Raw genomic sequence first — 288,358 nt, forward strand, 5'->3', positions numbered from 1 at the left:
GATGATCATAGGGCATTTTGTGCAGAAAGGGAAATCATCATGGGAACTAAAGCCTAGAAATCTGCTTTAATTAAGACCCTGAGAGCCTGGGAAGAGGCTCAGAGGGTACCTCTACACCTGAGTAAGAAATGATCCCAAAATGTTTGGGATAAAGAGGAAGTGGAGGACAATCACAGCCTACTGAGAAGAGTCAGTGGGGTAGGCAGAACCCTAGGCAGAACCCTACTGCCCATTGGAGGGCCTAGGAGGGCCCCAGGACCCACAGTCTGGTTGGCTCCGAAACACAGCTAGAGATCCATTCAGGAAAGCATGGCAGACCTGGCTTTGGAGGAGAGAGCCATAGCTCTGGCTGAAAGACGGTTGGCCCTACAGGAAAAGCGGGCCAGGCTGGGCTTGGAGTCCAAAGCTGGTGGCAACAGATCTGGAGGTACTGATGCAGGTGCCCCGGTGTAAGTTTGTCCAAAGGGATTGTCCCTAGTTATATTGCAGGGAATGGCATTGACAAGTGGCTGGCCTCATATGAGAGAGCTCTCAAGATGAAGAAGGGGGCACAATCCTGGGGAACACTTCTGTGGGAGGTAGTAGCAGGGGTTGGTAGAGATAGGCTACTCACACTAGAGGAGGAGGTAGCTAAGTCCTACACCCACAAGAAGGTGGCCCTTGTTGAACTTTTTAGGTTAACCCCTGAAGAGTATAGGCTTAAGCTTAGATCTTTTCAGAAAGGTAATACAGGAAAATGGGTAGACTTCTTTGACACCTCAGTTAAAGCACCAGATGGGTGGCTTAAATGCAAAAAAGGGGAAACATTTAAAGGGCTCTGCAATCTGTTGGTTAAGAAGCATATCTTAACCAATTGTCATTCAGAGAAGTTGCACAACCATCTAGTACATTCTAAGCCATCTAGCCCCAGGGAACTGGGCAAGATAGCTGATGAGTGGGTGAGAACCAGGGTTCTAGCTGGTTCCCCTGACTAGCTTCCTCCTGGAGTTGGTCATCCCAAGTACTTCTAGGGAGGCCGCATTGACAATTACCCACGTCTTCTTTGAAAAAGCTTCTAAGGACAGAATCTTTTTACTTTGCCAAGGCTTGTTCATGCTTGAGTGAAATTGCTTGTATTTTCATAAATTGGTGTCAGATTTCTTCTTCTATTGTTTTGGTGATGTTTAAAGGCTTAACACTTGTTTTTCTGTGTAAGCCTTGCTGCTTATCGATACAGCTCCCAAGGGTTGAGCTGATGGTTTTATAGACAACTTAAAGGGTCAGAGTATTATACTGTAAGGTTGCACAGCCACACCATATAATACACCCCACTTCCTCAAATCATTAAATTTGATGTATTTTAACTATTACAAAGAGTCCTTGAAATATTTCCTTGGCTGTTTCCTAGGTTATAGCACTTATTAAACTTACCATTGTATGTCAGTGATTTCCTACAGGACAACTTGCTACAGTGAAAATAGCTTTGAGGTATTAGTCACTGTATGGACATTTAACATTAACATTAACCTGTACATGTCCTACTTTTAAATACCATGCACCCTGCATTAATTGGCAGTTTCTTAACGGTGACTTATATTTAGAAGAGTGTTTTAGGTCTGGTAAAAGGGGTTGTTTTGACATGTCGACTTTGCAGTTTAAACCAATACCACTGTGCTACACAAACCAGTCCTGCAGTCATGTTTGACCAGTCACTCCACTGGGAGGCACAATGTCTGCTGCAGTCCAATGGTAACATTTATCTAACATGCCCCGGGTACACTCTAGGTACCATATACCAGGGACTTATAAGTAAGGTAAATATGCTAGTCAGGAGTATACCAGTTTTACTGTATTCAAATGAGGAGAACAAGCACTTTACCACTGATTAGCAGGTGTAGAGTGCACAGAGTTCTATAGCCAGCAAAAATAGATGGGGTTCAGCAAATAGTCCAAAAATAATTTGGGGGAACTCTGTGGAAAGGGCAAATTTTCAACAGCATGTTTCTGTATTTTTTGTGTGTGTGTCTATGTGCTCCTGGGTTTGAGTGTCTGCCAGCCCTTGTTCGTGCATGATTGACTGTGCTCAAGGAATGGGAGAAACTAGTATTGTAGATACAGAGAACATACATCCATGCAAAAGACCATGCATGAAAATGAATAAGAACTAAGGGAATGAACAAACAGGTAACATATATTACACACAATGGAAACAAAACACTCTGGTTTGGGAATATATATTTATTTCTGTAAAAATAATTGCCTTTCATAAACTCCCAAAACCCGATGAAGGAACAGACTGAGGCATAACACTGTGGATGACATCACCAATGCACATGATGTAAGAAAACGTTTTAGGGCAAGAGTTCGCCACATGAACCCGCTTCAGTACTGCTCCTGTAAGGTTAATTAGGGCAGCCAAAAACCATCACATTCTCAGTGAACTCTGAAAATTCTTCACAGATTTTCACATGATTTGCATTGGTGCACTCCTCTGCACTTGGCCACCACTCGATCCACGTGTCTTTCCCAATGTAGTAGGCGAATCTGCAAAGGAAGTGCACAGTGTCAAGCAGACTGTGTGAGATTCACTTTTAGCAAACAATCACTCAGGTTTAAATCACAGAAACTGCACCAGTGCTGAACACTTCTTTCCAGACAATTAATTCCCAAAACTGTGGAATACTGCTTTCTTTTATTCAGAATGTCATGATGCCCTCATGTGATCTTATCACATATTTGGATGGTACTGCATTGCATTGTGATGTTCGCTTTATAGTCTTCATAATCTCAAATGACACTGCGGCAGTAGGAGAACCGTGTGCACCAGTGTGATTATGATTACATGGTGTACCAGGGAGAGCGGTAAAAACCTGTGTAACCTCATGTATCTGGATAACAGTCATGGGTATACTCAAGCAGTAGAACAGTGGTAGGAGCATGTGTATTCTGGTAAGGGCACTGGTAATCTCACACTGCATTAGAAACGTATTGCAGCTCCTGTATTTGGGTAGCAGTGGGGGTCCTGTGTAATCTCACACTGTACTAGGAAAGCAGTGTGGCTCCTGTTTAGTCTTGTGATGTATTTGGATAGTACTGAGGTTACTATGCAATCTCACACTGCATTATGAGAGCAGTGTTGCTTCTATATTTGAATTGCAGTGGGTTTGCTGTTTAATCTCAATTCACTAGGAGAGCAGTTTGTGTCCTGTATAATCTTGTGATGTATTTGTATGTCAATGGGGCCCCTGTGTAGTCACACACTGTATTATAAGAGCAATGTAGCCCCTGTATAGTCTAGTGCTGTATTTGTGTAGCAGTGGTGTCCCTGTGTAATCTCACAGTGCATTAGGCAAGCAATTTGGATTATATATTTGGGCAACATAGGGTCCCTGGGTAATCTCATGGTGCTTTGAAAAGCAGTGCATAGTCTTGCTGTGTACATGGGTAGAAATGAGGTCCTGTGTAATCTAACACTGTATTTGGATAGCTGCAGGCTCCCAATTTAATCTCATACTGAATCAGAAGAAGAGTGTGGCTCCTTTCCAGTGTATTTAGGCAGCACTAGGATTCTCATATTGCATTAGGACAACAGTGGGGACCTTTTGTAATCATACTTCGTAATCAGAGTGCAGTGTGGTGGAGACTGAGAGCCCTGTGTAATCTCACACAGGGGAATAGCACTGAATGTTCCCTTAGCATCAGTCTGTATTTGGAAAGCAGGGATACTTCTGTGTTATCACTTACAATAGGATACAAGAAGGTGATTTCTGAGTGGTTTCACATTGTGTTTGCAGGGGGTATCCTGCTTAGTGTTATCATCTACATTTAGTGTAATACGGCTCCAGTATATGCTCACAATTTATTTGGATGCAAGTTGAGGCCTTGTGTGTTCCACAGGAGCATATTTATGACAGGCTCGCGCAGCCGAAGCTTCACTTTTTTTGATGCTCTTGCAGTGCAAGCCTCTTAGCCATACCCATTAGGCCACACAAAGCCACTTTTCTCAGCTTTGCATGGCTTCATAGATATGGAGTAAGACAAAGCAGCCCAAGTCGCTGCCTTACTCTGTGCAAGGGAGGCTTTCAATGGGTGTTGCAGTTGGTTTATCCCATGCAACACACATGGATTTAGACGCTGCCCCAGATTTACTTAATCACATAAACCTGGGGCAGTGCCAAAACCTTACGCCTCCCCAGAGCAGACATTCTGCAGCACACATGGAAAGAGGAAAACCCCTCTCTGGATTGTTTTTGTGCATGAAGGTGTTTCTTCCTACACAAAAACAATCCTGCATGCAGTTTAGACCCCCTTGCACCATAGTGCAAGGGTGTCTGAGTTGAAAATAGGCACCCAATTGTGCGCCAGCGCAGGGGGAAGAACAGGAATGCAACGTATTTCATAAATACTGTGCATTCCTGTCCTTTCACTTTGGCGTAGGGCAGCACAGTAAGAAGACTTACGGTGCAGCCCTACATCAATCCCCCATAAATATGGGCCCAGTGTATTCGAACTGCAGTGTGCCATTAGGGTTCACTAATAATTCCACCTTATTACAGATGTGGACCATGTGTTATCTCATAGTAGGATCGAAGGCCAATTGTTGCTTTCACATTCTTAGGTATCACAGGTAATCTTAAGAATAGTTTACTATGATAGAACCTGATCCATTGATTGCCCTAACACTTCTCGATAATGTTACTAGATTAATGTTTATTTCCAGAATTTACTTACACATCCTTCTGACTCCACAAATCACTGTTGAGACCCCAGATGAGATAGCTCTTTCCATCTTCAAGCTTTAGGGAATTCCTGCATTTCTTGTGGCTGATAAACCTGCGAACCTTCCCTTCGGGCGCCTCGTCCGACCCTTAAAAAAAGCACATTGAAGTTGTAATATTGTGATACTCTGTCAAATAATCTATCTATCTATCTATCTATCTATCTATCTATCTATCTATCTATCTATCTATCTATCTATCTATCTATCTATCTATCTATCTATCTATCTATCTCACCCATTGTGCTGCTTTTTACTTATTACACTTTAGGCTTTTTTTAAAACAGAATAAAACTAGAAAAAGTAATCAGCTATCTCTGATGCAGTTATGACAGTTGTCGACATCTGGACAAGGCCCTTCTCTCATGTTCTATGCGTTTCTAATCTCCTTCATAGCTTTCATGTCGGTAATATTAGTATACAAGGATTGGCTCTCTGGGGTGACCAGAAGTTCATTTAGGATCAAAAGTAGTTCCTCTATTAGATTGATTAAATCCATTCTGTCTCTTATGAAGTGATACATACAGATAAAAGATTTCAGGACACAAATCTAAGTACTTGCTGATAGATTGTAATGATAACCAACATTTCACCATTATGGGGTAACCAGGTGGATTATGGCAATTTCTTAAGACAAATCACCGATTTTAAGCTACACTAACAGCGACTGGTGGGCTCACTTGCTGAAGGAGGTATCCTGTCTGCCTGGTGCCTCTGGGACTGCTAGGGGATGGTTGGACAGCTGCGATCGCCCGGTGCACACTGGACTGTGAGGGCAATGGAGCTTATTTGGTGCAGCGGCATTACACACAGCAGCTTTCTGTAATGAAAATGGAGCAGTTGGAGAATCTCTGGGTAGACTTGCATGCATGGAGAGAACGAGCTTTGTGGCAGAGGGCAACAGAGATGCCTACCCACTTGAGGTCTGACTACTGGCCCAGGAGAAGTGTTGGCATGAGCCGGTGTGCCTGGGGCTGCTGGAGCTGGCACTGCAGGCCTTTGGCTCAGACACTAAGGATGGTGCTGTGGCAGCTGTGCCTGATGGTTGATGGAGTTAGGGTTGCCTAGCGCTGGCGCCCAGCTTCAGTTTAGAAGACATCCATGATGAGATGCTGAAAACCTGGCTTCACTGCTTTTGCACGGCCTGATGAGCACAATTGTTGGGGGGCCTGATACCTGTGGGCAGATGTGCCTGGCTTGGCCTGGACTGCTGCGACAGTCAGGTTCTCCTACTTTGCTTGGATGGTGCCAGTGCATCTTTCTTGGTGCTCACAACTGGGGGAAATGGCAAGCACCCTGTTGGGCGTGCTTGGAGTCCATCTTGCCCCCTTAGGGTCGGTTTGCTCTGTTCTACCACCCCAGCCATTAGCGCAACAGCAGACCCACCAGGCGAACACAGCACCTGAGCAGCCGCTGGAACAGTAAAATGAACCTACTTTGTCTAATCTCCTCCTCGTCATTCAAATTTAGATAGACTTGCTAGAAATCAAAATGGAGGAAGTCATGATCAAGGTCAGCCTCCTCGTGCAGATCTCAGGAAAACACCAGGTCATGTCATCACAATGGAGAGGGACAGAATTATGTACCGATGTCATGACCCTAAAGAAAACTTTGACCTTGCCTCAGACCCTGGCTCTGACCGCTGACGTGTGTGTAGGAAGAACCTGCGGCTCCTGGTGTTCCCTAAGCAGGCACAGGGAGCGTAGCATTAACAGTTCTTCTGGAGTGGATTATACAGGAGCCTCTGCCCTCCTCTCTGCCCCCGATGTTTGCGATTGAAAGAAAGCAAAGGGTACTGGGTCCAAGAGTGCCGCCTAGCATTCTGCCGCAGACGATTATAGCAAAGTTCTGAAATTATTGTGACAGAGAAGACATTCTTCCAGCAGTATGTCAACAAGGCGCCTCCTGCTTTGAAAACCATGTCACTGCGATTTTCCCAGACCATATCAGGAAAGTACAGAAGTAATGAAAAAACATCTATAGCTGTGAACAAAAACTAAATGATTACGTACCAGAGGGGAAGTTTTGTATCCTGAAGAATTTTCTGGATTCACATTCTATGCATTACCCCGCCATCTAGTTGCTGGGTCCGGAAATTCTCCTTAAAGTCTCTTTTTACTTTTTCTATTTCTTTTCTTCTGGACACTGTTGACCACATTGGTTTAAACCCCTCCTTGAGCGGTCTGTCATTGTTCTCTAAGGTTGAGTGTGTAAATACACCTCTACTGGTCGAGGTGGGTAGGTTGCATGTGAATCCAGAAAAATTCTTTAAGCTGCAAAACTACTCCTATCAGTAAGTAACCATTTTGTTTTGTAGCATGAATCTTTTCTGGATTCACATGCTTAACCCTTGTTCCTCTCTGTCATTCTTTCTGGTCAGTGGCACAGCTACCCAGGACTGAGCCGAGAATTTGTCAGATGAAACCCAAGGGTCCTATAGGGGTAGGTAAGGGTATTACATAGTGAGGTTACACAACCACACCATGTAATACACCCAATTTACTCACATTGATGGCTAGTGGTGGGATCCAGAACTTGTGTTTAGCAGTGCCATACAGTTGTTGAAGTTAAGACCTCTGACAGTTTGCAGAGGTAGACACCTATAAAATAAGTCCTTGTGTTTTCCAAGTAGTTGTGAAGTCCCACAGTCTGTAGAGACATTGCTTCCAAATAGTTGGTGGCTTTTCAAAGGAATTTTAACAATTGTGACAAAGTTTCCAAAAAGTTTCAAAAAGTTTGAAAGGGTTCAAAAGGTTTTGCAACATTCCTAGAACTCACTATGAGCAAGGGGAAGATGGAGCTTAAATACCCAATCTTTCCACCCTCAAAAGGAAGGATCTAGTGGTGTTGTGTAAGGATCACTGTGGGGAAATAAGGCAAAGAAGCATAAATGTGGAAAAAAGGTAACACAAGAGGATCTGGTGAAGACCATCAAGGCTTGGAAGGAAGCCCAAAGATCTCCTCCAGCACTGGAAAAGGAGATACCTCAAGGTAGTGGGGAAGAAGAAAGAGAGAATGTCCTCCACCCCAACACCTGGCCAAGAGTGCACTATACAGCCAGCAGTCTGGGAAGCTCAGACAGCAGCAGGAAATCCCTTCAAGAGGAAGTAGCAGCCATAGAGCTGGGGGAGAGAGCCCTGAACCTGTAAGAAAGGAAGCTAGCCTCTGAGGAAAGAAGAGTCAAGCTGGGCATGAGACACAAAGAGAATGGTGGCAGCAATAGAGATACTGAAGTACATGTCAGAGGAGCGCAAGTATGATTGCCCAAAGGGATAGTCTCGAGTTATGTTCCAGGGGATGATATAGGTAACTAGTTGGTCTCATATGTGAGAGCTCTCAAAATGAGAAATGTGTGTACACAACACTGGGGAACACTACTTTGGGACTTAGTACCAGTTGCTGCTCAGTGACACAGCTACCCGGAAATGAGCTGAGCGTTTGGCAGACGAAACCCAGGGGTCCTGAAGGGGTTTGTAAGTGTATTACATGGTGAGATTGTATGACCACACCATGGAATACACTCACTTTCCTCACATCCATCATAAATATCTTCATTAAATTCTAAAGCAACTTGCCCACTTCCCTGGAAAGCCATAGTACTCTGATGCTAATAATTAGGACCCTTTCTTTGGATAGCTGTGGGATGAACCGGCTTTACTTGATAGCGCAATGCAATCTAGAGCACTGGAGCAGGCAATGTAAAATCCAAGTCTAGTTAGGTTGCTGAATGTCTGATGACATTTCTTGCATTATTTTCTGTTGAAAGGAAGAAGTAACAAGCATTTGCAATTCAATGGGTCTCGCATTTGCTCAAGTTAGAGCTGTTATGGTTGTAAACTCCTAACAGGACTTTTCTTGCCACATAAATTGAAAATGAAAAGTAAAGCAGTTTCACATAAGCAAGCCGATTCAAAGTGCCACAGCTGCCATGAGCATCAGTTTGAAGGAGAAAAAGGAAAAAAGTTTGCTCGCAGTCAAACGTATTGGCAAAAGTGCAATTAGCCATGTAACAAGGTCGATGTCCAAGGTGGTAACCAAACTGCCCTAAGGAGGGACAAACTTAAAGCATTTACCAATGATAACAAAGGATTTTTGAAGCGTAAGCCCATGAATGAGTGATAGTGATGGGCATGAGGTGGGTGCGCGTAAAAGCCCAAGTAGGTAACAACACGTCAGAAAAGCAGTGCTTGCGCTCTGCTTTGCTCCACCTAAAAAGGTACTTTGCAGACAGTCTCTTCCTTCAGTTCTGTTTCAATGTAGGATTGCAGCTCAGTAACGTATGTTTTTTGTCAGAGTCCCTGAACCTCCCCATCACCTGTCTGAGCGAGCATCAGGTAAATGTAGACATTATAATGACATTGGACTATGATGAAGGGCTTTAGCTTCGACTTCCAAACATCCTTCACAGGCACTAACACAGAATAAACAACAGGTGGTTTGCTTCCTGGTGAACGGTGTTTGGTACTTCTTGAATGTTTGCTGTTTCACGTTGTGCAACAACGTAACAGAACTCGTTGGTGGTAATAACGCTAAACAATAGAAATAAAACAGCGAGAAGAAACATCACCACAGTGAGTACTCATTAGTTTTAAGGATACAATCATTAAATGGGTTGATTTTCAAAGTATAAAGCACATAGAAAGATGTTAAGTGCTTTATAGTTCCCTTCTGAGGGAAATGTGATATAATTACCTGCTTTTATGACTGTTGTAACGGATATCATATAGTTGTCATAGTCGTCTGACCTCTCTGTTTTCAGGAGTTTAGCCTTGTACACTGTAAAAAAAGAACATTCATTACAGATCTAGCTCTTGACAATAAGTCCTGGACCAACCCAGTGGTCAAGCTGGGCAAATTATTCAAGAATACGTGGTATGTGCTTCTGGCTATAGGACAATTTTTTAACTCTACACTAATTGCTACAGATCTGCATAGCTTAAATTGTGTAATGGACCTTTTATTCTTCCGTTGCTGTGTATTTGTATAGAAAATTCAGAGACCATGCCCGGTTTGCTAAAAAATGTAATTAAAATTACCTAAACTTTCTTTAGCAATGACGTTCGACAGCATACCTACCTTGCTAGCCTCTATTTGCAATGTTACTAAGTTAGCTGATTATATTTTAAATTGGATTGATCTCGCACCATCAGTGATTCCTAATGCCACTCTCCTCTTACAGGTTTGAGAAGCTCCTGCTAACAAGTCTAAAGTCGATCATTTTTACAATCGAGTCTACCTCTGACGGCCTACAGGCAATGAATCTGCAAATATACATAAACACTACATACCTTTATATATATATATATATATATATATATATATATATATATATATATATATATATATATATATATATATATATATATATATTCCTTAATATCTTTAATATGTGCATAATATGTTCAGTGGCCAAGTTTTTGAAATCCTGACAAAATGCAAATGTTTCACTAATTTTGAAGCAATTAAATAAAAGGAATATGATTCCTAGAGGCTGTAGAGCATATAGGCCAATTCCTCTGCTTAATGATCATTGCCCATACACTTGTAAAGTTTACAACAATTTTTGTGTATTTAGACTAGACAAACTTTATGCCTGGTGAGCATATTGCTAATGAATGCAGGTACATGTTGATGGCCTCGTCACTACTTGTAAAACTGATGGCTGATGCTGAAGAGACAGTCAACTTTGGCTTTGGATTTGCTTCTTTGCCAACACTAATTGAACAACGATATAATGAATGTGATGGGAATAGTCTAGATTTCAATCTATCTTTTTCAGTATACTGAGGTACGAGGCAAGGGTGTACTCTCTCTTCTTTGATATTAAGGGGCATATTTACAAGAAAGTGGCACATTAACTATGATGCACCACTTTTCTTCCGCCACTTGTGCTCACATAACGTCACCATGGTGGCACCGTATTTACAATACCGTGCACCATGGCGCATGTTAGCACAATACGTCAAAATTGTTGATGTTATTGTGGCACATTGGTCGACTAGCACCAAAAATGATAGCGCTAATCCAGCAATGCGTGCCGAGGCCCATTGGAAATAATGGGAGCGTCACTTTTACGCCTGCCTTGGACAGGCGTTAAAAATGACACAATAAAATCTCGTAAATTTCACTGTGCATTTTTCTGGGCCTCCTAATGGGGGAACATCGCCTTGCATACATTATGCCTGACACAGGCATAATGTGGCGCAAGGGGTTACAAAGTGGTGTAATGCTTGCTTTGCACTGCTTTTTAAATCTGGCGCAGTGAAAAGGCTTCCTTGATGCCGCCTTAAAAAAATGAAGCTAGGGAGGTGCAACGAGGCGCTAGGCGCTTGTAAATATGCCGTTAAGCTCCTGGAGCCCCTGGTTCAGTCCCTAAAAACTTTGATTTCATCTTTTTGTTTTCAAAATTTGTATATTAAGGGGAATACACACCAAGATATTCTGATTTTGTATGAATCTCACTTAAAGCTAACTGCACTAATATCTGGTCACAAAATACTGGTTGCAATTTGCGTACAGTAAAGATTTTTTTAAGAACTGGGTCGTGTACTAAAAAGTCTCTTCTTATAAATCCAAGTGGTTTAGAATCTGACCTTCCTCGGGCATTTTAATGGGGTAGGTCACAAATTCCAACTCACTACGATTTGTTGCCATCAGAGGAATGGTAGTCTGCAGGGGTCAAAAGGCCATCATTTATATGAATGCTGTTAAATAAAGCAATCATTTTTTCTAAAGCAGCTTGTTTTCCTTAAAGGAGAAACAGCTATGTTTAATAAAAACCAGACATAAAGTTTTGAAATATTTTTAAAGAGAAACTACGGACCACTTCTACCTATTCCTACAAAATGTTTTTAACTATTCACTGAGGGGAAGGAGTCCCTTAGGGACCAACTACCATTGTGAATGGGTTACAACTACCTTTCAGTAGTTGGTAAAATATTAATGTTTTCGCAACCTGATTTCAGCTGTAAAACATTAATACATATTATAAAGAATCAGCATTTGGAAAGGATGCTCTAAATACAACTCTTCCAAGTACCTATTGGGTGATAAAATAAATTCAGTATATTTGACAAAATATTTACTGGCCTGGCCGCAAACCCTGCGATTTACAGAATCGTAGGATATGTGACCAGTAAATGTGATTATACATGTGATCATACATATAACCCTTAGTTACCTAGTTAACCTGACCCCAAACTAATGAATGTTTTCAAGGAACAATGGTCCCTAATATGTAGTAGTTAAACAACAGCTCATAAATATAAAATGTATTCTAAATACAATGTTCAATTAATAAGGAAAATTAAAGAAAAAAAATCAAGTTCGTAAGTGTCAGTGGGGTGAATAAAATGTGTTTGGTGGTCAGGCAAAAGTGATCCAAATACACAGTAAGCTTATCACAATTTACACAATTTGTAAGCAGCATGTATAGTATTTCTAATTATTGAATCAAAGTCTGCTCGAGATAGTATTGAGTAAAATCCACCTGAAGTGTATACAGGGATCTCTGTTAAGGGGATGCAGGTGCATCAATATGTGAATGAGAAGTAATCGGGCTGGACAACTACTGGAATATAGAGCAAGGTACCAGAATCTCAGAGAGCAATGTTCGCTTAAACAGTAGTGTGGTCTGCCTAAAATGTAACACCATGTAGCACAGAATCTGCAAATGGGTGGGGCCAACATATGAAATCCTGAGCCGATGGCTGATCAATCACCCAGCCTGTGCGGTTGTGAAGTGAAAGGTAATCAGGCAACGAGGACTGTTTTCTTGCAGATTGTGTAAATTTTGATATGGTAACTGTGCTTTTATGTCACTTTCACCTGAGCACCGAGCATGTTTTTGCACCCCACTCTAACCTATGCACCTGATTTTTTTTCTTTAATTTTTGGACTACATTTTATGGTTATGAACTGTTGTTTAACTGTTACATATTAGGGACCTTTGTTCCTTGAAAACATTATTAATTTACCCAGGTGCCCATGGACCCCAGGATTACCCTTGTGTTAAGAAACATACATAAACTAAGTAATGACATGTAGATTTTGGGGTACTCTGTGCCAGAACATCATTGATTGAGGGCAGTAAAAATCGTGCTTCTTAACAAGAGGATTGAATAAGTGTAAAGAGATAGCTATGTATTTAGATAATCAGTAGGGGTGGTCTAAATGAACAGTATTTTCCTGCCTAAGGCCAACAGTGGCAGAATAGATTGTACTTTTTATGACAAGTGATAAATGGGGGGCAGGTTCTTTGTTACTTTACTGCCACAAGCTAAAAAAGAGGGGAGTTGTGATAATATTGCTTGATAATAAGATTGATAGAGGGCAGAACAGGTTGTTGTTTCATGACCAATAGGGTGGCAGACAGAAGGGTACTTTTGGAACACGGGAATTCTATGAGTACTTTTCTGTCACGCTGTCTGCTGAAGGGAGACTGTTTGCCAGGCGGGTGTCTGTTTGGATTACAGGCAGAAAACATTGCAGCCAGTTCATTAGAACTTCCAATTCAATGATATTTGCTTTTTTGCAATTCTGTCTGTACGTATCCATACTTATGTAATTTCATTAGTATTTATGCACACTTGTTTTTTTGTATTTATCCATAAATATATTTGTGGTCGATCTAAGAAGAACGTTTCATCTAGTATACTTCTATTTTTCACTCACCTCTTAATGCTCTAGTGTTTTACTGCGCTAAGTAGTCATATAAAATAAAATAATATACTTGCCTGAACACATTAACTTTTTAGTAATAAAATATGTACACATCTGCAGCATTTGCTGCTATTTAATCTTTAGTTAAGTTATTTAATCTTATTAGGAATTCTTGTTCGTTTGTTCAACTGTGTATCCTGTCATTATGCACCGCTATTCGGCTTCTGTTAAGATTGACAGAATGGAAACGCACTCAAATTTCAGTAAGTTTTAGTTTTTAAAGTACATACTTGAGAATAGATTGCTTTGCATATTTATTTATTTGTAAAAATTAATTTTACTGAGAAGTGTGGTTCTTAATACGTATGCTGCCTCAGCTAATACTTTCTTGTGTTTTGAGGTTTTTACCTTCTACATGTTATACATTTCTTTCACTGACCTCCTGTCACCACAGTTTAGCTGTCAAGGTTTCGTCTTTGTATATTTGTAGACTTAATTATATTCAAATAGATATTTTGAGGACTTACCATAGTCAACTCCAGGTGCACATGCCTCTTCAATGCGCTTGTCTACTGTGATCTCACCAACCAACTTCTGCATATAACAGTTTTCTGTAAAATACAATAATCACCAAAAGATAGTACATCAGAGTAATGAAAACAGTTAGGGCCACAAGTACGAATGTTTGGAAATTAGGTTTCCTAATTGCGATTCCATGCAAATCGCTTTTAGGAAATCGCAATTCTAAATTTACGAAACTCGATTGAGTGTCTTTTGCGATTCCCTGTGGGCTACAAATAGATCTACCTCATTAATGAGGTAGGTCGCAATTTACGAGCCACTGAGAATCGGAAAAATCACAGGGATTGTGGCCTGCTGGAGTCAGCAGACCACCATGTCTGTGGCTGCTTTTCAATAAAGCAACCTTAAACTCAGCCGGTTTAAACGGTCTGCGTTTAAAAAGCAAAGAATGAAACGTTTCAGTTTAATTTTTTAACAGTAGGCAGGACCACTCCTGCTCCTAAAAAACATTTTCACTACCATTCACAAAGGGGGAGAGGTCCCTTGAAATTGGCGTTCACTATGATTGGTTTGTGACCGCGTTCACTGTCACAAAGCAACCATAAATACCTTTGCGACTCGCAATTAGGAAGGGAACTCTCTTGGCATGCCGCTTCCTAATTGCGACTTGCAAACCTATTTTGTGATACTGTAAATACATTATTGAATCACAAAATAGCATTTGTACATACCAAAAGGCCATGTGCACACAGAAAAAAAGCTTTGTACATTTGGCCTTAGTGATTTCTGCACCTCATCATGCCCTTGATTGGTCAGTTAACTCCATGATGGCAGGGCACCACTTTTTAAATAAAAGGCTTAATTTTCGCAAATCATGATTAACCACTGCTACAGTCCATGGGTACTTGCAAACATTTTCCCAGGGGTCACAAATTATGGTCTGTGGTGTGGCCAAGGGCCGCACTGATGCCAGCAGGGTGGGAATGGGGCTTTTCTGCTGGGGGTGGATGGGGTAGTAAGTAAGATGAGTGCTGGGGAAGCAAAAAAATATACATGGTGCAGTTAGTGAGTCATGCATGGAGCTATGTGAGGGTTTCCTTCCATACTGCTCTCTAAATTAACCCCTAGCCTCTAGAAGAATTACAGATTTGACAATGCTGGATTATGCTACATCTGAATCATTATCCTTCTACCGGACCTTAGGACAAGCCTTTTCTATTTGATATCTCTACCTCTGGAGAGTCAAGTGTGAAAAAAGAAGTAACTTCATTATGATTGGAATGAAATAAAATTGCACAATGTGAAAGCAGAAAAACTAAAATCAATCCCAACCTCCAAACCTGACCAAATTGTGTGTTCCATGGCAATCTTTTTATTTCACTTTGCCTCCCTTTTCTTCATTATCACATGTAAGAGCACCTTGAAATACATGCATTCAGGATATGCACTGTACAAAAACTTCTCCTATGTTTGATTTTATAAATTATAAAGTTGTCCATATATAATAACAACCCAGCCCAACCAGAAGGAAATGGCAACTGTCTTGCCTCTTAGTTCACTATTGGCTATGTCAGTGGTTCCCAAACTTTTTTGACCCGCGCCTCCCTTGACCTATTGGCTATTGGCCGCGGCTCCCCGTTATGCTATTTTGTTTTTTGGGTGGGTGGGGGGATGTGGGCCGGGCCTCAGGAGTACTTACATTTTTCACGCTGAAAATAATTGGGATAAAGCCAATGAAGGTATTATAATCATAGATGTAACAACATAAAAATATAACAGTTGTTTAATTAAATATATAATTGGTTAAGTCAGAAACAATATAAACTATGCTTAGAAATCTGTACTGAGGGGAATGTCTCCAGTACTAATCCTATGCTAGACAGCATATGCTCTCCTCTGCACTCTGGTGTTTGACTGTGAGTCGCACAAAGCAGCCTATTTGTGTGCTAGATCTGGGAGTGACACCAGCAGCATGCAAAGTTTTGCATATATGGTGCTCCACTCTGTTTTCTCTTTAATGCAACAATGCACAGCAAAATTTGAAGTTTCATCACATTGTGCGAAATCTTAGTAAACTTGAGCCTGCAGGTTTTTGTGAATAGAACTAGTGTGTACTATAATTACTACCACTAGATGGTGTTTGAGGATTAAACTTCAAGGCCCTTCCTTGCTGTATTTCAATTTCTCACTCGAAGTTCCACAATCACGAGCTGTGCACTCTAAACAAGGAAAACGGCTTCTGACTTTTTTTTATGGAGGGGATTATCTAAATTCTAATATGCAGCTGCAGAATTAGGTCACTGCTATCGGTAATGATGCAGCTCATGGCGCCCCTGTCTTGTTTTGATGGCGCACCTGGGCGCCGTGGCGCTCAGTTTGGGAACCACTGGGCTATGTTGTCAGGGTGGGTAGAAGCATTAATGTTTCTGTGTCCAATTTTTTAAAACTATCACTTTTAAAAACTACTTCTCAATGCACTTATGTCATCTGATGTACTAAACTGAAATATGTCTGCATGTTAATTACATACACTTTCGTTATCTTTGGAGAGCATTTGCCATATTTTTAAACTTTGTTGCAAGATGTCTTAAAAATGAATGTTTCTAAAAATGTTATGTGGTGCAGGATTCCTTATTTCAGGGGTTTTCAAACTGGGGGGCAGGACCCCCAATGTGGTCCCAAGTGATCCATTGGGGGGCGCCAGGCTCTTGTCGAAAGAGGTATTATGCTGATAACAGTGCTTTTTTAGAGCTGCAATATCCTGGCTGGTAGAAGTAGTCAAAAGGGAAGGGGTTCCAAATATTCTTCAAAACCTAACCCCCATTTCTTAAACTCATACTGTGAATACTTTTACACGTTAGTAAGGCCTTCTTTACCAAAATAGTACCCTTATCAATTATGTATTTGATGGCATTTCTAGACCGATAACAACTTAACTGCAATGTTGAAATAAGTCTAGAAATATTTAAACATTGCCAACTTAATAGAATACTTGTAAAACATTTTTAGGGGGCGGTCCTGATTGTTTTTTTTCTGAAGGGGCAGCATTAAAAAGTTTGAAGACCACTTTCTTTTTTGCTTCTTTTCTTTTACTTCGTTTAACTTGTAAATAAATGCTAGCCCGTTTATTTATCATATTTCTGAATGTTAGTGCTGTCTCAAGTAAAACGCCGCCCAGTGCAGCCATTCAGCAGGGGGCAACATGTGAAGGCCAGGAGGACCACAAGCAGTCCCCTGGCTGCACTGTACGTATCACTGCTATAGTCCAATTCAAGCAACAAAAACAGAAAAATCCAGAATGCAAATTTGTTAGATAAAAGTCCACAAATGGAAACGAGGTGTCTGAGCGACAAGCAGCCATCTGGCACTTGACATATTGTACTTTCTCTCCCTTGTTGTCCTGAGCACCTTTGTGATATAATTTAGAAAGATCAGCCATCAGCACATCTATATAGGCCCTTAGGTCACAAAATGGATATGTTTTCTGATATTATCCCCTATGAGCTCTGGATAAAAAAAAACAGCATGTGGGTAACCATGCACCCAGACAACAAAGGGTTATGAATACCTGGGTTACAGTCCTCCCCAGCGAAGTATAGCAGCCTATGAAAAGCATAAAGCCCAATAAACTTTGACATGATATAGGCCAATGTCTGGACTACATGAATAAGTTAAAAGTTTAAAGATATGTGTAAAACGAAAACTCTGTAAATATAATTATGTTATAACAAACGATATTTGCTAAGTAAAAATGTTAAAAGCAAATTATAAAAGATATAGAAAACAATAAAGGGTTAAGAAACAATAACATGATGCCAGATTATGATTACCATTGGATCAGAAAACATTACCTTCAGCGCATCGGCAAACGTCTCCTTGGCAGATTTTGCTGAGAAGCCCACTTTCCTTATCTGGATGATAGAATTGTGTACAGCGGCTCTCTAAATATAAACACAAATTGATGTGTATTAAATGTAATTATTTGATCAATGTAAATTCATTGTAGATTGGAAGCTAACTCTTGGAAGGAATAAAGCTTAACCGGCATACCACAAAAGGCATGATGGGCAGGTTAAGATATAAGAGTACATTAAAACTAAGTATACTTCTGAATGTAAATAACCTGTTGAAAAGAACTGAAGGGCCAAGTAGACATAATGGTCTTATTTCACAGTATAATCTATATACTTTTTTTAATTTTAAGATTGAGTATATTGAAATGTTCATGTCTAGTTTTGCTAAATACTTGGGGCCTGATTACGAGTTTGGCGGTCGGAAAACCCAACTACTAGACCAGTGGTGAAGAGACCACCGCAGATCTGGCGGTCTCCCCCCTGCCCTATTATGAGTTTTTCACTGGGCCTACAGGTGGAAACCAAGGTTTCAGTCAGCCAGCCCTGTGGAAACAGTGCAGCGTCATTGAACACGGGTGGGGGGTGACCTTGACCCTTGGAATGTGGACTGTCTGCAAGGCAGACAGTGCGCATTCCGACAGTGCTGGGGAGGGGGACACCTGCATTGCCAATGACTATGTTGTGGGCAGTAAAGGGCCCCCCTGCGGCCCCCTGCACTCGTTCTCTGGCAGTCTTTTCATGGTGGTTGAACCCCCATGAAAAGGCTGGCGGAGAATATGGTTGTAATCAGCATGGCGGCGCTGACTTCATTGCTGCCCCGGCTGATCACATTCAAGATCGCCATCAGCCCGTCGGGATCAGAGATCCTGGCAGAGATGGTGGTCCCCTGACGGTCTGCCCGTCAGGGTCATAATATGGCTGCGGTGATCCGACCGCAACCACGAGTCTGGCAGTCTTGAGCCACCAGACTCGTAATCAGGCCCTTAGGGCCTGATTCTGACCCCGGCGCTTCCTTACCGCCGGGGCCAGGGTCGGCGGGAGCACCGCCAACAGGCTGGCGGTGCCCCGCAGGGGATTCTGACCGCGGCGGTTTTGCCGTGGTCAGAAGTGGAAAACCGGCGGTCTCCCGCGGGTTTTCCGCTGCCCTGGGAATCCCCCATGGCGGCGCAGCTTGCTGCGCCGCCATGGGGGATTCTGACAGCCCATACCGCCATCCTGTTCCTGGCGGTTCTCCCGCCAGGAACAGGATGGCGGTATGGGTTGTCGTGGGGCCCCTGGGGGCCCCTGCAGTGCCCATGCCAATGGCATGGGCACTGCAGGGGCCCCCGTAAGAGGGCCCCACTTTGTATTTCAGTGTCTGCATTGCAGACACTGAAATACGCGACGGGTGCCACTGCACCCGTCGCACCTTCCCACTCCGCCGGCTCAATTCTGCGCCGGCGTCCTCGTGGGAAGGGTCTTTTGCACTGGGCTGGTGGGCGGCCTTTTGGCGGTCGCCCGCCAGCCCAGTGCAAAAGCCAAAATACCCTCAGCGGTCTTTCGACCGCGGAGCGGTATTTTGGAGGGGGGAAGTCTGGCGGGCGGCCTCCGCCGCCCGCCAGACTCAGAATGACCCCCTTAATGTTTATAAAAAGGAAAATATTATATATTTTATAAAGTTAGAACAAACATTTTCATGCAACTACAGTTACCATCAACATAAAGGGGGTTATTACAACTTTGGAGGAGGTGTTAATCCGTCCCAAAAGTGACGGTAAAGTGACGGATATACCACCAGCCGTATTACGAGTCCATTATATCCTATGGAACTCGTAATAAGGCTGGTGGTATATACGTCACTTTACCGTCACTTTTGGGACGGATTAACACCTCCTCCAAAGTTGTAATAACCCCCAAAGTATTCATTCTTTTTTCCTGCCTCCCAGGGCTTTGAGCTGCACATGTCCTGCAAGAAATTATTAAATTCCCAGAGCCCACACTTCCTATGGTGCATACTAAGGCATTTGTGGCATAAGAACCCAAAGATGCTCATGCAGAAAAATAACTGAAAAGTTTGGGAGACATTATGCAGATACTTTCACACCTTGGAGGCATATACGAATTCACTTTAGTCAAAAGTAGAAGTAAATGTTCTCCTAGTATAGGAAAAGAAAGGCAACATAATCATGTTTATGATGTTTTAGCAAACAATAGTTTTGTCTGTGGGATTTGACGTGGATATGATAAAAGCTAACATTCTCCTGCATTCTTCAGGAGAAAAGTCAGACTTTTCCAATCCGAGATTTGTAAATCTGCCCCTGGGTGACAACAACCCATTTCTAATTCTTGGTGTGACAGTAATTGCAGATGAATTTGACCTCGAATTTAAGAGCGGCCAAGAGGCTCAGTCATGCCATGAGTTACAATGTTACAATCCGTCCTTCATCCCATGCATTTACTAGTATTATAAAAAGAGGTTAGATTTTGGTTACCTAGAGAATAAAAATCATATACGGTGACAGTGGCTGGCTGTATGAGACCAACTTGGAAATACTGGTGTGCTTTAAATGAAAAACAGTCATTTTCCTTGTGTGAAACCTAAAGAGAAAGCGAAAAATACTCAGATGAGATAAGGGAATGAAAAAGTAATATCACTTAAGAAAGTGTTAAAATGAAGACAAGTCTAAGAATCCTTACCTTATCTAAATAGATGATTAGTTTTCCTTTATCTGACAGGCCTTTGTTTATTTCAAACTTGGAAATGTACCTGTCCACTGGCTCCGAAAGCTAAAAATAAAACAGCAAATATCACAAGTAATGTAACAGTTCAAAACCATTTTAACCCACCTTATTCTTGCCTCAAGTCCTTCTGTACAAAGCACTTCTTATCATAACCCATGTAAGAAACAAGGGGATACTCTACACCTAAATCACTTATTTGAAATAAACATAAATTGATCTGTCTGCAAATGACAGACAATTTTTCAAAGAGGGGCAACTCTGCATTAATTTCCATATCAAATGGGATTCTATCGGTCTGTCTTCGTTTGGTAGAATCAATGCTCCAATGCAAATTATTGTTGGCCAGTCATTATATGAGACAGTGCTGTGAGATTTTGTTCAACCTCATCGGTTAGTTTAAGAACGTTCTTATAATGAAAAGTAAAAGCAATGTATTCCATCAGAAATTGTAGCTACACAAGGGAGGGGCTTGGAAAGTGCAGTCTTGTGGCATCATACCTTTTAACCTGCGTTAGGTTTGTGGCTTCACACTTACCCTTCTGAGATCATCAATATCTGGGGAGAATCCAGTCAACATGGAAATGTCCACAATAGTCATGGTGGAATCCACTTTTCCAAGATACCTGATAAGGGATATATGGATGTCAAGAGTCACTAAAACCTCAAACTATCAGTAGATCAGGAGATTTAAAAAGACCACATTTAAGTAGATCAGAGTACAACAAGAAGTCTACACCAGAGACTCAAACTCGGACATGCAGCCACGTTTATCACGCAGTGTATGTGATTCTAAGTAGCTCCAAATGCAGAAGACTCCCGAGTCAGCAAACTCTTTTCTCAGCATTCCCACCAAACCAGTATTTGAATTAGCATTTTTCTTACCCAATATATGGTTGTGTTTGGGAGTGTGAAAGCCTACAGGGATCAAATATATCACACCTTGTGCACCCGTTATCCAAGAAAAATAGTTCAAAGCATAATATACGATCTGAACACAATCGCATAAATCATCACAGGGAGATATCTGAGACTCCGAACGTCTTTCATGGCTTCTTCCCAACCTTTGCCGTATCTTACATTTTTTGGGCGTTACAAAATTGGTAAATGGTTCGACTGAAACATTTCACCAGTGCCGTCTTGGTTCTTGATATGTTATATCATGCTTACTCTTTACTGTCATTCGTAACCCTTCCTCCCATAGAGTGTTATTCTAACAGGCTCTAGTAAATGTTAATGCTCAAACGCCTGAAGCTCCCTTTTCGTGCCCCCTAGGGCTTTGTCCAGTTCCTCAAAAGAAGTCTAACTGTTATACATAAGATCTGATGCTTCCACCTCCTCTCATCTATTAGCTGTCACTCATCATTTGGTCAGCCATTGTTTCTCTCCGAATCTGAGTTTGTGCTCTCTGGAAAGCTCTGGCTCTTTGTTCCTTGTGCGTTGTGGTTTGTGATCTCAAGTTTGGCTATTCACTTACTACTGTCCTGGAGGCTCGAGATCTTTGTCTTTTTGTCTCTACTCTTCCCTATATACCCCTCTGTTTCTCCCACCTACCTCTTTCTCTTTTACTCGCCTCTTTTTCTGCCTACCTCTCTCTTTCACTCTCTCCCACCCTCTGTTGCTGATCTACACACACACACATATCACACCCCAGCTCACTTTCCCTTCTCTGTTTCTCTCTCTCGTTCTACTCTTTCTCCTTTTGCCCCGCTTTCTCTCACTTCCTCTCTCTTTCTCACTGCCTCGTCCTCCTCTTCGTTCTATTCTACACACTCTCTTCAGTTTACTATCGCACTTTGTCGCTGTCTCTCTCTTTCTAGAGAGAGGTTGGAGTGATAAAATTTGAATTTGTCCAAAATAAAAATTACAAATGAGATTCATGGACTGTTTTTCTTGGTTCAACTAAACTCACTTTGTGATCCCAAGCGACAGATCTATGTGTCATCAGACACCCTCACATATAAACAAGTTCACTGTTTGAAAGAGTCAGAGGCTGAGGGAGAGGTGTGAGAGAAGTACTTTCACACACACACACACACACAAACAGCAGGTGGTAAATGTGTTCATATTTGGGCCCATTACTTCCCCCAGAAAGGTGAAATATATGTAAATTCGAACCCGATGTTCTCAGGTACGCATTATTTCCTATTTTGGGGGAAGACAATTGTAATCCCCAGATTTAGGTGCAGGAATACCAGCTGAAATGGGAGGGATCTTGCAGTATCAGGGGAAATTACAGTGAAGGTTAGTGTAATGAGGGAAGGGGGAAATCACTTTGGATTACCCTGTGTATCAGTGCTGAATCTAGGGTTTCTTTAATGGGTTTATTAAGGGAAGTCCGAGCAATGTCTTACTTCATGCAGATTTCGATTAGGACTGTGGCACGCGCACCTTCTGGTCTCTTAGCTAGAGAGAAAAATGAAAGAAAATAAAGATTTCACTTAAATCAAGGTCTCTGTCCCAAAGGGCAGCAGTTTAACATATCAGTTTGGAAAATATGTAAATCATGTCCGTATTATTGTCTATATTATAGGAATAAACCAGTGTACAGAAATATTGAAACGTCACCATTTTTCGAAGAAAGCATCAGGTCCTAATTACAATTTGATTCTCATCCTTGCAATACTTATTGACATCAGGGGGAAGATGTGTGTCTGATCCCTGTTGGTATCTGTGTCTGTGCTTGAGCCTTCTCAGTATCATCAGACTTGGACATTCCCTCAAACCCCTGTTACATTAGCTTAATTCAATTTCCTACCCTTCAAAGCCAAATTCTGAAATTGTTGCAAATGTCTAGACATTCATTTTCACGGTATTTCCAATGAGACTTCCCCTCTTGGAAAAGTGCGGTACAGAAGCATGGACATCAATTCACAAAAATGCCAGGGGAAGTGGAAGTGACATCACATTCCATTTGACCTCCGCACACATACTTACATATACACACAATGCACACTCTGTCTCTCACATAAACACACACTCACCCACAAGCACACACACAACATCTTTTTAAAAGCGTGTTTTACTTACCTCAACCTCCATGGAAAGTCATAGTCCAGCTAATTGTACTCCATTTTTATTACACTAATAGTGAATAATATAGAATTAGTCACTATTAGTGCCATATAATATTGACAGAAAACAAAGAAAGTGGAGCCTCGACTGACGTCCATAAGGACGAGCTGCCACTGTCTTTCTGGCACTGAATTTACTACCTCTGAGGCCAGCGGTCGTAAAGGCTTTGACAGGGGTCGCAAAGGGCAAGCCAGGGGTCGCAGATGCGACCCCCAGCGAACCCTAAATTACGTGCTTGTCCATAAGGATCATGATACCTGTTTATTCAGGGTGTTTTCACATCGAACCGGAAGCAGTTGCTTGTGCAAACAATAAAATAGAGGGGATGCTTCTTCACAGGAAGCAGTCAGCAGCAGAAGCGAATAAAGGGAGCGTGCTGGCTTCCACGCCCAGCTGTGAGCAGGGAGAGCAGCGTTGCTTGCCTCCGTCCAGCCTATCACTATCACAAAGCTGTTGCCGTTGAGACTTGCTGTGCCAAGTAGTAGGCCCACATTTTAGAGAGGAACTTCCTCGTCGACCAGCCTACCCCCAAAATCCTAAGTGACTTTCCTGTTCCCCTAAAAGTTCGCCAAGCAATCCTCAGACCGAGATTCCATGACCGATGCAGTCTTTAAAACCCACACTGGGTTTAGAATTGCTGTTCTCATGCAGACTGTTGACATGCTTATCGCTGAGCTGTTTCCCGATTTAAAAAAAAAGGAAACACTTCAATGTTCTGAAGGAGAATCATGGTTGTAGCGGGAAGCATAAAGATGAAATCGTGTACACGTGGCCTACCAAGCACCTAGTGTCGTACATTCAGCTAAAGTTAGGTAGTGAGCCTGTAGTCTAAGGTGTAATAGAATGCAGTGTTCTGTCTGTGTTTTCCATTATACAAAGGTTTAACATTCAGAAGCTCAACAAGGTTGAAATAACCTGAGCTAGTTGTGCTAAGAGAGGACACATCTCAGGAGGTAAAATGATAAAGCCATCTCCTGTCCTGACCATGCTAAGCAAGGAGCTAGAATCAAAGGCTAAGGAAAGATCCGGTAGGTGAACTAGAGAAGAGGCCAAAAAGTTAACAATAATGCAAAATAAGCTTCTACTTAAGCTTCGGCTGTTTTCTAAGCATCTATTTTTTCCAGGGATCTCACTACCTAGATATTTCTGTGAGGAAGTGGATTTTTGGGGGGGATTCTCTATTGGTTTCATAACAACTGAAAGACATGAAGTAATTGGCGATAGATAGGGCTCCGACAGGAGCATAAAATCATACATATACCTTATTTTACTAACATCACATAGCCACCTGCCCCTCCACCGCAAGCCCCATGGAGACATCTCAACAGGAGCAAAGCCAGACATCCTAAAGTTTCACTTGAGCATTGCATCAAGGGGCCCTGAAAATGCTCTCTCTATGCGGCCAGATCATGGGGTGTTTATTTGAACAACCTCTGGATTTGTAAACGGCATCTTCAGCTATTGCGCTGTAGTCCATAACCTGCAACCATTCCCTGCATGGGGAGACACCCTTGATCTCCAGTGCTTGGCTCTTTCATGCTTAGCCAGCACACCAATGCCCACAGATGTGTGCTGACTGGCCCCCAAGTCCATCCCACCCTCCAAACACCATGTTCCCCGAAAAGCCAATCATTTATCGGCAGTAGCTGTGTCACCCAGTAATAAAGCTGTAGATCCACTGCCCCCAAGCCGCCATGGTATGGCGCCTGTATAAATTTTTTATGGGCAGCCTTTGGGGAGGGTCCTTCCCCTTCCCACACATAGGTGTTAACAAGCACTTTCAGTTTTGAAAGCCATTGCTATGGAGTCCTATGTGCGTAATTCTGTAGGATATATAAAACAGTTGTTGGAGCGCTATCATTTTAAGAAGGGTGACACACCCCAGTATATTCAACAGAGTGTACCTCTGCATGCCATATGGCCCTTAATCTTGCATTCCAGGAGAACTATGCTGAGGTTCCCAACAGGTTTCGGGTTCCGCAGACCTGACATGCAGTGAACGCTACGGACATGCATAAGAGGGTTTTGATACCCTGGACTGGAGAAGTAGGGGAGCCAAACATCAGGACAAGGGATGATTTATCCCAGTTGACTTGTAAGCCTGAAGCATCGCCATACACGGTCAGCATGAGGATCAATCTGGGTAGCGATGCCGCTGGCCACTATATGAACAGCAGTACATCATCCATGTAGCGCAAGATACGATTCCCTATTCCCTCCTTCCATATCAGTAGCCAGACCTGTGTGTACCACCTCACCCACTTGGCCAAGGTTCAATAACCAAGGCAAGCAGATACAGGGTTGGGGGCAGCCCTGACTGGTGTCTCTTTGTATAGGGAATCTACCGGACAGGGCATCATTTACCCTCATCCTTGTTGCAAGACTGCATGAAGGACAGGCCACTCAACGAGTCAAAGACTTTCTCGAAGTCTAGTTGGACTGTATATGTAGGTTCGGAGTTGTGCACCCATGTCAGCACATTATGCAGCCTTCTAATACTGTGCCTTGTTCACCTGGCTGACATAAAGCAATTTTGGTCCCTGGATATTAAGGAACATATCACCTTGGCCAATCGGGTGACCATCACCTTCAACAGCAGTATGGCCTCTATGTTAATTAACAAAATCGGCCTGCAGGACGTGCAGTCTGCAGGAGGCTTTTTAGTTTAGGGAGGACCAACACTGTCGCTTGACTAATGCCCAAGGAGAATGCCCCAGTGTGAAGGGAATCCCAGAACATGGCAAGCATCAAGGGAGCCATGGCACGGCAAATTTCTCAACTCAGCTGGGAAGGCACTGGGACCGGGACCCTCCCCACTGGCATGCCCTGCAGTACCAACCACAGCTATTCCACCTCAATTGGGAGGTCTAATTCTGTTCACTGCTTGGCAGTAAGCCTGTGCACTATCAGATCCCACACAACCAGGCAGTGAGTCTCTTGTGGGTGGGGCATGGAAGTTTTATGTAGTGCCTCATTATAATCCGGAAAGACTTCTGCGATGCCCTGTGCCTCATTGACAATTTTCCCTTTAGTATTCCTAAGCTCTTACACAAGCCTCGCCCCTGCTTCACGGTTGGGTAACCACTAGATATGCATGCCAGGTTTGGGGAGCTTCACGGTTGGGTAACCACTAGATATGCATGCCAGGTTTGGGGAGCTTCACGGTTGGGTAACCACTAGATATGCATGCCAGATTTGTCCCCAAACCCATAGAGACAGTGTTGTGTTGTGGACAGCGCCTCTTTGGTTCTGTCAGGCAAAGTTTTCTTCAAAGCCTGCCTAACTGCCTCTAATTGGGGCCAGCCCTCTTCATTGTGGGAAATCTCCACCTGACGTTCAAGTTCAGACAGGCACTGTTCTAAAGATTTCGAAAGATTTTGTCTCCCTGTCCCTCTCCCTTTTCTGCCCCACTAGGTAAGATATAATCCTGCCCCGCAGCACTGCTTTCATTGCCTACCAGAGGACGAAAGGAGAGATTTCTGGGGAGGCCTTTTGGGTGGTGTAGATCTCTATTTCCTTCCCTACAGATTCACAGAAGCAGCCGCCCTGCAGCCACCCGGGGTGAAGCAGCCAAACTCGACACAACCCACCTACAGCTCCATTTAGTAATACCTTGACCTGGAAGTGATTAGATAGCACTCTAGGGAGTATTATCGCTCCCTCCAAGGCTCAAGGTGTGCGTTCTGGATAAATATAAAGTCCAGTCGGGAGAAGGACATATGTGGGTTGAGAAGAAAGTAAAATTCTTGTCACTGGGATGGGAACGATCTCCAGACATCCACAGGGCCCGAAGAGGCCACCCAGGAGCCCAATGTTGCCATCTTGCAGGTGCCTGACTTGGTACTGGTGTACACCAGTGTCCTCATTATGTTGTTAAAATCACCCTCTACAATAATACAAACCTCCGGGTAGCCCTCTTCATGAACTAAGCCCACTATTTCTTACTAGATCCAGTTAAACCTGAGCCTAACCCTTGGTAATTGTAGCACAGAGTAGGAGAAATGTGTAAAGCATTTATCAGTATCACAACTGTTAAAAAGTAGAAAACACAGCAAAATAAAATACTCCTCCACTTTTGTTAACGAACAGAGAGAAACCAAAATGACAACAATCTGTTATAGGGTACCAGAGATTTGATTTTTCAAAGGCTTAGATGTATCTAGTGCTGTAAAGCCCCAACCGTGGGTATTTGGTTGTGCTAGACCAGGCCAAAGTCAAAATTTAAGGCCGACAGTGATGGAGCAGAGCATGGCTCAGATAGTGGGACCATGTTTGTCCAGGGGAAAGCTTAAGTTCTGACTTAGCGCCTGATTTAGGGTATGTGGAACGGTTACTCTGTCACAACTGTGACAGATATCCCACCCACCGAAATATAAATCCCATAGAGTATATAACATTTGAAAAAGAAACCACTACAAATCAAGTGAAGATGAAATCCCACATTCACCTCCTAAGTCAACTGATGTCAATAGGAATACAACCTCTCATCAACCTCTCACCAGTAAGGAAGAAACCCAAAAACTAATATAGCATCTGGTGAAAAAGTCGTAATCCGTTTTACCACCTCCCAAGAACAAATTACATCAATGTGCAACCATCTAAATGCCTTGGCTGCTAACTTCTGTGTGAATTCCAGGTCAAGCCAGGATAAAATAATGAGCAACAGAAGAAAAATGAAGGATGCACAAGCAGAAGGCTTTTGGATTGTTTGTTTCACAAACATACGCTAAATTAGCCCCCACGAACCTTGGTAGGCGCCATGCAGTAAGCTCCTAATGTTGATAAGGGAAAGATTGGCTCTGGAATGGTTCAGACTTCTAATCCTTGATCACTGAAAAGAGTAAGTACCAAGGAGTCGAGTCTAAGTCATTGTGTAAATATTGCACAGTAGCAAAAATGGCCCCCAATAAAAAAAGGTGTTGCTCTCATCTATATAGGACACACAAAACAACAGGTGATCAATATTCTCTATTATTTACTTACAAGATGAACAAAGGGGTAGTTCATCTTCATTATGATTCCATTTACTAGTAAACTTTCCAACAGCAGAATACCCAGACTTAACTTGATATACAAAGTTCTTGCTCAAAATGGCATAATGGTGTCCATATAGGATTCAAATGCTGGTATTGGTTTATAAAGCAGATACATGTCTGTCATGCTATTGGTTTTTGTGTTTCTACGGCACATTCAAGTCAAGTATTTCCAAAAGGATGATTTTCTGGCTCTAACATTAAACCTAAACCCATTGGCTTGGCCAATTTTTTATTTTCTCATGAGATGCACATCCAGCAGTACTTTTAAACATCTCCATTACAGTTCATAATAGGAAGGACATGGTTCCCAATTTCCCGCTGTTTCATGCACATTTGCACATGTACCTAAGTCTCGAGTGGCTGAAGTGTTTTTACAAAAACAATAGAATGAAAAAATCGGGACTGTAAAAACATTTAGTAGCAGAACTTCAATGATAAACATCTTTCATTTCAAATTCTATTTGCTATTTCCCTTATCATGCTGCCTCTTCCCCGCACTTGCATAGATGATATATTTCTGGTGGAATGCATACCTGTTTTTGCTAAGTGCCTCACTTGGTTGCCAACTAGAAAAATAATATTATTTAGTTTTCTAAAGTTTAAGTGGCCCTGTCCTGGGTGGGTGTTGGAAGGAGTATATTTGACCATTTGGTCATGACAGTTGACAGACTTCTCTCGTAGTGTCAATTTGGCTTTGAAAAGTCTCAGTTTGCAATGTCTGGGTGGAAGATCCCTAACAGGCAGTTGTTTATAAAAGGGCCCATTATGTGTTGGGTGAGCTGTCCTGAAGCAAATACCATCCTATTGTATTCTAAGTTCACCGGGTATGGCCTCACACCTGGAGTCTTCCCCTGTGCTTCTGCACAGGCGTTCTGAAAGCAGGAGTAACTTCTGTGCACAAACAGACCCTGAATGAGAACTACACATGCGATAAAGTGTTAATTCAAGACCCAGTATGTTAATCCCTGTCACAAGCCCGAAGCAGTGATTCGTGCTCAGGTACTTCTGGGAATTATGCACAGTGCACTTTGTAATAAATGACTAAGTGTCTGATATTTAGTTTTCTGGCACAGTATACCAAGGCAGACTAAGAGCGATGTAAGTGGTATGCCTGTAGCCACCGCTAGCCACCGCTAGCCATTGCACCACTTTCGATAGTGGTTGCTCGTGTTACCAATGCCTCACTTCCATCAACATCAGGGTAGTATGGTGTTGGGCCTTGAGTAGCCCATTCTGTTTGTTTCTTTGAAGCCCCAGCTACAACGTTTTGGAGTAACATCTGCATGAGCATCAGTACAGGTTAACATTCCAAATATTTTCAAGTCTACCCAATAATCCAAGTTTATGGTTGGGATGCCTATTTCAGGTGGGTTCTGCTACACCAGCCAGACAGTCCCAGACAAGGCAATGGCTACATTGAGATGATTTTTGGGCACCATAAGTAGGCAGAAGACTGCAACATTGGCTTAATAATGACCCTGTCGCAAAAGGATTTCATGTCTGGATATTGTACACAACCCATTGGTATAGATTTTCTATTATTGACTCCAATGAGGTCATTTTTTGGTAAATGATATTTAGGACACAATATCAATTTCAGACTATATTCCTACTATGATATTCTGGTACCACCCCGTAAAGAGAGTGGGTGCACCAAGTGGCTAAATTTCATTTTGCCTAAATTTGCAAAAAAACGTTGAAGGGAAGTTGGCAGTGTACAGGGTTCACTTGCTTGTCTCGGTTGAATTACAATTGTACTGGAGGAGTTGAACACAAATCAGCGTTCAGGGAAAGTGCAATGGATAGTGCACTGGTGTATACTGTAATTATCGTTTCATGCTTGATGACAGCCCATAGTTGGACTAAGGATAATGCTCCAATAGGGACAAACCATAAAAATCATTTTAATAAACCTTCTTATTTGAACACATTTCCAAATATTAGACATTTTAACAGTTTTCTTGCGAACTGGAAATCTTTACAAAACTATTATTTTTGCAGACTGCATTCCGTATTTATTTCAGTTCTACAACAGTAAGGGTGTATTTTGTTTTTATAATCATACATTACAGCAATAAACATCAGACAGGAATAGGCAGTAGACAGAATACTCACAACCCCAACCATTAAAACGTATTTAATTGTTATGTCATCCTTATGTGAAGCTCTTAACAGAAAAAAGAGCAGCATGGTTGAAGATGCCTTTCAATGCTTCTTTTTTTTAGGTTTCACCTGCACAGTGCTTGCACTGCGCTTGCGAAATTTCTTGTAAAGAAAAAAAAATCTTAAAGAGGCTTAGACCCTGCCTATTACTTTACTTACCAGTGGGTGGCTCATACGTCAGTTTTGTTTCCTTGCTTCCTATTGGTCAGCAGCTCCTCCTTGCTTCTGGCTTCCTCCTGGGCTTCAGTCCTCGTATCTGTCATGGAGTATGGACCGAGTACAGCTTTCTGTGGCCAGTGTCCTTCCACTGGCCACAGACTCCTTAAGGTACTCTATTTTCACTTTTGAACATGCAATCATAGACAGTGCATGTCTTTGCAGCCCGTCTACTTCAATCTTGCCCTCCCCCCCACTCTTAGTGGTGTTAACCTCCCCCCCTAACCTCCTCCTGCTCTCCGTTGGGTCGTCAGTGGTGTCAATCCTTCTGCCCCCCCATCATCTGATCTTTTTAACCTGCTCTTCTCCCACCGTCCATTCTTTTTAAAACATCCCATCCAGCTGTTGTTCTCTTTAACTCACCCGGCCTCCTCCTTCTAAACATTTTTTGTTTCCCATATTCCACCTCTTGTTAGTTTCCACCCCAGCCCGCACTGTTTCAAGGAATATTGCACAGCAGTGTGAGCTGCTGTGGAACAGGCTTAAAGTAAAGAGAAACTGTTTTCTGTGCAACATCTTTAAAAATATCAACAAATCCAAATAGCTTACACAGAAGTATTTGGCCATGTAATGTTTTTTTAAAAAGATGCTGTGCAACATCTTTGAAAAGCACTGACAATGCAAATAGGTCTTGCATAGGCGATACCTACTGGCTTTTCCAATTCTTGTTAGAAATATTGTTTTAGTAGATGTTTCTGCTTCTGTGAAAGATCCCTGGGTGTTAAGATAACTTGCCTTCCAGAAGAAATAAAAAAGCATATAAAGACTTACCCATAAGGTCCTCTTGAACTTTCACATTCAACTCAAAGTTCTTACACTCGAGGTTCTTCTCTGCTAGCATGGCATTGTACACAGTTACCACCTATAGCAACAAGAAGCATAGGGAGGATGTTGGTGCTGCACTTATCAAGCTAGAGAGAAGAAAATCCTTAAAGGATACATCTGTGATTAATATTGTTGTCTCCAATCTATTTTTAGTGCAGGAAAGCTGATTGGAGTATTGTACTGGAACACCACTACTCATCATGCTCAACCCCTGCAGTGATGAAGGCCCTGTGCTAGAACCCTCCTGGGTCTATGTGCCAACCCACCTGCTGCGGTGACAGCACCATCACTGTGCTAAACTACTGTGACTACTACATCAGCCCCCTGAATTGCGTTTTGAGAGCTAGTGGACCCACAGTGTGCTAATGCTCAGAGGCCCCTTCGAATTTCTGCATATCCTGCAATCTCCTGATGTGGTGCAGGAAACATTGCTGCAGCAGCATATTAGGAGCCCCCTCGCATCATGTGTCTAACCTCCGCTTTCTTGTAGAGCCTCTTACTGTGGTAACATAGCGGTACCCCATAGATCCTTTTTGTATTCTAGTTGTAAATTCTGGAATATTGTGCCCTACACTTGGAGAGGTGTACGACCCCTCTCTGTAGTAATTCATTTGTACCCTGTTGTATATTGTGTCCACTTGTAAATATAGTTAGGATTCCCAGATATAGGAATTCCTTGGATATTTGACCTGTAATAACTTTGCCCTGTTTAAAGTATCTCCATGAAACGTATTCCTTTCTCTACATTGGCAGAGAATGCAAAGTTTTGTGGTATTTTATCAAAAGGGTGCAAAGAAAAACAGGGGTCACAAAACACATTTATTTCTGAATACATTTTCCATAGACACTTAAATTGGATGTAGTGGCAAAACGGCTGAATGAATTATCATGAAATTTGGCAGGTTTATAGGTTATGGGATGAAGCTTATCCTATTTGTTAGTACTGGAAAGTAGGGTATGTATTGTGAAAGATATAAGGGATTTAATCTTAGTGATATCTGAGGCCGCAAAATACCTTGAAATTTCGCAAAGTGCCAAAAAATACTGCAGTGTTTTGCAGTACAGACCGATATCAAGGCAGTATATGATTGAGTAATGGCTGCTTTTGCAAAAGTAAAGGCAGACATGTAGTTTTATCCACACTTCAGCCATGTTGTGGTTTGAGCCGTAGGTAAGTAGTAGGTTTTATACTTTTCCCTACCTATCACCACTTTGCTAAAGTGGTAATAGGTAGGGAACATTATTTATAATACACTGTTCTACCCTATATTTCACAAATATAGTATACTACAGTGAATTTAAATTTTTTCACATATTTAATTCTTTAAAAAAAGTATATGGTGTACTGTAGTAATACCTACAAATTACTGAGAAAAAAATAAAAAATTTAATTGAATTTGTTAAAAATACATTGTACTACATTAAATTCCACTAATACAGTGTACTACAGTGAAGTATATCTCTCAAGTCTGCGCCACTCCTCTATACACTATTTGACTGTATGCCACCCCACTCTACGCCACTCCACTCTATGCCACTCCACTCTACGTACTCCCCTCTACGCCACTCCCCTGCACCCTATCCCACTGTACATCACTCCACTGTATGTCACTCCACTCTACGCTATTCCACTCTCCACCACTCCACTTTACGCCACTCCGCTCTGTGCTATTCCACTGTATATCACTCCAGTCTATTCCACTCCACTGTACTCTATTCAACTGTATGCTACTTTACTCTACGCCACTCCACTCTACTGTATTTTACTGCACGCCACTCCACTCTAAGCTATACCAGTGTATGCCACCCCTCTCCACTTTAATCTGCTTAACGACAATCTACGCTCCTCCGTTCTATCACACAATACCCCACTCTATAGCACTCCACTGTACAACAGCATACTCCAGTCTATGCCAGTGTATGGCACTCTACTTTACTATAAGCCACTATACACCACCCACCAACACTCTACGCAACTCCCTCTATACCACTCCACCCCACTTTACTCACTCTACTCTAAGACACACAACAGCACTCTAATGTACCATACTCCACTACTCCACTCTACAACACTCTAATCCACTCTGTGGTACTCCACCTTACAACACTTTCTGACACTCTACGACAGGGCAGTGCACTTCACTCTATGACACTTTACTCCACTGTATGGTATACCAGTCCACTCTTGTAAAGAAATGGCTCCCTGTTGCAGTTACCCCCCACTTTTTGCCTGATACTGATGCTGACTTGACTGAGAAGTGTGCTGGGACCCTGCTAACCAGGCCCCAGCACCAGTGTTCTTTCACCTAAAATGTACCATTGTCTCCACAATTGGCACAACCCTGGCACCCAGGTAAGTCCCTTGTAACTGGTACTCCTGGTACCAAGGGCCCTGATTCCAGGGAAGGTCTCTAAGGGCTCAGCATGACTTATGCCACCCTAGGGACCCCTCACTCAGCACAGACACACTGCTTGCCAGCTTGTGTGTGCTGGTGGGGAGAAAATGACTAAGTCGACATGGCACTCCCCTCAGGGTGCCATGCCAACCTCCCACTGCCTGTGGCATAGGTAAGTCACCCCTCTAGTAGGCCTTACAGCCCTAAGGCAGGGTGCACTATACCACAGGTGAGGGCATATGTGCATGAGCACTATGCCCCTACAGTGTCTAAGCAAAACCTTAGACATTGTAAGTGCAGGGTAGCCATAAGAGTATATGGGCTGGGAGTCTGTCAAAAACGAACTCCACAGCTCCATAATGGCTACACTGAATACTGGGAAGTTTAGTATCAAACTTCTCAGAATAATAAACCCACACTGATGCCAGTGTTGGATTTATTAAAAAATGCACACAGAGGGCCTCTTAGAGATGCCCCCTGTATTTTACCCAATTGTTCAGATAATGAGAAAAACAAGGAGGAGTCACTGGCCAGTCAGGACAGCCCCTAAGGTGTCCTGAGCTGAGGTGACTCTGACTTTTAGAAATCCTCCATCTTGCAGATGGAGGATTCCCCCAATAGGGATAGGAATGTGACCCCCTCCCCTTGGGAGGAGGCACCAAGAGGGTGTACCCACCCTCAGGGCTAGTAGCCATTGGCTACTAACCCCCCAGACCTAAACACGCCCTTAAATTTAGTATTTAAGGGCTCCCCTGAACCTAAGAATTTAGATTCCTGAAACTACAAGAAGAAGAGGACTGCTGAGCTGAAAAACCCCTGCAGAGGAAGAACAGAAGACACCAACTGCTTTGGCCCCAGACTTACCGGCCTGTCTCCTGCCTTCCTAAGAAACCTGCTCCAGCGACGCTTTCCAAGGGACCAGCGACCTCTGAATCCTCTGAGGACTGCCCTGCTTCAAGAAAGACAAGAAACTCCCGAGGACAGCGGCACTGCTCCACAAGAACTGCAACTTTGTTTCAAAGAGCAGATTTAAAGACCCCTGCAACTCCCCGTAAGAAGCATGAGACTTGCAACACTGCACCCGGCGACCCCGACTCGACTGGTGGAGAACCAACACCTCAGGGAGGACCCTCCGGCGACTCCAAGACTGTGAGTAACCAAAGTTGTCCCCCCTGATCCCCCACAGGGACGCCTGCAGAGGGAATCCCGAGGCTCCCCCTGACTGCGACTGCCTGAACTCCATTTCCCGACGGCTGGAAAAGACCCTGCACCCGCAGCCCCCAGCACCTGAAGGAACGGAACTCCTGTGCAGGAGTGACCCCCAGGAGGCCCTCTCTCTTGCCCAGGTGGTGGCTACCCCGAGGAGCCCCCCCTTGCCTGCCTGCAACGCTGAAGAGATCCCTTGATCTCTCATAAGAAACCATTGAAAACCTGACGCGTGTTTGCACACTGCACCCGGCCGCCCCCGCGCTGCTGAGGGTGTACTTTCTGTGCTGACTTGTGTCCCCCCCGGTGCCCTACAAAACCCCCCTGGTCTGCCCTCCGAAGACGCGGGTACTTACCTGCTGGCAGACTGGAACCGGGGCACCCCCTTCTCTCCATTGAAGCCTATGTGTTTTGGGCACCTCTTTGACCTCTGCACCTGACCGGCCCTGAGCTGCTGGTGTGGTGACTTTGGGGTTGCTCTGAACCCCCAACGGTGGGCTACCTTGGACCAAGAACTGAAACCTGTAAGTGACTTACTTACCTGTGAAACCTAACAATACTTTACCTCCCCCAGGAACTGTGAAAATTGCAGTGTGTCCACTTTTAAAACAGCTTATTGTGTTTTATGTAAAAAGTATACATGCTAATGTAATGATTCAAAGTTCCTAAAGTACTTACCTGCAATACCTTTCAAATGAGATATTACATGTAGAATTTGAACCTGTGGTTCTTAAAATAAACTAAGAAAATATATTTTTCTATAACAAAACCAATTGGCTGGATTTGTCTCTGAGTGTGTGTTCCTCATTTATTGCCTGTGTGTATGTACAACAAATGCTTAACACTACTCCTTTGATAAGCCTACTGCTCGACCACACTACCACAAAATAGAGCATTAGTATTATCTCTTTTTGCCACTATCTTACCTCTAAGGGGAACCCTTGGACTCTGTGCCTGCTATTCCTTACTTTGAAATAGCAGATACAGAGCCAACTTCCTACATTGGTGGATCAGCGGTGGGGTACAAGACTTTGCATTTGCTGGACTACTCAGCCAATACCTGATCACACGACAAATTCCAAAAATTGTCATTAGAAATTGATTTTTTGCAATTTTAAATGTTTCTAAATTCTTTAAAGTCCTGCTAGGGCCTTGTGTTAGTCCCTGTTAGCATTTCTTTTAGAGTTTAAAAGTTTGGTAAAAGTTTGAATTAGATTCTAGAACTAGTTTTAGATTCTTAAGAAGTATTCCAACTTTTAGAAGCATAATGTCTAGTACAGATATGAATGTGGTGGAACTCAACACCACACCTTACCTCCATCTTAAGATGAGGGAGCTAAGGTCACTCTGTAAACTAAAGAAAATAGTAATGGGCCCCAGAACTTCCAAACTACAGCTCCAGGAGCTGTTGGCAGAGTTTGAAAAGGCCAACCCCTCTGAGGATGGCAACACAGAGGATGAAGATAGTGACTTGGAGGAAAATTCTCCCCTACCAGTCCTAACTAGGGAGAACAGGGCCTCTCAAGCCCTGTCTCCAAACATAATACTCAGAGATGCTGGTTCTCTCACAGGAGGGACCAACCTCTCTGAAATCACTGAGGATAACTCCAGTGAAGAGGACATCCAGCTAGCCAGGATGGCCAAAAGATTGGCTTTGGAAAGACAGATCCTAGCCATAGAAAGGGAAAGACAAGAGATGGGCCTAGGACCCATCAATGGTGGCAGCAACATAACTAGGGTCAGAGATTCTCCTGACATGTTGAAAATCCCTAAAGGGATTGTAATTAAATATGAAGATGGTGATGACATCACCAAATGGTTCACAGCTTTTGAGAGGGCTTGTGCAACCAGAAAAGTGAACAAATCTCACTGGGGTGCTCTCCTTTGGGAAATGTTCACTGGAAAGTGTAGGGATAGACTCCTCACACTCTCTGGAAAAGATGCAGAATCCTATGACCTCATGAAGGGAACCCTGATTGAGGGCTTTGGATTCTCCACTGAGGAGTATAGAATTAGGTTCAGGGGGGCTCAAAAATCCTCGAGCCAGACCTGGGTTGATTTTGTAGACTACTCAGTGAAAACACTGGATGGTTGGGTAACTGGAAATGAAGTGCATGACTATGTTGGGCTTTATAATTTGTTTCTGAAAGAACACATTTTAAGTAACTGCTTCAATGAAAAGTTGCATCAGTATATGGTAGACCTAGGTCCAATTTCTCACCAAGAATTGGGAAAGAAGGCAGACCACTGGGTCAAGACTAGGGTAACCAAAACTTCCACTGGGGGTGACAAAAAGAAAGGGGTTACAAAACCTCCTCAGGAGAAAGTGGGTAACACTAGAAACAAAGAAAAAGAGTCCTCTGTAGGCCCCCAAAAACCAGACCAGGTGGGTGGGCCCCGAGACACAACCCAAAACAAAGGTGGGTACCAGGGTAAGAACTGGGATGCCACTAAGGCATGGTGCCATAACTGTAGACAGACAGGGCACCACACCAAGGACACTTCTTGTCCCAAAAACAAACCCCCTAGCAAAATCCCAGGGGTGACCAGTGTAGCCATTGGGGATGACTCCTCAGATGAGGAGGTCTTCATAGCCTTCAACTGGAAAAAGGGCCCAACAGGTGAGTTGGAGATTCCAGAGGGAAGTAGACACTTCCACCACCTACTGGTGAATGGAATCCCAGCCACTGCCCTGAGAGACACTTGTGCCAGTCACACTATTGTGCATGACAGGCTGGTGTTCTCAAACCAGTACATCCCAGGTGAGACTGCCAGAGTAAGAGTTAGCCCAGACAGGGTCACTGATAGGCCTGTGGCTTTTGTGCCCATAGAAGTAGGTGGGACTTTTAGCTGGAGAAGGGTGGTAGTCAGTACAGACCTCCCCCTTGATTGTCTCCTTGGAAATGACTACCCAGAGGTTAGTCCGAGCACAAGAGAGGAACTGGTCCAGGGCCAGTCCTCTCCCAAGGATTCTGGAGGTTCTGCCCCTGCAGTAACTGCAAGCAGGCTCCAGAAGAAAAAGAAAACAAAACAGTGTAGGAAGGGTGGACAACCTTTAGCCAAGGTTCCAGCAAGCCAAGGAGATTCTGCTCCAGTAGGGGAGAACTCCAAAAGTGGCACTGGTAAAGTCCAGCCTGACCCACAAGAAGTCCTGGCTAGTCAGGCAACTGTTAAGCCTGAGGGGGTGGCTTCTCAGCTAACAGAAGAAAGAGTGGAAGAAGGGTGTTTACTACAAGATGTGGTAACCCCCCACTCTAATACAGCAGACAGGCACCCTGAGCCCAAAGAAGCCTGTAACTTAGCCCCTTCCCTTGTAGGTGAAGAGCTAAAGGTGTGGTTCTGGGCACTGACAGCTGTCAGTGGCCTCTGCTGGGTGTTAGCCTTTATGGCTGCACTATCCTTGGCATGGTGGTCAGACCCCATGCCAAATAGCAAGTTAGGCCCCCTGACCGTGTTGGTCATGGTGGGGTTACTCCAGCTCTGGGTAACCTCTTTGGGTAAGCTAGGGGTGACCCTGGCTAAGATAAGATTAGCAGAGGTGGATACCTCTAACCCCAAAATAGAGAGAATGGGTGAAGACATAAAAAGCACAGACAAGCGGCAGTTCAGATTAGGTCCTATCACTGTGGAAGTGGGTCAGTTCCCCAGAGGGAATGACCTGAACAGGAGGATGTAAGGCAGAGTAGTCCCTGCAACAAACCAGCCTATTTCCTCTACTCTTCCTCGCCTGACAGACTAGGAAGACTCTCCCAGCTTTGGCTGAGTCTCCTGGCCTGTGGGCTGGGGGGGGCTTGTGTAAAGAAATGGCTCCCTGTTGCAGTTACCCCCCACTTTTTGCCTGATACTGATGCTGACTTGACTGAGAAGTGTGCTGGGACCCTGCTAACCAGGCCCCAGCACCAGTGTTCTTTCACCTAAAATGTACCATTGTCTCCACAATTGGCACAACCCTGGCACCCAGGTAAGTCCCTTGTAACTGGTACTCCTGGTACCAAGGGCCCTGATTCCAGGGAAGGTCTCTAAGGGCTCAGCATGACTTATGCCACCCTAGGGACCCCTCACTCAGCACAGACACACTGCTTGCCAGCTTGTGTGTGCTGGTGGGGAGAAAATGACTAAGTCGACATGGCACTCCCCTCAGGGTGCCATGCCAACCTCCCACTGCCTGTGACATAGGTAAGTCACCCCTCTAGTAGGCCTTACAGCCCTAAGGCAGGGTGCACTATACCACAGGTGAGGGCATATGTGCATGAGCACTATGCCCCTACAGTGTCTAAGCAAAACCTTAGACATTGTAAGTGCAGGGTAGCCATAAGAGTATATGGGCTGGGAGTCTGTCAAAAACGAACTCCACAGCTCCATAATGGCTACACTGAATACTGGGAAGTTTAGTATCAAACTTCTCAGAATAATAAACCCACACTGATGCCAGTGTTGGATTTATTAAAAAATGCACACAGAGGGCCTCTTAGAGATGCCCCCTGTATTATACCCAATTGTTCAGTGCAGGACTGACTGGTCTCTGCCAGCCTGCTGCTGAGAGACGAGTTTCTGACCCCATGCGGTGGGAGCCTTTGTGCTCTCGGCGGACAGAAACAAAGCCTGCTCTGGGTGGAGGTGCTTCACACCTCCCCCCTGCAGGAACTGTAACACCTAACAGTGAGCTTCAAAGGCTCAAGCTTCGTGTTACAATGCCCCAGGGCACTCCAGCTAGTGGAGATGCCCGCCCCCTGGACACAGCCCCCACTTTTGGCAGCAAGTCCAGGAGAGATAATGAGAAAAACAAGGAGGAGTCACTGGCCAGTCAGGACAACCCCTAAGGTGTCCTGAGCTGAGGTGACTCTGACTTTTAGAAATCCTCCATCTTGCAGATGGAGGATTCCCCCAATAGGGATAGGAATGTGACCCCCTCCCCTTGGGAGGAGGCACCAAGAGGGTGTACCCACCCTCAGGGCTAGTAGCCATTGGCTACTAACCCCCCAGATCTAAACACGCCCTTAAATTTAGTATTTAAGGGCTCCCCTGAACCTAAGAATTTAGATTCCTGAAACTACAAGAAGAAGAGGACTGCTGAGCTGAAAAACCCCTGCAGAGGAAGAACAGAAGACACCAACTGCTTTGGCCCCAGACTTACCGGCCTGTCTCCTGCCTTCCTAAGAAACCTGCTCCAGCGACGCTTTCCAAGGGACCAGCGACCTCTGAATCCTCTGAGGACTGCCCTGCTTCAAGAAAGACAAGAAACTCCCGAGGACAGCGGCACTGCTCCACAAGAACTGCAACTTTGTTTCAAGGAGCAGATTTAAAGACCCCTGCAACTCCCCGCAAGAAGTGTGAGACTTGCAACACTGCACCCGGCGACCCCGACTTGACTGGTGGAGAACCAACACCTCAGGGAGGACCCTCCGGCGACTCCAAGACTGTGAGTAACCAAAGTTGTCCCCCCTGAGCCCCCACAGGGACGCCTGCAGAGGGAATCCCGAGGCTCCCCCTGACCGCGACTGCCTGAACTCCATTTCCCGACGGCTGGAAAAGACCCTGCACCCGCAGCCCCCAGCACCTGAAGGAACGGAACTCCTGTGCAGGAGTGACCCCCAGGAGGCCCTCTCCCTTGCCCAGGTGGTGGCTACCCTGAGGAGCCCCCCCTTGCCTGCCTGCAACGCTGAAGAGATCCCTTGATCTCTCATAAGAAACCTTTGAAAACCCGACGCGTGTTTGCACACTGCACCCGGCCACCCCCGCGCTGCTGAGGGTGTACTTTCTGTGCTGACTTGTGTCCCCCCCGGTGCCCTACAAAACCCCCCTGGTCTGCCCTCCGAAGACGCGGGTACTTACCTGCTGGCAGACTGGAACCGGGGCACCCCCTTCTCTCCATTGAAGCCTATGTGTTTTGGGCACCTCTTTGACCTCTGCACCTGACCGGCCCTGAGCTGCTGGTGTGGTGACTTTGGGGTTGCTCTGAACCCCCAACGGTGGGCTACTTTGGACCAAGAACTGAAACCTGTAAGTGACTTACTTACCTGTGAAACCTAACAATACTTTACCTCCCCCAGGAACTGTGAAAATTGCACTGTGTCCACTTTTAAAACAGCTTATTGTGTTTTATGTAAAAAGTATACATGCTAATGTAATGATTCAAAGTTCCTAAAGTACTTACCTGCAATACCTTTCAAATGAGATATTACATGTAGAATTTGAACCTGTGGTTCTTAAAATAAACTAAGAAAAGTTATTTTTCTATAACAAAACCAATTGGCTGGATTTGTCTCTGAGTGTGTGTTCCTCATTTATTGCCTGTGTGTATGTACAACAAATGCTTAACACTACTCCTTTGATAAGCCTACTGCTCGACCACACTACCACAAAATAGAGCATTAGTATTATCTCTTTTTGCCACTATCTTACCTCTAAGGGGAACCCTTGGACTCTGTGCCTGTTATTCCTTACTTTGAAATAGCAGATACAGAGCCAACTTCCTACATTGGTGGATCAGCGGTGGGGTACAAGACTTTGCATTTGCTGGACTACTCAGCCAATACCTGATCACACGACAAATTCCAAAAATTGTCATTAGAAATTGATTTTTTGCAATTTTAAATTTTTCTAAATTCTTTAAAGTCCTGCTAGGGCCTTGTGCTAGTCCCTGTTAGCATTTCTTTTAGAGTTTAAAAGTTTGGTAAAAGTTTGAATTAGATTCTAGAACTAGTTTTAGATTCTTAAGAAGTATTCCAACTTTTAGAAGCATAATGGCCCTCATTCTGACCTTGGCGGGCGGCGGAGGCCGCCCGCCAAAGTCCCGCCGTCAGGTTACCGTTCCGCGGTCGAAAGACCGCGGCGGTAATTCTGACTTTCCCGCTGGGCTGGCGGGCGGTCGCCTTCAGACCGCCAGCCAGCCCAGCGGGAAAGAGGCTTCCACGATGAAGCCGGCTCGGAATCGAGCCGGCGGAGTGGAAGCTGTGCGACGGGTGCAGTTGCACCCGTCGCGTATTTCACTGTCTGCGCAGCAGACAGTGAAATACATGTAGGGGCCCTCTTACGGGGGCCCCTGCAATGCCCATGCCAGTGGCATGGGCACTGCAGGGGCCCCCAGGGGCCCCGCGACCCCCCCTACCGCCATCCGGATCTCGGCGGTCCGACCGCCGGGATCTGGATGGCGGTAGGGGGGGTCGGAATCCCCGCGGCGGTGCAGCAAGCTGCGCCGCCGCGGAGGATTCAATGGGGCCGCGGTACACTGGCGGGACCCCGCCAGTGGTGCCGGTCCGACCGCGGCTTTACCGCCGCGGTCGGAATCCCCATTGGAGCACCGCCGGCCTGTCGGCGGTGCTCCCGCGGTCCTCCGCCCTGGCGGTCAAAGACCGCCAGGGTCAGAATGACCACCAATGTCTAGTACAGATATGAATGTGGTGGAACTCAACACCACACCTTACCTCCATCTTAAGATGAGGGAGCTAAGGTCACTCTGTAAACTAAAGAAAATAGTAATGGGCCCCAGACCTTCCAAACTACAGCTCCAGGAGCTGTTGGCAGAGTTTGAAAAGGCCAACCCCTCTGAGGATTGCAACACAGAGGATGAAGATAGTGACTTGGAGGAAAATTCCCCCCTACCAGTCCTAACTAGGGAGAACAGGGCCTCTCAAGCCCTGTCTCCAAACATAATACTCAGAGATGCTGGTTCTCTCACAGGATGGACCAACCTCTCTGAAATCACTGAGGATAACTCCAGTGAAGAGGACATCCAGCTAGCCAGGATGGCCAAAAGATTGGCTTTGGAAAGACAGATCCTAGCCATAGAAAGGGAAAGACAAGAGATGGGCCTAGGACCCATCAATGGTGGCAGCAACATAACTAGGGTCAGAGATTCTCCTGACATGTTGAAAATCCCTAAAGGGATTGTAATTAAATATGAAGATGGTGATGACATCACCAAATGGTTCACAGCTTTTGAGAGGGCTTGTGCAACCAGAAAAGTGAACAAATCTCACTGGGGTGCTCTCCTTTGGGAAATGTTCACTGGAAAGTGTAGGGATAGACTCCTCACACTCTCTGGAAAAGATGCAGAATCCTATGACCTCATGAAGGGAACCCTGATTGAGGGCTTTGGATTCTCCACTGAGGAGTATAGAATTAGGTTCAGGGGGGCTCAAAAATCCTCGAGCCAGACCTGGGTTGATTTTGTAGACTACTCAGTGAAAACACTGGATGGTTGGGTAACTGGAAATGAAGTGCATGACTATGTTGGGCTTTATAATTTGTTTATGAAAGAACACATTTTAAGTAACTGCTTCAATGAAAAGTTGCATCAGTATCTGGTAGACCTAGGTCCAATTTCTCCCCAAGAATTGGGAAAGAAGGCAGACCACTGGGTCAAGACTAGGGTAACCAAAACTTCCACTGGGGGTGACAAAAAGAAAGGGGTTACAAAACCTCCTCAGGAGAAAGTGGGTAACACTAGAAACAAAGAAAAAGAGTCCTCTGTAGGCCCCCAAAAACCAGACCAGGTGGGTGGGCCAGAGACACAATCCAAAACAAAGGTGGGTACCAGGGTAAGAACTGGGATGCCACTAAGGCATGGTGCCATAACTGTAGACAGACAGGGCACCACACCAAGGACACTTCTTGTCCCAAAAACAAACCCCCTAGCAAAATCCCAGGGGTGACCAGTGTAGCCATTGGGGATGACTCCTCAGATGAGGAGGTCTTCATAGCCTTCAACTGGAAAAAGGGCCCAACAGGTGAGTTGGAGATTCCAGAGGGAAGTAGACACTTCCACCACCTACTGGTGAATGGAATCCCAGCCACTGCCCTGAGAGACACTTGTGCCAGTCACACTATTGTGCATGACAGGCTGGTGTTCTCAAACCAGTACATCCCAGGTGAGACTGCCAGAGTAAGAGTTAGCCCAGACAGGGTCACTGATAGGCCTGTGGCTTTTGTGCCCATAGAAGTGGGTGGGACTTTTAGCTGGAGAAGGGTGGTAGTCAGTACAGACCTCCCCCTTGATTGTCTCCTTGGAAATGACTACCCAGAGGTTAGTCCGAGCACAAGAGAGGAACTGGTCCAGGGCCAGTCCTCTCCCAAGGATTCTGGAGGTCCTGCCCCTGCAGTAACTGCAAGCAGGCCCCAGAAGAAAAAGAAAACAAAACAGTGTAGGAAGGGTGGACAACCTTTAGCCAAGGTTCCAGCAAGCCAAGGAGATTCTGCTCCAGTAGGGGAGAACTCCAAAAGTGGCACTGGTAAAGTCCAGCCTGACCCACAAGAAGTCCTGGCTAGTCAGGCAACTGTTAAGCCTGAGTGGGTGGGTTCTCAGCTAACAGAAGAAAGAGTGGAAGAAGGGTGTTTATTACAAGATGTGGTAACCCCCCACTCTAATACAGCAGACAGGCACCCTGGGCCCAAAGAAGCCTGTAACTTAACCCCTTCCCTTGTAGGTGAAGAGCTAAAGGTGTGGTTCTGGGCACTGACAGCTGTCAGTGGCCTCTGCTGGGTGTTAGCCTTTATGGCTGCACTATCCTTGGCATGGTGGTCAGACCCCATGCCAAATAGAAAGTTAGGCCCCCTGACCGTGTTGGTCATGGTGGGGTTACTCCAGCTCTGGGTAACCTCTTTGGGTAAACTAGGGGTGACCCTGGCTAAGATAAGATTAGCAGAGGTGGATACCTCTAACCCCAAAATAGAGAGAATGGGTGAAGACATAAAAAGCACAGACAAGCGGCAGTTCAGATTAGGTCCTATCACTGTGGAAGTGGGTCAGTTCCCCAGAGGGAATGACCTGAACAGGAGGATGTAAGGCAGAGTAGGCCCTGCAACAAACCAGCCTATTTCCTCTACTCTTCCTCGCCTGACAGACTAGGAAGACTCTCCCAGCTTTGGCTGAGTCTCCTGGCCTGAGGGCTGGGGGGGCTTGTGTAAAGAAATGGCTCCCTGTTGCAGTTACCCCCCACTTTTCGCCTGATACTGATGCTGACTTGACTGAGAAGTGTGCTGGGACCCTGCTAACCAGGCCCCAGCACCAGTGTTCTTTAACCTAAAATGTACCATTGTCTCCACAACTGGCACAACCCTGGCACCCAGGTAAGTCCCTTGTAACTGGTACTCCTGGTACCAAGGGCCCTGATTCCAGGGAAGGTCTCTAAGGGCTCAGCATGACTTATGCCACCCTAGGGACCCCTCACTCAGCACAGACACACTGCTTGCCAAATGAGATATTACATGTAGAATTTGAACCTGTGGTTCTTAAAATAAACTAAGAAAATATATTTTTCTATAACAAACCCTATTGGCTGGATTTGTCTCTGAGTGTGTGTTCCTCATTTTTTGCCTGTGTGTATGTACAACAAATGCTTAACACATACAGAGCCAACTTCCTACAACTCTATTCCACTCCACATCACTCTGCTCTACAACAAAACACTCCACTCTATGACACTTTACTTCACTCTATGCTTCGCCAATCCAGTCATCTCTACTCCACTCTATTCCACTGTATGATACTTTACCCCATTCCACATACTCCACTCCACTCTACAACACTCTACTCCACCCTATTCAACTCAACTCTACAAGACTCTACTACTCTAAACCACTACACTCTACTGTACAACACTCTACTCCACTCTATGCCTCTCCATACCACTCTACTACATGACACGCCTCTTCACTCTATGATACTTTACTCCACTATACACTATGCCATTTCACTCAACTTCCCTCCACTCTACTCCACTACGCTGTTCAATGCTACACTGTACGACACTCTCCTCCACTGTAATGTGTGACACTACACTTAACGACACACCAGTTGACAAAACTAGACTCTATGATTTACATTTGACTCCAGTGTACACCACTCCAATACACACCACTCTCCCTGACAGCACTCTTCACCACACCAATCTATGACACTCCGCTGTACTCTATGACACACTACTCAACACGGCACCTCCAAAGTCTATGCCGCTCCACTGCATGCCACTCCACTCTACTCTATGACAGGTCACTCCACGCCCCTCCACTCTACTCTACGACACGCTACTCCACTGTACACCACTCCAGTCTATGCCACTCCACTATAAGCTGTTTGCCTGTATGCCACTCCATTCTATACCACTTTACTCTACACTGTTCAACTCCACACCATTCCACTCTATACTGCTCCACTCTAGGTTAATCCACTGTATGCCACTCCAGTCTATGCCACTACACTATGCTATATGTGACTGTATGTCACTAAACTCTACGCCATTCCACTCTACGCCAATCCACTGTATGCCACTCCACTGTACTACATTTCACTGTTCGCCACTCAACTCTGCGCCACTCCTCTCTGCACTGTTTCAGCGTTGACACTCCACTGTACCCAACTCCAAATGACGCCACTCCACTTTACTCCACCCTATGACACATTACTCCACTTAACAACACTCTACGGTCCTCCATTCTACAACACAATACTCCATCATGTAGCTATTCACTGTACAACAGTGTACTGCAGTCTATGAGAGTGTACGGCACTCTGCTTCACTCTATGTTACTATATAACACTCTACTCCACTCTAAGCCACTCTACAAAACTCCTTCTATGCCATTCTAACCCATTTTACTGCACTGTACTCTATGACACACTACTCCACTCTACTCAATGTACTGCACTATTCCACTCTACACCACACCACTCTGTGCTACGTTATGCAAGTCATCTGTACAAGACTATGGGCCTGATTTTGACCCTGGCGGACGGCGGAGGCCGTCCGCCAAGGTACCGCCGCTGAATGACCGCACCGCGGTCAAAAGACCGCGGCGGCCATTTAGACATTTCCTCTGGGCCGGCGGGCGCTCTCCAAAAGAGTGCCCGCCGGCCCAGAGGAAATGCCCCTGCAACGAGGACGCCGGCTCAGAATTGAGCCGGCGTAGTTGCAGGGGTGCGACGGGTGCAGTTTGCACCCGTCGCGTATTTCAGTGTCTGCTTAGCAGACACTGAAATACTTTGCGGGGCCCTCTTACGGGGGCCCCTGCCGTGCCCATGCCATTGGCATGGGCACGGCAGGGGCCCCCAGGGGCCCCGCGGCACCCCCTACCGCCATCCTGTTCCTGGCGGGCGAACCGCCAGGAACAGGATGGCGGTAGGGGGTGTCAGAATCCCCCATGGCGGCGCAGCAAGCTGCGCCGCCATGGGGGATTCTAAGGGCAGCGGTAAACCGGCGGGAGACCGCCGGTTTGCCTCTTCTGACCGCGGCTGAACTGCTGCGGTCAGAATGCCCTGCAGGGCACCGCCGGCCTGTCGGCGGTGCTCCCGCCGACCCTGGCCCCGGTGGTCTTAGACCGCCGGGGTCAGAATGACCCCCTAAATGCCACTCCACACTATGACACTTTACCACACTCTACTGTACTCGTCACTCCACTCTAATCCACTCTTTGGCATTCCACTCTATGACACTTTCTGAAACTCTACACTAAACCAGTCCATTTCACTGTATGACACACCAATCTGCTTTATGACACTTTACTTCACTGTACGCTATGCCACTCCACTTTACTATACTCCACTCTACAACACTACACTGTATGAAACTCTCCTCCACTGTATGGTACAACACCCCACTTAAGGAAACTCCACTCAACGACACTGGATTTTACGATCTGAAACACATTTTTATTAAACAAACACATAGAAATTCAATGAAAAAACAAAGGTTAAACCTTAATTATATTTAGGAAATCTTTATTTAATCTTTCTACGCAAACCAAACTAAAACTACCCAAACATTACAAATTCTAAAGTTATACCTTAAACCTATAAATGCACCACCTCCAAATTATTGTAACTCAAGCACCTCCATACACAGTATAGTGAATTCGGTGGCCACACCACATTAACTAAAATGCACCCTTCTCCATGCACTGATTATAACCATTCACATAAAATCACTTACACCATCTGAAACTACAGCATTCATAACAACACTTATGACATTGCAAATTACATAATTTGTCAGAATACAGTACCTCGGAAAGTGGCAAGTTTCTTTCTACTATTGTTAAGTGTGGGGAGAGGCCATGACTTTAATAAGGCAAATCTTTGAGTTGATCATCCCTTCCCTCTAAATAGTATATTACACTCTGCACATGTGCATGTATAATCTATGTACATATTTATTTATGTGTAATTGTATCTGTTTTAAAATAATGGTATTCAACTAAAACTAACATGCAGAGGATAAACGTGTGCACAGAGATCTAGTGAAAATTAGTAGAGTGGTTTCCATGTGTAAAACAATTAACCTGCAATATATGAGGCAGTAAACAGCATTTTTTCCAGTGAATATTGCTCTTCTATGGTAATAATCTGGAATTTTACCACTGCAGTGCCGTAATAAATGTCTGTTTGTGCGCTTATTAGTAGAGTTATAAATAATATGTGTTATTGGGTCACATTTATTTACACTGCCAAACAAAACAAGTTATTTGGAGTAAGTGGACCAATAAATGCAGATTCAGTCTTGTATGGCTTCAGTGGAAAGGTCAAATTCCATGGTTTTACTGCTACATCTCCTGCGTCTTCTTGACCTGGATCTTCTTCAGAATCTTGACTGCTGCTTACTATTGACCAGTGCTAAAAGAATGTGCTCTGAATCTGCTTGAATAGCTATGTTTATAACTAATGCATATGAAAACAGCACAGTAGAAACCAAAGATGGAGATGCACAGTGAGCAATCAGTTTTACTACCATTTTAGAGGATGGGGTATCATGATAGAATTATAGAATTATGACAGGATTATGTTGACTTACTGTTAACGTTCCTTGTCCAGCACCCTTCGCCTCGACCGTGAAGTCGTGGTTCAGTTTCGTCTGTAAAGAATTAAGTTGTTACTTTTTCCCACCTATTCATTGTCTATCAGATCATAATTACATATTTACCCAGTAACACATGACTTTCATACCTGCTGACCCGTATCTAAGCATTCCTAGTTTACAGAAGTGAGCTGTTAAGTAGCATACACGCGTTAGTGCCATGACTATATTGTGACTTGACTGAGACTACTTTAGTATAAATTGAATAAATTATGACAAGTTAGGGGATAGTAAACTTTGAACATAGACCACAGTGGCAACTGGTACCCAATAGCTTGCCCTTAGATAACGGCTTTGTTTTATTATCTTGAATCAGAACAGCATTTGTGGGCACCTAACCTTTAATTGAAGGTTTATTTAGAACCTCTGAGCAATATATGCTGCTGAATTAGTATTATACTCTGGTCTAAAGGTGAATGTATTTGGTTGTGAAATGCTGGTGATAACATCCAATTTTCACGTGGTCTTCTTGCTGTTGTGCTTTTAGGTCAACTTTATAAATTTCAAATATTCAGGGGGCATACTCTTTACCATGAAATTCAGTCGAATGGGACTGAGGAGTGATAGCCTGAGATTTCCTAACAATCACTGTGATGGATCCAACTAAAAAAATTATGACAGGCGGATTGGCTATTGTGTTCAGGTGTATTGCTTCAGGTGTCTGTATGAAAGTATTTATCTGTTCTGTACAATAACACTGTATTGGTCATTTTACTGTGTGCCATTCCGAGGCTCACAGGAGCCTTCCAAGGACTCAGAAGAAGCGTTGTCCTTGTCTGCAGGGACTAATTAGGTTACTTTGGCTCCGCCCACTATCTCCATATAAATTCTCAAGATGATGTGGAGCATCAGTGATGCATCAGCCTACTGTGCGCATTGCTAACAGGCAGAGCGGACAGGGGGGTCATAAACTCTGGTATCCTTTTCTTTTATAGAAACTTTTTTGATGATGGTAATTTGATATTTTGGTGTACATTTAACCCTGTTGTGTTTTTGGAGTATTAAAAAGGCACTGGATTACACTACTTTAGTGAGACATAATGCTAAGACGTTTGTTAGGCTGTCTAAGCGTCTGTATCAACCAATCAATTACATTTCACAGAAGAAGGGGCATGTTTTAGTGCAAACATAGCTTCAGATAAATCAACTTGACTTTGGATATTGGTATAGTACAACATATTATTCCGTTGGTCGCATTCAGTTATAGATGACATGATCCCACTTAACCTTTTCACTTGGCTGTATATTGCAAGTAAAGATAGTTAAATGCATGAAAGCATGATGGATGTATATTTAAAACATATGAATAAGTTAACTATGTAAATACGTGTTCAACCGCTGTTCAATTTACTAACTAAATAGAGTGTAAGGGTACCCACATATGCTATGGAGGGGCTAATCATTTCTAAGATGACAAGATTGGAGTACATAGTCGACACTATTTGGGTAATAATCCTGTCTGTAGCTCATCAGAAAGAACATTGTGTAAAATGTTCACCACTATTATTAGTAATATAGTAAGGATAATGGTACAGAAGAAGTTGTCTTGCATGGAACTTTACTGAAATCTTCTAAATTATTATTTCTGTAACTTGACAGGTTTGAAGTCATAAGCGAACCAGTTAGTCCAGAATCTGTAATACAGATCATAGGGCTCAGGTAGGCTTAGCCTTGGGTCAGCCAAGATAGTAAGAGTCCTCTCTTGGATAATAGACAGGTTACAGTTTTATCGACCAAACACTGGGCTACGGAACAAAGAATGGGGAAAGCGATGTCTACCAGAGGATTAATATTGGAACGAGACAATATCTGCTACTAGAAAATAGCCTTGTTGTGGTAGGGTGTCCTCCGGAATCTCTGCTTTAGTGGCAATCGGCTAAATCGGAAAACTCCACCCAAATTTGCCAATGCGAAATTTACAAATTAGCCAAATTCGGTATGCGAATGTATCTACAGTCTCCCCCACCTCCAAGTTCTAAAAAAGTATGTTTCAATACAGGTAATAAAAGCTGTCGCTCAATTTGAGAGGCATGGCACAGTAACCTAAAGCCCAATGTATTCAACTGCTCCACTGTCCAAAAAGAGAGTTGTCATTCAATATTCATGAGAATGGATTTGTGTTCACTTTTGCCAAATGTCTTTATGAAAATCAGGCCCATCTTGCTAAAGAGGGACAGGTGGGAAACACAACATACGTGTGTCAACTCTAATCAAATTTCCAACTTCGGCCTATAAAAACGTTGTCATACTTTGGTCCTGTGCTTCCACTCCCCACCCCTCACTGTTCCCAAACTTCCCTTTCTCTCCACCTCCACACGACAAAGGTATTTCATATTGTATATCAGTGGGCCACCAAACTGTTTTAAATGCAGGTAGTTTCTCTGTTGCAGGCAATTACAGCAACACAAGGAATAAAACATTTTTTATTGATGTGTTTGGGGTGGGTGGTTGGAAAGGAGAAGGGGTTGAACAGACATAAATTACCCATTAGAGGTTCACGTGGGCATGCAAGTAATTGTGCCATTACCACTCATGAATACAGCAAATGTGACACCGACACTGCTGTGCTAAACATACTTGCCCCAGACCTGACTAATCCAAATGTATTTTTTAGGGGCTAAACTCCACATCTACACACAGTTGTGTGTGGGTGTGTGTCTGTGTGTGTGTGCATGAGTGTCTGTGTTTTTTTTTTACAAAAACATGTTTTGCATACTAACTCTATATTTATATTTTGACGTTAGACAGTTTAACGTCAAAATATTGAGTTTGCACCATTTTTTAGATGCATGAACCTACCTTGCGTCAATGAGATACAAGGTAGGCGTTCCCATCTACAAAATAGTGCTAACTCCATAGCCCCATATTTATCACCCCGTGCTCAAATGACGCACGGGTGGGAGGAGGGGCTAAATATTTTACGCCTGGGTCAGAGAGGTGTTAGGGGACTTGTGGACCCATTTCCATGGTTAAACACCATATATATGGGTCCACAGATGCCCTCCTCAAGCTCCAGGGACACACCCACCCACACCAGAGGGACACCGGAAGATGGGGGACTCATCCCAGGTAAGTAGTGTAAGTATAGGTAAGTAATTTTTTTAAATTAAATTACAGTGCCATTGGGGCCCAGCTTGGGATCCCCTGCATGGCACGGGGTGCAAAGGCCATGCTCAGGGGACACTGGTCCCCTGTGCTGGCCATTGGGGTGGTGGGCATGACTCCTGTCTTTGATAGGAAAGGAGTCATGTGGTATGGGTGGTTTTGCGTAAGAAAATTATGCTAGGCTGGTTAGAGGCATTTTTTTGCCTCTACCTAGCCTAACGTCACATTTTTGGTGCAAAACTCCCTTCTCCCATACCTCCGTCCCCACCCGGCTAACGTCATTTTTTTTACGCTAGCCCACCCTTTACACCAGCTTGCACCATTCCTTAAATATGGTGCCCGACTGGCGCTCAGGAATGGTGCAAGCTGGTGCTAAACGTTTTGATGCCAAATCTCCCCGCATGACAAAGCTGGAGTCTGGAAAGGTTCTTATAAATGATGATGCAATGGAATGTTGCTATTTTTTGCTGTGATAACCCTGACAATTGGGGCTGGGGAGAGGATAAAACCCTCACAAGATCTAAAGATCTGATGCTGTAGCTATGGACCTAACTTGTAATAAAGAAGTTACCAACCACTAAATAAGAGGCTAGTGTCCCATCAGTGAAGTGCATATTTTAACTTGAAAAATCTCTGAGGTAATGCATGTTTTGCTGTCAGCAGAGCTTGAAAACAGAGGCAATTACTGTTCCATGTGTCCATCCTCTGCTGCCAGCAAAATGCATTAACTCGGAGATTTGTCAAGTTAATGCACATGCAGCAAATGTCAAAAAGAAGAGCACAGCCCACTTCTGTACTGGTGCAGCACAGAAATGGCATATGATAGGCTTCTCAGGCACCTATTGACTCCAGTACATGACTTCAGTTTCAGAAATAGATTTAGCCTGGCAAAATTTGTACCTTTAGACTAAAATAATTATTTATGGCTAAATCCTTTATTCACTTATGCCTCTGTAGTCCGAAGTGTCATTTACACTGTTTCACCATGACTGCTTGGATAGTTGCTGTTAGAAAGTAAACAGTCCACATTCCGTGGATGTCTGATAGCATACTGCGCCAAAATATTGAGGACCAAAATATCGAGACAAAAAGTGCAAATAGTTAATTATAGATTTACTGTTCCTACATCTACATACCTTGAAGATGTATATCATCAAGGTACACATATATGGAGTTAAGTATAGTAAAACTTTGCTTTCCCATAGAAACTTACCTTCACAATCTTTTTGTTTTCGATATCCCTGACACGGTATTTTATCCATGCAATGTTTTTCTTCTATATTTTGTCCAAATACACATTCAACTGACAAACTATACCTGAAAGTGCCATCTCGAATTAACGGAAACTCTTCCTTCACAAGAGTGCACAGACAAATTAGAATCTCTTGTACAATGGTCAAATTGTGAGAATGGCACATTGGACGCAAACAATGTTTGCACCTAATTTGACATCCTCAATTGGATGAAATTTTCACTCCAACCCTGTGATGTTTCCCTGCACAGACTGATCCAGGATTTCACCTGGAGGAATTGCCAGAGAGAGAGACAAGCTCCCGAGTTTTTCTGGTCAGAAATGGTGAACACATACAGTTCTACCATGTAATAAAACTAAAACAGCATGTTAGCCCCAATTCCCACCTGTGGAACTAAGAAGGCAGAGGTAACATCACTGTAAGCACAAAATGTCAAGTGTAGTCTTTGCACTGGCCAATTTTATCATGTAGTAGAGTGGGAACAGAAATATGCAACCCCATAAGTCCCATTGAAAGTTGACTACAGTGTATGCACATGTAGGAGGAAGGGGTGTGGAACACATCGGATTTGCCTTCTTTTAAGGCAACAAGTGTTAATGGTGGACATATAATATGGTTTGAAAGAAAACAGTAAACCGCAACTAAGAGTGTTTGATCTCTTTAAAGAAGCACAGGAAGAAGTGCAAACTAGAGACCCCCATAAAGGTCACCTTAACTGACCCCATGTTTCTTTAGAAAAGTACCTGTTCGCTTCTCGACACCATGGCGTTAGCATGGGTGATCTGGTAACTTATAGCTTTTGATCGCCCCGGCAGCTTTATGGAAACTTCAAGATTTAGTTCTTGCTGGCCTGGTGCATCCATCACGTACTGCGCCATAGCCTGGAACACCATGACTGTTGCCTGGATATGAATGAAAGACAAAAATGTGGTCACATAATTAATTCCAGGTTTATTTTTTTATATAATTTGTGTGTCTTTGGTATGTAATCAGAATCTCAATTTATGTCAGTATAGATTTCTATGTCTGTCTTAAGGCACATTTCTTTGAAGGCATTGTTTTCATCTATGGTGTTAAGATGCTCCCCTTACGATCAGTGTAGGTTTCCCAGGCCAGTGAGCGGCACCAATCTTGTTGTAGCTGTGGTTGCCGAGATGATGACACTGTCATGCCATATACACTGTTTCTTTTAGTGCTGCTCCTAGCCTCTAAGTTCAGTGAGCCTATATCCATGAATCTGTTTTTATGATATAGGAAGCTACCTCTCTCGTCATTTCTTATTTCGTGGTTGTTGATCTGTTTCTGTCTTATTATGAATGTATGTTTCTACTTCAGTGAATATGTCCTCTCGTGTTGTCAGTGTGTGCCTTAAAGTTCATTGAGATACAATTATGCTACTATCATACTATCATCATACGTTTCTAAGGTCAGTGAGGGACACCACTTTGAGTGTCACTGTTTTGCTTTACCTAACATTGGAAAGTGGGCCTCCAAGGACAAGAAAGCCTGAAAACACATTACTTTATTATACTTCTTACGTTGTCAACTTGCTCTCTTAAAACAACCACCATTACACAAGACAGTTATAATGCACTCACCCTAACCCCATATTTCCAGTTTTACCACAGGTATCTAACCTATACTGCATCATCGAAACATTTACTTAAACAACCTTTTGATGGCTTGTTCGCTCTATTGTGCAAAATAGTGGGCTGCAGTTTTGACCGTAGGAGTTATTGGATTGCCACAAGTTGCAAGAGGTAGCAGAACATGCAATCATTTGTGTGGAGTGTGCATGACTGGTGGCTAAGCCTTGGCTGGTATACAATGGTAGCCAAAGGTCTGTGCCTCACCTGGGTAGATCCCCAAGCAGCACCGTAGAACCTCTGCTCATTCAACCACTGTATGATCCCGCTGGTCTTTTCAAACTTCTTTAACCGTAGAAGAGCAAGCAAAGCATATGAGGTGGCTTCAATGGCGAACTGCTTATCTTTGGGTACATTCCAATGGGTTCCACCTGCAAACAATCATGACAAGGTCAGAAATAATTCACTGTATATGGCTCAGAGAAGGCCATCATGCTTGGATTTGTTTTCTGCTCTCATCTCAGTCTCTTAGTCATGAAGTGTTGCCATAACTTTGTGTTTTTGCTTTTGAATCCTGGGTACAATTATAATTTTGAAATGGGGCTATCACCATTCTCAGTAAGCCTTTCCCGAAAGCTTCGCAGGCTGCAGCCTGTCAGAAGACTTACGTATGAAGTTTACAAAAAGGTTTTGCAGCACTAGTTGTTTAAACAGTGAAGTGCTTCAGCTATCCTCTTACTAGAGAAAATTGGGCCCTCACATGTTTAGAGCTTCACCTAAAATTTATTTATTATTTCCCTTCTCTCTAACACATTTCCTTTAGTACTGCTCCTGCAAACGCTGCATGCTTCCTTTTTGTTTCAGTTTCTCATCATTATTGTTGCTAATATCCCCTGCTCTCTCTTTTACCAACTTTGTATCATCCCCAATTTGTAGCCCTTCACTATTTTCTTCTCTCATTTTCTATCCTCAGTTAGTAAAGCAAGATGTGGTCACTCACCTGTTGACATTTCCATGAGCTTTTTGTCATCCGGAAGTTTGTTGACCATCGCCAAACCATAGGCAGTTATAGCTACTGCATAGGATGTGGTAAGGGTTGGGTATTTCTTCAACAAGTAATCAGAAGCTTTCTGAATGCTTCCTTCCAAACTCTAATTAGTAAACAGATAGAAACATGAAGCAGAAAGTTAAATGCCGTCAGTATTAAAAGCTAAGTCCCAACAGAACAGGGTCAATGTTACCTCACAAATACAGGAATGCAAATGAAAAATCTGGAGCCTACAAACTTTGTTAATTTTTCACGGTCACTTTAACTGCCATCATTTGCCAGCCTTGCGTTGCCCTGATCTTTTAACGTTAGAGCATATTGGATTTCAATAATATAACATAACACAATAGGAGGTCATGGCAGAGTGCTTCGTTTGATGCAATGTAAACTTATAAAGTACAAGATTCAACACAGAAGGAAAACAACACAATGATCGCTGTTATAATTAGGAGAGTTCATGAAGATTATGTTTAAAAGACCAGGTTGTGCTTGTGCCTACAGAAATATTTATGGACAGAACATCATTACATTTATTAAAATTAGACATATTCGAAACACGAAAATTGTCACAACGCCACATTGGAACACTGACTGTGAGTACAAAAACTACAGGCCACCCCGGGTGATTAACAGAATACGACGCAACTTGATCTGTCCTTAGACAAATGTTACACCGTCCTCGAGCCTTTGTGGTGACATTAGCAAGACAGACATAGCTGATATTGATTTGAAAACCTAGGCTTTGATGCAGTTCAGTTTAGTGTGTGACTATCATTCTCTATCTCAATAAAGAAAGAAATTAGACCTTGCTGAAAATGAATGGTATAGGAATGATGCAGATTTGTATTTAGATTTGGATGATTTACATACCAGCTATGGGAGTGCTTTAAAGCTGTTGTTTGTGGCCATGGCTATACAATAATACAATGCAGCTGTGGTATCTGCAATACCTGTAAGCTTGAGAGTATGACATGGCCTGCTGAATGTAACTGAATAGTACATCCTAGGCTTGAGTCTATCAATATTTTGGATTTTAAAAAGTTGGCTTCTATCATTGGGTATTTTAATAGCAGATTGGATTAAAGTCATCTTTTATTTCTTGCAAAACGTAACAGGTTAGTAGTGATGTTGTTATGTCAGAGGAAAGATGGCTATAGGGTGCACAGACAAAAATAATTGGCCACCCATTGTGCTTCAGCATATTAATACACAGAAGAGGACCTAGCAGGACTTTAATGATCCTTCTTAGCTAAACAAGTCAAAGAAGCAATTTTACAAAGCTGATGGAAAAGGAAAATGCTTACGTTCACTTGAGCCCCACAGATTTCTCTGCTCTCTGCAAGGGCAATGAGTACAAATGCAGTAAGAGATTCGTCAGGTTCATTTCCACTGGTACCACCCTGTATGAGAAAAGGACGGAAAAAATAATTAGTTGTTAATAATATTAAAAGTCAGAGGTAAAAGATAATAATACAGTTGGTAAACATTATACAACCCTGCCAAACGTGCAAAAACGTTTGCACCCAATTATCATCCATTTTCAATTAAAACAGCAAAACTGGACCAAAGAACTCCACATTTTACTTGCAGAAATGTGATTTGTGTCTGGATGTTTGTATGCACCTTTAAACACAGAACACATTGGAAATTGCAGACTAGTGTGCTCTTGTGGTCTTACCACGACTCTATGTAAATCTAGGATGTGTTTGAATATAATGTGTTGCTATCTTGGAGGAACAAAAATCACTCATGTCACTGAGACTGCCTATATTTTTCAAGTTCCCCTGCTTTATTGTTTATGTCTGCAAACAGAATCTCTGAGCACTTGATATGGACAAAAAACAACAAACGGTGCTAGAAAATCAGAAAAATAAATAAACATGTACTGCAAGTTTACTACTACAAGCAGTTACCTACTTTTTACGTACTGCTGTCAAGGTTATTTTACCTACCCTGGTCACTTTGCTTTTGGTAAATATAGTTCTGCTTGTCAGAAAATATATCTGTCAAAAAGTCAGAGCTATGCCTGTTCACAAGTCTTATTTGAATGTCATCTCATGATATTTAAACAGAAGGGAGAAATACAACTACACATATACCACTCTGCCCTCTGCAACTCACACCTGCTCACCCCCGACTAAAACCTCACTACATGGAGCTCAGAAGAGCAGTGAAATCCCATCTGATCTTTTCTGCCTCTGGATCCCAGTGATGCACAGTAGTTCCACCATGAGCCCCCTCGAGATACATGCTCTTGATTATGTTTCTCTGCTGGGTGGTCCTTTATCACCCTAATTTAAACTCAGAGAAATGTGGGCACGATAACAATTTAAGATAAAAATACGTAAGCAAGCAGTCCCTCACGGGAAGGGTAAATTCGCACATACCACCATCTCTCCATGTATCACAGCTTGGTCCTCCTTGAAAATACCATCTGGCTTCTGCTTGTTCAAGACAAGCCACTTCACGGAGCCGCAGATCACGTCCTTCTGAATGCTGATGAGGTTGTCAGCCATGGCGAAAATCTTGACCACGTAGGCAGTTAGCCTACAAATGAGGATAATAAAATGAGAAACAGAAACTTGTAGCAAGTGACCTGCAGGTTATGGGTATTCAAAGGCTTTCCCCAGCAAACTTCATTAGTTTTTCAAAACTTTGCAAGCTTTACAGTATTTGCCTAGGTTGTGAATTTTAAGTTAAAGGGAAAATAAATCTCTAAAAGCAGTAACAGAATGAAATACCAACACAATCTGAATTCTGGTGGCAGAATTATCTCCCCATTTTTAAACGTTTTTCTTCATTGTCGGTTCTTTATTATTATACCTATACACTTGAAGATTTCTACCCAGGTGTGTGGTAGGTCCTGAAAGACCTGTTGTTTAGTTTTTTGTCTCTATTTCTGTTTTTCTATTTGGAACAGTGAACCTTATTTTTTGCAACATTACAAATAGGGAGAGTGTACACTGGACCAGTTCATCTCCCCGGCCCCCTCTTTTGATGTGTGGTACGTCAACACTTTTAGAATATTTTTATTTCTAATAGAAACTTTTAGCCACATATTCCTTACCTTTTCGATATTACCCGGGCATCAAACTGGATCTGGAAACCTTTTCATAGTGCCTCTGCATGCTAGAAAGTAATGCTGTGGGCTCTGTACTGATGCTGTTCCGCTCTGAAAGTGACATGTGGGGCCTATATAGGCTCCACTCCATCTGGATGATGTTAGGCCCTTTCTTTCCGCACCTCCAGACACAGATCCGGAACTTCTCTCATCTCTCAGAGACTGCTGTTGCCCTTTACACCAACTGGTCCACTTCTGTCCTTGGCTCTAGTCCTGAAGCCACCCCTAGCCCATCAAGCACTCCAGGCCTGGGTACCTCACAACTCGAAGACGTAGCCTGATTGTCCTCTCTGACACCGATTTGGCTTTGACTGATATCACAACCGAATCCATCAGAGGTTTCTGCAATCGCTTTACCATAGAGGAGACAAGATTCTTTACACTCCCCTTTTTGGGACAGACTCTGATAATGATTTCAACTAGGGTGATGAGTTCTCTGCAGGAACCTGGAATTCTTTGCAAAAGTCCACCCACGTTTTGCCCTTTTAGAACTACTAAATGCTCGTTTTTGACTCTGACAGTGCACTGAGACCTGCTCTTCAGACCTCTGTGTCAGTGCTATTTACTTTAAAACAAGGTATGTCTGATTGTTTTACAATTGGCACAGGACCTTAGCACCTCTGTAAGTCCCTAGCAGATGATACCTTTGGTGCCTAGGGCTTGGGTATTAAGAGGGCTGCAGCATATTCTATGCCACCCTAAGGGACACACCCACAAATTGCACAGAGGCTGCCACCACAGACTGCATGTCAGGGTGCAAGCCCTGAGTGATAACACAAAATGACACACTCATTGTGTGCCATGCCAAAGTCACTGCAGGTACTAAATGCAAGTTAACCTTACAGCAGGCCATAAGAGCTTTAAGGCAGGGTGCATTACAATACATGTGAGGGCATGTTTACTCTGCATGAGCAGATATGCCCTTGTGATGTTTGGTTCTATTACTAAATATTGCAAGTGATTGGGCAATCATCTTAGAACATGTACTGGGCACTGGCCATCATGAGTGACCCAGCAACATGACCGCTGTACAGAAAATAATGGTGTTTGGGATCTTAATAAATCAATACTGATGCCAGTATTGGAATTATTGTGGCAGGCGCCCAGAAGGCACCTTTGAGGTGGCCCCTGAAAACCTACTGGCCCTCCAGTGTGCTGACTGACTGGTATCAAACAATGACAACTAGTATGTGGACTTGCAAGAGGCTAGCGGGCCAGATACTTCCACTGAGACACCGCATTTTTCCCCTCCTGGCCTGCCACACATGGTTATGCATAGGACAGCTGGAATCATTGACCTCCGCCTGCCCACCAAGGAGCTTAAAGCGAGCTTATTGACTGAAGTCCGGCAGCCTGGCCAGGCTGCTTCTGAGCATCTGCTTCCCCTCAATGGAGTCTTGAGGCATACCTACCTAGGGGCTTGGGCTAAGACTTGGTCCATCCCTCCAGTTAAATGGCAAATTGCCCGGGGATATCGTCCTCCTCCAGGCGACCCAGTCTTTTTCTCATAGCACCTCTCTCTGGAAGTTCTTGTGGTGCAAGCTTCCATTAGCTGAGCCAACCCCTGCAATTTTCCTACCACTCCCCTTGACAGGGAATCAAAGGGAGTGGAGATGTTTGGGAAACACTGCTTCTACTTAGCCAGATTGGCCCTGTAAATGACCAACACCTTCTGTGTTTTGGTTCACTACCCTCATGCACTTTTAAAACTTAGTGGCAAAATTGCTCCCAGGTCCTTCGTAAGACCTTTGTCCTATTCTTTCACAGGCAACTCAGGATGGTTGTGATACATTCAAGTTCACAAATTATTGTGTCTTGGACACCACCAACTCCATTGGGCAGGCAACAGGGTGTATTTGTTACTATGCATGGTTCAGATTAACTGGTTACTCGAGCGCCATCTAGTCCTCTCGATGGTACTTGTCTTGTTTAGGGGCAAGGCTAATTCTGTCCTTGAATGTTTCAAAGAGAGTAGGCCTGCTACCTCTTGTTCTTTTGGCCTCTCTACCCAGCCTCGCCAGCAACAATGCAGCATTCATTTTGTGGCTTTGAACAAGGCATTCCTTACTGCCATCTTGTCCCACCCAGTGTGAAAACCAGCAGTTTTGCGGAAGAGGTGATGCCCACCACCGCCACATCCAAGGTCAGGGTACCACTCAGTCCACTGTCCTTTGCAGCCCCACCTGCCAATCCTCTTTGGTGTACCTTTACAGGGTCAAAGCCACTTGGTGGGAAGCATGATACACCAGTTCTATCGAAGATAGGCAAGTGATCACATCGGACAGGTGGCTCCAACAAATTATTTGCAAAGGCTATGCCTTACTCTTTCTTTTAACCCCGCCGCTCCATTCACTGTCCGTCCAACGACTGACAAGAAACCACTTCCCATTTTGGGGAAGGAAGTGCAAGCCCTTCTGCCCAAAGGGTCCATTGAGAGGGCGCCAGAAGTAGGATGTTGTAGTTATTCCTGCTACTTTCTGGTGCCCAAGAAGGATGGCGGTCTCTCCCTTATTTTAGATCTGTGCCCTCTCAATTGCTGCCACTGAAAGGAGAAACTCAAAATACTCTCTTGGCCTAGGGATTGTTTGCCTTTGACCCTGGAGACTGGATGGTGGTGTTGGATCTGCAGGATGCCTATAGCCATGTTCCCATCCTCCTGACTCATTGGCACTACCTGCGGTTCATGCAGAGAGAGGAGCATTTTCAATTCACTCTGCTCCCCTTTGGTCTCACCAGCACTCCTAAGGTGCTCACGAAATTGCCACGGCGGTGGTGGCAGCACACTTACAGAGGTAAGGAATACCAGTCTTCCCCTACGTTGACGACTGGCTCCTGAAGGCGGGCTCACCAAAGAAAGTTGTTAACCATCTCCATACTACAGCGAACCTTCCTTGACGTTCAGTATAAACAAGCCAAAGTCACACCTGACTCTTTCCAAAATGCCCCCCTTCAATGGAACTATTCTGGATACAGTTCTGTTTTGTGCCTTTTCCTTGGGAAAGAGAGTCCAGGACATTCAGGCTATGATCCCAATCTTTCTGCCTTGATCCTAGTTTTCAGTTGGCTCTCAGACTTCTGGGGCTATTGGTCTTCTGCATCCTGCTGGTGGTGCACGCCTGGTGGCACCTGCGGGCTCTGCAGGGGAATCTGCAGTCCCAGTAGGCCCAACATCAAGACTACCTCTCTGATCATGTCATGTAAGTCACTACTATTCAGGGACCGGGTGTCTGAACTATATGTTGCGGCAGAGAACCATTGCCATTAGCACCGGGCCTTTGAATTCAGGGGAATCAGGGGGCCATGGGGTCTAAATTCTGTTTTCTGTTTGTTCATGGTAGGGAGCAACTGCCACACTGGGGACTGTGATTGGATCACAGTATATCAGCAAACCCAGATGAATTGTTTGCCCGAGCAAGGTTTTTGGGGGTTTTGTCTACATCCTTTCAATTCCTTTCTTACAGGAGCAGGATTGTAGGCCTACTTAAACTACTTTCATTAACTATAATGCTTTATGTTTAAATATATTTCACCATACAGAGATTGACTACAGAGTAGGGGCGGCCCCTCTGCTATGGCAGAGGAGAATCGCCCAGCTGCTGAAAGGCAGCAGAAAAATAAAAATGATAATACAACTAATGTATTATAATTTTAATTTTTGTTTCCTCTTTGTAGGGCAGGGCGGGGCAGTCGTTGTCAGCAGGGGGAGGAGTAGTGTGCACTTCAAGTGCGCATTTTGGTTTGGCCAGCTGTCCAAGGCCAGCTAAACCGACATGCGCACTTAGAACTCTCCACCCGGGCTGTGTATCACAGCCTGGGTGAAGAACTAGTGCATGCTCCCAGTCCCCAGCTGAGCAGCATTTCAGGCCACCCAGACCAATCCAGACTCTTTTCTCATGCTGGGTAGCAGCATGAGAGAAACATCTTGATTGGGTGGGGAGAGAAGATGCAGACAAGCACTAAGGTGGCGAGAAACACTGAGGCGGCATGCAGCAGGTAAGTGGTTTTTATTATTCCCACCACACCCGTAAGAACACCACCCCCATGACCCCTCCCCCCACCCCACTGAGCTTTATTGAAAGCAGTCACCCCTGCTACTGAAGACACCTTCCCCTCCCAGATTAGGGGGTGAGTTGCCTTTAGTATAGGGTAAGAAAAAGACTGTGAATATTCTAATGTTCTTCCGCATGTGCGTTATTGTTATGCATGTAATTATGCCACGCTTTTTCAAGTTTTTCGAGTGGTTTACTTTGCAGTGTCACATGTCTGCTTTGCACTCAGTTGAAAATAGTCTTTGCATGTACAGCTGTTAGTGCCCTGTGCACTATACGTTTGAGCTGTTCTTGGATAGTTATTACACTAATATGTGTTGTTGTGCTATGTTCATCTAATTTAGGTACTTTACCTGAAAACCCAGTTAGGCTATTAAAGCGCCAGAAACATGTTGGCCTAGGTGATGGTGTGAGTCATCTTTCTCAAATACCATCCCACAATGGATTTTAGCTATACCTTTGCCCCCCCCCCTAAAAAAGGAGATAACCTAGGTACCATACAATAGTTTTAAAGGTATCTGGATCCTTCCAGTGTCCAGCTGGTTTTATCTAAGAACACCCTACTAGTTTCCAATCCACAGGAGGTCTATTCCACCCTGGTGGCACTGTCCTACCAGGGTGGGGAGCTGTTGCTGATGATGAAGCATGACACGATTAGTGAGTGAGACTTTCTCTTCTAGAAAAATAATTCTTCATTTCATGTGACAAGACAATTAGTCTACCCAAATAGGGTTTTGAAACATACCCCTAAGTAGAGAGTACTGCAAAACCTTTGCATTTCGATAGCCACAGCACCCTTTTGTTGTAATCTAATCTGTGCTCATCACCACCTTGCCTTTCTGAATTTGAAGGTAAGGCTATAGTCCCATCAGTGCTTGCAGCTTACTGACTCAGCGCAGTGAGACGATAGTTCCCCAGCTGGAGTTTAATGCATCTGTCATGATGGTGACTGAAGAAATTGGGTTCTGAAAAGGCCTGCCCATTGTGATATTCTGAATGCTCCGCCATTGTGGTTCGTTGTGTAATTTGTCTGTTACAACCATTAGACCTTCCCAACTCCCCATAGCTTGTGACCAATGTCTCTGCAGACGTTCCTGAATCGGCTTCATGTGGAATCTCGCATTTGGAATGATGGGCATGCCGGAAGCCATGATGCCCAATGGTTTTCCAACTGTCCTGTGAGATCTCACTCCTTCTGGTAGCAGCAAATCTGCTCTATCAATGCATCAATCCTCCTCTGGGTAGGAAACACGTTTAATTGTTTGGAGTCAAGCCATGCTCCTAGAAAGATTTTTTGTTGTGGTGTTGGTCATATTTTAATGATCTTGTTTTTACTTGCCAGTCATCTAGATATGGGTATATGTGTGTCCTTTCCTCCTCTGGTGTGCTGCTACTATAGCTAGGCACTTTATGAACACTACTGGTGCTGGCTTTATGTTGAATGCTATATGGTTGAATCGGTTACTCACCTTACCATTGTATATCTCCTTTCAGGCTTTAATTGTAATGTTCTGTCTTTATTTATGTCACATATTATTTGCTGAGTTCTTTTTCGTTGAATGTTATGTGTCCTTCGTGTATTTGGTCCTTACCCACCAATTTTTAGGTTATTTCATAAATACATTTGTTTTTTACTTGTCAAATGGATATTTAATCTGGGCATGATTATTCTCCTCAGTACAAATGTCCTATATGTTCTGTTTAGGGATATTTGTTCTGTATAGCATTACGTTCCGCTGGTCCGTAGATATCCATGGGTTACCCCTGTGTTATTGTTATTTATTCTGAATGGCAGCAACATGAACTGGTAGTGTATCTTGTCTGCTGTGTATTTCAGAAACGTCTTGTGTTTCTGGTTCATAGGGATGTGAGTTTACCTTTGTGAATCAGGTACATAATTTCTACAGCACCACACATCTGTTGCCACAGTTAGGTTTCCACTCCCAGCCTCAAGACTATCAGGCTTAAGGAGAACTTCTCTATCTTTACGGAGACAGCTACATTCTGGGATCTCCCCTCTGAGCTGGCCATTCTTGCACCCTGAGCCTGGTTACTGAGAATTCCCACTTCACAACCTGTCAGTGAATTCCAGTGTTTCTAATTCTATTTATTGGTAGGTCATGTAGCACAAAGATGATCCAAAGGTGTCAGAGCACTTTACAAATCAATACTCCAAGCAAAGGTATGTGCAAAATCCATAATGGGTATGGCAACAAGTAAAACTTTACAGAGTATATTATGTGTACAAAATAATTACTAGATATCTGCTAGATTAAAGGAGAAACCCCTAATGTATTTTCATAATTAAAAAATATCAACTTGGATTGAATACAGGGGTTCAAAATATGTGACTAAAAAGACCAGTTTACATTACATATAGTCAGCTGGAGTTGCAGAGAAAAGAAAATGTATGTAGGAATGATAATAGGAATGGATTGCCGTGTTGGGAGTAGATACCATACTGATGACAACAACTCGCAATGTAGGAACAGTTTGTAGATCAAGTGACATACTATCAGTCATTGTTATAGAGAGGAGTACACATAAACAAAACATCTCCTGAATAAAAGTATAAGATGTGAATGAGCAAGAAAGTACTTGTTAAGTGAGTTTAGTTGGAAGTCACTGGTTAGGGTGGATCCCAGTGTAAGGAAGGTGTCACAGACTGAACTAGGACCAGTAGTAGAGGTAGAGGAGCCACTCAGAAGCTGAATGAGACCTCACAGATTAAGTGATCCTCCAGAGGTTATGTTGGCTTCTGTTGGCACACAAAACAATGACAGGATGGTTCTTGATGTAAAACTTGGTCTCCATTCTCCCACATTTTGGCTCATTAAAAAAAAGTTGTTGGGCGAATTTAAAGAAGCCTCTCAGGTAGCTTTAGAGCAAGCAGGCAACAGAAGGCAAAAGGAAGCTAGATAGAGAATTCAACAGCACAGTTTCAGGCTATGGTAGTGATAATGAGCAGCAGGGGAAGAATAGGGTCACAGTAACGTTCTTACTAGAGGCTATACTAATGAAAATAACAATCTTACACATGCCCATATATTTGTGAATTAGCATTTCATTCTGATGCGTTGGTCACCTTACCAGGTACTTCCAGGCCGGTTTGTCCAGGCAGCATAAGAAGAGTCACCTTGACGGTAAGCCAACTGCTGTGTGTAACCTAAAAGAGGAAATGTTGAAATTAACGTTCACTAGGAACAGCGAAATCTACTCTACAAACACATTCCATTTGTCACAAAACCTGCTTTCTACTACAGTGGCTATAAATTGTATAGCAAACTAGCTCTTTATGCAGTATATCAAAATTAGGTACACTGTGCAAAGAGTCCAGAGGTTCCCTTACTAGGGGACAGGGGCTTTCTCTAGCAATCCAAAGGCGCTCTCTTAGGGTTTTGGGTGGTCGATCAGAGATAAGTGTTAGACATTTACCCTAGGCACACAACAAATAAATGAGACACACGACTCAATAAGGATATCCACTCTAATTTATAAAAATAACAGGTTTCTTTATATATATTTAGGCACCAGAATCAATATGATCAGGTAAGTACATTCTGCAAGAAATCTTTTTGCAGGTTTGAAAAGTCAACACCTAGTGCAATTTGCTGCAAAGTTACACTATGGGAGAGAAAACATATGCGGCACACAGGTATCACAGGACCAGCCTTTCAGTCTTCGGTTGAGTATGGGACAGGGTCATAGGCCACACCAACAAGTCACCTTGGGCAGCACATGGGCGGCCAGGTGCAGTGGTGTAGTTCAGCGCTGGGTGCCCCATGGAAGTCAATGAGTATCGGTCCAGTGTCAAAGATGCTGCAGGTAGGGACTGGTGGACCAGTCTGGGTGAACCAAACAGGAGGGTTCAGTTCTTGCGATGCTTAGGGACACCAGTCATCCTGTTCTCCTTGGTCCAGGGCAGCGGGATGCAGAAGCGTGTTGGACCATTGTGTTTACATCACAGGTGGCAGTCGCAGTAGAGAGGGGCCTGCAGAAAGAGGTTGCAGGCGTTCGCTGGGACTCAAGTCTGACCAAACCAACAAGTGGGTTCAGATCTCACAGGTCTGGGGAAGGAAGGGACACCTGTGGTCCTGTTCTCCACAGTCTGGGTCGTCCGGTGCAGAGGTGAAGTGGACCATCGAGTTCTGTCACCGGAGGTGGACACTAGAAAGGGGACTGCACAAAGAGGCTGTAGGTATCGGCTTGAAGGTTGTGATTGTGAGACCCATGATGGACTTCATCTCTGGAGGGTCTGGGGACCACGCATGCACAGTTGGACCACTTCAACTTGAGCTAAGGGACTTGGTGCAGTGGTGCAGTCTGGTGATGGGTTTTGGTAGCACAGAGTCCTCACTGTGTCTCTTGGGGTGCCTGCAAGATTCAGGGAAGCAGCTCTACTGCTCCAGGTGAGTTCCTGGCTTTTGGGTGAAGGCTGGCAGTCCTCCTGGGCTTTTGGAGGCTCTAGCGGCAGCAGGACTAGGCATCTTTAGCACAAGGTCAGAAGGCAGACTGACAGGGTTGGCGCTGAGTCAGTCTCTGGTCCTCAGTTCTCACTTTTGTATCTCTGAAGTGTCTTCTTCTTCAGGTTATCTGGATCTGATTTTCAGGTGCCAGGGGGCCCCCTTCATACTGAATTTAGGGGTGTTTAGGGGAGTGTAAGGTAGTAGCCAATGATCTATTTCTGGGGTCACTACGCCCCCTATATGACCACTTCTTGTAGTGGCAAAAGCCTGTCCCAAAGTTCCAAGTTCTGCCATCACCAAGATGGCAGACTCAGAAATTTCATGTCTGCATCAGGCAGTTCACCTCAGGGGTGGAACTGACCTGAGGGATGAACACACCTCTCTGACTACTAACTTTCCCACCTATCCAGGTCCCAGATGGGTCAAGGGGGTCAGCACCTCATCTGAGGGAAACCAATCTGCATACCAAGGGTGATGGGCTCTTTGAAACCCCCTGCCTTGGAATGCAGGGGACTGGAGAGTTGTGTTAACACACCTGCCAAAGCAGGCTTTGTTCCTGGCCGCCCGAGAGCAGAGGCTCTCACTCTTTGGTATCAGAAACATGTCTGTTGCTGGCAGGCTGGCTAAAACTAGTCAGCCAGTACACCAGCAGCTGGTAGGTTTTTCAAGGGTACCTCCTGGGTGCCCTGAGGGTGCATGTATTAATAAATCTATCACTGGAATCAGTGAGCGGTTATTAGTATGAGATATTTGATACCAAACATTCCTAGTTTCAGTGAAGCCATCATGTAGATGGGGAACCCGTATTGACCAGTGTCCAGAACATGTATTTGAAATGGCTTCCCTGAACACTTACTATGTCTAAAAATTGACAAAGACATAGCAGGGGCATATCTGCTCTGGCAGATATGCCCACACATGTAAAATAATGCATCCTACTTTAGGGCTAGAAAGCCTGCTCTAGGGGTGACTTACATATATTACATGCAGTATTAGTGGGCATGTCACACAGGCTGTGTGCCATGTCGTGTTTTCACTTTTAGTTGCACCAAGTCACGCAGCCTGCAATGGCAGTTTGAATGAGCTAGGTAAGGGGTCCCTGAGGGTGGCATAATACATGCTGCAGCCCTTGGGGACCCTCTTTGGTACCCATGCCATCGGTACCTGGAGTCTCTTTTACTAGGGAATTACTTGGGGGCGGCAAAGGTATTGCCAATTGAGAACAATTGTACAATTTCAGGGAAAGATATCTGGCACTGGGGGTCTGGATAGCAGGAACCCAGTGCAAACGCAGTCACAATTGCATCACATACCAAGCAAAGAGTGGGGATGACCATGTCAAAAAGTGGCACTTTCCTACACATTGTGTGATAAGATTGCTTTTCACTGTGTGGGAAGTGCACAACCAATTAGTTTCCATGAGTGGTTTATATATTCTTTACTGCTTCTCTTTGTTTTCTTTTTTGTACATCAAAAGCAATAAAAATATTTGTATTCAAAAAATTGCTTTTCACAAACACCATAATATCACGTATACATTTGAACCTGTGATGTGGCGAGTTCTTGTGGGTTCCTCTCTTTCTCCTCTCATGTTTAATACTTATCACTCCAATGGCTTATCTGCTGCACAGACAAGGCTGTGCTGTTCACAGTCATGCAGATAATATTAAGATCGTTTTTAATATTTGAGAGTGAGCAGGATTTGGGGATCTTGCTGCTCCCTTTTCCAGTAGAGGTAGGGCATTGGTGGATGAACACCAACTGGCTGAAAATAAACCCTTGTATTCTTGAACTTCTCCTGACAAAATACTACACAAATCAATGTGATGCTGATTCATTACATACCTGAACCGGTGGTCAATGTGTTTTTTTAAGGGCAAAGTTTGAGTTTAGGCACCCTCGTTGATTTATTTTTGTCACCTCAAAATATGCAAAGGCTGTGTTGTTTGCATTTAAAATCACACATATAAGGTGGGGTGGATCTTTCTGATCACAAGGTGCAGTTTTGGGGAACTCCCTCCCTCTGTTATTAAGATCAGATGTCACATATCTTACTATTAAAAGAAAACATAAAGATTGGTTTATGACAACAAGAACAGTCAAGGAGGAGATCTGTAAGAGGTATTTCTCTTTGGTTCTTTTGTTTAATTGCCCCAAGCGACCTTTGAGGGTTGAAGTTTCCACTTTATAAGTAACCACTTAAATAGACAAATAACAGGCATAGCAGGTGCCCTGTGGCAAGCTATTTTCTGTACAGGCAAATTTTAGGTTGTAACCCACCTCTATTAGTGCCAAGTTCACGTTCAATACACATCAGCACCTTTAACTCCGAGACCCTCTCAGCTCCCTTCTACAATGCAGCACTTGTAACATGCAGAACCTTCCTCAGTGCACTCCCTTGTGAGGTTAATGCTCACCCTGATTAATGTTCTTGATGGCTTCAGCTCTACGGTTCACTCCTAAGGTCTCCCACTGTCCGGTGTTGTCCAGAAAATGTGTTGCAATAACTACTGGAGTCAATGACATCATGTTCTGCTCCCCGCAGCCCCGCGGCACAACAATAAGATGCCCAAGATTTGACCCATCAATGGATTTCTCGATCAGCTGTGTGATGGGGGTTCCTGGTCAAAATAAGAAGACAGTAAAAAACATCTTTCAGTACAGCACCAGCTCTATACAGAGTGATATGAATTTAGACAGTAAAAAGATAAGGGACAAGTTGTTTACTTATAGGAATAGTTTTTCACCTAAACAACTGTTATGGACTGAGATGCTATCCATTATCCTGCAGTCTGCTGGCTGGATCTATAACTGCCTGTGCTTTCATTAAAATAATTGTAGCAGTAAAAAAGTGATGGATGTAAGGCTTGAATTGATCTCAGCCACGGGCGATTGCTCGGGTCACATTCCAATTCATCATTTTTCACCCACCATGCCACCTCATTTTGGACTCAGCGATATACAAAGCAGCCTTCACCCTGCTCCTCATGGGAACAGTTCAAACCGAACTGCAGAGCCACGTTCTCTCTGAACTGGAATACAATCAAGCTAGGCCTGGTTTCACCCTGCTAAGGGCTATACCTGGCTGACGAGCCCATAACAAGGGCAACACTGGTCTTGGTTTGACTATGTTCCAGTTCAGGGAGGACCAGGCTTGGCAGTTTGGATTGGGATGTTCCTATTGGAGAATAGTCAAGACTGATTTCCATATAGTTGAATCCAAACAGAGGTGGTATGAAGTGCAAAATAACAATGGATTCGGATGCAGCCCTGGGAAGTTATCAGTGGCTGAAATTAACTGAAGGATTCTATCCATCACTTTTTTGCATATTTTAGTGTGTCGTCCTAAGTGGGATGAGTATGCTCAGGTGTGGGTCCCATGCACCCTGCGTCAAAAGAGCAAAGCTATACCTGGCTGATGAGCCCATAACAATGGTTAAACTGGTCCCGGGTTGCTCATGTTACATTTCAGGGACGACCTGGCTTGACAGTTCGGGCTGAACTGTTCCCACTGGAGCAGGATCAAGACTGATTTGTATATAGTTGGGTCCAAACTGAGGTGTCATGGTGTGCAAAATATCAAATGTATTGAGATGCGGCCTAAGTAAGTACCAGTGGCTGAGAACAATTCAAGCATTCCATCATCACTTGTTTCTATCTTTAAAATAAGAGCACAAGGCTGCTAAAAAAATATAGATTGGGAAAATGTAGACTGACACAATATTGGGCATGTTTAAATATTTTTCAAAACAAATTTCAACTAGCACCTAATCCCACTATCAAGTATTTGCTTCCAAATATGGTAGTACTACAGCAACAATAATACATTGAAAGACCTTAGCTAGATTTAGCTTAAAATGGGTCAAAATATTCGAAGAGATATAGTTATGAGTGGCCCATTTTTTTAAGTATTTGTTCTATGATGTATATTTTGTCACTCTGTCCTGGTTCACGGAAAATATATACATGTAGTCACCTAGTTTTGTATTTATGTTTGGGCTAGTTTGAGATTATTTGTCACTTTCATAAACTAATTCACACATATTCCTGGGAAGTTGAAACATCTGCACTGTCCCAGGAACGATTTGTGAACTCTTTTGTGCACTCCTAGTTATGCCAGTGTGGAGCAGCATTGCAAGATTAAATATAACTTGTCCCTGTTTCTGAATGGCGGCATTAAACCCAAAGTGGTAACTCTGGGTGGCATTTTGTCACTTGCAATTCTCAAACTCTAGACCTGGTAATCTCAGGTCTGTTCAATCTGGAGCAAGGGCTTCCAGGCCTGAGACACTAGGCCTGGTTTCACTGAGCGTGGTTGCACACCCTTTGCAACACCACACTGCAGGAGGTGGGGTAATGGCCAGGAGTGGAGCACTGCTTGGTCCCCTCCCTCCCAGCTTCTGCAGCTCCACAGAGGAGCATAGAATGCCATCTTGTTAGGGCCCTGAAGCCGCCTCCCACCACCCTGCCTTTAACCCAGAACAGCAAAGCTGGGTGCCAGAACACACCCATTCAAATGCAGAGCCATGCTTTACAAGCTATAAGGCTATGGCAGACTGGCACCCACCTACCTTGCCAACCTCTGCCCAGAGTACAACATGGGGGCAGCAAACAATGCTTCACCTTTGTGACCCTATCGCACCTCTGCAATCCAGGCTTTGGTGACACTTACAAACCGCTTGGCCTTTGGCATGTTGTATTTTATGTCACCAGAATTCCTCAGTGGCAATATTAGACCATATTACATGGTTAGCCATTATTTATCCTCTCTCTCTTTATAGCTACATGTAAGTGTATGTATGTGTGTGTGAGAGTGTGTATGTGTGTATTTATTTGTATGACACTCCAGTGGAGAAAAACTATTATCTGATAACATACATTATTTTGAACAAGTGTCCTAATAAGCACATACTCACTGATTTATTGCTGGAGTGCTTAGGTATAATGTCATGTTATTACATAGCACAATTCAATTCTAATGAGAAAACACTGGTTAATGCTTGACAGATTCCATTCTTTATTCCCTTTCCAGAGTTAAATGACATACTCACAAGACATAGTTATTGTGAATGTAGCTCATGAATTTAACCCATTTTGCTCCGTAAGGAACTATACTCCTTTGTTTATAATTACTTTCAGTGAAAAAGTAGCATGGCATAAACCATACATGTAGGTCTGCTTAGTGAAACATGTTATTTATTACCATTCTTGAAGGGTGGATAGCACATCATGAAACATGCAAGTCTTTGCCTCTCTTGAGTCATGACCTCTAACAAATTTAGTGAACAGTGCAACAAACTTAGGATCTGATTTAGAAATTTGGTGGACAGGTTACTCTGTCACAACAGTGGCGGATATCCCGTCCACTGAAATCTAAATCCCATTATGTCCTATGGGATTTGGATTTCGGCGGACGGGATATCCAACACCGCCGTGACAGAGTAAGCCATCTGCCACAATCTAAATCAGGCCCTTATTCTGGATGTGCTACTGAAATTACAAATTCACTTCCTATTCGTGCTACCTCTTCTCATCTGACATTCCAGAAAGATTTCAGACAGGGTATTTTTGGTAATCACTTCCAATTTGGACCCGACTAATGACATCATGGTCAATGTATTTATCAATTTACATCATTTTGCTATTTTCTTTTAATCAACTGATCCCTCGTCTCTTGTTTACTGCTATCCTTACGAAGATTGTTTCTCTAGTCGTTTAATGTGTTCCTTCCTTCCCTCTTCTTCAATGGTACTTGTGTTATCCCTCTGTAGCTTCCTTTTTTGTTCCAACTGAAGTCCAAATTCAATATGAAAGTCTTCTGTGGTAAAGAGGAGCTACTGAAATTATGCAATTTAAGCATGCTTTGCTTATTCCTTACTTCTTTTCATGTTTTACTCATTCTTATAACTGTATAACTGTCACAAGAGCCTTTACTGAAGTTTTAGATGCTCTGTAATTATTGTGCATATGCAATTGCTAATTAACTGTACTTTCGGAATTAAATTTGTACCTGTAAACCACTGTAACACCACTGTGCCATGTCTACACTATAAGTCCAGAAAACAATAAGAAAAAACGATCTCTCCTTGGCTTGGTAATGCCTATCTTAGCAAAGACCATACAACAAATCTTCCAGTAACTGTTAAAGTATACCCATTTTGCCTGTGTACAAGCCTCTTAAAAAAGGCAAATATTGTGGAGTTAACCACCAAAATCCAGATTTATCAAAAGATTGATTGCCCTTTCGTCACACAAGGGCAACGCAATCCTTAAGTCACATTTACTAAGTCGCACAAGGCTACCTTGGTGGCCTTGCATTGCTTGGTAAATCTGGAGTAACACAAGGCAGCACAAGTCACTGCCTTGTGTTACTCTGTGCAAGGAAGGTGTACTGTGGGTAGAGTGTTGGTGTCCCCCTGCCGCTCATGCTTTTTGGTGCATTCCCAGATTTACCAAGACTGGAATGTATCAAAATCATACACCTTTCCAAGAGATGTGCAATGAGGAGAAATATCTTTATTTCTCCTTGTTGTTTCCTCTTTGTAAGTGTGCTTCACTGCAGCACACTCAGAAAGAGGAAAACGCCTCCAAGGATTTTTTCTTTGTTTAGGAAGCTGTCCCTTCCTGCAGAAAAACAAACCTGCATGCAACAAAGGTACCCTTACACCATGGCGCAATGGTGTCTTCGTAGGCACTTGTCAGCCACAAGTACACCACTGCAGAGAGAGAGACAGCAGGAATGTGCCATAGATAAGGAGCATTTGAGCCCTCTTCTTTTGATGTAGTGCAGCAAGTTGTTTTGCTGTCTCGCTGTGTTGTGATGCATTAAATAATGATAAATCTAGGATTAAATGTACACGTTCTATGAATTTTTGAGATGTAATTCTAAATTGAGTGTGCTCAGGATGGTATGAGAGATCTTAGTCAGTAGGTAAAGGCATATGTCTAGTTTCTAGTATCGAAATATTGACATCTCTGTGTAGAGTGAGAATCATGACTACCTGGTTCATGTTGGTTTAATCGATATTATGATCCCTTTTCAAACTCTTGCTCTTCTGAATCACCAATTTGGTATCATCTGTCCACGGTGCATTCCTCTCTACCTGGTTGCCGCTTTTGTGATTTTTATCATGGGCCAAGAAGTCTATGGGCCACCTTTACTAAAGTCTGCATGGGAGCTATAGTGACGCAACACAATTCAGTGGTGCACATGTAGGCCTTTATAATTGTAAGTAAATAGACACTGTTGTTTACATCACACTGTTTCACACAAGTGTCTGTGCAAAACTTTAGCAGACAATTTTGAGCACTATATCTATTGTCCCCCACTCTTGCACCAACCGCTCTACCACATCACACCACTACTCCATCTGTAGTTCTTCTTGAAGTCCTGACTGATAGCATCTTGTAAGGCGATTTTGTTCCCTTGCACACACTCTTGCTCCTTGCCTTTGCAACACAGGGAGTGCTCCTCCCAAACTATCCAGCCCATGGTTTCCCTCTCTCCAATAAGGGTATGGAACTCTGCAGAGTTTTCATAAAGTGGAAATTAAGTGGAGAACTTTCTGTTCATTGTGGACTCTCTTCTGATGTGCGCACTCCAGCTTTAGTGATGGACACTCTTACCTTGGATGCTGACCATGGTCTCAGATTCACTTTTTGGAACAATATCCTTCAAATCAACAGCGTTAATTTTCTCTTCCTGGACACCATCTAAAGACGAAAGAAGGAGGAAAGCGTTACATGATGCAGAGTCCATTTGTTGCAGGGTCGGACTGGGACAAAAAATAGGCCCTAGCGCCAAAATAAAAGTGGCCCCATCAGTGAAATAGAAAGCAAAAAAGTGGCGCATATTTGCAAATTAGACCAGTTCTGAACTTGTAAAGTCAAGTGTTTTACACAGTGGGGAAGGCTGCAAGGATTTGAGCTTGCTGATGGCAATGTTTATTTTAACATTAGAGAAATCAACATTAAAACCCACCTCAGATTACCATAAAACAGGCCCTCAAAGAGACAAAGGCCCACCTGTATACCTATCCCGCCAGTCCATAAGGCACTGCCTGATTGCTCTATAGACCTATAGTCCCCCCTTTGTTGAAACTTCTTGAGTGATGATGGAGTTCATGTAATCCATGGATTAAACAGAATATGTCTTAAAATACATATTAAATATTTCAGTTGACCAAAATTTATGTTGCAGTCCTGAATTAATCCACAGATTATATTTATTTATATATACAATTGATTAATTTCATTTTCTAAACTTTGTTCCATTTTCCTTCGTTTTGACTTTGGATAAGTGAACTTGTTACATGAGGGCCTCATGGCAGGCAAAGACTTAGGAGATGTCTTCAGAAAATAAAAATTTCTCCAAACAATCATAGGTATATCGATTAATTTACTATTATTAGAGATAACTGCATGTCTGTGCACACTCAGCCTCAGTTATTGTCTTCCTTTAAGGAGATCAGGTCTCCCGAAGACAACTCTAAGGGACAGTGAGCCTTCAGGAGAAAAGTGCACCTCTAAGGAGGACACAGCCGTACCAGTAACTTTAAGGTCAGTTTGTAGTTGCCCACAGGCCGACAGACATTTTAAGGAATGGGAAAATAGGGCACTGGCCCATTGCCCCATCCTTACATGGGGCCTTATGGAAGAGTCAGTCCTGCTCTGCAGACAGTCCTGCTCTGATGACCTTGAATGATTCTTAAACTAGAGGGGCATATTGAAGAAAAGTGGTGCAGCACAAAGTGCAGCACCACTTTTCTTGCACCCTTTAGCACTCCCCTACTGCCACTATGTGTGCGCCGTATTTAAAATATGTTGCACCATGGCGCAGGGTAGGGGGCAATAGCATAATTTTTTATTACACTATTGATGTACTCTGCAGGAGTAGTGCAAACATTTGTGGCACTACTCCTGCAGAGTACACAAGGGCCTATTGTATTCAATGGCATGTCCCCTTTTAACGCCTACTCTGAGATTTCCTTGCGCCATTTTTTTTGCCACCTTTGCCTTCATTGTGCCTGGCGCAGGCATAATGTAGGGCAAAGAGTTAGAAAGTGGTGCAATGCATGCATTGCGCTACTTTGTAAATATGGTGCAGCGTTTTTTGGCATTCTAACGCCACCTTAGTATAAAAATGATACTAATGTGGCATTAGAATGGTGCTAAGGGCTCTTAAATATGCCCCAGAATGTTTTAAAAACTGTTTTCCTTTGATTTATTTTTTATACAGGTGATGTGTAGGAGCCTATTACAGACATTTTGTAGAGAAATGTTGGGGAATATTTACAAGTCCTGAGCGCTGTCAGGTCACCACTTTTTTTAATGCTATGGCAGCGCAGACTGCATACCCAGATTTATGAGTCCACGCAAAGCCACTTTGTGTGGCTTTTCACAGTCTCATAGATATGGAGTAAGGCAAGGCAGCACAAGTTGGGAGGCGCTCCATGGTCGTTGCAATGGGGTTTCCCACGCAACACCCATGGGTTTTGGTACATTCCTAGATTTACAAGTACTGGTATACCTGGGAATACATCAAAATCTTACGCCTCCCTAGGGGAGGTGTAACAAGTAATATCTTAAATATCTTCAGTTCTCCTCATTTTCCTCGTTTTTAACTCTTTCTGTGTATGCTGTTCTGCAGCACACATAGAAAGAGAAAAGCGCCTCCCAGAATTATGTTTGTGCTGGATGGTGCCCCTTCCTGTACAAAAAGAATCTTGCATGCAATGAAGAAACTCTTGCACTATGGTACAAGGGTGCCTGCATTGGCGCTAGGCTGCCAAAATGGCACAACGGCAGGGGGAAAGGACAGGAATGCACATTTTTTTAAATCAATACGGTCCATTACTGCCTTTTCCCTGTGGCGCAGGGCAGCGCAGCAAGGTAACTTTCTCTGCTTCCCTGCACCACTATTCTAGTAAATATGTCCAGTTGTACTTATGTTATCCGACACCATGCCACAGCCATAAAAAAGTTTTGATTAGTTCGAAACAGGACCTCAAATATGAGGAATGTGAGTGAGTAACATTACTAACCCTGGATTTTAGAAGGACACACATTTAGCAATATGGCCAATTTGCTTTAGTACTGTCAGTGACCTGCCCAAAGAGGGCATGAAAAAGCTGAAATTGGATCATCAATTCGAAGGTGTTCTGAATGGGAGCCCACAAAATATGTTTGGCCTATGGGCCCCCAAAATACCTAAGATGTCCCTGCACAGGTCCAGTACAAAATATGTAAAAGAATTAGTGCAGGTGCCCAAACCTCTGCTCAGAAGCCAGCAGCTGCTGTAATTAAATGTAAGCACACCCAATACTAAGGCTACGTAGTATTGAATTTACATCACGCCTCTTTAATCCACTACTAGCACTCTCTGTCCATTTATCTCACTCTACTCCCTGCTTTCTCACTTTGTGGAGTTTTTGTTCTGTCTTTCTCTTCCGCCTTATTTACAGTTTGAGTGTTTTCCCCTCACTTGCACTAGGTCAATATCTGACGAGAACAATAAGTGCCATACCTAAAAATGAGCGCTGGTGGGCCCCACTGGCAACCCCTGCCTCAAATTGAGCAATGCACAGGCTTACAAATGAATTTTCTTTTTCATTGCAGATCTCCCCCACCCACATCCCTTTCGCTGCACATCCTGCTAATAGGGGCAAGTCCTTCTAATGCCCTATCAGTCATAGAAATCACTAGGAGAGGGGGAGACACAGCAAATCAGTGCCCCGCCCCCCCCAGCACATTCCAATACACACACACTATGCTATATAAGCAAAATAAAATAAACAAAAAGAGCCTGGAAGCTGCTCTCTGGCAGTTTGCCCACTTTTACAAACTGTGGGAAGCCACACTTTTTGCACATTGTCCCTTCACTTTTTGCCCCTATTTGAACTGCTAGAAGGTGGTTTTTGAAGCCTACTAACCAGGCTCCAGTGCCATTGTTATTTCCCAAAACAAACTCATGTGCACAGCTGTAACCCATTGGCAAGCGCCTTAGCACACCTGTATGTGCCTCGTAAATGGTACACCCAGTAACAAGGGCATGGGTACTAAAGGGGGTCCCAATGGGCTGTAGCATGTATTATGGCACCCTAAGGGACCCTCATACAAATTACATGCAGACTGCCCCTGCAGGCTGTGTGTCATGGTACAAACCATGAAGGAAAACATGACATGGCACACTCATTGTGTGCCATGTTAAAATCACTGCATACAATATATGTAAGTCACCCTTACATAAGGCCTTAGAAGCCCTAAGGCATGTACATTATATTTTAAGTAAAGACATAACTGCATGAGCAGATATGCCCCAGTGATGTCTAGTTCGATTACTAGATATTGCAAGGGAGCAGGGAGGCCATCTTAAGGTATGTACTGGGCACTGTTCCTTATGAGTTACATAACTACATTATAGCTTCACTGAAACCTATTGTGTTTGGTATCAAACACCTCATACTAATAAATCCGTTCTGATGCCAGTATTGGATTTATTATGACATTCACCCAGAGGGCACCTTAGAGCTGCCCAGTGAAAACATGCTGGTCCTATAGTGCGCTGGCTAGCTGACTGATATTGACCATCCTGATACCACAGATGAGTTTCTGACCCCCAGGAGGTGGGAGCCCATGCTCTCAGAAGTCAGAAACAATGTCTGCTCCGGAGGAAGGTGTTATCACCTTCTCCAGCAAGAAGGCTAGTAAATCTGCATACCAAGGCCAGGGAATTTAAAGTCCCTGCCGCCTTTGATATGTCATCCCTGCCTCCCCCAGACCTAAGCGGTGTCACCCCCTGCCCTGAAGTCTATTTGGCACCAGGACAGGTGGGAAATTAGCTATGCAAGTAGGCGTGTTGCACTACCAGGCTAGTCACACCCCTAATGTGGGCTGTCTGAGGTGCTTCACTAAGGAAGGGTTCCAACATCTTGATTTTGGTGGAATTAGGAATTCTGGAACAAGGTTATACCCACTCCCCACAGGAAGTGGTCACATACGGGTGTTGTCACTCCATAGGCTACTCTTCTAACTCCCCTAAGCACCCTTAAGTTGAGAATTTTGGTGGCCCATGACACCATGAATTCAGATTCGCTTAGCTACAAAGAGAAGAAGGACAAAGAAGAGCAGGAGACACAAGACCTCGGGACTAGCTGAGAACTTGGCAGAAAACCCTGTCTGTCCCGACAATTGCAAAGACTTGACTCATCCTGCAGCAGTGCATTCATCCAGAGCCTTGGAGGACTGCCAGCACTTCTCTCCCCAGTCAACATCTCCCTTTGAGTGGAGGAGCCACTTCCCTGCACCAGCAGGCACCAACCGCAATTGTATGGTTCTCCGTTTTGCTGACCATCGGGTCCATTGAGGGACCATCTTGCAAGGAAGAAGATCCAGAGTGTCCAGGAGTGCAGCCCCATCGATCTAGCCTGTCGTCAAAACACTGAGCCTGCAAAGAGCTTTTCTGCACTAATACCTGAGGTAGCCCAGCCAGCTGCAAGCCTTGTTTAGTGCCTAGGCCAAACACCAACACTGCCAAGACTGACCTACCAACGAGGGACATCAGCATCACAGAGGCCAGCTATGTTTTTCCCCCATCACCAGCTTGACTCCAAAAAGTGAGACTCTCTAACATCAGCGACCCCCTGCACCCGAGCCCCACAACCTGAGTCAGAGCCAACCGATGGTGCCCTGTGGCCCTAGAGACCCTCAATAACTGAGCCCTCCTCTGGGTTCATCTGAACTGGTCACCCAGTCTCCACTTGCAGCCCTTTTCTTACAGGTACTGCTCACATTAACTTTAATGCACAGCGACCAACACTACAACCGCTAGGAACACCTCTGCACCTGGACACACCAGGGAAGGTAACCCAAAACCTATGGTTGCTCTGAATACCTTGGCTCCTACTTACAGAGTGTGTGTCTCATTTGTTGACTTTGTGTGCTCAACAAATGCATAGCACTACCCTCTAAAAGTCTAAACTGCTCTCTCACACTACAAAAAAGAGAACATTTAAGGTTATACATTTAACCTTGGTCAGCCAATAAGTTTTATCTGTAGTATCTTCATGGTGTACCCTTACACTGATACACTTCATATATTGGCCATCTTCCCACACACGCCATTCTACTAATACCCATGTGAGACCCATATATCCTGGTGAGAGTAGTTAAACCTAAATCCACCTTAAGCACCTCTTTATATAGAGAGGATCAATCCTGGTGTGAAAAATTGTTTAATCTTTGCCTGCTGGGTATTATTCCCTTATGCAAGGGTCCCCTTGCCCTGGTGTGAGAAAGAACACAACCCATCCTTACTCACTCAGCAGCACCTCCCTAAATGGACATTCAGCGATGTGGGTGGAAAAAGCACTTCAATTTACCCGACTTCACTCTCCGTCACCCCTCTTGAGGGGATCTCTGCTTTCGCATGAGGAGGAATTTAGACTATGTCATGGTTAAGAGGTTTAATGCTATAGGAGTGAGAAATAATATCCTTGTGTGACTTGCTATGGACATCACTCCACCCATTTTAACTGTGAAAATTCACTATAAAGAATTTCTCCATTTCAGACGTTATTCCAGCCCACTGTGTCTCTTGCAGGATTTTTCGAGTGAGAATAAGAACCGTTACCGAACTCCTTGATTAAACAGACTCACCTTTTCCTTTAGTTGCTGGATCCAAGGTCACCACTGTGACTGTTTTGCTAATTTTCATTCCTTCGGGCTATAAGAAAGAAGAGACGTTACACAATGAGAGCACAACACAGCTATTTGTCTCCACAAGGAAAAATGCTGACTGACTGTAGAGAAATTAACAACTCACAACAGAATCTATTAACAGGAACACCCACTGTGAGAGACAGAGTCCGCATTGTGCTGCAGAGTGCCCAAGCTACTTTGCTAACCTTGCAGAGCAAGCTATCAAACTGCTCTCAAGAAGGTGGAACAGGAAGGTGACCTTTCAGAAAAAGAACAACTGTAATATTCCAATGAGACATTAACTTATAGATCCAAAGTAACTGAAAGGATTCTACTGTGGTTTTATCTGAGCGAGTTGTAGGATAGCATTCGTCCTGGTTTTATGTTCATGGATGAACCATGTTTATCTGTGATTTGCACACGGTCAAGAGTGTATGACAATGATTAAACAGTATATTGTCCATGCTTTTATCTGTTGAGAACTTAATTCGATGCTGTGGAGTTTGGAGGATATTGGCATGGTAAAAATGTGAATGCTTCAGCCTTGTGGTTTGTAATTGTCACCAGGACCCCTCAACGGCAATCCAAGCCCAAATTCCACAGCTACACATTACACACACCTGCGTCTTCTTTCCTTGTAGTTAGGTAAAAATGTCAGTCATAACATTAACTTTTTAAACTAAAAAAAACATAATAATTCAGCAGTTATACTTAGCAGAGCCAACTATAACTTGTGTCCTGCCAGGCACCGCTTATGACCTCACATATGACATCACTCATGACATGTTTATGACATCATTGATGACATCACTGGTGACATCCCAAATGACATCATTGATGTTATTGATGACATCACTGACATTGTAGAGGAATACGGTGCAAAACCAAAGGTGCCCCTTTAGAGGAACTATCACAAAATATGGACATTCAGCAGACAGTATGAAATGTTTTGTTATAGAGAAGATCACCAGTAACCCCAGATGGGGGTCTAAACAGTGTCCTTAACTTAAGTGAATATAAGTGGATGCACTTGTTAGTCACTGTTAATAATGGACTCAGTGAGTCAGAGGAAATCCTGAAACAGGTGGCCCTGTGTAGCAGTGGGTGAAATTGTTCACATTTATGTCTCCACGATTATCTAACTTATGAATTTTTATTTTCAACATGTTTGTTTAGTTTGCTGAGTGTATTATCATTGTGCACACCATAATAGTTGTGACCATCTTACCTAGCTGTTATTATCATATATGGACTAATTGCTTTTGTATCACAACTTTGTATATGTAACGTGTATTGATACGTTTAGTTTTAATATCCATGGTTATTCACTCTCAAGTAACTGTAGTGCAAAGATCAAAAGTTGGCACATTGTCTTGTTATTTGCAACTACGATGCATGTATAACTACTGGTTCACACCGGTCAAATCCAAAGGGAATTTCAGCTATGGAGGGTCTCAGGACCCTGTGGACACAGTTGGTCCACTTATCCTCAGGCTGTGAGGCTCGGGGTCAGGTCTGCTGTGGGGTGACTTACTTATAAAACATGCAGTGAATTTGGCAAGGCACACAATGAGTGAGCCATGTCAAAATTTCACTCAGGGCTTGGGCCCTGATACACAGTACAATTTGTGTGTGGGTCCCTTAGTGTGGCACAAGGTATGCAGCAGCCCCTAGGGACCGTCTTTAGTACCCATGCTCTAGGTACCAGGGGTATCATTTACTAGAGACTTATAAGAGTCCTAAAGTCATGTGTCAATTGTAAAACAATCAGGCAAAGGGAGCAAAACTCCCTAAAGGGAGCAAAACTTGAGGGGACATCTGGGATTTAGAGGAGTCATAATTACAGGGTACTCAATTGTATCAACGAGAGAGATTGATTATAACTTGCAGGAGAACTCAAGTAATACCAAAGATTTGTCCCCGGCGATAAAGAGGTTCATGCTTAGTCTTTCTTCTACTACAGGTTGCTCCATACCAGTCCTACGGAAGACCCTTTTAGATCTAAAGAAATGATATGCCTCGTTAGAGGATCGAAACGTCCACACCAATACAGGTCGCCTGTACCGAATTTCCTGTTTGTGGGCATTTATGGACGGATGAATCTGTCCCTCCAAGAAGAGACCAGATATTTGTATGGACTGGACAGGCTTTTCATTACACTACATTGCTTATGTGTGCAGTTTATTTTAATGGATACATTGCATGTGCACGTTTTGCACTTTCACATCTAGAGCATTTTGAATGTTGAAAATGACCATTGCATCTGAAATTACATGAAATATTGGTGTATTCTTTGTTTATCTCCTGCATGTAAAATTAGAGTATCAATAGCAGTAAGGGCAGCAAAGAGAAAGTCATTATGTAGGCCTCCCTTTATCTAGTACTTCTTAATGAAGAAGGAAGACAATTAAATGTCTTGGGAAGCAAAGTTATACCGTCTGTATCATTTACAATTTGGGCTGTTGGTTCATCTAACCATGACTGCAGCATGTACAAAAAATTACACATGATGTCCTCTCTGTTCAATAAGTATGTAAATAAAAAGGCACTCCTGCTTCAACAGGAAATCTACCTGCTGTACACTTTACCTGCTGTACAGTCTTCCTCTAATAAGGCAGTGGGGACTTCTTTGAACACATTTTAAAAAGTCATGCAGGGTGTTTGAGTGATAGTTCTACATATTTAAATTTTCACTGAGTTGGTGACTGCTGTGAACTTAGTGTTTGCATGTTTGTGAGGAGTGTCTTTGACTGGAAGAATCTTTTGACAAGTTTGTGTCAAATGGCTACAGTTTGTGTGCACCTACCACAACTTTTAGCTTCTTCTTTACTCCGTCACCAATGTAGTTTGGAAAATAAGCCTTCACCTCAATGTCAATCAGGCCTGCCTCCAAGGGCACAATGATGAAGGACACAGCACGGGAAGATTTGCCTGTCATCTTCACTTCCTGACGGAATCTCTTCTTTGAAGTGGAAGCGCTGCAGAATTTTTCATTGTACAAAAGCTCGACTTTAACCTGATACAGACACATAGAAAAAAATATGTGAAAAATGGAGCAAGAAAGAACAGACCTCAGACCTGAGCAACTACAACAATTCCTGCTGAAAAGCAAGCTCATGCAGTATGTTAGGGCACCTACAATTCCCCATATGCAACACATTGGTCTCAAACATATACAAAGCTGATTGAGACAGTGCTATACCCTTGCGATTGGAATACATGGAGAATTTGTCCAAAGCCTAAAATGTTGCTTGTGGGACCAGGAAATGCTAATTGGTATCCTGGTTCTTGGCACTTGATCAGATTTTGACATACTGTGCTTAAATCTCCATCACACACCATCCCAGTCCACTTGTTTGTGATGACTGGTTGCGTAGAAACTTTTTAACTGTCTACAAAAAGCACTACATTAAGACTGGAATTGAAAGGAGTAGGGTGTCTAGTCAGAGAAAGTCCAATCTATGATTTAATTCTGAGCTTTGTTTTTGGAAACATTTGGATTTGGTGCTAACAAATACCGTTATTTCATCGTGGTCGTCCTCATAGTTATAAAGCACAGCTCGGATTTCCACCTGTTCATTCCTGACCACAGAGTAAGGTAGGCGCAGGTCAATAAAGTACTTCTTGAACACAGTGATTTCATATGGATCAGCCACACAGATCCCTGCAGCGAAAAAGGTTTACAGTCACTGTGACGGAAAACATAGACATACCTTTTTCAAGAGACTCACAAGTTTTTTCTATGTAATAGTAAGACATTTTAGATCCTACATTTTAAATAAAAAATAGACGTTTAACAACATAGGGGGTGATTCTAAGCTTGGCGGGCGGCGGTAGCCGCTCGCCAAGCGGGAACCGCCAGAAGACCGTACCGCGGTCAAAAGACCGCAGCGGTCATTCTGGGTTTCCCACTGGGCTGGCGGGCGACTGCCGAAAGTCCGCCCGCCAGCCCAGCGGGAAACACCCTTCCCACGAGGACGCCGGCTCAGAATGGATCCGGCGGAGTGGGAAGGTGCGACGGGTGTAGTTGCACCCGTCGCGAATTTCAGTGTCTGCAGAGCAGACACTGAAATTCTTTGTGGGGCCCTCTTACGGGGGCCCCTGCAGTGCCCATGCCATTGGCATGGGCACTGCAGGGGCCCCCAGTGGCCCCACGGCACCCCATACCGCCATCCTGTTCCTGGCAGGCGAACCGCCAGGAACAGGATGGCGGTATGCGGTGTCAGAATCCCCATGGCGGCGCAGCTTGGCGGATTCCCATGGGCAGCGGAAAGTCGGCGGTACACTGCCGGCTTTCCGCTTCTGGCCGCGGCTGTACCGCCGCGGTCAGAATGCCCGGCGGTTCACCGCCAGCCTGTTGGCGGTGCTACCGCCAACCTCCGCCCTGGCGGTATTTACCGCCAGGGTCAGAATGACCCCCATAGTTCCTGAACTGTTGGTATTTAAACTTATTTGATGGATAATAGAGCAAAATTTCACACAACAGAAGACTTTGGCCCTCCTTACTAGTAATGTCCTTAACACTGCACCCAGAATTCCTAGTACTGTGGGATACGGTAATTTCTACTACACCTTGGGATTGGGATATAACGGCTGGACATGGGATGTGCACAGCTCCTGTCGATTTTCCCAAAATTCTTGTCCTTTTCCCCATATAAAGTTCATCTGCTTTCCACAAGCAAAACGTGCTGGAGGGAAAAAAACTAAAGGAACGTTTTTTTCCCACAGCACAGTTTTTTTCTGATTCAGGAATACACTCCTGGCTATAGTTCCCTGATGGTGTGAAAATATTCTGAGTATATAAATTTGAGAAAATTCTCAATGAAAATCAGTTGTTACATACGTGGCTTTTCTGTATTCGACCTGGAATCTGTTACAAATATTCAAACAGTGAACTATTCCAAGCGTTTGACTCTCAGTCAGAGTCCATACTGGAAATGTAATATTGTTACAGGCAAATAACCTTTCGTCATTCTTTGCATTTCCACCATAGACCCAGAACTCACCCTTTCCGTCTGAGAGGCTGACAGCAAGAACTTCCCAGGTGGTGATGGAATCCTTCAGGAACATTTGCAGTGTTTTACTTGAGAGTCTAAAGAGAAACACGGTGACATTCAGGGTGAGCTGATAATGGTGAAGGAGACAAGCCATTGTCCTAACAGTGGAAATAATTGTTGAAGGAGAGAATGATAGGAGCCAAGGTCGTAAAGCAAGAGTGGCCTAAGGGCAGTAGCACAGGTAAAGTTAGAGAAAAGATAAACAGAAGATAGGGAATGTCTAGCAAACAGAGTCGGTATGAAGAAAAAGATTAAGCGCACTCACACTACATGCCAAGAACATGCTATGCTACTCTAATTATGTGCACACTCTTTAAATTGCTTTTATCTGGCGTAGTTACTTAAAAAAATCTACATGAACTATGAACTCACACAAGTTCAAACACAGAATAATAATGTGATGCCCGCACTAGGCAGATGATCCATGTTAATAAGATACTGTGTGTAACTTAATCACGCAATTGTTCTGAAAAGCTGTAACAAAGTTTAAACCAATGTGCTCAAGAGAGAGTGTGCTTGCAAATCCCCAGTTCTAAAGTCCCCGGGTGGCTGGTCTGAATATCCAGATATGAGGGGATATTTTTCAAGATGGATAGAATTGACTTTATTTGAGATGAGATGCATGGTTCTGGTACTGAGAAAGTGCTTGCAGGCTTGTCTATCATTTAGATTATCAATGCATGTATATAAAGAACTAACGTCCAGTGTCCTCATAACAAAATCTTCTTCCCATTCTATATTCTCTATTTTGGTCAATAAATCTTTCATGTCTTTGGTCTTTGAAGTAGGATGGGAGAGTACATACAAAAGGCCTCGTTTACAAGTCCCCTGCGCCACTGCAGCATCACTTTTAATGATGTTCCGGTGGCACTGTGTCCTTTTCCATACCTACAAGGTGGCGTTAGGCCGTGTTATGTGGCTTAACACTGCCTTGTACATATGGGTCGCCCGAAGCAGTTTTCTGCGGTAGAGGGGCGTGCAATGGGTGTTGCTGTGGGCGTACCCATACAACACCCATTGCTTTTTGATGCTGCTCTGGATTTACAAGAAATCGCACACCTGAGGCAGCATCAAAAACGAATGCTACCCTATGGGTGGCATTAGAATAGCGCAACAAGGAGAAATACTTTTATTTCTCCTTGTTTGTTTCTCTTTCTATGTGTGCTGCATTCTGTAGCACACATACAAGGAGCAAATCACCATTAATGATTGTTTATGTGCAGGAAGGTGTACCTTCCTGCACATACACAATCACCCCTAAAATGCAGGCCTCCTTGAGCCATTGTGCAAGGGTGACTGCATTAGCGCTAGGCAGTTGATTTAGCGCCAGCACAGTGGAAAACACAGGGATGTTCCATATTCTTGTAAATATGGTGCATCCCTGCATTTTGGAAAAGACGCAGCTCTGTGCAGTAATACTGCTTGTGGCACCATGATGCACCATTTCCTACAAAATGAGGCCCAAAGTTTCCAAGGAAATGATCCACATACTTAGATGCTTGAGCACTACCTCTGGAGGAGACTATAGGTCTGCCAGGGGGGATTAGTTGAGTTTTTACATATCTTGGGTAGCAGAAAAGGGTCAGGCAGGATGGGGTGGTCAACCATGAAATGCTCAGACACCTCCTACTCAAGTAATCCCTTATCCCTCCAATTTTTCAACATACCCCAAAATAAAACAATTTTATTTAGGATGATACTGAACGCTTGTCTTTTTGTATTCATGCAGTTTCTCAGGCTCAGACCCATACATTTGTTTGCACATAATGACATAGTACCAGAGATGTTAGACTATTATCTGACCAACAGCATTTTTTTATTTTAAAGGTACCTTGTATTGTAAGCTTAAAGTGATAGGCAACTGTTTCGCCCCCAGCTACGACAAACTTTTCATGGACTGGTAGGAGGAAAATGTGTCCACTGCTCCAGACACGACTGAGGATATAGCACATGCCATATGGTGGCTCATGCTCATAGATGATTTAGTCATCATTTGGAAAGGCATGGAGGAATCAGCCCTTACCATTACGAACAAACTGAGGAACACTAAACTCTACTTGGACTTTTCTTGTGCCTCAAGCAATACAAAGTTTGCTTTCCTGGATATAATAGTTGAGTTCAGAAGTGGAAAGTTGCACACACCCCTTCATAGAAAACCCAAATCATGTAACAGTTTGCTGTATGCCCTCAGTAGTCACCCGAGACCCTGAAATTGAATATTTCAAATGGGGAGCTACAGAGAGCTAAAAGGAACTGTAGTAGTGATGAGGCATATCAACAGGTGCAGAAAGGATTATGTTACTTAGCTTGTAAGCATCTGTTTGTGGCATGTAGTGCTTTAGATTCGCATGCTCTTGTACTCCTACCATCTAGTGTTGACCCAGGAGTGCAAGTTGTTTTTCTTCGAAGAAGTCTTCGAGTCACGAAGTCGAGTTACTCCTCCTCTTGGTGATAATGCGTATGGACATCAACTCCATTGTTAGATTGTTTTCCCACAGGCAGGTGAGAAAGGAGTGTAAGGTATGTGTAAGAAAAGCAATGACTACGCTAAATGTAAATGTACAATGTAACTACAGTGGAAACAGGCGTCCATGGAGGAGGGAGGGTGTGTGTGAATCTACAGCACTACATGGCATGAACAGATGCTTACAGGGTAAGTACCATAATCCATTTGATGGCATGTGTGGCTTTAGATGCACATGCTCTGCAAAAGCAGTCCCTCCTTAGAAGCAGCGGCAAGCCTGTGGCAGTTACAATAGTCTGAAAAAGGGTATGTAGCACTGCCTGACCTACACTGGTTTGTTGGCATATCAAAACATCCACACAGTAGTGCTTGGTAAAGGTGTGTGGTGTAGACCATGTAGCTGCCTTTCAAATGTGAGCTATGGGAATATTTTCTAGAAAGGCCATAGTAGGTCCTTTTTTACGAGTGGAGTGTGCTCTTTGAGAAACAGGTAAATGTCTTTTGGCCCTAATGTAGCAAGTTTCGAATACATTTGACTATCCGTCTGGCTATGCCTGCTTTGCATAGAGTGTTACCTTTATGAGCTGGAGAATAGGCTACAAGGATTTGTTTAGTTTTCCTGAACGTTTTAGTTCCATCTATGTAGAATATGAGTGCTCTTTTTGACATCTGGGGTTTGAAGAGCTCTTTCCGCAATGTCATCTGGTTGAGGGGAAAAAACTGGGAGTACAATGGTCTGACTGAGGTGAAACTGTGAAACTACCTTAGGTAGTACTTTAGGATTAGTTTGAAGAATCACTTTGTCTCTATGTATTTCGTAGAAAGGTTCTCCTAAGGTTAAAGCTTGAAGCTCACTAACACTTATGAGTGAGGTAATGGCAGTTAAGAATGCCACTTGCACTGAAAGAAATTGAAGTGGGCATGAGTGTAGAGGCTCGAATCAGTGACCCATGAGTCTTGTGAGAACAATGATGAGGTTTCAGGAGGGTGGGGGAGGAACCGGAGGCAGAAAAACTTGTTTGAGTCCTTCCTTGAAAGCCTTGATGACTGGAATTTTGAACAGCGAGAGATACTTTTTAGAGATAGGCAGCCTTTGCAGTGAGATGCAACTGACTGGAAGTATAGGATGAATTTGCCTTCTACAAGTGAAGCAGGTAGCAAAGAATATCTTGCACTGCGGCTTTAATAGTGTTCATTTGATTGGATTCACAGTAGCAAACAGTACATTTCCATTTTGCTGCACAAAAGGCTCTAGTGGTGGGTCTGCGTGCTTCCTTGAGAATGTCCGTACATTCTGGTGGTAAGTCAGGGTAGCCTAACTCTATGATCTCAGAAGCCAAATTTCTAATTGGAGACTTTTGGGGTGTGGGTGTCTGATTTGCCCTTGTTTCTGAGTGAGAAGGTCCAGACTGTTGCGGAGCTTATCCTGAGGAACCACTGAGAGATCTAGCAGTGTTGTGAACAAGGGCTGATGACCCAAGTGGAAGCTACAAGGATCCTGGTGAGAGATGTTTCCCTGAGCTTCTGAACCAGAATGGAATAAGAGGAAGAGGTTGAAAAGCATAGGCAAATATCCCTGACCAACTCATCCATAAGGTGTTGCGGTTGGATAGTAGATGTGGGTACCTGGAGACAAAGTTTGGGCATTTTGCATTTTCTGCTGTGGCAAAAAGGTCAATCTGAGGGAGCCTTCACTTTTGAAAATATGAAAGAAGGACTTGTGGGTAGAATTCCCATTCAGGGACTTGTTGCTGCATCCTGCTGAGCAGGTCTGCAAAAGCATTGTCTGTTCTCGGGAGGTATTCCTCCAACAGGTGAATGTTGTGGTGACAGGTGTGATAGTTGTGAAGACTGTGTCCTCCCCGTTTTGTAGAAAAGCTTTCAATGCTAGGTAGTCCACCTGAAGCTCCAGGTAGTTGACCCCCCCCAACCCATCTGTGATGCATCCATGGTGAGAGTGATGTGAGGAACAAGGTTCAGAAAAGGCCATCCCTTTAACAGGTTGTTGGTGTTCCACCATTGCACAGAACAGTGAGTGTGGCAGTCTATCAACACTATGGGGGTTATTCTAACTTTGGAGCAGTGTTAATCCGTCCCAAAAGTGACGGTAAAGTGACGGATATACCACCAGCCGTATTACGAGTTCCATAGGATATAATGGACTCGTAATACGGCTGGTGGTAAATCCGTCACTTTTCCGTCACTTTTGGGACGGATTAACACCTCCTCCAAAGTTAGAATAACCCCCTATATCTTCCAGGTGACCCTGTGACTGAGACCACTGGCAAGGTAGACATTGCTGCAAAGGACGCATGTGTGACCATGTGGGGGTACCAAGGCAATGTACGATGCCATCATTCCTATCAGACGCATGACCGTCCTTACTGTGAATCTTTGGGTTGCCTGGAACTGGGGTGAGTAATCTGTAAATTCTGAAGTCGAGCAGGGTTGAGATAGGCTAATCCTAACTATGTATTTAAGATTGCTCCCAAGTAAAGCTGAACTTGAAGAGGTTGAAGGTGAGATTTGGGGATGTTGATAGTACACCCTAGTCTGTGAAGTAGAACCACTGATCTGAGTATGTTGTTGGCACTGCTGGTGTGTGCTTGCTTTGATGAGCCTATCGTCTAGGTAGGGAAATACATGGACATTTTGGCCCAGATTTTTTTTACACTAATGAGGCCAAAATCGATGCGCCTGATTTACAAAGTGGCGCAATGCCTGTATTGCACCACTTTGTAACCCCTTGCACCACACCATGCCTGCGCCAGGCCTAATATATGCAAGGGGGTTTTCCCCCATTAGGGGGCCACAAAATGGTGCAAAGAAATCTTAGAGATTTCTTTGCGCTGTTTTTTCAGCAATTTTAACACCTGCTCAGAGCAGGCATTGAAAGGGGGCACACCACTGGTTATAATAAGCCCCTTTGTACTGTTCAGGGTTAGTCATAACATGTTGTCGCTAACCCTGAACAGTACATCAATAGCATAAAAAATTCTGACGCTATTGCCCCTTAAAAGGCGTCATGGTGCACCGTATTTTAAATACGGTGCACACATGGTGGCGGTAAAGGAGCACTAAGGGGCGCAAGGAAAGTGGTGCTGCACTGGGGTGCAGCGCCACTTTTCTTAAAACTGCCCCTTTGTCTTCGCAGCTGTGCTGTGACCACCTCCAGGCATTTTGTGAATACTCGAGGTGCGGTAGTCACCCCAATTTCAAGAACTTTTAACTGACAATGTTTGCCTGCTAAGACTAACCTTAAGTATTTGAAGTGAGCAGGGTGTATTGGTATGTGGAAATAGACATCTTTTAGGTCTAGTGTTGCCATAAAGTTGCCCGGTTGAAGAAGTGGACTGACATCCTGTAGGCTGACCATATGGAAGTGTTCTGATAGGATGTACTTGTTTACAGGTCTCAGATCTAAGATTGGTCTTAGAAAACCATCCCTTTTGGGGATCAGGAAGTATAGGGAGTATACCCCCTGAGCCTTAGTGTTGAAGAGGAATTGGTTATATAGCTACTTTGAGAAGAAGGGCTTGAACCTCCTGCTTGAGAAGTGTTTGATATTCCTGCGATAACCTGTTAGTACGAATGTTGGGCTGTCTGGTAATGAGCTACAGACAATAGCCATGTTGGATAATGGCTACTACTTAGTTGTCTGTGGTGATGATATTCCAGACTGGGTGGAAAAAACAGTAGTCTGCCCCGACAGGTGTTGTGTGGTCAGGGGGAAGAGAATTGGGTAGTCACTGCTTTGCAGAGGGTGTTGCTCCACTTGTAGTTACTTTCCCTGAAGGAGCCTCTCTAATATCCCTTTGTGTAAGCAGTCTGGGGTTGATTTTGTTGGGAAGTGGAGGCTTCTGTGGAGGTGGATTTATATGTACCTCTGTAGCCTTGGCAACAGAGGGAGCCTCTGGGGGTGGAAGTTTGCAATGCACCCATTGCCTTGGCTGTGTGGATGTCCTTTTTCATCTTGTCAAGGGTAGAATCTACCTGTGGGCCAAAAAGGTGCCCTTTATTGAAGGGAATATTTAATACTTCCTTCTGAACTTGTTAGAACCTAGAACACCTTAACAATGCATGTCTCCTAAGCAGGGCGCTGGTATTGATCCTGCTTCGAGGGTGCCTCCTCAAAAGTCAGCTTCCTCTTTAAAGGTAGAGGAGAGGAAGGAGTAACACTGATGCGGCAGTGCCCACTTGAATCTGTATCTTCCTCTGGTGAATGTCCAATTTTTTTAGAATAATCTCGAGGGGATGTAGAAGCGGAAGATGGTCTGGAGTCTTTCTGCTCTGAGGCTTTCGGTATTGATAGCTTGGGAATGGACAGGTAAGGCTTTGTTGGCGCCGAGGTAGATGGAGTCGGCTGCCGGGTCAGCACTGAGGGGTGGATCAAAGCTGAAACATGCTGTCAGTCAGAGGAGGTGGAAGTAGATGCCAAAGGCTTGGCCTTCGTGGCGATCTTCGGCGTCGGGCCCGAAGGTGGGACTGCCAAACCAGTTTTTCTGATCCGACCATCGCCAGAAGGCAGTAGTGGTCCGGTGATTTCCAAAAGTGGAAGTGGGGAAGCCATGGTTTTTTTGGAGGGCTATGGTATTGCAGCAGGGGCCACAGTACTCGTGGGCTGGGTGGATTTTATCTCCTGCATTTTCAGATTCACCTCGACGTCGGAGTCAAACATATCTCCTATCAAGAAGGCCTCTTCAGTGGTCAGCTCTTCGTACGTGCATTCCTCACCGAACAGATCAGGAGTGTCATCCGAGGCCTTTTGATCTGACAAGCCCTTCTGTCACAAACAGACTTTTTTTAACTGAACTATTTGCAGGTGTCGTAGTCGATCTCTTTGTAGTCAGGTGAAAGGCACAGATTGCAAACGAGGAGTTGATCAGTGTACGAATATTTTGAGTGGCAACACGGGCAAAACTTGAAGGGAGTGCGTTTCATCAGAAAACCATCCTTGATGTATCCAGTTACACACAGGAAGGTAGGACCAAACCGGCGGCATCCCGAGAGGTGGTCAGTCAAAGGACTCCGAACCAAAGAGATTTGAGACAATTGCAGAAGTGGAAAAGCTCAATCAAAAACAATACCGTAGAGGACAGTAAAGAACCAAAGAACCATACCGAGCTGAGTTGAGACATGGAGCGGCGACACACACTCCGAACCCAACGGCGGAAAGAAAACAACGTAATAAGGGAGTCGATGCCCATGCGCAATATCACAGAGAGGAGAAGTCCCTTGACCTTGTGACTCAAAAGACTAATTCGAAGAAAAACAACTTGCACAGTTTTGGACCCAACACTAGATGGCAGAAGTATGCAGAGCATGTGTATCTACAGTCACATATGCCATCAAACATCATGATTTCTAGGTTCAAAGAGGGAAGTTACCCAGTTACAGTGGGTTTCAGAGCAAGCAGTTGAGAACGTCAGTACCATGAGAATTGATATGATCCTCTGTCAAGGCCTGAGAGAAGAGAGGAGAAGAAGGAATACACCAAAACCAGGATGATTACAACATACAGTGTTGACTCTAAGAAGGTTGGTCAGATATTGCAGAGAAACTGGAAAATTGTAGGCACTGATCCCTTTTGCGGGGAAGATACTTGATAGCAAACCTAGTGACACCTATAGTAGAGGACAATCACAGCGAAACCTCCTGGTTAAGGGTGATATTATCACCAAAAAAGAAGGATAGGTTAAGTAATCGTAAAAGCTTTTACCCCTATGTAAGTGCAAAGCGTGTAAAAACAGCTCTAGAAATAACTCATTCCCTGTGCCCTAAGGCAAAGGTTCCAAGACCTTTAAACAGTTTCTCACATGCAGCTCTGATTATGTTGTTTATGCTCTGGAATGCCAATGTAAGAAAAGATAGATAGGGAGCACTATACACATGGTGAAGAAGAGAGTTCTTGAACATATGAGAACCACTGACAACAGGGATGGCCATTATCTCCTGTCTAGGCACTTCCAAGAGATACACTCCGATGACAGGCATTTACTGTCAAATTACATTTTAAAGGAGGTTCCCAAATCTGGTAGTGGTGGAAACAGAACCTTGACCCTCCTTTAAAAAGAATCTGTATATATCATTGATGTAGAAACCAAGGGCCAACATAAGCTGAATACGGAAAAGGAGGTAAGGATACAGTTTGAGGAAGATTAGTCTGATGTCATCTTTAGATATTCTATATTGTTACTGTTAAGAGTTTTTTATTGTCTTTAATACAGGTATAACTTGTAGAAAAGGACACATGCTAATTATGACGTTGCATTCCCACATTGCTTGTATTATGAATGTTGTACTCACTGGGGTTTCTGCCACAGTGTTATGTATTATGATAAGATACACTCCAGGGTTGTTTATTTTGGATCCTATATTTTGTTGTTTTATTTCACATACACCCTAAGGTTACCTCTGCATATTTCATGTCTTGTATTGACACTTGTCTGCATCAAGGGGGGCGGTATAGTTAATTGTGCAAGGCATGAATGATATGTTCCTAGCTTTCATTATATTGCGTATGCATTTGCCCTGTCCCAAGATGGCGCCCGATACTACATTTTGACTTGAGTCCATCGTTTATGTCTGACACTTCATCAATCGCCGAAATGTGTCTTTTCCATGTTCATAATAAATAATACAGCTGCAGTTGAGCCGTTCTGAGTGAACATTTCTCTAATTGGCAAATTGTGTAGCTGGATAAATATTACAGTGGATGATCGTCCAGCATTCAATGCTCCACCCCCATGAAAAGTAAGATATTTATGTGTGTGTGTGTGCTGTGCATGGGTGTGTGGTGTGTGGTGTGTGGTGTGTATGTGTGTATGCATCTTCACGATTTGTAGATGTGGAGTTAGAAACAGTAAATCTATACTTCCCCATATGTACTTGCCGTTCAATATTTTTCCCTCAACATTCTGTTCTTAACTGGTTCTGTGCCGAGGACGTAGTGGTTACGTCCTTCGGCACAGTGCTGCTGTGCTGAGGACGTAACCATTACGTCCTCGGCACACAGCCCAGAGGGAGCGCTCTCGCTCACTCTGTGTGCTTCCCCCGACCCCACCAAATGCAGGGATGGAAGGGGAAGCCCTTCCCCCTCCACCCCAGACCCCCCAGTGAGCGTGCGCTGTTTGTCACAGGGCCTCCTCCATCACGCTGGAAGCTCAGCTTCCAGCGCGATCGAAAGAGAAATGCTTTGCATTTCTCTTTCGATCACGTGGGGGAGGCCCGGAAAGGCTTCAAAGGGAAGGAAATGTATTTCCTTCCCTTTGAAGTCTCTCCAAGCGTTTCAAAATCCGGATTGCTTGCAATCCAGCTTTTGAAACGCCCACTAGACACCAGGGATGGGTTTTTTTAGATAGACATAAGGGAGCGACCCCTTGGGCAAGGGTCGCTCCCAGGGGGTCATTTTTTGGGAAGGCCTTTTCTGCCCCCAGGGGTGGCAGAAACCCCTAGGCACCAGGGATAAAAAAAAATTGTTTTGTTTGTTTTTTGTTTACTTTGTTGTATTAGGTGTGGGGAGCGACCCCTTAGGCAAGGGTCGCTCCCCTAGGGGGCAAAATATATTTAGGCCATTTCTGACCACTAGACACCAGGGAGTTTTTTTTAACGTGAATTTCACGCAAGGGGAGCGACCCCTTAGGCAAGGGTCGCTCCCCAGGGGGGGAGGGCAGAATTATTTTAGGCCATGTCTGCCCCCCTGGGGGGTAGATCAGCATATGGGCAGAAACCACTAAGCACCAGGGATTTTTTGTTTTATTTTGTTTTACAGATGGGGAGCGACCCCTTGGACAAGGGTCGCTCCCCTGGAGGGGAAAATTGTATTTAGGCCATTTCTGCCCTCTTTGGGGGCAGATCGGCCGATTTTTGCTATGCCAATCTGCCCCCAAGGGGGGCAGAAACCACTAGGCACCAGGGATTTTTTTTTTGGCGCCAATGTCACGCAGGGGGAGTGACCCCGTAGGCAAGGGTAGCTCCCAAGGGTGGTTGGGGGGCTGCGGGGGACAAATTTATTTTAGGCCATTTCTGCCCCCCCTGGGGCTGGCTGAGCTAGAGGCCAAAATCCACAGGTAGGCACTGTTTTCTATGAAAAAAAATTATGTGTCCACGTTGTGTTTTGGGGTATTTCCTGTTGCGGGCGCTAGGCCTACCCACACAAGTGAGGTATCATTTTTATCGGGAGACCTGGGGGAACGCTGGGTAGAAGGAAATTTGTGGCTCCTCTCAGATTCCAGAACTTTCTGTCACCGAAATGTGAGGAAAACGTGTTTTTTTAGCCAAATTTTGAGGTTTGCAAAGGATTCTGGGTAACAGAACCTGGTCAGAGCCCCACAAGTCACCCCATCTTGGATTCCCCTGGGTTTCTAGTTTTCAAAAATGCACTGGTTTGCTAGGTTTCCCCAGGTGCCGGCTGAGCTAGAGGCCAAAATCCACAGGTAGGTACTGTTTTCTATGAAAAAATGTGATGTGTCCACGTTGTGTTTTGGGCCATTTCCTGTCGCGGGCGCTAGGCCCAACCCACACAAGTGAGGTATCATTTTTATCGGGAGACTTGGGGGAACGCTGGGTGGAAGGAAATTTGTGGCTCCTCTCAGATTCCAGGACTTTCTGTCACCGAAATGTGAGGAAAATTTGTTTTTTTAGCCACATTTTGAGGTTTGCAAAGCATTCTGGGTAACAGAACCTGGTCAGAGCCCCACAAGTCACCCCATCTTGGATTCCCCTAGGCCTCTAGTTTTCAAAAATGCACAGGTTTGGTAGGGTTCTCTAGGTGCCGGCTGAGCTAGAGGCCAAAATCTACAGGTAGGCACTTTGCAAAAAACACCTCTGTTTTCTTTCAAAAAATGTGATGTGTCCACGTTGTGTTTGGGGCATTTCCTGTCACGGGCGCTAGGCCTACCCACACAAGTGAGGTATCATTTTTATCAAGAGACTTTGGGGAACGCTGGGTGGAAGGAAATTTGTGGCTCCTCCCAGATTCCAGAACTTTCTGTCACCGAAATGTGAGTAAAATTAGTTTTTTTAGCCTAATTTTGAGGTTTGCAAAGGATTCTGGGTAACAGAACCTGGTCAGAGCCCCACAGGTCACCCCATTTTGGATTCCCCTATGTCTCTAGTTTTAAAACATGCACAGGTTTAGTTGGTTTCCCTAGGTGCCGGCTGAGCTAGAGGCCAAAATCCACAAGTAGGCACTGTTTTCTATGAAAAAATGTGATGTGTCCACGTTGTGTTTTGGGCCATTTCCTGTCGCGGGCGCTATGCCCAACCTACACAAGTGAGGTATCATTTTTATCGGGAGACTTGGGGGAACGCTGGGTGGAAGGAAATTTGTGGCTCCTCTCAGATTCCAGACCTTTCTGTCACCGAAATGTGAGGAAAACGTGTTTTTTTTGCCAAATTTTGAGGTTTGCAAAGGATTCTGGGTAACAGAACCTGGTCAGAGCCCCACAAGTCACCCCATCTTGGATTCCCCTAGGTCTCTAGTTTTAAAAAATGCACAGGTTTGGTAGGTTTCCCTAGGTGTCGGCTGAGCTAGAGGCCAAAATCTACAGGTAGGCACTTTGCAAAAAACACCTCTGTTTTCTTTCAAAAAATGTGATGTGTCCACGTTGTGTTTGGGGCATTTCCTGTCACGGGCGCTAGGCCTACCCACACAAGTGAGGTATCATTTTTATCAAGAGACTTGGGGGAACGCTGGGTGGAAGGAAATTTGTGGCTCTTCCCAGATTCCAGAACTTTCTGTCACCGAAATGTGAGTAAAATTTGTTTTTTTAGCCTAATTTTGAGGTTTGCAAAGGATTCTGGGTAACAGAACCTGGTCAGAGCCCCACAGGTCACCCCATCTTGGATTCCCCTAGGTCTCTAGTTTTAAAAAATGCACAGGTTTAGTTGGTTTCCCTAGGTGCCGGTTGAGCTAGAGGCCAAAATCCACAAGTAGGCACTGTTTTCTATGAAAAAATGTGATGTGTCCACGTTGTGTTTTGGGCCATTTCCTGTGCGGGCGCTAGGCCCAACCTACACAAGTGAGGTATCATTTTTATCGGGAGACTTGGGGGAACGCTGGGTGGAAGGAAATTTGTGGCTCCTCTCAGATTCCAGACCTTTCTGTCACCGAAATGTGAGGAAAACGTGTTTTTTTAGCCAAATTTTGAGGTTTGCAAAGGATTCTGGGTAACAGAACCTGGTCAGAGCCCCACAAGTCACCCCATCTTGGATTCCCCTAGGTCTCTAGTTTTAAAAAATGCACAGGTTTGGTAGGTTTCCCTAGGTGCCGGCTGAGCTAGAGGCCAAAATCTACAGGTAGGCACTTTGCAAAAAACACTTCTGTTTTCTTTCAAAAAATGTGATGTGTCCATGTTGTTTTTGGGGCATTTCCTGTCACGGGCGCTAGGCCTACCCACACAAGTGAGGTATCATTTTTATCAAGAGACTTGGGGGAACGCTGGGTGGAAGGAAATTTGTGGCTCCTCCCAGATTCCAGAACTTTCTGTCACCGAAATGTGAGTAAAATTTGTTTTTTTAGCCTAATTATGAGGTTTGCAAAGGATTCTGGGTAACAGAACCTGGTCAGAGCCCCACAGGTCACCCCATCTTGGATTCCCCTATGTCTCTAGTTTTAAAAAATGCACAGGTTTAGTTGGTTTCTCTAGGTGCCGGCTGAGCTAGAGGCCAAAATCCACAAGTAGGCACTGTTTTCTATGAAAAAATGTGATGTGTCCACGTTGTGTTTTGGGCCATTTCCTGTCATGGGCGCTAGGCCTCCCCACACAAGTGAGGTATCATTTTTATCTGGAGACTTGGGGGAACGCTGGGTGGAAGGAAATGTGTGGCTCCTCTCAGATTCCAGAACTTTCTGTCACCGAAATGTGGGGAAAATGTGTTTTTTTAGTCACATTTTGAGGTTTGCAATGCATTCTTGGTAACAGAACCTGGTCAGAGCCCCACAAGTCACCCCATCTTGGATTCCCCTAGGTCTCTAGTTTTAAAAAATGCACAGGTTTGGTAGGTTTCCCTAGGTGCCGGCTGAGCTAGAGGCCAAAATCTACAGGTAGGCACTTTGCAAAAAACACCTCTGTTTTCTTTCAAAAAATGTGATGTGTCAACGTTGCGTTTTGGGGCATTTCCGGTCGCGGGCGCTAGGCCTACTCACACAAGTGAGGTATCATTTTTATCAGGAGACTTGGGGGAACGCTGGGTGGAAGGACATTTGTGGCTACTCTCTGATTCCAGAACTTTCTGTCACCGAAATGTGTGGAAAACGTGTTTTTTAGCCAAATTCTGAGGTTTGCAAAGGATTCTGGGTAACAGAACCTGGTCAGAGCCCCACAAGTCACCCCATCTTGGATTCCCCTAGGTCTCTAGTTTTCAAAAATGCACAGGTTTGGTAGGTTTCCCTAGGTGCCGGCTGAGCTAGAGGCCAAAATCTACACGTAGGCACTTTGCAAAAAACACCTCTGTTTTATTTCAGAAAATGTGGTGTCCACGTTATGTTTGGGCCGTTTCCTGTCATGGGCGCTAGGCCTCCCCACACAAGTGAGGTATCATTTTTATCTGGAGACTTGGGGGAACGCTGGGTGGAAGGAAATTTGTGGCTCCTCTCAGATTCCAGAACTTTCTGTCACCGAAATGTGGGGAAAATGTGTTTTTTTAGTCACATTTTGAGGTTTGCAATGCATTCTTGGTAACAGAACCTGGTCAGAGCCCCACAAGTCACCCCATCTTGGATTCCCCTAGGTCTCTAGTTTTAAAAAATGCACAGGTTTGGTAGGTTTCCCTAGGTGCCGGCTGAGCTAGAGGCCAAAATCTACAGGTAGGCACTTTGCAAAAAACACCTCAGTTTTCTTTCAAAAAATGTGATGTGTCAACGTTGCGTTTTGGGGCATTTCCGGTCGCGGGCGCTAGGCCTACTCACACAAGTGAGGTATCATTTTTATCAGGAGACTTGGGGGAACGCTGGGTGGAAGGACATTTGTGGCTACTCTCTGATTCCAGAACTTTCTGTCACCGAAATGTGTGGAAAACGTGTTTTTTAGCCAAATTCTGAGGTTTGCAAAGGATTCTGGGTAACAGAACCTGGTCAGAGCCCCACAAGTCACCCCATCTTGGATTCCCCTAGGTCTCTAGTTTTCAAAAATGCACAGGTTTGGTAGGTTTCCCTAGGTGCCGGCTGAGCTACAGGCCAAAATCTACAGGTAGGCACTTTGCAAAAAACACCTCTGTTTTCTTTAAAAAAATGTGATGGGTCCACGTTGTGTTTTGGGGCGTTTCCTGTCACAGGCGCTAGGCCTACCCACACAAGTGAGGTATCATTTTTATCGAGAGACTTGGGGGAACGCTGGGTGGAAGGACATTTGTGGCTACTCTCTGATTCCAGAACTTTCTGTCACCGAAATGTGAGGAAAACGTGTTTTTTTAGCCAAATTCTGAGGTTTGCAAAGGATTCTGGGTAACGGAACCTGGTCAGAGCCCCACAAGTCACCCCATCTTGGATTCCCCTAGGACTCTAGTTTTCAAAAATGCACAGGTTTGGTAGGGTTCTCTAGGTGCCGGCTGAGCTAGAGGCCAAAATCTACACGTAGGCACTTTGCAAAAAACACCTCTGTTTTATTTCAGAAAATGTGGTGTCCACGTTATGTTTGGGCCGTTTCCTGTCATGGGCGCTAGGCCTCCCCACACAAGTGAGGTATCATTTTTATCTGGAGACTTGGGGGAACGCTGGGTGGAAGGAAATTTGTGGCTCCTCTCAGATTCCAGAACTTTCTGTCACCGAAATGTGGGGAAAATGTGTTTTTTTAGTCACATTTTGAGGTTTGCAATGCATTCTTGGTAACAGAACCTGGTCAGAGCCCCACAAGTCACCCCATCTTGGATTCCCCTAGGTCTCTAGTTTTAAAAAATGCACAGGTTTGGTAGGTTTCCCTAGGTGCCGGCTGAGCTAGAGGCCAAAATCTACAGGTAGGCACTTTGCAAAAAACACCTCAGTTTTCTTTCAAAAAATGTGATGTGTCAACGTTGCGTTTTGGGGCATTTCCGGTCGCGGGCGCTAGGCCTACTCACACAAGTGAGGTATCATTTTTATCAGGAGACTTGGGGGAACGCTGGGTGGAAGGACATTTGTGGCTACTCTCTGATTCCAGAACTTTCTGTCACCGAAATGTGTGGAAAACGTGTTTTTTAGCCAAATTCTGAGGTTTGCAAAGGATTCTGGGTAACAGAACCTGGTCAGAGCCCCACAAGTCACCTCATCTTGGATTCCCCTAGGTCTCTAGTTTTCAAAAATGCACAGGTTTGGTAGGTTTCCCTAGGTGCCGGCTGAGCTACAGGCCAAAATCTACAGGTAGGCACTTTGCAAAAAACACCTCTGTTTTCTTTAAAAAAATGTGATGGGTCCACGTTGTGTTTTGGGGCGTTTCCTGTCACAGGCGCTAGGCCTACCCACACAAGTGAGGTATCATTTTTATCGAGAGACTTGGGGGAACGCTGGGTGGAAGGACATTTGTGGCTACTCTCTGATTCCAGAACTTTCTGTCACCGAAATGTGAGGAAAACGTGTTTTTTTAGCCAAATTCTGAGGTTTGCAAAGGATTCTGGGTAACAGAACCTGGTCAGAGCCCCACAAGTCACCCCATCTTGGATTCCCCTAGGTCTCTAGTTTTAAAAAATGCACAGGTTTGGTAGGGTTCTCTAGGTGCCGGCTGAGCTAGAGGCCAAAATCTACAGGTAGGCACTTTGCAAAAAACACCTCTGTTTTATTTCAGAAAATGTGGTGTCCACGTTATGTTTGGGCCGTTTCCTGTCATGGGCGCTAGGCCTCCCCACACAAGTGAGGTATCATTTTTATCTGGAGACTTGGGGGAACGCTGGGTGGAAGGAAATTTGTGGCTCCTCTCAGATTCCAGAACTTTCTGTCACCGAAATGTGGGGAAAATGTGTTTTTTTAGTCACATTTTGAGGTTTGCAATGCATTCTTGGTAACAGAACCTGGTCAGAGCCCCACAAGTCACCCCATCTTGGATTCCCCTAGGTCTCTAGTTTTAAAAAATGCACAGGTTTGGTAGGTTTCCCTAGGTGCCGGCTGAGCTAGAGGCCAAAATCTACAGGTAGGCACTTTGCAAAAAACACCTCAGTTTTCTTTAAAAAAATGTGATGTGTCAACGTTGCGTTTTGGGGCATTTCCGGTCGCGGGCGCTAGGCCTACTCACACAAGTGAGGTATCATCTTTATCAGGAGACTTGGGGGAACGCTGGGTGGAAGGACATTTGTGGCTACTCTCTGATTCCAGAACTTTCTGTCACCGAAATGTGTGGAAAACGTGTTTTTTAGCCAAATTCTGAGGTTTGCAAAGGATTCTGGGTAACAGAACCTGGTCAGAGCCCCACAAGTCACCCCATCTTGGATTCCCCTAGGTCTCTAGTTTTCGAAAATGCACAGGTTTGGTAGGTTTCCCTAGGTGCCGGCTGAGCTACAGGCCAAAATCTACAGGTAGGCACTTTGCAAAAAACACCTCTGTTTTCTTTAAAAAAATGTGATGGGTCCACGTTGTGTTTTGGGGCGTTTCCTGTCACAGGCGCTAGGCCTACCCACACAAGTGAGGTATCATTTTTATCGAGAGACTTGGGGGAACGCTGGGTGGAAGGACATTTGTGGCTACTCTCTGATTCCAGAACTTTCTGTCACCGAAATGTGAGGAAAACGTGTTTTTTTAGCCAAATTCTGAGGTTTGCAAAGGATTCTGGGTAACAGAACCTGGTCAGAGCCCCACAAGTCACCCCATCTTGGATTCCCCTAGGTCTCTAGTTTTCAAAAATGCACAGGTTTGGTAGGGTTCTCTAGGTGCCGGCTGAGCTAGAGGCCAAAATCTACAGGTAGGCACTTTGCAAAAAACACCTCTGTTTTATTTCAGAAAATGTGGTGTCCACGTTATGTTTGGGCCGTTTCCTGTCATGGGCGCTAGGCCTCCCCACACAAGTGAGGTATCATTTTTATCTGGAGACTTGGGGGAACGCTGGGTGGAAGGAAATTTGTGGCTCCTCTCAGATTCCAGAACTTTCTGTCACCGAAATGTGGGGAAAATGTGTTTTTTTAGTCACATTTTGAGGTTTGCAATGCATTCTTGGTAACAGAACCTGGTCAGAGCCCCACAAGTCACCCCATCTTGGATTCCCCTAGGTCTCTAGTTTTAAAAAATGCACAGGTTTGGTAGGTTTCCCTAGGTGCCGGCTGAGCTAGAGGCCAAAATCTACAGGTAGGCACTTTGCAAAAAACACCTCAGTTTTCTTTCAAAAAATGTGATGTGTCAACGTTGCGTTTTGGGGCATTTCCGGTCGCGGGCGCTAGGCCTACTCACACAAGTGAGGTATCATTTTTATCAGGAGACTTGGGGGAACGCTGGGTGGAAGGACATTTGTGGCTACTCTCTGATTCCAGAACTTTCTGTCACCGAAATGTGTGGAAAACGTGTTTTTTAGCCAAATTCTGAGGTTTGCAAAGGATTCTGGGTAACAGAATCTGGTCAGAGCCCCACAAGTCACCCCATCTTGGATTCCCCTAGGTCTCTAGTTTTCAAAAATGCACAGGTTTGGTAGGTTTCCATAGGTGCCGGCTGAGCTACAGGCCAAAATCTACAGGTAGGCACTTTGCAAAAAACACCTCTGTTTTCTTTCAAAAAATGTGATGTGTCAACGTTGTGTTTGGGGCATTTCCTGTCACGGGCGCTAGGCCTACCCACACAAGTGAGGTATCATTTTTATCAAGAGACTTGGGGGAACGCTGGGTGGAAGGAAATTTGTGGCTCCTCCCAGATTCCAGAACTTTCTGTCACCGAAATGTGAGTAAAATTAGTTTTTTTAGCCTAATTTTGAGGTTTGCAAAGGATTCTGGGTAACAGAACCTGGTCAGAGCCCCACAGGTCACCCCATTTTGGATTCCCCTATGTCTCTAGTTTTAAAACATGCACAGGTTTAGTTGGTTTCCCTAGGTGCCGGCTGAGCTAGAGGCCAAAATCCACAAGTAGGCACTGTTTTCTATGAAAAAATGTGATGTGTCCACGTTGTGTTTTGGGCCATTTCCTGTCGCGGGCGCTATGCCCAACCTACACAAGTGAGGTATCATTTTTATCGGGAGACTTGGGGGAACGCTGGGTGGAAGGAAATTTGTGGCTCCTCTCAGATTCCAGACCTTTCTGTCACCGAAATGTGAGGAAAACGTGTTTTTTTTGCCAAATTTTGAGGTTTGCAAAGGATTCTGGGTAACAGAACCTGGTCAGAGCCCCACAAGTCACCCCATCTTGGATTCCTCTAGGTCTCTAGTTTTAAAAAATGCACAGGTTTGGTAGGTTTCCCTAGGTGCCGGCTGAGCTAGAGGCCAAAATCTACAGGTAGGCACTTTGCAAAAAACACCTCTGTTTTCTTTCAAAAAATGTGATGTGTCCACGTTGTGTTTGGGGCATTTCCTGTCACGGGCGCTAGGCCTACCCACACAAGTGAGGTATCATTTTTATCAAGAGACTTGGGGGAACGCTGGGTGGAAGGAAATTTGTGGCTCTTCCCAGATTCCAGAACTTTCTGTCACCGAAATGTGAGTAAAATTTGTTTTTTTAGCCTAATTTTGAGGTTTGCAAAGGATTCTGGGTAACAGAACCTGGTCAGAGCCCCACAGGTCACCCCATCTTGGATTCCCCTAGGTCTCTAGTTTTCAAAAATGCACAGGTTTAGTTGGTTTCCCTAGGTGCCGGCTGAGCTAGAGGCCAAAATCCACAAGTAGGCACTGTTTTCTATGAAAAAATGTGATGTGTCCACGTTGTGTTTTGGGCCATTTCCTGTGCGGGCGCTAGGCCCAACCTACACAAGTGAGGTATCATTTTTATCGGGAGACTTGGGGGAACGCTGGGAGGAAGGAAATTTGTGGCTCCTCTCAGATTCCAGACCTTTCTGTCACCGAAATGTGAGGAAAACGTGTTTTTTTTGCCAAATTTTGAGGTTTGCAAAGGATTCTGGGTAACAGAACCTGGTCAGAGCCCCACAAGTCACCCCATCTTGGATTCCCCTAGGTCTCTAGTTTTAAAAAATGCACAGGTTTGGTAGGTTTCCCTAGGTGCCGGCTGAGCTAGAGGCCAAAATCTACAGGTAGGCACTTTGCAAAAAACACCTCTGTTTTCTTTCAAAAAATGTGATGTGTCCACGTTGTTTTTGGGGCATTTCCTGTCACGGGCGCTAGGCCTACCCACACAAGTGAGGTATCATTTTTATCAAGAGACTTGGGGGAACGCTGGGTGGAAGGAAATTTGTGGCTCCTCGCAGATTCCAGAACTTTCTGTCACCGAAATGTGAGTAAAATTTGTTTTTTTAGCCTAATTATGAGGTTTGCAAAGGATTCTGGGTAACAGAACCTGGTCAAAGCCCCACAGGTCACCCCATCTTGGATTCCCCTATGTCTCTAGTTTTAAAAAATGCACAGGTTTAGTTGGTTTCTCTAGGTGCCGGCTGAGCTAGAGGCCAAAATCCACAAGTAGGCACTGTTTTCTATGAAAAAATGTGATGTGTCCACGTTGTGTTTTGGGCCATTTCCTGTCGCGGGCGCTAGGCCCAACCTACACAAGTGAGGTATCATTTTTATCGGGAGACTTGGGGGAACGCTGGGTGGAAGGAAATTTGTGGCTCCTCTCAGATTCCAGACCTTTCTGTCACCGAAATGTGAGGAAAATGTGTTTTTTTAGTCACATTTTGAGGTTTGCAATGCATTCTTGGTAACAGAACCTGGTCAGAGCCCCACAAGTCACCCCATCTTGGATTCCCCTAGGTCTCTAGTTTTAAAAAATGCACAGGTTTGGTAGGTTTCCCTATGTGCCGGCTGAGCTAGAGGCCAAAATCTAAAGGTAGGCACTTTGCAAAAAACACCTCAGTTTTCTTTCAAAAAATGTGATGTGTCAACGTTGCGTTTTGGGGCATTTCCGGTCGCGGGCGCTAGGCCTACTCACACAAGTGAGGTATCATTTTTATCAGGAGACTTGGGGGAACGCTGGGTGGAAGGACATTTGTGGCTACTCTCTGATTCCAGAACTTTCTGTCACCGAAATGTGTGGAAAACGTGTTTTTTAGCCAAATTCTGAGGTTTGCAAAGGATTCTGGGTAACAGAACCTGGTCAGAGCCCCACAAGTCACCCCATCTTGGATTCCCCTAGGTCTCTAGTTTTCAAAAATGCACAGGTTTGGTAGGTTTCCCTAGGTGCCGGCTGAGCTACAGGCCAAAATCTACAGGTAGGCACTTTGCAAAAAACACCTCTGTTTTCTTTAAAAAAATGTGATGGGTCCACGTTGTGTTTTGGGGCGTTTCCTGTCACAGGCGCTAGGCCTACCCACACAAGTGAGGTATCATTTTTATCGAGAGACTTGGGGGAACGCTGGGTGGAAGGACATTTGTGGCTACTCTCTGATTCCAGAACTTTCTGTCACCGAAATGTGAGGAAAACGTGTTTTTTTAGCCAAATTCTGAGGTTTGCAAAGGATTCTGGGTAACAGAACCTGGTCAGAGCCCCACAAGTCACCCCATCTTGGATTCCCCTAGGTCTCTAGTTTTCAAAAATGCACAGGTTTGGTAGGGTTCTCTAGGTGCCGGCTGAGCTAGAGGCCAAAATCTACAGGTAGGCACTTTGCAAAAAACACCTCTGTTTTATTTCAGAAAATGTGGTGTCCACGTTATGTTTGGGCCGTTTCCTGTCATGGGCGCTAGGCCTCCCCACACAAGTGAGGTATCATTTTTATCTGGAGACTTGGGGGAACGCTGGGTGGAAGGAAATTTGTGGCTCCTCTCAGATTCCAGAACTTTCTGTCACCGAAATGTGGGGAAAATGTGTTTTTTTAGTCACATTTTGAGGTTTGCAATGCATTCTTGGTAACAGAACCTGGTCAGAGCCCCACAAGTCACCCCATCTTGGATTCCCCTAGGTCTCTAGTTTTAAAAAATGCACAGGTTTGGTAGGTTTCCCTAGGTGCCGGCTGAGCTAGAGGCCAAAATCTACAGGTAGGCACTTTGCAAAAAACACCTCAGTTTTCTTTCAAAAAATGTGATGTGTCAACGTTGCGTTTTGGGGCATTTCCGGTCGCGGGCGCTAGGCCTACTCACACAAGTGAGGTATCATTTTTATCAGGAGACTTGGGGGAACGCTGGGTGGAAGGACATTTGTGGCTACTCTCTGATTCCAGAACTTTCTGTCACCGAAATGTGTGGAAAACGTGTTTTTTAGCCAAATTCTGAGGTTTGCAAAGGATTCTGGGTAACAGAACCTGGTCAGAGCCCCACAAGTCACCCCATCTTGGATTCCCCTAGGTCTCTAGTTTTCAAAAATGCACAGGTTTGGTAGGTTTCCCTAGGTGCCGGCTGAGCTACAGGCCAAAATCTACAGGTAGGCACTTTGCAAAAAACACCTCTGTTTTCTTTCAAAAAATGTGATGTGTCAACGTTGTGTTTGGGGCATTTCCTGTCACGGGCGCTAGGCCTACCCACACAAGTGAGGTATCATTTTTATCAAGAGACTTGGGGGAACGCTGGGTGGAAGGAAATTTGTGGCTCCTCCCAGATTCCAGAACTTTCTGTCACCGAAATGTGAGTAAAATTAGTTTTTTTAGCCTAATTTTGAGGTTTGCAAAGGATTCTGGGTAACAGAACCTGGTCAGAGCCCCACAGGTCACCCCATTTTGGATTCCCCTATGTCTCTAGTTTTAAAACATGCACAGGTTTAGTTGGTTTCCCTAGGTGCCGGCTGAGCTAGAGGCCAAAATCCACAAGTAGGCACTGTTTTCTATGAAAAAATGTGATGTGTCCACGTTGTGTTTTGGGCCATTTCCTGTCGCGGGCGCTATGCCCAACCTACACAAGTGAGGTATCATTTTTATCGGGAGACTTGGGGGAACGCTGGGTGGAAGGAAATTTGTGGCTCCTCTCAGATTCCAGACCTTTCTGTCACCGAAATGTGAGGAAAACTTGTTTTTTTTGCCAAATTTTGAGGTTTGCAAAGGATTCTGGGTAACAGAACCTGGTCAGAGCCCCACAAGTCACCCCATCTTGGATTCCCCTAGGTCTCTAGTTTTAAAAAATGCACAGGTTTGGTAGGTTTCCCTAGGTGCCGGCTGAGCTAGAGGCCAAAATCTACAGGTAGGCACTTTGCAAAAAACACCTCTGTTTTCTTTCAAAAAATGTGATGTGTCCACGTTGTGTTTGGGGCATTTCCTGTCACGGGCGCTAGGCCTACCCACACAAGTGAGGTATCATTTTTATCAAGAGACTTGGGGGAACGCTGGGTGGAAGGAAATTTGTGGCTCTTCCCAGATTCCAGAACTTTCTGTCACCGAAATGTGAGTAAAATTTGTTTTTTTAGCCTAATTTTGAGGTTTGCAAAGGATTCTGGGTAACAGAACCTGGTCAGAGCCCCACAGGTCACCCCATCTTGGATTCCCCTAGGTCTCTAGTTTTCAAAAATGCACAGGTTTAGTTGGTTTCCCTAGGTGCCGGCTGAGCTAGAGGCCAAAATCCACAAGTAGGCACTGTTTTCTATGAAAAAATGTGATGTGTCCACGTTGTGTTTTGGGCCATTTCCTGTGCGGGCGCTAGGCCCAACCTACACAAGTGAGGTATCATTTTTATCGGGAGACTTGGGGGAACGCTGGGTGGAAGGAAATTTGTGGCTCCTCTCAGATTCCAGACCTTTCTGTCACCGAAATGTGAGGAAAACGTGTTTTTTTAGCCAAATTTTGAGGTTTGCAAAGGATTCTGGGTAACAGAACCTGGTCAGAGCCCCACAAGTCACCCCATCTTGGATTCCCCTAGGTCTCTAGTTTTAAAAAATGCACAGGTTTGGTAGGTTTCCCTAGGTGCCGGCTGAGCTAGAGGCCAAAATCTACAGGTAGGCACTTTGCAAAAAACACCTCTGTTTTCTTTCAAAAAATGTGATGTGTCCACGTTGTTTTTGGGGCATTTCCTGTCACGGGCGCTAGGCCTACCCACACAAGTGAGGTATCATTTTTATCAAGAGACTTGGGGGAACGCTGGGTGGAAGGAAATTTGTGGCTCCTCCCAGATTCCAGAACTTTCTGTCACCGAAATGTGAGTAAAATTTGTTTTTTTAGCCTAATTATGAGGTTTGCAAAGGATTCTGGGTAACAGAACCTGGTCAAAGCCCCACAGGTCACCCCATCTTGGATTCCCCTATGTCTCTAGTTTTAAAAAATGCACAGGTTTAGTTGGTTTCTCTAGGTGCCGGCTGAGCTAGAGGCCAAAATCCACAAGTAGGCACTGTTTTCTATGAAAAAATGTGATGTGTCCACGTTGTGTTTTGGGCCATTTCCTGTCGCGGGCGCTAGGCCCAACCTACACAAGTGAGGTATCATTTTTATCGGGAGACTTGGGGGAACGCTGGGTGGAAGGAAATTTGTGGCTCCTCTCAGATTCCAGACCTTTCTGTCACCGAAATGTGAGGAAAACGTGTTTTTTAGCCAAATTTTGAGGTTTGCAAAGGATTCTGGGTAACAGAACCTGGTCAGAGCCCCACAAGTCACCCCATCTTGGATTCCCCTAGGTCTCTAGTTTTAAAAAATGCACAGGTTTGGTAGGTTTCCCTAGGTGCCGGCTGAGCTAGAGGCCAAAATCTACAGGTAGGCACTTTGCAAAAAACACCTCTGTTTTCTTTCAAAAAATGTGATGTGTCAACGTTGCGTTTTGGGGCATTTCCGGTCGCGGGCGCTAGGCCTACTCACACAAGTGAGGTATCATTTTTATCAGGAGACTTGGGGGAACGCTGGGTGGAAGGACATTTGTGGCTACTCTCTGATTCCAGAACTTTCTGTCACCGAAATGTGTGGAAAACGTGTTTTTTAGCCAAATTCTGAGGTTTGCAAAGGATTCTGGGTAACAGAACCTGGTCAGAGCCCCACAAGTCACCCCATCTTGGATTCCCCTAGGTCTCTAGTTTTCAAAAATGCACAGGTTTGGTAGGTTTCCCTAGGTGCCGGCTGAGCTACAGGCCAAAATCTACAGGTAGGCACTTTGCAAAAAACACCTCTGTTTTCTTTAAAAAAATGTGATGGGTCCACGTTGTGTTTTGGGGCGTTTCCTGTCACAGGCGCTAGGCCTACCCACACAAGTGAGGTATCATTTTTATCGAGAGACTTGGGGGAACGCTGGGTGGAAGGACATTTGTGGCTACTCTCTGATTCCAGAACTTTCTGTCACCGAAATGTGAGGAAAACGTGTTTTTTTAGCCAAATTCTGAGGTTTGCAATGGATTCTGGGTAACAGAACCTGGTCAGAGCCCCACAAGTCACCCCATCTTGGATTCCCCTAGGTCTCTAGTTTTCAAAAATGCACAGATTTGGTAGGGTTCTCTAGGTGCCGGCTGAGCTAGAGGCCAAAATCTACAGGTAGGCACTTTGCAAAAAACACCTCTGTTTTATTTCAGAAAATGTGGTGTCCACGTTATGTTTGGGCCGTTTCCTGTCATGGGCGCTAGGCCTCCCCACACAAGTGAGGTATCATTTTTATCTGGAGACTTGGGGGAACGCTGGGTGGAAGGAAATTTGTGGCTCCTCTCAGATTCCAGAACTTTCTGTCACCGAAATGTGGGGAAAATGTGTTTTTTTAGTCACATTTTGAGGTTTGCAATGCATTCTTGGTAACAGAACCTGGTCAGAGCCCCACAAGTCACCCCATCTTGGATTCCCCTAGGTCTCTAGTTTTAAAAAATGCACAGGTTTGGTAGGTTTCCCTAGGTGCCGGCTGAGCTAGAGGCCAAAATCTACAGGTAGGCACTTTGCAAAAAACACCTCAGTTTTCTTTCAAAAAATGTGATGTGTCAACGTTGAGTTTTGGGGCATTTCCGGTCGCGGGCGCTAGGCCTACTCACACAAGTGAGGTATCATTTTTATCAGGAGACTTGGGGGAACGCTGGGTGGAAGGACATTTGTGGCTACTCTCTGATTCCAGAACTTTCTGTCACCGAAATGTGTGGAAAACGTGTTTTTTAGCCAAATTCTGAGGTTTGCAAAGGATTCTGGGTAACAGAACCTGGTCAGAGCCCCACAAGTCACCCCATCTTGGATTCCCCTAGGTCTCTAGTTTTCAAAAATGCACAGGTTTGGTAGGTTTCCCTAGGTGCCGGCTGAGCTACAGGCCAAAATCTACAGGTAGGCACTTTGCAAAAAACACCTCTGTTTTCTTTAAAAAAATGTGATGGGTCCACGTTGTGTTTTGGGGCGTTTCCTGTCACAGGCGCTAGGCCTACCCACACAAGTGAGGTATCATTTTTATCGAGAGACTTGGGGGAACGCTGGGTGGAAGGACATTTGTGGCTACTCTCTGATTCCAGAACTTTCTGTCACCGAAATGTGAGGAAAACGTGTTTTTTTAGCCAAATTCTGAGGTTTGCAAAGGATTCTGGGTAACAGAACCTGGTCAGAGCCCCACAAGTCACCCCATCTTGGATTCCCCTAGGTCTCTAGTTTTCAAAAATGCACAGGTTTGGTAGGGTTCTCTAGGTGCCGGCTGAGCTAGAGGCCAAAATCTACAGGTAGGCACTTTGCAAAAAACACCTCTGTTTTATTTCAGAAAATGTGGTGTCCACGTTATGTTTGGGCCGTTTCCTGTCATGGGCGCTAGGCCTCCCCACACAAGTGAGGTATCATTTTTATCTGGAGACTTGGGGGAACGCTGGGTGGAAGGAAATTTGTGGCTCCTCTCAGATTCCAGAACTTTCTGTCACCGAAATGTGGGGAAAATGTGTTTTTTTAGTCACATTTTGAGGTTTGCAATGCATTCTTGGTAACAGAACCTGGTCAGAGCCCCACAAGTCACCCCATCTTGGATTCCCCTAGGTCTCTAGTTTTAAAAAATGCACAGGTTTGGTAGGTTTCCCTAGGTGCCGGCTGAGCTAGAGGCCAAAATCTACAGGTAGGCACTTTGCAAAAAACACCTCTGTTTTCTTTCAAAAAATGTGATGTGTCAACGTTGCGTTTTGGGGCATTTCCGGTCACGGGCGCTAGGCCTACTCACACAAGTGAGGTATAATTTTTATCAGGAGACTTGGTGGAACGCTGGGTGGAAGGACATTTGTGGCTACTCTCTGATTCCAGAACTTTCTGTCACCGAAATGTGTGGAAAACGTGTTTTTTAGCCAAATTCTGAGGTTTGCAAAGGATTCTGGGTAACAGAACCTGGTCAGAGCCCCACAAGTCACCCCATCTTGGATTCCCCTAGGTCTCTAGTTTTCAAAAATGCACAGGTTTGGTAGGTTTCCCTAGGTGCCGGCTGAGCTACAGGCCAAAATCTACAGGTAGGCACTTTGCAAAAAACACCTCTGTTTTCTTTAAAAAAATGTGATGGGTCCACGTTGTGTTTTGGGGCGTTTCCTGTCACAGGCGCTAGGCCTACCCACACAAGTGAGGTATCATTTTTATCGAGAGACTTGGGGGAACGCTGGGTGGAAGGACATTTGTGGCTACTCTCTGATTCCAGAACTTTCTGTCACCGAAATGTGAGGAAAACGTGTTTTTTTAGCCAAATTCTGAGGTTTGCAAAGGATTCTGGGTAACAGAACCTGGTCAGAGCCCCACAAGTCACCCCATCTTGGATTCCCCTAGGTCTCTAGTTTTCAAAAATGCACAGGTTTGGTAGGGTTCTCTAGGTGCCGGCTGAGCTAGAGGCCAAAATCTACAGGTAGGCACTTTGCAAAAAACACCTCTGTTTTATTTCAGAAAATGTGGTGTCCACGTTATGTTTGGGCCGTTTCCTGTCATGGGCGCTAGGCCTCCCCACACAAGTGAGGTATCATTTTTATCTGGAGACTTGGGGGAACGCTGGGTGGAAGGAAATTTGTGGCTCCTCTCAGATTCCAGAACTTTCTGTCACCGAAATGTGGGGAAAATGTGTTTTTTTAGTCACATTTTGAGGTTTGCAATGCATTCTTGGTAACAGAACCTGGTCAGAGCCCCACAAGTCACCCCATCTTGGATTCCCCTAGGTCTCTAGTTTTAAAAAATGCACAGGTTTGGTAGGTTTCCCTAGGTGCCGGCTGAGCTAGAGGCCAAAATCTACAGGTAGGCACTTTGCAAAAAACACCTCTGTTTTCTTTCAAAAAATGTGATGTGTCAACGTTGCGTTTTGGGGCATTTCCGGTCGCGGGCGCTAGGCCTACTCACACAAGTGAGGTATAATTTTTATCAGGAGACTTGGTGGAACGCTGGGTGGAAGGACATTTGTGGCTACTCTCTGATTCCAGAACTTTCTGTCACCGAAATGTGTGGAAAACGTGTTTTTTAGCCAAATTCTGAGGTTTGCAAAGGATTCTGGGTAACAGAACCTGGTCAGAGCCCCACAAGTCACCCCATCTTGGATTCCCCTAGGTCTCTAGTTTTCAAAAATGCACAGGTTTGGTAGGGTTCTCTAGGTGCCGGCTGAGCTAGAGGCCAAAATCTACAGGTAGGCACTTTGCAAAAAACACCTCTGTTTTCTTTCAAAAATTTGATGTGTCCACGTTGTGTTTGGGGCGTTTCCTGTCACGGGCGCTAGGCCTACCCACACAAGTGAGGTATCATTTTTATCGGGAGACTTGGGGGAACGCTGGGTGGAAGGAAATTTGTGGCTCCTCTCAGATTCCAGACCTTGCTGTCACCAAAATTTGAGGAAATGTGTTTTTTTAGCCAAAGTTTGAGGTTTGCAAAGGATTCTGGGTAACAGAACCTGGCCAGAGCCCCACAAGTCACCCCATATTGGATTCCCCTAGGTCTCTAGTTTTCAAAAATGCACAGGTTTGGTAGGTTTCCCTAGGTGCCGGCTGAGCTAGAGGCCAAAATCTACAGGTAGGCACTTTGCAAAAAACACCTCTGTTTTCTTTAAAAAAATGTGATGTGTCCACGTTGCGTTTTGGGGCGTTTCCTGTCGCGGGCGCTAGGCCTACCCACACAAGTGAGGTATAATTTTTATCGGGAGACTTGGGGGAACAAAGATTAGCAAAACAAGTGTTATTGCCCCTTGTCTTTCTCTACATTTTTTCCTTCCAAATGTAAGAGAGTGTGCAAAAAAGACATCTATTTGAGAAATGCCCTGTAATTCACATGCTAGTATGGTCACCCCGGAATTCAGAGATGTGCAAATAACCACTGCTCCTCAACACCTTATCTTGTGCCCTTTTTGGAAATACAAAGGTTTTCTTGATAGCTATTTTTCACTCTTTATATTTCAGCAAATGAATTGCTGTATACCCGGTATTGAATGAAAACGCACTGCAGGGTGCAGCTCATTTATTGGCTCTGGGTACCTAGGGTTCTTGATGAACCTACAAGCCCTATATATCCCCGCAACCAGAGGGGTCCAGCAGACGTAACGGTATATTGCTTTCGAAAATCTGACATTGCAGGAAAAAGTTACAGAGTAAAACGTATAGAAAAATTGATGTTTTTTTCACCTCAATTTCAATATTTTTCTTTTTCAGTTGTTATTTTCTGTAGGAAACCCTTGTAGGATCTACACAAATGACCCCTTGCTGAATTCAGAATTTTGTCTACTTTTCAGAAATGTTTAGGTTTCTGGGATCCAGCATGGGTTTCACACCCATTTCTGTCACTGACTGGAAGGAGGCTGAAAGCACAAAATCTTTTAAAAATGGGGTATGTCCCAGTAAAATGCCAAATTTGTGTTGACAAATTGGGTTTTCTGATTCAAGTCTGCCTGTTCCTGAAAGCTGGGAAGCTGGTGATTTTAGCACCGCAAACCCTTTGTTGATGCTATATTCAGGGGAAAAACCACAAGCCTTCTTCTGCAGCCACTTTTTCCCATTTTTTTGAAAAAAACGAAATTTTCACTGTATTTTGGCTAATTTCTTGGCCTCCTGCAAGGGAACCCACAAAGTCTGGGTACCTCTAGAATCCCTAGGATGTTGGAAAAAAAGGACGCAAATTTGGCTTGGCTGGCTTATGTGGACGAAAAGCTATGAGGACCTAAGCGCGTACTGCCCCAAATAGCCAAAAAAAGGCTCGGCACAGGAGGGGGAAAAGGCCTGGCAGCGAGGGGTTAATATTCTTGTATGAGAATATTCTGGTGGTTGATAGTAGTACAACTGGTGAGAGATACAGTGCAGATTAATGTACGTGGGCATGCTACTAAGACTAATGACATACATACTCCAGTGTGTTTTTCTCTCTTATATTTTCCTTGCTGTCTAATGAGGTATGTTTAAAAAGCTAAGTATTCTTATAATGTGACTTAGTTCTAATATTAAACTATTGATCTTACTAATAGAATGTGACGAATCACATCACAGTGCTTAATTTTGGTTGAATGTACCTGGCATAGCAAGGACGATATTGATTTAGATTTTTTCTTTTAATTGTGTGATTTGATGCAATGAATAGATGTTTAGATACACAGTACTGTGACTACTAGAAACTCCATTGTATGACTGATTCGAAGGTTTGCAAAAAGGAGCTCTGTTCCTCAATTGTGTAACAGTTGGCCATTCAGATGTAAAGTTAGTTTAAATCAAGGTTTACTGAGTTGCTGATAATTGGTTGCTGGGGAGTCGTCTGGGAAAAAACACTTCTACAACCGAATTTCCTCAAAACGTATTTAATGGGGGACATTTGTTCTTTTGCACAATTTTCAAACTACAACCTTCTTCTGAGCTGACATTTTCTCCCACTATTTCGTTCTATGTTTTGGAAACTAATTGAAGTTGAAGGTGTGTGCAGTTTAAAAAACCCTGCAAACTTGCAGTGCAAAAATGTCCTAATTAGGTGTCTTGCGGGTAACAAGTAACTAATTAAGACACTTTATGAGTAAGGGATTATGGGGGTCATTCTGACCCCGGCGGTAATTACCGCCATGGCGGAGGTTGGCGGTAGCACCGCCAACAGGCCGGCGGTGCTCTGCCGGGCATTCTGACCGCGGCGGTACAGCCGCGGCCAGAAGCGGAAAGCCAGCGGTGTACCGCCGACTTTCCGCTGCCCGTCAGAATCCTCCATGCCATGGGGATTCTGACACCCCCTACCGCCATCCTGTTCATGGCGGTTCTCCCGCCAGGAACAGGATGGCGGTAGGGGGTGCCGCGGGGCCCCTGGGGGCCCCTGCAGTGCCCATGCCAATGGCATGGGCACAGCAGGGGCCCCCGTAAGAGGGCCCCACAAAGTATTTCAGTGTCTGCCTAGCAGACACTGAAATACGCGACGGGTGCAACTGCACCCGTCGCACCTTCCCACTCCGCCGGCTCAATTCTGAGCCGGCATCCTAGTGGGAAGGTTGATTTGCCCTGGGCTGGCGGGCGGTCTTTTGGCGGCCGCCCGCCAGCCCAGGGCAAATCTCAGAATCACCGCCGCGGTCTTTTGACCGCGGTGCGGTGTTCTGACGGCGGTACCTTGGCGGACGGCCTCCGCCGTCCGCCAAGGTCAGAATGACCGCCTATATATTGTAGAAATAGGATCAGCAAAACTAAAAGTATAAACATTGGTGACACCAACATTTAAAATCCAAAATTTTAATCCACAAAGCCCCAAATGTGTTTATTCAGGCAGTAATAATTCTCAAATCTATGGGAAGATGAGGAATAGTTGGAATTTGTATTGATGTTTGGGAAAGAGCCAGGTGATTTGGTGAGCTAGGTTGAAATCTATGGCCGACATGCCTCCTGTCAACCTGCAGATTGTTAATGGACTTTTGTAAGAAGGATAATGCAGTATACCACATATCCCTTTGCTCACTAAAAATTCACAAATCCATTACTTTAAAACTTATCAGGCAAATCTTATTTAAGCAGGCGACATGTAGGCTGATCTGTAAGCTCTCCCAAGGAAAAATGTCATAATCAGTAATAGACAAATTGTGAAATAAATTTAAATTTAGAAAATTTGGCAGTCCTGCCTGTAACATTTGGCTATGGATGGAAGTGTTTGCATGCAGAGCAAACAGTCCCTGCGAAAAACTGTGAGCTTCTAATTTGTAGTAAATGTGTTGGTGATTAGTTGTTGGAATCTGAATAATGGAGCAGTCTTACCCATTCGCATCTGGAGGTCCATCCAGCAGTTCCACTTTCCAGAACCAGCTCTCTGGAAACTCAGTCCTGGAGGTGATATCTTCATCGGATAGGTATCCTTCTTCAACTTCGCCTAGTAGAATAAAATAAAGATGCTCTAGAAAAAGCTGAACAGCAAATATCTGATTCATTCTCTTTTGCATTATGGTTAAGGATGTCTAGCTTCCTTTAGGGTCAAGTGCCCAGACTGAAGTACTTGCCATATGAAGTAAGGCTTTTCATCTTCCAACAACTGGTGGAAAGATTATGAATTTCCACTGGAATGTCATACATGTGTGAAAATGTATATATCATATATTTGCTATATAGCAGTGGCCTAATCTCTAAATTGTTAGCTTCGGGACTTTGAAACATGTGTTCTAATCCCGTAGGCCAGATTGTTTGATTGTGAAGAAATCTCTGTGTTCACCCAATACCTTCGAAATTGGGAGCTCAAGGAAGCCAATAAATTGTCAGTGTTAAAAGAATATTTGATATTTTCATGTGCAACATCAGCTATCTGATAGGTGCACGGAAAATAGTGGTGTTTGATAAACCACCTCATCTTAATAAATCCATACTGATGCCAGTATTGGATTTATTATGACAAGCACTGAGAGGGCACATTAGAGGTGCCCCCTGAAACCTACTAGTCATCTGGTGTGCTGGCTGACTAATATTGACCAGCCTGCCACCACAGACAATTTTCTGACCCCCTCCCCGGAGGTGACAGCCTCAGCTCTCTGAGGTCAGAAACAATACCTGCTCTGGCAGGAGGTGTTATCACCTCCACCAACAGCATGGCAAGTAAATCTACGTACCAAGGCCAGGGACTTTGAAGTCCCTGCAGCCTTTGGTAAGGAAACAACTCAGCTCCCCACAGACCTGGGAGAGGCAACCCCCTGCTCCGAGGCACCTTTAGCACCAGGACAGGTGGGAAAATTATCTGTGTAGTAGGCATGTTGCATTGCCAGGCAGGACACACCTCTAGGGTGACCAGCCTGGAGTGAACATGAAGTTAGGAATTCCACCATCTTATGTGTGGTGGAGTTAGGAATTCTGGGACAGGGTGATGCCCACCCCCAAAGGAAGTGGTCATCTAGGGGGTGTAGTGACCACAGGGGTTTGTAACCCACTGGTTACTACCCTTCACACCCCATAATGCCCCTAAATTGAGTATTTAGGGGACCCCCTGATACCAGGACTTCAGATTTCAATGAACAAAGAGAAGGAGTGGACAAAGAAGAATGCTGACATGAGAACAGAGTAGCAATGACTGACATATCTTGAAAACTACTTACCTGATTCAGATGATCTTTGTATATAAATTCATAAACAAATCTGTTTTATTTTTATAAATTGGTGTCGGATTTCTTTATTAAGTGTGTGTCTCGCTTACTAACTCTGTGTGTTCACTAAGGGGCATATTTACAATCCCCTAGCGCAACCTTGCACCACATTAGTGTCATTTGTTTTTACGCTAATATGGCCCAACGAGGCTAAAATCCTTGTGGTACATTTACAAATTGGGGTAATGCATGCATTGCGCCACTTTGTAACCCTTTGCGCTACATTATGCCTGTGCCAGGCATAATGTACGCAAACGGAGCATTCCACCATTAGGGGGTCCAAAAAATCTAACAGAGTCCTTGAGTAATTTCTTACTGCACTTTTAGCGCCTGCTCAGAGCAAGCGTTAAAAGGGGGCGTCCATTCTTTAGAATGGGATCCTATGTACTCTGCAGGGGTAGATCCAATATTTTGGCCCTACTCCTGCAGAGTACATCAATAGCATCATGAAAAATGACGCTATTGGCCCCTACCCTGCGTCATGGTGCACTGTATTTTAAATACAGTGCACACATGGTGGCTGTAGGGGGGTGCTAAGTGGTCAGGGAAAGTGGCACTGCACTTGGTGCAGCGCCACTTTCCATAAATATGCCCCTAAATGCTTAACCCTGACCTCTAATAAGCCTAACTGCTAGCCAAGGGCGTAGCTTGGTCTGTAAGATTGGTGGATGAGAGCTCCAGATTTTGCAACAATAAGGCTTGCCTATAATGTTTAGAATACATTAAACGAAAAAGAGGGTGCATGAGAGGGGCCAAAGGGCAGTGGAAAGGGAGAGGAATGAGGATTGGTAGGGGACCGAAGAAAAACACACTTTTTTTTTTAAAATAATCAATATTTGTGAGTACCTTCAAAAATGAGAGTGAGTGTGTGTGTGTGTGTTTTTGTCTGTATGTAAATATTCTTGATGAAATCTGACTGTTGTCTCACAATAGCCGATTGAAAGCACCTGTACCTAACAATGTATCAGAAAATACATTTATTAGCGGGTGGTATACCACCCCAAACACTCCCTCTGAAGCTACATCCCTGCTTCTCACCCACACTACCACAAAAGAGAGTTTTTACCTTATTACTTTAACCTCTGTCAGCCAATAAGGGTCACCCTGGACTATCTGCATAGTATCCTCTTACATTGACACACTAGATAGATAGCGAGCTTCCCACAATGGGATTCTGTAATCCCTTTATAAATGATCATCTCTAATTTCTTTATAATCAGCAACTAGAGACACCCTCGCTGATTATAAAGAAAATATGTCAGAACTCAACTACTTTAAGTTCTTACAGTTGAGTTTTGACATCACAATGCCTGCTGCTAAAGCCAGCAGCTGAGGTGAAAGGCAGTTCAGGTCACTGAGGCAGCTGTTTAAAGCAACAAAATGGAGCATTGCTTTTCTTTCGTCCGCTCTATTATAATAGCTTACAATGACAAGCAGAGCGAATATGTTTATTTTTTGCACTCCTTAGATAGAGAAAATCTATAATTTTTCTGCATGTTTCTACACATTCCTGGCTACTGCAGCTTTTTTTTATTTTTAAAACTGACTTGTATTGAACTGCTTCTAATATTTGTTTGCAACAAATGTCTAACTGGTTTTTGTTGTGTTCAGTTGTCCACTAGATGTTTTATTTTTATTCTTCATGTTTGAAAACATGCTTGTCTCTTTCATATCAAAGAGATAAGCACCAAGGTTTTAAGTGGTTTGTGGGAAAGGTGATGGTGTGACCATGTATTATATGGATTATACGGGATAAGATGCCCCCCCTGGCATACATGATAAGGATATTTCAAGTCACATCAGAGTTCCATAACCTTATAAAAGAATTCTGCCTTTAGCCTTGTTCCTCCATATGGTGATGGAACTCCCTGATGACTTGCAGTATCCTCATAATGTACAGCAGGGGGTACTTTATGTCTTATATTAGGTATTTTTATTCTCAGTGATGATGGTGACACATGTGAATGACACTTACTTCTTGCCAAAAACAGTTGCTCCCGTCTCTTCTCCATCCGTATTTTACTGATAAACTCGCAGCAGTCCAGGAATGCATTCACACACGCCGAAGTCTCTCTGATATATCGAGCTCGCTTTACACAGCTGTGGCCCATATTGTTTTCTTTCATGCCATCTTCACAGCACTTTTTCTCAGAGTCCTTGTACTTTGCAGCTGAAATAGTAAAACAAGGCTTTTCACAGCATGTCCCCTCGGTTGTACTGAAATACCACAATTGATAACTCGAAATTGGGGAGGTGAAAACCCCCCTGACTCATGTCTCTACTGGGAGTTGATCTTTTCAAGATTTTATAATTAGATATACCAGAAAGACTACCATTCTGTATCATGAGGAGAAGGTGGCAGTACTTTCGAAAGGGATTGTTTTTTTAATACAGTGAGGCATACAAAAAGTAAACAATAGAGAAAACATTGATAGGAGAGTTCAAGACAAGGAATAGAGGTTTTAGATCAGTAGTTCTTATCCTTTTGACTTCCAAGAACCCCCACTGAATCATTACTGGAATCAGAGGTTCCCCACTGGGTCATTATTGGAAGCCAGGGACCCCCAGCCAAAACAATTTCTATGATTTTGACTTCAAAACAATACGCAAAGATACAAAAACAATTATACACTATATAAATGATCAAATATTTAAATATTTTTTATAATTCACTTTCAAATATAGAAAATATTTTCAAATTATGAATGCTGCCTCCTTTTTTATATATACTTAATAAATTTTAACTGATTCATTTGATTATTATTTAATTTTGTAAAACTGCAACGGTCCCCATGAGTAGGCTCTACGGACCACCAGGGGTCATTGGGCCACAGGTTAAGAAGCACTTTTATAGATTATGTCTGTCAAGGTCTTTTCTGATCACGTCATAGGCTAGGAAAAACCCAGGGCCCTATTTACAAGCCCTTTGCGCCAACGCTGTGTCATTTTTATTTTTATGCAGCGATGTCGCTAGCAGTGCACTACACTGCTCCATATTTACAAACTGACGCATTGGGTCCAATGCGTCAGTTTGTAAAACCCTGCATCAGGTATAATGTATGCAGAGTAGGTGTTCCCTCAGAAAAAGCCACGTAGAACTGACACAGTGAAATTTAGATCTTTGCACTGTCATTGAACGACAAAATTTTACTGCCTGCTGGGAGCAGGTGGAAAGTTGACACAGGGCTTTTTCCTGTGGTACTCTCCTCGCATTGCCAGAGTTGTGTCAGATTAACGACATAACTCCAGCAATGCATCAGTTTAGCGCTAATAGATGTGTCAGAATTTCTGACGCATCTGTGAAAATGTGCGCCATAGAGCTCTGTATTGGAAATACAGAGCATCCATGGCATTGTTAGGGGATGTGCAGCAAGCACAAGAAATCTGATGCATTAATGACGATGCATCAGATCCTTGTAAATGAGGCTCCCAGTCTTCTCTGCCGTAAGTCAGCAAACTTAATTACACTGAATACCAAGCATTCATGAAATGTTCAAAATGTTTCTGCTCCAAAGAGAGGTGCTTTTATATAAAGTTTTTTGCCTTTTTGAGTTGGTAATATTAATACTATTTCTATTATTTTTCCTCAATGTTGCAACCTTATCTCCCCTTTTATGGAATTCTTACCAAAAAGGTTCTTTATCATGGTTTTATTTTTTTAATCTTAGTAGACAATTATCAGTGCTGCCAAGAAGTCAGTTTATGTATTGAATCCACTGGAGCTGGCAGTGCAGGTTAAACTGGATTACGCACTGCCTCACTAGATTGAACTGGGCATTTGCTGTGACTGCAACGTTAAACCAGCCTTGTCAACAGGGGGGGCCATGATATGCCTCCTGTGCTCGCTGTATCACTGGACTCATGCTGCGCCTCAATGAGGAGGCCCAGAAAGGCTGCACTAGGTCTGGTTTTGCTTGTGTTAATGTCTCCAGGGCACTTGGCCTGACGGTTTTAGTTAGACAGTGTCAGTTGGAGCTGGACCAAGTCCAAAAATCAATTTTGCTGTTCTTTAGCAGGAATGCTATAATGCACAAAAGAACGGACAAGAATACAGTCCCACTAGTTGCCACTGGTTGAAATCAATTCAGTAATTCAGTCCATCACTGTTTTTTTAGTTTTCTATATCAATGGCAGGTTACACTCAGTATGAACTACCACTGGAAGGGTAGACAGGTCACAGGCTGTCTCTGTGGGTTGTACTGGATTTGGCTGCTACTACTAGGATGTACTGGGTAAAGGCTACTGCTCAAGGATGGAGTAGCTACTGGCAGTCACTTGCAGCTTAGACTGGATATGGCCAAGCACTGACAAGTTAGACCAGGCTGTCACTGACATATTGGAATCAGGATAGGCCACCACTAGTCAGTTAAGCCAGGGTGTATAACACTGCCAGGTTAGAGTGGATGTGAGTTGTCACTGCTTGTTGGAGAGGTTTTAGGCACTCACCACCGGCTTCAGCCCACACTGGCAGGTTACAGAGGATATGAATTCCTACTTGCCTGTTTGAGTATGGGATATCTATGGAAACTTACATTATGTTTAGGTTATCCATGCAGGTTAGAAAGGAGGGTGGGCTTAATCCGTGGAAGGAATGGAGAATTGCAAGTTTGTCTGGGTGTAGCTCGTTAGATCAGTAATGGGCAGCCATTGCAGGGTATACTGGGCAGGAACAAGCACAGGCAAGTTAGACCTGGAATAGACTGTCACTAGCAACTGGACACATTAGAAGCCACTGTAAGAATAGACCTATGGGCAGTATGGCATGTTTGACCGACCGCTTACTGGCATGGCCGGTTACAGGAAGGTTAGACCTGCACAATATATTACAGCATATTATACAAGGTACAGGTGCTCACTGCCATCTTAAATTAAGTATAGGTTGTCACTGGCGGGTGATGAGTAGGAGCTGTCACTGGAATTATTTTAGACCAGGCATGGACTGATAGTGGCAGGTTGGTATACATATTGTGTGCCCAGGGCAAACTAGACTGGGGACATGCAGCAACCAGCAGGTTAGAGGCTTGGGTATGAATGGTTGAAAGTTCTGGAAATTATGCTTGTGGTGAAGGTAGTGTAGGGGGCTGTCCGTTCAGGAGAACTACATTCTGTGTGGAAGGTTATAAGGTTTTTAAAAACGTATAAGTAATTCGGGCCCATTCTGAACCTGCAAGTAGTAGAAAGGTACTGAACATTTGCATATCATGGACATACCAGTTTACAAACATTCATTGTTCACTTTGAATAGCTCTCAATTGTGCTAAATTTTTCAAAATTGATACCAACCTTTGCTAGCTTTAGCATCTATCAGTTGAACAGAGCGACGCCTACGTCTTCCTGGCTGAGGGCATGTGGGTTCTGCAGGAAGAGAAAAAATGATACCATTGGGTATGCTTTCATCAAATGAGTTTATTTTATGCATTGGAGCGGCCTCCTTAAATTGAATCATTTTTGTGAGGTATTGGTGTTAGTAGTGCTCTTGTTGTAGACTATACATTGACCTTTTTGCACAAGAAGGTAGATTACTTTTGAAGTTCGATCAGAGGAGTAAAATACCTGATCGTTGTGGAGTAGAGGTCTTAAAACTTGTTTCAAGAGCCAGCCCAGCATCATAAAAGACCCCCACATTGTTGGCACCACCGCCAGGAGTGCATCCAATGTCATTCTTCTCCACAGAGTCCCAAACCTGAAAATGACAATGGAAAAGGTATTAACTACCAAAGAATAATTGCACCTCTCTAAGTAAAACTGTTATTTCTATTATGGAGAGTGATATAGGTGGGAAAAGTATTTAGTTAGACAAGTGGGTTCTTTAAATCTGTTCTCTCCAGCTTATGGATCTTCATCATATTTAAGAATGTTAGAATCACAAAGCAAAGTTCTCAGACATTACTTTTCCAGAAGATCTTTCTTTACATGTGTCAACAGAAACTGTACCCTCTCCTAGTATCAAGAACTTCAACCTGTACATTGTCTCCATTTCCAAATTCTAACGGATCACTAGAATATTTAGATGAACGTGCACCTTGCATCCACCCACAAGTTCAGGAGGATCACAAGAATATTTAGTTCAATGTGCACCTTATCTACATCTCCAAATTCATATAAATCATAAATGTTTATTTCAAAGTGCACCTTGGGTCTATCCCCATATTTTAATAGATCACTTGAATGTTTAACTGGCAGTTAAAGCTCAAGTCTCCTCATGACCTACTCTAGATACATTTGGTTAATTATCTCTTTTGTTTTACAGCTTTCTGGCTGTCCCTCCTGTGCTTTGTTATGATAGAATTTGAGGCTAAAGTTAGCCAACTTCAGTATAGTGTTGCATAATGCACAGAACCAAATGAGTTCAAAGTGTGTATTGCTTGGGGTATTATGATATTTTGTATTTCACTAATTATGTCACTCTCCATTCTTCTGCATGACCCCTGGGTCAGAATTCCACGAGGAACCCACTGAAAATCTTATGACACCAAGTTTTCGCGTTATATGCCAGGAAGAATGTTGGTGGACCCTAAAACAAGTTGTTACTCTCCACTCCCTTTAAGAGGTCTAGAACATGCACATGCTAGTCCCTACCATGAAGGGTCATGATACGTTCTTCTAATAAACAGGGTTCAGGGAAGGAGCCTGCAACGCTCAACACAGAGGTTGTTACATCTATGAGTACTATGAGCAGTAGGGCCAATCAGATATATATGGGAGAGATTTTGGGGGAAAGAAAGTTGGCAGAATCAGCAGGATCCACTAGTAATGGCCCTTTGGGAATGCGGGAGGAAAGCGGCGACAAAGCTTTCTCAAGGCATATCGGTGAAGGTGCAGACAGTCTTGGGGATATGCCCAAAATTGCAGCAGATGTGACAAAGGGGGGTGAAAGTGACAGGCTTAACAGAGTGCCTCCAGCTGTAAGTCTCAGCAATCCTGCTCCGAGCCTATCTGATAGACTGGGAAAGGTTAAGTCACAAGCATCCAAGAATGTGGGACACTCTCAGGATCCCCCGTGGGCATACTCTGAAGTAGAAGAACAATTTTATTGTCTCTCAGACCAATCGGACTAGACCGATGAGAAATTATAATCCCGGGAGGATGCCAAAGAAGAGGATCACAGGGTAGCATGTTAAGTAATGTAAGCAGCCTGGATGGAGGGGGTGAAACTCCAATCTCTGAAATCCCTGGGAAAGAGATCTGCCTGATGGTCAGGAAGAAGAATCCCCAGCATGAGGTTATCACCACGACTGGAACAGGGGCTGCTCTAAAATGGAACTAGACTGCTATACCTGGCCTTGAATGCATCCACTGGGGTAAAAGGAAGCTGGATTTTTTAACCACACAGATAGGTCCACATTGGAGGCAATATATCAAGGCATAATTGTCCACTGGGATGAAACCCGCCCAGGTAACCGGAATGCTCAAACTGTTGATAGTAAGCTGCAGGGGGCTATTCACAGGGTCACTAAGACGTGCTGAATTTTCTCAAAGAATGACTGAAGTTGAGAGCAGAGTTGTTGCCTTGGATAGTGAGGATGAAACCCATAGGCAAAAGGCAGAGTCATTTGAATCTCAAACCATTGACACCCACTGGAAGCTTGAAGAGCTTGAGAACAGACTCAGGCGTAATAACCTCATAGTATTAGGGGTAGCAGAATGAGCAGAGGGAACCAACACCTGAAAAATATATAGTATGGCTGTTCAAAGGTGACTTCCTGGAACTAACCCACTGGAATTGTGATATGGAGGTTCAAAGAGCCCAAAGATGTCCGCTCAATCAACAGGCTTTGCATTCATGGGATGACAGCAAATCAAGGGCAATTCAGGTTGCTTTGGGAACTTTTTACTTAGGCGATTTTCGAGCTTGCTTGCCAAGACCAGAAGTGCACTCATGATGGGAGTTCATTTTTTGTCAGAACTGATTTTTTCCATGCCAGTGTGGAGAGCTGGTGGTACTTAGGACAGCTGATCCGCCTTTTCAGCACAAAGGGGCTCAAGTGTTTTTGCTGAGCCCAGCAAAGCTGAAAGTTATTATTCATGATAGGGCACATTTTTACACCTCGGAAATCAAAGCTAAAGAGCTTGTTGACAGTTTGAACGTAGGATAATTTGGCTTGGGAGGCTATCGGAAGTTTGATCTTTGATGAATTATTACTTTTATGATTTGTTCATTTGTATATTGTGTAAATGATCAACCATTCCCTCTGCTTATAGGTATGGACTGTTGATCATTTAAGTATGGTGTGGGGATGGGGGTGAAACAGGCTGAATGTTTGTGATTTCTCTTTTGGCAGGTAAATAATGAATCAAAAGTAGGGAGGAGGGCCATCTAAGGACCTGGTTGGTCTAATTGCCCTTGACTGTTGGGTGAGGGGAGAGTGGCAGGAGGTAGGGGTTGGGGGGTGGATAGGGGAGGTGAGGGCGGTGGTAGGGTCTGGTGGGGGGCAAGGACATTGGATTTCAGCACAGCAGACAAGGACAGTGTTTTAGTTATGCAGCAGCAGGGCCGGTGGTTAACCCTTTTTTGTATTATGGCACTGGGACAAGGCAAGCTGGGTGTTTTGATACCGCAATAGCAACTGAAGGCTTTATTTCTCAAAAATCTTGTTTCTTAAAGTAGTCCAGAATGGCAGAAAGTAGATTACGCATCTGTACGATTAATGCTTGTGGCCTGAATGATAGGGCCAAGAGGAGCCGATTGCAACTTGGCCTGAGGCTAATGAAGCCAGACATAGGCCCCAATTATAACCGCCAAAAGACTGTCCCTGTGGCTAACATCCGTCCACTATAATATGACCACAGCCAGATTTCCACCACAAGAAGGGCGGAAATCCATCTGTGGCCATGCTGGCAGACGGTGTTAAGGTGGCGCTGCTAACACCAGCAGCTCCACACCAGTAGACCGTTGCCAGCCATTATATCAAAAATAATATGGCCTGGCTGTGTTCTGCTGGCGGGCGTTGCTGGCAGTAGCAGCGTCCCGTCCCCAAGACCCTCCATGGCCTTGATAGAAATAGAAAAGGAAGCAAAACGTTTTGGGACATTCTCTGGCTACAACCTCAATGTTGGCAAGGCACAGGTGGTATGCACCAAGGGGATCGGGCGTAGGGATTCTAAATGTGTTGAGGAAACAGCATACTTAGGGGTGTGGATGTCAGCAGATCTAGGCCAAATGGTCACACTAAATGTCACGCAGTTAACCATGGCAGAAGCTACTTCAATTTGAGTTACTACCGGGGTCTAATGCCAAGGAACGGCTTCTGAAAAATATCAGTCCCAGTTATTATGAAAAGACAAAATTTAAGACTGCAAGGAGGGCATACAGACTATGGTGACGAATGAGGAGGATCGCTGAAATTACAAAATCTATTTACTGTACACCTCTATGGGGCTCACCAATATTAGCTGCTATATTTCACAACATAATTGGCAAAAGGTGGGTGCGGTATGGCGTTTCCGTGCTGTGTTGATCTTTTCGCTAAGGATCAGATGTACCCATTTTGTGAGATTCAAGAAATGTATGGGTTGACTAGGACTCCTTTTATAAATATCTTCAGATTCAATGTTTTGTCAGCAAACTGCATAAGAATCACCTCTTGACTTGTCGTGTCCCTTTAGTGGAGGCCATTAATAAAGGGACTAGGATTTGGACAATATATGGGCCCAGATTTCAGACGGTGTATTGCCATCTAATGACACATTAGCGCCATTTTTTATGCTAATGTGGCGTTAGATGGCCAAAAATACTGCACCAGGTTTACAAAGTGGCAAAATGCATGCATTGACCCACTTTGTAACCATTTGCACCACATTATTTCTGCGGCAGGCATAATGTATGCATGGGGGGCATTTCCCCTTTGGGTGCAGCACCACTTTTCTTAAATCTGCCTCCTAGTCTGTTATTACATGAATTACCTGATGACTTGAATACCAAAAACTCTTAGACTTGGTATAGAAGGTCTGCTACTTCAGGAGTTGCTAGATCATGGTAGGAAAGCACTGCTGACAGTGGGGTTAAAGAGCCAACATTTTAAGATCACATTTGATCTTTGTTATAACCTTGTATAAATGAAGCAGGAAGCAGTAGTACTTGTCATTGCTGCAGAGCAAGCCAGGAGGAAAGGGTGCATATGTGTTTTTTTCATGCCCATTTCTATCCTCATTTCTGTGTATAGGAAAGTGCATCTTTTTGTCATGGTTACCACCACCTTTTGCCTGGTACATGATGTGATTTCAACTGAAAGTGCACTGGGTTTCTGCTAACCAGGTCCCCTGTGCCAAATATCTTTCCCAAAACTGTACAATTGTTTCCCCAATTGGCAAATCCTTTAGCACCCTCTATAGGAAGGACCTGAAAACATGGTTATTTAAAACCTAAATTCTTCAACGAATAGAAATAGTTTCATCTTTGCGATGGCACTTGAAGCGCTACGAGGCCTTAGGGCAGTTAGGCGCTATATAAATACGCATAACATAACATAACATAACATAACATAAGTCCCTAGTAAATGGCACCCCTGGTACCTAGGCCTGAGGAACTAAAGAGGGTCCCTAAGGGCTGCAGCACGAAATTGTGCCATCCTAAGGGACCCCTTACCAAGCACATGCTGGGCTGCCATTGCAGGCTGTATGTCTTGGTGCAAACAAAAGTGAAAACAACATGTCACACATCCCTGTGTGCCATGTCCCTTGCCAATGTATGTAATATATGTAAGTCACCCCTGCAGCAGGACTGATAGCCCTAAGGCAGAGTGCTTAATATTACATGTGAGGGCATACATGCATGAGCAGATATGCTCCTCTGCTTGTCAGTTATATTACTGCCAGTGCAAATGACCAGAGAAGCCATTTAAAACCATGCACTGGACACTGGTGAAAACGAGTTCCCCAGCTACGTGATTGCTTCACTGAAAATATGGATGTTTGGTATCAAACATCTCGTATTGATAACCCCATACTGATTCCAATGATGGATTTATCAATACATGCACCCAGAGGGCATCTTAGAGGTGCCCTTGCATACCTACTAACCTCTGGTGTGCCTGCTATCAGAATTGAAAGGGTAGTAGTAGTATACAGATCACACCTCCAAGGTAGAATATTGTAACAGGACAAAGTGCTAATAGTAACTCTCAGGCCCAAATTTAAGAAGGCCTAGAGCCACATTACCATCATTTTTTTAACGCTAATGTGACGTTAGGCTTGCAGAATCACCACGCCATATTTACAAAGTGGCGCAATGCATGCATTGCGCCACTTTGTAACCCTTTGCATCACATTATGCATGCGCCATTCATAATATATGCAAAGGGGGCATATCGGCACAAGTAGGCCTGCAAAAATGGCGCAACGAAATCTACAAGATTTCATTGCGCCATTTTTGGTGTCATTTTTAACACCTGCTAAAAGCTGGCGTTAAAAGGACGCACCCATAGGAATCAATTAGCCTCTTTGCACTTTGCTGCACTAGCGTCAAAGATTTTTATGCTAGCGGAGCAAAGAGCCACAATAGCATCAAAAATTTTGACACTATTGTTCCTAACACCACCATAAAGCACTGTATCATAAATACGGAGCACACATGGGGGCATTAGAGGGGTGCAGGGGGGGCGCAAGAACAGTGGTGCTGCATTGGATGCGGTGCCACATTTCTTAAATTCTGCCCTTAGTACAAAGGTTTGTGCAGATGTGGTAATAGGTATCCTACTGCCCAAGATACCATACACAGTGAGTCCAGGCCCACTGAGTTAAATTTTAAATATTAGTACCACTGCACACATATCAATCAGTTAAAATGTAAATGTCGAGCGCACACATGGCTGAGTAAACAATAGTTCATAAATCCAAGGTTTAATAGATGGTAGCTCAATCCTTAGTGTACTTCAGAATACGTTACATCATTCAGACATACAGCCAACACATGTTTTGTCATAACAAGTGACTTTTTAAAGGCTAAAAGAACTATGTCGCATATCCAGAGGGAGTGATTGAGAAATGATCCTTATATTATCTGGATCAAGTAACACTGTACAATTAAAGCGAGCGTACTTAAGTCATAAGGTTTGGCCTAATTGGTGTGATGGTAAACTTAATCTGTTCCGTGTAAGATATAACCGATCGCAATCCTTGTGATCTGAAGCCACTGTAATCTATAGGCGGGCACAGTAGTATCTCAGCACATGAATTAAGGTGAAAGATTTTGCTGTTAAACAGCAATCTATCTGTAATCTCTGATATATTAGGTTAACAGGCTCCGTGTAAGTGATATATACTTTTTGACACAAACCTGCATTAGCGCAGGTTTGCATCAAAAAGAATACCGCCGGCTAGCGCCATTCCTGGACGCCAGCCAGGCGTCATATTTAAACTATGACACTAGCCGGCGGTAAGGCACACTTAGCATCAAAATTATTGATGCTAACCGGGTGGGGGAGGCGTAGGGGAAACTTGAGGTTGTGCGTGACGCTAACCCGATTAGCGTCATTATTTCCACGCACAACCTCCATGGACATGACTTCTGTCTAAGTAAAGACAGAAGTGATGCCCCCCAGCCCAATGGACTTAAGTCCCCTGGACGTGGCCATTGGGCACAGTGTCATGTAGGGGGGCCCAGGTTAGGCCCCCCTATGGCACTTTGCAAAAAAAAAAAAAAATACTTACTTGGACTTACCTGGGATGGGTCCCCTCATCCTTAGGTGTCCTCCAGGTGTGAGTGTGGGTAGGTGGGGGTGTCTCTGGGGGCAGGGAAGGGCACCTGTGGGTTGTTTCCATGGTCTCTGACCACAGAAAAAGGCCCACAGGTCCCCTAACGCCTGCCCTGACCTAGGCGTTAAATAATGGTCCTAAGCAGGCTTAGCGCTATTATTTAAGGCCCTCCTCCCCCCGTACGTGATTTTTGCACAGGAGGATAAATATGGTGCTAGTGCCTTTGAGTAATTTTTTTGCCCGGGAACGCCTACCTTGCATCTCATTGACGCAAGGTAGTTTTCCGCAGGCAAAAATGACTTCAACTCCAATATTTTGGGTTAGACATGTCTAGTGTCAAAATATAAATATGGAGTTAAGTTTGCGCCGGATTTGCATAAAAAAACTATACGGAAATCCAGCGCAAACAGAGTATAAATAGGCCCCTTAGTCCTGAAGTCTCTGAAAAGCGCTCACATCCACGTCCACAGTAAAACCTAGTGTGCTTGCTGACTGGTTTTTGCCAGCCTGCCACCCGAGACACTGTTCTGACCTCTAAGGTGAGAGCCTTCTGCCCTCAGGACGCCCAGAACAAAAGCCTCTCTGTGAAGAGAGTGTAACACCCCCTCTCACAGGATGACCTGCTGATTAACCTTTCTAAGGGGGCAAGCTCAGAGGGCTGCCGCCTTTGAAATGCACATCTAGCTCCCCCTCACAGGAGAGGAAGCTGACTCCCTTGTCCAGAGTCCCCTTTGGCACCTGGACAGGTGGGAAAATTAGCTGGTCAGGTAGGCATGCCATCCTGAGGCTAGTACTAACCCTAAGGTGGGCTAATCAAAGGTGAACACAATTTTTCAGAGGTAGCATCTTTGTGATGGCATACTTAGGAATTGTGGGACAACGTTATACCTACTTCCCACAGGAAGTAGTTATATAGGGGATGTAGTGATCCCAAAGGTCAGTAGCCCATTGGCTACTACCCTACACTCCCCAAACAAGCCTAAATTCAGGGGCATATTTATACTCCGTTTGCGCCGAATTTGCGTCGTTTTTTTCGACGCAAAACTAACTCCATATTTATACTTTGGCGTTAGACGCGTCTAGCGCCAAAGTTCATGGAGTTAGCGTCATTTTTTGGCGTGAACACCTTCCTTGCGTTAATGAGATGCAAGGTAGGCGTTCCCGTCTTAAAAAATGATTCCCAGGCATGTGCGTGGTATTTATACTCCCGGGCAAAAATGACGCCCGGGAGTGGGCGAGGCAAAAAACCCCGCATTTGCGCCTCTTTTTAACGCCTGGGTCAGGGCAGGCGTTAAGGGACCTGCAGGCTCAGAATGAGCCCAGAGGTGCCCTCCCCTGCCCCCAGGGACACCCCCTGCCACCCTTGCCCACCCCAGGAGGACACCCAAGGATGGAGGGACCCATCCCAGGGAAGAAAAGGTAAGTTGTGGTAAGTATTTTTTTTTATTTTTTTTTGTGGCATAGGGGGGCCTGATTTGTGCCCCCCTACATGCCACTATGCCCAATGACCATGCCCAGGGGACATAGGTCCCCTGGGCATGGCCATTGGGCAAGGGGGCATGACTCCTGTCTTTGCTAAGACAGGAGTCATGTTCATGGCGTCTGGGCGCCAAAAAAAAATGGCGCAAATCGGGTTAAGGCGATTTTTTTAGCCTCAGCCTGACTTGCCCCATTTTTGGACGCCCAAACGCCATTTTTCCCTACGCCGGCGCTGCCTGGTGTACGTGGTTTTTTTTCACGCACACCAGGCAGCGCCGGTCGGCTAACGCCGGCTAACGCCATTCAATAAATACGGCGCCCGCATGGCGCTTCAGAATGGCGTTAGCCGGCGCTAATTTTTTTGACGCTAAACTGCGTTAGCGCAGTTTAGCGTCAAAAAGTATAAATACGGGCCTCAGTATTTAGGGGAGCCCCTAGCACCAGAGAAGCAGATCTTGATGACCTAAAAAGACAAAGGAGACTGAAGAGCTGTGAAAGCAAAAAGGAGAGACGAAGCAGCTGAGCTGGTACCAACCCGCAGGCCTGTCTGCATCACTTGTCGAAAACTGTCCCAAAGTCGACTTGTCCTGCAGCTGTTGACTCTAGAAATCCGGGAGGAATGCCTGCCTTTGATAAAGACCCAAGACCTCCTGTGAACAGCAGACCTGATCTCATACAAACTCCAAAGAAAGGACTCTGATGCCTTTGGAACTGCCAAAACCTGACCACCTCTGCACCCATTGCCTCGGGCCTGAGTTGAAATGGGCCACCGGTGTCAACAAGGCTCACCAGTCCTCCAGAGTTTGAGTCCATCGTGGTTTCATCCCTCCTGGACTCCCAAATGATGCTTCCAGCCTCCGCATGAAGGCCTCCTCTACTGCGACTGCTCCGGTAAGAAAAACTCCACGCCTGAAAGCACCTCTGCACTTGTCGTCCCTGGGCCTTGGAGAAGATGACCAAAGGCCTCTCCCTGTATCCGAACATTGTGAGGTCTGAGACCTACTGCTGGTTCAGTCCCATTGGCTTCCTAGCCAGAGCCTGCAGCCTCTTTCCACAGAGACCGATCTCCATTGAATCACATGAGCTCCCAATGCTTTTTTGCACCCTGCACGTGGCTGCCTTTGTGCTGCTGGTGGTGTACTGCTGGTGCTGCCTTGGACCTTGCCCACCACCCACCACTCCTGGGGATTGGTCTTGTAAGTTGCTTGTTCTTCCTTCTATAAGATAACATTGCAGAAGTCAGAAATTGCACTGTGTCCACTTTTTAAAGTTAAAAGATTTTTTATTTAACAACGTATTTACCAGAAAGATTTTTCCCTGATGGCTAAACATATATAAAGATACTTGCTATTTTTATAAATTGGTGTGGATCTCCTTCTTGATGTGTGCATCTCATTTATTGACAGTCCTCTGTGTTAAGCCTAAGGCTGCTCGACCACACTACCTCCTAATAGAGAACTTTGGCATCACATATCAAGCGCCTGTCCATTCATAAGGGAACCTGTGGACTCTTTAGACTCTTTAGACGGTATATCTAGCTATTGATATATCACATAAAGATCCAGCTTTCTACACTGTGGGACATTGGCACCTTTATTGGGGAACAGGTTCAAATGACTCCTATAATGATGCAGTTAGGAGTGGCTAAAGGCATTGCTGCCAGTGAGTCTTTGAAGAAAGAATCATATTTTTTATTTGTCGTTATGGCAATTGCGTGTTGCCGGGCTGGAGAGAGCAGGCACAGGCTCCCAGTCTGCCTGGCAGCGCCCTGGCTGGGTTCTCCCAGCCAATCTTAACCCTCCTCTGAGCAGCGTCATGGTTAGCTCCTGAGTGGCTGGGAGCCTGTGCCTGCAGTGACGAGGGAAAGAGGAGCGGTGTGGCGGCAGAGCAGGTACATTTTTATCTTTTATTTGTTTTATTTATTATATGTTTTTCCCCATTCTGGGCGCCACCCTGCCCTTTTAGAATGCTGCGCACCGCGACTGAAATCATCACTCCTGTCGGCAGAATTCATGCCACGACCTCGAGCCATGCAAAGAGTAAAATGTCCATCGGGACTCACCTTGGACTGAGAGATTTTGTGCTTCTTGTTGAGAACAAATACACCTTTATCCACTGCAACGAGGCCAACTCTTGCATTGCGATCACCTTTCACTTTCAACCTCATGGATTTTCCCGGCTCTTTTACTCTATTGTCACCATCTGTTGCTCCCGATACTTCCAGCTGTTGAAAAAAACATGTTATAAAAGGATTGTTTTAAAATAAAGTTGAAAATGGTTGTTCCTGCTTTAGAGGATATTTTAACAAATAGCCAGAATTTGTCTATTCAACTACCCCCAGTAGTCACGCCATATTGTCTAAGCTGGGACTGTAGTATTTCATCATACATTGTGCTCAGCAACCCTGTCCACAGAATCTTTGTTACCAATACCTGCTAGGTGTAGGCATCAGCTGTGCCTGCTGGACTTTGGACATGTCCAGTGCCCACTTCAATTTGGTCACCTTGGCCCAGACTGCATCGATTCGCAGGAGACGGTCGACACAGGCTACAGACTTTGCAATTGGCATGTCCCTTTCCGCCTATTAGCCAGGGTCTTTCGCCATGGCCAGTGGGCACTGGATATCATGTCTGACTTTGCCACATGCCTGAACCGTTTTTCCCAAACCCAGCACCAAACTGTCACTCAACACCTGTCATGTCTTTGACCATTCATTTCCTCTAGCCATGGCATAAAGCCTGGTGGGTGTGACTGATAGCTGTTCTTAGTGAACAGTGTGGGCCCAATTTACAAAGGCACTTATCTAAAGTAAAGTAACAAATGCAGAGTCTTTGCACTACTGGCAGAGTCTCTGCTCTTGTGGTGGAATCTCCTCATGGTGCACTAAAGAGAGTGGACCATGCAGAGATTCCTTCAAGAGCGCAGAGACTCTAACACGAGTGTGAAGCCTCCGCACTTGTAACTTTACTACATGTAAGTGCCTTTGTGAATCGGGCCATGGGTAGTTAAATGTGTGATCAATGCACCTACAAGCTTTGTCTACTGAGCATGGACCTGCAGCAGCTGCAATTGTATTACTCCATCTGATGGGATTACAATAGCACATGCAACATTTGGCCTTCGCCTATAAGCTTCTTCCTCTTTGACCAACCTCCATGGAGGATTCGATTGGTAACAACAGGATTTTTTAAATTCATTAGAGGAAAAGCCTTATAAGGACAGTTTGTAGACAATGAGAGCTTTGATTGGCTTACCGTTCCCATGCAGGTGTCCTTCACATCCACCCAGATGGAGTCTGCCACAATCTCATTCTGTACGTAGTAATAGCCAATGATGCGGAAAGAGGGGATGTAGTCTGGAACGATAGGCAGTGTCATTGTCACCAGCGACTGTCCCCGCTGCCTCTCTTGTTTGCCAATCTTGTAAATTCTTCCTTTGCTCATAATCTGTGGGTGGGGGCAGAGGGGATAGGAGAGAAGACAATGGGACAGAGATTCATTTGCACGTTGCAAAATCAGAGACCTAAAGTAGGCAGCAGAAATGGAAACCTTTTATTTCAAGTTGCCAATTTCTGTACAATGGACTGTTCTCATAAGAAAAATGCCGAACATTTGCAGGAGGCAGAAAGGGAGAAATGGACAAGACCTACGCCTTCTACATCAGGCAATTATACTTTAAAGAAATAACTAAAAGGCAACTGCAAGAAGCCAATTATTTACCCCAAAGAACAGTTAAAAAGGACAACTGAGTATGAGATCTGAAATCAACCTGGGTTGGGTATGGAGCACTTCTGGTACTAATCAGCCCAATCATGAAAGCAAAACTTTAGCACAAAATATGTTACCAGTTTGATTTCATGAACTGGCTAAAGGTGAAAAAAGATCAAAACACTTACAGGATTCTGAACTTATTAGAATGAATACGATAATGGGTGAATTCACTAAACACCTTTGCAGCCATTAATTTACTCAACAAGGATGATACCCACGTTTTGAGAAAATATCCGTCTTTTATAGAATGTACAAATAATTTCAGGGGGTAAACCTTGGAATTTGAAACTATTACAAATTCCTAAGACTACACATATGCATATATATTTGGGCAGCTAGAGAAGTATGGGTGTACAAAACTGGAAGCAAAAGAGAATTTGCACTTTGTAGCAATTTGATTTCCTTCTCTGCTGGGAAAGTATTTCCTTCATTAAAAAAATCTGTTCCCCTGCATTTCACTCGATTTTGTGGGTGGTCCGATGCCATCTGCACTATCAAGAGGGACTTTTTTCTACTCCTGACAAGATCATCACTACAACAGTTTTCAGGGTGGGAAGCAACCTACAAAAAATGTGTGCATAACCACAAACTACAAGTTCGCAGGTATTCACCAATTTATCCACGTGGACTCACCCTGGAACTCCGCACAGATATTTCATCACTTCCATTTACTGAAGCACGAAATAGCCTGGCCGTTAATTGTGGTTGCCTATACTAAGCTGCATTTATAGATAAATTCCTGACATGTTTCATTAACATTTTAGCCTATTATTAGTCAGAAACCGAAGTCGCCTTGCAGACCTCCTCATCTCCAACAGATTTTTCCAACATTCTATTTTTCCACTATTTTATGCTTCGTTCTACACAACCTATAATCCCTTAAGTATCTCCCTGATGTTTGTAGGTGGACTTGGCCCAGGTACAAATCAATACAACTAGAGCTTAGAGATTCCTTCGCCCCACTACACTGCCTGTTCTCCCATCCCCAATTGCTAATAATGGCCAGCATTATGGATTAAGGACTTAGGGCCCTATTAAGAATTTGGTTAATGGGCTACTCGATCAAAACCTGACAAATACCATGTCTGCCATTTTAAAAGTACCAAACTCAAAATAAGGCTCCTAATCATGTAAAGAACTGTTTTCTTAAACTTCCTAAAACTCATTTCGGTGCTTTTCCAGATCACTGTGTTTTCAATACATATTACATTCTGAATTTTTTGACACCGTTAGAGATAGGACTGTGTCTATGCCATCTTTAAAGAACCTTTTGAGTGCTGTTCACTCCTTCTCACCTAGTTATTTGTTGACAGTTTTGTGTGTACTTTTTTTGCACAATCTGTGAGCTTTTGAGCCAAGTCCAATTCTGGACAGGTGAAGAGTAGCTTCTCAGCATATTCCAAGAGATTGTTTTTCATCATTTGTTCTTGTTGTCTAGGTTAGTTTACAAATAAGGAGGAGCTGTCTGGCTTTCACTAAGACAAGGGGGGCAAAATCATTTACCTTCCAGTCTCTTGGCACTAGACAATTTGGAACAGATAGACAGTGAAAAACATGGAGAATAGTATGTTATTCTGTTCTTCTACATCAAGTGTCTTGAACCTGAGGAAAGCAGCAAGATGGACGCATAGTGGCCTGCCACACTGGGAACCGCACCAAAACACCCACCAACAACACACGCAACCTGGGATTCATCCTGGACTCATCGCTATCAATGACCCAGCAAGTCAATGCTGTCTCTTCCCTCTGCTTCAACACCCTCTGCATGCTTCGGAAAATCTACAAATGGATCCCCACTGAAACCAGAAGGATGGTGACCAAAGCCCTCGTAAGCAGCAAACTGGACTATGGCAACGCCCTCTATGCAGGAACCATGGCCAAGCTCCAGAAAAGAGTGCAACACACACCGGATGCCTCCCCACGCCTCACCCTGGACATTCCTCACCACAGTCACATTACAGCCCACCTTAGAGACCTGGAATGGCTCCCCGTCAACAAGACAATCATGTTCAAACTCCTCAACCATGCTCACAAGGACCAGAATACCTCAAGAGACAGCTCTTCTTCTACACCCCAACCCGACAGCTTTGCTCCTCTGACCTTGCCCTCACCACCGTCCCACGCATCCACAGAACGACAGCTGGCGGCAGATCGTTCTCCCACCTTGCCTCCAAGACATGGAACACTCTTCCCACCCACCTACGTCAGACACAGGACCTACTTACCTTCAGGAGACAGCTCAAGACCTGGCTGTACGATCAGTAGCAGCCCCCACACCCCATCAGCGCCTTGAGACCCTCACAGGTGAGTAGTGCACTTTACAAACGATTTGATTGATTGACTGATTGATAGACCTGGCTGTACGATCAGTAGCAGCCCCCACATCCCATCAGCGCCTTGAGACCCTCACAGGTGAGTAGTGCACTTTACAAACGATTTGATTGATTGCATGATTGATAGATCTTGCAACGGCGGCGTTTCCTACTGAGTTTTCACCATTCTGTGGCCCGGTATGGTGGGCTATGGTGGGACCTGGGACACAGCAGTGGGTGTCACTCACAATAAAGGGCAGAGTACCTGTGCAAGAGGTGCCTATAAATAGAGGCCTTTGGGCTTGCCCACCCTGGGACATTGATGCAAGCAAAGCAGGGGCTATGCAGGCCTTTTAGAGCCACATCCTGAAGCGTATACAATCATAACTGCACAAAGGGCAGGCCTTTGAAATTGACAAATGGCCTCTCTTGCTGCACACAATAGCCCCTTCTGGGAGTGCTGGACTAAACTGGCAAAAGTATGAGCCTTGTCCGGGAAAGACTAGTGGTGTCCTGTGGGGGGTGGGGGGGACGCCTGGCTGCACAGGCAACTGGAGGGTCCTAACGCAACGAAGCCTGGCTGGGCTGGCACCAGCACAAGTATCCCCCACCTGAGCCACCTGTGGGACATGATGGGAAGACCACGGTCTGCCAAAAACACACTGGGTCTGGGGAGACTGGAGTGGGGGAGGGGGGGCAGCATCTCTGCAACGGGATGAGCACAGCGTACACACTTACTAGTACACTCAGCAAGACTTGGGAACACCAGACAACCTCAACCAAATCCTAAGTGCTGTCAACACCTCCAGGGAGGTACTGGAGGGCAAAATTGACAGGATGGCCGTCGACCTTAACACCCTTAACGATGATCATCGGAAGCTGGCAGATAAAGTCAAACACCAAGTAGATGCCCTGAGTGAAGTCTGCCTTCAGCTGAGGGACCTTCAAGATGTGGCCCAACACCTCACAGGCTAGATGGGGCAATTGGACTGGAGGGCAGAAGATGCATAAGGGCACGGTTGGCACAACAACCTTTACATTGTTGGCCTTCCAGAAGGGGCGGAGGACATGGGCATGGTCGCCTATTTGGAGCAATGTGTGGCACAGGAAGTGGCACCACAAGGGCTATAACATTGTTCTGGAATGACCCCACAAGGTGCCGGCACAGCCGCCCTTATTGGAGGCACCTCCACAGTCGGTGGTGGCTCGCTTCCTACACTACAGGGATAAAGACTTGCTGTTGCAAAGGGCACTGGCCCTGGGACTGCTGTGCATGAATGAGTCCTCGATTGCCATATTCCCATACTATACCATGGTGGTAAAAGACAAAAAAAGGCCTTTTTTATTGCAGTTAAGAAAGAATTTCAGGAGGCTGGGCTTTGCTATGCACTTCCCTTCCCAGTATGCCTCATACTCATGTTAGGGGAGAAAACACTGTTCTTTGAGGAACATGAGAGTGCTTGGGGCTTGCTTGAAAAGTGCAAAGCAGGAGAGGACACAGCACCCTGGGTTAGAACAGTATTGCCCAAACATAAGTGGCAGAAGAGGTCATGGCAATGGTTTGGATCCATGGGCTTGCAGAATGCTCTGGAGAGGACCACAGCCCTATGCATGATGTCTACCATTTACGCCCACTGGTGAGAGATGGATAGGGAGGATAGCAACGGATTTTACAGCATGCTTGGACACCTGTGGTGGAGCACACTGGTCATTCCACATACTGCAGCAGATTTATGCTGGTGTGCACCATGACACACGGATTGCAGGGACATTGAGTCCTACATGGCCCTGGCAACTGCTAGCCTACAATAGGGCCTCACCGACTGGGTTCCCCCGGCGCTCGACAATGGGGGTGATTGAGAAAGGGGTGAAACAACTGCTGCTTTGATGCTTGCCAACTCCTAGACCATGGATACTCAAAGTACGGCCCGGTGGCCACATGCGGCCCCTCTGACCTTTACATGCGGCCCCCTGGGCAACAGGAGTACAGGGCTGCTGTTCACTGAATTCAGCTCTAAAAATAAAAGATCTTAAATATTTCATGGTTAACTGGTGGAAAGGAAGTAACTAGAGAGTCCTGAGCTTCACCTAAAAAACAGGTTCATTTTTAAAGACATCCTGCAGGAAAAGTGTAAAAATATCAGTTGCTTCAAAATTCAAAACGTGTATTAAGTTAACATGATGAACCTTTCAACTTAAGTATAAGTTGTTATATCATTGCAATGAGAAATATTAATTTAAAAGTGATAGTTTTCAAACATGAATTCAGAAACATTAATTCTTACCCTCCCCTGACAAATATGCCAATAGTGAATTAAAGAGCCAAGTCAGATGTTGTGGGCACGTTTTGAGTGGCCTGGGGTCCTACTGTACAGGAACAATTTTTATAGTTTTTTTAAAGTCAAACGCAGGAGCACATTCTTACAGTGTAGATGCTGAAATGTTGCTGTCCTCATATGTGATAATGAAAAAAAGGAGGGAAAGTGAAAGTAAGCAAATGTCTAAGATCACACAATTTGAAAAAGTGGGGAAGACGAGATTAATCTCAGGTTTCCTAGATTCACATTGCTCAAATCAGTCACTAGGCGTGTATCCTTCACTTCGCCTACCCATACCTAGCAGACAATCCCCCTAATTCCCTCGCTAGGCAGCCATTCCTCTGGCATCGATGCGGCCACCGGGCACATCACAGACCAAACTTTTTGGCCCCTGTGAAAATGTCTGTGAGTACCCATGTCCTAGACGAACCTCCAGCCACATTACTGGTGCTGGGAGGTCTTGAATGTTTTCACAACTGTTTGTTCTGTAGAAGTTTGGTGCCGATTCTGCTGCCACAGGACAGAGGGATGGAGGAGTGCAGCATGGGGCAGGTGGAGGTGACCTGCTGGTACATGTATATTATACATGATGCAGACCCACAGCACTAAATATACCTTTCTCGCTTGGAACATTTGGGGGGATGGGATCCTTGGCTAAGTGCTATAAAGTTTTGCCTACTTGAAGCGCAGGGATGTGGACATTGTGCTCTTGCAAGAGATCATGTGACCAGGGACAGTGCCAGGTCTTTGCAGCATAGATGGCAGGGCCAGGTTTTGGCAACAACGCATTCTGCATTTTTCTGAGGAGTCCTCGTGTGGGTGCACCCTGGGGTCCCACTCGTAGGCCCTGACACTGAAATACATAGCGAGGGACAGTACACCATACTGGATGTGTTGCTGGCTGGCTTGTGGGTGGGGATAGGCTGTGTGTTTGCCCCGAACACTGGACAAGTGTGCTTCCTTGTGATGCTGTTGCCGCTCTTGGAAGAGTCAGTGCCCCTGATACTTGGGGGTGATTACAATGCGTGGCTGACAAGTACATGGACAGATCAGTGCCGCCACTGGCAGTTTCTCTGGTTATGCAACTAGTAGGTGAATTCAAGACTTGGGCTGCTAACTACAGGTTGATTTATGCATGGCAACAATTACATAAGGGGCGGCAGAAATATTCATTCAACTCGTAGCTCCGCAACCACCATGTCTGACTCAACACTATGTTATGTTTACCAGAGGTAGCAGGACAGGTTGCATGGCTGAAATACTTGAGCTGTATGTACTCAGATCATAACCCACTGCTTCTAACTGGAGTAGGCAGGCATCCCCTATCCCTGTTTGGAAGCTTAGGCTTGAGCTGCTGAATGAACCTGCGTTCAGGCAACTGCTGATTGAAGTGCTGCATGACTAATTCCAAAACAATGAGCAGACTGCGTCCCACTGCAATGTGGAATAGGATGCATTTAAAGTAGTTGTGAGGGGCCATATCCTGGAGCCAGGTCCAGCAGACCTGGTGTTGGTTTAAAATGAGGTGTGCCCTCTGGAGCATGGAGCTCAGGAGCACCCACAGGCACATGACTGTCTACGAGAGAAATGTAAGCCACACACAGAACTGCATGATAAACTACATTTCATAACCAGACGGAAATAGTTGGGTGGTGGCACATGAGGAGTGGGGCAGAGCAGAGAACCTGCTAGCATCATTAGTTTGTACTGAGGATTGACAGCAACCCACCATACAGATACATACCACACCGTTGACCTAGCCCATACAGAGCAGGACATACTCTTGGTATTCACGCAGTATTACAAGGGTCTTTACTGAGAGCCCATAGTCACCTGGGCGGTGGATCTGGAGGCTACCTGGTGGTCACCAGGGTGGTAGATCTGAAGACGCTAGCACGTGTGATGAAAGAAGACACAGGTTTTGGGTGGTCCCGTTACTAACCCCAAAACCAGAGGGGCGCTTTAGGAGTTAGCATGAGGCAGGACCCCCTGATATGGATGAACTACTGGCTGAGATCTGCCAGACATATGCTTCACTGTTGGTGCCCCGCTTGATGAAAATGTATAGAGACATTTGCGTGCAGGAGACTGCCCGCTATGACTCGAGAAGCACTGATAGTGCCCATCCTCAAGCCTGCTGAGGAGGTGCTGCTGGATGTGGGGTCTTAGTGGCCCTGGTCCATCTTGAACTTGGACTATAAAACCCTCCACAATGTCCATCCACACTTCGGATCAAAATGGCTTTCTTCCACAGCAAGTCTGCCAATATCCACTGCTGGTCACCTGGAGGCAGTGTTGCTCTCTATTGATATTAGGAAGGCGTTTGACACACTGCTGTGGGACTAGTTGTGGGCAGTTGTAAACAGGATGGCACTGGGAGAAGGTGGGGCAAGTGGGATCCCATGGGTGATGAAGGTGATGGCGGATTTGGGAGAGGTGCTATACCTGAACTAGAACAAGACATGCACCTATTCTCTAGTGGTGACGTGCCAAGACCCACCGGCAGTAGTGACAGATAAGGGACTCCACTGGGAGCCATTAGTGCTCTGATATCTGTGACTCAAGATATACCACCCGAACTTGGGGTCGCCCTGAGGGCACTGAGGAGTAGCGTGGCGTTTTGGTGCACTCTGCGGCTTCCCATCATGGCTAGAATTGCACTGACAAAAACATTATGTTATTTCTCCTGCTGTACTGCCTCGCCAACGATCTGGTGTGAGTCCAGAGGAAATGGTTTCACTCTCTCCATGTGCTATTGCAGGAACTAATTTGAGATGGGTAGCTACTCAGGGCCTCTCTTAGGGCATGCCAGTGTCCACCACTGGAAGAGGGGCTAGAGATACCAGATTTTGAGCTGTACCTCTACGCTTCTCAACTCCAGTGGCTGTCTCGATGGCTGGCGTGGGTAGATTTAGCACAGGTGGGGGAGTTTTGATAGGCATGCACAAAAGGTGCCCTCATTGGAATGCTCATGTGGCGGAGGTCCGCCCGAAAACCAAGATGTGCCTGCTGACCTTGGTCCTTCTCTGTTGTAAGGGGGTGATCAAGCATATTGGGAACTGCCAATTGTACACCTCTGAGGTGCCATTGATTGGACTTCCTACAGCCAGAGGCAGCTTTTTTATAGCCCACTGCATGACGGAGTGGATGGGGGCAGAACTGCAGACACTGGGGGACTGCTAAGAGGAGGGCACAATGTGCCGGTTAGAGGGCCTAGTAAAGGAGGCTAGTCACTGAGAACACAGTTCCTGGTGTATGTGGCACTCGGCCAGGCGCTGTGCAGACTTTATAGGGCCTCAGACTGGGAAATACCCTCACACGACCTGCTACAAGCAGTCCTGACCTTTGATAGTTGTAGACACTTAGGGCCTCATTTACGAAGCCCTAGCGGCACCCTGTGCCACCAGAGCATCATTTTTTTAAATGCTACAGTGGCACAGTGTGCCAGCCCATATTTACAAGGCCACACAAAGCCACCTTGCATGGCTTTTCATGGTCTTGTAAATATGGACACCTTTCATCCATAACACTGTGTGAAAGGGGAATTCCATGGGTATTGTCTTGGGCATTCCCGCACAACATCCGTGGAACCCACAGAAATCAGACGCATTGCCAGATATACAAGTCTGGGAATTCGTCAGATTCCTATGCCACCTCATTTCTCCCCGTTTTTTTTCTCTTTCTATGTGTGCTGCATTCTGCAGCAAATACAGAAAGAGGAAAACACAGCTTGTGATTGTTTTTGTGAAGGAAGGTGCATCTTCCAGCACAAGAACAATCCTCCCCACAACACAGGCACCCTTGCACCATGGTGCAAGGGTGATTGCATTGGCACTTGGCTACAATTTGTGCGCGAGAGCAGGGGGAGACGACAGAAATGCACCATATCTTGTAGACTGCACATGTCTGCCCTTTCCCGTGGCACAGGGCAGTTTAGTAAAGCCCTTGCTGCACAATTCCGTGCCACAGGCCGTGTAAATGAGGCCCTTAGTGTCCTGGTTGTACCACATGATGAGGACAATGACCCAGGATGACTTCCCGGATGCAACGGTCCGCTGGGAGGGAAGACAGTTTGTAGGCAAAGAATGGGAACCCGCCCTAGAACACACCAAGAAGGTATCAAGGAACACAAACTTTAAGTGCACACAGTTCAACTACCTCTAATCCACTTATCTCATGCCTCACTGAATCAGTGTTATGGACAACGAGCGAGACAGGAGCTGCCTTCGGTGCTCTCACCCACAAGCAGACTTTGGGTGACACGGTTTGGAGCTGCCCGGTGACTGAGCATTTCTGGGAAAAAATTGTAGCAGAGCAAGAGAGCGCCTTAGGCAGGACAGGCCTTGGAAAGGAAGAGGTTTGCTCGTGGGTCTCTACAGCCAAAAGCCAGCCTCAAAGGCTGGAGACTCTTGTGGATTTTGCGCTTGGCTTAGCATGTAAGGATATTGACAGACAATGGAAGGCTCCCGAGGCATAGTTGATGAAAGGTGGAAGTGCTGACTTGGGCAAAAAGAGTAGCAGAGGGCGTTTTGCATATAATACTATACGGGAATCCATAGGATCCCGCTAGTGGACCTCTGGAGGGAGGAAGTGGAAAGCTTTGCAACCTCAGCAGGAGAGGTGACCTGAAAGTGCTTGGCCATGAGGAGGGGATCGCATCCCCAGGGGAAGGAGGTGGGGACTTTATAGGAAACGCAGAGAGAAGATGCAAGCCGGGGTATACAGTATAACCTTGCCTGACATAGATACAAACACATTCCCCCTGCCAGACCTGTATGCAGCATGCACTAAATGTGGGCAGTGAAGTTTTGTGTCAAGATTGAGAAAGTTACTATTTATTTTGCAGTGATTATGATGTACAGGGGAAGCGGAGATGAGAGAATACAGTGACGTATATGAGACATAAGGAAACTAGAAGCAGCTACCCCACTGATGTATGAGTTGCATGTTGACTTAAGAAAATGCAATAAAAATGTATTTTTTAAATGTATCTTGAACCTCTGTGAGACTGAGAGCTGATCCTCAACTGAAGAGTTGAGCTTCTTTTGGGCCATTGTGAATTCTGCTCAGGCCCATTCTCAGATGTCAGGGTTCGTGCCATGCAAGTCCTCACCAAGAAGTATCAGTGGCACTGTCAGCTCTCTAAACTGGAAACAGCAGGCTCAGCCTGATGTTAAATCATTGCAGGCACCACTTTTGAAATGCTTCAGTGCTTTCTAAGGGCATATATCAGTGCAGTGGATACACTCTAGGACAGAGTACTCGGTGATGAGAAGAATACTCAGAATGAGATAAGGCAAGCTCAAGCCTCGCTCTCTGCTCAAGTGAAGCCTGTATATAAAGGGTTGCATATAAAAATATCCCTGCCTGACAAGCAGACCGGCACTGAAGCACAGGTCTAAAATCTGCATCCAAAGAAGTATTTTGTATGGGATCCAATGCATGACCGTAAAATGTAGTTTAAAATGTAGTATTTGTATACAGTGTTCAAGTTCTAAATGCTTTATAGTATAACATGCAAAAATGATCAGTATTTTTCTTTCAGAAAGGTGGCAAAATCACAGCAAACACTCTGTTCCCAGTAAAGGTACAAAATCTCACCTACACTGGGAACAGCATATCAATGAAAGTTGGGCTGGCTGTTTAAAACCAACGATCACCTTCCACTGTGATGGCCACAAACCTCGTGACATTCAAAGGGTGGCAGAGAACCCCCTGTCAGCAGCTAGAGTGAATGACTTCAGGGACCCCCTATTACCCATTCCTGGAGGTACTGTTGGGGAGAGACTTAACTGCGCACCACTTCTATATGGTTCTGCCAGTGTCCTCCTGAAGGCCTCTTCGCCTCTGTGTCTACATCTGTTGTACGGTGTGGGTGCAAAGGATTCCTTCATTTGCATGGGGACAGGCCCCTTGACATTGTGCCAGTGCACATTTACTGCCAATGCGGTCCGTATTACAGAAAGGGTTTTGCAAAAGCTTGTGGCCCCTTCTGTAACACCAAAGTGCCCCAGGCTGCAAAAAGCCGTCACAAACGTTCATTCTGCCTCTGAGGCCCTTTATAAAATATAAGCAATGGGCTCTCTGCAGGCCCAGAAGTCACAGAATTTGGGTTTATAAAGTTCACTACCCTGCTTTTGCCTACATGGACAAACCCTAAGCCTCTCACTCAGCAGTCTACGTACCAGCGACACAAGCACCATCACTTTCACTGCACCATGAGTCCTGTTTGCATCAACCCTATGACTATCTGCCAGCCCTGCCATTGAATCATATCTAATGAATGTCAATATATTTTCCCTCTGTAGTGAGAGCTATTCCAATGACTCCTAAGACCTTTCCTTCACCCGGCTCCATAATTCCTGTTTGAATGTATCTCAGGATCCTCCTGTTGCAAAGTAATCCGGGTCCTGGTTGGATATACCCAGGACCCCATCCTTTTCCATCTCACTGATCCTGACTGTTTGAACCCCAAGGCCAAACTTTCAACTAGAGATCTAGTACCAATATTGAATCATAAAGTATTGTCGCACAACAATATTGAAGTGCACAGTATAATCTAGGAAGGCAGATGTGGAGTTAGTATAGTACGAACATCTGCAAAAAAGTGATGGATGTCCTGTCTGCCTATTAAGTGTATATCGCCTCTTTCCATACTAAATAGGGGTGACAGGGCATCCGCTGATTTAATTTTTTTGGTAGTTGTCCTGCATGTGCCAAAGTATAAATAAATCCTAAGGGCTAGATGTATCATACAACCGATTTGCGATTCTCAAATAGCGATTTTTAAGAAATCGCTATTTCAGAAATGCAAAAAGTTATGTATGATTTTTGCGATTCGGTAATAGCAATTTCTTAAAAATCGCAAATGCTATTATCGAATCGCAAATAGAGAATCTGTCCCCATTTGCACCTATGGGCCTGTTGGCCCATATCTGCGAATATTTTGCATTTCTAAAATTGAGATTTCTTAACCAGAAATCGCAATTTTGGAAATGCAAAACCCCAGGGTGCTGGGGGCCTAAGGCCCCCTCTGCTGCACCCCAAAAAAGTGTTTGGGACATGTAAGGTGCGCACATGCCAAAAGGGCATGTGTGCTTTACATGTACATTTTAAAAATGCATTTTAAATGCATTTTTAAATTTTGCACATGGTTACCACCAGGTACTAAGAAATCACAAATAAGGAATCCTTATTTGCGATTTCTTATTTAGAGAGTAGCAATTTGCGACTCTCTAAACAGGGTCGCAATTTTAAGGAATCGCTATTTTTGCGATTCCTTAAAATTGCGTTCAGAATGTCTTTCATACATTCTGAACTGGCTTTTTGCATTCGCAAACGGACATTCGCACCGTTTGCGAATGCAAAAAACCTTGATACATCTGGCCCTAAATCTTTACTCTCCTGTGGAAGATACTGACCCAGTCGCTATCTTGCAGTCCTTATTGTTGACAGTCAATATTTGTGCATCCATTATTTTGAAGCTCAACCCACCTAGCTCCATGTGTTCTAGAATCCTTTCCCAGCTCCAGGCATCTCAGTTTGATGAACCCTAAAAGCCTTCCCTAGATCAGCTTCTCAGTCCTAAGTCTTGTTTGATGAACATTAAGAAATTTGCTCAGCCTCATAACTCCTAATGGAGTGATCCCTAGCATCCCCTTCTAGGTCCATTGGTCCTGGCTGGATGAATCTTAGAACCCTTCCTTTGCACCAGCTTTCCTAGTCTTGGTTGAATGAAGCACAACACCTTCCCCTCAGCCAGTCCCTGGAGACTAAGCCACAAAATCATCTCTCTTCCCTGATTTCTCCAATGCTGAAATGTGTCCTTACTATGTAAGTGAAGGATTTAATCTGGTTCTCTATGGCTGGGTCGCTGCTCTTCACATTGAAGTTCACATTCAGGTTGTCTCCTGCTTTCAGATCATTGGCGGTGACTCCGATGTGGAGGTAGTTCTTAGAGCTTCCTTGTGCCTTGTATGCAATTGCCTTCATTGTTGCCTTCGCCTGTTGTTCAGCGAGGTACTGAGGATGTTTTGTAGCAACCTAAAAAAGTAACATTATCAAAGTTAGATCACTGGTTGAAGAAATACTGGCTTAAATTTTTATCCGGATGTGCCAACTGCACAACGTGGCTCTAATGCAACAGTGCTGTGAACCTGTTATTTCTCTGTGTCAGTTATGGCTTTGCTTTAGTTTTTCAATGCCTGTTTTGTATCCTATCTCTCACCTCCTCAGTATCTACTCAATTCATAACAACACCAAGATCAGTTCTAAACTCTGACACTTGGAACTTGTGTTTGTTTCACATTCTATCCCTCATCTTTTTGTGTTCAGCTTGTTAGGAAGTCTCCCAGCTCCACAGAGTTGATTCATTACTCTTTCCCTCAGCACCCCAATAACTGCTATATAGTTTCTTCCTTAGCCTTCAGTTGCTTCCCTCAATGTGTCATGTCCGATCTTCGAAACTGTGCTTTTATCATTTTTCACAAAGCCTGCGTAAGCTCAGATGCCTGGATGTATAACTTACATTGTCCATGAGACAGAAGTGTCCATCTGCACATGAGGCTCATCCCTCTGTTCAAGGGTAGTTTGTAAGTGTGTGTGTAATGGTTGTCAATGTATGCAAGTGACAAATATGTGGCTCGGTAAACTGAGATCCTTGCACAAACATATGGAATACGAAGAGTGAAAAAAATCCAGAAATACCTACAACACATGGATTTTGAATTGGTAAGAACCAAAATCTGCATGTTATGCTCAATTTTCAAGGCAGGATACATTGTAGTTATAGTACCTGATAAATTCTGAACAATGCGGTGTCAGATTTTATCAGATTATCCCATCTGATCCTGAGGCACTCATAATCAAGCCCCAACAGTGAAAATTATCACTGTATGTTTGAATCGTCAATTTGAGTGTGAAGATGTTTCTCAGTTGGTGAGGGGAAGGCCGCTGTGTGATGAATGTCTATCTTTGTGTGAGGTATATGATTTCAATTTCAGCATTTGGGTACTCACAGTAATGGGTAACTCTTCAATATTAGATGCTGTGTTTATTGTCAACTTAGTGGTCCCATCTGCCTGAGTACTGCCTTCAATGTTTCCAGGGGTAGCAACCACTGGGACGCGGTGAGCAGGAGAGCCGTCAGGGTTTGTAACGAAGACCTGAGAAGAAAACAGAACTTGGTGAGGGGGAAGTCTGCTCTGCAACTAGCGTTTAGATAATCCAACAGAACAGTTATCCTGCATGCTGAACAGAACACTGATATAATTTTCATCACACAGTGGCTCAATAAGAAATATCATCATCTACCCAAAACACAAATTTACACCGAAACAGTAAGAAACAACAAAGAACACAGGAAAATCAACATCAAGGCCCAAGTTCAGATTGCATGGGTAATATAGTGATCATTGGCACATGGGTTATGTAGCTATGGGGAAAAGAAAGAGGTTTTAAATTCACTTGCATGAGTGTTTTATTTCTACATAAATAGATTTCAAAATGGCCAGCTTAATAAATATGTATTACCATTTGAAGTTATGAGCCTTTTGGTGAACCTTTGATAATAATGTGACTACTTTTTTATTCTTAAATGTTAATTGCCCCAAAACACAAGAAAAATGTGAGGCGTTAGGTATCCAGCAAACCACCAACAAAATTGCCTATTTAACAACAATACAGCACTAAAGGGGAATGCAGAAGAAAAAACCACTGTACATCGCAGATATGTGAAAGTTTCACTTTATTCTTCTAGAATGTCTCTGGATGGAAATGACAACTGGCCCAATAGGACATCTTGGGCACAGTATCAGAAGGCAAATGCAATTCTCATGTTTGGAAAAACAAACAGACGACACGTGTTTCGTCAAAATTGACTTTTTCAAGACTGTGAACACATACAAATGTAACGAGTCAATCCCAGATGTTTCTAATGTATGCAAAAATTGCAGTGTCTACCAAGAAACAATCTTGTGAGTGAGTGGAGAGGCCCAAAATTGCAGACGGATAACGTCATATTTGTGCCGTAACAGTGAGCATGCCTGTTTCGTGACGTCTATGAGAATTGGAACTATTGCTATAGTGATTGTGTCAAATGTTTTAGACCAAGAGTGCCAATCAGGACATGCCATAGTAAGCGACAGCATAATTACAAAGAGAGAGAACCCCAGTACTTGTGCTGTGCGAAAGGTTGAAGGAAGGATCCGTGTAGGCGAGAGAGATTATGAGAAAGAGAATTAATAGTGGTCAAGAGGGAAAAGAAAAAAGAAAAAAGAGAAGAAAAGAGAAAAAAGAAAGAAGAAAAAAGGGACGTGCGCATACGGGGCAATGTAAAAAATAGAACAGAGCATACCTCCAAAGCATGGAAGTACCCAAAGGTGTTCCAAAATTTCAATGAACCGCTAGTATATTAAAGGATGATATGCTGAATGATGGAAGGAGTACCTGAAGACCATGATAAGCCTAAATGTGAAGGAGGGAATTAAACAGGCATAAAAACGCCGGGCTAAACTTATAACAACAAAAGTAGGGAAAACGAGGATGGGGACAGTTAGGGTGCAGCTAGGTCTGAACCCCAAGAAAAAGCCAAAATGGAGATAGGTAGGTAGCATGTCAATCCCCTCCAGAATAAGAAAATGTGTTAAGATTCTTTTCCCTACTGGTTGTTAGAGAGAAAATAAAAAGTGAAATCGAAGTCCCCATTGTAAACATGAGATGTCCCTCTGCTCAGAAGGCAATAGAAGTTAAGGAACTCATGTGATAAACATAAGGTTAATAATTAAAGGGTGGATTATATAGCACACAGGTGTGGATAACAATAAAATTAAATCAGGGCAGAGACGGCTCGCTCGAAGAAGCGTAAACCGTTGAGCAAACAATATGCGTTTTGAATCTGAGGTAGTGAGGGACTAAGGAACGTAAAACTTATGAAAGTGCCCAAGATAAAAGAAGGAAATTAAATAGGGCAAGGCAGACAAAGCAAGAGACGGAAGCATGGCACACAGTGATGTGTACGCATGTGTGCCATGCCGTAAATGCCACCGGAGACCGCTATACAGTCGGTAGCGTGTCACTGAAGTATTATAAGTTCGAGCAGTAAAAGTAAAGATGAAAATAAAAATAAAGCTCCTACCTCTGACCCGCAACCGAAGAGCTGGAGAGTCTATTACCGGCGTCGCATGTGTATCGCGCAAAAAGGGGAGTAGGAAAAATGGCGTAAGGAAATCTATGAGATTTCCTTGTGCCATTTTTTACAGCACTTTTAACGCCTTCTCAAGAGTAGGCGTTAAAAGGGGGCTTCCATTCTTTAGAATGGGGCTCTATGTACTCTGAAGGAGTAGCACCAATACATAGAACATCAATAGCGTCATGAAAAATTATGCTATTGCCCCCTACCCTGCGCCATGGTACACCATATTTTAAATACGCTGCACACATTGTGGCGGTAGGGGGGTGCTAAGGGGCGCAGGGAAAGTGGTGCTGCACTCAGTGCAGCGCCACTTTCCATAAATCTGCCCCTGTATGTTTTGCGATATATACAGCTCTGAGCATATACTTCACAGAAAACAAAAATAACAGCTATTCATTCAAATCTAGTGGAGAGAGGACACATAGGCAGACGAAATAAACTCAAAAGTAGTCATGATAGACAACACTGTCTTGGGGACTAGTTCCTACATTTCCATACCAATGCCCTCCTAAACCCACAAAAGTCACTAATCCCAGATCAGGAACATCTGTACACAGACCTACCCAATCAAACCCAAAACACGCAAAGACAACTACAGCCGTGGCACTATTCCCATTGCAAACTTCAACCTGGTGAACCCCTCACACCTTCCAAGCAGCTTCTTCCACAAAGGAACTAAGGGCCAGATGTAGAAAGCGTTTTGCATGGCACAAACTGTGAAATTTGCAGTTTGCGCCATGCAAAACGCCCATCGCGATGCACATTCCCATTTTGCGAGTCGGGAAATGGGAATGCGACTCGCAAATAGGAAGGGGTGTTCCCTTCCTATTTGCGATTCGCACTGCAATGCAGAATTGCTTTGTGACTGTGAACGCGGTCGCAAAGCAATTCGCAGTTAGCACCCATGTCAAGTGGGTGCTAACTCATTCACAAAAGGGAAGGGGTCCCCATGGGACCCCATCCCCTTTGTGAATGTCGCCAAAAATATTTTTTCAGAGCAGGCAGTGGTCCAGCGGACCACTGCCTACTCTGAAAAAACGAAACCAAATGGTTTCATTTTTTCTTTTGTATTGCAACTCGTTTTCCTTAAAGGAAAACGGGCTGCAATACAAAAAGAAACTGCTTTATTAAAAAAGCAGTCACAGACATGGAGGTCTGCTGTCTCCAGCAGGCCACCATCCCTGTGAGTGCAGGGAATCGCAAGGGGGTCGCAAATTGTGACCCACCTCATTAATATTAATGAGGTGGGTCTTTGCGACCCCCTTGCGATTCGCAGAAGGTGTCTGAGACACCATTCTGCATATGATTTTGCGACTCGGAAATTGCGAGTCGCACCGACTCGCAATTTCCGAGTCGCAAAATCGTATCTTGCTACATCTGGCCATAATTTACATATTCATTTATTCCACCATAAATAAGCCTAATAGGCAGGCGCCCGCCAAGGGAGCGCCCGCCGGCCCAGCGGGAAAGGCCCTGCAACACAGAAGCCGGCTCCGAATGGAGCCGGCGGTGTTGCAGGGGTGCGACGGGTGCAGTTGCACCCGTCGCGATTTTCACTGTCTGCTATGCAGACAGTGAAAATCATGCTGGGGCCCTGTTAGGGGGCCCCTGCACTGCTCATGCCAGTGGCATGGGCAGTGCAGGGGCCCCCAGGGGCCCCACGACACCCGTTCCTGCCATCCTGTTCCTGACGGTCAAAACCGCCAAAAACAGGCTGGCGGGAAGGGGGTCGGAATCCCCCGCCATGGAGGTTCAGCCCAGCCAGAGGAAATCCGGCGGGAAACCGCCGGATCCCCTTTTCTGACCGCGGCTTTACCGCCGCGGTCAGAATGGGCACTGAAGCACCGCCAGCCTGTTGGCGGTGCTTCCGTTGCCCGCGGCCCTGGCGGTCTTGGACCGCCAGGGTCGGAATGAGGCCCACAATCTTTTTGCTCAACGAGTTCAGTTCTTTGTAATGCAAACAAGGCCATGTTCCTCAGCCAAATGCTCTGGCACAGACGTGGGCATCGTTATATCTGATCTTCTCCACAGAGGATCGATCACTTTCCACCAAACTATCTGTTTCATAATCTTATCCCTCGTTTCAATGTCAATAAGATTTATCGTTGGTGCTCCATCTTTCCCACTTCCTCATAGGTTTAACTTAAACTTTCTAGCGTCTGAAGCATCTTTTCAGTTTAATTGTGTAGAGACCGTTGTTGTGCCCGATGGCATCTTCACATGTGTCTCTTTCTTTAATTATCTAGAATTTCCACTATGGCTTCCAGCCTCATCCACCTTCTCAGCTGAGAGATTTGATTCTGCTTTTTGGTGCTACAGTGCCATTAGGTGAGTTTCTGCAATGCAAAGGCTTTCTCAGTCCCAAACACTCTTCCTGTCCGATTTGGCAACTTGGCCCCCGAGACACTGACCCCCTAGCAATGCTCCAAGACTTGTCACCCAGATCACAGGAGAGCGTTGCAAATGTCTTGTTGATTCTTAAAGTTAATTAAACCCAGAAGCACATATGTAATTCATGTAAGTCATTAGCTGCGACCCCTGGCTTGCCTCTTGTGACCCCTGGCACTGGCTTTGCGACCCCTGACCTTAGAGGAGTCAAATCCAGGGCCAGGAACATAGTGGCAGCTCGTCCGTATGGACATCAGTTGGGGCTCCACCCGCTTTATTTCTGTCCATTTTTATTACACTAATAGTGAATAATAAAATAGTATTCACTTTTAGTGTCATAAAAATGGAGTACAATTAGCTGGAATATCCCATTTCCATGGCAGCTGAGGCAAGGAAAAATGCTTTTAAATGTATGCTGTGTGCGTGCTTGCGGGTGAGTGTTTATGTGAGAGACAGTATATGTGTGTGTGAGTGAAAGTGGAGGTCAGAGGGCGTGTGCTGTCACTTCCGCTACCCTAGCATTTAAGTGAATTGACGTCCATGATGTAATTGTCTTACTGCTCCAAATGCTAATAAACATGATTAAAAAAATAGTAATTAAACCCAGAAACACTTTTTCTGCTGCTTCTGAATATAGTTGGCAGGCATATAAAATAGGCATACCTTTGTCTTTAAAAACATAGGATACCAAGACTATAATCTTATGACAGTATAGCTAGACAAACAAATTAGATCTGTAACCAGCACATTGCATTTTATATAGAAATACTCAGTCATTGCAGTGATGGTGAATGCATAATGTGATTTGTCTTGGTAGAATATTGGAATATCGGAAATTGTTTACATAATGAAATTAATCAGACTTCTATGTCTAATAAAGTGAATATAGTTATCCAAATGGATCAAAAAATAACATTATTTCAATGTAAATATTTTTTGTACAAACTTTATTCGACTTTCAGCAAGCCATAAAAGTTTCAAGTAAAACGCATCTAAATATAATAAATAGAGCAATAAATAGAATGAAATAGTAAAAGAATAAATAACAAAGCTAAAATACATATCATAAAATTTTCCATTGACAAGTATTTAAATAAACTAATTAAGATTACACCTCTACCCCCACAGACTTTCTTACAGTTAGTACAGAACATAAAAGGTCAGCCAAAATTCCACACATTTCAATAGAAGATAAAACTTGCAGACTAACATATGCACTACGACACTGGCGCAAATTAATTGATCTCAGAAGGGGCACTAATAAGCGCTTTCTCTGCTTAGCATAAAATTTGCAGAATAAGACCACATGGATCGTAGTTTGAAATGCCTTTGCGTCACAGGGACATAACCTTAAAGTGGTACTCAAGTCATTCGTGGTTGGAAAGGTTACTAAGCGATGGAAGGTATCTAACCTTAGTCTTGTAAGAACAAAGCGATGTTGGTGGTTTACTACATTTACCAGGTAGGGCTGCATGCCCTCTGCAGACAAAATTAGTTGTTTAGACATGACGCTGGTCTTTTTTGATTCTATCTCCTGTCCCAATTCTTCTAAATACTTTAATTTCAAGGCCCTCAGTTCCTTCCTGGTGATTTTTTCCAATGAATCTGGGTTTGTGTAATACTCTTTACTGCCCGTATTTTCAAAAAAGGTCATAATATATCTCAACCAGGGGACCCTTGACGAATATGTTGACGCCATGCAATCAGATAAAATAGCCTTATTTAATCCAGTGTGCTCAGAAGTCCAAACTTTATGCCGTAATAGTAACGGCTGGATCTTTATCAAATCAGCTAGAAAAGAGACCCCCTAACTCCGCGTGACTAATGTACAATGATGTACCGTTTGCTACCATTAACAGGTATCTGAAAAAATCATTTTCCAACGTCTGGATCAGTTTACAGTTAATATACCCTCAAATACCTGACCCATACATAGCAGCCGGAATGCACTTGGGTCTGTAGATTTTTACCATGTTCGGCGGGGTAATCCCCCCTAACCTTTTTGAAAAAATCCTCAGAGGCGCTGTTGTCTTAATGATCTGATCTTTTTTCGTTTTCATACAATGTGCCCAAGAACCCTGTTTGTCAAACATTATACCCAAATATGAGAATGTTCGAGCTATTTCGACCCTCCCCTCCTGAATAGTGGTGTTATAAGTTTTACCATGTTTCCTACCGCAGTTCATTATAAAAGTTTTAGAACGATTAACGGTAAGTCCCAGGTCTGTCATAAAAGTAATACAGGTGGTTAAAAGTTTTTGAAGGGCTAGTGGTGTCCTGGCCATAAGTACTGCGCCATCTGCATAGAGTAATGCCGGGACAGCACGATTGCCTATTTGGGGAAGGTCTTTACATTTACTTATCAGTTCACTTTCTAAATTGTTTATATACATTGAAAACAGGAATGGAGCAAGTACACAGCCTTGTTGCACTGTGTATGCCAAAAGGCCTAGTGCATTCCCCTCTTAGCCCATACCTTACTCTTGCTCTACATCCTGTATACAAGTCCTGTATGAACTGAATTATTGTTGGTTCTACCCCTGTGCTGCTTAGGATGTCCCATAGCTTCTCATGTAGTACACAGTCAAATGCTGATGATAAATCTATAAAGGCCAAATTCAAATTACCTTCTCTAATCGTTGTGTACTTTCCGATTATAGTGCTTAAATTCAGACCCAGCTCCACCGCACCTATTCCTGTACGAAAACCTTACTGTACTGGAGATAAAACACCCTTTTCTTCCACCCATGTTTGGAGTCTATTCAAGATGATGATTCTACCTGCTAATTTAGCTGATGTATCAAGTAGGGAGATTGGTCTATAACAGGCTGGGATGAGGCGATCGCCTTTTTTATATATAGGTACAATATTAGAGTCTTGCCACGATGATGGAGGTCCTTGAATACAAATGGCCCTCAATGTCTGCTTCAATAAGGGACCCAATAACTGCGTATTGGCCTTATATAAATCTATCCGAACGCCATCAGGACCCCGCGCTTTCCCCGCTTTGCTTGAGTTTATGGCTTCCACTACCTCCTCTAAGCTAAACTGAGGTGTTACGATCAGCTGTGGGCCTTCCTAGGGGCCTGGGCCATTTGAGGGATCTGTGGGATTTATATCACTGGACTGCGAGTATATCTTAGAAAAATATGCAATCCAATCCTCTTCCGAGATTGCAATTTCCATCCTAGGGGTATCTCTATCCCCTAACACAGGAAAGTTTATTGTTTTCCAGAAAATAATATTATCCTTCATACAACTTGCTTTATGTAAGGTTTCCTACAAGGTTCCTTTCAGAATAGATTTCCTTTTTTTCATGGCTGTCTTATATTCCTGTCTACATATACGTATTTCAGTCAGGCATCTTTTAGGAACACTTAAAGCCTTTTTTAGTCTCTTGTGTGCTTTTCTGCAATTATGGCCAAACCAACCCGTTTCCCTTTTCTGTCCCACCTTTCCTCTACTAATAGTAAGAGCTTCTTTTACGGCTTGCATAATCTGCATAAAAGCACTTAAGCATTTTCCTGGATCTATGTTCTCACTGAGACAATCTACAAAGGCTTGATTGTGATCGCATATTATCTGCTTCAGTAGAGTCTTTGGTGGTCATTAAGACCCTGGCGGTTAGAGACTGCCAGGGGTAATGTGGCGTCCGTACCGCCAACAGGCTGGCGGTACGGAGGCCCTTATTACGACCGCGGCGGTAGCGCCGCGGTCGCACCGCCGGCGCCGGCGGTTTCCCACCGTTTTAGCCCTGGCGGTGATAATCCGCCAGGGCAGCTACCGCCAGCCTGTTTCTGGTGGTTTGCACCGCCAGGAAGAGGCTGGCGTTAAGGGGTGTCCTGGGGCCCCTGGGGGGCCCTGCACTGCCCATGCCACTGGCATGGGCAGTGCAGGGGCCCCCTAACAGGGCCCCGGCCAGCTTTTCACTGGCTCCTATGTTGCAGCCTCATCCCCGCTGGGCTGGCGGGCGCAAACTTGGTTTGCGCCCGCCGGCCCAGCGGGGATGTCGTAATGGGGGCCGCGGGAGTGCGGCTGCATGGCGGTTACCGCCGCCCACCAAGTTCGTAATGACCCCCTTTGGGTCTGTCTGGGACCATTGCAGTGTGTATCCATTGCGTGGAGCTATTTCGATGTCATTTACCAGCGTGACCCTATCAGCTTTAGCATATGTGAAGGAAGTTAGTGAGAGTTTCAGGCTCTGAGGAAAGTGATCACTAATTGCAATGTCGTGAAGTATATAATTAGTGAGGTAGTGTACAAAGTGGTTTGACATTAAGACCTAATCAATCACAGTATTAGCGCCCCTTCCATTGAAGGTTGGTTTAAACAGAGATTCTTCAAAATATAATTCATTTACAAAAGACAGGTTGTAATTTTGAGCCATTAAGTTAATTGCATCTCCTTTGGTATTATGTGAAAAGTGAAGTCTTGGACCAATGACTTCAGTATCCCAACCACATACCCTTTCTGAGGTTTCTTTACAAGGATGAACATTAAAATCACCACCCCAAATGATAAGAGTCTCACGTCTATTGTTTGCAAATATTTTGTTTAGATCCTCTCCCATCACCGTTAGAGTATTAGGAAGTTCTCCTGGTGGGACGTTATTATAAAAGTTGATGATTACTAAGTGAGTCTTCTGGTCCAAATTACTCTCTATCATTTGATAATGCGATCTCATAGTTTGCATCTTTAAGTTCTGTAACCATAACTTGTTGGAGATATATGTACATAAGCCTCCTTTAGGCCTGCCAAGTCTGCTCTGTACAGCTGGTGTATGGAATGTCTTATAACCGTTTATATGGACAGGATTTAATAGCCAAGTCTCCTGGAGACATATGCATGAGAAATCTTCTATAAAATTCACCCAAAGCTCATTACTGATCTTATTAGTTAGGCCTGCAATGTTCCAATAAAGTAAGGCTATTTCCGCTTTCTGTTGAGGTTCACAGTACGCGTCGTTTATTATTGGAGGGGGTATGCCACCATCTATTAGATTAATTACTTTTGAGAGGGGATTTCTCTGATTTGACTGGGTTCCTACTGTATTTCTTTCAAGTGCCACTTTGTAGGGTATATCTTCCTTAGTCATGCCAAGCCCTTCTGTATATACTTCCTGGATCGTTTCGTGGGAGGGGTCTTTCTTATTCATGCTAAGTCAATCTAGACCTTCTAAAGTTGTAAGAGGGTGGAATCTGTACGGGAAGGGATAGGATCTGATCTGGTCAAAGATGTTCTACTTACTGATTGTGGATTCTTAAAATTTTACCTCATATGTCTTTGATAAAAAAATCCCAAAGGTAATAGCGAGATTTCTTGAGATGTGGCTTGCCTTGCTTCTAATTCGCAGATAATTCTATCCACTAAGTTTGGGGATCTAAATGAAAGAACCACACAATCTCCTTCTAGTGCTTTCTTACTACTTCCTATCCACTTAACTCTTCTGACCATTTTTATGTCATCAAACAGGACCGCCACCATTCCGAAGCCCAAGCGTGTTCCTATCCAGTTGAGAGCCTTGTTCCTCAAAGCCGACCATGATTCCATCTGTTGGTCATGTACAGATGGGACATTAGCCAGGACCACTACATATGGAGTTACCTCCGGAGGGAGATGTAAAAGGTCACTTGGAGTATATATAGGCTTCGAAAATCTTGTTCTACTATATTGACTCCCTCCTAAGTTTAACTGAGACTGGGTTATCCCCGCCCTAAGTAGTATATTATTTGCTGACTTTAATGATCTAGCATTTGGTTCTAGTGGAAGTGTTTGTAGTTTGGTCAAAGGCATTGAGGTCAGGTGTATTTGATTAGGATTTAGTACTGGTGGTGGTGGTTGTAGTTTTATCAGGGGCTTTGAATTCAAATATAAATCATCTGTCCTATCTTGCATGACAGGTTGGATATTACTCTCATAATTTGGAATCAGCAGTGGTGAACTAGAATCTTTTTTTTCATAATATATGTCTTCAGGTTGTAAGTACTTTATAATTCCTAGGCCTGCCTCTAGGTTACTCTCCACCACTTTTAAGCGCTCTGACAAAGAGTCCAATGAGGCCCCAATAGATGATTTCAGGGTATTTACTAGTTCATGAAGATTTATAAGGAGAGTTTGGGTTGTGTCTCCTGAGTTACTTGAAATTTTCTTTCGAGATAATTTCTTCAATGGCTGTCTAACAAGGGTGGTTACTGCGTCTTTCTTTAGCGATTTTTTAAGAGTATTATCTACCAATCCTACCACTGGTTTCCTTGGGCGTTTAGCTACAGGGGAAAGATCATCCAGGGTATAAATCAGGTTTGAGGTGTCTTGAATACATCCATTTGTGTGCCTTACGTCTATATTCACGACCCCCTGATCACTATGCGTAGAATCGTCAGGCATCCCAATATGTTTTGATAGTTTGGAAGTTTGTCCTTTAGGTATCAACAGTTTTCCTTCTACATTAGCAATTTGTTTATCTATCATCCCCATCGCCCCTGAAATATATTTTAATATAGATGTACTATCTTTTAGATTTGAAGGGTGATTCAGTATTGAGTGCTTCCTTTTACCCATATTTTGTATGGTATCAAGCTTGTTCCAGTGTGGGAGGTAAGGCTGAACAAAAAGTGCAAATTAAATTGGCTTACCAGTCCACTGCAACACACTACCTTAATTAGATGGCTTAGGGGTTAAAATACGTAGTCACAGTCAACAATCAATAATCGCCGGTTCCCAAATTGCTCATGAGTCAAATATCATATAAAAAGAGCGTCCTCACTTGTATGGCCGGCGTACAAGAGGTTCTTAAAGTGCTCCTGGGCCTTGGTGCCCTGTCAAAAATGAGACAAGACAGGGAAGGACCATGGTATTTCAATACACCCTCCTCTAACCCAAAATAGCTGAGATTTCCTTTTCCTCCTCCTCGTAATTCAGTTAACAAAGTTATACAAATCTATCCCAAGGGGGACCCCAGTGGAGAATTAAAGAGGGGGGTCCCAGCCCAGCCTCTTCCTGGCGATGACGGGTGAAGGATGGGCTCACCATTGGCCCCCAGCGCGCGTCCCGCATAGCGGGAGCGCTTCCGTGACTTAAAGGGCCTCCTCCGCCCGGTCAGCAAATCAGAGCATCCCGCGAAGCGGGCGCGTCCCAAACAGTTAAAAGGCTCCTGCCCCGGCACCAGCAGCTGTAACAGCGCGACCTGTGCAGCGGGAGCGCTTCAGTGACTTAAAAGGCCTCCTCCGCCCGGTCAGCAAATCAGAGTGTCCCGCGAAGCGGGCGCATCCCAAACAGTTAAAGGGCTGCTGCCCGGCACCAGCAGCTGTAACAGTGCGTCCCAATTGAAATATTACATTTCTAAAAATAAAACTCATGGAAGCACCATCAAGAAGCACGGTTATTAATATAGACAACTTATCAATGTGGTTGAATAAATGTGAAAGATGTTCTTGCCTTTTGTTATTCTTATTTATTTATTTTCCTTCTTTCCTTACTTTTCACTGTTGCTTGCTTTGTAACAGAATTACTTTTTACAAATAAATAAATGTTTAAAAATAAAAAGCATATGGTCACCATAGTAGACATGCTTGAGTCATCTGGCAACTAGCACATTCTTTTTCTGAACTAAATTAGAAAACACAAACAATGAGTCAGATTTACATGGCCCTAGTGCCTATTAGAGCCACACTAGCGTCTTTTTTTTACGCTAATGTGGCGTTAAGGAGGCCTTTCCCCTTTGCCATATTTACAAAGTGGTGCAATGCTGGCATTGCTTCACTTTGTAATCCCTTGTGCCACATTATACCTGTGCCAGGTATAATGTATGCAAGGGGGGCGTTCTCCTGCAGGGAGACCCCAAAAAATGACACAGTGAAATCTACAAGATTTCACTGTGAAATTTTTTTCATAATTTTTAACCCTGCTCGGGGCAGGTGTTAAAGTGACGGGCCCATAGTAACTTATGGTCCTCCCTAGTGCTTTGCTGCACTTCCACTATAATTGATGGCACTATCCAGCAAAGTGCCTCAATAGCTATAGTCGAAACGAGTGCCATGGTGCACCATATTGTAAATACAGCGCACACTTGGTGTCGTTAGTGGGGGGCGCAAGGAAAGTGGCGCATCAAAGCAGATGCGCCACTTTCTTGTAAATGTGGCCCAATGTCTATGCCATTCAGTTTAACACTACTTTCGAGGGCGAATGTGTTACATTACAGTATTTCAGGTTTGGTTGTTTAGGAAATCTGGTTGGGATCATAAAACACTTTCAATTCGTGTTGCCCGAGCGACACATGTAAAACATGTTTTTAAAAGAGAAGTGTTATCCTTGTCAAAGTGGATTATACACCCTCTACGCCGGGACCACAGCCAAACTCCAAAATCGCCTGCAACGCATTCAAAACGCCTCGGCCCGCCTCATCCTCTACATACCCCGCAGCAGCCACATCTCTGCACACCTGAGACACCTGCACTGGCTCCCAGTCAGCAAAAGGATCACCTTCCGACTTCTCACCCATGCACACAAAGCCCTCCACAACAAGGGACCGGAATACCTCAACAGACGCCTCAGCTTCTACGTCCCCACCCGACTCCTCCGCTCCTCTGGCCTCGCACTCGCTGCTGTCCCTCGCATCTGCCGCTCCACGGCGGGTGGGAGATCTTTCTCCTTCCTGGCGGCCAAGACCTGGAACTCCCTCCCCACCAGCCTCAGGACCACCCAGGACCACTCCGCTTTCCGGAGACTCCTAAAGACCTGGCTGTTCGAGCAGTGATAACCCCCCCTTTTTCCCCTAGCGCCTTGAGACCCGCACAAGTGAGTAGCGCGCTTTATAAATGTTAATGATTTGATTTGATTGATTTGATTATATCCATGAATATTCGAAGGAGATACCGCTAGGGTTACAGAGACGTAAGTTGTACTTCCCTAGTCCAGCTCCTCAAGTTCCCTCAAAGGGGTATTTAAAAAAAATCTGTCTGAACAAAGAAATGAGACCTTCCAGATTAACATGCTTCTTCATCAAAAATAAGGGCTTTCTTTAATGGAAGTTAGACAACAAAAGCACTCTGCACACCGGTCAAGGAGTTCTTGAATCTACAATATTTACATCCGGGTCTGGTAAAAGCAGGTTTGTTAGTCCATCTGACTGTCTTCACGGCTTACAGAAGGTTCCATAAGAGTTATCTTTCATCAATCAATCAATCAATCAATCATAGAATTTATAAAGCGCTCTACATACCCGTGAGGGTTTCAAGGCACTGAGGAGGGGAGGGGGGCTGCTGCTGCTACTGATCGAAGAGCCAGGTTTAGAGGAGTCTTCTGAAGGTGAGTAGGTCTTGGGTCTGCCGTAGGTTGGTCGGAAGGATGTTCCAGGTCTTGGCAGCGAGGTAGGAGAAGGATCTGCTGCCGGAGGTCTTTTGTTGGATGCGGGGAACGACGGCGAGGGCTAGCTCAAAAACATTAGCAAAGCCACGAAATCTCACATAGGCAAGACCTACTGGCTTGCCAATGCTTTTTAAAGCTTTTTGCTTAAATTGCACAACTGCCCACCAAGCTACAACTTACAACAAAAACAGCTAATTATTAATCGCATAGGTTGTAGGAAGCTGGCTCTGTATGTACTATTTCAAAGTAAGAAATGGCATGCACAGAGTCCAAGGGTTCCCCTTAGAGGTAGGATAGTGGCAAAAAGAGATAATTCTAATGCTCTATTTTGTGGTAGTGTGGTCGAGCAGTAGGCTTATCAGAGGGTAGTGTTAAGCATTTGTTGTACACACACAGGCAATAAATGAGGAACACACACTCAAAGACAATTCCAGGCCAATAGGTTTTTGTATAGAAAAATATATTTTCTTAGTTTATTTTAAGAACCACAGGTTCAAGATTTACAAGTAATACTTCAAATCAAAGGTACTTCACTTAGGTAACTTAGGAACTTTGAATCAGCAAAATAGCATGTAGTTTTCACAAAAATGGCAATAAGCTATTTTAAAACTAGACAGTGCAATTTTCAACAGTTCCTGGGGGAGGTGAGTGTTTGTTAGTTTTGCAGGTAAGTAAACCACCTACAGGGTTCAAAGTTGGGTCCAAGGTAGCCCACCGCTGGGGGTTGAGGACAATCCCAAGTTACCACACCAGCAGCTCAGGGCCGGTCAGGTGCAGAGGTCAAAGTGGTGCCCAAAACGCATAGGCTTCAATGGAGAACGGGGTGTCCTGGTTCCAGTCTGCCAGCAGGTAGGTACCCGCGACTTCGGAGGGCAGACCAGGGGGGTTTTGTAGGGCACCGGGGGGGATACAAGTCAGCACAAAAAGTACACCCTCAGCGGCACGGGTGGCCTGGTGCAGAGTGCAAACAGGCGTCGGGTTTGCAATGGAGTTCAATGGGAGACCCAGGGGTCTCTTCAGCGAAGAAGGCAGGCAAGGGGGGGCTCCTCAGGGTAGCCACCACCTGGGCAAGGGAGAGGGCCACCTGGGGGTCGCTTCTGGACTGGAGGTCGGATCCTTCAGGTCCTGGGGGCTGCGGGTGCAGGGTTTTTACCAGGCGTCGGGTTCTTAGAAGCAGGCAGTCGCGGTCAGGGGGAGCCTCTGGTTTCCCTCTGCAGGCGAAACTGGGGAGTTCAGGGAGGTCAACTCTGGCTACTCACAGGGTCGCAGTCGCTGGGGAGTCCTCCCTGTAGTGTTGTTTCTCCGCAGGTCAAGCTGGGGGCGTCGGGTGCAGAGTGGAAAGTCTCACGCTTCCGGCAGGAAACATGCAGTCCTCTAAAAGTTGTTTCTTTGTTGCAAAGGTGTTTCTTCTTTGGAGCAGAGCCGCTGTCCTCTGGAGTTCTTGGTCCTTTTAGATGCAGGGTAGTCCTCTGAGGCTTCAGAGGTGGCTGGACCCTGGGGGACGCGTCGCTGTTCCAGTTTTTCTTGAAGTGGGGAGACAGGCCGGTAGGGCTGGGGCCAAAGCAGTTGGTATCTCCGTCTTCTCTGCAGGGCTTTCAGGTCGGCAGTCCTTCTTCGTCTTCAGGTTGCAGGAATCTAGTTTCCTAGGTTCTGGGGAGCCCCTAAATACTGAATTTAGGGGTGTGTTTAGGTCTGGGAGGGCAGTAGCCAATGACTACTGTCCTTGAGGGTGGCTACACCCTCTTTGTGCCTCCTCCCTGAGGGGAGAGGGGCACATCCCTATTCCTATTGGGGGAATTCTCCAAAACCAAGATGGAGGATTTCTAAAGGCAGGGGTCACCTCAGCTCAGGGCACCTTAGGGGCTGTCCTGACTGGTGGGTGACTCCTCCTTGTTTTTCTCATTATCTCCTCTGGACTTGCTGCCAGAAGTGGGGGCTGTGTCCAGGGGCCGGGCATCTCCACTAGCTGGAGTGCCCTGGGGCATTGTAACACGAAGCCTGAGCCTTTGAGGCTCACTGCTAGGTGTTACAGTTACTGCAGGGGGGAGGTGTGAAGCACCTCCACCCAGAGCAGGCTTTTGTTTCTGTCCTCAGAGAGCATAAAGGCCCTCACCACATGGGGTCAGAAACTCGTCTCTCAGCAGCAGGCTGGCACAGACCAGTCAGTCCTGCACTGAACAATTGGGTAAAGTACAGGGGGCATCTCTAAGATGCCCGCTGTATGCATTTTTTTAATAAATCCAACACTGGCATCAGTGTGGGTTTATTATTCTGATAAGTTTGATACCAAACTTCCCTGTATTCAGTGTAGCCACTATGGAGCTGTGGAGTTCTTTTTTGACAGACTCCCAGACCATATACTCTTATGGCTACCCTGCACTTAAAATGTCTAAGGTTTTGCTTAGACACTGTAGGGGCATAGTGCTCATGCACCTATGCCGTCACCTGTGGTATAGTGCACCCTGCCATAGGGCTGTAAGGGCTGCTAGAGGGGTGACTTAGCTATGCCACAGGCAGTGTGAGGTTGGCATGGCACCCTGAGGGGAGTGCCATGTCGACTTAGTCATTTGTCTCCCCACCAGCACACACAAGCTGGCAAGCAGTGTGTCTGTGCTGAGTGAGGGGTTCCCAGGGTGGCATAAGACATGCTGCAGCCCTTAGAGACCTTCCCTGGCATCAGGGCCCTTGGTACCAGGGGTACCAGTTACAAGGAACTTACCTGGGTGCCAGGGGTGTGCCAATAGTGGAGACAATGGTACATTTTAGGTGAAAGAACACTGGTGCTGGGGCCTGGTTAGCAGGGTCCCAGCACACTTCTCAGTCAAGTCAGCATCAGTATCAGGCAAAAAGTGGGACGTAATTGCAACAGAGAGCCATTTCCTTACATAGGTGAAACCTATTGCATTTACCAATGCCATACCCATTTATCTAGCTGTCTCACACACTATTCCCATCTCACTACTATAGTTATCTTCAGAACTTCACGTACAGCTTCTTTTCCATGCCTTTTCAATTTTTCTGTTTCTCAAACACACTCTCTCCTCATTATGCATCTGTGGCCTGCTCTCCCCGTCTTTCTCTCTTTCTCACACACTATTTCTGCTTCTCTGACGCAATGTCAGTAACCACTCTCTGAACAAATTAGCTATCCTTCTCATTTTTGTCTATTCTCTGCAGCTCTCACTACTATCTAGTCACCATGCCACATAATTCGACTACACGAATACACTACACAACACACAATTCCACACCACACAAATAAACAACTACAAATTCCAATACAACACACATAATTCCACTACACACTACATACATCCCCTACACTACAAAACTAAAGACATTGGTAAAAAAAAGCATTATCAGTTACAATGACAATTGCTCTAACTCTCACAAATGTGAGACCTATTGCATTGCAAATGTCTGTTTTACAATCTGCTACCTCAACTTCTGTTGGTACCATAAGTTAGAAAACATGAGTATAGTGGCTTGTTACTCAGCACTCTGCGAGAGGGTGGCGAAACCTGAGTACTCTAATTGTACATTCTGTCCTTCAAACCTCGAGCACCGAACTATTGATCTCTGCCCCTCCACGCCTGGCCCTTTATTAGCATGTACTGTTTTCCACAAAGCCACAGTAAATTGAAAAAAGCAAGCATATGAACAGAGGTAAGATTAACGAGGTTGGTGACTTGCTGACTGTGTAAACTGATACTTGATTTTACAGAAGATTAGAGTCAGGAACATGAATCTAAATTGAGCTTCCTGAGAAATAATCTTTACCATGTAGCCTTTTCCAAGCAGGGTCTTTCCCACACAGTGTTTACCTCGAAACTAAGGCCCTTATGTATACTTCAGTTGCATGAATTTGCGTCATTTTTGTTTACACAAATTTGGCGCAAACCTTACTCCATATTTATAATTTGACGTTAGACACATCTAAAGTCAAAATATAGGAGTTTGCGCCATTTTTTGGATGCCTGCACCTACCTTGTGTCAATGAGATGCAAGGTAGGCGTTCCCATCTAAAAAATGGTGTTATCCCCACATTTATCCCCGTGCTAAAATGACGCACAGGTGTGAGAAGGGGCTAAATAATGGTGCTTTGCACCATTATGTAACGCCTGGGTCAGACCAGGCGTCAGGGGACCTGCGGACCCACCCTGGAATGGGTCACAGATGCCCGCCCCAAGAACAGAGGGACACCGGAGGATGGGGGACCCCATCCCAGGTAAGTCCAGGTAAGTATTTTTTAATTTATATTTTTTTGCTACGGGCCCTAATTTGGGGCACCCTGGGCATGGGACAGGGTGCAATGGCCATGCCCAGGGGACACCTGTCCCCTGTTCTGGCCATTGGGGTGGCGGGCATGACTCCTGTCTTTACTAAGACAGGAGTCATGTTTTTGGTGGTTGTGTGCTACGAAATGGCGCTAGTCTGGTTAGAGGCATTTTTTTGCCTCTAACCAAGCTAGCGTCAATTTCTGACGCACAACGCCCTCCTTCCCTACAGCCAACCCCACCCGGCTAACATCTTCTTCTAAGACGCTAGCCCAAGTTTAGTGCCAGCTTGCACCATTCAATAAATATGACTCTCGGTTGTTGTTGTTAAATGACACAAGCCGGCACAAAACCTTTTGCGGCTAAACAGCGTTGGCGCAGTTTTGCAGCAAAAAGCATAAATATGGGCCTAAGTCATATGCAGGTATCTGTACCTTTACCACGCAGTACTTTACCATGCAGCTACATTTAAAAAAAAAATAACATACCTTTTATGTTATTTAAAAAAAAGTGGTTTAGGTGCGGGTATGGGTTAAGGACGGTGAGGGTGGTAAGAGTGAATATTAGGGTTTAGGGATAGGTAGATGTAAAGGGAGGGAAGAGTGATTTTAGGGGTGACCTGGGTAGAAGTAAAGGGAGGTAAGGATGATTTAATGGTTTGGAGTGGAGAGAGGTAAAGAGAAGTAAGGGTGATTGTATGGTATGGGATGGGTAGAGGTAAACTGATGTAAGGGTGAATTTAAGGTATATGAGTGAGTAGAGGTACAGGGAGATAAGGGCATATTTAGAGTTTAGAGTGTGTAGAGGTAAAAGGAGGTAAGGGTGATTGTATGGTATGGGGTGGGTAGAGGTAAAGGGAAGTAAGCACACTTGATGGCAAAGGCATGAGTTGTAATGGTGCTCTGGGATTGATGCTTTAACCTCTTAGTTCAAGGGCATTTCCACACTGAATTTGGACTCCCCCAGAGTGAATAAACAAAATATACAGCGCACAGGCTGTTAACAGAAGCTATCTTACCATAAGTTCAAAGGGCATGCCGGGCTTGAAGTACTTGGGTGTTTTGGTGAAGAGGATTTTATACGGTGACGTTACGATACGAATGTCACTGAACTCAGCCTCCACCATGTCACTTCCTAAAATGAAAATACAGAAAGTTAAAAATACATCTAAAATGCTAAAAACAAAATCGTAATATGTCGATTTTTGGAAGAATATGATTTTTTAATATGTTTTTTAGAAGAATGTCAGGAATAACTACCAAGAAAAAACTGTGGCTATCCTCAATAGTAGGATGAAGATTAGCAATGACCTGGCTTGGATGCATATATGAATCACTGTATTTAAGGTTATTTAAGTTGTGCACAGCAAGCTATAAAGCAGTGAGCAGTGTTCAATATTGCAGAAACAAACAGCCTATCCCATTACCAATGGTTCACAATATTTGCAAGAACTTTCCTACTAAAAGAGCTGGAGTTGTTCACGTGCCTGACTACTTGCTCCAACATCAGCCTCAGGTCTACTGATAATGTAATGTTTTGAATCTCAGTTAGTAAGCCTTCCTATCTGGTACTCATTGTAATAAATTCTCAAATGTCATTTAGGGGCACATGTACGTACCATTTTTCCTCTCACAAACGGCCCGATTCGCAGAATAATATGTTGCTTTGACTCTGCTCTCATAGAGGGGACTTGTTTTTGAAAAACAATCAATGAGCTAGATTTATAAGGAGTTTTCTCCCTGCACCTTGGACCATAAATTCATTTCCGTGACTGGGACTGCCACCTTACATGGCAGACCAGGGCAGTTAAATCTACTAATAGCAATTCAACCCTGCAGACAGAGGGTCGGCGATCACTAAGACTTGGTTGCTCAGTAGGGAACGTGGCACAAGATCAAGGTTTGTACTAGCAGTTCCAACTATGATTGCACTGATACAAATCCTGTGATTCACCCCTCCACCCCCCTACATGGGGTGTGGAACTGAAAGTTCTGTGATGGTTCAGCTGTTCCACTAAATTCTAGATGGCTACCTTAATGTTTTCTTTGTTTCTTAATCTTCTTGAATGAATTTACATATATCCAGTTCTTTCTATAGTGAAATCACCATTGGCTTCAACGTGTGGTGACAGTGTATATTTTCTTTGATGGATTTTGTAATCAAATAGATATGAGACTTTCCATTTTACAGTCAACGCTTTTGTAACTTCTTTCAAGCACCAATAGCCTTTGGTGTTTTGGGAGCCTTTGAATATCAGAAGCCTTCCATATTTTTTTTTTAATTTACCCCTTTTCTGCTTTTTTCACTGCAGCTTCTGATTAGGTCTTGAGGAGCTACCTGGTGTGGTCCACAATTGATAGTATTCAGCCCTTTTGGCACAGAAGAACCTTTCCCACTTTCAGAGCTTTGTATGGCTCAAGTTCTACCAGAGGTTTCTCAAAAGATGCAAGGATTGACCTAAAGTGGATAAAATCAATCTGAAGATGGCACCAATGCATGAGGTAATGTGTGACCATGGTCCACAAGATATAAGAGATCTCATTATACATCACATATTAGTGTCTCATTATGACAATTGTCGTAAAGTTCAGGTTGCCAATGCTACACTTGTTTCATGCTTGAAAAATTCTCTATATTGGTGGGGAGACATTGACAGCTTGAGCCTGTCTTGAGCCTGAAGCTTGGTTCTGGTTCAGCTCAAGGTCTTGTTGGAACCTCAAGCCCATAATGAGGTGAGCTTTCATGTGACATCTGCTTACCACCCTCACTCTATCCAGGACATGGTGTTAAGTCTAGAGCAGCAGCCATTGGAACTGGGGAACCTGGTTCGAGTCTCTGTGCTGGCTCAACATCCTGTGATTCTGGATAGTTCACTTAGGGCCTGATTTAGAACTTGGCAGACGGGTTACTGCATCACAACGGTGTCAGATGTCCCATTTGGCAAAATTTAAATACCATTGTATCCAATGGGATTTAGATTTTGGCGGACAGGACATGTGTCACCGTTGTGATGGAGTAACCCATCCACCAAGTTCTAAATCAGATCCCTTAATCTACCCAATGTCTTAAAAAATTAATGTGACATTTTGTAATACAGTTGGTGATGCAAAGTGCTCCAGTACCAACAGGGTTGAGTTTGCACAATATAAAAACTAGAGAAAATGCACAAAGGGTCACAACAAAGCATTAACATCAAAAGAAGAGACAAATAGCCAAAGTGAAACCAGAAAACGTGGATAAATTGCGGCTTCCCAGTTTAAGTTGTGTGATGATCTCAGGCAAATATTGTATTACACCAAAAACTCCTTTATCTTCATAATTGATATGAAAGGACTTTAAAATGTGTGATTTCAGAATACTAGCTGCACAAGAACATATTGTGTTTGATTTATTAGACTATGATGTTGCTATATAATAATCTTGGCTACATACAAGGTTCACAAAACAAATGTCTTGCCTCTTGGTTCGCTAACAGCACTGTCACCTGTATGGGGACGATGACTGGAATGCTTTGAAGTTCGTTTAATTTCATAAAGTTTATTTGGCAGCATGTTAGCAACCATAAAAGTCAAGCACAGTACAAATAAATAAATTATTAAATGATGGATAGAATTTGCAGAAGAATAAAGTGCACAAGTGTTGAGGCACATAATACAGTGCTAATTGATGATTATAAAAACATCAAAACATTGTTGTCTGCGAATGGACAGCAGCTTTAAAAAATGAGCCAACATTAAAAATCACATCCTCATTATCTAGAAGTAGTAATAATCTGAATGCAATTATGCATTATCTAAGTTCAGAACAGTCCTTCTTTAAAATTGACATATTCAACAGGCCCAATTGAAGTTTAGTTGAGGATTTGTTTTAAAAGGTTCTCATCTCTGAGCGATCGATTAATTTAAACGTTTATATGCATTTATGATGAAATTAAACTAGTCGCAAATAAATGGTTAGGGGGTGCTCATTTCCAAATTTTGTTAAGGAAAGTAATTTAATAAAGATTTTGGGGCCGCTATCCAGTTTCGCACACATTGTGGTCGATTCACAAAGATAAATTAAGTTGTAAATGTAGGCATATGAATTAATTTACTTTTTCATACCAGGCAGTAATCCACAAAGGGATGCTGGCATGCATACATGCATTCACAAGTGCTGGATGCTTCGCCATGAGTGCTTCCCTTCAGTAATAGTTAATGTTTAAAAAATTACTTTTTATAAGTACTTCTTAGTGCAATGCTACAATGTGACATATTAATGTCAAAATGTCCACAAGTTAAAGAAACACACTTTTTTGAATTCAGAAGAGACTTTTCATATGACATGTGATATTTGTTATATGATACATATAGGAAACATTTTCAGGGCTCAGGTCGTGCACAGGCTTCAAGGGCCCTATTCATTTCTTAACTCTCCCACTTCTAGTTTTCCAAGTGAACTGAAAACTGTTGACAAGGCTCCCGCAGGAAAATACTGGGCTCATATTTCGCTACAGGGCTTTAGGGAAATCATTAATGCCTTGTGTATTGTCTAGCACCTATATGAGTAGAAGAAATGTTTATGAATGTTTTTTTGCTCTAATAAACACTTCTTTATTCCAATCCTTAACACCCTACATAGGACATATTCATTCACATTCCTGAATCATAAACCCACCAATGTTTAACCACCTCCATCACTCCTGTGTCTTTCTCAGATTTGCATCAACTTTTCTACTTGTGCCCAACCACCTGTGTTTTCTCTCCATGAACATAAAACCTTTCAACTCATTCAGCACTTTCAAAACCACTCTGATACACTACTTAATACAACTCGAGAAGCCCTCATTATCTTCATCCCTCTTCTGGCCAGCAGAACCTGCACACCCTGTTTGTATATTTATTACTCTACTGTGAATGTGTATGTTGTCCCCTCTAACTATATATGCAAATATCAACACAAGTGTCTGATGGCGCACACGCTGTGTCTCACGTAAGAAACTGTAGGCTTGATTTACTGTAGTTACTCCGTCAGGGTAACAGAGTATTTTACTCCACCACCCTGACAGAGTAACAGCGCTCCAAATTTAGAGATGTCCACAGCTTCAGCCAGCATCACTTCCCAGGACTATCACAATGTAGGAAGCTGGCTATAAATGTAGTGTACCGAATGAAGGGGGACACTATGCAAATGGTCCGGATGACCCTTATTGGTTTACATGGGGGTAAAATGATAATCCCAAATGCTCTATTTTGTGGCAGTGTGAGGGAGCAGTTCAGGCTTATCAGGCAATGTTTAGAAAAAAATATTTTGATAGAATGTTTCAACACCCTTTTCTTACAGGTACTACTCCCATTGACTTCAACGCATAGAACCGAGGCTACCACCGCTAGGAGGACCTGTGCACCCGGACACACCACGGCAGGTAACCCAAATCTGCTGGTGATTCTAAGGTCCTTGGCCCCTACTTGCCTTAAGTCCCGAACAACAGTCTTGTAAGTTGATGACAAGTGACCCTGTGTAGTGCATGTTCTTTACATAGGATAACATTACAATGTTCGAGGCTCATGCCTCAAATCTGACAGCTGTATTTTCCAAGTGTTGCAATATTGCTAACTCGAGAAGTATTTACCTTATTCTGAGGATGTTGGTGTGTAAAGTAATATAAAAACTCACTGTTATTTTTCTAAAATTGGTCTCAAGTTTCTTCTTGAGTGTGTGTCTCATTTACTGACTCTGTGTGTTCAACAAATGCTTAGCGCTACCCTGCAAGCCTGACGTGCTCGCCCACACTACCAAGAAAGAGAGCATTTAGGGTTATCACTTCAACCCTTGTAAGCTAATAAGGTCCACTTGTACTATCTGCATAATGTACCCCTACATTTGGTACATTACATAGATAGCCAGCTTCCTACAAGGAGTGATTCCATATATCTAGGAACTTAGCAAGTGAACGCCTGGTTGATATGTTTTGATTTTTTGATGTTAGCAATTTCCAATAGGAGGATGGATTTGGCTGTAATGCCTCTTTATCCTCCCATGGTGTGGAGTTTATTTTTCTGGTAGACCGAGGCAGATGGCTTTTTGTGGTGCAGGCCATTCTGAAGTTTACTGTGGCTTTGAGGTAGAGCCAGTGGAGCGCTCTAAGAATAGGAGTGATATGCTTCACCTTTTTTATGCCTTTGACAAGGCTGCTGTTAAAGTGTGATAATACTAGGTGTGTCATAAGAAGGTTGGATAGTAGGCTTGACTTTCCTGTCCTGGAAGAGTTGAAAGGAGGCAGTTTTGGCCAGCCAAGTGTGATAAGGGGAGTAACATAGTCATTTTATGACAAAGGATTAAACCAGAAAATGTTCTGTTGATCTACGTTGTGGGATATGCTTAGATGAGAATAGGCCAAGCCATATTTGTGCAGCTGGAAAGGTTTCTCAAGGGTAGTGGAGGCAGAACTGTTTTTTCAGGTTTTAGTTTTAGGACAAAGGAGTTTAGGAGTACTCTCAAAGTTGCCATGTTTGAAAAGATGAAAATTTGAATGTCAATATGGGTATCTTCAGCATATTGATTTATGCTGATTCCCTCTTCTGGATTTGTGACTCTCCGTGGAGATCCAGTAGAAAGAGAGAGAGGTTTGATGAACTTGACATTTTAATATTAATAAAGGGGATCTGAATGAATGCACTATGCATGCATGAATGTAAGCATTGGAGATGGTCTGTGTGGATGGTGATCTGAAGGAGTGTCCTTGCTGAGATACATGAATACGTAGTTGAACACTAATTCAGTTCTTCATATGAATAAAAATGGTGCAGATACATTGACCTTAAGCTGTATCAGAATAGATTTTGTTCTGCACAAATGTATTTCACTTACCCGCTGCTGTTAAGACAGTTACAGAAACATAGATGCTGCGATCGATGAGTTCATTAATGTCTTTAAAACTATCCATCAACATCTGTCTGGTCAGTTTTGCTTCTCCGCTGCCTTCAGATATCTGGAACAACATGATGCAGGGCTGATATGGTGAAGGAACTATGGCCACATTTACTAGCTGCAACCCTGTCTATGTGTAAGTATACACACTTGTAAAGGAATCAAAACAATACAAATTGAGCAAGAACATAAGTCGTAGCTTGGCAGCATTATTACAAGAACTGACACAATGTGTGTGGACATCAAGATGGCATGATTTTCTATTGAGGACTTTACCTCGATTCTTTGAAGGGATGATGGCATGCTTTTCTTTTCATCATCAAACTTTACTCCAAAAACAACAAAGGCATCACCCTCTACTGGCCTCCCATACAGATACCTGTTGGAAGAGAAAAGTGTTCAGTTTTTCGACAAGAGTATTCATTGTGTATTTCAGCGAGTCAGTGGCTATACACTGGAATAGATAGGAAGGTTTAAATTGACAAGGTGCTTCAAAAGGGAATAGGTCTACCCTTTAACCTACATTTTGGGGTAATCCAGAACATACAGAGCTTTTAATTGGGGATGTGAATACCACAGAATAAATTAATGTATGATCTGGACACAAACCACAAGAGTATTCCATATTAGTATAGTTTATGTGACAGCTAGCATTCAACGGTTTGTACTACATTACCCAGAAATGCGCTGGAGGTATTGCTCTGATTAGGTAAACTGTTCACTTTCAGGACAAAGAGAATAGATCTAATGGAGCATTCATCAGAGGGACTTTAGGAATATGCCTGATTGGAGCAAATGTTCGTTAAGAATACTTTCAAGAATAGACCAGAGCTCAGATCGTTCTTAACTGGGCAAAAATTAAGATTAAATCTGATCGTTCAGCAATAGGATTTTAGGATTATGTAAACAGGATGGCTTGTTTTCAGTTGGTATACGTGAATTGCAGATCAGATTGATTATTCAATACTCATAGTATACTTAAGCTTTGGTCAAAACAGAAATATTGTTGTTTAAAGGAATTTTAACCATAGAAAACTTTAGATAGATTGTTCTTTAAGTAGAGCTTTCAGGCAGGCCAGAACAAATGGAACACATTTTGCAGGACTTTGAAAAAGGTCACTTTCTAACAGGACATTAGAAATAAGCACAAAAGACTGAATGGCTCTTTTGTCATACTTTGTGAGTAGACTAGACTAGATGAATCATTTTCTATTCGGACTTTGGGAGAAGAAAAAATAGTTGGATGGCTCTACTATAGAATTTTAAGAACAAACCAGATCACATGGATTTTTCCTGTAGAACTTTAAGAGCTGACAGACCAAATTAATTATTTTCTATTCGCCAGAAATCGACTAGACTAGAATGGCTTAATGGTTCAGTTGTAGAGCTTTAAACATATACCAGATTAGATGCATTGTTCTCTCGTTAAATTCTGGAAATAGACCAGAGCAGTCATATGGCTGTATTGCTATTGCAGTACTTGGAGATAATACACTGAGAGATTAACCTTTAGAAGAACTTTTGGAACAGACCTGAATGGTTGTCTAGTATAGACATCATTAAACTTTGTGAAGACCCTCATTGTAGGGACCAAGGCCAGACAGAGCTGGGGTAAGGTTTGAGACTATGATGACAAGGAGAATAGAAGCTACTTCAAGCACTTAAAACACTATGAATACCAATAGCATTTTAAAATGTACTTGGCATACTATGCTTTTAACAGTAACAGCTCAACATCATAGTAGTGATTAAAATGTTAAATATATTGACAAATAAACTGCATCAATAAATACATTTTTTCAAACTTTCTTAGAGAACATATCTGCTCAGTCCTGACACAAATTCTGTATATGTCTTGTCTCCCTTGAGTTTGAAATATCAGATTCTTTGTGAGTGAAAAAGCAACACAGGTAATAATTTTTTACCTTTCTTTTACAGTGCTATCACATGGCTTAAGCCCTTATTGAAATGTTTTTGTCTTTTTTCTTTTTATTAATATCCCATATATGTATTTTAAGAAACATTTGAGGTATCACTCTGATAAAAAAATGTGCTTACTCGGGAGGGAGCTCATCATAAAAAGACAAATGTCCAGTAGGACTTTGAGAACAGGCCATGTAACTATGAATGTTCTTTAACAGAACTTTGAAAAGAAGAACGGAAAGGGTAATTTTTCAAAAGGACTGTGTCAATACTTCCTTTTGGATGGAAGAAGATTTCTCTACAAATGCAGGCATTTTCCGATCAGAGAGGTAATTCTTCAGTACAAACTGTGGAATATATCACTCAAATGCTCTCATTCCTCTTAAGGTCAGTTTTTTTGTATGTGAATCTCACAGTAAAGCTATTTTATATCAGGCAAATTATTAATGTTATACTGGCAAATGTCAATAGCAGCAATAGTGGTGATGTGAATAAAAAAAATAAATCAAATAGTATACAAAGACTATGCAGAATATATCACCACCGTGCCTTCTGGTGCATCCCAAACTCCAGACATATGCTCACCTGGGGCTCCTTGAGGGATTAGACATTGCAGAAGGTGCAGGAAGAAAAACTTCTAAAAAACACATGGAGGGTGATGCAGCATGCAAAGAAAATAGGAAAATTAGTTATACCCAGGCAGCAGCCGTAGACGCTGCTGAATAAACAAGGAACAAAAAATAGAAAGAGCACTACAGGAAGGCTGCAAAGGCGAAAAAATGATTCTCATCTGGGTTATAGTGCATTACAATTCAACTATCTTAGGTAACCAATAGTGTGCTCCTGTTAACCCGAAAATAAAGTTTGTGACATGTCAAAAAAAGTAAACAGGATGAGGAATTGTCCAACACAAAAAATGCCTGGTAAGCAGGTATTCCTCCACAGGACAGACATCGATGCAAATGGTGTATTTATTACTGACCTGTGGTGGAAAGTCCTAAAACCAATGAAATACAAGTATCTGTGAAATGTGCCAGTCTCTTACTTGCAATGTCAACCATGCACGAACAACAAAGATATGAGCCACAAATAAGGTTCTTCAGAAACAAGATTTCTCTTTTTGCCACCAATAATTTACCTTGCTGTGATGTCCACCCACACTTCATCACCACTGACATAGAAGAAGGGAATCCTTGGTTTTATGGAAACTTCAAAACTGGGCAGCACTGCAGGAGGAAGAGTAGGTAAAGGTGTTAGTATGTTATCATTTCTTTGAACCAAATGTTCTCTGCAGAGAAAGAGGTCGACGTAGTGAAGGTTTGCAGCAAAAAACACACATAAAACGTTGTGATATAAAAAGGCTTTGGGAATGTGTATGCTTAGTTGATTGTGTAAAGGGTTTTAGTTGAGATGAGAGTTAGGCTATGGATTTGGGTTAGGATAAGACATTAGATTAGGGTAAACAGGTATCAGTAGGAAAAAAGGGTAGGACACAGACTAATACCAAATGACAAAGTGACATTTGTGTGTGTTATTTGTTACTGGTTAGAGTTACCTACTGCTAGGACTAGGCAAGGACTAGATGAACTGTAAATTAACATGTAAACTTCAGAATCTTATGAGGGTGCACAAACATAGTGACGTCTAAGATATCACAGGGTGCCCTTACCGTACTCTTTTACATCAAACTGTGTGGTGTAATTCTGCAGAGGTGAATCCTCAAACCGGGCTATAATTGTCCAGGTCCCCAGGCTGAAAAAGGAAGCATTGTTAGCATTACAGCTGCCTTAACTTTTGTTTTGGATCTCAGCTTCATTGTCACACATTTCCCTAATGTGAGATCTGAGTTTTATCACGTTCATTTATTGAATTGTAGTTGCATTAATACATTGCGTCACAGTCCTGATGATAAGTTGAAGCACATTAGTGGACTTGTAACATGCTACACTGCAGACTGGGCTTGGCTGAGAGAATGCCAGATTGTAGTGTGGCATGTGTGGGAAACGTTTTTATGTCGGGTGTGATGACCAGCGTGGCACATTTAATGTCATTGTGTTTAGATCTTAAGTGCAACATAGCATATTGAGGGACAGAAAGCGGGATAAATATGTGATTATTATGGCCTGTTGGATTTATGGCAACGGATGGCCTGTGAAGGAAGTGTTTTAGCGTTGTGCGTAATAAGTACCTAATGTAGTGCATGTCATTAAGATTTATCAGTCACAAGAGCAAGGTTAGTGACTGACTTTATGTATGCCGACTCTGATGAGATCAAGTGCAGAGATAGATCAAAGTAAATCTTTACTAGCTTAATTGGATGATATTCATCATTTTGATATTTCAAAACTATTACATTTCAACTTTTTACAATGTGGCAGAAAATAAATGATCTTGTTTTTGGTTAAAATTCCTGACACTGAGAAGTCAATTGGGAAGGGTGCTAGTTCAGCAAAATATTCTAAGAAACAAATTATCTAAAAGTCAACTTGTCTTTTTTTTCTCCACAAGTCAATTTTTATGGTCTCTCTAAAAACTAGAAATGTACCTGCAGTTGCATAGTTTGTTGTACACTTTCCTAAAGTTTGCAGAAGCAAAGCAGGCCAATTTCTCACACAAGCTTATCAAAATATGCATCCCCTGGCAATTCAAACTGCCCCACTGCCCACTGTGCGCCACCTGGAGGCCTACAAAAGCTCCTGCTGAATGTGGATCTGACAAGAGCTATGTTTTAATCGAGCAGATCCTCCTCAAAACTAGAGGGCAAGAAAGAACCCACCTATCAGAAAGCAGGACTAAGAGCGTGAGTTAGAGTTTGGCGGACGGGCTACTCCATCACAAATGTGACGGATATCCTGTCCGCCGTATTAAGATCACCGTCGTATTAGGATATAATGGAATCGGAATACGGCGGATGAGATTTTCATCACGTTTGAGATGGAGTAACCCATCTGCCAAACTATAAATCAGGCCCTAAGATATGGTTAGAGGGAGCAGTGACCATCCCTCAAACAAGGTCTTTGACAAACATCAAAATCACAGATTATCGGCATACTGGTATTTTACGGTCTTTCCACTCTGTCGCTGATTTGGCAGCCCAATAGAGGGCGCCACATTTCAAACTTTCAGAGGCATCCAGCTGGGCGAGCCCATTGATGGGAGTGCCTAACGGTGATTTTCCTCAGTTGTGATCTCTGTTCTCCCAGCACTCATACCTTCACACCAACATGCTATATGTCTAGGACTTGGTTGGGGGACCAGTTTCTGTAGGTTGTTTTAAAGGTTGCCTGGTCGCAAAATAATTCTTAGGTTTCACTTAATCACTGGATTATTTATTGAGTGTTGTTAGGGAGGATTTCTATTTGCACTAGGGGTTCTAATATTAGCGAGGACAGCATGTGACAGGCTCATAGTCAAACATGCCCCCAAACAGATTAAGTGTAAACTTGACAAGGAGGTAGTTATGGGGCGTCTGGACGTCACAGACCAATTACTGGACCTCCTGCAACCAGCATTGGCCTCACTGGCACAGAAAGAGGCTGAGGATGGTCAGCAATATGACCAGACTCCAGTGGTAGTGGAGGACCCCCCAGCGGACTGGGGGGAGCACCCGAGGAGGGCAGGAGTTCCACCAAAATCAGCATTCCCTCCTGTTCCAAAAAAAGCTAGGAAAGTTACACCTAGGGTTGGAGGGAAAAAGCCCGCCATAAAGGGAACTCATGCGGGGGCCACCGGTCCACAAAATAGGGCAGGCAGACACACAAGCAAAAGGTCGCCATCATTGAGGCGGTACCGGGCCCAAGCCCTGAAAGCGGGGGGGGACCTAGTTAGCAACTTAGCCAAAGTGTTGCCTTGGTAGGCAAGGTAGGAAAATGCCCCCCAGATGGACCTAGCAGGTGAGGGGTCAGCATTGGCCATGTGGAGGGGGTGGGTAGAAGTAGCTAGTTCCAAACAACAAGGAGGCACAGCAGAAACTCCAGAGGTGCCAAAGGCACCAGTCGCAGCATCACCTGAGCCCGCCTCTACTATCCCTCTCACTACCCCCATCAGTAGGAAGGCCTTCCACAAGTGTATCACCAGCAGAGACCAAAGGTGAGAGCGCAACCTAATATGGTGGTGCATAGGACCATGTGCTTTCTCCCAGTGATCAGTTGGGGCTCCGTCCATCTGAGGAGATGAGGGTAACAATTCAAAAGGAGACATTTGTTGATATTTTTTAGCTAACCATTGTGAAGCCAGCATAGGAGGAGAGTAAAGACAGTAAGGACTGTCCCAATAAATGGAAGAAGCCTACGGTTGAAGAAACTATTATTAATTGGATGAAATGGTTTAACATTTATTAGTCCTTATTTTTTAGAAATTCCAGGATTTGGGCCCACTGTGTATTACTTGAATAAGATAGTTGGAAGGATTAAGATAGGGTATTCGGGTTGAAGAAAGCCACAAACTCTTCCATGTGTTGGGATTAGACTTATGTGAGTGCTTGGTTGCATTGTATGATGCTAAAGAAACCTGAGGCCAATGGCCAGTCCCCCTTTTTGGTGTCCACGGTGAGCAGTGATCGCAAAGGGGCATGTTGGGCATTTAACAAATAGGCATGTACCAGACTGCAAAGGTCCTGCAAATTCAAGCATAATTGCTCCTTTTGCGGTATGGCAGGGCACCCTGAGTTCAAGTTTTTCAAGAGGTCAACAGAAAAGGGTGGGCAGTAGTGAAGGTGACTCTTCCCTGGTCATCGGTGACCCATCTCCTGTGTATCTCCCGGTCTTAAATCCTTGGCTCAATTTGTATCCATGGCATGAAGTTTCACAATTATTGTATGAGGGTCTCCGCTATGGTTTCAGAATTCCAGCACCAGGTGTGCAAGGCCCCAAGTTTTGCACAGACCAGCAGTCCTTAGGTATTGCATAAGGGGTGGCTGAATGGAAGGAATTGAAGGAACTGGGTTTGAACAGGATTGCTGGGTCATTTGACAGCCCCCACTTGATGGTTTTGTCTGCTCCCCCTTAGGACTGGTTAGAAAAAAGGACCCTGGTGAATTTAGGTCGATACACAAACTTTCAGCCCCTCGTGAAGCATCTGTAAATGATGCAATTGATCCAGCACTCTGCTCAGTCAAGTATGCATCTGTTGATTGCACCCTGTCACTAGTGAGGCAGCTGGGTCCAGGGACTCTCAAGGCGAAGGCGGATATAGAGTCAGCCTTCTGGCTTTTACCAGTCCATCCTGATGACTACCATTTGTTATGTTTTCAGTTCTGGGAGAAGTTCTATTATGACAGATGCATTCCCATGGGTTGTTCAGTTTCTAGTGCATATTTTGAGAAGTTTTGTACCTTTTTGAAATGACTCCTTACCCAAGTATCGGGGTTGTCTTCTGTCACTCATTACCTAGATGATTTCTTGTTTCTGGGATTGAGCATCTCTGGCAGGCTACATTCAAGTCCCTGATGGCTGAATTTGGTACACCCTTAGCTCAAGAGAAGACTTCAGGTCCAGCTACGTCCTTGGTATTCCTGGGAATTGAAATTGATTCAGTGAAAGGGGAATGCAGACTGCTCTGGACAAGATCCATGTTTTCCGGGCATCCCTGGAAACTTGTCTAGGGGCCAAAAAAGTAACTCTGCGCCAGTTACAGGTGTTAGTAGGACAAATTAATTTTGCTTTATGGATCACTCCAATCGGTCACCTTTTCTCCCGCTCTATTGCTCAGGCCATGTCTGGTCTAAAGGAAAAGAACCATAGGAAATGCTTGTCTGCTAAGATAAAACAGGACTTAAGGATCTGGCTGGCATTTCTTCAAGATTTCAGTGGGGCGGTGGTATGGTCAGCACCTCTATGGCCCAACCAGGAAATAGGTTTATTTACCAACTCAGTGGGCAGCATTGGCTTGGGGGCATCTTGGGCACCAGTTGGTGTGCCCAAGCCTGGCCCCAGTTGTGGCGGTAGTCAGGGCTGATCAAGAACATCTATGATGCAGTGCCCCCATAATGGGGGCACTGCACATATGGGTGGCAAATTTTGCAGTCAATCTGTGTTTTTTTGGTCTGACAACATGACGGTGGTTCAATGTATTAACTTCCAGCATGCCAAATGCAGAAGTTTATTGAGCGTGTTAAAGGAACTGGTATTGATCTGCTTAAGGAATCACATTCTTTTTAAAGCTAAACATGTACCAGGTATTTTAAATAATGCAACAGACGCCTTATCTCATTTCAAACGACAGGAGTTTTGGCGATTCCACCCAGGGGCGAGTTGGAACCCACGTATTTCCCAGGACAGTTGTGGAATCTTGGCGCTCACCCATCGCAGGTCTAGTGGCAGCCAGCCTTGCATCAAAAACTTGAAGGGCATATGAAAAGGCGTTTCATTGTTACATTGCACACACCGCAGCCTGGCTCGTTGAGTAGTTGGTTGGGTTTTCTTGAGCATTTATGACTGCACGATAGATCTACGGCAAGTGTCAGGTTTCACATCTCGGCCATGACCTTTTTTAATAAATTGGGGGGATTCAGAGCATTCTCAGTCCTTCCTTATCAAGCAGGCACTAGGGGGGGTGGGAAAGGTTACAGGGAGCGATCCCAGACCAGGGGCGCCCCATTGATGTGGACAAGCTGGAAAGAATCCTAGGGGCCCTGGGTAGGAATTTAAACTCTGATTATGAGGCCAACCTCTTTGCAGCAGCCTTCAAGCTCGCCTTTTATGGTGTTTTTTGGGTCTCTGGCAGACCAGTTGGGTAGAGGGGAACAGTTACTATTGGGGAGGGCAGGTGACTTCCGTGGTTGCCCGGTAATTGCAGTTCGCATATACTTACAGACTCGTATCTGGGAAGCCTCCACCTCCTTATTGGTTCATGCATCAGGGTGCCCCTAACGAGATACCAGTTCTCCCAGGTATTGCGCAAGGCCTTGCTGGCGGCTGTCATTCTGGGAACATTTATTTCCCACTCCCTCAGGATAGGGGCAGCGACATCAGCAGTGGGGGCAGGGCTCAGTGCTAAAATGGTCAAGGGGATTGGGAGGTGGGAGTCAGATTGTTATAAGCACTATGGCCCTGATTTATACTTTTTGGTGCAAAACTGCACTAACACAGTTTTGCACTAAAACGTGTAGCACCGGCTTGCACCATTTCTGTGCAGCAGCCGGGCACCATATTTATGGAATAGTGCAAGCCGGTGCAAAGGGTAGGCTAGTGTAAAAAAAAAAAAAAAAAAGATGATGTTAGTCGGGTGGGGCTTGTGGTATGGAAGAAGGGGGTTTTGCACTAAAAATGAAGTTAGGCAGGTTAAAGTAAAGAAAAATGACTCTAACCTGCCTAGAGTCATTTTCTGACACAAAACCATCCATACCACATGATTCCTGTCTTAGAAAAGACAGGAGTCATGTCCACCACCCCAATGGCCAGCACAGAGGACCAGGGTCCCCTGGGCATGGCCATTGCACCCAGTGCCATGTGGGGGGGGGGCATTTCAGAGCCCTAAATGGCACTTTAAAAAAAGAAATACTTACCTGTACTTACCTATACTTACCTATACTTACCTGGGATGGCGTCCCTCATCCTCCACTGTCCCTCTGGTGTGGGTGGGGTGTCCCTGGAGCCAGGGGAGGGCACCTGTGGGCTTATTCCATGATGTTACACCATGGAAATAGGCTCACAGGTCCTCTAATGCCTGCCCGACCCAGGCGTTAATAAAAAATGGTGCAAAGCAAGCTTTGCACCATTTTTGGACCCCTCCTCCCCGTGTGATTTTTGCACAGGAGGATAAATAACGTGCTAGGGCCTTAGAGTCATTTTTTGCCTGGGAACGCCTACCTTACATATCACTGAGACAAGGTAGTTTTCCACAGGCAAAAAATGACTTTAACGGCAATAATTTAGCACTAGACATGTCTAGCGGCAAAAGATAAATACGGAGTTAAGTTTGCGCCAGATTTGCTTAAAAAAATTACGCAAATCCGGTGCAAACAGAGTATAAATATACCCTTAGGTGTGTCTCCATATGATACAGGAATGTTTTTGGCGGACTCAGGTGATGACATATGTAACGGGATCTTCTTTTTGTTTCTATCTCCTCTCAGTTTTCCATAGAGCACATGGATCCAGCCAGTATTTGGGTCCTTGGACATTCCTTTGTACGAAAGGCGAGGTCGTTCTTCAACCTGTACCGCAGTCGGGTGGAGGAAGCAGGTCTTCAGTTTCTTTGGACTGCAAAAGGGGGTCTGCGCCTTGATGGTCTTTGTCAGCTTGTGAGGGGGTTTTGTGACTATGCCTGCCGCCGCTGGCGCTCATCATCCTTCACTTGGGAGGCAATGACTTGGCAACATTGGGTAGAAGAGCATTGTTTGAGAACTTAGGGGGTGATTCTAACCTTGGCGGGCGGCGGAGGCCGCCCGCCAAAGTACCCCCGCCAGAACACCGCACCGTGGTCGTCAGACCGCTGCGGTGATTCTGGGATTTCCACTGGGCTGGTGGGCGACCGCCAAAAGGCCGCCCGCCAGCCCAGTGGAAATTAACCTTCCCACGAGGACGCCGGCTCTGAATGGAGCCGGCGGAGTGGGAAGGTGCGACGGGTGCTGTTGCACCCGTCGCGTATTTCAGTGTCTGCAACGCAGACACTGAAATACAAAGTGGGGCCCCCAGGGGCCCCACGACACCCCATACCACCATCCTGTTCAGATGGCGGTATGGGGTGTCAGAATCCCCATGGCGGCGCAGCGAGCTGCGCCGCCATGGAGGATTCTACAGGGCAGCGGAAAACCGGCGGGAGACCGCCGGTTTTCCCTTTCTGACCGCGGCTGAACCGCCGCGGTCAGAATGCCCTGCGGGGCACCGCCAGCTTGTTGGCGGTGCTCCCGCCAACCCTGGCGGACCGCCGGGGTCAGAATGACCCCCTTAATGTTTGAGATTTATAGGTTAGCGAAAAGGGGTCCAAGGACTGTCATAGCTTGGTCCCACATTATACCTAGCAGTATATGGAGGTCAGGGTGTTCGGAAAAGGCCCTTAACAAGTCAGTGAGACGGCTGAATAGCCAAATGAAGCAGCTCCTCAATACATCAATGCTAAAGACTGTTCCTCACGGGTAGCTTCGAAGGGAGGCAGTGTTTCACAAGGACGGGGTCCACCTGTTATACAGCGGTCATGAACTGAATTTAGTGATGTTTGCAATACAGTCTCTCTCAACACTGAGTATGTCAAATCTTGTCATGTTTGGGCACAAAGCAGGTGGACAACCTTGGCATCAATTATAGAAGTGCAGGCAAATCTACAATTTAATCAGAAGCCTTCTGTCTCAAACTGGGGTTGGGGGTGCTGTGGGGTGTAGAGAAGGGCTTGGGACCACCACTACCACAAATGTCCATAGCCTCCCACTGTACCCCATTACATGGCCCTGGGGGGTTGGAGACTGCGCCAGAGGTCAAAGGTTTGGCCCGGTTGCCCAGGACATTCCTCCATCAGGTGCCAGGGGGGTTCCCTCCTTAGGGTTGGCTCTGGCATGGTTTTGTTTTGGGGGCCAGTTCTCATGCTGGCTCACACCCCCTCTATCTTAAAGGGGCAGGTGAATTTTGCCTCGTGAAGTGTAACTTGTTTTGACAGGGAATATGTACCCCAGTCAACAGTCGATGCCACAGGTGCCTGGGGAGTGATCAACCATGACTCCTTTAAGATCTGTTGTTAGGAAAAAACATGTATTAGTTGCTCCAAAAATGATTTGATATACATATTGCAAATAAGGATGCAAAAATACTGTAAAAATGTTATAATGTTCTTTAATGTCGTTTTTATGAAGTTGTAATAATTACGGCCCGAGAATTGTTATATTCTCTTATGAAGGAAAGTCGCTAGCTTGTTTCTGTCTCCTGGAAGGGGGCTTGGAGCAATGGGGCAAATTCAACCTTGCAGAGGAGGAGAGGTAGGATTGGTTGCTTGGATGAATAATTTGGTTATTCAGGATAGTTCTCTGTATTGTCCCCCACCTGTAGCCTGCAGTAGAAGGGTCGAGCTTGCTCTGGCAAGTTTTCCATTGCCTTGTTAATCTTGGCCCTCTAAATGGAAGGGGTTGCTTTTGAGTCTGAAGTTACAACAATCCAAAAAAGAGATTTAAGGAAATGCTTCAATCACTGTGAACCACTACGAATATTATGATCACATTATATTCTATTGTTGTAGCTGATCTGTGTCATTATGGATAATCACCAAGCATAGGGTCCTCAGCCTATGGACAGGATTGTTTTTATTGGAAGAAGTGTAGGCGCAGGAGACAATGTGATTGTATGCAGCCGCGGCCCATCCATTAGGGCGGAGTGACCACGTCCCCCACCTTTTGCCCCTCATGAAGAATGCCTGTCATGCTGAGCAAAGGTCAGCCTGACAGACACTCTTCATGTTCACCTCAGGCAGCCAGGAGCGAGACCTAAGCAATTTGCGCAGACTCCTAGCTGCCTGAGCTGAACTTTGCTGGGCTGAAGAGGTCACAGCTCCTATGGGCGTGACCTCCTCAGTCTGGCAAAGATGGCTCGAGGCCTCCCCCTCGGTGATGAGGGGAAGCGTCACCCATTGACTTCGACCTGGGCGCCCCAGGTTTAAGCCATGAAGCGCCCAGGGTGAGTGTCAATCAGTGACACCTCGTTACAGAGTGGGGTGGGGTCAGCAGTCTCACTGACCCTATCCCACTCTATGACTAAGTTCGGTCTTCTGCCTTCCATCATTGACTGAGGGGAGGCAGCAGTCTCAACCCTTGTGGACCTCCGAGGCTGAAGGTAAGTGTGTGTGTGTTTTTTTTTTTAATGGATGTTTGGTGCGTGCATGTATGTTTGAATGTTGAGTGTTGTGAATGGATGTCAGTTGGTGTGTGTGTGAATGAGTGAGTGTGCTGCCAATCCCCTCCCTCCTAAAATTACCGGCCCCCACTGGTTGTGTGGTTATTTGAGCAGAAATCATAGGTCCTCCCCTCTTTGCTTGCTCCTTTGTCTTGCTTAATGATACACAAATAAAGGACCCAATTGTTTCACTCCATCCAAGAGAAAAGACGTAACTTCTTGGAGGTCTTATACTGGGGCTTAAAGGGCCTTTATTAAACAACTTGACCCAAGAGTGCGGCAAGTGTTTCACTTGCCTTCTGCACCTCAGGCACTTTGGTAGAATAGAAGGCTGCAGATGCATTTATAGTGCCTTTTAAAAAAAATAGAATGTGCTGAATTTCCCACCACAAAGTACATGGAGGGGACCCCCATCCCCAGCTCCCCTAGACACAGTCAGGAAATTTAAGGTTCAGGGCCAGACTGGGAACCCAAAGCAGTCCTGGCAATGTTTGTCAGACCAGCCCCACAGGGTTCAGAGCCAGGGAGCCTGACCACTACATGAAGCTTGGTGGGCATTAGTTTTTAAAGCATAGTAAATGAAAACCTTACAGTGCACCAGGATATGCCAATCTTTATTGGGACTCTTCAATGATTCCCTCACCATCACCCTCTAACAGTGCCTATCATCTCGCCATAGCCCCTCTCTCACAAGTATTTCATTTGTTTTATAGCACCGCTCTCACCAGCGTAGGGCACTGGAGCACTTTACATCATGCACAAATACAGAGAAAATTAATCAAACGTATGCTTTGACAATGTTACATAAGACAATGGGGATTACAAGGTGTATGATCCACGTTACCCATACTGGCAGGCATTTTTTAGGAGTGCTTGGTCTGGGTAAGTATAAACTCAGGATTCAGAACCTAACACAGTGGTTAGGGTTGATTTTAATAATAACAGTTTGTTTTTACCCAAACAAACCCCATTTAGCAAAATTACGATAATCGAAGACTGGGAAAAAACACATCACTTTCTAATCTGTACCATGCAGTTTGCCAGCAGTTCTTTGATGGCTGTTCAGATCTCACTGTGCTAGATTATGGTTGTAACTTGTAAACTGCATAGTAACAAAAGGATCTCTGTGACAAAAGCAGTGTCTCACTGAGCATTGCATATAACTATACTGTTTTGTGATCTGCATAATACACGTTCTTTGCAACAGGCATATTAACCCACTGTGCTACCGTAGATGGGTCAAAACTGCCACTAGACAAAACTTCTATCTCGCTCCAGCAGGAGACCAGAGTTATCTTGCCACTTTTTTGTGGCCAGAAAACTGTTGGAAATATAAGAAAGTCTGCAGGTCTTTTAAAACTGATGCACTGCTACAAAACAGTCCCCCAGTAATAAAAGCAGCCCCCCCACCACCCTTCCAGCCTTCCGGGAATACCCTGATGCCCAGTATGGCCAGTCCGGCCTTGCTCAGGCCAGGGTCACCGGCTAGTGAACAGCGCCAGCTGTGCTATGGGGTCCCCTGGAGCTCAGGGAACCAATGAACCACGGGGCTGCGGGGGCTGATGTTACGCCACTGCCAAGTGGCTATTACTTCATTTTCTTGCAGAATGGCCCATGGAAATAGAAGGTAACATTTTTCCTGTGCATCCATATTACAAATGGAGTTGCAGGGGTTTTCGGAGTTGAACTGATAATGGGAACATGTGAAGTTGTAAAGAGTCAATGTAGTCATTGTTGAAGCCCCTTTAGGGGGTGGAAGCAGCAGGAGTCCTACCAGGTATCCCCCACAGGTGGGTTCAGCCACTCACTGCACCTGTGTGTGGGGGGAACCCAGACCTCTTTGGCGCAGCAACGTCCCAGTGCAGATGCACATCTGTGCCTCCACTCAGATAGCACATTTCACTTGATCTGTGTTCAATGCCAGGAAAGATAAGCCTTTTACTGCTAGTAGTGAAGTTCATTGGGTAATTGCACACTAAGGACTTGTATCCTTATGCTCATATACTTACTTTTGAGGCAGGTAGAGGTACACTTACTTGATTATTTCAGGCAATTTGTGGGACTGTGACAATATGCCGCCACCGCTGTTAGGACCAGTATGATCAATCAGGTCTCGCTTCACAATGATGCCTTCCGGTGTCTGTGGAGAAATATGTCTTAAACGTTAAGGAGAGCCTGCTACAGGGGTGTCAAAATATAACACTTTTACAACTGCTGTTTTGGTTTGTGCAAGATGACCTGGCTATGGCTTAGGATGAATTTTCTTCAGTTATTTTGGATCTATCAGCAGAGTTTTCACGGCAAACTCTCATTTCTTCTTAAAGAGTTCAACTTCTTGGTGAAAAGCGAATGGGGGTCACAGGTAGACCATCTCCTTCCTAGACCGTCCTTTTTGAGGTTACTTCGGCAAGGAGAATATGTTCATGTTTCATCACAAAACACAACATGTGTATTTGTAAAGAACACATTAACCAAAGGGGCATCTTATCACTGTATAGCAGGTGTTTATTGTTACCAAACTCTATATGGATTCTATCAGTGGATGCATTTATCCAACGAGCTACTAGACCCTGTGTCTTGGATTCAAACACTAATTTTCAAAGAGACATAGTTAAAGACCGACAGCCCAATTTTGAGTTTTGTTGGGGTATTTCCCATACTCTATGTTGTTAAACTGTAAACATTAGCCAATACATTGCTTGAAACCCCTCCATATTTAGCATTGTGAGTGGGAATGACAGTAGTTTGTCCACCAAAGTGTCAGGATCCACTACGAGAGGAGCTGGTTTTGTGGAGAAACATTTCAGTGGAAATTCACATAATAACTGTTGATACTGGTGGCATTCCATCCATCCATGTTGGAGTACATCATAAATGTCTGCACAGCGGAGGTCTCCCTATCGCACTGTGTGCATGTAAGCTAGAAAGTGAGGATTAATTTGCTTCCATTTCCCTGTAGGTCTGCACTACTTTGTACCATGGCAGTCTTTTCATGTGGTTACTGTAAACCCAACACACATGGCAGTAGATCATTCATCTAGGACTTGGTGGCTACTCTACAAATCAGGGCCATCATTACGAGTGTGGTAGTCTCAAGGCTGCCATGCTCGCGATGGCGATCTTACTGCCACAGATAGGGCGGTCCGACCACCCTATTATGACGGCCAGGTTGCTAACTATTGACAGTCTGGTGGTCTCGGCTGTCGCAATTTGCCAGGGCAGCGCTGCAAGTAATGCTGCTGTGGGGATTATGAGTCCCCTTTCAGCCAGCCTTTGCATGGCGGTCTCACCGCATTGCAAAGGCTGGCAGAAAGGGATTCAAGGGCTGCATGGGGGCCCCTGCACTGCCTATGCACTTGGCATGGACAGTGCAGAGGACTCCAGGGACAGCCCCATTGTGCATTTCACTGCCCGAATTACGGGCAGTGACATGCGGGATGGGTGCTTTCACACCCGAGGCAACACAACATTGCTGCCGGCTCGATTACGAGCCGGCGTCAATGTTGTGGTGAGTTCTCCGCTGGGCCAGCGGGTGGGAATGCTGTTTTCAACCGCTGGCCCAACGAAAAACTCCTAATAGGGCGGCCAGCATACCACCAGCACTGGTGGTATGCTGGCTGCAGCGGCTTCGGCGGTCTTTCAAAAAGACCGTCCAAGCCATAATGAGGGCCCAAGTGTCACCCCTAAGCCTTAAAGGGCCAAATGGCAAAGCTGGAGGCATTTCCACCAGAAGCATTTTTTACCTCCAAGAGAAGAGTTATGGTCTCATCACTAGAACAGTGCTAAGTATTTCAAGCCATTTTTTTCCATTAGTACTGATAATGGGTACCACACAACTTATAGGAGCCGAGCTTTCGCCTATGTGAAAAGAAGAAAATAGTGGGATAATGCAGGCCGCAGAACTGTTGATGCAATTAATTCCCTGTTATATAGTAAAATCATTGGATGAAAAAGCAAAAACAGCCCGTTAACAGTTGTCTCTGGTGGTTTTGTGCTCGGTTTGTTCAGAGTTACTCAGTCTGATGGGCTACATAGACTGTTAAAACCACTAAAGAAACAACTGGTATTTAGCAGATTCTTCATCAACACTCTAAGGCTATGCCCTTTTAAAAGTGGCCCAGTAATTGTTTTGATATTTATTGCACTTGATAAAATCTATCTCCTTTGAGTGAGAATATATGTGTTTGAAAATATCCTTCAGGTATGAGTTTTGGGGGAATAACGTTGTTTGGTGCATAATGCACCAAAATCCACATGTCCATGTACCTGCCGTGCATTTCCCCCGATAAGTATTGCAGATTTGACCTGCTGATATTTATCACAAAACTCGTAATTGCCTTAAGTATATTAACAGCAGTTACCGCGCATATCATTATTAACAACACAGCTTGGGAGTCTATGGGGGTCATTCTGACCTCGGCGGTAAAAGCCGCTTACCGCCGGTCAGAAGACCGCCACAATACCGCCGTGGCCGCGGTCAGCCGCCACGGTCATTCTGACCCACAACTGCCAAACCTCCAAAAATCCGACCGCCATTGCAGTCCGCCACATCAGCGGCCCGCGATAAACTGGAGATGACCAAACCTCCACCGCCACGCCAACAGAAATACGCCCATGCCATTACGATCCACAAATCCACGCGGCGGTCTTTCAAACGCGGTAGTCTATTGGCGGTACACACCGCCGCGGTCAAAATACCCACACCTTTACAAAACACTACCACATTGGACAATTTGAAATACACACACCTGATACACATACAAACAACACTCCCACACATCCAATACAATATAAAACACACACCCACATCACCCCTACGACCAAAAATCCGAGACGAAGGAGAGAGAGACACATCAGAGAATAGAGAGCCAGACACACAGAGGCACACTACAACATCACACACACCACATAGTAGCACAAAGCACCACACACCAACACACTCATCACCACATACACCACCCCACACCTCATCCACACCACCCCATGGCACCACAAAGACACCCACGCTTCACGGACCAAGAACTCAGGGTGATGGTGGAGGAAATCCTAAGAGTGGAACCCCAGCTCTTCGGCTCGCAGGTGCAGCACACCACCATAGCAAGGAAGGCGGAGCTATGGCAGCGGATCGTGGACAGGGTCAACGCGGTGGGACAGCATCCCAGAAATAGGGACGACATCCGCAAACGATGGAACGACCTACGGGGGAAGGTGCGCTCGATGGTGTCGCGACACAACATCGCGGTGCAGAAGACTGGCGGAGGACCCCCACCCACCCCACCAGAATTCACATCATGGGAGCAAGAATTATTAAACATCCTGCATCCTGAGGGCCTCGCTGGAGTACACGGAGGAATGGACTCTGGTAAGTCCTATCTCATATACTTCATCCCCCCCACCCCACCAGCATGCCAACCCACACCCCCACCCTCACCCCCAACCCACCATCACACATCATCCCTGAGAATGTATCCCTAGCACAACCCACCCAACCCCTCACCAACCCTTGCATGCCACCACAAACATTGGACACCCATTACCTAAGCATGACCACTGCACATACCCATCCCCCACAAACCACCCTCACAACACCACCCACAAGGGAATGCCTGCACTGGGGGACAAGGGCACCCATAATTCACACGCTTTTTCACACACAGAAACAATAACCATACTCTCTCACCCCATGCAGGACCGGAACGCCAACACACCGGTCAGGAGGGTCCTCAAATGTCCATCCCACCCCCGGAACAGGCCCCCAGTGAGGACAGCAGCTCTGGCGACCTGGAACCTGATGACCAGCCCGGACCATCGGGGACCTCTGGGCAGTGGGTTCCCCAAACACAGACACAGGCCACAGCAGACCCAAACCCCCCTGGGAACAACAGCACAGCTCCCACCCAGCGGGCCCATGCCTCTGTCTCTAGGACAGGTCAAGCAGCGGTGTGTCTGCCACTACAGGGCACCCAGGCTAGCCCAACACCCCAACAACAACAGGGACCTGGGGGCAGTGGTAGTGGGCACACCGTCCAGGGGACAGAGGCCCAGGCAAACAGGGCAACTCGGAGGGCTGCCGTGCGGCAGGGGGGGGAGGAGAGGCCCAGGGAACCCACTCTCCAAGAGGCCCTCACTACCATCATGGGAGCATACCACCACTCCCAAGAGACGATGGCGACGGTACTGGCCAGGTTCACCAAGATACAGGCACAGCAGGAAGAACGCTACATGGGGTTCAGCAACCAACTCACCACCATCGCTACCGCCATGGGGAGCATGGTCCAGGCCCTCAACAGGATAGAAGACACGTTGCGGGACCATGTGGCACCACACAGGGCCACTGTCACTAGCCAGGAACAGCCTACCACCTCCGCCGGCGCTAGTGGACAGGAGGCCCACACACAACGACAGGCCACAAGAACCCCACCTCCTGCTGAAGAACAACCACCCCGCAAGAGGAGCCTAAGACCCAAAAAAAAACCAGAGTAGCATGACAAGACCACCGCCAGCACGAGATACCCCCAGAAGTCATCCCACTGTCCCACATTGCCACCCTGTCCAAACTCAAACAGCCCCTGCTCCGTCCTTCCACAGGCATATGGACAATAGACCTGTCAGACTGAGAACTGGACTCTGCCATGGACATCACTCCACCCCCACCCATCACCGTCATCATATAATGTACCATTATCTGAGCACACAAAATAAAACAATTATTGCACAGAAAACCGCTTGGAGTCATGCTGTATTCTCAAAAAATCGTACAACACATAACAGTTCACAATATGTGATGTCAGTTAGTGATGACAACATACCAATGTCAATACGCTGTAGTACATGGCCAAACCAAGCAGAAGTCGGGCTATGAGTCATTAAGCACTGAGAAGGGAAGGGAAAAAGAATATGTTATTTAAAAGAGCTGGGGGGAAATACATAAAGTTGAGATGCATGAGGCTCTAAGTAACTGGGAAATGGCGTGGCTGAATCTTACCTGTGTGCTACTGAAAATACTGTTGTATGACAGCTTCCCTGTTGTCTGTTTCCTCACCGTCGTCTTCCTCCTCTTCACTCTCCACAGGCTCCACGGCTTCTACGACACCACCATCTGGACCATCCTCCTGCAGGAAAGGCACCTGGCGTCGCAAAGCCAGGTTGTGAAGCATACAGCAGGACACGATGATGTGGCACACCTTCTTTGGTGAGTACATTAGGGATCCACCTGTCATATGCAGGCACCTAAACCTGGCCTTCAGGAGGCCGAAGGTCCTTTCAATGACCCTCCTAGTACGCCCATGGGCCTCATTGTACCGTTCCTCTGCCCTGGTCCTGGGATTCCTCACTGGGGTCAATAGCCACGGCAGGTTGGGGTAACCAGAGTCACCGATTAGCCACACACGCTGTCTCTGTAGCTGTTCCATCACATAGGGGACGCTGCTATTACGCATAACATACGCGTCATGCACTGACCCAGGGAACTTGGCATTTACATGGGAGATGTACTGGTCTGTCAAACAGACAACCTGCACATTCATAGAATGGTAATTTTTCCGATTTCTGTACACCTGTTCATCGTCATTTGGGGGTACTAATGCCACATGGGTCCCATCAATGGCACCAATGATGTTGGGGATATGTCCAAGGGCATAGAAATCACCCTTCACTGTGGCCAAATCAGCCTCTTCTGGGAATATGATGTAGCTCCTCATGAGTTTCATCAGGGCAGACAACACTCTGGACAGAATCTTTGAAAACATAGGCTGAGACATTCCAGATGACATGGCCACTGTTGTCTGGAATGAGCAACTTGCAAAGAAATGGAGGACTGATAGAACCTGCACTAGAGGGGGAATTCCTGTGGGTTGGCGGATGGGTGACATCAGGTCTGGCTCCAGCTGGGCACACAGGTCATGTATAGTGGCTCGGTCAAGTCGGTAACGGAGTATTATATGGCGTTCTTCCATTGTCGACAGGTCAACCAGCGGCCGGTACACGGGAGGATTCCTCCTTCTCCTCGCAAGTCCCTGCGGACGGTGCCTAGGAAGGACAACATGGAGCACTGAGTCAATCAACTCACAGGTACGTACAACACAGCTTGCACAGTACACAAAAATGTTTTGACTGCTATGTTTGTATGTGTGCAAATGCAAGGCCTAGGCCTGTGTGACGCCGTAGAATTTAAGCCATGGGGGCCCTTGAAATGGCAGCTGCCTGACCTCTAAACTGGGACAATGGGATGTGAGGTCAATGCGCTGGCGTGCTACACCGTGGCGGTAGGCGGTCGAAGACCGCTGTACGAAGTCGCATTGGTTAACATTGAACCCTATGGGATTCAGGAGCCAATGACGATGTGCGCCGGCGGTCGCGGTACGCACCGCCGCGGTACGCACCGCCGCGGGCGTGACCGCCATTTTCTATCTGATTAATCACTCGAGACCTGATCATCCACAGGAGAGGACCTATACTGCAAGTGCTGCTGTGAACTCGGTCTGGAAGTGACAATGGCTGCTGCGACTGGGGAAAGGGCCCCTGCCTTCACGTCTGAAGAGTTGGAGAAACTCGTGGACGGGGTCCTCCCCCAGTATGCGCTACTCTACGGTCCTCCAGGCCAACAGGTGAGTACACTGAGTGCACATTGAATGGGTAATGCCTGTGTGGAGTGGGGTGGCTGTCAGTTGGTGAGGTGGGGAGAAGATGAGGAATGCAACGCACGACTGATGAGAGTATGGGCCACATGGCAAGGGTGGGGAGGGGGGGCATGTACTCCAAACATGCAGAAATGTGACGTTTTCTCTTTCCCACCCTGTACATGTCAAACAGGTGAGCGCCCATCAGAAAATCGATATTTGGCGTGCCATCGCCAAGGAAGTCCGGGCCCTGGGGGTCTACACCAGGTGGGGCACCCACTGTCGGAAGAGGTGGGAGGACATCCGCCACGGAACCCGAAAGACCGCCGAGTCACTGCTGGGGATGGCCTCCCGACCTAGGAGGGGTGCCAGTCGTACCCTGACCCCCCTGATGTCACGGATCCTGGCGGTGGCCTACCCTGATTTGGATGGGCGCTTGAGGACATCACAGCAGACACAAGGGGGTGAGTATCAGCACATTCTCCTATCTATACGCGCAGTGGAGGCGTCTGGGTGGGGCAGGAGGGCTGTGGGTGACAGTAGGCCAGGGCGCTTTCTGTAGTGTAGTCCCCTCCCTTAGACATGGCCCTGTGCCCCCGCCCACCACCTCTGTAGGGTGCCAAGTGCAGCTATCCATGGTCCAACATCACCCATGAGCGCGTCTGTTGTCCCTAGACCTGTTGGCCTAGTCAGAAGTACAGAGTAGTGTACCCCAAGTTCGCGGCTTAGTGCATGAGGCACCTGTGTCTGTCCTCTCAGCCAAGGCTATTGACAAGGCATGCACTCAACTTTGTTTTCTTTCTCCCCCCACCCTTATTCTTTGTTTCTTGTGCATTAGCATCATCAGGTGGAGGAGAATTGGCGTCGGAGCACGAGGGAGCTGCAGGTCACCAGGCCCCGGTGGGCACTGACACAGACACCGAGGGCACCAGTGATCCGGAGGGCGAGGGGAGCACCACAACGGGGGCCGGTGGAGACACCAGCGACACGGACACGTCCTCGTTTGGGAGCTCCCTAGCGGGGCGGCAACATCTGTGCCCCCAGCAACAACAGGTACAGCCGCCACCCAGCGCACCAGCACCGCCCTCTCAGCAGCCCCTCAGTCTTCGCTCCGTGCCCGTTCGCCCAGGAAGGCGCGCGTCTCCTTCGCCCCAGGCACCTCAGCCCCTGCCTCTGTTACCCCTGCTGCCCTCAGTGCGGAGCTCATTGACCTGGTGAGGACGCTCATTGTTGGGCAGACTACCCTTTTGAATGCCATCCAGGGGGTGCAAAGGGAGGTGCAACAGAGCAATGCCTACCTGGAGGGCATTCATTCAGGTCAGGCTGCCCATCAATGAGCTTTCACTTCTCTGGCGGCAGCCATTGTCCCTGTCTCCAGTCTCCCTCTTCTAACTGCCTCCAGCCTTTCTCTGTCTCCTGTTCCTCAGCCTATCCCATCCACACCATCTGACCAGCCTGCACACACCTCAACACCCAAGGCCAGCTCATCCAAACATAAGCACCACAGAACACACAAGCATTCACCCAAGCAACACCCAGTTGCAGACATACCAACAGTCACTGCCACCTCTGTGTCCCCCTCCTCCTCGTCTCCCTCCTCCCTCCCTGTGATGTCTACACTCACACCTGCATGCACACCAACATCAGCCAGTTCTTCCATCACCAGCACACCCTCCACTACAGTCCTCACACGTGCAGTCACCACCCCCACTGCCATGTACACGTCCCCTGTGTGCTCTCCCACTGTGTCTGTCACCCCCTCTTCCAAGACACATAAACGCAGGCAGACACCCAAACAACAGCCAACCACCTCACGACAGCCTACGTCTCAGTCACCTGCACCCAAGGACAGCACACCTGACTCTCCTACAACCACATCCTCTTCCTCCACTTCTATCTCCACTACTCCTACCCTTTACCCTGGTCCAAAGAAATATTACCTCACAAATGTTGACCTCTTTCCCTCCCCTGACCCACCCCCTCCATCTGGGAAAAGTCCCAAAGGCACCTCAGCCACCACCAGCCCAGCTTCCAAGGTACAAGTGGTGCATGGAATATGGAGTCCACCCTTTGGCGGCAGTGACACTTCACTGAGCAGCAAGGGGACTGGCAGCCCCCCCCCAGGCAAGAGGACCCGGAAAGTGAAGGGCCGCCGTGAGCGGACTGAGACGGCTGCCCCCAAGGAGGTGACTCAGGCCACTTCAACTGCCACAACAGCCAGGGGAGGCAAGGGCCCGAGAGCCCCATCTAAGGAGCGGAAGGGCAGCAGGGTGGAGAGGCCAGCCAGCAGGAGCGCGGAGCAGGAGGGCCCCACACGCCCCATCCCGGCTGCAAGGGACGACACCAAAGGGCCCAGGACTCCGTCTCCGAAGGGGCCTGACACTGCACGTTCGGAGGGCGAGTGAGCAGGTTGTCCAGGCCAGGTCTGACTCCCTACACTGACTGGAAGAGCACCGCTGAACAGGGCCCGCCGTGAAGACAAGCACCGCTGAAGAGGGCCCCGCCGTGCAGAAGAGCACCGCTGAAGAGGGCCCCGCCGTGCAGAAGAGCACCGCTGAAGAGGGCCCCGCCGTGAAGACAAGCACCGCTGAAGAGGGCCCCGCCGTGCAGAAGAGCACCGCTGAAGAGGGCCCCGCCGTGCAGAAGAGCACTGCTGAACAGGGCCCCGCCGTGCAGAAGAGCACCGCTGAACAGGGCCCCGCCGTGAAGACAAGCACTGCTGAAGAGGGCCCCGCCGTGCAGAAGAGCACCGCTGAACAGGGCCCCGCCGTGAAGACAAGCACCGCTGAAGAGGGCCCCACCGTGCAGAAGAGCACCGCTGAAGAGGGCCCCGCCGTGCAGAAGAGCACCGCTGAACAGGGCCCCGCCGTGCAGAAGAGCACCGCTGAACAGGGCCCCGCCGTGAAGACAAGCACCGCTGAAGAGGGCCCCGCCGTGCAGAAGAGCACCGCTGAACAGGGCCCCGCCGTCTCAAGCACCGCTCCGCTGGGTCCCGCCGTCTCAAGCACCGCTCCGCTGGGCCCCGCCGTCTCAAGCACCGCTCCGCTGGGCCCTTCCTGTCAAGCACCGCTCCGCTGGGCCCCGCCGTCTCAAGCACCGCTCCGCTGGGCCCTTCCTGTCAAGCACCGCTCCGCTGGGCCCCGCCGTCTCAAGCACCGCTCCGCTGGGCCCCGCCGTCTCAAGCACCGCTCCGCTGGGCCCTTCCTGTCAGGCACCGCTCCGCTGGGCCCTTCCTGTCAAGCACCGCTCCGCTGGGCCCCGCCGTCTCAAGCACCGCTCCGCTGGGCCCCGCCGTCTCAAGCACCGCTCCGCTGGGCCCTTCCTGTCAAGCACCGCTCCGCTGGGCCCCGTCGTCTCAAGCACCGCTCCGCTGGGCCCTTCCTGTCAAGCACCGCTCCGCTGGGCCCTGCCGTCTCAAGCACCGCTCCGCTGGGCCCTTCCTGTCAAGCACCGCTCCGCTGGGCCCCGCCGTCTCAAGCACCGCTGCGCTGGGCCCCGCCGTCTCAAGCACCGCTCCGCTGGGCCCTTCCTGTCAGGAACTGTTCAGGGTTCACTGTGCCCACCATGCATCCTCCTTGTCCAATGGGGACATTTATCCACCTGATGGACTGTGGCTTTGCACTCCCCAGGATGGCACAGTGGGCAAGCCACCCACTGTAGAGACTTGAGAGACTGTGGCTTTGCACTCCCCAGGATGGCACAGTGGCCAAACCACCCACTGTAGAGACTTGAGAGACTGTGGCTTTGCACTCCCCAGGATGGCACAGTGGGCAAGCCACCCACTGTAGAGACTTGAGAGACTGTGGCTTTGCAGTCCCCAGGATGGCACAGTGGCCATGGTGGGCCCATCGTGGATCTGGCGTCGTGGACTCATGTGGCTGTGGTGCCCCCCCCTTCCCTTCCCCCTGAGGTGCCTGTAGTTTTGTCACCAGATGCCCCTGCAGTGTTCTCTCCAAAGGACTCAGGTCTCCTGTGTGGGCTTTGCCCTTGTTTCGCTACACTTTGGCCCACGGACATGATGGATTCGTAAGATGTGCAGGACTACTTGCTTCAGTTATCCACTGCTGTGTAAATAATTTGTTTATCAGAAGAACGTTTTGATGGATGATAATACTTTTCTGAGACTATTTTGTTCATAAATATTTATTCTCAATTTGGTTATGTGATTGTATTTTTTACGGGTGTTTGGGTGGTGTCACTGTGACTTGTTGCTCTGCATTGGTGTGTACATCTTGGGGGGGGTGGGGGTCGCATATGTGTGTGCCCGTAACCTTTCCTCCTCCCCCCCTCCCGTGTGTCGTAGGTGCAGTACTCACCGTTGACGTCTGCGGCGGAGTTCGTACTCGTGGTAGATGAGCAGGTAGACGAGAGCAGGTATGATGTTCAATTCGGGTTCCATGCTGTCCTCCGTCCTCGTGGAGTGCGTAGAGGTGAGCGTTTTCCCGTTCGTAGTCTGTTTCCGCCGTGTTTTTATCGGCGGTGCTCCCGCCCCGGAAAAGGTGGCGGATTGGTGAGTTGTGATAGGGTGGGCGGTACATTGTCTGCCGCCTGCCTGTTGGCGGTGACCGCCGCGCTGTTTGTTTGTCCCGCCGTGGCGGTCGGAGTGTTAAGTTGGCGGTCTCTGTTGGCGGTTCCCGCCAGGGTCAGAATTCCATTTTTCGGACCGCCAGCCTGTTGGCGGGTTGGCCGCCGCTTTATCACCGACCGCCAGGGTCAGAATCACCCCCTATATGTCTTATCTCGAGTGCAGTTAACCAGAGCTGCTGGCCATCTTGGTGCAAAATATTCGCTTTGTTTTTAGAAACACTCTTTTCCTTGTAGAGTGGAGCAGGAACCCTGGTGTAATTTTCTGGCAAAGACTTTAATGAAGACAACTAAAGTTTGGTAAGACCTGCAAGTGTCAGTTTTTTCAAATTGAGGCCATCCAATGATACATTTACGCACTCACGAATTCTTTTACTTTTTAATATTTAAGGACTTCTTTTGATTCCTGGTTATTCTTAATAGAGCTAGTCTCCCTTCATCCAACCAGCTTTAGACATTAATAATCCTCTTCTAAAGCGAGTGCATTAAGCTTCCTAAAGGTGCTCTCATTGTCCTTCAATCTGGTGGTACTTATTTGTAAAACACGAGTTCCTTGTTAAAATTCCCTTTTTCAATGGATCTTTTACAGTTGCTTTAAAAAAATGAAAGCACCAGGATTAAAATCCATTGTGTGGAAAACATTGTCATTAACATGCATTACTACACCATGAACCATCCTTGCAGAAGCTGTACTTTTGTTCCCATTAAAACTGCATCGTTTTTCCCCCAAAAAATAAGAGGTTTTCAAGTTCTTCAGAAACTGCAGCTGAACTATTTGTCGTAGACAGGTAGACCTTAAATATAGATCACTCAAACCTGAATGTTGATATTAACACTGAGTAAATAACCCTACACTAGATGTACTGGTACTGAGGAACCTAAGAAAAGTCAAGTACATGAAAAATCAAATTAACAACATGATTTCAGAAAGGAGATGTCACTTTCAAAGAAGATAGCTAAGTCTACAGATGTAATAATAAGACTAAATGAAAGAGGCATTTATAAGAAAAACTATGAGAAAGGAACCAAGAAACAGCTGGATTATAGCAGAATCTATATTTTACTACCAGGTGATCCAGTTTTGGGCAATGCACAAATCATGTAATATGCCATGTGAGGCAAAAAAAACTGTTGAATCGGCGAATGTTCAAAATAATTAATATTTCCAAGCAGTTTGATTTTTGATGCAAGATTCATAAAACACTTGTGAAAATGTCAATATACCTTATGATTGCAGTGCAATTATTTATGTATTTGGAGAGTGCAGGCAATTTCATAGGTCAACTAAGCAATATTTCACTGAAAGTAGGGGTGGGTAATTTTTATAATGGTTGTCCATTTATGCACTTCAATCCCACCTGATGCGAATATTGAGGCACTGAAATGGTTGGAACTGAAACAAGACAAATTAAAGCACAAAGTAATTTTCTTCATTCACTCCAATAACCTAATTGGTGCTTAATGACAGTTGTTTACTAAAATGATTTCAGGTTTGATGGGCACTGTTGTCTACATACTTATGGAAACGTGATGGACTTGGTACCAGCTTATGTTTACACACAGGTGTGGACTGCTTGGGACTAAGTTCAATCTAATAAATAAAGAAAATGGATATGTTAATGACTTTAATAGATATTTTTCTGCAGTGTGCGAAGAAGCTGTAGAAGGGGTGAACATATTCCATGAATATCTTGATGAAGTCAACCCAGAACATAATATTTACATTGAATTTAGGATCACCCAGATGTACATTTTGGATGTTCAAGTCTAAGAGGTTAATTTACGGTTACAAACAACAATTTAAGCGAAGTCCGCAAACAGGAACATCTTATTAGAACAATGAGGTTTTTTTCTGAACAGCTCAAATGAAGGATTAACGATTATTTCCTTGAAAAGGTTAATTTCAAATCCACAAATATTTGTTCAAGAAGAAGAGTGACTTGAGGGCAAGGGGTCATCTTTATTATGTTTTAAAGCAAGCACAAACTAAAGCCACAACAACTACACAGTACATTTTATTGAGGAATAAATAAATGTAACCAAGAAATTGATACTTTAAAAGCCAAAACACAAGACGACTGTTCAAGGGCTCATAAAGTGGACAAAGATGGAGCTGTAAACTAGAATGTTAATTAATTAATCAATCAGTGGTACTTAGAAAGTGTAAACTGAGATCTCAAGAAGAAATCCCTATTGTAAAGATCATTAACCAGCACAAAGCAGCTTACTCACACAAAGTGTAGGTAGCAGAGAAAAGCAATGTTTTAATGAAATTGACATGTTGAAGGATGAAGGAGACTTATGTGAAACACCAGCAAAGGATGTACAGGAGAAATACAGGTGCAGGTGAGATGTATTAAATGAAATTTCATAATTCTTAGTTACTGGGTAAAGAAATCAGTGAAAAGTGAACATACCAGAAGTTTAAAATTTATGGCGTTAGAAGTTTTTTGGAGAAACTGTATATTGAAATGGAGCTAGTATTGAGTAGTCCTGTAGATCCCATCTAGAATGTTGAGGTAAATATATGTACCTCTGTGAAACTGGTCATGGTATGCTGCCAGATGTGAGTACATCTGATGCCCTGGAAATGCTATTGAGCCATATATAAGTAATCTAAAGTACTGGACTCTACTTACATGCAAACAAATTATGAAGAGAGCAGTTACATAAGGAAGTTTATGGCCAGGCAAGCATGAGAGATAATTGTTAAAAACACTATTCACTCCCTCAAATGTTTCCAGACTGGGTTTCACTGTAAGGAAATTGAAAAAATAAATGAGATTTTCCTTGAACATTATAAACTGATTTATAATCACACTCAGATAGTTCATGAGGGGGCACTAGGTGTATTTTATGGAGACTAGGCATGCCAAAACTCTCTGAGAAAAATAGGCGAAGTATGGTTAACCTCTTCAGTAAGAAAGAGCTAGAGGAGGTGGTCCATAATTTGCTGAATGGTAAGGGTGTGGTCCTGACAGTTTCCGCACAAATTTTATAAGGAGTTTTGGCTTTTTGGCTTTTTGGCTGCATTAAGGGACTATCTGCTGTTGTTTGCAAATCTTATATTGGGGGATGACCAATACCATCCTCTTTTAATTCTGGTAACTTGGTCATTTTTTTGAAAAAAGAAGAAATGTAGAAGACCAAATTCATATCATCCAATAACATTGTTTAGGCAAATAAATTTAGCTGGGTGGCCTCTAAATTGATACACACTAATGAGACTCGTTTTATTGATGGACGTCAATTATTAACGGACATGCATTATTTAGTAGAAGTTCTAGATTTTGTATCTGTTAATCAAATCCCAGCAACTATTGTTTTATTGGACGTGAAGAAGACCCTCAACCTTGTGGCCTGGGAGTTGCTTTTTCTAGAGAGATTTAGGTTTCGCTGGCAGATCACAAGGCTTATACAGAAATTGCACAAAATTGTGGAGGCATAAGTAAAAGTAATTATTAATGCATCACAAGCAGAGATGCTAAGAGTTGGATGAGGGACAAGACAGGTTGCCTTTTGTCTCCAGTCCTTTTTACCTTCTTTATTGATCCTCTGGCTACTCCCACTCAAAATGACGGGATGATTCAACCATCTCTGCCACAGATGGATAATATAAAGCTCTATGAAGATGACATAGTGCTGTTATTGTACACAATATAAAGATAACTAGAAAGAGTCTTTGAGATTTTCTTCGTGTTTCAAACACCAGGAGGCTATCTACTTTGAGCAAGCAGTATTTTTTTGTCTATTACACCCACAGTCTACTCAGGAAAACCATACAGAGTGGCGTTCTTGACTTTATTAGAATTATAAGTCCCCAAATTGCTCTTGCACGTATTGCTACATCATGCTCTGGCAGAAGTCAAAGGCCAATCATTTAATCATATATAGCTGCAAACAAAGCTACCACCTCAATGGCTGCAAAAAGTACTAAGATTCAAAGATGGTTACAAAATAGGTACTGGAGCATTCCCAGAATCAGCTCTACCAGGTGTAAATTGAACCTAGGGGATGACAAAGGACAGGTAGCCATGAGGTGAGCCTGGCCTCCTCCAGTTGATGACCGTTGGAGACAGGGCCACTTTTGGCCCATGTGCTTCTTATGCATGCCCCTAACAGCAGAAGAGTGATCCGCGCCTTATGTTCTGTCCCATTTCCACATCCATCTCAATGCGGGTATCACTCTGGGGACTGTAGTGCCACATACCAGTCCAGATAGGTCCCTAGCACTAGGAGACTAGAAAATTAACAAAACTAAAACTGTTATTATTTTGTGTAATAGTGGAATAGATATTTTATTACCAAAAATTCAAGGCTATGTTCATAACCAACCTAAATGCTATCTAGGGGTCAGCTATACAGGCAATGTTGAGGATTTGTATGATTTAGACTATGGCCCTCATTATGACTTCAGCGGTCTTATAAGAAGTCCGCCGAAGTCCCGCCAGTCCGAAGACCGCCAGTGTTGGCAGTCTTCCGACCGCCATATTAGGACTGCTGGCGGCTTTTCATCATACATTTGTCAGAGAGCCGCCAGCAGCCATACTGGCGGTCGGCAGTGCAGTGGAGGTTGCTCCTTCAGCACTGCCACATCACCACAACACCGCCCGCCGAATTACGATACAGTATTCAGCGTGGCGGTGTTGTGGTGACGGGGTGCTGCCGGCGGAGCAGGCCCCATGGAACCTGGTCCCTCCTGGATGACCACCGAGACAGGTAAGGTGATCGTCCTACAGGGGAGGGGGGTGGGTGGGGTGTTGTGTGGGATGTTCGTGAATTGGGGTGTGAGTGTGTGTATGGAGATGGTGAGTGAGTGCGTGTATGAATGTGGTGGGTGTGGTGTGTGTCGGGTGTTTCGTGTATGTGTGCTTGCATGTGTGTGCGCGTGTATGTGTTTGAGTGGTGTGTGCATGGGTAGGTGGCAGGTATGTATGGGGGGCCCATGATGTTCGGGAGAGGGGAGGGGGCCCTATCAGCTTTGGGGGTGGTAGGGGGGCCGTGGCTGTTGGGGGAGGACTCTGGGGAGGGGGCAGGGTTGACCCTATCAGTGCTAGGGAAGGAATTCCCTCGCACTGATAGTGCCTACCGCCATGGTTTTCGTGGCAATACAGAAGCCACACACACCATGGCGGCATGCAGGGTCACTATCCTGCAGGCGGGCTAGTGACGGCCGCCGGGCTGGAGACTAATGTCTCCAGCATGGCGGTCATTACCGCCGTGGGGGACGGTGTAGTACATTGGCTTGAGCCAAACCGCCAATGTCATAATTTGGCGGTAGTTGCCCCCTTGTTTAACTTTTTCTTCCCAGCTATACCTTGTGTATTAAATTTTGCATTTTATAAGGAAACTGAATCTATGTTCTTATCTTTAATTTGCTGAGGAACAAGCACTAGATTAGCATTTAGCACTCTATGTAGAAGTGTGGAAGAAGGTGGGTTAGCCCACCTTAATTTGAAAGAATATTATTATGCTTATTTTGCACAACATGGATTTAGATTTCAAATGACGTCTGTACCAAAGCTAATTTTTAAGAATGACCCAATGAATATGGTTTTAAAAGAAAATAATTTAATTGATATTTTAAGTTTGACTTTCTAGCCCAGGAAGGCTTGATATGAAATTCTAAAGTGTTTTTAAAAGCCAAGCACAGCTTTAAGAAAGCTATTCTATCCTCTATATGAATATGGCAAAACATTTGTCCAATCTGGAGTGGGATCAAAGGGAAAGTATTGCTCAAAGCACTTTATTAAAATGGAGGACAAAGTAGTTTTGAAACTGGCAGATTTTATCATAGGAATGGGTGGAAAACCTGGCCTGAAAAAAATTGTACTTTCAGGAGATAATTACAGGTTGCAGTGGTCATAGAGTATTTTACTTGTAAAGCTGAACTCAATGTATAAAATATGCTACTAAAAAGTAGAGATCTGGTAGCAAATCGAATCAAAACTCAAGTCCTGATAAGGCCCGGCAACTGGAAAAAATATCTCACTCAAAGTAAAGGGGCCGATATTTTCCAAAAAACTGTAAACAAATGGGAGAAAGATAAAGGTTTTTTGTTGTATAGAGAATTTTGTACTGTAGTCAATAAACTGCACGTTTTGGTGCTAAGAGGTGCTAATTGGCAGATAATGCAGTTTTACAGTAATTGGTTGATCATTGAACCCCACATTTGCTGCATAAGACTGATATATCCTGAAATTTAGTGGTGTCCCTCATGTCACAAAAGTCATCAGAATGTGACAGTTTTGCCATATGATATTCAGAGTACTAACAGTTTAAAATGTAGAAAATTGCACTGACATGTTTGTGAATGCGATTATTTTATAATGCAGAGCTCGGCATAGGTGGTATTTGAATTTAATTAAATGTTAGTAGGACTAAAGTGGTATCAAAATATATTGCAGACTCTAGACTAATAGAATATGTCCAAATGACATTGAATTTCAAATGATTATTTATTAAAATATGTGTGCAAAAATAGAAGAAATGTAGTACTCGGCCATACCTATTGTAATGTATAGACAGGAATTGTGCACATTTAAATTGAATGTGATAGGCATAATATTGAAGCATTATTCATGATGAACTTAGGTGCATAATAAATGTGCTTTATTAAATTGTATTAAAAACATGTATTGATTAAATTTTCTTGTATTAGCTCAAGTGAGACTGCAAGTTGTATTTCGTGACTGTGCAGGAATGTTGTTTTATTTTTTCCTAAACTAGGTTTTTTTCAGATTTTGTTCCCTTGAGAAGCCCAGCTTTTGGTAATAGATCCCATTGTTTAAACGTAGAGAGAATGGATCTTAGCAGAACATTGTGAAACAGGGACTGACATTTTATACAATTGTTTCAAACTTGTATGAAGTCACACAGATGGAAGATGTTCCCATGTCTGTCTTGGTAAAGGATGCATGTGTTGCAGTTTGGAGTAGAGTGATCAAATATTATTGGATGTTGCCCCTTTAATGTAACATGGACTGATTCCTCTGGTGAATTAAATCATTATATGAACTTTGATATTACACTGTTGTGTAAGGAAATGCCTCCTTGGCATGGTTACTCCCTGACTTTTTGCCTTTGCTGATGCCAAGTTATGATTTGAAAGTGTGCTGGGACCCTGCTAACCAGGCCCGGGCACCAGTGTTCTTTCCCTAAACTGTACCTTTGTCTCCACAACTGGCACACCCCTGGCACCCAGGTAAGTCCCTTGTAACTGGTACCCCTGGTACCAAGGGCCCTGATGCCAGGGAAGGTCTCTAAGGACTGCAGCATGTCTTATGCCACTCTAGGGACCCCTCACTCAGCACATACACACTGCTTGCCAGCTTGTGGGTGCTGGTGGGGAGAAAATGACTAAGTCGACATGGCACTCCCCTCAGAGTGCCATGCCAACCTCACACTGCCTGTGGCATAGGTAAGTCACCCCTCTAGCAGGCCTTACAGCCCTAAGGCAGGGTGCACTATACCACAGGTGAGGGCATAAGTGCATGATCACTATGCCCCTACAGTATCTATCCAAAACCTTAGATATTGTAAGTGCAGGGTAGCCATAAGAGTATATGGTCTGGGAGTCTGTCAAACACGAACTCCACAGCACCATAATGGCTACTTTGAAAACCGGGAAGTTTGGTATCAAACTTCTCAGCACAATAAATGCACACTGATGCCAGTGTGCACTTTATTGTAAAATACACCCAGAGGGCATCTTAGAGATGCCCCCTGAAAACATACCCGACTTCCAGTGTGGGCTGACTAGTTTTTGCCAGCCTGCCACACACCAGACATGTTGCTGGCCACATGGGGAGAGTGCCTTTGTCACCCTGTGGCCAGGAACAAAGCCTGTACTGGGTGGAGGTGCTTCTCACCTCCCCCTGCAGGAACTGTAACATCTGGCGGTGAGCCTCAAAGGCTCACCCCCTTTGTTACAGCGCCACATGGCATCCCAGCTAGTGGAGATGCCCGCTGCTCTGGCCACTGCCCCCACTTTTGGCGGCAAGGCTGGAGGAGATAATGAGGAAAACAAGGAGGAGTCACCCACCAGTCAGGACAACCCCTAAGGTGTCCTGAGCTGAGGTGACTCTTACTTTAGAAATCCTCTATCTTGCAGATGGAGGATTCCCCCAATAGGATTAGGGATGTGCCCCCTCCCCAAAGGGAGGAGGCCCAAAGATGGTGTAGCCACCCTCAGGGCCCTCCCAGACCTAAACACACCCCTAAATTAAGTATATAGGGGCTCCCAGAACCGAGGAAGATAGATTCCTGCAACCTAAAGAAGAAGAAGGACTGCTGACCTGAAGCCCTGCAGTGAAGACGGAGACGACAACTGATTTGGCCCCAGCCCCACCGGCCTGTCTCCCTACTTCGAAGAAAAACTGCAACAGCGACGCATCCAACAGGGTCCAGCGACCTCTGAAGCCTCAGAGGACTACCCTGCATCTAAAGTACCAAGAAGCTCCCGAGAACAGTGGCCCTGTTCAAGAAACTGCAACTCTTTGCAACAAAGAAGCAACTTTTAAAGACCACACATTTCCAGCTGGAAGCGTGAGACTTTCCACTCTGCACCAAACACCCCCGGCTCGACCTGCGGAAAACTAACACTACAGGGAGGACTACCCGGCGACTGTGAGCCCGTGAGTAGCCAGAGTTGACCCCCCTGAGTCCCCACAGCGAAGCCTGCAGAGGAAAGCCAGAGGCTCCCCCAGACCGCAACTGCCTGCTTCAAGAAACCTGACGCCTGGAACCAGCACAGCACCCGCAGCCCCCTGGACCTGAAGGAACCGAACTCCAGTGCAGGAGCGACCCCCAGGCGACCCTCTGCCTAGCCCAGGTGGTGGCTAACCCGAGGAGCCCCCCCCCGAGCCTGCCTGCATCGTTGAAGAGACCCCCGGGTCTCCCCATTGATTCCTATCTGAAACCTGACGCCTGTTTGCACTCTGCACCCGGATGCCCCTGTGCCGCTGGGGGTGTACTTTCTGTGCCTGCTTGTGTACCCATCGGTGCCCTACAAAACCCCCCTGGTCTGCCCTCCGAAGACGCGGGTACTTACCTGCTGGCAGACTGGAACCGGGGCACCCCTATTTCCATTGAAGCCTATGGTTGTCATTACAACCTCGGTAGTGGCGGTTTGCCACTCGGCGTATTATGACTGTTGGCTGCTCTCCGTCCTTTTTCGGACGGAGAGCCGCCAACAGCCATACTGGTGGGCGGCGGGGAAGTGGAGGTTGCTCCACCTCCACCGCCACGCCAAAAGAACACCGCCCAGCGAATCACATCCTGTGATTCGGCGTGGCGGTGTTCTGTTGGCGGTGTGGTGTCGGCGGAGCAGCCCCCATGGCTCCCGTCCCCTCCCAGAGGATCGACGGAACAGGAAAGTCGATCGTCCGTTAGGGGAGGGGGTGGGGGGTGTTGTGTGTTGTGTGGGTGCATGGGGGTGTGCGTCTGTGTATGTAGAGGGGGTATGTGAGTGCGTGTATGCTTGCGGGTGTGGTGCGTGTTTTGGGAATGAGTGCGTGTATGTCTGTATGTATGTCTGTATGGATGTGTGCGTGTATGTCTGTATATGGGTGTGCGTGTCTGACTGAGTGTGTGGAAGTAGGGATGTATGTCGGTGTGTGTGCGTGTGTGTGTTGGTGGTGCCTGCGTGCGTGTCGTGTGTGTGTGAGTTCTGTGATGTTGGGGGTCGGGTGGGGAGGGGGGCCCTGCCACCTTTGGGGGGTGGCAGGGGTGGTGGGGGGTGTAGGGGAGGGAGTCGGGGGGTGTGTGGGGTGGGGGAGACCCCTATCAGTGCCAGGGAAGGAATTCCCTGGCACTGATAGTGCTTACCGCCGGAAATCCACGGCGGTAAGCCGGGTCAAAATACCGGCGGCGGCATTGTGACGGCCGCCGGGCTGGAGACCCAGGTCTCCGGCCCGGCGGTCGTCTACGCCCTGGCGGGCGGAACGGAGAAGCGGCGGATGACCATGGCGGTAACCGCCATGGTCATAATACTAAAAAAAAGACCGCCAGCCTGTTGCCGGTCTTACCGCCGCTTCTCCGCCTTCCGCCAGGGTCATAATGACCCCCTATGTGTTTTGGGCACCACTTTGACCTCTGCACCTGACCGGCCCTGAGCTGCTGGTGTGGTAACTTTGGGGTTGCCTTGAACCCCCAACGGTGGGCTACCTTGGACCCAACTTTGAACCCTGTAAGTGCTTTACTTACCTGTGAACTTAACAAATACTTACCTCCCCCAGGAACTGTTGATTTTTGCAGTGTCCACTTTTAAAATAGCTTATTGCGATTTTAGTCAAAACTGTACATGCTATTGTGATTATTCAAAGTTCCTAGAATACCTGAGTGAAATACCTTTCATTTAAAGTATTACTTGTAAATCTTGAACCTGTGGTTCTTAAAATAAACTAAGAAAAGATTTGTTTCTATATAAAAACCTATTGACCTGGAATTTGTCTTTGAAAGTGTGTTCCTCATTTATTGCCTGTGTGTGTACAACAAATGCTTAACACTACCCTCTGATAAGCCTACTGCTCGACCACACTACCACAAAATAGAGCATTAGAATTATCTACTTTTTGCCACTATCTTACCTCTAAGGGGAACACTTGGACTCTGTGCACACAATTTCTTACTTTGAAATAGTATATACAGAGCCAACTTCCTACACTGTTCTTTTGGACTTTGGTCGGAGAAAATGCTGCGGATTTCCAGATGCCTTTCGACCTGATCTGTTGCAGATGAGGAACCCCTGTATGATGAATCCCTTGGAGAGGTATATTCCTCTCTGCTTTGCCCCTTTGAGATGCCTTGATGAGACTTAGGAGTTTCTCTCTTTAGCCCTTTCAGGTGACTCCTAATCCCCTGACATGCTGATGCTCACCCCTTTTTACTTATCTATTGCCCATTTTAGTTAGATCCAGGTTGTCCTAGTTTTCCTTTTTTCCAAATTCCTTTTGTTTTCTATGTCTCTTTTTTGTTTTTGTTTTTTACCTGCAAATGCTCAGCCCCACACGTTAGTCCCTAATTCGGACATGTTAGGGTTTTCCCTTTGAACAATTGAAAATTGCTAATGCTTACTGAATTTGATTAATGCTTGCCCAGCCAGAGCAACGCTTATTGTCTCTACCACAATTAATTATGCTTGTGTTTTGTATTTTGGTTATAGAATGTTTAGTTTTGTTAATGTTAGATTGACTAAGGCCCTGATTTATACTTTTTGGTGCAAAACTGCACTAACGCAGTTTTGCATCAAAAAGTTTAGCACCGGCTTGCACAATTTCTGAGCACCAGCCGGGCACTATATTTATGGAATGGTGCAAGCTGGTGCTAAGGGTAGGCTAGCATTAAAAAATGAAGTAGTTGGGTGGGGCTAGCGGTATAAAAGAAGGGGGGTTTGCCCCAAAAAATTACGTTAGGCAGGTTACAGTAAAAAAATATTACTCTAACCTGCCTAGAGTCATTTTCTGATGCAAAACCATCCATACCACATGACTCCTGTCTTAGAAAAGACAGGAGTCATGCCCACCCCCCAATGGCCAGCACAGGGGACCAGGATCCCCTGGGCATGGCCATAGCACCCAGTGCCATGTACGGGGCCCAATTTCAGGGCCCCAATGACACTTTAAAAATACTTACCTGTATTTACCTATACTTACCTGGGATGGGTCCCCAATCCTCCGCTGTCTCTCTGGTGTGGGTGGAGGTGTCCCTGGTGCCTGGGGAGGGCACCTGCTGGTTTATTCCATGGAGTTCCACCATGGAAATAGGCCCACAGGTCCCCTAATGCCTGCCCTGACCCAGGCGTTAAAAAATGGGACCCCTCCTCCACTGTGCATGATTTTTGCACGGGAGGATAAATAAGGCGCTAGGGCCTTAGAGTCATTTTTTGCCCTGGAACGCCTACCTTGCATCTCATTGACGCAAGGTAGTTTTCCGCAGGTGAAAAATTTTTTAACTCCAATATTTTGCCGCTAGACATGTCTAGCACCAAAATATAAATATGGAGTTAAGTTTGCACCGGATTTGCGTAAAAAAAATGACATAAATCTGGCGCAAACAGAGTATAAATATGCCCTAAACTTTTTTCATTGCCTTGTGCAACCCCTGGTGATATTGTAAGTTTATAATTTTGTACTGAAAATAATTCACATGACCTTAATCCTGAGTTTATAATAAATCTGTTTAACTTTATTCCTGACTGGAATTTTCTTTGTATGGTCAAATGGGTCATACTGCTTAAGATTTCTTGCATTGAAATTGAAGTTTGATCAACGGTTTTACCAAATTCTTTTGCTGGGTCAAAAGGTCTGTTGACCTCGATGAGCATGGATGAAAATGCTACCTCAAGATTAATCCAGGATTGTCTGGCCAATGCTTTAGATACAAATCAATAGAAGTAGTAAATTGTTCCGACATAATGTGGCACTGTGTAGCCCTATGAAATGTATGGGATTCAGTATTTCAGTACTTGGGGAAAATCTTCAAATACAGATTGTTCCCATCTCCTCTCTGGTGCTATTAGGGTAAGACCTTACATTAAAAGTGACGCCAAGACATCTAAAACTAATCTACATCTTAGTGTTTGTGGCTACTATTGCAAAGGTGGAAGCAGCAATCGCTTCCTTCTATTGGAGAGTGGATTCAGAGATTACAGAAAGTAAGAGAAAATGGGTTTTTCAATGTTACTTGTTCTGGAGGTATCTCACAGTTTAAAAAATACAGGCCCAATTCCTGGCTTGTTTGTGGCAAATGTTGGTAGGATTTGATGGAATGGGATCATATATATTGTGGTGTGTAAGGGTAACAGGAAAGAGCACAAAGTTGGCTGCTTCTCAAGGCAGTGCAACAATGTGTACGTCACAGTGTTATGGGGAAGATTATGCTAGTAAAGTCATGCTCAAATAGGCTGTTAAAGGTATCAAGGGATTATTGTAAGCAGAGGATGGTGCAATGTGTTAATAGGATGATCTTAAATTTTTAAGTATAAATTTGATTTGTATGTAGATCAGTAAGTGATGTTATTTCTTTAAAAGCCTGTGTGAAAATAATTGTATCAAATGTTGCATTTTACATAAATTCCATTGGTGTTACTTTATGGACCTCTGATAGATATGGGTCATCTGAATCTCCGTATAAGGATAATAAATTAGTAATGAGTATATCTCAAGCACTGGGTAAGGATATCAAGCCACAGTTGATGGAAGGCACTAGGCAAATGTATGAAGCCAGGTGTGCGTACAGCAAAAGTACCCTACTGCCTTACAGACCACAAGGGTGAATTTGCAGATAAATGGAGCAATATGAAGAAGTCATGTGGGTGGTATCAGGAACCAGGTAAAGAGACCTGAATTCCAATAGCTTGCCTTCAAAGAGACAGTGCAAGGCAACTGTAGCTGTAGGAACCTCTCTGGTCCAGTCTACCCTTGGTGCATGTCTGCAGCACATGCCTATTGGTCCTAGAAACCACCCAGAGCTCCTTCAATCAAACAATGCAAATTTCCATACAGGACTAGTGTCATCATAAGCAGGTACAGTACGTTCTCAAAAGAAATGTCCTCATCAAAATACATTATAGTGGGAAAGATCCGTCTATGACTAATTGAAAAACCTTGCTGCAGCATCCCAGGCCAAATGTGGGAAGTGGTGCTTGTACTTCATTGTTGCCTACAGTGAAAGCCATTAACTGTAAAAGAAACCTGTGCAAAGATTTCATTGAATAAATGATGAATGAATGAAAAAGAACAGTGCTTCGCTGAACACAATCCCACATCAATTGTATCCTAAGAGGAAAGCCCTCGGACAACTGTGCACTATATGATTTTTATGCTCCGTACATTATGCTGCTGCATCTCATGTTAAATGGACTTCCACAGGAGATGTGGTAGCTATTTCTAAACACTGGAAATCATGTAATCGTGTCAGTGTCCTAGTTCTTCATGAAGTGCTATGATATGTACAGTAAAAAACCTGTCAACATGTGCAGAGTTTTAAAATGGGAATGTTATTCTCGGATTTATGGACATCTTACCTCAAGTTCAACAATGACTGTTCGGCTGACAGGTTGAAGTTTGCCACCCATGGTGAACAATCGATAATACACTGCAAAGAAAACAAAGAGAGATGCAGATATCAGGTACCGCACTATGATGGCACATAATCACACAGAACAAAGCAGGGCACTCAGACAGACATAGGCCCTGATTTATATTTTTTGGCGCAAACGTACAAAATACAATTGTAAATTTGCGCCTTATTTTGCGTCAGAAAATGACGGTAATCCGGCGCAAAAACAGTGTAAATCAGGGTCATAGTGTGGCGTGATAATAGAAGGGGCTCGGTTTTGAAAAAAATTGCATCATTATTTACAGATGAAAAATATTTGTCTTTTTAAAGCATGCAACAATGAATATGATGGAGAAGCAACAGGTTTGACCTCTGCCCGTGGCATTCGTGGCTCATGTGACAGAATAGCAGTGAGGAACAAGACCAACGATGCTCATTTTCAGCACTTTTGGCCCCTGAGTCACCTGCGAAAACAGCCTTGTAGACCCATTGCATTACTTCTAGGAACTACCTAATGAGTTTCTGGCACTTTTAAAACTCTTGAGACCCCGGAGTGACCAAAAACAAATTTGTGATGCAGGGTATAGAGCATACATAGTTTTTCCAGCAACCCTTGATGAAATGAATCTCCTCAGCGGCTACCTACTTTGGGTCCTTTACAAGAGCTTTCAATACAATGAACCGGCTGCCCATCTTGATAATTGTCTAGCTGGTGTTTGCTCAGTCCTGAAAAGGTTTGCGTTCTTTTTTAGAGGACGTACTTGGGTGGTAGCCCTCCCTCCTTAGATCTATGGAAATGCATTTGGCCTGTGGGTTACCATAGAGATTGCCACTATCCCAAACAGGATGTTTGGCATCAAAGCACTGTTATTTGCTGATAACACACAGCTTCTAGACAATTTGACCATCTTTCCTCAGAAATCATCAGACTTCTAGGAGACTGCTTGAAACTTCTATAGTTAACCAGGACTAGAACCGAAATCTTGGTGACTGGTTGACACCTTTAAATTTGGTCAGGCAGGCTGTGTTCTCCCCTGCTACAAGATCACCCTGTCTCCATGGATGTACTTAAAAATCAGAGGTTTAATCAAGAACTCATGATACTACTGCACTTTCAATACGGAGTATTTAAAACATGATGATCAGCTTCTGCTTTGGGCTCAGTAAAAGCCACATCATCTCTGCTGTTTGTTGTTCTCTGTACTGGCTCTCCATCAAACTGAGAATTTATTACAAAATGCTCTGCTTTGTTTAGCGGCCTTTCTACTGGACTGTTCCTAAGAGCCTGCCTGCTCTCTCTACATACTACTCCAGGATCTTTTAGATCAGGCTACTTATTTATGCTTAAGATACCTTGCTTTGGTAAAGCCTGCTTCGGAGGACAAGCTTTTCGGTTCTTGGCTCTATTGGATGGAATGATATACCCTGCCAGCTTCATCAACTCTGTTATTACCTTCTTTTTAGGAAAAATCTAAAAGCCAATGTGAATGAGTCAATGAATGAATACATTTATTGTATGATTACTTAAAACCATTACAACAAAAAATAGTGAATCAAAGCTGTAATTGATTAAGAAAAATAAGCAATCAGAGGTTGTTAAAATGGCGGATTTGATAAAAATCTCAAATAATGAAAAATAGCCTGTGCGTTTGTCCTTTCATAATGATAATTCTGTTGATTTGTTAAAGCATAAAAATAAAATATACAATGCTAATGAACAAGGTTCTAATTACTGCTAATATGCATAGTTGTTGGCCAGAGGAGCAGACACCGCTACCCGCAGTTTATCCTTTAGAAATGACTGTGCTAGTTACATGAATTTACCAACCTTCACCATGTCTAAGTCACTGTCCGATGCAAATAGGAGATTCTGGGCCTCTGTAACAGTTCATACGGCATGTTGTAGAAAAATTAGCCTCAAGATTTTGCAGCAGGCACTATATAATGCTTGGGAACAACATAGCAGGTGACCAGAGATTCCTTTTCATAGTCACACAGCCTACAATGTTCAATGCTCCTGAGCGATATCTATTCGCCATTCAGATCTCTTATTGGGAGAGGCACCAGTCTTGCTCACAGTATCGGTTTTAGGCTGTGCTGGCCCAGTGTTGTTTTAAATGCAGGCAGTTTGGCTGGGATGTGTAGGATGTTGTGAAAGTAGCTGAAATAGCCAGTTCCTGCAGGGTCCTTATATCGGCTTCTCATGAGCAGAGAAGGAGATGCCTTTATATTGCAGCTTTGATGGCAGAGGGGTTACTAGGGCTGTAGGCCCAGTTCTCTATGGCTAGATCAAGCTTCTCCACTGCTAGTTGTAGATGGCTGTGCCAAGGATTGCCCTTGGTTGTGAAGAACATGTCTAAGACCATCTTCATTTAATTCTTAGGGGCAACAGCAGTCCAATAGCCAATGTGTTCTGTTTATTTTTCTCAGTGTAAGCCTATTTGTTTGACTTTTTTTGTTTTGTGCAGCTCTGTGATTGTATGTTAGCTCTACTTCGAAGATGCCTTCAAGCAATAGTTTGTCCATTCAAAATAAAAGAATAAACAATTATTTGTCTATCCCTGTCTTTTGTTTCAAACTAAGGCCCTCATTATGAGGCTGGCGGTCAGACTGCCGCCAAAGCGGCGGACTGACCATGACATTACAATTGTGGTGAACGCCCCACAGTTGGACCACTGGCACCGCCACATCTCTGCCGGCCGATGGCCTGGCTGTGCCGGCAGTCTCAATCCACCAGGGCAGCCCTGTAAGCTGTGCTGCCCTGGGGTTTACAACCTTCTCTCTGCCAGCGTATACATGGCAGTTGCACCTAAATGCTGCCAAAGGCGGGGGCCCCCTCACTGTACATGCACTTGGCATGGGCAGTGCAGGGGCCCCCCGGCCAGACCCGTCATGCAAAACACTGTTTACTTTGCAGACAGTGATTTACGTGATGGGTGCAGGTGCACCCTACACTGAACAGCATTGCCGCTGGCCATATTACGAGCAGACCTCAATGTTGTATGTTTCCAGCTGGTCCAGCAGGAAACTCATTATAGGGCCAGCAGGAAGGAGACCGCACTGGCGGTCTCCTGAACGTGGGAGTTTGGCAGGCGGCCTTTTCTGCCTGCCAAACTCGTAATGAGGCCCTATGATTCTTAGACGATCAGTCCTGCAGGGAAGCTAGCCCACAATCATTAGTTTTTTATATTACCTGTGCAAAAGGTTGAACCTAGAAACAATTCTTCTTCTTTATAGTCATATTGCGCTTTTATTTAAAACATTGTATTAAGTTTTAAAAGTAATTAAAGTAAATGGGGGAGAGAAATGCATTTAGTTACTTGAATAGTGACACACCCTTGAGGCTCTGTGTCCCCATGCTTCTCAACGCAGTTGGTCTGGCACACTCCTAGATAGATATTTAGGTTATTTTTCTTCGTCAGTACAGGAGCCTCAAACACTCGTTTACTTTGCATACATTTTTCTAGCTGAGGTCACATGCTTTTTTACCAAGTTTTATATTTTTGCAGCATCTATCTCTTCTTCATTGATTATGTTTTCACTATTTAAGAAATTATTTGCCACTAGAACATTTTTGCACATTGCATAAGGACTAAACCTAAGGTGGTAATTCCTCTGAGAGTATAAACTCCTTCAAATTCTGTGTGCAGTGTAATAGTATTGTGCCTAAAAGATAATTCTTGGGCCTGTATTTTATATAGGGTGCACAGTCCCTGTGTGTGCAATGGTGCACCTATCCAAAAGGTGTGCCATGACACAGGCCTTGATAGTGCGACTTATTATGATAAATGTACTGCTGCAGCTCATTTAGTAAAATACATAGGTGCTGGTTTCGAGTAGCTTTGTGTTTCACAGCTCCTGCACTTTAAAAAGGGGACAGGGATCCTCCTGCAGCCGGGTGCAGTGAGTGACTATACCCACCTGCTGGGCGGTGTCTGTGGGTCCATGGACCACATTTCATCCCTCCAGAGGGTTGCTCTGACAGGAAGTGCACTATCTTTTTGTGGCATATTATTAGTGCCCCTGCTAAGGACCTGTTTGCCTCTGCATTTTGCATCTGCATCCACATCTTTAATAGGGCGCAGGAGCAGAGGCAAAATGATTCCATCTTTTGCATGAGGCCACGCCCCAATGCAAATGAGGGAATGCCTCTGAAAATAGGGCTGGCACTACATGTGCGCCAGTGCCATCAGTGTTACAGAAGGGGCCACACAAGCCCTTGTGTAATACCAAAGTGCCCAGGGTGCACAATGTGGCACACAGGGCATTTATACCGCTGGGGCACTAATGGTAATACGACCATAGATGTCTATTTTGCTTTCCCTTGGCCCACAAAATTCAACCAGATAGCATTCTAGAACAAGCAATGGCCCAGAGGCGTATCTCTCCTTTGTCAGAAATCAGTGGAAGAGATCGCTTCTTACCAGACTTAGGTTGGGAATCATTAGGGTCAATATAACCTGTACATATAACCTGTACTCTATCAAATCTCGCCCTTGCGATGGTGCCTCACTCCATAATCTTGAGCATTTTGTCCTGTTTTGCAGGCAGTACGAACCCCCCGGCAGAGATTTTTAACACCAATCCTCAAAGCGAAGGGCTTCATACAAATTAGACACGCCTTTCTTTATCTTCAGCTGTTAAATGACCACACTGTCGCTTGGGCAGTGTCCTCTTTTCTGAAAAGCGTCCTGTTTTGCAATAAAGAGATGAATTATGGCCTCTAGTATAATATTCTGCTATTCTATTGTATGTGCTTAGTAATGAAAATACGCACTCTTTTTAGTTACCTATTTAAGAGTTCTTATGATATATATTGGTTTTAGGAAACGGTTTTTAATTGGATTAGGTGTGTTCTTTTTGTGTGGTCATGTGGTCCCCATGGCATGGTTTTAATTGTACTAAGCACACATTTTTTTTCTTTTTGTGTGACTGCTTTTATGATAATATTTTTCATCGAAATTAAGGTAATTAATTCATTCATTCATTCAACAGGCATTGGCAAAGCCAATTGGTCTCGGCGATGCAAGAGCTATTGGGTTTGACAATGTCTTTTAGCCACCAAAAATGTTTACTTACGATGACACTTGTCTGGCCCAGCGCATGTTGTCACCTCCTGCAAACAGCGATTCACTAAAAGGGATTAGCCCTGGCCTCTTCTTTGATTTTAAAACTAATTCTCTGAGCTCCCAGCATTCCATTGGGAGTGCCCGCTCATCAGCTCTTCCCTTGGAAGCCCCTTCCACAACATGAATTGCAAAATAAATGTGCCCTTGGTGTCAATCTTTCTTATAGCCAATTAAGTAATTAACATTTTTTGCAAGAATGGTGCCTTGAAGAGGACCTCAAGTTGCGCTCTACAAATATCAATAATTAATGACCGCACGAAAATCCAGTGCTTTACCAAGAAAGAGTCACATTTTCTGGATGCTTTGTCAGATCGACTCAGATTTTTAAAATGAATTGTTATGGACCATCTATGGGGATCCAAAGTGCAGTAACTGGTGTTTTACACAACCTTTTACAGCTCACATTGAAGTCAGAGAATGTAAGTAAATAGGCCCCTCGGAAAACAGTGTCTGTCATTTGACCTTGTCTGTGAATACACAGCAAATGTAACCAGATAAGAACAAGCGTTACAAGCCTGTTTACAGGGGAGCTCGGAGCAGGAATCGTAATATTGCACTTTTTTCACTTCTTGGTGTAAAGAAGGAGTTGCTGTTTCTTGCTTGAGTACCTCCACTTCCTTAATTTGGAAGGAAGAGAGAACCTGGCCTTTTGAGATATGCTGCAGTGCATGTAAAGTACCGGCCGTACAGTCATATCATTCCAGTGGCCCTGTCCATCTATACCTTGCTCTTGGCCAAGGGTAGTGATGAATTATTAGCAAATACTGTAAGATGGTATTGGAGCACAGCACTGGCTGTATCTCTTCAGCTTCCAATGCGGGGCCGAACATATGGGTATTTTGCACATGGGAAACTATATTTAACCTACCTTGAGTGCAACAAAGTATTGTGTGCAGAATGTACTGGATAGGAGCTGTGGATGTGCGACTCCAGCCTGTGTTGAGCGTGTCACCTAATTAATGGGACGCTGAGTCATGCCCTGTGGCTCTTTAAAGAAGAATCAAGATGTTTGGTACAAATGGATTTCATCCTGTGTTGCAAGATATGTGCAAGTCCTTTGTTGGTGCGTTATCATGTCATAGAGGGAACTTCTGAACTTATTGCAATGCGATGTGCTTTGATAGTCACTGAAAAATAGAGTCTTTAAGTGTGGGTAACCTGGCTTATGCGCAAGGATCAAGGATTCAATGATAAGTTTGAATCTTTTACCTAAACAGGAGGTCAGATGTTGCAGAATGAAGGGCCAGGACATACATGACTGTGTGGTTAACATTTAATGATTTGTATATTTTATTTATTTCTTCTAACTGGCTGTCTTTTTTTGGTTATACTTAAAAGAGACGGTGAGTATTTGGTGCTTGGTGTATTGGAACATGTTAGATACTCCATTTAATGTTTATGATAGAATGAGTATGAAAGAAATAGGCACATGGATGCCAGGAAATCTTTGAGAAATATCAAAAATGATTAACTAGCCTGTGGTATTTTGAGAATCGGATCCAGCTATCCTAACGCAAAGTCCGCCCTCTGGCAGCTTTGTGGAGCTGCACAGGGTCTGGCTGGCCTGCAACCAGCAGCTGCCACCAGCCACCTTTGGCACCTTCAATTGCAACCCCATTCCAATTACCTTGGCCGCAAGCATTGAGAGCCCCTAATAGATTGGGCTCAGGGCTGTGCTCGGGACAATGTCACAGAGTAATATTGTTTCTGCTGCTTCCAATCTTGTACCGTTTGCCTCTTTCCCTCCGCCGCCTCCATCCCATTTAGAATTTGTTGAAAAACAATGTTGTTTCCAGGACTTTTCAGAACTGGGCCAGACTGGTCGCCTTTTCAAGCACTTGAAGCACTCTCTGTTTGTTGTAAGGTGTGTTAGGTTGGCTGAATAGCACTCCATAATACAAATACCAGCTGTGACCTAGAAAGTGTCAGTCATGGGGGCACGGAGGAGCAAGCGAGAAGATAATGATTGGGGACAGGAAAAAACACACCAGCCAATAATTTACATTTTGCTGTTCAGGAGCAGCCAACATCTGGTAGTTGACCAAGATAAGAACATTTTTTACAGGCCTGTTTCCAGAAATGGCGCTCAGTGCTGGGAGTGAGTAAAAAACACCAGCGCTCCTGAGGAGTGCTTGTAAACCAAGAAAAACCGAAGCTCCTAAAATGGTAATGAAATTAGGGTTAGTGGAAGGATAGTGTACTTAGTCCCTGTTCTCGGGGAAGAGTAAACACAGGAGGGGGCATGACAAATGCATGTCATGGGCATATGGGGAGAAAGCATAGGAGAGTGACGATGGAGATACCAAATGGGAAGCCTATGAGAAGGCTGAATCCCACAAAATAGAATACAGCATTTCTCTTCGAGACAGCACATGCACTGTCTACAGCCGAGACCTAAAAATGAATCCCAGAGTTCTCATATGAAACCAGCCCAATGTTTTTGCTAAGATTCCAGGGTAAACAACGCTAAACTTTCAACTTTTAACCAACCTTCTTAAGCTGATCACAACTGCCTTACCATAAAAAAGGGGACAAAAGAGTTGTAATCTGCAATACTGAATACAGGACTATTGTGATACCTTATTAACATAAACAATAATTGACACCCAAAAATGTAAATATTGTAAGTTAAGTGCATTTGGAGTAGTATAAGTTTACTAATTCTAAACCCAACATTGATGTACTTTGAAAGTACATATATCGTCAAGGTACATATTTGTGGAGTTAGGTACAAAAAACCTCTTTATACTTACCTGTTGATATTTTGGCTCTCAATATACTGGGTAGTTTTAATATTAAGGTATAATGATATTCCCTACTAGATATTCAGGATCCACACCGTACAGGTGGGAATTAGTCCCATCTTTGACCACCACTGGGCCTTTTGACTCACCTTTTAATCAAGTCCCTGCTAGGCCCATCTCCTTCTCTTTATTTCAGTTTCATTTGTTTTTTCCAGTTGTCATCGAAAACAACATGAGTTCTTATATCATGTTTGATGCAGGACAGCCTACTGCAGCGAAACAACTGGCTGCGTCAGGTCCTTCAGTGCTCAGCTTACCACCAAGCAGGGGTGGTTCATCCACAGGGATGTTGGGGCGTTGACCCCCCTGTCCTTCCCACTGCATCACAGTAATTTAGTGAGATGACCTGAGGCTGTGTTAACTGAACTGCGCATGTCAGATTGGCTGGTGTTTTCACTGTGGCCAGCCTGACATGCACACTCCAGGCTTCTGCAATCAACAGCTGAAAGGCAACTGAGAAGCCGAGGCACACCCCTTTAGGAGTCCGAGGGAGATCTGTGTTTGCCTGCTCCAGCCAATCTTACCACTGCTGTTATGCTGTTTACCATTATAAGCAGCACGAGAGCAGAGCTTGGACTGGCTAGGATGCCATTGTCCAGCACGCAGCACGAGGCAGGAGGAACTTTGGGTGTACATGTGCTGCAGATGTTCACCAACAGAGGTTAAGTTTACTTTTATGTTTAACGTAATTTTTTATGTGCCGCACCACTTTTGAAAGGTAGCAGCTACCACTGCCACCACGGGGGTAAAGTACACAATCAGCAGAAATATTTTCACCAGCTCAAAAGTCCAGGAGGTGTGCTGAGAGTTAGAGTCCAGCATGTGCTATTTTTGCCATTTTATTACCTAGATTTTTTCAAAATGTTTGTTACGAAATTGCCCACTGCATTCAGCACATGGGTCTCTTACTTAAAAACCATGACAGACAACTCTCTGATGAGCTGGTATACCCCTAAAGAACATACAAGGGTGTTTGCTCGAAAAAGGAATCCCTCCGGGGTTTAAAGCCATCATGCAAGTAGCAAAACCACCATATTTGAAGAGACATTTACAAGAAAGTCCACAGATCCTATAGGATCACGATTTAGGGCAGTGGGAGGACAGGACTGCACCTTTACGAACTGCTGTCCAACCTCATGGCTTGGGGACAAGGAAGTGCAACTTCATGCGAAATCAGTCTCTAGAAACAATTGCTTACCAGGTAGCAAATGTGATTATTCCATTAATTTGGGGGTCAACGTGATGGACTTGGCAACATATGGATTTTGGTATTCTCCAAACTAATGTCTTCCCATGAGTATGTTGTAGCAGAGGTAAATCCTATCTGGTATCACTGTTGTTTTATTTTGCTGCACACTGGGGAAAGGCAGTGTTGATTCACATAGACAATATAACCACCATTTATGATGTCATAAAACTGAGAAGGACGAGACCTTAAATTCTCTCAAGAAAGTATCAGGCTTTTTGTCCATAGGGGTTCATCGACACGAGACAGCCCTCATGGTCCAACATCTACCAGGAATGCACACTTCCTAAATAGAATTAATCAGACTTGTCTTTCTAGCTTCTTCATATTCCTACCGGATTATCTATTTATTATTAATTTGAACGTTTTATTGAATACAGTTTGTATGCTTTCAGAGTTGAATAGAGATTATTATTTACATCATACAACTTTGGAAGTTATTATTCTTCAATTGTTACAAGTGCAAAACATCTGTTCAGGGACTTCTCTCTAAAGTCTCCATTCTGTTTGCTCTGGTTGGCTGTATAATTGTGAGCAATTCAATATCAAGGAATATATACATTAAAAAGTGTTCTGGGTTCCAGCCTGACACCAGGGAATATTTAGCGGTTCTATGTTTGGAGAGCACTTTTGTTTCAGGTAATCACTTAACTTTTGAAAACTGTGACCCAAACAATATTTCCTGTAGATATATTGTTAACCATACTATTGTTATCTGTAGCTCTAGGTTTGAATGTCACCTCGTTAGATACCAAACTTATTGTACAACAAGTGTCTTTACCTGTAGAGCCAGGTGTATAGATGGTTTTATCGGCCTGTATAAATATGTATCCACTCTGAAAGGAAACGAGGACCACTTTCTCCACTTGGCACCCAGCAGATTTGGCGACAACGTACACATACTGTTTGAGTTTGGAATCATCCTTCATGTCTTTGGCAGGAACCTGAACAAAGAGAAGAAAAGCGAGTATTGAGTTTTTATTATTAGCACTTTGGCCATAAAAAGATGAATAGCCATGTATGTTCCTGGGAAACAGCCTTTACAACACAGGTATTACCATGTAATGTGATTACAATATCTGCACTACGCATGCCTTTGCCACACAGACACCTTTACCACGCATGCCTTCCCAATGCAAGGTAAGTATACTCAGGGTATGTGTGAATGTATGTATGTATGTGTGTATATACATACATATATTAATACTCATATTACAACTTTTCAACATGGCGGTGATTATCAGGCATTATGCTTTCCTTGTGGCAGTATTTTGAATTAGCTGTCAATAAGCATGATTTTGTGTGTTAAACATTATAATCATTATTTCTTTGGACATTTTAAGATGGCACTGAAGTAACCATGAAATGTGCAGTCCTTTTATGTTTATACACTGTCTGCACTTAAGTAGCACAGTTGTTTATTTGGTTTTGTATATTGTGAACAAGACTGCTATAGGTCAAAAAGCATTGATAGTGCAATAAACTCCCACTTGAGTGCGCATTTTCTTGCTTTGTTTTCAAAAATCCTATGCATTTGCTGCATCAACTCAATAGTGTAGTAGGCTTACCATGCAAGGAATAGGAATCAGAGGATCCTGGCAGTAGAGTATATATGTATATATATATATATATATATACATATATATATTTTATTTTATTTTTTCACAGAAAAAAACAAAGGTTACAGGGACGTTATAGTTAGGTTCTGAATTTACTCATACAAAACCATAGAAATTCAGCAGTTATAGTTAGAGTTCTTTCAAGTAACTAAAACTCGTACCCTAAGGTAACTATAACTCGCGCCCTTACCATGCACAGTTGTCTTATTAATAATTTTCTTGCAAATGTTGCAGTGAGAAGATGAACGCTGGCATAGCATATGTCATCAGTGATATATGTGGAGTAATTAGCTGTGCATGGCGAAGGCACGAGTTATAGTTACTTCGGTGTAGAGTTTTAGTTACTTGAAAGAACTATAACTGCTGAATTTCAATGGTTTTGTACAAGTAAATTTGGAACCTAATTTTAACATCCCTGTAACCTTCGTTTTTTTCAGTGAATTTTTATGTTTTTTTAACACCAAACCCCTATAGGCACCCAACCATGCACAGCCTTCTCCCGTGCATAGTAGGGCTTGCCCGCAAGGGCTGGCCTTTAGCCAGTCCCTGCGGCCAACGACCCCAACCCGATGCTGTACACGGCCCTTTGCGCATGCATGGAGGAAGTTGCCCGCTGCCTCTATGGGTGTTTGAATATGTGTGAGAGGCTGTCTCTGGAGGTAAGAATGGCTGTCAGAGTGTCTGTCTGGGTGTGAGAGCGTGTACATCAGTATTTTAGTGGGTCCGGGTCTGTGAGTGGGTGCAACAGGGTGTCAGTGGGTCTGTGAGTGGGTGTCTAATGGGATGAGTGGGTGCGTAAATGTCTGAGTGGGTCTGAATGGGTGCGTGATGGTCTGGCCGGGTCTGTGAATGAGTGGATGAGGGTCTGAGTGGGTCTGTGAGTGGGTGTATGATGTGACTGAGTGGGTCAGTGACTGGGTGCGTGAGTGGGTCTGTGAGTGGGTGCGTAAGTGTCTGAGTGAGAGTGTGAGTGGAAAATTTGATTGAAAGAGAGACACAGAGAGAGAAAGAAAGTGAGAGGGACAGAGATGGTGATTTTTAGTCTTTGATGTCTGATATACTTAGGGGCATATTTAAGAGCCCCTAGCGCCACCGGAGCATCACTTTTTATGATGTTCCGGTGGTGCTAAGCACTGCTCCATATTTACATGGAGGTGTAACGCCACTTTTCTGTGGCATTATGCCTCCTTGTAAATAAGGGCCCCTCCGACGCAGCTTTCTGCGTCAGCTGTCATGCAATGGGTGTTGCTGTGGATGTTCCACCGCAACACTCATTGCTTTGACGCTGACCCAGATTTACGAGTTGTCATAAACCTAAGGCAGTGCCAAAAGCTAACGCCACCCAGTTAGTGGAGGATCAACCTGAATTTTGCTCCACTGATGTTTTGCTTACAGTGTGGCAATATCACCACCTCTATTCACAGACATGAGAGTTGAAAAAGCACATATGACATTCTGAACCACATAACTCAAAGGATAGGAAAACATTTATGAACTGGAAAGTACAGAGGACCAGTTTGCATTCAGCGAGTCCACGCAACCAAACACAGGAGCTTAGGCAGGGGTGTTGCTTGGTCAATAAAACTGGCGGAGTGTGAGCTTCAAATTTCCCAACAATCACGCTGGCCTATCTTGTTAAAATATATTATACGAGAAGCAGGGCATGGGGGGGCTATGGGCAGTGGAAAGGAGAGCAGTGCGCATTGTTAGGGTTATTTAAAAGACAGTTTGTTGTAAAATAGCCAACAGCTTCAAGAATTTCAAAACACATAGAAAGAGAGTGTTTGTGTTTTTTGTCTGAGTGTGTATGTAAAATTCCTAGGTGAAATCTGACGGACACCTCACCATGCCTGACTCAAACCACTTGTCCCCAACCATTTACTACAGAATCCATTTATTAGAGGGGGTTTAACACCCAAAACACCCACAAGCTATGTCCCCAAGCTGAAGTGATATTTACTAAGCCACGCAAAGCCAGCTTTGCATGATTTAGTAAATACAGAGTGATCCAATTAAACGCAAATCGCTGCCTTGCTTTACTCTGCATTGGGAAGACTTTCCATGGGGGGGAGTGGGGGCATCCACGCATGGATTTAGTGCATTCCCAGATACAATAAGGTTAGTAAATCTGGAAATTCTTCAAATGATATGCCAACACAACAGAGGGGTAACGAGGTGTAGTATGTTCATTTCTCCTTATTATGTCTTTTGCAGCACACATAGAAGTGCCAAATCGCCATTATAGATTGTTTATGTGCAGAAAAGGAAACCTTCTTGCACATAAACAATCTATCCCCTCAATGAGGACACCCCTACACTATAGTGCAAGGATGCCTGCGTTGGCGGTAGGCAGCTTAATTTAGCACCAGAGCAGGGAGAAATGCAGGGGTGCTCCGTATTCCTCTAAATACAGCGCACCCCTGCATTTCAAAAGTGGCGCAGTGCGGCACTGCTATTTTTGGCACAGCCCTTTATGGGCTTTATGGGACTGCGCGGGAGACCACGAGGGTTCCCCTGTGGTCCCTACCTATTTTTTTTAAAGATTTATTGCTTTTGTTTAAATTAAATGTTATAACAAAAAGCCCTTTACGCGCTACCTGGCAAGGCAGGGGAAACCTTAAGGCTTTCCTCATGGTGCCAATGCTTCAGCAAGCAGGGAGCTGCTTTGACAGCAGTTCCCTGCTTGTTGAAGCATTTCATCTCTGTCCCCTTCAGATGAAACTTCAGATTTTGACAGCTGGACCTGCTTTACGGGACCCGCTGTCAAAACCCGAAGTGTTTGCTGTGGCTTGGTTGCAGCTGCAGAGCTGCAGCTAGGCCACAACAAACAGCTGTATGTCCTTGGGGGTGGTGGTTTCCCAGGGCCATCAGTGTCTCCTCGAGGGGGGCCACATGCCCCCCCCAAAACAAGGACATAGCCCCGGAGGGTGGTGGTCCCCAGGGCTTAGAGTCCAAAAGGGAGTCCCTTTCATTTTTTAAATATTTGCCCTGAGGGTGGTTGTCCCCACGGCAGCGGGGGGCCACAGGCCCCCTGCATATTCATAAAGGAAGGCCCTCTGGAGGTGGTTGTCCCCAGGGCAGGTGGGGGGTGCGGGCCCATCGCATATTCTTCAAGGAAAGCCCTGGGGTGGTGGTGGTTCCCAGGGCAGTGGGGTGAGTCGTTGGCCCCCACATACAAAAAAATGAAAGCTCTGTGAAGGTGGTGATTCCCAGAGCTTTTGGGGGACCAGGAGGCCCGACAATACATTTTTGATGCCTCCAGGACCTGCCCCGCCCCAGGGGCTGATAATAAAACAAGTGTGGGAGCAAATATCACAAACTCGGGGCAAAAAAAGAATTTAAAAAAATGTTTTTTTGCTCTGGGGGTTCCCACCCCATCAGTGCTAAGAGGTCATGGTGACTCTACCCTGTCCCCTTTTCTTTTGTTTTAACTTTTTTGATGGGACTTGGCTGAATATATGGATTTCACTTAGTTACATATACTTACCTTGTGCTGTAAAGGAATGCATGGTAAAGGTATATGTGTGTTAAAGGCATGCGTGGTAAAGGTGATAAAGGCATTGCTTTGCAAATGCATCGTCTGGTAACTGATGCACGGAAAAGGCATGTATGGTAAATGCATGCGTTGTATTGTTATACAACTGATTTTTCTAATCTTATATAAATGAACCATGCTTTTTTGCACCACATGTTGCGAATTAGAGCTGGTGTGGGCCTGTGATCAGCGTGTTATCTGGAAGTAGTAACCAGACTTTCTCCATTTTTGTTTTGAACTTCACCAGAACATGCTGGAAATTGTAGATGGTAGAAATATTTAGCAATGCTGCACACTGTATGACTTCTGTCCATGCCCTACTGTCCGCCACCCGAAATAGTTTAACCATGTCCACTCACCATTATCTCTGACTTCCCCTGGTAACCATTGTCTCCGTTGAGAGCGATGTTTGTAGAGAAAAGATTCCTCCTCTTCTGTGGAAAGTCGTACACAGACACTTCAACATTAATGGGGCTGTTTTGATTGTGTAATTCAACGACAACTGTCTCGAAGTTCTCCACCCGCAGGACATTGGGAGTGATCATTATACATCTGTGGACATCAAAGCAATGCATTTACATCGGATTGCTCCTGAGATTATTTGATCACATTGATTTGCTGCTGAATATCCTGCTTTGAAGACAGGCGCCCCAGTAATGTATTTACCTTACCACAGCTAGTATTAAGTTTAGAGTGCCCATCCCATCAAATTGCACTAAAAGCAACTGTTTTTTATTTTATTTTTTTGTTTTGGGGCTTTCGTTCCACCCAGCTAGTGGAGGACCAACCTGAATTTCGCTCCACCGACATTTTGCTTACAGTGTGGAAATATCACCACCTCTACTCACAGACATGAGATGTTGAAAAAGCACACATGACGTTCGGGACCACATAACTCAAAGGATAGGAAAACATTTATGAACTGGTAAGTACAGAGGACCAGTTTTAGTAACCCCTTGCGTAGCCATTGCATTCAGCGAGTCCATGCAAGCAAACACAGGAGCTTAGGCAGGGGCGTTGCTTGGTCAATAAAACTGGCTGAGTGTGAGCTTCAAATTTCACAACAATCACGCTGGCCTATCTTATTAAAATATATTATACGAGAAGCGGGCAATGGGGGATGAGCAGTGGAAAGGAGAGCAGTGGGTATTGCTAGGGTTATTTAAAAGACAGTTTGTTGTATAATATCTAACAGCTTCAAGAATTTCAAAACACAGAGAAAGAGACTATGGGGGTTATTCCAACTTTGGAGGAGGTGGTAATCCGTCCCAAATGTGACGGATTTACCACCAGCCGTATTACGAGTTCCATAGGATATAATGGACTCGTAATACGGCTGGTGGTATATTCGTCACTTTACCGTCACTTTTGGGACGGATTACCACTTCCTCCAAAGTTGGAATAACCCCCTATGTGTTTTGTCTGAGTAGGCATGTAAACCTCCTAGGTGAAATCTTACGGACACCTCACACACCAGACTGAAACCACTTGTCCCCAACTATTTACTACAGAATCCATTTATTAGAGGGGGTGTAACACCCCAATCACCCCCACAAGCTATGCCCCTAAGCTGAAGTGATATTTACTAAGCCACGCAAAGCCAGCTGTGCATGGCTCAGGAAATCCAGAGTGACCCAAGGGAATGCAAATCGCTGCCTTGTGTTACTCTGCATTGGGAAGGCTTTCCCTGGGTGGAGATTAGGCATTCCCACGCATCTACCCATGGATTTAGTAAATTCCCAGATTCAATAAGGTTAGTAAACCTGGAAATGCATCAAAACGATATGCCCACACAACAGAGGGGTAACGAAGTGTAGTATGTTTAATTCTCCTCATTATGTCTCTCACATAGGACGAGGAAAATTCCCCCGAGGGTTGTTTTCGTGCAGGAAGGCGTTCTTGCATCACGACGCAAGGGTACCTGCATTGGTGCTAAGCTGCACACAGTGCACCAGTGCAGAGAGAGAGCAGGAAAGCTCCATATCTTAGTAAATATGGTGCATGACTGCTCTTTCCATTTGACGCAGCAGGGCAAGATGACTTGCTATGTTGCATCTAATGTTAAGAAACCTGGCCCGGAGTGTTTTCATCACATCAGAAACAGATGCAAAAAGAGATGTAGCAGCACATCTGGACTGGGGAAGCAAAAGTATCTCTAGCAAAACTGCTCAAATGTGCCCCACTCTCTTCCTCCCCTCACTTGTTCTATTTCCATCCTTCTATTCTCTCCCTCTCCTTGTTTTCTCTCTTCTACCTCTTTGATCTCTTTCACTCTACCTCCTACCCCCTCTCCATCTCACTCTCTGTAATCTGTCCTGTGCTTGCTGCAATTATTCTCAGAGAGCTGAGGAAAGTGACAGAGGCATCATCAGCGTCCATGGGTTTTCAGAATCAGTGTTTAGTTAGTCCAGCGCATCAGGAAAATACCCATTGGAATAAAAGGCCAACCCTGCCCTGTGCAGCAGCGACCAACAGTGACCAGGCATTAGCTGAGGTAGAAGAGCAGACACAAATGCAGCATATAAACTTAGTGGCAGGAATATTGCGATGTTGGCTGAAGTTGTAGGGGGAGCAGACAGACACTTGTGCAGATGTGACACTTGGGCTGAGATTTACTATTCGTGTGTACAGGTGCTTGCAGGATACAAAGAGTAGTGGTGACTTTCTGGCCCAATACAGGTTTACTTTGATGCTAAGTGGTTTGTCAAAGCACAAAGAAGACCGAGCCATGTCTTGCACAAGATTTGAACTATCTACACATCCTCCAACAAAATTTGCCCTGCCTGCAATGCTACCAGTCACTGTATTCATCTATGTGCAAAATGATGGCTGGTAGCCCAAATTCTTGCCTATAAAAACTACCCCCTCCCCACCCTCCTACCAGATACAGCACAAAGGCAATATTGGTTTTCTTGGAATGAGCCACTCTCCCAAATTCACCCAGGACATCTTCCTCTGTAGGTTGCCCTTCAAGCCCCTTTTGCGATGACAATCATTTAAGGGTATTCTCAGAAAATATGTAATTTCATGAAGATCACACTTGACACATGTGCATATCATTCGATATTTCACTTTCTCAACATTGTTGAGTAGTTTTGTTTGGAGTTAGGATTCTCCATGTTAGACCTGTCAGTTCTTGGCCTGATTTCTACTGTCTTTTTGGCCTAGACCTCCTGTTTTTGATCCTATGCTGAATTTCTTTTTTGCTGGCTTTAGGACTCTGGGCACTTTACCAGTGCTGACCAGTGCTAAAGTGCAAATGCTCTCTGTCTAAATTGTATTGGTGATTGCTATGATTGGCACGTTTGATTATATAGTACACCATGTGTGCCCGGAACCTGCATATCACCGCCTTGAGACCCTATGGGTGATTAGCCGTGCAATACAAATCTCTGATTGATTGATCAAATGCTACTATTGGACCTACAGCACTGATTATGCCACATACATGAGTAGCCCTGTAAACATGTATCAGACAGGCCACTGCAGTGTCTGTGTGGGCAGTTCCAAACTGCCAATTCGACCTGACAAGTGCACCCACTTGCCAGGTCCGAACCTTCCCTCTTACTACATGTGAGGCACCCCTGCTGTTCTGCAGGATGATTTTTAGTTAGTCTGAGTCGTAGTAGCATAACAGAATTTGGTATTTGACACTGGTCCTGGTGGAAGCAGGCATATGCCCAGGGCTGACATTTTCTAAAATAGCACCCCAGGGGCAAAATCAAGTTTGGCACCTTCTTGCTCTTCCTCCTCTCTTCCCATTCTTTTCCTCTTAACCTTTCCTAAATGGTACATGTATATATATATATATATATATATATATATATATATATATATATATATATAAAACAATGCTCAGTGACTAATTTGTAAAGAATAAACAAGCAAATACATAAGTCCATAAATACTGACCAATGCCCACCATTCACCACTGATGCAGCCCACTTGCACCACTGAGCTATTATTGCACTGCTTATTGTCTTTAATGCCTGTGCAAGGCCTATTTGTAAGCAATGTTAGTTGGTGCACCTACTAAATAGCTTGGGATGGGAATTCACCTCAAAAAACAAAACAATACCAAATGGGGATGTTTACAACTTGATTGCTCAAAACCATAAAGTGGTTTTGAAGGACACTTGGGAACTATTCCAGTACTTATGTGGTGTACTACCAAAGACTTTACACTCCCCGTGGTTATTGGTACTTACTCGACCAACTTCCCATGGACTATCTCTTATTTAAAAAAAAGTACACAGCATATTTCTTTACTTTTTGTTCAACTAGTCTGTTCACCTAGATTCTGAGAATGTAATTTAAGGGGAAATGTGGACATTCCAGAATCTGTTGCTGTAGACAGGAGCCTTCACCGGTACTCTCAAAACCAATGAATGTCTCTTTTTAATTTTCTATGCATGCGATTTGATCAGTTTCTAGTGTAGACCTTCCAAACACTGGACTAGAAAAGCCTTACGTGGAAAAGAATCCTTCTTCGTTTGTCAATGTGAAAGGATGTATCCACTTTTAAAAGCCTATCTAAGCACTTATGAAAAGTCAGTAAGAGAGCTCAAAGGGTTGAGCACCAAAGCTTCAATCCACAGCATGGCCAACTCATCCCTTCATCCTTTTTGGTAGATAACGAGCACCAAGTAGTGGAACACCTCTGTCTCCGCTTTCTCTCCAAGCCAAAATGAACAATTTAAAATGCAGACTACTTGCTGAAATGTGCTTATATTATGGTGATAAAGAACAGCAGTCCTCGACATTTCAGCTCCTTTGATAAAAGGGATTAGATTTTATGCTTCAACTGTGTGGAGGAAACAGTTCCAAAAGCGTGCAACACTGAAGAAAGGGGGACGCCACATAAGTAATGATTGACTGCCTCCGAAGTTTAATATTTTGCACATGAACTCAGATGATCGCTGGACGCTGTGTACAGCGCACCCTTTTGTTTTTAAAGGATAGACGCAGTCAGTGGCAGTGAGCGTGAGTGAGGAAGCGAGTTTACAGTCACAATTTATTAGCATTGTTTTGTTCGGTGCTTAGCACGGCACAGATCCCCCACTGATCTCTCACTGCACGCTTCACACAAAGGTGCTCTCCTTCTAAATCGCCTATTTAGTTGCTAAATTAGAATTGAGGCGCCCTGCGGGAGGGGGAGGGAGAAAGGAATGGCGATATGAAATAAAATGAAAGATCAAAACAAGGTTTCCAGGCAAGGCCACTGCGCCCGTCTGAAACTAGGCCCATCTTGACCCTGCTAAAAACCCCACCCATACACCAGTGTACCAGTAACCGCCATTGTCCAGTCACCGAAAACCAGTCAGTGAGAGTGAATGGATCCGAACACCCATCAATTGGCCAGTCAAAGACTGGAATTAGCGAAGGCGTTCGGGGTTTCTATCAGTATTGTAACAGCGACACTCAGTGGCCGATCACTGAATTTAATAATGGTGGAAGAGCGACAGAGGAAGTAGAGGGCGCGTATAACGTGGGAAGGTAGAAACTGAATAAAATATTGAGATAGAAACTAAGGCGCCAACGGAGAAGAAGCGAGAGACCAACAAAAATGCCAAAGGAGAGAAACTTAAAGAAAGGAAAATAAAGTGAAGAGAACATGCTGAGCAATACTCCAGACAACAAATGACCAAGACTATGAGGCTGAAACAGTACAGCACACGCGGACGGGAATCAGAAAAGGACATTGTGGTGAGCAACGGTCATTGAGAAAGTGAGGCAGAGCGGGAGAGAGAAGGGGAAAAACGGGGCACAGCTCGAGGGTACACGCGGGTGGACGGTGTACACCCACTATTTTCACAGGTTGGACCCTGTCCACCCTGCCAAGAAGCTGGGCCGCAGTAAAATATTGTGAATTCGTCCCAGTATAGCGAAACACTTTCAGGAGCGCCTGCAGAAATATTCAGCAGCGCCTGCACGTTGTATGCTTTCCTTAGCTCTGAGCAGCAAGGTGCAGGACTAGGAGGGGGCTTTCTTAATTTAAATTCATGCTCACCGAGGACAAAGGCCGAAATTAAGGGGCCATCAGGCCTCCTTTTGTTTCATTATCCCGGCTGGAAGCTGGCTGGAGCCTCACACCTTGGAAGAAGCTAAGGCGCATAGCTTATCTCTTCACTGGTACTTAAGAGAGGCATGGTTTGCCCCAGAAAATGTTATTAAACCAGACCCCACATGGTGCACAGCTAGGGAGCATGACCACTACAGTGAGACACAGTAACAAAAGGATCACTGTGACTAAGGCAGTATCCCACTGAGATATGCACATAAAATACTATTCTGTGATCTGTTCAGAACACGGTCTTTGCAGCAACCATATTAACCTTCTGTGCTACCTTAGATGAGTTAAAACTGCAAATAGACAGAAACTCCCATCTCTCTCCAGCAAGTACATTAATCACCAGAGTTATGTTGGCAATTTTATTTTTACCTGAACACTGTTAGATATGCAAGGAACTTTGCAGTGCTTTTAAAACTGCTGTACTGCAACAAAACCGGCACCCTAGTAACAAAAGCCGCATCCACCCTTCCAGTCTCCCGGGAAACACCCGATGTTCGGTACAGCCAGTCGGCTTTGGTGCTGCTCACCCCAAGTCAGGGTGTCAGAGGGCTTCACATTATACATAAATGTTACACATTGTCAATAAACAATATGTGTGTAAATCAATGTATCAGATATGTTATATGTACAGTGAGGGTTACATATGTATCAGATATGATATGTACAGTGAGGGTTACAAGATGTAGGAGACACATGTCCTTCATAGCTCCCTCTCATATTAGAAGGATTACAAATTGTGAACTGCAAGTTACAAATGGATCTTTGTGTTAAAAGCAGTACCCATGCACCTATCTACATAAAATAAAAATCTGGCATCTGCGTGTTACGTGATACACTTTGCAGGAGACATATTATCCCTCATGCTGCTTGGATTCAAAACTTGAACTAGACAAAACACACATCTCTCCAACAGATGTGTTAACTTCCAGAATTATTTTACCATTATTATTATTTCCTGAGATTTACTGGGCACAAAAGATCTCTGTAACAAGCCCCATACCTCCATAAGCTATTTCAAAATGCAGACCTTGCAACCAATTAAGCAGAAATGATTTACTGCCACGTTTCTCCTTGCTGTCACTTTCTTTGTGGCAGAGTTTTTATATAAAATAAATAAGTTGAGTCCTAGAATTTTTGTCGGTTTGTGCAACTTTTCTGGCACAACCCCAATGCAAAATCTCACTTGTTGAATCTTAGAATGCACTCAAATGTAGCTCTAATAGAACTGCTAAACATATGTCTGAGGTGTTATGATCTGATGCCACTTCCTACGAGGTCATTGGTTGTAATACCAAGTGTGATCTCACGAGTCGTAATGGGATGTGCCATGATGTCACTTGCATACTGCCTAACTTGTTTAGTCCCCCCACTTATTTTTGTATTACTTGTGCCATGGGGAAAAAAGTCGGGGTGACGTGGCAGACAGATGTGTACGTAAGAAAGACGGCGGAAAAAAAGTCATAGAAACTGAGCGAGCGAAGGATTCAATCGTAGAGCAAGGTAGAGGGAACGAGGAGCGCAAAGGACAAGAGAGAAACTGCAAAGAAAGGGAAGGGAACAGGTGAGGGAGAGAGCGTAAGAAGGAGACTGTGGGGGCAGTGACGGACGAGGGTGGGGGTGAGGGGAGCAGAGAGACAGAGGAAGGATGGAAGCAGAGTGGGAAATACAACGTCGGGTCACAACGCAGCCCCCTGCAAACCCTGAGGCGCAGGAGCCCCACCTTTCAGGGGCCCTTGAAGTATTGATGGGGGGGGGGGGGTGGGGGGGGGGTATTCAATGCAAGGCCAATGAATATCTGAGAGATACGGGAGACTAGGGGGCCCTCTTCACATTCTGCAGGGAGCTGCAGTATTTTTCATTACGCCACCGGTAGGTTCGAGAAGGCAGGTTCGGCTGATGATGCACTGCCCGAGGCTGACGAGGTTCTGAGGCACGGGACGAGGACTCCAGCAGCGGGTCTCCTTCAGAGACTATGTGCACTGTCCGGGATGCCCCCTGTGCTGGTTTCAATGCCGGATCGTGCAGGTACTCTCTCTAGTTTGACCCCGATGCCCGGCACCGCGGAGGTACTCTCAGTACTCTCTCTTAGCTGCCCCCGTAGCCTCTCTCAGTACTCTGAGGCGGGTCCCACGGCAGCTACCCTCAGTATTCTGACGTGGCATGGGTTCCTTAGTAGGGCCCCCATCAGGGGCTCATAGTCCGCTGGTCTGCATGCCTATGTAGGTACCGTCAGTACTCTGAGGCGAGTCTCCCGGCTGTCTCTCTCAGTACTCAGACATGGGTTCCCTAGAAAGATCCACTCTCCTGCTAACCTCAGCCCGCTGAACTGCATACCCCTGCAGTGCATGTGCGCTCAACATTTTGCTCGATGGAACCCGTGCGGGCTGTACTTACTGTGACTGACTGTGCACCACGGAAGTCAGGCAGAGCTGAAGCAAGAGCAGGAGAAACGCCTTTCCCTCCATGCTGCCGTCTGGAGGGCAGTGTCGGGGGGTCCCTGCCATCCACACGCTTTTATATCTCCTGCCCCCTTCCCCTGACCTCTGTAATCCGAAGCCTGCAAACAAACATTCATTAATCTGTAACTGGCTGAGTCCATCCTGCCGGGAATTTCCAAATCCATTGTGCCCTTTGTATTACCCAGAACTGACATCACAAAGGCGACCCCGTACCCCATCCCAAATCACACACTGTTTGTTCTATCACTGACATGATTTGCAAAATCCACAGCAGGTGATGTTTGTTCAAACTGTTTTAATGTCTTCCATTTGTGACAAAAGGCCCAGATATCTCCATGCAAAGGTAGAGGGAGAATATGTGTGCGTGTGTCTGCATATACATATATATTTTATTCACTGAAAAAACAAACGTTACAGGGAGGTTATAGCTAGGAAATTGAATTTAAAAAAATGTAGATTTTTAAAATATTTATTAGGGGGAAGTAACTGTAACTCGTGCCCTAAGGTAACTATAACTCACCCCCTGCCATGCACATTTTTTCGTCAAAAATATTACTGCAACTATTACATTGATATTATGAATGACGTTATCAAAAATGTCATGAGTGCCACAATTTATGGGTTAATTAGAAGTGCATGGCGAGGGCGCGAGTTATAGGTTCGTTAGGGCACTAGTTATAGTTATTTGAGATAACTCTAACAGTTGAAGTTCTGTGGTTTTGTACTGCTAAAATCTGAGCCTAACTATAATGTCCCTGTAACCTTTGTTTTTTAAAGTGAATTTGTGCGTTTGTTAATGCTTAATTCTATTTCCTAACTATAAACTCCCTGTAACCTTTGTTTTTTTCAGTGAATTTCTATGTTTTTTTTAACATAAATACATTAATCCGAACACTGCCCCGCACAGCCATTGGCCATGCGAGGTGGCTGTGGGCCTCAGGGCCTGGCCTGTGGCCATGCACTGCAGCCAGCCCCCTATAACCACCCAAACTTGCACAGCGCATGGCTTTTGGCCATGTGCGGTGGGGCTGGCCGCAGGGCCTGGCCTGTGGCCAGCCAAGCAGGCAACCCCTTCTAACTACCCAACCCCACATTGCACCTTTGGCCATGTACAGCAGGAGTTTGCTGCAGGTCTGTATGACCCCCCTGTCCTGGCCAATTTCGGCCCCAGAGACCCCATTCTCCGGGGCCCACTACAATTCCACAGAGGGGCCATGTGGACACTCTCCCCTGGCCAACTTTGGCCTCAGGGACCCCATACCCTAGGGCCCGGCCTTCTTCAATATTTTTTTTGGGGGGAGGGTGGCCATGCAGGTCCCGGCTGATTTCAGCCCCTCGGACACCATTCCCCAGGGCCCTGCCTGCTACAATATTTTATTTTTGGGGAAGGTGGTAAAGCGGCTCCCCTCCCCAGTCAATTTTTGCCCTGGGAACACCATCCCCGGGACACTGCCTTCTTTTATAAATATATTTTAGGAAGGAGGGCGCACAGCCCCCCTCTCCAGGTCGATCTCAGCCCGGGGACCCCATCCTCCGGGGCCCAGCCATGTCACCATGGTGCCCCCAGGGCACCCAGTCAAAATGGTTGGGGACTGCTAAGGGAGCCTGAAGGCCCTTGTGGTCCCAACTGGCTCCCCACCTCCTGTGGGAGCCAGCACTGCTGCCAGAGACAGGGAGCTGCTAAATATGCTTTGTGTTTGACAGGTTCCACTTGCTCACAGCAGAGGTTTCCTCTGTTTCCCTGCCCGCATGCTTTGCATCTTTAGCTGCTGCCTTTCTGAAAAAGCAGTGCTGGCTCCTGCAGGAGGAGGGGAGCCAGGGTGACAACGGGGGCCTTGAGGCTCCCCCGCTGTCCCCAACTCACACTGGCTGTTCTGCGGGGCGCCCAGGAGTGATGGCCAGGCCCCAAGGGATGGGGTATCTGGGACCGAAATTGCCCAGTGGAGGGGGGGAAGCGAGGCCCCCTTCCGCCAAATAGTAAAAAGAATAAAAAGGTGCGGCCAGGTCTTGGGGATGGGGTCCTCAGGGCTGAAATCGGCCGGGAGAGCGGGGCCGCGTGGCCTCCCCACAGACTCAGGTACTGCCACCTTCCCAGGGTTTTTAACTAATGGGATTGGGTGGCTACAGGGATTGGCTGCAGGACTTGGCCGCTATAGGGGTTGGTTATAGGGGTTGGTCACAGGACCTGGCCACACACCAGGCCCTGCGGCCAAAGCATGGGGTTGGGTGGTGATAGGGGTTGGCCAGGTCCTGCGGACAACCTCCACTGCTCATGACATTGGGTGGCTATAGGGGTTTGCCATCGGGCCTGGCCACCAGCCAACCCCTGTTGCACACAGCCAAAGGCTGTGTGCAGTACAGGGTTGGGTGGTTATAGGGGTTGACTTTAGGGCCTGTGGCAAGGCCCTGGGGCCCACCACCATGGCACATGGCCATAGGCAGTATGTGTTGTCGGGTTGGGTGGCTATAGGGGTTGAGGGGCTATAGGAGTTGCTGAAGGCCATGCGCAGCGTGGAGTTGGGTGATTATGGGGGTCGGCCGCAGGGCTGGCCTGTGGCCAGGCCCTGTGGATAACTCCCGCTGCACACAGGATTGCGTGGCTATAGGGGTTTGCAGTAGTGCCTGGCCCCAAGCCAGGTACTGCGGCCAACCCCTGCTGTGAACTGCCAAAGGCTGTACACAGTGTGGGATTGGGTGGCTATAGGGGTTGGCCACAGGGCCTGGCCGATGGCCTGCTGCAGCACAGGGTTTGTGTGGTGATATGGGTTGGCTGCAGGACCTGGCCACAGGCAAGACCCTGTGGCAAACTGCAGCCGCGCATGTCCAAAGGCTGTGTGCATTGGTGGTGGAATTAACCTATATTAATGAAAATTACTTTACATTAAAAAATAAGGGAATTCACTGAAAAAAACAAAGGTTATATGGATGTTATAGTTAGGCTCACATTTTAAATGTACAAAACCATAGCAATTCACCTGTTATAGTTAGAGTTATTTCAAGTAGCTATAACTCATGCCCTAAGGTAACTATACTTCACACCCTTCTATGCGCTGCAAATTACCCTACAAATTACAGTACTCATGACATCTTTGATATCATCATTGATAATATCAATGTCGTTTTTGTAGTAGAATTTCTGATAAAAAAAACTGTGCATGGTGAACGTCACTTAGCCCAGCAAATGAAGAACAAATGTTATTTTAGTGGTGTGAAAGAACTTTTAGGACTGTCGTGTGGCCCAGACCATGGCATCCCTCCCTGAGGACTGGAAACACGCTGAACTGGGGCCCCTCCTGAAGAAACCATCCACTGACCCAGCAGATCCAAAGAACTACCGGCCCATGTCCCTGCTCCCCTTTCTGATGAAGATTCTCAAAAAGGCAATCAACCAGCAATTCATGAAACACATGGAACACTACAACCTCCTGGAACCCTCTCAATCTGGATTCTGAGCCAACCACAGCACCAAGACTGCCCTGAACGCAGCCACTGATGACATCAGGGCTCTCCTAGACCATGGTAAAACAGCAACCCTCATCTTTCTGGACCTGTTAACCACTTTCAAAACCGTCTCCCACCGTATTTTGACAGATTGCACCAAATTGTAATTCATGGAGACACCCTCAAATGAATCGCATGATACTTAACCAGAAGAATCCAGAGAATCCGTCTCCCACCATTCACTTAGGAACCCAATAAGATCATCTGCAGTGTCCCAAAAGGATCAACCCTCAGTCCCACCCTCTTCAACACATACTTGACCCTCCTGGCCAACACTGTCAGATCCATCAGATCGCACAGACTCAACATCATCTCCTATGCTGACAACACCCAGCTCCTCCTCTTGCTGTCAGAAGACCCCTCCACCATCAGAACTAACTTCCACAGATGTATGATGAACATCGGTGACGGGATGAAGGACAACTGTCTCAAGATTAAGACAGACAAGATGGAAGTCCTCACCTTTGGGAACAATACCTCACCATGGAATGACACTCGGTGGCCTGCTGAAGTTGGCCTTTCCCCTGCCCCAACAGACCTTGGGATCATTTTGGACAGCAAGTTATCTATGCAGAAACAGGTAAACACAGTCTCGTCTGCCTACTTCCTCACCCTATATTTGCTTCATAAGATCTTCAGGTTGCTCCCAGTCGACACCAGAAGGACCGTCACTCAAGCCCTCATCACCAGCAGGCTGGACTATGGTAACACTCTTTACATAGGAATCACTGCACGCTTCCTGGAGATACTACAGACAATACAAAAACTCAGTGGCAAGACTCATCCTTGACCTCCCCAGATGGACTCACATCACCCAGCACCTCAAGAAGCTACACTGGCTTCCGATCCAGAAGAGATGCCAGTTCAAGATGCTAACCCATGCATACAAAGTCCTGTACAATGAAGAACCAGCATACTTCAACAAATGAATGAGCTTCCTACAAACAATTAGACACCTGCAATCTACCTCCCTCTTCCTTGCAGATACCCCCAGATCTGCTGATCCAACAGCGGAGGATACTCCTTCTCTACCTGGTGGCCAAAGCCTGGAACAACCTTCCCCTGCACCTCAGGAATGCTGCATTGCTCAGGGAATTCAGAAAAGACTTAAGGCATGGCTGTTCGAATAAACAGGGCACCATAAACGAGCTAGCATCTGCAGCACCTTGAGACCCTCACAGGTGATTTGCAGTTCTTTATAAATCCTGATTGTGTTGAGATGAGAACAAAGAGTTAACCTCTGATGTCATAGATAATTCTTGGAGGGAGAGATTGGAGCATGTATGACAGGCATGAACATTTGATTTTTGGCAGTTTTATAAAACTCCAAATTGGGTTTCTGCATGCAGGAACTGGGAGGAGGGAGAGTAGCCTTGAATTTAGTAGTCTCCCACCTGAATCAGGAGAGTTAGCATCTATGCAATATGGAGCAGGGGAGGAGGTAAGCAGTGTTTGTAGCGGGAAGCAGCAGGGAGAGAACATGTTGAATCTCATTGACTGCTGAAAGAATAGAACAAACGAATGAAGCGCTGAAAGGCTGGAATTCAGTCAATCATCAGAAAAGTAACAAGCATTTGTAATGCAACAAAGAACTGTGAATGTTCGTTTTTACTGCCACTCTGTACATGATGGCCTGGGCACTATAGTTATGTAACATTCAACGGATAAAAAGAAAAAAGGGAGCACACTGCCTCACACTCAAGCAAAAAGTTAGCCCCAATGCATCATGGTAAATGCAGTCACTTCGTTTTGTGCTGAAAAAGTAATCAAAAGTCTTTCACCTAAGTAGGTGCAGCAAGTGCTGTGTATCTCTGGACACGTGTTTCTAGGTTTAGCCCGTCATCAGCAGAGAGCAGCCAAGTCTGTGGGGTTGCTTGAAATGCCGCCAAAAGTCTTCTCGGGTTTATGTACCACTCACTGGCGCACAGGTGCCTCTCCAGAGCTCGTCAGCTCGTTAGCTCAAGGGAGCAGTCATTGGACAAAAAGAAAAAAGGGAGCACACTGCCTCACACTCAAGCAAAAAGTTAGCCCCAATGCATCATGGTAAATGCAGTCACTTCGTTTTGTGCTGAAAAAGTAATCAAAAGTCTTTCACCTAAGTAGGTGCAGCAAGTGCTGTGTATCTCTGGACACGTGTTTCTAGGTTTAGCCCGTCATCAGCAGAGAGCAGCCAAGTCTGTGGGGTTGCTTGAAATGCCGCCAAAAGTCTTCTCGGGTTTATGTACCACTCACTGGCGCACAGGTGCCTCTCCAGAGCTCGTCAGCTCGTTAGCTCAAGGGAGCAGTCATTGGACAAAAAGAAAAAAGGGAGCACACTGCCTCACACTCAAGCAAAAAGTTAGCCCCAATGCATCATGGTAAATGCAGTCACTTCGTTTTGTGCTGAAAAAGTAATCAAAAGTCTTTCACCTAAGTAGGTGCAGCAAGTGCTGTGTATCTCTGGACACGTGTTTCTAGGTTTAGCCCGTCATCAGCAGAGAGCAGCCAAGTCTGTGGGGTTGCTTGAAATGCCGCCAAAAGTCTTCTCGGGTTTATGTACCACTCACTGGCGCACAGGTGCCTCTCCAGAGCTCGTCAGCTCGTTAGCTCAAGGGAGCAGTCATTGGACAAAAAGAAAAAAGGGAGCACACTGCCTCACACTCAAGCAAAAAGTTAGCCCCAATGCATCATGGTAAATGCAGTCACTTCGTTTTGTGCTGAAAAAGTAATCAAAAGTCTTTCACCTAAGTAGGTGCAGCAAGTGCTGTGTATCTCTGGACACGTGTTTCTAGGTTTAGCCCGTCATCAGCAGAGAGCAGCCAAGTCTGTGGGGTTGCTTGAAATGCCGCCAAAAGTCTTCTCGGGTTTATGTACCACTCACTGGCGCACAGGTGCCTCTCCAGAGCTCGTCAGCTCGTTAGCTCAAGGGAGCAGTCATTGGACAAAAAGAAAAAAGGGAGCACACTGCCTCACACTCAAGCAAAAAGTTAGCCCCAATGCATCATGGTAAATGCAGTCACTTCGTTTTGTGCTGAAAAAGTAATCAAAAGTCTTTCACCTAAGTAGGTGCAGCAAGTGCTGTGTATCTCTGGACACGTGTTTCTAGGTTTAGCCCGTCATCAGCAGAGAGCAGCCAAGTCTGTGGGGTTGCTTGAAATGCCGCCAAAAGTCTTCTCGGGTTTATGTACCACTCACTGGCGCACAGGTGCCTCTCCAGAGCTTGAGTGTGAGGCAGTGTGCTCCCTTTTTTCTTTTTGTCCAATGACTGCTCCCTTGAGCTAACGAGCTGACGAGCTCTGGAGAGGCACCTGTGCGCCAGTGAGTGGTACATAAACCCGAGAAGACTTTTGGCGGCATTTCAAGCAACCCCACAGACTTGGCTGCTCTCTGCTGATGACGGGCTAAACCTAGAAACACGTGTCCAGAGATACACAGCACTTGCTGCACCTACTTAGGTGAAAGACTTTTGATTACTTTTTCAGCACAAAACGAAGTGACTGCATTTACCATGATGCATTGGGGCTAACTTTTTGCTTGAGTGTGAGGCAGTGTGCTCCCTTTTTTCTTTTTGTCCAATGACTGCTCCCTTGAGCTAACGAGCTGACGAGCTCTGGAGAGGCACCTGTGCGCCAGTGAGTGGTACATAAACCCGAGAAGACTTTTGGCGGCATTTCAAGCAACCCCACAGACTTGGCTGCTCTCTGCTGATGACGGGCTAAACCTAGAAACACGTGTCCAGAGATACACAGCACTTGCTGCACCTACTTAGGTGAAAGACTTTTGATTACTTTTTCAGCACAAAACGAAGTGACTGCATTTACCATGATGCATTGGGGCTAACTTTTTGCTTGAGTGTGAGGCAGTGTGCTCCCTTTTTTCTTTTTGTCCAATGACTGCTCCCTTGAGCTAACGAGCTGACGAGCTCTGGAGAGGCACCTGTGCGCCAGTGAGTGGTACATAAACCCGAGAAGACTTTTGGCGGCATTTCAAGCAACCCCACAGACTTGGCTGCTCTCTGCTGATGACGGGCTAAACCTAGAAACACGTGTCCAGAGATACACAGCACTTGCTGCACCTACTTAGGTGAAAGACTTTTGATTACTTTTTCAGCACAAAACAAAGTGACTGCATTTACCATGATGCATTGGGGCTAACTTTTTGCTTGAGTGTGAGGCAGTGTGCTCCCTTTTTTCTTTTTGTCCAATGACTGCTCCCTTGAGCTAACGAGCTGACGAGCTCTGGAGAGGCACCTGTGCGCCAGTGAGTGGTACATAAACCCGAGAAGACTTTTGGCGGCATTTCAAGCAACCCCACAGACTTGGCTGCTCTCTGCTGATGACGGGCTAAACCTAGAAACACGTGTCCAGAGATACACAGCACTTGCTGCACCTACTTAGGTGAAAGACTTTTGATTACTTTTTCAGCACAAAACGAAGTGACTGCATTTACCATGATGCATTGGGGCTTACTTTTTGCTTGAGTGTGAGGCAGTGTGCTCCCTTTTTTCTTTTTGTCCAATGACTGCTCCCTTGAGCTAACGAGCTGACGAGCTCTGGAGAGGCACCTGTGCGCCAGTGAGTGGTACATAAACCCGAGAAGACTTTTGGCGGCATTTCAAGCAACCCCACAGACTTGGCTGCTCTCTGCTGATGACGGGCTAAACCTAGAAACACGTGTCCAGAGATACACAGCACTTGCTGCACCTACTTAGGTGAAAGACTTTTGATTACTTTTTCAGCACAAAACGAAGTGACTGCATTTACCATGATGCATTGGGGCTAACTTTTTGCTTGAGTGTGAGGCAGTGTGCTCCCTTTTTTCTTTTTGTCCAATGACTGCTCCCTTGAGCTAACGAGCTGACGAGCTCTGGAGAGGCACCTGTGCGCCAGTGAGTGGTACATAAACCCGAGAAGACTTTTGGCGGCATTTCAAGCAACCCCACAGACTTGGCTGCTCTCTGCTGATGACGGGCTAAACCTAGAAACACGTGTCCAGAGATACACAGCACTTGCTGCACCTACTTAGGTGAAAGACTTTTGATTACTTTTTCAGCACAAAACGAAGTGACTGCATTTACCATGATGCATTGGGGCTAACTTTTTGCTTGAGTGTGAGGCAGTGTGCTCCCTTTTTTCTTTTTGTCCAATGACTGCTCCCTTGAGCTAACGAGCTGACGAGCTCTGGAGAGGCACCTGTGCGCCAGTGAGTGGTACATAAACCCGAGAAGACTTTTGGCGGCATTTCAAGCAACCCCACAGACTTGGCTGCTCTCTGCTGATGACGGGCTAAACCTAGAAACACGTGTCCAGAGATACACAGCACTTGCTGCACCTACTTAGGTGAAAGACTTTTGATTACTTTTTCAGCACAAAACGAAGTGACTGCATTTACCATGATGCATTGGGGCTAACTTTTTGCTTGAGTGTGAGGCAGTGTGCTCCCTTTTTTCTTTTTAACATTCAACGGATATTAGGGATTGTGATTTTGGTCAATCTTGTTCAAGGCAAAACACAAGTGGAGTGCGAATTCTATTACCCATTTTCTTTATTTGCTATAACAGCTGAACATTATGGTGGGAATTATTGTTTCAGTAGTATGTCAAAGTGAGTGATCCTATTACAACGGAGATCGTAGTGCAGCGTTATTGCTTCACTGTTATGCCAGAAGACCAAGTCAGGTGCATGTGTGTGTGATTGTGTGTGTCCATGTGTGTATCTGTGTTTGTGTTTATGTGAGAATAATACTTTTTTGATTTCTTGAAGCCAATATCTTACATAATCCTGATGATGCCTGTTTTACTTGTTTTCTGGGGCACCAACCCATTCATTGAAATCAGTATTTTAGCATATCCCACAGACTTAATGAGTGCAAGAAGAGTGAAAATGTATGTATTTCATCCATACGAGCTATCACATACCAGTGTGCAGTAGATCACTGGTACTATTAGACATGTGTTTGCCAACCATAATGTAGCCATGCTCTTATGTGGCTAGTGTACTTGCTGGAATCTTGTAACAAGGCCATTTTTGGCTATTTGCTACTGCCAGTCCTGCTAGATAGATTTTCTGTTGTGCAAATGGTTGTGTATACCATTGGAAATGGCCTGCCGGGGCGACTGATTGGCTTGTGTACACTTACACAGCCCATGATTTGACAGTTGCATTCAGTAATCAAGTCAGGGTTTCCAGCCAAAGATTGTGAGCTGAGTTGGGCTTGATAAATCTGATTTTCATGGAAAAGACAGGGCTTGCAGGTGGAAAGTCTAGTTCTGGTTGTGTTTAAACAATCTGCCCTTTCCACCACTACCTTGGGTTCTGTTCAAGAGCAGTTTTCTGATCATCCTTGTGGGGTAGCCTTCCAGGGGCATGTGAGCAGGCTGGTTAAGTGTTTCTCCCTATTATTTGCTCCCCGTGTGGTTTATGTCAGTGACCTCACGCATGATGTGGTTTTACCATCGGTTTCAGATATTAAGCCACTGGTTTCTGTCAAAAGGAGGGATAATGAAGATTATACTTTTCAAGTGTAGTTTAGTGTCTAGTCATTCTTTTTGATATTGATTATTTTATTGGTGGGTTTTAGGTTGTGCTTACAACACTTCACAGCCTAAAAAGCAGCTACATTGAAGAGCGGCACCACAATAACCAGTAATTGATTGTAAGTGTTTTTGCCATTACCTCTTCGATAAACTGGTGATGGGGAAAGGTTTGTCCTTCAGCCTTCTCCAGAATCTTAGGAAGTCGTCTTCAAGTATTGTCAAAAGAGGGACTGCAATCTAGATTTTGAAGTCCTAATGGTCCAGTGGGCTTAGTGCCAAAACAATACATATTTAACTGGTTTGATGGTTAGTAGAGTGAGTGGCGCTGACCCAAGGCCACACAACAGCCAAGTTGAAAGACCTTGGTGAGGTTTTTCAATGTTCCTCAGTGCTAAGTGCACTCTGCAGAGTGTCTTGAAAATTATACCTTTCTTTGATTGGTATAGCTTGTGATGGTGTAGTTAAACATCTTTTGTTAAAAGATGTTGCACATGTTATGATTCTGGCCATTTGGTGTTTTCCAGTAGTCTTGGCGGGGAGGTTGGGGAATAGCCGCTGCCACAGCTGAGAAGGGATGTGTAAAATGTGAAGATGAGAATAGTGAGTGAGGCAAGGATGTGAAAGATCCCCCCTTAGTATAGGTACTTGGTGGAAGATGTTCTTGGTAATTAGATCTTAGTCGATGACAGTATGAGTACATTGTGGAATAGTTCTGGAAATAATTCCATGGGTTGCAACAGTTGAACAGGAGAATGTTGAAGTCCTGGGGCCTGAAGTATAAGAACAAATAATGAGCTACTAACTAATTCAAAAACTAAATAAAAATGATACACAAAGCTCACCGGAATCGAAGGGGACTACATATCCCAGACTGCCTAGAGGCCCCAGGAGGCGGCCATCTTTGCATCACCTGCTCCCACTATCAATCCAACGAGCGCTATAAAGTGCAGGGGGCCAAACCGCAGCGCGGGACGCGCTCACCGGAATCAAAGGGGACTACATATCCCAGACTGCCTAGAGGCCCCAGGAGGCGGCCATCTTTGCATCACCTGCTCCCACTATCAATCCAACGAGCGCTATAAAGCGCAGGGGGCCACACCGCAGTGTGGGAGGCGTGCACCGGAATCTAAGGGGACTACATAGCCCAGACTGCCTAGAGGCCCCAGGAGGCGGCCATCTTTGCATCACCTGCTCCCACTATCAATCCAACGAGCGCTATAAAGCGCAGGGGGCCAAACCGCAGTGTGGGAGGCGCGCACCGGAATCTAAGGGGACTACATATCCCAGACTGCCTAGAGGCCCCAGGAGGCGGCCATCTTTGCATCACCTGCTCCCACTATCAATCCAACGAGCGCTATAAAGTTCAGGGTGCCAAACCGCAGCGCGGTGCGCGCTCACCCGAATCGAAGGGGACTACATATCCCAGACTGCCTAGAGGCCCCAGGAGGTGGCCATCTTTGCATCACCTGCTCCCACTATCAATCCAACGAGCGCTATAAAGCGCAGGGGGCCAAACCGCAGCATGGGATGCGCGCGGGCAAAGCCCGGGCCAAGGGCGGGCCCGTCCGCACCCGTCAGAGCCTGGAAGAGGCTGACCTGGGCCATGTCTCTTTAATCTTTGATCAGGCACTCCAGATCGACCTAGATAGTATCATCAGATAAGAGCCCAGGGCGTTAGGCTCTAAGAGCAATCCTGTGCAGGAAAGAAAGCCCTTGTATTAGACCTAGTGGAGGAGAAGGATTAAGCAGTTAGATAAATAGGTATGGGGAAACGAAAGGCATCAGAACCCCCACGGGGAAAGGAGAAAATCACAAAGAAACTTAGGAATGCAGGTGAAAACTGTACGATATCTGAAATTGACGACCTATTAGAGGAGGTAGAATCCTTACTAAGTAATAGAACCAACTCTCGGGAGGGTTCTGATAAAAAGATAACTTCCTATTATGCAAAGAAACCAGATTTAGGGAAAGGGAAATCAATTGATAGGAAAGAGAGCGATGGCCAGCAAGAGGAAAACCCACGCCCTGATACTAGTTTAGTCAGGCACAAAGATGACACAATACGGACCTTATGCCATCCCCCAACTCCAGCAGAAAGTACTAGAAAGAAGGGCTATGTGCAGAGGAGTTATACTGTGTGCTCCAATAAATATGCAGCCCTGGTAGATCCCGCTATGAATAAAGTGCAGAAGGACCGGGAGGGGAAACCCATGGGTAAGCACGACCAAACCACTCCTTTTAGTACAGACAGTCATAGAGAAGATACCATTGGCTAACCAAGACCCAGATTACTGCATAAAATGCAAAACTAGGAGTTTAACAGATCTCTATGATCTAATGGTTAGACTAATGCAGGAAGTCAGGGAGCTAAAACTTGAAGTAGGAACTTTATCAGCTCTTGTGGAAAAGGGGGGTGGTATGGGAACCCGTAGAGACCAGCGTGCAGAGGAGGTTCCAACTGTATCACTACACTTTCATGAAAGACCCATATCCCCCCAGAGGCCAAACGCCCAGGCCAACCCTACTTTAATTAAAGCCAGTGTTCCCTGTGCACCGCAAGAATGCGCGAAAGGGGACAATGATTGCAACATTGGGTCAAATAATCACCTAGCAGTTAAGGTAGGAGAGTTACGACAAGAATCTGGGAATTCTCTATGGGAGACCCGCCCGAAACCATAGTCACAAGGAGGAAAGGTGGGACGTACACTTAAACCTTATACCCTATCATATAATGACAGCGCGCCCACTATTATAAGGGGTAGACACCTCAAAGAAAATCTAAGGTCTCCTAGGGCTGATGCTATTTATTTGTTAAATGTCCCGAAATTGGCCCATAATAGTATGGAGGATGAGGACTCCCTAAAGAATAAACTTATATACTGGATCAGATACAAACGTCATTGCCTGTCCCTAATCCGCTCAGATATCATGAGGGTGGAAAGAATTCCGGGAGAGGCTGGGAAACAAGATGTTGTTGCTGTGACACTAAGGGATGAAAGACTAATCGAAGGCTTGATTACTATAGAGCAGAGAGCCAGTGCTCCCCAAAAAAATGCCATGAGGTTTAGTCTGGATCCGTTTTCCTGTAAGTTTATCGCTCAGAGGAGCAACCATAGAAATGGGAGAGTGCAAACGAGAAAGGGAGATTCAGACCTTGAAGCAGTTGATTGACTAACTCAACCAGACCAAGTATACTTGGGACTGATTAGAGATCCAATAGTATTAGAGATCCAGGGAGAAAATAATCACCAAGTTGCAGGGGTAGGGAGTATTGAGGGGCATTTGCCTAGTAGAAAGGAGCAGATTATATCTCAGAGTCCTACTATTAATGCTATGACCTCAACGGAAGGGGACCAGTCACTATGGTCTCCTGGAACGTAGCAGGCCTAAAAAGTAAGTTTATAGACCCTGACTGGCATGATTATATTGAAGAATTCCACGTCTGTCTTTTCCAAGAGACTTGGTTAAAGGACCCACCACATAAACTGGGTTACAAAACTTTTTTTATTAGTGCCACCTCAGTAGCAAGAGGGAGGCCGTCTGGGGGGTTGATTGCATGGGTGAAAATTTCCCTTAATATCGAGATAAGCAAACATGATACAGGATCTGCTGACATTCTGTGGCTGGAACCAGGGGGCAAAAACAAGGCGTTATTTCATTTAATCAATGTGTTTATAAGGCCCAGAAAACCAAATCAGGAGTCACACGAAATAGAAATATTAGATGGTATGCTTAAGAAAATCCCGATAGGAGAAACAATCTTGATAGGGGGAGATTTTAATTGCAACTACGAACCCATAATTGGTCTTGAACATCTAGTAGAAGATGAAGATTTAGCAAGAGCAGTCCCCCTCCTATCTACTAAAGAGGCAGTCCCCGGTACGGTTGCTGCCCTGCAACTTATGGGCCTTACACTAAAGTATGGATTGAGGGCCTGTAATGGTAGAGTGGGTCAAAGTGGCCTCAATATGGACACTTTCCAGAGAGGCAACGCAGGTTCAAAATTGGACTACATCATGCATAGCACGATTACATGGGAGATAATAGTGACCTTTAAAATAGATAAAAGGAGAGAAAGTGATCATTTTCTGCTAGTTATTGAATTGAGGGGCTACCTCCCATATCTAGATTGTATGAAAAAGGACAAGGTGGAGTTGCAACCCACCCTCAGTAATAATCGTAGGGCAGTAAAATGGCCGGCGATATTGGGCAATTTGGGTGTTATGACAAATATCTATAATATATATTCAGAATTGCTGGAACCCCATGCCCATAAAAATTGTATTGACATTTCCATTATAGATATTCATCAATCATTGAGCACTGCTTTGAGACCCTATCTTACTAAACAGATACAACAAAAGCACATACAGGGCAAGAATCAAATTATTTGATCTAATTCCTGGTACACCACTGAATGTAGAGAGGGAAAAACATTACTGGTAGAGGCTCTAAAACAGAAAAATCCAATAGCAGTGCAACAGGCAGGGGCCGGTTATAGGAAAACCCTGGCTACAGCAGAGAAAAACTGGGAAGTCCAAAAATGGCATGACCTCTTAGAGGCAGCCAAATGCAATGATGTAGTAGCCTTTTGGAAGATAGTTACCCACGGTAGAAAAGAGAGGATATTTAACACCGAACATCATATTGATCCCAGTGCGTGGGTTAATCATTTTACGTATCTCTATTCAGATTCCTCCGAGCATGATTTACATCTTTCCTTGCATATAGAATTACCCTCTTGGGGCACTTTACCCGACATACAATTTAGCCTGGAAGAAACTGTGACTCCCATAAAAGCGATCAAAATAGGCAAAGCCCCGGGTCTGGATAAAATCCCTGGGGATCTGTTTAAACATAATATAGAAGTTTGGGCACCCTACGTAAATCTACTTAGCAATGCTATAGCACGGGGAGAGCCAGTTCCTGAGACATGGAAAGGAGCGGAAATAATTCCAGTCTATAAAAAAAAGGATCTAGGGAGGACCCTGGGAATTACAGGCCAATTGGCCTTATTGATGTTATGCAAAAAATATACGCTAGGCAGCTGCTGAATAGATTAGTTAGCTGGATAGAGGAAAATAATACTTTGACAATATACCAGGCAGGTTTCAGGCAGCAGACAAGTACAATTGACCAGGCCTTCAGGCTACTATCCATAATGTGGAAATAATCAAAACTAATGAAGGGTCATCTCTACATCGCGGTTGTGGATTTGCGTGCGGCCTTCGATTTGTCCCAAGAGATACTCTATGGGCTGCGTTAGGGAATCAGGGTATGCCGGGGAATCTCTTGTACCAGATAAAGAGGCTGCACGAAAATATTTATGCAAAGGTACGGTGGGGCCCAAATGGAGAGCTGACAGACCCGATACCCATTAAGAGGGGAGTAAGGCAGGGTTGTGTGCTCGCTCCAACCCTTTTTTCACTTTATATCAATGATTTGGTTGAGTACCTTAAACGGAGCAATCATGACTCACCAAGATTGAATAGAGATCCAGTTCCTGCTCTCCTTTTCGCAGATGACACCATCTTACTATCTCAAACTCCCATGGGCCTACAGACTCTTTTGGGAATGTTTAGCAAATATTGCATATCGAAGGGGCTAGAAATAAACACAAACAAGACAAAATACTTGATTGTTAAACCCCACAGAGCACTTAAAAGAAGCATCCTGATCAATGGGCATGAATTGGAACGAGTTAAAAGCTTTAATTACCTAGTGATATTGCTGGATGCCAAGTTGTCTTGGACGCCGCATGTTAACAAAGCTGTAATATCCTTGGTTCACAGCTCCACGGCGATAAGTAATAATTATAAAAGCTCAAGAACCGAAATTGTTTCACCAGTGTTCGAGGTCTATAGATATAAAGCACAGGCCGCTGCTTTATATGGCGCCGAACTCTGGGGAATTGCAAATCTAACCTCATTAGTATCCCAAGAAAACAGTTTCATCAGGGGGGTACTAGGACTGCCACCGTCTACTCCATTGGTCCCTCTTTCTTATGACTTAAATATGAAGCAAATAGGTAACTTGGCAGTTTTGAGGCCATTGCTTTATTGGTGTAGGCTCTTGTCAACTCCAGAACTGACCCACTACTAATTGAGATAATGGACCTTGATAAATCAGTTTCCCTTCCATAGCTTCATCATATAAGGTCCTGGTTTTATAACCTAGGGCTCAAATCCTTTTGGGACGAACCCCATACCCTTACGATACAATCCAAGACTCGGTTAAAGCAAGTTTACTGGGATTATCTTTCGATTAGTCTTTTCCATAGTAAGGATCTGGGTAGACTGACTTCAAAATGTTTGGATATCAAACCAACACCAAGATCTGAGGAATGGCTAAATATAATTCAGCCTAGGCTAGCAAAAGCACTATTCATGAAATTTCAATATAGAATCCTTCAGATCAAGGCATTCACCACCAAATGGGGCCCCCAGAGCGAGAATATTCATGATTCGAAGTGCGGATTATGTAATATGGAGACTATTGAAACGGTGAAACATGTTCTATTCATTTGTAAAGCCTATGATAAGCCGAGGAGAAAATGGATCCGACCTATTTGTAGGAATTTAGGAATTAGAAATTACAATGAAGCAGCTAGACTATTAAGGTCTAGTACTATTCCTTTTATTGTTTTTGGAATAAGCCACTTTCTCCTAGCAACATCATACATTAGGGACAAGGAGGGCTTGAGGTTCTAGTAAATTTAGATTTATTAAACACCCATAGACAAATTTAATGGTGTTATAAATGGCTAATGGGCTTTCCATCCTGTAAGCTAATAGATCCCTGGTAGTTAATTTGCTTAAGATGTAATTTTAGAACTTTTTAAATATAAGGGAAGAATATAGTTATTTACCAATTTTAGGAATGTTATTCCACGCCATGTAATTGATTTTATCAAATGGTCATATGGCTTTCTGTTTGAAAGCTAATAGAACAGTGGCATTCCATTGGGTTTGGGCTTAACTTTAGAAATGTTTAACTTTTCTAGTAAAAGAAATGATTACAATTGATTACTGCTTACTGATGTTAGGAGTATTACCTGTTATTTATGTAACTGATTTTAGTATTTGTATGATTATTTGATATTTTATGATACCTTGATTGTATTATCCTTTTATGGCTAGTAGCCGAATAAAGGTTTGTTTGATGATGATATATAAAGCAACAACCAATATACTAGATTCCCAAAAAATATTTATTAAATGTGTATGTCAACACAGAATAGAGATATCCCCAACTCATATATGTACCGAACCTGCACACAACAATATTTACAGTTTCAAATCTAAAACATATATCTAATCAATACCAAACGAATTAATTTGTAGATATTAAAAGAATACACTTAACATACCGGAACCACAAAGAATAAGAACAAATATTTACACATATCAATTATTTAGACAAAGACAATGTGCAACTCAAGACATGACAATAGACATGTGATACCAAAACAATCAACAAAACCTGAATATAAAAAACATTTAGTCTTTCAATTATACCAAAATACGGTTCAATATTGACATTTAATCGTTCAGCTGTACCAGAATACAATTCAATGTGACACAATATTTTATATATATAACAGTTGTCAACTAATCCTGTGTAATCACAAAAATGAGAAAATCATCTATTCTATGAAAATGTCCTTGCAGATGGAATGATAAAGAGCCAATCTGTAAAATCACAGAATGGAGCAATTATACATTATTTAAAAATTAAATATTATCACAAATAGAATAGTAGGAACCAAGCCTACGCGCGTTTCGGCGGTATTCCTCTAGTAAGGAGGCCGCCTTCTTCAGGGCAGTTCCATTTCCAGTTGATAGTGAAGAAACAACGCAGGTTCCACAACAATGGAAATATTTCAGGTGGCTTATAGCCTAATGAAAAGATAAACAATGAAAAATACAACATAAGCAAATATACTCTCTTGAAAAACGAGGAACAACCAGTGTCACAGCCAATGTGAATAGCATCACCCAGTGAAAAATAAAATGTGAAAATGTGAAATACAACACCATATTTGACCCAGATGATGCTACTACAGATATGACCACGAACACCACCCAGAAATATCACTAAAGCAAACTAGTCCAAAATTCATACGAAAAAAATAAATCTACCACATACGAAGAGCGTGTCTACTTTGTATATACATAAAAAGAATACAGTAATAAATACCTGCAACACAGAAGATGATAAAGCGCACTGCCAATCAAAGAAAAGAGAAGAGAGAGCAGTCCCATTCAAATAATCTTAACAGAAGAAGTCTTGGGGCCTTTCAAGCAGAATCTCTATTATGTCTTAACTGAGATACAGCTTGTTTTGATCCATCAGTTACTAGCAGTGCGTCAGGTATAATCTTGATTAGCGTGTCATGTCATGTTATATCACAGACTTTCTATATGGCAGTTGCCTTCCAGTTACTTGTCTGCTAGTGCTTTTAGATACAAAAGTATTTTTTGTAAATGAGGGCTTTTAAACTGAGGCTGCACGAAGTATACCATGACTGACCTTATCCAGTATCTTGTTTGGACAAAATAAAAGTGTTTTAAATACAGAAATACCAGAATATTGTCACAAGAATATTGTGATGTAGAAAATTTTGTCTACAGAAATATCACACGTAAGAAAATGATTTTATGTTGTTTCTAATATCTTTGTTTAAGGTATTGTGGTTAAAAATACTGTTGTAATATTTTTTTCTAGAGTTTGCTAATGTTAGAAGTATTTCTTAATTGCTTAATGGTTTTTATGTTGGAATGTTGTATGTTTGTTTTTTAATTTAGTAGTTATGTATTGCTTTGTTTTTATATAAAAAAGTTTACATTAATTTATATTTTTCATAATATTAAAACAAATAAAAACATTGTTTTCGCTTTAAATGAAGTTTTTTTTAGCAGTGGGCAATTGAGTTTTTGGGTAAAGAGTGGACAGATTATTTAAAATATTTACATTTAAAAATGATTTATAAATTTAACATTTGTAAAAGTACATTTTTAAATTAAATATAATGTCAGCTTTCAGATATATTAATATGTTATATTTTTCTGTTTGGTGTGTTTGTGTGAAATTGTATTGTTAGTATGTTCATTAATTTATGTGCATACAATTCATTTCAATTTTATATTAACATTTTATATTATGCTCAGAAGTCGAAAATATTACATATTTTGTTTACCAAGGTTGCTATATTTATTATAATTTAAAATGTAGATATGTTATATGTAAAATAAAAACAATATATTTTCTGGTTGGATTTCCATTTGATGTATACATATTAATAGGAAATATATTTATTATTTCCACTCATCTTAGAAATTAGGAAAATATATTTTTTTTTAAAGTAAGAGAAAATAAATTGATTTTATATTAAATGTAATAATTTTTTTTTTAAATATACATACTTAATGTGTTCTATTTGGTTGAAATGTGTTATTTTTTAAATAAAGTTAATATTCAATAGTTTGTAAAGTTTTTAGTCTTTTATAAGCACAGCACCAACTTTAATGTAGTATAGTTTTCAATTGTAATAGAATATGTAATATATTTATTGTCCTACATGTTCCCCAATATAGCTTATTTTGGAGCGGGTATAGTAAATCTTACCTCCTTCTTGTCCAAAACAGTTCCCAAAATGGCTTATATGAGGGTAGGAATAGTACATGTGACCCCTTATGTATCCAATACTTTCCCAAGAATGGCTTAGATTGGAGAGGGGTTAGTAAATCATCTTTCAACTTGCAACACCTTACCCAACATCGCTTAGGGTGGTGTGGGAATAGTAGCCTTCCTTCATTCAGTGTCCAATTTGTTCCCCAAAATGGCTTAGATTGGAGTGGTGATAGTAACTCTGACCCTTTTAATGTCCAGTTTCTTCCCTGATATTATTTAGTTTAGAGAGGTAATAGTAAACTGTACCCCAATAATGGTCAACTCTTTCCACAAAATGGACTAGTTTGGAGTGGGAATACTAAATCAGACCCACTTAATGACCATCCCCTCTAGATTGGCCTAGTTTGGAGTGGACTAGAAATAGTAAATCTTATCCCTTTAATGGGCAAGACCTTCCCCAAAATGTCTTAGTTTTCTGTGGGAATAGTAAATCTGAAACCTTTAATGTCCAGCATCTTCCCCAAAATGGATTATTTTGGGTTGGAAATTGTAAACAGAACTTTTAAATGTTCAACACCTACCCCAAAATACTAACCCCCTCAAAGTCCAGCACCTTCCCTAGTCTTATTTAGTTTGTATTAGGAATAGTAAGTCTTACCTTTTTAATGCCTAGCACCTTCCCCAAAATGGCTTAGATTGGAGTGGCAACAGTAAATCTGACCCCTTCAATGTCCAGCGTCTTCCCTGGTGTAGTTTAGTTTGGATTGGAAATAGTAAATTGTACCCCTTTAATGGCAACATAATCCCCAAAATGGCTTAATTAAAAGTGGAAATTGTAAATCTGATCATTTTAAAGACCAACATCTTCCCCAAAATGGGTTAGTGTTGAGTGGAGTGCAAATAGTAAATCTGAACTCTTTAACATCCACTATCCTTCCTAAAATGGCTTCATTTGGAATGGGAGGAATAGTAAATCTGACCTCTTTAATGCCCACTAACTTCCCTGGTGTGGTTTAGTTTGGAGAGGAAATAGTAAATCTTCCCATTTTAACGTCTAACACCTTCCTCAAAATTGCCTAGTTTAGGGTAAGAATTGTACATTAACCCTTCAAAGTCCAACTTCACCAAAATAGTTTAAAGTGAATGGTAATAGGAAATCTTACCCCTGCAATGTCCAACACCTTTCCCAAAAGTTTTTAGATTTGAGTGCAAATGATACATTTGGCCCCTTCAATGTTCAATACCTTTCCCAAAATAGTTTAGATTGGAGAAGGAATAATAAATCTCACAACTTCAATAACCAACACCCCACCTGGTGTAGTTTAGATAGGGTGAGATTACTAAATCTTGCCTTTTAACTTCCAACATCGTCTCAAAAATACCTTACCTGGGAGTTGCCATAGTGTAAAGTATCCTTTGATTGTGTAACTTAATGGAAAATGCATTGTAGAGAGGGACAGGAAAAAGAAATAAAATTTATACATTATTGTTTGTTTTGTAGTATTGGATGGTTTGTAGTATTTGAATGTTTTGTCAAATGAAAAATACACTTTTGTAGTTTTACATATATTTTATTAATGGAAATGTTATTAAATGCTACACATGGATGTATGTATTTTAATTTTTTATGTTCGGTTTTATTTGAAACAAGGATAGTACATTGCTTCAGGTATTACCATATATCTACATATCTATTTGTATGATTTAAAACACGTTTTCATAAGATAAATGTTTTTATACAGTTCATGCTGTACGTTTATTTACACCTTTTGCCTAGTTCTTTTTAGCATATATACTAATAAATGTAAAATGAACACTTTTGTAACAATGTGTATATTGAATTTATATTAATTAAAACTATTGATTCATAATATGATTCTCCAGTACTTTAAACATATATTTCAGAAATAATTTTGTATATGTTCATTATATATTTAAATTTTTTAAAACATTTTATACACTTTTTAATCACATATATTTTATATTTTTAATAATTATTTTTAAATACAGATTGATTTGTATGGGAACGTAGGGCCTCATTAAGAGTTTCACGCTCAGACTGCCAGATCGCCATATTGGCTGTCCCAAAAAGACCACTGCGCGGGCGGTCCATATTACGATGCAAGCAGGCTTGAACGCTGCCTGCCAAGCAAAAAAGGTAGACCTCCAGCGGCGCAGTAGCTTGTAACTAGGTAGTCCGATTCCCCGCGCCGTCAGCACCGTGGCCAACCACCAAGTTTAATATAAACACACAGTCAACATGGCAGTCTCCTGGCAGCGGTCAGCCAATAGCAGTCGGCCACTGCTCTATGCGTCCACCAAAGTAACAGACAATTGGATGAATTAAAAAACAACACATCTGACACACATTGCTCCAGTGGACACACTGCAAAACACACTATAAAAAAACACCCCTTCACAGACCACAATCCTTTGCATCTCCACAGGGATCCAAAGAACCATGACCACTGCTTTTTTAAATTTACATAGGCACCTCTTTTTTCACCATCCCCTAGAACACCCTGTACACACTTTTGTCCATTTACTCCCTACTGCACTTTTCCTTTTAAGTAAGTCCCTTTCACCCACTCCCAGTTTTTCTGAAGATGAGTTGAGAGCCATGGTGGATGAAATTATAAGAGTCGAGCCACATTTGTTTGGAGCCCAAGTCCAGCATACTTCGTCCAGTAGGAAAATGGAAATGTGGGACAGGATAGTCAACAGAGTGAATGCTGTAGGGACCACCCTGCGCACAGAGGACATTAGGAAGAGGTGGAATGATCTCAGGGGCAAGGTCCATTTCCTGGTCTCCAGGAAGCTGCTGGAGGTCAAGAAGACTGGTGAAGGCCCTCCCAGTGCCCCATTAAGACTCTTTCCCTGGAAGGAGAAGGTCTTGGCCATTCTGCATCCTGAGGGCTTGACAGGAATCCCTGCATGAGTGGAGTCTGGTAAGTTACAACACAAAAACTGTCACGTAACTGTAATGTCATGCATGCCCACAGCTCAGCTTTTGCCATTGTCTTGTTTATGTACCTCACCAACAATACCCAGAATATGTAATTCTTAACACTGCCAATGTATATCATAGGACCCAACATCACAGCTACTGTTGCATATCACATGTCATATGTCCAAATGGTGCCTGTACATCTCACAATATCAAAAAACAACCCAGGATTCATGGTCTGGCCCAATATGTAAATATATGCTCAACTCTAAATGCAGGCTGCATACAGATATCTAATACTCAACATTTGCCAAGTGTTGGGGAGTAGAGGGAGTGACCTGACTGCAACTCCCAGGAGGTCTTATGTCAGTAACTCCAACCACCAGCCCAGTGTTCACTTGCTCCAGTGCATCTATTAGTGAACTCTCAAATGACATTCACTCACCTGGGAGGATACCAATTGACAAGTGTTGGGAAGTAGAGGGAGTGACCTGACTACAAAGCCTAATAGGCCCTGTTTCTCTAACTCCAAAGTAAACATCAGCCATGTGCGCACCTACCCAAATACCCTTGTTTATTAACTCTCAATTGAAGGACTGACTGCAACTCTCAGGAGGCCTTGTGTCTGTAATTCCAAACACCAGCCCAGTATGTACATGTCCAAATACCCTTGTTTGATAACTCTAAATTGTAGTTTACTCACCTGGGAGGATATCGTTTGTATAGTGTGTGTAGTAGAGAGGTGGCCTGATTGCAACTCCCAGAAAGCCTCGTGTCTGTAACTCCAACCACCACCCTACTATGCACTTGTCCAAATACCCTGGCTTGGTAACTCAATTGAAGTGTCCTCACCTGGGACGATACCAATTGTCAAGTGTTAGGAAGTAGAGCAAGTGACCTGGCTGCAAAGCCCAATAGGCCTTGTTTCTCTAACTCCAACCACCAGCCACATGTTCACTTTTCCCAAAACATCTGTTAGTGAACTCTCAAATGAAGTTTACTCACCTGTGAGGATACCAATTGTCAAGTGTTGGGAAGTAGAGGGAGTGACCTGACCACAAAGCCCAATAGGCCATGTTTCTCTAACTCCAACCACCAGCTCAGTTTTCGCTTGCCCCAATACGTCTGTTAGTGAACTCTAAAATGAAGTTTACTCACTTTGTAGGGTACTGATTGTCAAAAGGTTGGGTAGTAGAGGGAGTGACCTCTCTGCAAAGCCTAATAGCCCCTGTTTCTTTAACATCAATCTCCAGCCCAGTGTCCCCTTGCCCAAATACATCTGTTAGTGAACTCTCATATGAAGTTTACTTACCTAGGAGGATACCAATTGTCAAGTGTTGGGAAGTAGAGGGAGTGACCTGACTGCAAAGCCCAATAGGCCAGTTTATCTAACTCCAACCAGCAGCTTAGTATTCACTTGCCCCTGTGCTTCTGTTAGTGAGCTCTCAAATGAAGTTTACTCACTTAGTAAGATACCGATTGTGAAGGGTTGGGAAGTAGATGGAGTGACCTCACTACAAAGCCCAATAGGCCCTTTTTCTCTGACTTCAATCAGCCCAGTGTTTACTTACCCAAATACATCTGTTAGTGAACTGTCAAATGAAGTTTACTTACCTGGGAGGATACCAATTGTCAAGTGTTGGGAAGCAGAGGGAGTGACCTGACTGCAACTCCCAGGAGGCCTTGTGTCTGTAATACCAAACACCAACCCAGTGTGCACTTTTCCAAATACCCTTCTTTAGTAACTCTCAATTGTAGTTTACTCACCTGGGAGTGACCAAGAAACAGATCATGCTTAACTCAGAGACGTGTCTGTCTACGTAGCTCCACCTTGACCTGCTAACCCAAGATTAAACTATTGAGGACAGGAATGACACCTTACCCAGTGTGTACAACAAGTATGCCTGAGGCCTCAAGCTGCATCACCAGATTGGTATCGGCAGCAGATACATTTCCACAGCACTGTGCACATGATGACTCTAGTCACACATACAACAAAGTCCTGTGTTTGCCTGTATCTCCCTCAACGAGGCCCCAAAATGGTCAAATGCACATGTGGCCTCTCCACTGTGTTGGGTTGCCTGGTGGTAACATGTAATTTTCACTCCATTTTCCAAAGCCCAACTGATCTGCACATCTCATCAGCTGCTTGAGTCAAACAGTTTAGGCATTCTTCACACATGTCATGTCAAATAACCCAATGTCATTGTAATCTGGTGCAATAGGATTACCTACATTTAACCATGTTCAATGTTACTGCTTGCTATAACACAAAACCAATGGCGGTAGATGTCGCAACATGGACATGCATGGGGACGGAACAAATGGAGGCTCTTTATTCAAACATGGCCTCCCTAACAGGGGTGCTGAGGTACATTCATACCCTGTTCAACAACATCAGGCTCATGTACCTCGGCGCTAGCCACAGGAAGGGAGGCCCTGCCAGAGGCACAACCAGCCACAGACACACCTGCCTCTGTGGCAGCTGATCCAACACCCTTTCAAGCGGATACGTCCAGCTAGGATTTGTCAGACATTAGGGGTCATTCTGAGTTCCTCGGTCTCATGACTGCCATGTGGCGGTCGTACCTTCAACAGGCTGGCAAAGAAGACCGCCAAATTATGACCATGACGGTATTCTCAACAGAATAGAGCCAATCCACCGCTGGCACCGCCAGTGCGGTCGGTCCGCCATGGACGACGGAAGCCACCTTGATCTTTTGAAGGTCACACGGGGTGGGAGGGGAGTAGGGAAAATGTACAACTCCGAGAGTTAAAATGTCTTACACACACAAGGACAGTCATGGCAAAAGGGTTTGGGAGTGGAGGGAGAGGGAGTAGTTGTAAGAGGTGTTTTAGTGGATGTCTTGGGTGCATGTGTGTGCGAGGTATGCTTGTGTGTGGTGGGTGTCTGTTGGGTGGGTGACTGTGGGTGTTTAAGTGTCTTGGGAGGAGGGGGGTGGAGGTGCTTGGAGATGCTGTGGTGGATGGGTGACTGTTGGGGTGGTGACTGCAGGTATGGTGAATGTGCTGCATGTAGGGTCGTCTGTGGTTGTTGTGACTGGGGTGGATGTCTGCGGGTCTGCTATTGTGGTGACTGTGGGTAGGATAGGAGTTGTGGCTGTATTGGTGAATGTTGGTGTGCTGTCTACAGGTGTGTCTGGTGTAGTGTCTGTGAAGGTGGGGGTAGTGGGGGAGTCAGTGCAGGTAGTGAGTGTTGGTGTGTCTGCAGGTGGGTGTTGTTTGTGTGCATGCTGGTGGTGGGTCTTGTGGTCCTTGTGTTTGTCAGCGGTACCCTTGGATGTTGAGGTGGATGCATGGTTGTCTGTCTATGTGTTTTGACTGGGACAGGGAAGAAGGGTTTGGTATTAGGAAGAGGAGACGAAAGACAAAGGGTGACTGGCTGCCATCAGTGTGGAGGCCAGACCTCCAAAGATCTTTTTAGGCCAGCCAGTACCCCGTGAATGCCCTCCAGGAACACATTCATCTGTTGGACTTGAGTTGCTAGTCCTTGGATGGCACTCACAATGGGCGACGGATCCACAGAGATCGACCTCAGGAGGTCAATAGCCTCCTCACTGAGGGCAGCAGGGCTGACAGCGGCAGGGGCAGAGGTGCCTGCAGCGAAGGAGACACCCACCCTTCTGGGTGAGCAGGCATGGACAATTGGGTGGGAAGCTACATGGAGGTCAGTGATAGTAAGGAGGGTGGTGGACAAAGATGCTGCTGGGGTGGTCCCAGAATAGTCTGCCACCACCAGGGAGTGTCCACTGGAGGAGGACTTTGAGGATGATGATGTGTATTCTGTCTCACCCATGGCACTCCCCTCGCTCTCCGGGCCACTGGGTCCCTTGCTATCAGTGGTGTCAGCACTTCAGGTGCCGTGGCCAGCAGCATCCCCACTCGCCTGTGCTCTGTCTCCTTCGTCTGCCGATGATGATGCACACAAATAGAGAAAGAAGTAGGGAGAGATACAGAGGGAGAGAGAGGGTCATCACATTCTTCACATACACACATTACAACACGGACAACTGTAGCTATACATCTCCTGGCTAGGCTATCTCATATAGTATCCCACATATTCTACGTAATGTTACAACATGTTACTTTTATCCACCCCTTTATGTCATTCCTCTCACCCACATCATAATCCAAGTAAGGTATCGCGACTGGAGCATTCCAAGTAATCACCTGTTAATCTATGTCAGCATGCTCATCATGCCCTGGCTGAATCTGATAATCTGTCCTAATCCTGATCATTACTCTCCATACTCCTTTTACCTATAAGAAATGCAGCTGGCTGATCATAACATATTATGCATATTCTGATTCTACACCTGATCAATCCATGTCCATAAGTAATGTCCCATGATAGTTAAGACAACTCTATTCACAGACCACCCAGCACCTGCCATTCAAATCACATGCCTGTCTTAAGCCTCTGAACATATATGCCTTTATGGATACAGTCACTGATGTACCCATAACAAGTGGCACTCCTATACAGGTGACATCTGATGTGTAGAATGCATGTCTAGATAACAGCCATGTCAATCCATGCACCAAATCTCAGAGGACTATCTGCAGACACTAAACACAGATACACCACATCACTTCATACATGCATGTGTAGCTACAGTGGCCTACATAGCATACTTGAGACAGCCACTGACAATCACTGAGTGCAGTGTAACATCAGCTAAACATTAGCCAGCTACCAAATACACAATAGGGCAAATAACATTACACCTAACATGCAGTTACAGTTCAACAACAAGACAACATGAGTAAACCAAAATCACTCATACCATTCCTGACATGTGATTACCTGTAACCAAGTCCAGACAGCACACATATCCCACTGAAAAGACGTGTACACATGATGTACAAAGGGACCTACATGACTGCCATTGCACTGACAACATATCCTACAAAACCTTTATTAGAAATAGTAGTACAGCTAAACCGTTACATCTTGAAATAAGAAGTCAATCAATACCAATTCCTGTCCAAACTGCCCACATCATCTAGGCTAAGGGTACCAATGATTGTCCCACTTCATAAGATGTACCACCAAGTAACCATTGAGACATGATGTAGGCATCTAATAACATGTGCTGCACTGTAATTGGTAGGGCATTGGCACACATAGCATGGACATTGCATATTGTCAAAGGCTAGTTCTGCCTAGCCACTTGCCACCTCTAGAACAAAGCCATTGGGATACAAGTTATTTGCCCATATGTCAATGGCTTGGAAATGCATCAAAAGGGCAAATAGACAATGTCAGACACCCAAAGTAGAATTGCCTTCTGTTACAACCTTCACATACCCCATATCATGAAGATGAAGGGACAATGGGGATACATCTACAAACCCATATATACACAGTACTATACTGGCCATATCTGTGGGGTGATTGAGATGCCTGGCTCACATAGAGTCAATACCTGTGCCAGGACAAAAGTATAGCCCCTGTTCCAAATATGTCAGGCACCCATTTGCAAATACAGGTGATCATCACAGATGGGAGTGGTCAGACACCTTAGAGCTACTAAAGCACATATCCTGAGGAATGGACCTGGAAATACTGTATGGATAGGATGATACAGCAGCTTACATACATATAAATGGCTGGGTGGAGTCGCACATGTGGCATTGTCATTGGCGCATCTCCACATGCAATCATAGATATGTCTAGATACAGTTGATTCAAATGTACACATAGGAACCCATGATGCCAGATCACCATCTAATAGTCAGGCAATGTGGGTACTACGTATTACCACTAGTCTGCATACATGTAGCACCTACTACATTGTCACAGTTGCTAGAGGGTGATTGCAAACACCATACAACTAGAGCCAGGTACAAGGATACAGTCTGTACTTACCTCCTTTTGGCTGCTGTGCTGCCCTCAAACACCCATCCACCCCAGGGTAGGCCACTGCCAAAATGCGGGCCATTAGGGAGGTCAGGGTCCGTCAGGCACCCCTCCCTGATTGGGAGGACATCCCCAGCTGCACCTCAGCGTTCTACCGGGCCCACCGTCTCAGGTCCTCCCACTGCTTTCGACAATGAGTGCTCCGTCAGCTTAGACTCCCAGGGTCCACACTTGTTTGACGATAGCACGGTAGATCCACTTCTTCTGATGGGCGTTCACCTGCATGGATGACACAGACAAAAGAAGAAAGTCATGTACACATGCACTATACCAGTAGAAGTGGCCAGTACACATCTGTCACAGCAAGTAGGCACACATAGCAATACTCTCTGCTCACACCCCTTCACAATATGCCATCTGCATGCATCTACACCCTCACCAGTTCACATGCCCGAATCAATGTCACACACAACACCTATCACACGTTGCAGGGGCATTGGACTCATCTGCTCCTCTGGTGCCCCATATAGCTGTCCATACATGGGTAGGACCTCCTCTACTAGCTTCTCCAGCTCTCTTCTGGGGTGAAGGCAGGGGCCCTATCACCTGCAAGATGTGTCATTATGGCTCCCAGTGGCAGTACACAGCAGCTCACGTCATGAAGGTCTTGCTGGCAACAGTGTCAGGAGTCAAGTGAGCAAAACTGCAGAAAATGGCAGTCACGGCTGCTACGTACAGGGCCGTCACTGCCAGCGGTCATGCCCATTGGCCCCAGTCCGTCAAAGGAAGCAATGTTAACCAATGACAAGTTGCACGGTGGTTGCGACCGCCTACCGCCATGACGACTTCCGCTGGTGGACTTAGGTCACTTCCAACTGTCTACTTCAGTAGGTCAGGCGCCAGCCATTTTGGGCACATGTAATTGATGGATGTGCTTTATTATCTGTGTCAGTCACTTACTCCCCCAAAATTCAAAGCAACCGTATGTTGTGCTATCATGGTTGTGCAACATAGTGTGACAATCTTTACAAAATGACATGCTGAGGCAGTATATATGTTGAGAACTATGTAAAGCTATGCAGAGCTACATAGGCCATGGCTAGATAAAGGTAGATTCAAAAACATATGTGTGATTAGGACAGGACAGCTAAGTCACCCACACATGTACAATTACATATGTCTCATATGTACATTTAAATTTACACGTTAGTCAGTGTGCAACTATGAGGGTTATTAGGTGCATATCTGTGTTCTGTGTTGTATATGTCAGCAGTGCTACGAATCCTCTATAGATGTTAGGTGTCAGTTAGTATGCAATGTGTTGATCATGTGTGCATACTGCATAACTCATTGAACATTCTCTCGTATCAACATAGTTATCCTGCCATGAAGAGAGTGAGACAACCAATAGTGTAGATCTGGCAACCATGGAGGACAGGCATGTCATCCAAACATAGTGTCTAAATCACAGATGGAGCCAGATCTGATGCCAGCCATTCGCAATCCCTATTGCATATGTCCCAACAGTCAAGTATTGTCAGTGCTACACTTCCTGGCCACAGGCTCTTTTCAGAATACTGTCACCTTAACGGCAGGGATGCCTCAGCCCATGTTCAGTCTGGTGTTGAAGGATGTATTGTGTACATTGTTGAAACACTTGGGCCCTCATTACAACCTTGGCGGGCGGCGGAGGCAGCCCGTCAAAGGTTGACCCTCTGAGCAGCCGCCGATGGGGCCGCAAACCCGCCGGCCGCATTACAACATCCCCGCTGGGCCGGCAGGTGGAAACAGAGTTTCCGCCTGCCTGCTCAATGGGGATGTCGGCCATAACATTGCAGCCGGCTCCTGATGGAGCCTGCGTTGTTGCGGCCGTGCGACGGGTGCAGCTGCACCCGTCACGCTTTTCACTTTCTGCTGTGCAGACAGTGAAAAGCTGGGTGGGGCTGTGCCTGGGGGCCGCTGCACTGCCCATGCCAAGGCCACAGTCTCTCAAGTGGGTGACTTGCCCACATTCTCTGGAGGGGGCAACATGTCCTGTGCTTAGTCCTGGGGAGTGCAAATTCACAGTCTCTCAATTGGGTGACTTGCCCACAAGCTCTGGAGGGGGCACCATGCCCTGTGCTTGGTCCTGGGGAGTGGAAGGCCACAGTCTCTGAAGTGGGTGACTTGCCCACTGTGTTGAAGTAAGCCTCAGCAAGGCCTACTAGTGCAAGGGGTTCACCTTTCTTTGCACAAAGTCCTCAGACCATGTAGGAAGAAGTTGGCACAGAAACTGAAATAAAAGACAAAAGTTTATTAACCTCATGAGGTGGTACTACAGTTCAAACAGCACCCTTAGGTAATGTCTGAAGTAGCACACTGAACTGAGAGAGCATGGTCCTTTTATTCCCACGCAGGGGCTAAAAGGAGGTGGTACAATTATAGAAGCAAGACTTGTATACATGTAAGGTCATGTGGAAAATGCACAGTCGACAGGTAGGAGGAGCTAACAGTTTTCAAGGACTAACAGCTGCAGACCTTACTGAGCATGTGCGAAAGTGGGAGATGCTAAATATAACTTGTCACTAGGCAGATTTCAAGAGTAGTTAACAGAAAGGTAGGACAGAGCACATGGCAGCATGTGGCAGAGAAAATGGCTGCTATGAATGCAAAATGGATTCCGCGAAATGTTCACAATAGTTACAAATACAGATGTCTTCCGCTAATGCTTAATCTAATCGCTGCTAAACTACAACAGACAACCCTTTCAGCATTAGCTGAAGACATTCGTCTTTCTGGGATAATCTAAATATTCATCTTGTATTTTTATGCTCATCATTTCAGCTATTTCCTTATCTAACATATGTTGTGCTTTCATTTCTGTAATATTTCTTTTGGTAGGCATACAAGCAGTAATACACATGGAGCAGAACATTGGACCACACTGAATACAGATACAGCATGTGAAAAATATTGCAATCATTACACACAGTATAGTCAGTAGTTTCCAGCCCCTGGCAGAAACAAGAGCCCAAAACCATCCAGAAGAGGTCCAAGTACCAGTCTCTGTGTGGATTTCTGCAGCAATTTTATGCAATTTAGATATTGCATCATATACTGAAGGTGAGTGATCAGGAATGAAAACACAGCAACTACTACCGATGATGCGACATGGACCACCTCGGTCAGCTAATATCACATCTAGTACCATACGATTTTGGAGCGCTACAATCCTCGCAATTTGGAGCTCCTCAGTAATATTACCAAGTGCCAGAGTTGCCTGATTGGTAACAGCTTCCACAACCCTAGTCAATCGTCTCACTTTCCTACTGTTTAACGCAGCACGCACAAAGGGGAACAATCCTAAATTAAATTCAACATATTGTTGCAGGCTAGTATCCGTTTGATCTACCTCATTTGTACTTATTGCCCTTTTATATCTATTGTTAATGATGTCATTGAACAGTTTTAAATCTCGGTGATATGATGCAGGGGCCAAAAACACAGGGGGTAATAGAAAAGATACATAACACACACCTAACCACCCAACAGGTAGTTGGTAATATCCATAGTTACCACAAACAAAATATGTATTATGTGAAGCTGTAAAACTACTATTATTTACCCCCTCAATAGTTAAAATCAAGGTACAATCGCTTATCCCTACTGGAATTCGCCCAATGCTACGTATACATAAATCTGCTTTAGTTTTTGTAACACAAATCACAAATTGTTCTTTCTTGTCAGAGTCTCTTATATTTGTGAAGACATATGGTATTGAAACATTGTCCGGTTGATACTCTTCCCATTCCCATTTAGTTCCTTTGGCTTGGGGCTACCCATCTTTGTCTTGATAGCATACTTTATTAAGGCGAAAAAGAAGTCAGACCTCTGTACGTTTTCCAGATGCAAACAAAAGCGTGTACCAAGCTTGACAAGAACCATTGTGTGAAAAAGGAAGAGGAATGAAAGGTGTTCCTCCTTTCTTTTGATGCGCAGGTATCACTCCACATACCCAACAGTTAGTAGTATTTGTAGCATTATGAGTATGATGCAACATCTGAATGAAAGTATTATTGAAGTACGATTGACGGTGCTTCTGCTCCTGATAGGGAAGCGTAAAGTAATAGTGATCCTCTGGTACTGGAGTAGTGGCAACAAAAAACTCACTAGCAGGAGCCTTCTTTTCAACAAACCAGGTGATTGTTGCTGTAACCACCAAAGCAACAATAAACCCCATAGTACTAATGATCAGTTTGTTATTCATTTTAGCAACAGTGATAATCGACCCTTTCAGAAATGGATTAAAAACAATTGTTGGGGCTCTTATCCCTGGGCAGCCGCTGATTTCTTCACCACGAGCCAAGACGGGTGTCACTACTCTAATGCATGGCTGATCCCCCCCCCTTGCCACATTGGCTCTCAGTTTCACTAACCCAGGGTGGTAGCTCAACCAGTTTGTTTCAAAACATTTTCAGATTTTTTCCTCGGTCTCAAATTATATCGCGACACTCCAGAAGTCGAATGGTCTGGGAATACCTCTGCAGATTCGTCAGGTGATATAGCACGGCCGTTCTCCGTAGTCAAAATCTCTTGGTGATCTGTCAGCACAGCAGGTTCCACCAAGGTAGGTAGCACTCTCTTGCAGTGAGTACTATGGACCCAATTCTTTCGGTTCGTCACTCGAACTGCTGTCCTTGTCGCAAGGAGCACCTGTTCTGGGCCTCGCCACCTTGGTTCCAAGCTGCTTGATTTTTCAAAAGACTTAATCATCACCTGGTCACCAGGTCGGAGTTCACGGCCTTCACCTGTAGATCTGTCACGAAGTGCTTCTTGAACCTGTTGATGAATAGAAACCAAATTGTTGGTTAACTGTGCCAAATAATCATTCATCAAGCTAAACAGATTTTGGCTTAGGAACTCCCCAAATATTCATTGGCCTCCCAAATACCACCTCATAAGGACTAAGGCCGAGTCGGGAGTGTGGCACTAACCTAATAGACAATAATGCCAACAGTAATGCATCCGTCCAAGTTAAGGAGGTGGAAGCCTGTATCTTCGCTAACTTCAGCTTCAAAGTAGCATTATACCTTTCCACCAACCCTGCTGATTGTGGGTGGAAAACCGCATGGAACTTCTGTTTGATCCCTAAGCCTTTCAGGACATACTTAATAACTTCCCCAACAAAATGAGGTCCGTTATCATTCCATAAAAGTCTGCAAACACCAAACCTAGGGAAAAATTCTTGCAAAAGCACCTTCGCTGTGGTAATGGCAGTATTATCCTTTGTGGGGTACACCTCTATCTATTTACTGAAGGTACATACCACCACCAAGACATACTTTAAATTGTTGCAGTGTTCAAGCTGAACATAATCCATTTGTAGAACTTCAAAAGGTGCAGTTGGTGCAGCAAACCCTCCCGCAGGAGTACGTGTCCCTTTTCCAGGATTGTATTGTAAACAGATCAAACAAGACTGTACTACTCTCTTAGCTGTACTGGAAATTTCTGGATGCTCCCAAACTTGCGTAAGCAACTTCGTTATTGTTGAAGCTCTAACATGTGCCAGCCCATGTGCCATCTGAACCATAGGTTGTACAAAAGCTATAGACAATTTCCATTTATCCATCTGCTTATTCCGCCAACAGCCCTCATCATCCAATTCTCCTTCTTCAGACCATTTCTCACGTTCTTTCACAGAAGCAGATTTCGGTATATCTAATACGTCTTGTCTAGCATTATGCCTACGTTCAGCTTGTGAGTTCACTACATACATAGAAGTAGCACTTCGCTGCATCGCAGTCTCACGTGCTACGCGGCCCGCAAGGGCATTACCTTGCCCTATTTTATCAGTCACTTTCTTATGTGCACTACATTTCACAATAGCTATTTTCTTTGGATATGTCAATGCAGTGAAGAGGTTATGCACTAATTCTCCATGCATTATCTGCATCCCGTGGGATGTGAGAAAGCCTCTCTCCTTCCAAAGCAAACCAAAATCATGAGCCACCCCAAACGCATAGTGGCTGTCTGTATAAATGTTCACACATAAGTCAGTACTGAGCTCACATGCTCGTGTCAAAGCTATTAGTACAGCTCACGGTCTCACATTCATCTGTCCATGGGAGGGGCATTGGAGTATCTTTAGTCAAAAGTGCTAGCAAAGGTTTGACAATGTGTGAAAACCCTAATATCCATTGCCTACAAAAAGAAGTAAGACCAAGGAATGCATGAACACCTTTCTGAGTAGAGGATACTGTTGTGTCTAAAATTGCTTGAATACGATCTGATGTGAGTGCACGGCCCTCCTTAGACAAAAGGTGGCCTAAATAGGTTACCCTTGGTCTACAATATTGCAATTTCTTTTATGACACTTTATGATGGTGTGAAGCAAGGAAAGAAAGTAAGGACAAAGTGCACTTTTCACATTGCTCAGGGGTATCAGCTGCCAACAAAATATCATCGACATATTGTATGAGAGCCACACCTTCAGGCTAAACAAGAAAATCAAGTTGTCCAAAGTCATAGTACAAAAACTAATTGCTCCCTCAACTTCCTCATAAAAGGCGGCTGTATTTTTCCACGGGTCAGGTAATGCTGTTTTAAGTGCCATTATATCTGCCCTATTCCAAGGAGTATACACCCAATTATAAATAAAATAACCCTTAGCATCAACAGAAGTTTTATCATCACTTGTACCCGATCCTTTAGGAGAAACATACAAAGGCACAGCCTCCCGAATTGGTTTCGCGTGAACTATCATAATCTTATCTGTTCCAAAGATGGAAGCTTGCACCCCGCCGGTCTGAGATGTCCGTGCAACTACGTCCACGGCCCTTTTCTCCTCTCGCAAACGGTCTGCTGCAACACATAATTTCACCAAACGCCTGATTGCATCAGCCACCTGGGAGAAGACAAAAAGACCATCACGCATTTGCTTATGATCAGCTGCAACATCATCGGGCTCTAACTCATCAGAATATTTCCAAAATAGTTCAATAACTTTTGTGCCAAATGCCTCAGTAAAATATAGCTGCTCCTTTTTTGTCCACCCTTTCATGTTATCTAAAAGTTCAGAAGCAGAGACAACGCTACAAATTGTTTTACGAGGAATAGATCTAAGCTCAGACGCACGGTCAGCAGGCAACATAGAGCGACTGTCCCGCATCTTCTGTTGCTCCGAACTGGAGACCTTAGCTAACTCATGAGGGGCAGAAGGAACGACATACGGAGGTGGAGGGCGATCTAATAACAATAAATCATCATGTGGTTTATTAAGGATAGGATAGAGAGGTTGCCTAACGGTGTATTGGCCAGTTACCTGTAATTTACGTTCTTTCTCTTCTAGCTCCTTTAAGTCATTCATTTCTTTCTTTCTCATTTCCAATGCTTTCACATATACATTCTTCTGCTGCTCTTTCTCAAGCAAGGCTTGCTCACGCTTCACTCATCCACGCACTTCTTTCTCCCACATCCGTACACAGTCAAACATATCTTGCCTAGACTTTCGCTTACACATACATTGTTACACATACTCAATCTTTCGCAAATCAAATGACCCATGCATAGGCCAACGTAACTCAGGATCCACACGAGTGTATTTATTCCATAATGTGCTGTACATTATAGAAGAAAGACCATATTTAACATACAATTCTCTATTAGGCGTCCCCTCTGGGGGTGCCGGTTGCGATTCTTCCAGTCTCAAATTGGTACCATTACAAAAGCAACACATCCTACGAAGTGCGCTAAAAACAGGCATGCCAAAAATAGTGCAGAATATGCAATATTATAATCAAAGTAGCACTTAAGGTGCCGTACAAATCAAAATTAAATTGGAGAAAATTCTCCTCATTACCTGCCTATATAAATTTCAATTTATATATCAATTCAAAGGACACAAATTGACTAGTCACCCAAAACACGAGAGCCACAGTAAGTAGTGCTAAACTACATTACCAAACAAAGGCATCAAAACCCACAGCCGTAAAACGGCTCTTACCAATCACAGGGTGTCCAGGTTCCAACTGCCAAGTTCTAAAATCGACCAAATGGTCACTGTATGACGAATGAACAAAAAGGATCTCAGTCGAGGACCGGCGCCACCTGGATGGTCAAGTCAGAAGGAAGGGAAAAAAGCTGTGGTTGCCAAGACTTGGGTCTCCTCAGGCATTGATCGTCCGCAGCGAGACCCCAATCCTTCATCGCGACCAATCTGTTGGGCATCCGAGTCGCCGATGAGTCCCTGTTCAGGCGCCAATTTGTTGAAGTAAGCCTCAGCAAGGCCTACTAGCGCAAGGGGTTCACCTTTCTCTGCACAAAGTCCTCAGACCATGTAGGAAAAAGTTGGCACAGAAACTGAAATAAAAGACAAAAGTTTATTAACCTCATGAGGTGGTACTACAGTTCAAACAGCACCCTTAGGTAATGTCTGAAGTAGCACACTGAACTGAGAGAGCATGGTCCTTTTATACCCACGCAGGGGCTAAAAGGAGGTGGTACAATTATAGAAGAAAGACTTGTATACATGTAAGGTCATGTGGAAAATGCACAGTCGACAGGTAGCAGGAGCTAACAGTTTTCAAGGACTAACAGCTGCAGACCTTACTGAGCATGTGCGAAAGTGGGAGATGCTAAATATAACTTGTCACTAGGCAGATGTCAAGAGTAGTTAACAGAAAGGTAGGACAGAGCACATGGCAGCATGTGGCAGAGAAAATGGCTGTCATGAATACAAAATGGGTTCCGCGAAATGTTCACAATAGTTACAAATACAGATGTCTTCTGCTAATGCTTAATCTAATCGCTGCTAAACTACAACAACTGGTTCTGGAGGGGGCATCGTGCCCTGTGATCTTCATCCTGGGGAGGATGGGGTGAGTGGGTGCCATACCTACTGGTTCTGGAGGGGGCTTCATGCCCTGTGATCTTCATCCTGGGGAGGATGGGGTGAGTGGGTGCCATACCCACTGTTTCTGGAGGGGGCATCGAGCCCTGTGCTTCTGATCCTGGGGAGTGCAAGGTCACAGTCTCTCAGCTGGGTGTCATACCCACAGGATTTGCAGGTGGCAGGCTGCACAACAGCCCACGGATGCAGGTCTAATGAATGTCTGCAGGCGGTGACGGCTGCTCAGCGGTGGCAGTGGTGCTGCTGCTGCTGGTGGTGGTTGTGGGGGGAAGCTCCAACCCATCCCCTGCAGCCTCAGATGGCTGCCCACTGCTGGTGGCGGTGCTGCTGCTGCTGCTGGTGGTTGTGGGGGGAAGCTCCAGCCCATCCCCTGCAGCCTTAGACGGCTGCACAACCATGGTTGGTGGTGGGGGCTCCGACTGAGTCCCTGCACCAGGCCCCTTCTTCTTCCTGCCTGCTGGTGCAGGCCCCTTTCTGGCAGCAGCTGGGGATGGCTCCGTGCCCTTCCTGGCAGCAGGTGGGGATGGCTCCTTGCCCTTCCTGGCAGCAGCTGGGGATGGCTCCTTGCTCTTCAGGGCAGCAGCTGGTGCAGGCCCCTTGCCCTTCCTGGCACCAGCTGGGGATGGCTCCTTGCCCTTCCTGGCAGCTGCTGGGGATGGCTCCTCGCCCTTCCTGGCAGCACATGGGGCAGGCACCCTTTCCGTGAGGCTGGCTGGTGGCCTAGATCCTTTACCACTACGAGTTGGTGTGGACACTACTGTGCCCGTGGACTGGCTAGCTGAAGTGCTTGCCTGGGTTTTACCTACCCTGGCCAGACATGTAGAATGGGCGGAGGGGTAGGGAAGAGGTCAGTAGTGGAGAGGAAAATCTTCTTAGGGGCACTGGGGCCGGACGAGTGAGAAGGTTTGGGAGTGGAGGAAGAGGGAGTGGTTGTGGGAGGTGTCTGTCTGCTGTGTTTGGGTGCAGGTGCATGGACTGGATGCTGTTGTGAGGTGGATGGCTGTTGGGTGTCTGAGTGCTTGAGTTTGTGTACCTTGGGAGGGGTGTACAGACACAGTGCAAGAGGACACAGGGGACGTGTACATGGCTGTTGGGGTGGTGTCTACCAGTGAGGTGTGTGTTATGATAGGTGTGGTGGTGATGGCAGTAGTGGCTGAGGATGTAGTGAATGCAGGTGTGAGTGGAGATGCAACTGGGAGGGAGGTGGAGGAGGAGGAGGAGGGGGACACAGTGGAGGCAGTGGATGTTGGTATGTCTGCATCTGGTTGGTGTTTGTGTGAGTGCTTGTGGGATGAAGTGTGGTGCTTGTGTTTGCCTGAACCACTCTTGTGTGTTGTCTTGTGTGCATGCTGGTCTGCCTGTGTGCTTGGGATAGGTTTGGGTTGAGGGGAATGGGATTGGGTAGAGGAAGTTGGAGGGGGGAGGGTAGAAACAGGGACAATGGCTGCCATCAGAGAGGAGGCCAGAGCATGGATTGATCTCTTTTTGGCCACCAAGCCAGTGTGAATGCCCTCCAGAAATGCATCAGTATGTTGCATTTGGGCTGCCATCCCCTGGATGGCATTCACAATGGTTGACTGCCCATCAGAGATGGATCACAGGAGGTCAATAGCCTCCTCACTCGGGGCAGCAGGGCTCACTGGGGCAGGGCCTGAGGTGCCTGAGGCAAAGCAGATGCCCACCCTCCTAGGTGAGCGAGCACGGGCAACTCACTGAGGGGCTGCTGGAAAGGGCCGTGCTGGTACGAGGGTGGTGGCTGTAGCTGGGGTGGGCACAGAGGTGTCTGCCACCACCAGGGAGCCTCCATTGGAGGTGGTATCTGTGTCAGAACTGTCCTCTCCAGTCTCCGCCGTGGTGCTCCCCTCGCCCTCCATCCCACTGGTGCCCTCACCGTCAGTGGATTCTGCCTCCTTTGGGATGCGGCTCCCTCCATCGCTGGTGCCTCTGCTCCTCTGCCAGATGATGCTAATGCACATAAGGACAGGATGACAAAACAAAAAGGGAGGGATAGAGACAAAGGAAACACTTGGTCAATGGCTGCACTAACACCACCGTTGGTGTACACAGCAACCTCACACACCGTGAACAGCCTTACGCACTATGCAGTGCATTACCAGTAACAATGCTATTCACCAGGGCATGGGGAGGGACACATACCGCCAACTGCATCATACCTGGGACCCACCCACCCTGCCCAGTAGTAGATGCCTACTAGCTAGGTAGGAGGAATATCACATCTGAACCCTGCCCAACATGGGACCTACTCTGCGATGTCAGGCCTGGCATAGGGGCACCCACAGACACACATCCCCCACCCAGATACCACCCTACCATGCGTGAGTTGTAATGATAGGCACTGTACTCACCCCCATGTGGCTGCTGTGATGCCCTCAAGCACCCATCCAGCTCCGGATAGGTCACCGCCAGTATGTGGGCCATCACGGGGGTCAGGGTTCAACGGGCACCCCTTCCTCGTTGGGAGGCCATCCCCAGCCGGGCCTCCGCCGTCTTCCGTGCCCAGCATCTCAGGTCCTCCCACCGTTTCCAGCAGTGGGTGCTCTGCCTGCTGTAGACCCCCAGGGCCCGCACGTCCATGGCGATGGCACGCCATATACCCTTCTTTTGATGGGCACTGACCTGCAGAGAAAATACACACAAGGAAAGGTATTACTCAGACCGTCCTGCCTGTTACACTCATGGCCCACCATACCCCTTCCCATCCTCATTTGCACAGTCATGGTCTAGCACACAAGCTGCACGCCACCCAGGGGACACCCACCAACCCCCCCTACACAAGGCCTTCACACACGCCACTCCATGCATTCATGCCACACGCAACGTGCTCACTGTGTACTCACTTGCTGGTCTGGAGGCCCATACAGCAGTCCGTACTGGGATAGGACCCCATCCAGTATTCGCACTAACTCCGCAGAGGTGAAGACAGGGGCCCTTTCCCCAGTCACACGAGCCATGGTAGGTTCCAGACACAGGTCACAGCAGCACATGCAGTGTAGGTCCTCTCCTGTTGAAGGTCAGGTAGCAAGTGAGTGAACAGATAGAAAATGGCAGTGACATCTGTGGCGGTGCATGCTGTCACCGCTGGCGTACATCACGATTGGCCTCTGTACCCCATAGGGGCCAATATTATCCAATGAGGCATTCCACAGCGGTTCACGACCGCCTCCCACAACGGCACACAATGTCAGCTGAATTACCTCACTTCCACCTGACCATCCACACAGGACAGGTGGGCGCCATTTCAGGGGGGAGAGGCCCTGGATTACAACTGCGTCACCGTTCACAATTGCACAATCTGGACACATGCCACATATACATTTCAAAATAACATCATGCATTGTACTGTTGTGGCTACAATATACAGTTTACGACTGCCTCCTCACTCTTTTGCTCCCTAGATTGCAACCGCTGCGGAGGAATGGGAGATGGAGACATACCCCTGTGTACAGATCCCTAGTAGACTTGGCAACAATGGAGGACAGGCACATTATCCTCACCTACAGACTTGACAGGGCCACAATCATGGAGCTGTGTACCCAACTGGAGCCTGACCTGATATCTGCTATCACCCCACTGGGATCCCCATCTTCTGCAAGTCCTATCTGTGCTCCATTTCCTGGCAACTGGTTCTTTCCAAGTGATAATGGGCTTGACAGCAAGAATTTCATAGCCAATGTTCTCAAATGTGCTGACAAGAGTGTTGTCTGCCCTGATTAAACACATGTGCAGCTACATTGTTTTCCCCCAAGTGGATGATTTGGCCACAGTGATGGCTGACTTCTATGCAATGGGACATATCCCCAACATGATTGGGGCGATTGATGGAACACATATTGCATTTGTCCCCAACTGGCAAAATGAACAGGTCTACAGGAATCAAAAGAGTTTTCATTCAATGAATGTCCAGATGGTGTGCCTGGCGGACCAGTACATCTCCCACGTCAATGCAAAGTATCCTGGGTCTGTGCATGATGCCTTTATCCTGAGGAATAGCAGAATCCCAAATGTGATAGGACAACTACAGAGGCACCGTGTGTGGCTAATAGGTGAGCCCTGGTTCCCACCCAGTGGATGTTGGTGTATGTGTATGATGTGGGCCATAAAGGATAGTGTGTGGCTAAATGTTGTCCCTCGATATTTGCAGGTGACTCTGGTTACCCCAACCTATCATGGCTCCTGACCCCTGTGAGGAATGCCAGGACAATGGCAGAGGAACGTTACAATGAGGCACATGGGCGAACCAGAAGGATCATTGAACGTACCTTTGGCTTCCTGAAGGCCATGTTTTGGTGCCTCCATCTAACAGGTAGATCCCTGTGCTACTCACCCAAGAAGGTCCACCAGATAATCGTCCTATGCTGCATGTTGCATAACCTTTCCTTGAGACGCCGTTCACCTTTGATGAGGATGATCAGAACTGCAGTGATTCGACAATATTTCCAATGACACACAGGTGAGACAGTGGTACTTCACACTTTATTGTTTGAGATTGTCACTGGCAGGCTGCGATTTCCGTCTTCTACGCCCTTTCGTAACTCTACCATTTGGTAACTCTTTTTGCAGATGTTGGTGCCCAACTATCGCTCCTGGTGTGTTCACTGCAGCCAACTACAGGTCTATCCTATGTGCACATTACTGTACAGTTGAATTGCAATGTTTGAAGGGGGAAGTGCAATGGGCTGCGAGGATGATGGAGGAAAGTCCAGGGTATAGTTCTAGTGTATTTGTAGCACAGGTGCATTGTCCAAGGGGGCATAGAAAGGGGAGCAATGGCAGTTCAAGGTGGACAGGGTGACAGAGTGGGACACAAGGGTGACAATCAGGAGAGTCTTATTTGCTGATGGGGGTCTTGGCAATAGTCTCTGGCTTCTGCCTGGATCACATGGAACGTTTGCGGGTGGTTCTCCTTCTGCAGGGGGAGGGGTGCTGATGGCCTGTTGGTCCTGTGGCGGGGCCTCCTGTCCACTAGCAGCTGCAGGAGTGGAAGGTTGTTCAATTGTCTGGTTAGTGGCAGGGGCCCGCCGTTGTGAGGCCTCCTCCCTCACAATGTTGGCCATGTCTGCCAGCACCCCAGCAATGGACACCAGGGTGGTGTTAAGGGCCTGCAATTCCTCCCTGTAGGAAAGTACCATCTTGCCTGGCATGTTACCCCCATTTGTCACTGTATATATGTTGTTTTAGTTGTATGTGTCACTGGGACCCTGCCAGCCAGGGCCCCAGTGCTCATAAGTGTGCCCTGAATGTGTTACCTGTTTTATGACTAACTGTCTCACTGAGGCTCTGCTATCCAGAACCTCAGTGGTTATGCTCTCTCATTTCTTTCCAAATTGTCACTAACAGGCTAGTGACCAATTTCACCAATTCACATTGGCATACTGGAACACCCTTATAATTCCCTAGTATATGGTACTAAGGTACCCAGGGTATTGGGGTTCCAGGAGATCCCTATGGGCTGCAGCATTTCTTTTGCCACCCATAGGGAGCTCTGACAATTCTTACATAGGCCTGCCACTGCAGCCTGAGTGAAATAACGTCCACGTTATTTCACAGCCATTTACCACTGCACTTAAGTAACTTATAAGTCACCTATATGTCTAACCTTTACCTGGAAAAGGTTAGGTGCAAAGTTACTTAGTGTGTGGGCACCCTGGCACTAGCCAAGGTGCCCCCACATTGTTCAGGGAAAATTCCCCGGACTTTGTGAGTGCGGGGACACCATTACACGCGTGCACTACACATAGGTCACTACCTATGTGTAGCTTCCCAATGGTAACTCCGAATATGGCCATGTAACATGTCTATGATCATGGAATTGCCCCCTCTATGCCATCCTGGCATTGTTGGCACAATCCCATGATCCCACGGGTCTCTAGCACAGACCCGGGTACTGCCAAACTGCCTTTTCAGGGGTTTCACTGCAGCTGCTGCTGCTGCCAACCCCTCAGACAGGTTTCTGCCCTCCTGGGGTCCAGCCAGGCTTGGCCCAGGAAGGCAGAACAAAGGACTTCCTCATAGAGAGGGTGTTACACCCTTTCCCTTTGGAAAAAGGTGTTAAGGCAGGGGAGGAGTAGCCTCCCCCAGCCTCTGGAAATGCTTTCATGGGCACAGATGGTGCCCATTTCTGCATAAGCCAGTCTACACCGGTTCAGGGACCCCTCAGCCCTGCTCTGGCGTGAAACTGGACAAAGGAAAGGGGAGTGACCACTCCCCTGACCTGCACCTCCCCTGGGAGGTGCCCAGAGCTCCTCCAGTGTGCTCCAGACCTCTGCCATCTTAGAAACAGAGGTGCTGCTGGCACACTGAACTGCTCTGAGTGGCCAGGGCCAGCAGGTGACGTCAGAGACTCCTTCTGATAGGCTCCTTCAGGTGTTGCTAGCCTATCCTCTCTCCTAAGTAGCCAAACCCTCTTTTCTGGCTATTTACGTCTCTGCTTTGGGGGATTCCCTAGATAACGAATGCAAGAGCTCATCAGAGTTCCTCTGCATCTCTCTCTTCACCTTCTGCCAAGGAATCGACTGCTGACCGCGCTGGAAGCTTGCAAAACTGCAACAAAGTAGCAAAGACGACTACTGCGACACTGTAATGCTGATCCAGCCGCCTTCTCGACTGTTTTCCTGGTGGTGCATGCTGTGGGGGTAGTCTGCCTCCTCTCTGCACTAGAAGCTCTGAAGAAATCTCCCGTGGGTCAACGGAATCGTCCCCCTGCAACCGCAGACACCAAAGAACTGCATCACCGGTCCTCTGGGTCTCCTCTCAGCACGACGAGCGAGGTCCCTTGAACTCAGCAACTCTGTCCAAGTGACTCCCACAGTCCAGTGACTTTTCAGTCCAAGTTTGGTGGAGGTAAGTCCTTGCCTCCCCACACTAGACTGCATTGCTGGGAACCACGTGTTTTGCAGCTACTCCAGCCTCTGTGCACTTCCGGCAGAAATCCTTTGTGCACGGCCAAGCCTGGGTCCACGGCGCTCTAACCTGCATTGCACGACCTCCTGAGTTGTCCTCCGGCGGCGTGGGACTCCCTTGTGCAACTTCGGGTGAGCACCATTTCACTCCACTTCGTAGGGCCTGTTCTGGCACTTCTCTGGGTGCTGCTTGCTTCTGAGAGGGCTCCTTGTCTTGCTGGATGCCCCCTCTGTCCCCTCACGCAATTGGTGGCATCCTGGTCCCTCCTGGGCCACAGCAGCATCCAAAAACCCTAACCGCAAGCTTTGCAGCTAGCAAGGCTTGTTTGCGGTCTTTCTTCAGGAAAACACTTCTGCACAACTCTCCACGGCGTGGGACATCCATCCTCCAAAGGGAAAGTTTCTAGCCCTTGTCGTTCTTGCAGAATCCTCAGCTTCTACTGTCCAGTAGCAGCTTCTTTGCACCCACAGCTGGCATTTCCTGGGCATCTGCCCACTCTCGACTTGATCGTGACTTTTGGACTTGGTCCCCTTGTTCCACAGGTACCCTCGTCTGGAAATCCATCATTGTTGCATTGCTGGTTTTGGTCTTTCCTGCAGAATTCCCCTATCACGACTTCTGTGCTCTTTGGGGAACTTTAGTGCACTTTGCACTCACTTTTCAGGGTCTTGGGGTGGGCTATTTTTCTAACCCTCACTGTTTTCTTACAGTCCCAGTGACCCTCTACGAGGTCACATAGGTTTGGGGTCCATTCGTGGTTCGCATTCCACTTTTGGAGTATATGGTTTGTGTTGCCCCTATCCCTATGTGCTCCCATTGCATCCTATTGTAACTATACATTGTTTGCACTGTTTTCTATTACTATACTGCATATTTTTGGTATTGTGTACATATATCTTGTGTATATTTGCTATCCTCATACTGAGGGTACTCACTGAGATACTTTGGCATATTGTCATAAAAATAAAGTACCTTTATTTTTAGTATATCTGTGTATTGTGTTTTCTTATGATATTGTGCAAGTGACACTAGTGGTACTGTAGGAGCTTCACTCGTCTCCTAGTTCAGCCTAAGCTGCTCTGCTAAGCTACCATTATCTATCAGCCTAAGCTGCTAGACAAGCTATACACTAATAAGGGATACCTGGGCCTGGTGCAAGGTGTAAGTACCCCTTAGTACTCACTACAAGCCAGTCCAGCCTCCTACATTGGTTGTGCAGCGGTGGGATACGTACTTTGCAACTCCTTACCACTTTTGTCATTGTACTTTTCATAAGAGAAAAATATACAAAACAAGTTCAGTGTATGTACACCTAACCAAAAAGTTTTGCTTTTCTTCTCTCACTTCTTTGCTAAGTGCTGAAAAGTACTTCTAAACTTTCTAAAAAGTTCTTAAAAAGTTTTAAAAGTTTTTTTCTGTCTTTCAAAAAGTTCTGAAAAACGTTTTCTCACTTTTTCTATCACTTAAACACTTTCTAAAATGTCTGGCACAGGCCAAACTGTTGATCTGTCCAAACTTGCTTATGATCACCTTAGCTGGAAAGGAGCAAGGAGTCTCTGCATAGAAAGAGGTTTAAGTGTAGGGAAGAATCCCTCTAGAGAACTGTTGGTTAATATGCTTGTTGAACAGGATAAGGCCAGAGATGGCACTTCTGTTGAGAAATTAGCTGATGGTTCCCAATCTGACCCTGGGGCACCCCTAGCAAAAGATTTAGAAGGGAAACTTCCTAGCTTGCCCATTAGCAGACAACCTAGCATAGATGGTACTGATGTAGAGTCACATCACAGTAATAGTGTTGTCTCACATCACAGTAAGAGTATTCCTTCTCATCATAGTAGAAGTGCTGTTTCTGTTAGCCAGGCTGTTAGGGTGCCATCTGTTAGGGACAGGTCTCCTTCTGTTCATTCTCACCATACTTCTGTTTCAAGGCATGCCCCCACCCACCCACCCTGATGACAGAGTGTTAGAAAGGGACCTCAATAGATTGAGAGTGGAAGAATCCAGGCTGAAGCTCAAGAAGCAACAGCTGGATTTAGATAGGCAGTCCTTAGAAATAGAAAGAGAAAGACAGAAAATTGGGTTAGAAACCCATGGTGGCAGCAGCAGTATTCCCCATAGTCATCCTGCAAGAGAGCATGATTCTATGAATCTGCACAAGAAAGTTCCCCCTTATAAGGAGGGGGATGACATTAACAAGTGGTTTGCTGCACTTGAGAGGGCCTGTGTTGTACAGGATGTCCCTCAAAGGCAGTGGGCTGCTATCCTATTGCTATCATTTAGTGGAAAGGGTAGGGATAGGCTCCTTACTGTGAAAGAAAGTGATGCCAATAATTTTCAAGTTCTTAAGAATGCACTCCTGGATGGTTATGGCTTAACCACTGAACAGTACAGGATGAAGTTCAGAGAAACCAAAAAGGAGTCTTCACAAGACTGGGTAGACTTTGTTGACCATTCAGTGAAGGCCTTGGAGGGGTGGTTACATGGCAGTAAAGTTACTGATTATGAAAGCCTGTATAACTTAATCCTGAGAGAGCATATTCTTAATAATTGTGTGTCTGATTTGTTGCACCAGTACCTGGTAGACTCTGATCTGACCTCTCCCCAAGAATTGGGAAAGAAGGCAGACAAATGGGTCAGAACAAGGGTGAACAGAAAAGTTCATACAGGGGGTGACAAAGATGGCAAGAAGAAGGATGGTAAGTCTTCTGACAAGGGTGGGGACAAATCTAAAAATGAGTCTTCATCAGGCCCACAAAAACACTCTGATGGGGGTGGTGGGCCCAAATCCTCTTCAAATCAAAACAAAGAAAATAAACCATGGTGCTATTTATGTAAAATAAAAGGCCATTGGACAACAGATACCAGTTGTCCAAAGAAAAGCACCAAGCCTCCTACCACTACAACCCCTACTGCTACACCTAGTGTCCCTACTAATAGCAGTGGTGGTGGGAGCAAACCTACTAATAGCCAATCCAAGGGAGTAGCTGGGCTCACTTTTGGTAACTTAGTTGGGGTTGGTCTGATTAGGGAGACCACAGAGGCTGTGTTAGTCTCTGAGGGGGCTATTGATTTAGCCACCTTGGTTGCTTGTCCCCTTAACATGGATAAGTACAAGCAACTACCCCTTATAAATGGTGTTGAGGTTCAGGCCTACAGGGACACAGGTGCCAGTGTTACAATGGTAATAGAGAAACTGGTCCACCCTGAACAACACCTACTAGGTCACCAGTACCAAGTAACCGATGCTCATAACAACACCCTTAGCCACCCCATGGCTGTTGTGAATCTCAACTGGGGGGGGTTACTGGCCCAAAGAAAGTTGTGGTTGCCTCAGATTTACCTGTAGACTGTCTATTAGGAAATGATTTAGAGACATCAGCTTGGGCAGAAGTGGAGTTGGAGGCTCATGCAGCAATGCTGGGCATTCCAGGGCATATTTTTGCTTTGACCAGGGCTCAGGCCAAAAAGCAAAAAGGACAGGGTGACTTGGATCCTGGAAGAATGGACCAACTGCTCCCTAAAGCTAGGGTTAGTAAGAGTAAAGCACTACCTACTATCCCTCCCTCTACAGTGGATTCTAATTCTGAGGAAGAAGAATTTCCACCCTGTGCAGAACCTACACCAGAGGAGCTGGAAGCAGACACTGCTGAGCTTTTGGGTGAAGGGGGGGGCTGCCAGGGAGGAGCTGAGTGTGGCACAGCATACCTGTCCCACACTAGAGGGTCTAAGGCAGCAAGCTGTCAAACAAGCAAATGGGGATGTCAGTGACTCTCACAGAGTTTACTGGGAGGACAACCTCTTGTACACTGAAGCAAGGGATCCAAAACCTGGAACTGCCAGGAGATTGGTGATTCCTCAGGAGTACAGAAAGTTCCTCCTAACTCTAGCCCACGCCATTCCCTTAGCTGGACATTTGGGGCAAATGAAAACTTGGGACAGGCTTGTTCCCTTGTTTCATTGGTCTAGAATGTCAGAGGACACAAAGGAATTTTGTAAGTCCTGTGAAACTTGTCAAGCCAGTGGCAAGACAGGTGGCACTCCAAAGGCACCCCTTATTCCACTGCCTGTGGTTGGGGTTCCCTTTCAAAGGGTAGGGGTTGACATAGTTGGCCCCCTTGACCCTCCTACTCCTTCAGGCAATAGGTTTATCTTGGTGGTAGTGGACCATGCCACCAGATATCCTGAAGCAATTCCTCTAAGGACCACTACAGCTCCTGCAGTGGCAAAGGCCCTCCTGGGAATCTTTTCCAGGGTGGGCTTCCCAAAAGAGGTGGTATCAGACAGGGGAAGCAATTTCATGTCTGCTTACTTAAAGGCCATGTGGAAGGAGTGTGGTGTAACATACAAGTTCACTACACCCTATCATCCACAAACAAATGGACTGGTGGAGAGATTTAACAAAACTCTCAAAGGCATGATTATGGGACTCCCTGAAAAACTCCGCAGGAGATGGGATATCCTGTTACCTTGCCTCCTTTTTGCTTACAGGGAGGTACCCCAAAAAGGAGTGGGCTTCAGCCCCTTTGAACTTCTATTTGGTCACCCTGTGAGAGGTCCTCTAACACTTGTTAAGGAGGGTTGGGAACAACCTTTAAAAGCTCCAAAGCAAGACATAGTGGACTATGTACTTGGCCTCAGATCAAGGATGGCTGAGTACATGAAAAAGGCCAGTAAAAACCTTCAGGCCAGCCAAAAGCAATGGCATGACCAGAAGGCTGTTTTGGTTCAGTACCAACCAGGGCAGAAAGTGTGGGTCTTAGAGCTTGTGGCCCCAAGAGCACTCCAAGATAAATGGAGTGGACCCCACATAATTGTTGAAAAGAAGGGTGAAGTCACCTACTTAGTTGACTTAGGCACTGCCAGGAGTCCCCTTAGGGTGCTCCATGTCAATCGCCTGAAACCCTACTATGACAGGGCTGATCTCACCCTGCTCATGGCAACTGATGAGGGACAGGAAGAAGAGAGTGGCCCTCTCCCTGATCTCTTCTCTT

General features: G+C 44.9%; 1 protein-coding gene across 1 annotated transcript; it reads right to left on the reverse strand.

Annotated features, from left to right (window-relative positions):
• Positions 1–2,197: 2,197 nt before the first annotated feature.
• On the reverse strand, positions 2,198–239,145 carry C3 (complement C3). The gene is made up of 41 exons (XM_069230418.1): positions 239,016–239,145; positions 230,908–231,100; positions 226,176–226,338; positions 216,181–216,251; positions 190,989–191,092; positions 179,808–179,890; positions 179,277–179,364; positions 176,492–176,594; positions 176,156–176,276; positions 170,325–170,440; positions 151,105–151,251; positions 149,918–150,130; positions 136,942–137,133; positions 135,750–135,911; positions 125,069–125,198; positions 124,799–124,870; positions 121,491–121,685; positions 118,149–118,260; positions 86,608–86,693; positions 85,120–85,265; positions 84,408–84,617; positions 81,560–81,626; positions 75,530–75,616; positions 70,321–70,524; positions 66,528–66,603; positions 58,655–58,814; positions 57,572–57,667; positions 56,220–56,370; positions 55,487–55,650; positions 54,377–54,535; positions 49,213–49,272; positions 31,773–31,863; positions 22,866–22,917; positions 21,050–21,137; positions 20,470–20,559; positions 20,265–20,370; positions 17,791–17,880; positions 13,945–14,028; positions 9,449–9,532; positions 4,711–4,846; positions 2,198–2,523 (listed from the first exon to the last, which is right to left on the reverse strand). Exons 1-41 carry the CDS (start codon positions 239,123–239,125, stop codon positions 2,382–2,384), a joined length of 5,004 nt encoding a protein of 1,667 aa, XP_069086519.1. The 5' UTR covers positions 239,126–239,145; the 3' UTR covers positions 2,198–2,381.
• Between the last annotated feature and the right edge of the window lie 49,213 nt (positions 239,146–288,358).

The sequence above is a fragment of the Pleurodeles waltl genome, chromosome 4_2, assembly GCF_031143425.1.
Source record: "Pleurodeles waltl isolate 20211129_DDA chromosome 4_2, aPleWal1.hap1.20221129, whole genome shotgun sequence".
NCBI lineage: Eukaryota > Metazoa > Chordata > Amphibia > Caudata > Salamandridae > Pleurodeles > Pleurodeles waltl.

Bases quoted from the DNA above. Each gene is read 5' to 3' on its own strand.
- C3 (XM_069230418.1), bottom strand. From the start codon at position 239,125: ATGGCAGGGACCCCCCGACACTGCCCTCCAGACGGCAGCATGGAGGGA. The intron at 118,261-121,490 runs GTAAGTGTCATT...TTATTCTACTAG, and splicing joins GCAACTGTTTTTGGCAAGAA to GCGAAGTTGAAGAAGGATAC. The intron at 49,273-54,376 runs GTACTTTTCTAA...AATTCTTTACAG, and splicing joins TGGTGTCGAGAAGCGAACAG to ACGAAACTGAACCACGACTT.